At 37.8% G+C, this 288,358-nt stretch overlaps 7 protein-coding genes and 1 long non-coding RNA gene across 25 annotated transcripts in view; 3 read left to right on the top strand and 5 right to left on the bottom strand.

The window, feature by feature from the left end:
• The window catches only part of ltbp1 (latent transforming growth factor beta binding protein 1), a 79,060-nt gene extending 31,445 nt beyond the window's left edge, over window positions 1-47,615 (bottom strand). For 4 of the 5 annotated variants that reach the window (XM_042742207.1, XM_042742209.1, XM_042742208.1 and 1 more), the window contains exons 1-9: window positions 46,936-47,615; window positions 45,686-45,756; window positions 30,684-31,026; window positions 15,570-15,718; window positions 10,974-11,141; window positions 5,592-5,792; window positions 4,684-4,943; window positions 3,586-3,688; window positions 327-386 (exon numbers count right to left, since the gene is read on the bottom strand). In XM_042742207.1, the coding sequence (XP_042598141.1) occupies window positions 327-386; window positions 3,586-3,688; window positions 4,684-4,943; window positions 5,592-5,792; window positions 10,974-11,141; window positions 15,570-15,718; window positions 30,684-31,026; window positions 45,686-45,756; window positions 46,936-47,270 (1,690 nt within the window). In that variant the 5' untranslated portion in view covers window positions 47,271-47,615. Of the gene's footprint in view, window positions 1-326; window positions 387-3,585; window positions 3,689-4,683; window positions 4,944-5,591; window positions 5,793-10,973; window positions 11,142-11,244; window positions 11,757-15,569; window positions 15,719-30,683; window positions 31,027-45,685; window positions 45,757-46,935 lie in introns of those variants that run through there. The other variant, XM_042742211.1, reaches the window with a different exon arrangement.
• A 5,458-nt stretch (window positions 47,616-53,073) lies between these two features.
• Window positions 53,074-134,428, bottom strand: LOC109106946 (tetratricopeptide repeat protein 27-like). 3 transcript variants are annotated; one of them, XM_042742205.1, is made up of 21 exons: window positions 134,298-134,427; window positions 134,114-134,212; window positions 130,540-130,717; window positions 127,089-127,218; window positions 123,285-123,425; window positions 120,539-120,641; window positions 109,341-109,505; window positions 109,022-109,161; window positions 107,525-107,637; window positions 105,025-105,091; window positions 85,575-85,688; window positions 79,297-79,392; window positions 74,090-74,212; window positions 70,814-71,041; window positions 69,581-69,679; window positions 69,104-69,156; window positions 66,241-66,406; window positions 61,067-61,264; window positions 60,305-60,416; window positions 54,882-54,982; window positions 53,074-53,513 (listed from the first exon to the last, which is right to left on the bottom strand). In XM_042742205.1, exons 1-21 carry the CDS (start codon window positions 134,320-134,322, stop codon window positions 53,397-53,399), a joined length of 2,568 nt encoding a protein of 855 aa, XP_042598139.1. In that variant the 5' UTR covers window positions 134,323-134,427; the 3' UTR covers window positions 53,074-53,396. The 3 variants fall into 3 exon arrangements, with proteins under 3 accessions (XP_042598139.1, XP_042598138.1, XP_042598140.1); XM_042742204.1 differs by having other exon boundaries at window positions 53,074-53,516; window positions 134,298-134,423; XM_042742206.1 differs by having other exon boundaries at window positions 53,074-53,516; window positions 134,114-134,428.
• A 9,235-nt stretch (window positions 134,429-143,663) lies between these two features.
• Window positions 143,664-229,174, bottom strand: birc6 (baculoviral IAP repeat containing 6). Of its 7 annotated transcripts, none has more exons than XM_042742193.1 (74): window positions 228,735-229,174; window positions 225,581-225,762; window positions 221,343-221,480; window positions 218,311-218,504; window positions 216,760-216,871; window positions 214,888-214,970; window positions 214,537-214,759; window positions 214,292-214,461; window positions 214,137-214,195; window positions 212,523-214,016; window positions 211,317-211,466; window positions 210,756-210,981; window positions 209,189-209,349; window positions 208,955-209,086; window positions 208,719-208,850; window positions 208,448-208,614; window positions 208,083-208,216; window positions 207,099-207,260; window positions 206,879-207,010; window positions 206,631-206,728; window positions 206,287-206,434; window positions 206,054-206,187; window positions 205,811-205,957; window positions 205,261-205,448; window positions 204,865-205,161; window positions 204,570-204,669; window positions 203,758-203,972; window positions 203,419-203,627; window positions 202,963-203,309; window positions 202,594-202,813; window positions 202,357-202,493; window positions 202,141-202,278; window positions 201,680-201,810; window positions 201,444-201,575; window positions 201,107-201,322; window positions 200,348-200,531; window positions 200,043-200,246; window positions 199,513-199,646; window positions 198,790-198,949; window positions 198,581-198,697; window positions 198,068-198,225; window positions 197,798-197,924; window positions 197,454-197,564; window positions 197,117-197,247; window positions 196,897-197,024; window positions 196,250-196,815; window positions 195,213-195,388; window positions 194,916-195,012; window positions 194,635-194,829; window positions 194,330-194,530; window positions 193,906-194,185; window positions 193,540-193,796; window positions 193,249-193,357; window positions 192,028-192,252; window positions 190,778-191,669; window positions 189,875-190,018; window positions 188,512-188,641; window positions 187,294-187,425; window positions 187,025-187,186; window positions 186,438-186,611; window positions 182,926-183,122; window positions 182,432-182,732; window positions 180,792-181,009; window positions 178,187-178,351; window positions 177,936-178,101; window positions 157,045-157,261; window positions 155,500-155,645; window positions 153,330-153,440; window positions 152,134-152,351; window positions 151,075-151,236; window positions 150,522-150,599; window positions 149,772-149,960; window positions 144,669-144,803; window positions 143,664-144,581 (listed from the first exon to the last, which is right to left on the bottom strand). In XM_042742193.1, the coding sequence occupies exons 1-74, from the start codon at window positions 228,934-228,936 to the stop codon at window positions 144,402-144,404; spliced, it is 14,787 nt and encodes a 4,928-aa protein (XP_042598127.1). In that variant the 5' UTR covers window positions 228,937-229,174; the 3' UTR covers window positions 143,664-144,401. The 7 variants fall into 7 exon arrangements, with proteins under 7 accessions (XP_042598127.1, XP_042598131.1, XP_042598130.1 ...); XM_042742197.1 differs by having other exon boundaries at window positions 199,513-199,556; XM_042742196.1 differs by having other exon boundaries at window positions 200,076-200,246.
• Window positions 171,027-173,821, top strand: LOC109070473. The gene is made up of 3 exons (XR_002014383.2): window positions 171,027-171,302; window positions 171,868-171,959; window positions 172,509-173,821. It is a non-coding gene; the product is annotated as an uncharacterized LOC109070473 (long non-coding RNA).
• Window positions 229,175-229,579: 405 nt separating the features above from the next.
• yipf4 (Yip1 domain family, member 4) lies at window positions 229,580-232,491 on the bottom strand. Its single transcript, XM_019087046.2, has 6 exons — window positions 232,160-232,491; window positions 231,760-231,913; window positions 231,506-231,677; window positions 230,815-230,892; window positions 230,612-230,725; window positions 229,580-230,533 (listed from the first exon to the last, which is right to left on the bottom strand). Exons 1-6 carry the CDS (start codon window positions 232,215-232,217, stop codon window positions 230,396-230,398), a joined length of 714 nt encoding a protein of 237 aa, XP_018942591.2. The 5' UTR covers window positions 232,218-232,491; the 3' UTR covers window positions 229,580-230,395.
• Window positions 232,492-232,965: 474 nt separating this feature from the next.
• Window positions 232,966-245,309, top strand: LOC109070479 (exonuclease 1-like). Of its 4 annotated transcripts, none has more exons than XM_042742201.1 (14): window positions 232,966-233,110; window positions 233,534-233,703; window positions 233,828-233,947; window positions 234,030-234,153; window positions 234,363-234,500; window positions 235,863-236,075; window positions 236,361-236,548; window positions 236,731-236,833; window positions 240,221-240,443; window positions 240,546-240,780; window positions 241,024-241,564; window positions 244,050-244,133; window positions 244,289-244,475; window positions 245,034-245,309. In XM_042742201.1, the coding sequence occupies exons 2-14, from the start codon at window positions 233,543-233,545 to the stop codon at window positions 245,147-245,149; spliced, it is 2,433 nt and encodes an 810-aa protein (XP_042598135.1). In that variant the 5' UTR covers window positions 232,966-233,110; window positions 233,534-233,542; the 3' UTR covers window positions 245,150-245,309. The 4 variants fall into 4 exon arrangements, with proteins under 4 accessions (XP_042598135.1, XP_042598137.1, XP_042598134.1 ...); XM_042742203.1 differs by having other exon boundaries at window positions 233,479-233,703; window positions 240,284-240,443; XM_042742200.1 differs by having other exon boundaries at window positions 233,479-233,703.
• Window positions 245,310-251,489: 6,180 nt separating this feature from the next.
• LOC109106944 (neuroblast differentiation-associated protein AHNAK-like) lies at window positions 251,490-257,759 on the top strand. Its single transcript, XM_019120215.2, has 5 exons — window positions 251,490-251,588; window positions 253,355-253,415; window positions 253,755-253,866; window positions 253,977-254,110; window positions 254,195-257,759. The coding sequence occupies exons 2-5, from the start codon at window positions 253,410-253,412 to the stop codon at window positions 257,687-257,689; spliced, it is 3,747 nt and encodes a 1,248-aa protein (XP_018975760.2). The 5' UTR covers window positions 251,490-251,588; window positions 253,355-253,409; the 3' UTR covers window positions 257,690-257,759.
• A 505-nt stretch (window positions 257,760-258,264) lies between these two features.
• On the bottom strand, window positions 258,265-274,150 carry LOC109103787 (ectodysplasin-A receptor-associated adapter protein-like). 3 transcript variants are annotated; one of them, XM_042742190.1, is made up of 6 exons: window positions 273,864-274,150; window positions 271,340-271,398; window positions 270,750-270,801; window positions 270,435-270,505; window positions 268,109-268,160; window positions 258,265-259,864 (listed from the first exon to the last, which is right to left on the bottom strand). In XM_042742190.1, the coding sequence occupies exons 1-6, from the start codon at window positions 273,919-273,921 to the stop codon at window positions 259,488-259,490; spliced, it is 669 nt and encodes a 222-aa protein (XP_042598124.1). In that variant the 5' UTR covers window positions 273,922-274,150; the 3' UTR covers window positions 258,265-259,487. The 3 variants fall into 3 exon arrangements, with proteins under 3 accessions (XP_042598124.1, XP_042598126.1, XP_042598125.1); XM_042742192.1 differs by lacking the exon at window positions 273,864-274,150 and adding an exon at window positions 272,567-273,456; XM_042742191.1 differs by lacking the exon at window positions 273,864-274,150 and adding an exon at window positions 271,636-272,537.
• Window positions 274,151-288,358: the final 14,208 nt, after the last annotated feature.

The following is a 288,358-nucleotide window of genomic DNA, read 5'->3' as shown; positions in this document are numbered from 1 at the left end:
TAACGGTGAAAGAAAGTCTCACTCTGTGATAGATCTGGGACACTGTTTTAAAATGGCAATGTAATAATAAAAGGAACAGTTTATGGTGTATGTGCCCAGCTGTGACATGCAAAGGCCAGTGGGGGGCGAACTGAATTATAAGTATATGACAATGACACATTTACTCTTGCATCTTAGCAAAAATCATCACAATCGATGCAAAGCATCACGCAAAAATGTAGCACAACAAACATGTCCACTGCAAGAACAAGAACAAAAAAAAACAAAAAAAACATATATGCATGCATGAGCAATAAAGTAATACAAGCAGAAACAAGCCATCTTACCGATACAGCGAGTGGCATTCATCCTCTTATAGCCTTGAGGACATTCAATCAAAGGAATCGCTATGGAGAAAAAAGACAGAGAATGAGGAGGTGGAGGATAAGAAACTGCACATTTAGATACAGCTCTTAACACAGGCATTCTCTTACAGCAAATTTAAGAAAACCTTTGGTGTAGTTCGAACACAAAAATAATCTAGTCTTACCAAAATTTTAAGCTTTAAGTGCTATTTTAAGTCCACTGTAACTATTACAAAAATGTATAATGATAATCACCATATTTTATCACATTTTAATATATATATATATATATATATATTTTATGTTATATATATATATGTGTGTGTGTGTGTGTGTGTGTGTGTGTGTGTGTGTATATTAATATTAAATGACCTAAGATTGGGATGGGTAAGATTTTTTGTCTCTTATGTCTCTTATGCTCACCATGATTGCATTTATTTACAGTTATATTGTGAAATATTATTAGAATTTAAAAAACTGTTTTTATTTTTTGAATTTTGAATTTTCAGCAGCCATTCATTCAGTCTTCAGCGAAGGATCACATGATCCTTCAGAAATCATTTAATATGCTGATTTGGTGTTCAAGAAACATTTCTTATTATCAATAATGTTGAAAAATTTGTGCATCTTTGTCAGGATTCTCTGAAAAATCTAAAGTTTAAAAGAACAGTTTAGAAATCATTCAATTTAATGTGTCCTTGCTGAGTTTTAATTTCATAATTTCTTTTAATTTCTTAAATCAATTTCCACAGGAAACCAACGGGATATAGAGGGAGGCAAAACGCAATCACCCAGGATTCAGAGTGAACACTGTTCTTACATGTTCTACACAAACACATCCAAACACAGATCATGAATCACTCTATATAGTGTGTTGTTAAATGCACCATCATCTCTGAGCTCATAGATTAAAAAAAAGATAAGAAGCCAGCAGAACATTGTATATTGTTCTATAGCGGTTTGTCTCAGGGGAGGCCTTGCGACTGGGAACTCGTAACAGGAACAGGGTTTACTTCCCTCTCATTCTCATGGGTAATGACCGTAATAAATTACAGAAATAGAACATAGAGAGAGTGAGACAGAATGACTCATTTGGAAGAGAACAGAATGGCATCGGCACTTCCAGGGGTCATATTTTGAGCCTGCTTCAGAAATAAAGGGGGCTGAACTCCAGACTTGTTTACATCTTCATTACCCCAACACTTGTGTTCAGTTACTGCCATGCACTTCTATTTCCGTTCGGTGCCAGCTGATGTCCTAGTAAGTGCTCGCCTACAGCTGGTGCAAACAGAGCTCAGAGACAACGGTAATGTCACATCAACTTCACACCTCTCATGGCTATATCGAATCGCTATGCCTCTAAAATGGAGTAAACATCTACATGAAAATGAAACGAAAAAGAGTGAGATGAATAAATCACACTTTTCAAGAAAAGGAATAACATTTTAATTGGCATTTGAAAATGTAAACAATCCTTAAATATTTTAGAAACTCGTGAACGTTTGTTTTGGTGACGTCCATAAGGTTTAAATCAGTGTTATGTCTGAGAATGCACAGAATGCAGTGATGCCCATATATGGGCAGAGAATTTCAGAAACATCCATGGACATACCGCGAAGAGAAAGAGAGCGAGAGGGGTGGTACGCTAACAGTTTTCTGTAGGGACTGACTTCAGAGAAGTGACTAAGCATGGAGGAATCACGACTACATGAGTATGTGTGTGTGTGTATGTGTGTGTGTGTGTGTATGTGAGGGACAATGTGCCAGGTGAGTCAGCATGTCAGTAAGTTCAACATAGCATGTGTAACCAAATACTTTAAAGCTTTCTCTTTCCTTTGCCCACTCATTACGCACTTGCCTTTTCTCTGTGGAATGCATCCCTTCCCTCTCGTTCTTACTGTGATATTAGGACCATGTGTCTGTTGAGTCACAGCCACTTGGAGGTTTGACATCAAATGGTTTTTTAAAAGAACTCCTCATAGTTCCTTTTAGTTAGTGAGAAATCAAGGCTGGGCCTCTTGATGAATCATTGCTTCCCGCTCTTTTCAGACTGCACTACTGTGGAATACTGTGCACAATCATTCTGCAAGTGTTTCATCTCAAAAGAGGCCCAGACATACTAATGTTTAACGTGTGTCTCACTCTGATCATACAATAGTTAGTTTCAATCTTTCTGGTTTTTCAATTAACAGACTAAAAGTGAAAATTTAAGACATATGCTTGGGTTTGTGTGTGAGGGAGAGACAGATGTTCATGTGTGCTTAGGTAAAACAGATGTTTGAAAGAAAGATAGGGTATAAGGGTGAGACAGGTGTTTTTACTCATGAAAATGAGGTAGATGATTTTCTACATGTTGAAGGGACTTTTTTTTTTGTGTGTGTGAGGTAGAAATGGGTATTTTTGTTGTGAAAATCTGACAGATGTTTGGCTGTGTGAGAAAGATGTTTTCATGTGTGAGTGAGACATGTATATTTGGTCATGAAAATGAGACGGATGTTTGTCTGTGTAAAAGTGGAAAGTATACTTCTATTGTCCACATTCCACTTTGGTTCAAGGATGTCTGCGCACATCGCGATTTTTGTACACATACGTGAGTTATTTGAGCACTCAAAAAAAAAAAAAAAAAAAAAGTTCCAAAACAGGTAGTGCACACATGCAGAACATGTCCATCCTCGCTCAGGGTCAATAAAGTATATTTGAACTTGTATGCTCAATTATCCATTTACAAAGTCCCACCCCCTTTGATACTGTTGCTATGTCTGATAAGCCATCTGCTCTTATAACATGCATCATGTTCTCACGTGGCGCTTAAACTCAAACAATAAATACCATTTTGTGGCTCTTTAATGTGTCGTGACAGATCGCTGTAGCGCCTCAGTTCAAGTGGCATGTTAATTGATCATCTTTTCCTCTTTACTAGTTATAGCATCAAATAAATATGAATGCACGGAAAGACGTTAAAAACACACTATTTTTCAAGTTCACTGACATTAATCTACTCTCCTGTCTTGTTTGTCGGACAAAAATGTCAGATGTAAAGGGTCAATTGTGTGCTAGGAGCAGGAAACAAGAAAAGTGCAGCATACTCGGGTCTTGAGACAATCTATGTGTGTGAGATGAGTGTTTATGTTTGTGAAAGCTAGGTAGATGATTGTCTAACGGGTGTTTTTCTTGGTAAAAATGTGGCAGATAATTGTACAAGACCAAAGTTTTTGTTTGTGTGAGCGAGGCAGTAGCTTACATGTTTTCTTGGGGCATTTTTGGCATTTGTGGAATCCCCATGATGTGCCCACCGTCCCACAACAGGCATCTTGTTTAGACAGGCCGGGCAGAGCTTTCCCACACTACAACAACAAAACACAATCAAATCCAACAAGTTAACAAAAGATTTCAAGAATAAGAGAGAAATACAGAGATACTCATCTAGACCATTTACCACACACACATACATAATTCTGCTCACACACAGCTCTTGATCCCTGTTCTTTCTGATCAACACTCTGATATCTCTCCCCTGACTCAATCTAATCTGCTGAACCAGGCACGAAGTGAACAACAATCTGAGAGACAGCAATGATACACAACTCAAACAACCTGATAACACCCTCCTCTCTGCTGACACAAAAAGACAAAGTTGCAAATTAAGTCTGAATGGTTGCAAAAATGATCACGACACTTTACGATTAGAGTAAACAAACAAGACTGAGGGGAACTTGATGATAATAACTTGATAGACTAGTAACTATAGGAGTAGTAGAAGTAGTGGATGTTCTTTAAGCTGGAGGCAGGTACTCTTTTGAGAATCATTCTTTTGTATTATATCTGCAGTGCTCTTCTTAAGAGACAGATGTTCCCTTGAGCACCACAATGTTCTGGTGGGAGTGTAATCTCACTATTCATTTTGTCTTTCCTCTACTTCTTGATCATCTGATGATAGCCGAAAATGAGTTAGTTTAAAAGACATTAAAAGTGAGAGACTGAGAGTAATAGTGGATGATTCACAGCTCACAGCAATGGTGAGAGAGACAGAGACAGATGAATAGAAAGGTAAAGCTAGAGAAGATATTTTAAAGACTGTTGTTGTCCATACAATAAAATTAAATGAGAACCAACTGGCTTTCATTGTATGGACAAAAACACAGAGACATCTTTCAAAGTGTCCCCTTTTGAAGAAAGAATAACAAAGAGTCTTAGAGGTTTGGAATGACATGTGAGTGAGCAAATGATGACAGAAAGTTCATTTTTGGGTGAAATATCTACATGTAGTGTGAATATCGCACTTCCTCACATAAAAGCTTTATACACGAGTTTACAAACAAACACTCTTTGTTTCTCTGACCTGCATTCCAGCAGTCTCCTGGAAGCAGCGTCCCAGCTGGTTCTTGGAAGTCACCGGCTGGTATTGGGGGTATGTTTGCTGGTTGGGGTAAATGACGCCGCTGTGAGTATGTCCATGTTGGATGCTCTGGCTGCTGCTGTGGTAGGTGAAGGTGTGGCTGGACTGTGTGTTTTTGACCTGCCCGTTACTGTCCACCGGAGACACTTGATGGATCTGGACAGAGGCTTCTGGAGGATGTTTCACATGGACATTCACCAAACCTACAGAAAAGTTACACTTTAAAGGGGATTCGTATGATTTCAATACAAAGTTGAGCTCAGTCAACAGCATTGGTGGTGTAATGTTAATTACCAGAAAAACATAATTTTGACTCAGACCTTGTTTCCTTGTTTAATATTAGAAAGGAGTGAGATATGAGTTAGCAATGTGCAATTTATTGGTGATTATTCCTGGCAGACTTATATGCCATAAAATGTGATTTTATAAAAGCGCTTGCATTAATTATTCTATCAAAAACTGTACATAACTTGAGATTCCTACAGTCATTTTAGAGTTTTAGGGTTTATGGTGTTGTGTTGTATTGACAATGAAGTTGTAAAATTGGATATTATTTTACAAGGAATCAGTTAAGAAATTCTTCACAATAAACTCATGCTAACACATATTGTTTAGTTATTGTAGCTATACTGAGTATTTAAATGTTTATGGCTCAGTCCCATTGACTTCCATTATAAGTGTCTCAATGTAACCTAGACTTTTAATATTTTAAAAGGACAAATTGACAGTTAATTTTTGTTGTTATTTTGAGATGTGATTTTTACTTTTATTTTTTGTTGGTAATTTTTTGTTTTGATTATTCCTTTAATAACAGCAAAGCCATGTATTTCTGAATAACAAGTTTGTGTTACCCTGGTTGTGTCCAGTGCCGTAGGTGAGGGGTAACGTGTGCGTTGAGTGGACGTGTGTCTGTCCGTTTACGACAGTATGTTGACCCTGGTGACCGTTGGGATTGGCCATTTGGCAGAATTTTCCAGTAAAGTTTGGTGGGCACTGGCACTTGTCCCGAGCGCTGCATTTTCCTCCATTCATGCAGGGCAAATGGCAAACAACTAAAACACACACAAACATAACAAAGCGTGGTTAATCACAGCCATATTGGGTGACATTTTTCAATGTTTAGTTTAGTGACAACTTCCTGTTCAGAGACCCATCATATTTAAAAGACCGACAAACATATACACAGATGAACCAACAAAATTATCATCAAACTTTAGTTTTGTTCCGTGTTTGAGCAAGTGTTTGCTTGTGTGCTGTTGTGTGCGTGTGTGTAGGTGCTTAAATGCTTCACACAAAAGCTGTTTAGGAACTTTTGTGGTGGCGTGTAATGAGAGTTCTACGTGACACATTTCCACTGAAACATGCCATTATGGTGACGGACCATTCTGCCATGAAACATCTTCGACTTTCTCTCTGCCTCGCTCGCTTTTAGCCATTTTTCACACTGCTTAAAATCTCACTTGAGCTTTTAGATCACATTCGGCTCAGTAATAATACTAGCAAAATTATGAATGGATTTAATTATCCCACAGCTGAGGTAAATAAACGTTTTGGGGCTTGATATTTTACGGCAATATATATGTGTTGTGGTATCGGACATTATTTCAAACATTGGACTTATCAGAGTCTTCTATTATTTTTATATACATTTTCACACTCTTTTTATTTATGAAGCATTATTTCATTCATTTTCCAAATGAGGGTAACCCCAAATGTCCCCAAAGAGAGGTTTTGTCATATTTAACAGTCTTCCAGGGACAATTTCATCCCCAAGGTATAGCTAAACAATCCCACACTCACACACAAACAAATACATATATTTTCTCCAATACATTGGTGTATTTATATTAATATTTACATTCACTCTGACAAAGCATGATTTATACACAACACGCGCACACACACTTTCATTATTTCTGCTCTAGTGGGAAATCTAGGACTATTCCACAGTGCTAACAGTGAACCTCAGGCAATAACTTGACACACTCAGGTATCAACATTGAATCACGCACACATACACACACTCATACACATCCTGCCCAGCTAGAGAACTACACAGCACCACTATCTCCCGGACAGGAGGAAATAGAGCTGTATGATAGTAAACCAATTTAATGTAAGAGAAATGGCAAGACAACTAGCAGGAGCAGAATGACAATCATAAATTTTCACTCTTTCACACATTAATGACTATAACATGGTTTATTATATAAAAGAGGTGTATATATATTTATGAGATATAAACACTGCTGATGTGGTGTCAGAGCTGACTTTATCTATAGCAACATGATTACTACAGAGGTTCTCACACATACACAAACAAACACAATGACTTTCAGATGAGCTGACAGCCAGGAGCAGCTCTAATGAGAGGTCTGTCGGGACAGACTCGACTAGAGCAGAATATCTCTGGTGGAATAAACATTTTAAAAACCCAACTAGGTGCAAATGAAAGAAGTCAAAACCCCAAAGAGAAAACAAACAACGACAAAATGCAGTATAAATACATAAAATATTTCCTAAATTTATGACTTAAGTTATGTTGTACACTTTTGCCAAATAACTCTTTGTGTTTTATTGTATTATTTTTTATCCTCATTACATTTTCCAATTGTTCACAATTACTTTTTTTAGTTTATATTCTACATCAACCAACCCAAAAGCAAATATGCCAACTAACTTCACTCATATATGATTTCACATTATGATTTTAGCCAGGTGGCATAATATAGCACAGGCTTAGACAGAAGTATTTTATTCCGTGTAATGTGTTTCACATAACGCACACTGTCATTCAAAAGTTTCAGATCTGCATTTATCTGATGATAAAAATGTGTAATTATTGTGAAATATTATTACAATTTAAAACACTTGTCCATTTTCATATATTTTAAAATGAAATGTATTCCTGTGATGGCAAGGCTGAATTTTCAGCAGTCATTTCTCTAGTCTTCAGTGTCACATGACCCTTCAGAAATAGTTCTATTATGCTGATTTGATGTTCAAGAAACATTTCTTCTTATTATCAATGACGTAGACAGTTGCGTGGTGTGACAAAAAGTTCAAAAGAACAGCATTTATTTGACATTTACATTTTTATAACAATAAAAATGTCTTTATACTGTCACTTTTGATCAATTTAATGCACCCTTGCTGAATAAAAGTATTAATTCTTTAAAAATCTGATCTGATACTTTTGAATGTATATGATGTTCAGTTGTTAAGACAACACCACTCTGAACCACAAATTTAAACAAAACACACACACACATCAGTCTTAAAGACCTCATCGATCCAACATCCACACTGATTCTATACTTCTGTACAACTAATCAAAAAATCTAACAAGATTTTCTGATGGCATGTAAATATTGATGAAAATATGACTTTATCCTTCTCTTCCACTCAGACCAGAAAATCACCGAATGTTCAGGGACACACACACCCATTAAAAGCATTTCAAAACTGGGAAATGAGTTTCACATAAGTGAGAACAGAAAAGCAAGTCATCAAAGCTTTTTGTAATTGTGATGTCATTAGCCCACCTGGAATACCATTTCATCTGAAAAAAGAGCAGCCACCCACGGCCCTTAAACAGACGGAGTAACATTTTCCTGTAAACCCCGACGCCTCTGCTAGTACAGACAGGTTTAGTGGCAGCTCCATGGGGATGACTGTCAAAACACCCAACACAACTGTGTCCAATAACGCGTTTGGGTGAGATATATACACATACACAGTCACTCGGGATGAACATCCAGCTCCAACTGGAGCAGTCTGGACATCACTGATGATTTTCAGAAGTGCAGCAATACATTCCTATCTCCAGTGCAATCATAACAAAGGAGCATGCAGCTAGCTACAAATCGATCAGTTGTGATAATGCTTTAGTATTTCTATGAGATGGTCTATTGACCAATGTGGCAGTCAAAACCTAGACTTGATCAATACTGCACAGGTCTCTATGACAGTCTCTATGTGTGCATGGAGTACTGATGACCATGACTGATGAAAAATTACCATGACACTGTCATTTTGCCAATTTTGATACTTGACCCGTTTGTCAATATATGCTATACAGTATGTGCATGTAGTGTATGCATGTAGGTTCATGTAGTGTTATTTGAAGCATAAATGTTTATGCAAAGCTGTGTAAGACTCAATGTTTTTAATGCATTTAATGCAAATTTGACATTAATTTATAGAAAAATCTATATTTACAAAACGTAAAAGTCTTAATGGCAGAATTGTATTGTCAGAAAGCTCAATAAGTATAATTTTTTTGTGAATACCAGCAGTAAAGACTTTTACTTTGTTACAAAAAACAAACAAACATCTATTTCAAATAAATGCTGTTCTTTTGAACTGTCTATTTAGGCATGAAAAAGTAGGCTGAAAAAAGTATAACATTTTCAACAAAAATATCAAGTAGTACAACTGTTTTCAACATTGATAATAATAATAAGAAATGTTTCTTCAAAATCATCATATTAGAGTTATTTTGGAAGGATCTTGCGGCATCAAAAATCTTACCGTCCCTAAACTTTTGAAGGGTAATGTATGGGAAAACTATATTTAATTATTGCACATTTGCTCTGAGATCAGTCAAATACTGAATCTATTAACTGCTCTAGTTTCATTTATCATTTATTTGTTGTTTAAGGTATCGATTTAGCATCAACGCTGAGGTACGAGAGGTTGGTCCAGAGTTGCTAAGCTAAAATCTTGGTATTGATCCAACTCTAATGTGTGTGTGTCTCCATTCTCCACAGTGCTGGAGCTCGGCCTGGGATCTCTCCTCCCAGCTGCGTCTGGATCAGAGCTGACTGAACGCTCTGTGTTCCTTATAAGGCCTTACACACTCACCCACTCCAGACGCTCACCTCATTCAGACAAACAGCTTGCCGGGGAGAGAGAGAGAATGTTAGAGAATCTTAGCACCACGCACAAACTCTGCTTATACTGAGAGTATCTGTCTGAACACTTACTCCTCTGAGCTTTCCTGACCCTCTTATATGGAATACAATTTCAGCCACTCAACCTGCCGGGTGCTGATTACAAAACCCACTGGTGAAAACAAACCCCTAGATGAATGCTACCCTTGTGTCCACAAAGTAATTGGATTCAAAAGTAACCCTTATGTAACAACTATGTGTATAAATTGTGTCTGTTGCTTCATTCTTGACCCTGATGCAAGTCACAAAGTAACTACTTGAAATCCCGCAATACAGGACCTTAAAGAGCAGTGGAGCAAGAAGTGAATGTACTTTTTGATTTTACTTAGAAAGGATGTGTTTTCTAAACTTTTTTTGTCTTGTACTCCCAAAACCCCATTGACTTGAAAGTGCTCCTACTAATTCATATTATTTAGCATTAATATTCAAACTAATACAAAAATATATATAAAAAAATCACTTTATATCAACTGAGTGGGTAAAAAAGGCTCACCAAGTAGCTTCCACTGTCTATAATAAGACACCCCAGTTTGTCTTTTATAAGTTTTGACAGTTCTGGGGCAATCACACTCTCTCTGCAAGAAATTTCTAATTTACTTATACATGAAATCTAAATGGAATGTTTAACAGCAGTAATTTATATATTATATATTAGAAATCAAATATGATGCTCAAGAAGTAAAAAGCATCAACCATGAGCAAATACATCATAATTTGGGCATATATTAATGAGAAGAATCACATTCTTTCCAAATGCCCTGATTGGGAACCACCAGATTACGCAACTAAGAAGTGTGTGAAGAACCCAGAGCCAGGCAGTAAATGAACATGAACCGGCTGAGCCGGCGGGCAGAAGACGTTCTGCTGTGTCATAACCACATGCTCTTGATCCATTCTGAGCCCTCATTGTGAAATATCACTGCTGGAAACGAACCTAGAAGAACTGAGGTCCAATTATGTAGGTTTTTCAGACACAGTCTAAAGCATCTTAAACTTTTCCACAATATCTGCCAGGCAAGTGAAAACTCCCCTCCGAACTGCAACTAGAAACACATCCAAACATCAGCCATAATTATAGACCTGTCTAAGGCTGGACATGATGTAACAGGCCCGCGGCCAGCTGTTCTCCGTTCAGTATACAGCAAATGCAAGCATACACACATACATTCAACAAAGTCCAGTTGCCAACAAAGGAATTAGATGTTCTACAAGACCTAGATGAATGAAAATTCCCACTTTTCCCACAATACATTGAGAAGCGGTGGCGATGCCACTCACCGACTCTGAAGTTGGGGGCGGTGAGCGTGTCCGTAGCGTGCCCATTCTCACTGATGATAGTGGTGGTGTTGCCCTGCTGACAGCTGTTCTGACAGCGGCCATTAATGCAGGTCATCTTGCAGATAGTCGGGGTGAAGACCACCTTGATCCGGCCTGTGTGGTTCCCTACTGCAGCCCAGCAAAGGAGAGACATCAACAGAGAGAAGAGAGAAAAATCCATCAGTCTGGACGGCATGGCTTTCATAAACAACTCAGAACGACTCTCTCTCACTTTTGTAGGCAGTGTCTGGCAGAACAGCTCAGGAGTTCAGCTTTAAGAAAGTGAAACGAGAGAGGGAGAGAGAGAGAGAGAGAGGCTGGAGAAAGGAAAAAAGTATTTCTGCTGTCTTGTCTTTTCTTAGTCTCCTTTACGTGTTCCCCTGTGACTGATTCCTTTTTCGTCCATTCCCTCCTTTTCTCTGTCCTTGGTCCAATATCTCAGTCTCTGGAACATGAGGAGGTGACTGGGAAAAAAAAGAAGCAAAAGAGCGAGAGAGAAAAACAGAGAGAGAGAGAGACTAGCAAACAACTCTGGGACCAGACCCAGTTCTTCTCGCAGGATTCGGACAAAGTGACCACAACTCCAAGCCTTATACAGCGATGAAAAGAGGGAATGTCGGGTTTTCCCAACTAACTCTCATTTCTAACTAAAGCTATGACTACTAATCAAATATATTAATACTATTAACCAGGAAAAGTGTATAGTTTTTTTTTATGTTAATCCATTTTGGCTAGATGCAAAACATCATATTTAAAAAAAAATTATAATTGTCAGATTAATTGATTATAAAATTGTTGTTAGTTGTTTGCTGTCTCTCTCAAGCAGCTTCATCTCTTACCAGCATAAACAGACTTTCACACCTCCATCTGAAAAATGCAGGGAAAACTAATTTCCTAAAATAGTCTGTCCTGAATCCTTTATTTGAAATGATGTCATTTCCACCTTCAACTATGTGGAAAAGAATCTACGCACATTCTCCTCTCCTCGCCTAGTTAATTAATTCATTGTATCAGTGAGCATGTTATTTAAATTGCAGTCTGATATACTATTTTCCAGTCAGACATCTGTAGATATTCCTGGCCTGTTTTCTGCTCGATTACCTGCCTGTTTTTCTGTCTGCTTTCGGTTTCTGTTGTTTCTTTGTCTCTATTCCTGGCCCTTACACTATCATTCATCCTCCATTGATCCATTTAAAACAAATCTTGTAAAAGGATTATTTCACCAAAAAATACTTTGAATTACAAAAAAACAAACAAACAAACGAACAAAAAAAAAAAAAACGTACAATTAGACAATTGGGACATAAAAAAGGTTTATACCGTAAAAGTTTTATAAAAGTAGTCCATATGATTTGTGCAGACCATCTATACAGTTTGTGTGTCACATCATAGCTTTGTATGAAAAACAGAGTTAAATATGCACACTAATTTGCATTAGTGTGATTGTGGCTTTTCACCAAAAGTCACCAACATCTGTATTATGCTTATAAGTCTAAGCTTTATAATGCTTACTAGTACATCAGCTAGAATCTAACATGTAACCTTTCCTCAAAGACCAAACAGCCGTTATGAAGTGAGAAAGGAAAGTAAATTGAGGAAGACACATTGAGAGTGTACAGCAACAGACGACAAGAGATGAATGGCTTTACCAGAGTGCCACACGCACAAACACACACACACACACACACACACACACAGAGGGCTGCTGACAGGCCGTCTCTTGTGTTGGACAGACCTCACCGGGTGCCAGACGCCTAAGAAATTGAGAAACTAGTCAGTCTGCTATAACTACCATTAACCACAAATACACTTTTAGTTGGAAAATCTAAATTACCATAGGAAATACCACAGATTTGTTTAGTTTTTACATAAAACTAGTTATAAAACCTAACCTCAGATTTGATGCTAGGATTTCAGTCCCCTACCTGGACATGAGCTAATGTGGCTTAGAGGGATATTTCTTGCCTTTCAAGCAAGAGATGGCAAATCTTGCTCAAAGTTTTCTTCTTTTTTCTTTTTCTTTAAATAAATTAATATTAATTCAACATCTGTATTTCATCATTTATATCAGGACATGACAAACTGATTTAAATGTTAACTCAGTCTTTTTGAATGATTCATTACAAGAAATGGATCAAGAGAGTCATTTATTCAGGAATCAAATGACACTGGTTGCTCATTTTTCAATTCAATAGAAAGATTCATTTCCTAAGAGTCATTTGTTTGCGAATTAGACACATTAATAGAAAAGTGTGTTTTCTTGTCATTATTTTGCAGTAAAGACACTTTTTATCTTTTTACTTTGAATTCAGTCCACAAACTTCACCTGAAGCTATAGATTCAGAAGTAATAACAGAAAAGATTTTGAGAATTGAGATCCCTTTATGTCTATTGCTAACAAATTAGGCTAGTTAGGCTACCTTGGAAGACATACCCAAATGTATGTTTCAGTCAGATTAAGCAGGAATCGAATGTAATGAGATAAAATGGCATTCTCCTACAAGCTGTTTCTTTTTTAGAGAATCAGAAACATGTAGCGCAATCTGTGTAGTCTGATTTGTGAACAAATGACTTTTTTGAAGTATTCCTTGTCCCCAAAGTAAATCAAGGTGAATCTGAAGTGTGCATTGTTGCACCAGTAACCAAAAATGTAAAAGTTTCTGTTCAAACTGTAGATCTAACCCAATCCCCCTTCTTTCCATCAATCCATAAATCCAATCAAAAACGACAAATGTAACATGAGGTCAACAGGAATCAGTCAGATGCTTGACCTACAGACGAACGTAATGTAATATGTAAAGGTCTGTCTCCCTCTGAGTGAACCCGGTCACTTCTGTATGATCCGACATCCAGTCAGAGTGCGGTTTGGCTGAGTTTCAAAGCAGCGAGAAACGGCATGTCAGACCACTACACCGTGCAAAAACAGTTACCCAATACCCCAATACACCTACTTGCATTAGTATTACAGCAGAGCTCTGGCTGTATTTTGCAGAGTTGTGTAACGCTGCCAGTCTGCAGGGCAGGAAGTGGGATAATAGATGTCATGCTACACATTAGTTCTGCCGCCCCACTGTCCCCTCATTCGCATGCAGAACTACTGTATCTAATCCTCTCACCTGCTTCCTAAGAGTACTTCCCTCAATGACCGTTTATCGTAACGCTCTGTCATTTAATTTTCCCCCTCTCTCTCTTTCTCTCTCACTCTTTTCTCCAGTTCTTGCCTTCCCTCATGGCCAGGCTTTTATCTAAAATTACCCGGAGAAAATGAGGCTAATAACTCACTTTAGACAGTACAGCGCACAAGGCAATGCTTAAGTCTTTATGCGATTTCAACTTGAGGATCCACTTGGAAAAAAACAATGGAGCCATAACTTAAGGGCTGACCTGCAGCAATACAAAATTACAATAAATGAGACGACAGCAGACAAGCAATACAGAGAGGGGAACCAAGAAAGTAGGGTCTAAAACACACATGCCTGTGGTTGTGAACCATCTAACCACTAATTTGTACTGTGGATTCCCACACCTTTTGATCAATGAATTTCCTTACTTTTCCATGACATTCTGGTGGTTTGTGATGGATAATGATGTTTAAAATTCATTTTGTAGCTATTGTAGTCTAATTTAGTATGATTAGCTTTGGGGGGGGGGGGGTACTTTCTATAGAAGTTTCCATAACTTTTCAATATTTCATACTTTTCCATAACTCTTCTAGGCTTGGAAGTTTTAATATTCATCTTTAATATTGATGACTGTGGGAACCCTGTTTTATCATCATCTTCAACTTCATACTACAGCTGTATAACAAAATCATACTGTCATCTCACAGCGTTGCAGACATGGAGCTAAACGTTTCTAAGTGAGCCAGACATGCTGTCACTCTGCACACGGAATATTTCACGGTGTGTGTGATCTGTCATTCCGTCAAACACCCAGGGCTTCATGCAGAGTCAGTGAAACTTGTTGAAAAATAAAAACTGATACATTAACATTTTGAGATGCTGATGTCACTCTTTCTCACATTTCTTCAACAGGATGCTTTGGGATTACATCAATGTGTCAAAATTATAGAGAATGGAAGCCAAGACATACAGTATTGTGCAAGAGCTTGGAGTGGGTAAGATTTTAATTTTTTGAAGAAGCAGTAGTCTATAATACTCACCAAGGATGCATTTATATGATGAAAAATGCAGTAAAAACAGTAATAATGTGAAATTACTTCTTAACTATTTTCTATTTGAATATATAATTTAATCGTGTGATGGCAAAGCTGAATGTTCAGCAGCCACTACTGCAGTCTTTAGTGTCACATGAACAATTCTTCCATCAATTAAATATGGTGCAGGTTAAACAACGCCAAACATCATTAGTTTTTACATTTCTTGTGACTTAAATTTCAGTGTGTTTCTCACACATATCTATCACATGACATAGAATATAGTGCAAAAGTTTTTTGAACAACTTTACAGTGGTTTTTAGTAGTTTTAATTGACATGCTCATGTATGTGTATGTAAAATGAATTAGAATGTATTGAGATATTTTTTTATTGTACTTACCATTTATTGGATTGTGTCCCACTGAAAGAGGGATGGCCCGGTTCAGGGTGGGTCCGACTCCGTGCACCTGTGTGTGAGTGTGGTAGTTTTTCTGTTGAACCATGAATTTCTGGGTTTTGCTTTGGTGCATTGTCATTGGGTTTTGTACTCTGCAAGATACAAACATTAAAAACAAAAAAATGTCAACACATTTTTTTACTGTTATTTTTTGTTTTTGTCACTCTGTCTTTCTGTTACAATGATTTATGTCCATATTGAAAATTCATATATTTTTATTATTCATGTATTCATATTTAAATTTATGTGGTTTTCATTTTGATTAATTACCTGCTCAAGGCCATATGGAAAACCATAGTACCCTGAACATGCAGACATGCTTCTGGTCACATGTAACTGAAACCAATCACTCGCAACATAGAAAACACATCAGCATTCACATGATTCATATTTGTTTTGCATTATGTTGATCACACACATACAGCTGAATGCCAGCACATAGACAAAAATCAATCATAGCACATGACATTCTCTTTCTGTTATAACCATATTCATTTTTCTGCAAAATCCGTTTTCTTTCTTTTAGTATATCATAATAGAGTTTACTGGCCAAGTGAGCTCAGTTATGAATGAGTGAAATATTGCTGCCTCAGTTTGTTGCAGTGCATTCTGGGACTGCCTTCATCGCCAGTGTTAACTTGTACTATTAAAAGCAATTTTGGTAACTAAAATAAAGCTGAAATAAAATAAAATATAAATATTACATGATGAACTTCAATTTGTTACCTTGGCAGCTAACTGAAATAAAAGTTAAAGTACTAAAACTGCACTAAAATTAACACAAAAATTTAAGCTATACAGAAATATAAAAAAGAAAACTAATAAAAACGATGAAAGCACATAATATCCACTACAACTAAAATGAAAAATGAAAAAAGTTAAAATATTAATAAATATAATAGTATAAATAATACTAAAATAAGGACACAATGATGCTGTACAATTTGGCAAAAATGAGCCATCTCATAAGACAGCATCATGTGCATTTTAAGTGACAGTCTACCTTTTGGAAGGTCCGTTTAAATGCTCCTTAGATAGTCAGCTCACTAGCTTTTGGAACAGAGTAAAGAATACAATGTATAAACCAAATACAGCCAAATTCCCCACAAGAAGTCTCTAAGGGGATTATGGGTACTGATAATTATCAGCTATGTCTGTGTGAAAGTATCAAACATCTTGCTAATAAGGAGACAAAACACAGCACACAGCTGTGAGGAAACGGATGTGAAATGTAATTCGTCTTTCATACATCTATTAGGATGAAGAAAACAGGGATGTGGTTGCTCAGAATCACAGCTGGGAAGCTTTCTAAGACGATGACGCACAGGACTAAATCAGGGTCGGCAACTTAGAATAACAGCACAAACCTACTGTCTGAATAGTGTCTGTATTCTTAGGGATAGTCCACCCTAAAATGCATTCACTGTCATGTTGTTCCAAACTTGTATCTGACTATTCTTTCAAACAGTTTTGGTTCCCATGGACTTCCATTGTATGGACAAAAATATGATGTAAGTCAATGGGAATGGAAAATATGGAAACTTCTATTGGTAACCAACATTCATATAGGTTTGGAATGACATGAGGGTGACATGTTGACAGAATTTAAATTTTTAGGCCATTCTTACTAAAACTGACTTGTAATTAAAAAGTGACCAGATATCAATAATGTGACATCAATACTGACAAATACTGCTGAGTTTGACTTTATGCAAATGAGCAGTTACTCGATGTGACAACTACCAATGGGAGTGCAGGCAGTGATCGTCACCTTTCAGTACAAGCAAGGCGTTAGACATAACAACATGCTTTTTATCCACAACAATCCCACAACAAAGCGAGAATGTGAGGACAAAGTGTATAAACAGTGTCTGATTTCTGATCAAATGTAAAGCAACGGAAGGAGCAGATACACAAAAACGAGCAAACAAAATGAGAATATTTACATAAAGTGTAAACAGAGGTTGCTTTTCCCCACTAAATTCTCTCAACTTGTCTTTCACACTATTCAGCTTTGTTGCTCCGTCTGTCTTTCATCTCTCGTTTGATATTTCCAAAGAGGTCTCATTTTGAAATGTTTGTTTGTACTGCTCTTAATTGTCATGCAATGTGTTAAACAGCATAGTCTCTGACCCTTTCTCACAGTCTTTACATATAATAGTTTACTTAAGTAAATTTTATTTATATAGCACATTTAAACACAGCATAGATGACCAAAGTGCTGAACAGAGTATAAAAAAAATTAAAAAAAAAAAAATAAAAATAAAATAAGATTAAAACAACATGGAAGACAATATACAAAAAAAAAAAAAAAACGGTACTAAGATTAGGTTAAAACGCCTGGGAGAAAAGATATGTTTTCAGGCTCTTTTTAAAAATGATAATAGAAGGTGCGAGGCGAATATCCAGTGGCAACTGATTCCATAAGCGAGGGGCAGCAACTGAAAAAGCTCTGTTGCCCTTGGTTTTTAAACGTGATCGAGCTAGGGACATATAAAAGATACTGATCAGCAGATCTTAAGGATCTACTAGATGAATGTGGGATAATAAGATCTTTTAAATAAGAGGGGGCTTGATCATTAAGAGCTTTAAAAACAAACAAAAGAATTTTAAACTGAATCCTGAAAGTCTTGTGCCGTGCATATGTACCAACAGATAAAAAAACAGTCAATTAGCTCAGTGTTTACAACTCTAGGGCTGAAAAACACAGGCAAGCAGGCATTAAAAAAAAGGTTTTAGGAACTGTTTTGTATTCTAGTTATGAGAAGGTGAATGCCAACATGTTTAGAGACACAAACATTGAGAAAGGCCTAAGAATTTGTCTGAGAAAAGGATATGATAGCCTCTAAGTGTTGAGTTTGGGCCCCCCATTTAGAGCAAAAAACACAAAACCAAACTGACAAACATACTGTATGGTTCAGAGTATGGTTGTTACGTGTTTGCTGTCGAGAAACAAGGCCATGCTTGTTTACCAGCTAGACCAGCATAAACCACCCTGAACCAGCATGACAATTCAAGTTGGTCTTTTCAAAAGTAAAGCCAGTTACATCCCACAAACACAGAACATTACAGTTTACAAAGAGCAGACCATGCACATAAAAAGAAACAGTATAAAATGTCTCTTCTTGAACAGGTGAAAAGCAATGAGCTGTGTAAGTGCTTATAAACTCTCTCTCTCTCTCTCTTGCTCACACACACACACCATCACATGTCCTGGACAGTGAAAGCTGATATGTGGTGAGAACTAGCGGAATACAGTGTTTCAAGCATTTCCAAATGCATTTCTCCATTTTCCCACCATCTACATGCATGTATACACAGACAATGGGGGTTATGAGCAACAGACTTCCGTACTCTGTAAAACAGGTCTCCTCACTTCTGGTTGACAAAAAGTGTTTTGTATGTGCTTCCTTTGTATGTGCGGTTTTACTCAAGATGCCTTCAAAGGAGATACCAAAGATGATCATAACCTATTATGTGGATTGATATCTAAAAGTTTATTTTTATTATTTTCACTAACATTTAGATACTGAAATTGAATTAAACAGCAACAATTGCCCCCTGAAGATAAGCAGCGTTTAGCCTGGACAGCACCTGGATAGGAGACCTCCTGGGAAATCTAGGTTGCTGCTGGAAGAGGTGTTAGTGAGGCCAGCAGGTAGTGCTCACCCTGTGGTCTGTGTGGGACCTAATGCCCCTGTATAGTGACAGGGACACTATACTTTAAAAAGCAACATGGTCCTGACTCTCTGTGGTGACTAAAAATCCCATGGCACTTCTTGTAAAGAGTAGGGGTGCATCCCCAGTGTCCAGGCCGAATTCCATTCACTGGCCCTTGTCAGTCATGGCCTCTTAATAATCCCCATCCACTAAATTGGCTCTATCACTCTCTCCTCTCTATCTGTAGCTGGTGTGTGGTGAGAGCACTGGCGCCATTGTGCCACTGGCTGCCATCACAGTACAATTCATTCATTCACACTGGTGGTGGTTGAGGAGAGATCCCCTCATATGATTGTAAAGTGTTTTGGGAGTACAGCAATACACAAGTGCTTTATAAATGCCTCATTCATTCATTCATTCATTCATTCATTCATTCATTCATTCATTCGTTAAATAAAAACAACTAGCTAGGTTAGCTGATTACTTTTCTACCTGCCTAAGTCCATAGATATCGGCATTAATTAATACGGCTGTTAACACATTCTCCGACAAGCGAATTAGATGAGACCTGTTTTCCGGGTTTGATCAGGTGACGTTTGACATACACCCCATTCATTCTACCCTAAATGTAGAACCAGTTTCTCATATAAACACACACACATACTCGCAAGCAAGAGACCATCTTTAGAAAGTTTAAGCATGCATCTGCAGAGAGTGATGAATTGCTGCACAGGAGAGCTGGTACGAAAATTCCTTATATGGAGATGAACTGGGCATGTATTATGCTAATTTGCAACTGCAGGTACGTGCTCTACATTCAAAATAATCCAGATTTATAAACATTAGAACAAAGGAATGAATAAATTTAATGCATGAAGGTGAAGCTGGGTGTTTGGGTGATTGTTTGGCCGTTGCCTAAGCAAGCACTATTACTAATAAAGCCAAGAGCATTAAAAGCCAGAATGGGTTTATAATTCTAAAGCCAGCACTCATGAACTTCCTAATAAGCTGAATTACCAGACCTGGTGTGGAAAGAGCTGTGGGTTTCCTGCACATGTAGACAGGAAAACTGAATTTTGTGACTGTGTTTGTGAGGGAGGCCAGCTGGCTTCTAATCTCCTCCAAGAGGACTATACTACACCATGACTGTCTCTCATGTTCTTATGCCAGCGGGCACCTCGTAGCTCTTCCTCAACAGGTGCACGAGCTGGCGGCCACAGCAACGGGGAGGACGTGTCTCTTTTATTGTCTCTCTTTCTCACGCATTGCTCCCCGGCTTCTCGTCTGACAGGTGTCTGGACAGGTCTACCACACTAAACCCGAGGTGCTCCATGAATCCAGACTCTGGTTCACTGCCAGGCTGCATTTCAGCTTGAAACCAAACAACACAAGAAACCTGACCGGCCCAGCACCTGTGGATCACTGTAATAGTTCAAACATGTACACATAAACACACTACACAAACCAGACAGACCCTCTCTAAATACATACACACACACAAACACACACTCAATCCAAACCACATACGCACACCCACCCACACAAACCACACACATACACTCTTTCTAAATGCCTACATACTTACCACACACCCAGACACACACAGTCTTTAAATATATTTAAACCCACACACAAACACTGTCCATACACACGGATCCTCCCTAAAACACCAGACCTAGTTGAAATACAGGCTACACACACATGCAAATATAAATGAGGACAACATTTACAAAAAAATATCAGTCCTTAAAACACTTAGGACTGTGACGTAAAGCCCAAACAGCCACAACCGCAGACAGCGTAAGACTATCCCTGACGAAATCCCTCCCTGAAGGGCTGACTGGACGCTTTCAACGCCACACAACACACGCGTGTAAAATGTAGGCAGCACATTTGATGTATGCATGTGAAATACAGCATTCTCTTACACTTGTTATTTAATGTTCAGCAGACGGTGACATAAATCTGTGAATACACGTGTGCCGTAATGTAAATCATTGTAAGGAAACCATTGGGTTTGTGCCCAGATGTGCTCTGTGGCCCAGACCATTTTTTCAGTATGTTTAGCACAGACAACTGAGCACTGTTCAAGTTATAATTGTCTTCCTGTGGACCGCCGAAAGGGATGGAGATGGATGTATTGAAGTACTTTTCAGCATCAACTCTAGAACAAATATCTCATTGTACCATAAAGTTGTGCACTTTCATGTGGTTTTCACTAGGGTTCAAAACTACGTTTTAAAAATCATTTAGTCTAGTTTATGTCTAGTTAACTAAGCAGTCTTAAAGGGACAGCTTGGGACACCCAAAAGTTAAAGCGCTGCCTTTATTATTCATACTATTATGTTTCAAACCTGAATTTTTTTATACTGTGGCACACAAAAGAATGCATTTTGAAAGAAGTCTATTATATTCACCAAAGCTGCATTTATTTGATAAAAATACAATAATGTTGTCAAATATTATTATAATTAAAAAAATTATTTATTTTGCTGAATTTTCAGCATCCTTTATTCCAGTGTTCAGTGTCACACGATACTTCAGAAATTATTCTAATTTGATGCTTAAGAAACATTTCTAGAAAAGGGTGAAAACTGTTGTTAACCATGTTACTTTGTTGCAGGAATCTTTGATGAATAGAAAGTTCAAAAGAACATCATGAACATTATTACTGTTTGTAACATTTTTAACATTATGAATGTCTTTACTGCCACTTTTGATCAATTTAATGTGTTCTTGCTGAATAAAAGTATAAATTTCTTGACCCTAATTGACCCGAAACTTTTGAATGGAAGTATAGGTCAATTTCATGCTTTAAAGGGCACTATAAAATAAAATAAAAATCAGTGGCAAAATGTACAATATTTATGATTTATAAGTTTTATGCAATCTTTTTATGAATCAAACAGTGCACACTGAAAAATTCTGAATACCCATCAAAGAAAAAAGATAATCTATTTTCATCCAGAATGCAGCTAATTTGCCCTTTGCCTAAACAGCAAATTAAAGTGATGCAGCAGCAATATTAAAATTTTTCAAACAAAGAAAGAAAAAGGTACTCAACAAGGAACACAGTCCCTGTGAGAAATGAGTTGAATATGTTAGTATGAATCTACTTAAATAGTATCATTCATAATATGAAATGAGGTTTGCAGACGAGCAGTTAACTGGACAAACTGTGTGGTCTGCATTCAAATATCTCAATAAAAACCACAACAAAAGAACAGCAGGATCTTTTATGGCCTCCACACATCACCACAGCAGGCCAGTAAGAGAAGAAGTTTACAGAGCACAAAGCCAGATCCATTTAGGTACTGTGATCCCAGCTGATTTCTGCCCACAGTGCCTCTTCTGGTAGACAGGTTAGATCAGCAGGGACATCTGTTTACATGTGCCGTCTCTGATGAAGAGGAACCTGTCTGAGACTGGAACTGAACCCACTCGCTTCTGGATTCAAAACGCGCTCTAGAGAGCCAGTCAGCACTCAATGCTGCTCCTGTGGCCATGAAGCCACATATTTTTCTTTTTTTTTTTAAATTCACTAATGTTTATTTGCCCTATGATTATTCTGCGCAAGGGGAGCAGAAGTATAATGAGCTGTTTATATTGAATTTTACGACACTGGGCTGAGATTCAGAGTAAATCCTGGTAATATGAATTGTAATTATGGTTTTTGGAGCATAGCGGTTGAACACATGTGATGCGGCTCCGCTCACTTCTCCTAATGTGTCTCTTGCAGCCCAGCAATATAATAACTTGGAATGTGCAAAACGACATATTTTCAAAATCAACCAGCCAGTGGGTTGCCTAAATGATCTGAAAGAGCATGGTAATTAAAGGCACCACATGAAAAGAAAAAAAAATACATTCTACAATACCAGGTCGGTTAAGATGAATGTCTTCGAAAGTCTTTTATGCTCAACATGGTTGCATTTTTTCATCAAAACTTCAGTTAATCAGTATTATTGTGAAGAAATACTGTGAATAACTGTTTTCTATTTGATCTTTTTTTATTGTATTCCTGTGATAGCAAAACTGAATTTTCAGCAGTCATTACTCCAGTCTTAAGTGTCACATGATCCTTCAGAAATCATTCTAATATGCTAATTTGGTGATCAAGAAACATTTCTTCTTATTATCAATGTTGAAAACCGTTGTGATGCTTAATATGCGTGTTAGCTAACCAAATTCGTAAGAGCAATATGAGCAATTTTAAAGGCGTCATATGATGCGATTTCAAATTTTCCTTTCTCTTTGGAGTGTTACATGCTCTTGGTGAATAAAGAAGATCTGTGAAGTTATATTCTTTATAAAAGAGATATTCTTTATAAAAGTTAACACTCGTCCACATCCCGCTGAAACGGCTCGTTCTAACACACCCCCACATATCTACATCAGTATGTGGAAAGATTTGCATAACGCTGCCCAGATGTTCACGCAAAGAAAGAAGACGTTCCTTTTATTCTTGTTGTAGTATTGTTGTTGCCCCTGCCGCCATGTCGTATAGACGCTGTGTTTCATTGTGAAAGTGAAACTACTTTGTTTGGCCTTCCAAAAGAGGATGATATCCGCTTCGCCATGCCTGGAGCTGATCCGTGCTGGTCGCTGAGGAAATACATCAACTTTGCACTGTGGATCGCAGAATTGGCATTCACCGTGGACGAAGCAGAGTCCAGCCCGGGGTCGTCACATGTGGTTGCCATAATCACAAGGTACGCTCGTTTGTAGAATCTGCCTGCCACGCCATTCTCAAGCTGTCCGCCTCTGCTCACTCAAGCTGGCCATGGTTCACTCTAGACCGCGGCTCACTCTAGGCCTCCACTCACTCAAGGCAGCAGTGTGTGAAGTTGTTTCGTTAAAAAAAGCATACCTACTTTGTTTTTGCCTTCCAAAAGAAGACACGACTAGAAATCATGTTTATATCATGTTTATAATGGGTTTTATGTTTATGTCTTGTCGCTCCGGTCGAACAAGGCATCACAATATGTTAAGAGGCGTAACATTTCCGTCACACGCTTGAGGCATTCGGCCAATCACAACGAACTGGATAGCTGGTCAATCACAGCACACCTCGCTTTTGAAAGCGATGAGTCTTGAAAAAATCGATGCGTTTCATAAGGCGTGGCATACAGGAGAAACAATAATGTACAGTATGTGGAAAATAATGTGTTTTTTTAACCTTAAACTGCATAAAAACATTTCATTACACCAATTACACAAAATAATGTTCATTTTAGCAGCATCATATTACCCCTTTAACCAATTTGCTCTTTGAAGAGTATTTGAGTTGTGAGTCCACTAAACAGAATGTGATGTATATGGAGACAAGGCCATATGAAGCTTTGTTCTCAAATTTCACTTGTGGATGAACATTTAACGTGGAATTAATACTTATGGATCATCCAGCTACTGCTGCTGTAGTCCACAGCTCCATCAGAGAGAAGATGAGAGTGAGAGGGGGATGTCAGAGAGGCCGAGAGGGAGAGAGAGGGAGAGAGAGAGAGAGAGAGAGAAGTTATAAACATAAGCTCCAATTCCAGTCTCAACAAAATAGCTGGCGCGACCTCGTACGCTGGCAGACGTGCTGTAATTAAATTGAAAAAAAGATGCAGAGAGTTATTTTTTTACTCTCTCTCTCTCCCTCTCAATCAAAACCAAACAGCTACACAGGTCTGAACTCCAGTGGTGTTGCTTATTTTCACATAAACAACTTAATTTTTTACATGTCCATTTCTCTCTCTACCTCTTTCTTTTCTCTGACCCTTCTCCATTTCTTTCTGTACCACTCTGCCCATCCTCCTTCTTTAATAATATCAGTACTTCATCCATCTCAGTTTTCCATTTCCTTCTCCCACTTTTTTGACCACTTTGTCTATTCTTCTCTTTCCGCACTTATCCTCTTGTTATTCCCAGAATCTGGCGGAATCCGCTGCAGTTCCTCCCTCGTGCTCGGCGAGACACTACACAGCTCTCTCTTCTAATGAACCCAGCGACCCACATCAGGATGCTTTTGCTCTCTTCAATACCTATTGTCTGCAGATGGATATTTGTTTCCTAAACACCAGCAGACCCAATTTCATCACTGACGTATAACACTTAGACTACATGCTAATGCTTTTTGATACATTATAATGTCAATAATCTCAAAATCGCTACAGCTGCCATAAGCATATTGTGATTACTTCATTAAACAGTCCCTCCAGGATTTCGCCATTCTGTGATCACAGAATTGAACGCAAAATCAAGCATACTCCATATTTTTTGTGCCAGGCAGCTTGTTTTTGTCTCATTTCCACAAACAAATGAATCAATATGTAACAGTCTTACCGCTGTATTACAGTGAATGCCATTGTAAAGTGAGCAGAGAACAGAGAAGGACATCTGATTATATACAAGTGTTTGAAAAGGACAGAAAATTTCCGATATGAAGCACATTTGAGGGCCTGGAGAAGGTAATATTTAATATTTCCAAGTGATCGCTCCAAATCATTCATGCATGACCTTCACTTGGCTATTTTCTTTTCAACCGGTTCGCTTCCAAACCGAGACACGTGTGGTGAAAAACAATACTACAAAAATAGACAATATAATGGTTTAATAAACAATAAATAATATTTTAAAACATTAAAAGTACAGTATATAAGCTTCACTGATTAGACACTGTACTGATTCAGTGACAGTCTGCAAGGTATTGTGTCCTCCACAATTCTATTATTTAATTCAAGGTATCAGTTCAAGGTGTGTCCTCCACAATTCTATTATTTAATTCTATTAAATCAGAACTATATTTAGGTATTTATGCTGGTGATCCCATTGCCTTTTGCATGGAGGACCAGGATCACAATTTTAGTAATGTGCAAACATATTTAGGTAATTGCATTTTTGCCATATATTATCACCAGTTACATAAATACATCATGTTTATTGGAATATTTGCACACATTTCAAGAAAGCTAAATTCAGTCATTTTTACATTGCAATAAATAAATAAATAAATAATCAAAAAAAAGTCCTATGAAACCTTGATGGGACTGATTAAATGTCAGCAAATGTCAATTTAGGTATTATCTATAATAATAAAATTATAATAATAATTTTTTTTATAAATTATTATTTGATGGTTTTCGCTCAATATATTAATAAGATTCATTGTCTATGTTCCAATTACATTTTGGCTAAAATGCTAAGAATACTGAGTTCAACTAACAGCCACTATCATGATTTTAAAGAAACCATGAACCTCTCCCTTGTTTCTTATTACCCATCAGCAGGACAGTTCACACTTCTCCACAGAGTAGGGTGGCACTTAACCTGGATGTGACTGACACTTCAAAGTCCGGCCAGACATAAGCACCAAGCAGCACCAATGAACTCCAGACCTCTTGATTGACAGGAGTAACAGAGCCAGGTGTGTGTTAACAGTACTGCTCTATTATGGGTGGGTTTTTGTCGCTGGAGGCTAGCGGTTACATCATGCTGTGGTGAAGTCAGTATGTGCTCCTCGCTGGGTGATTATATAAGCTCTAAGTCCGTAAAATTGGGCCAATGTGCTATATTAATATGAAGGAATTTTCTGTACTGATGTTTCACAGGTGTTTTACCTGTATTTTGAATTACACTTTGCATTGTGCTGTGTTTTAGGATTGAAGGAAATATACGAAAAATTAACAAAGCATACTGGTAATTTTCTGCCAGGACATTATCTGTTTTTCTATGGAATTTTTTTCTTACTGTGTACAGGGCACATACAATATGTGTGTGCAATAAGTGTAAGTTAGCTATATGTTTACCTAGAAAAAAGACACGTCTGTGCTTACTGGGAAGAAGATAATAAGTGAAAGGGAAATTAAGGGGATTGTTTCATTAGTCTTTGATTTACCGTTTACTTCCGAACTAGAAATGTTTTAGAGCCTAGGTTGCTTACTTCTCCAGATTAATTTACCCCAGCATATTAACACACCAACCACCTGTACATAGCTATAGCCACAATATCAATTGGTACTAATTATTGAGGCATTTAATTTACCTTGTTATTTATAAGTAACAAATTGATGGTGATGAATAAGAGTATTTGTAATTGGAATGATTTTTTTTTCAAGATTAATTGTTCTAAATGAAGTATTGAAAAGTAATAAAACTGATCAATTAATTATTATTTTAAATAGAGTACAGCATGGTGCTCACTACTGCTTTTGCATACATCATAAGCTCTTTTCATTACTTGCTATTATTCTCTACCAAAATCTGATTTGATAATGTGTGAATACACTAAACCAGCCATGTCAGTTCCAACTTATGGTTTTATGAGTATTTAAAAGGACCAGTCACTCAGTGTTCAACTCACCTAAAGGTCACCTAAACTGCCAACAAAGGATTCATGAGTTTACTTGAGATCTGGATAAGTCAACACAGAAAAATACTCAGAGCACAAACACTACAAGACTTAATCATAACCTCCAACATTAAACACCTCAAATCACTTTAGTCAAACAATAGGTTTAGAGTAAATACAGTGTGCCACACAGCTTGAGCACAATGCTCACCATTGATCCAGGCTCGGAAAATAAAGCGTCAACAGAAACCTCTGTATAAAATCTCTTCTAAAGCGTTTCAATCCTTTCCATGAACAGCAGTGTTCCTGTGGATGGATCAGGTTTTCTTGATACAAATCCACAAACTCATTCAACTATAAATCTAGAGGTTTTTCTCACTATAATATTAACACAAGGTCTCTGCAAATGTAACTCTGTAACATCTTGACTTTGAAGCCTATGAATTCAAAATTATCATCGCAGAGAGACAACTGTTGCACACCTGTAAAATCATGCCACATGAAACCTGCCTGAAATTGATTATTTTTCCTGGGCATCAGAGTTCAGTTCACTGACACTTCAAAAAGATTTGTTACATGGCTCACACTTGATTCTAATTGGTCAAATGTTTTTACATCTATTCATTCCTTGATGCATTTCCACAATTAGCCAAAATGTTTAGGTTCCCCAAGTGTTTGAATAACCATTTCACTGACCTGTTTCTGCGGTGATGACACCCAACCACATCTTCACTACACTTAACCCACACTGATGACTCACAAATCATTCAATCTGTGCTTCAATAAACCTTTCACTCATTCAGTCGGTTTTGGAGGGAAACGTGGCCTAATAACTGTCACATTTTGACAGTTGCAAATATACCATTTGAAGAGTAAAATAACAGTGAAAAAACATGTTTTTGCATGTAAAATAAAATTTATGAATACATAACTCACTGCTTCCACGTGTTACCCTGGCAACCCTGAGACTGTAAAGAGCGGTCTAAAAGAACAAGCATAGCGACAGTAACTCAACAGTTTTCAAAACTGTGACAAGATGGAGTGGCAGAATCTTGGTATTTTGGTCAAAAATAAAAATAAATAAAAATATAAAAATAAAATTAAAAATAAAATAAAACAAAAAATAAAATCCAAGCACTTCCTGACTTTGGTTCTAGAATCCTTTGATACACATATAGATGAAATCACTATATAGGTAACATGTGTGCTTTATTGTTTCATACATATAGAGATGATTATCAACGTATGATTGATTATAGACTGATTATCAATATTCTTTTTATCAGTATCTCAGATTTGAACATCTTCATACAACATATTCTGTTCTCAAATATCAGGTTAACCATGAAATATCTGGTATAATTCTTTAAAAATGTCACCCAAAAATGTCATTTTTAGTACACCATTGCACCTTCAATGTAAAATATAAAATAAAAAATAATTATATAAAACTGAAAGAAAATAAATAAATAATGCACAGTTACCTAAGGGCTGCTTGACTGATGGTTGCAATGAAGCCTTTGTGTACTTCTTGCCAAAACATTTGTCTTCACAAGCTATTAACTTAATGTAAATTCTGATATCCTGACAGCCCTAGCTTGTAACACTCAGAGTCTTGTCTTTTTGACTTTTGTAACCCAAATATTATACTAATAATATAATTAAATATTGATTGTATATACTGATAACATTCAAAATAATCCAAATATCTAAAATGCAGGAAATTCCTCTCAAATGTTGAGCAAGTTTGTCTGCAGCTGAGAGGAAGGGGAGTTCTGGAGAGAGGCCTACCTCCTCCACACACAATAAACCCTGTGGAAACCCACAGAAGCTTTCGAGGACAGGTCTGGTAGCAATTACCAAGCAGATACATCCAAACTCTGACTTAAAATGCACGTCAGTCCCAGCACATAAACTGCTTTCATTAATATTTTAAGTAGAAATCATCAATATCCTGCCCTGCCACAGTCTTACAGCTTTTCCTGGAACCAACATGGGGGCAGTTCTGTGGTTTTCCCCCACATCTCAAGATTTTGACTCAGCGTGTGCAGTCAGTCCGATTCGCTCTGTTAGAAAAAAATAAAGAACTCTTCACATCCGATATGATTGTGAACTTTCCAGTCGTCTATATTTGTGGCAGTCAAAACAATCCCAAGCCAAACCCCGCAGGACCCTCTCAAAAAAACAGGTCAGTTAAGAGTCTGCAGGGTCACGGTAAAGGATTCTCATAAAAATCGTGTTTTAAAACTGAAAATGAAAACTAGGCTGACATCAGGAGCTCAGGAGTCACACTTTGGTGAAAGCCCAAGTGTAAGTCATGCAAAAAGATTTCAGTGAGTCAGGCTAAAGAACAGTAGGTATTTCTGTAAAACAGACCCAGGCTGAGAGAGTAGTAGGGGGGCATGAAAGGGGCAGAGACCGTTAACATCTGTGGGTCTGATGTCTGGCATTAATACCGAGCTATGGAGTTCATTTCAAAATAATAAAATTACAAGTTTGGCAGACTAAGGGCCTGAGGAATTGCAAAAGTCCAAAATACATTTAGACAATTACTCACAGGCCTTTGCTATGTGCTAAACTAGAACATATATTCTTAAAGAAAACTTTGTTTATTAGTATTCTCTACCAATATACAAACTTTTTAGGTTATATAATTGGTTCTCAAATATCAGTTTCAACAATAAAATCAGGTAAGTTTTTAAAAATAGCATCCTACAATGCCATTACACCACTGTGCTTTCAGCTGGAAGTGCATATTATTTGATTATTCAACTATAATTGGACTTTTTTGCTGTTCTAAGATTAAATAATTCATGGCGTGAATCAGGCTTCATGCTGAAAGTCAAAAATCTGGTCATAGGGATTATCCACTGTCCTTTTATTAATAAGTATAATCAATTAGGAATGTTTTAGCCTGTTTGAAATGTATTTGCTCACCTAAAAGACCAAATACTAAAAAGTACAAAGCCAAACAACCGTTATGACTGAAAATTCACTCAAATCTTGAATCATCTTGACACAGTATTACGATGCTATAAATGACTGAATCCAGACGTCATACTCACTGTGGTTGATAGGGAATGGGTCCGTTAGATGACGGCTTCATGGACAGAGTCAGATGTCCCTTGTTGTTGCCGGGCAACGGTAAAGGCACTTGACCTTGGCCTTGTGGGAAGATCTGCTGAGGAATGGGACGCTGGGGAATTACATTATGACCGTTGGGATATCCATTCGTATGACCTCCATTTGGAAGTCCACCATTGGTGTGTCCGTTTAATGGTCCAGTTGGATGAGAGGACGGGGGCAGAGTGGTCTGTTCACAGGCCTTGCCTTTAGAGCCTGGTTTACAAACACAAATGTGGGGCCGCAAACACATCCCTCCATTTTTGCATGGAGGCATACAGTTAGCTGAAACAAACAGAAGAAATGTCATAGAATTAAAAAAAGTTATATAAAACAATTAATATAATATAACTTATAACAAAATATCATATGATAACATTTTATTGTTTATATAATGCTATCAGAGTTTATAGAAGTTTAGTTTATAGAAAAGAAAAGAGTTTTCTAGGCTGGTCTGGTTATGTAAATACAAGTGTTTTAAATTAATATTCTGGGTTAACATGCTCAGTTGGCATGCTGTCGAGTAAAACATAATAATTTAATGTATTATTAAAAGCAAAGCAAAGCAAAAATAAAACAAAAGCAAAAACCAAACCAAGCAAAACAAAAAAGAGAGGAAGTATGGAATGGAAGGGTCCATGAGATCCATAGCCTTCCATTAAACATGCATTTCTGTACACACTTCCATTTTGTAAAATTTTACATGAACTGATGTAGGAGTTGAACTGAAACATTTTTATTTTCATTTTATAGTTGAGGTTTTTATTTTGTTTATTGGAAATTATTATAGTTGTAGTAATAATCAACAACATGTCAAGCTTTACATGGAATATACCTTTAAAAAGCAGATATTTACAATATTCTCAGCATAGTTAATACAGTAGAAAGTCCATAAGGTCCTAGTTTTTGTATACTTTTTATATGATATTGAACAAAACATAAATATGAAGGTCAGAACTGTTATCTGCACAGATCATGAGAGAAAGAGCAAAGAGAATGCAAGAGAGAAGCAGACTAACAGAGAGAGGGAAAATGAGTGGATAACTGGGTGTTGACTTGTGGTCTGTAATTACATCATTGTGGAGCAAGAACAAAGCTGTCATTCAACTACAAAGAGCCTAGCGGCCTCTGTGGCCGGCCTACACACTTGCTCACACACACACACACACACACACACACACACACACACACACACACACACACACAGGGCAGCAACAGCAAATTCAAATTTATAATTAGTCATATTAAGTAATTGAATGCTGTGGAGATTCCTAAATAAGAAATGGATCAGTGCCCACTGCTCAAGGCAGATGTTAGGAAGGATGATCTCACCGACAGTATCTATGAGATCACACTGAACAGCAGCTGCACAAACTATTACAGAAAGGCCTCTTATCATCTTCATATATATACAAACCGGATTTCAAAAAAGTTGGGACACTGTACAAATTGTGAATAAAAACAGAATGCAATGATGTGGAAGTTTCAAATTTCAATATTTTATTCAGAATACAACATACTGTAGATGACATATCAAATGTTTAAACTGAGAAAATGTATCATTGTAAGGGAAAAATAAGTTGATTTTAAATTTCATGGCATCAACACATCTCAAAAAAGTTGGGACAAGGCCATGTTTACCACTATGTGGCCATCCCCTCTTCTTTTCATAACAGTCTGCAAACGTCTGGGAACTGAGGAGACAAGTTGCTCAAGTTTAGGAATAGGAATGTTGTCCCATTCTTGTCTAATACAGGCTTCTAGTTGCTTAACTGACTTAGGTCGCATCTTCCTCTTTTTAATGTGGCAAATGTTTTCTATGGGTGAAAGATCTGGACTGCAGGCTGGCCATTTCAGTACCCGGATCCTTCTTCTACGCAGCCATGATGTTGTAATTGATGCAGTATGTGGTCTGGCATTGTCATGTTGGAAAATGCAAGGTCTTCCCTGAAAGAGACGTCTGGATGGGAGCATATGTTGTTCTAGAACTTGGATAAACCTTTCAGCATTGATGGTGCCTTTCCAGATGTGTAAGCTGCCCATGCCACACGCACTCATGCAACCCCATACCATCAGAGATGCAGGCTTCTGAACTGAGTGCTGATAACAACTTGGGTTGTCCTTGTACTCTTTAGTCAGGATGACATGGCGTCCCAGTTTTCCAAAAATAACTTCAAATTTTGATTCGGCTGACCACAGAACAGTTTTCTACTTTGCCACAGTCCATTTTAAATGAGCCTTGGCCCAGAGAAAACGCCTGCGCTTCTGGATCATGTTTAGATATGGCTTCTTTTTTGACCTATAGAGTTTTAGCCGGCAACGGCGAATGGCACGGTGGATTGTGTTCACCGACAATGTTTTCTGGAAGTATTCCTGAGCCCATGTTGTGATTTTCATTACAGTAGCATTCCTGTATGTGATGCAGTGCCGTCTAAGGGGCCGAAGATCACGGGCATCCAGTATGGTTTTCCGGCCTTGACCCTTACGCACAGAGATTGTTCCAGATTCTCTGAATCTTTGGATGATATTATGCACTGTAGATGATGATAACTTCAAACTCTTTGCAATTTTTCTCTGAGAAACTCCTTTCTGATATTGCTCCACTATTTTTCACCGCAGCATCGGGGGAATTGGTGATCCTCTGCCTCATCTTGACTTCTTAGAGACACTGCCACTCTGAGAGGCTTTTTTTATACCCAATCATGTTGCCAATTGACCTAATAAGTTCCAAATTGGTCCTCCAGCTGTTCCTTATATGTACATTTAACTTTTCCGGCCTCTTATTGCTACCTGTCCCAACTTTTTCGGAATGTGTAGCTCTCATGAAATCCAAAATGAGACAATATTTGGCATGACATTTCAAAAGGTCTCACTTTCAACATTTGATATGTTATCTATATTCTATTGTGAATAAAATATAATTTTAAGAGATTTGTAAATTATTCCATTCCTCTTTTTCTCACAATTTGTACAGTGGCCCAACTTTTTTGGAATCGGGTTTGTGCCTGTTACAGACCTTGTGGTCCAGACTTTAGAGTACCGTGAATTTTATGCTATATTCAAAATCACACACTTTTTACTTATATACAAATAAACATTATATAGATTTAAATCAATATTTATATAAATTTAATTTGCATTTAATTTAGCAATAAACTATATAATAAAATATAACTTTATTTTAATAATAAAAATAATGTGCTTAATTTATAAATTATTTTTCCAGATGCTTCTTGAGGGAGGTTTTATTAAAGTTAGCTTACTTTTGAAGACAAACTATACCCAAGCACATACAGACACACACACTTGCCAGAAACATAATTCTTCCATACAAGCAGGATTAAAATGAGCATTTATTGACCACAAATTATTATTATGCACATGCCTTGTGACAGAGGTGAGAGCGATTATCAAATATGACATCATATAAACCATTCCTCCTGGTTTGGAGTTTTTTCATTTGAGTTGACATGACCCACAGCAGAGGATTTCTGTTTTCTTTTCCACCCTCACTAGGTTTCCCTCCTTTTCCAATGTACCTCATTGGTCCTCTGGGGCTCAAAGTTACAAAGTGAGACGGCCCTTAGAAACGCAGTACACACACAAACACTGTTCTTGTGCATATCATGCCCTTGTACACCTCCTCTTCCACATACACACACAAAATGATCACACATGTGAGCACAAATGTATACAGAATATCATTCTTTCAACTCAAGAACTCAAACCACATTTACATACAGAAAAACTTGGAGATATAGCCTAAATACTAAGCAGCACAACTGCTCTGAACACTGATAACAGTAAGAAATGTTTATGCAAAATCTGCATATTAGAATGACTTCTAAAGGATCGCATAACACTGAAGCCATTGAGAAGCAAATATTAATCAAAGACAAAATGAGTTATCCCTATACTAGCCCCAGATAACAATCATTTCTACCACACATAAAAGTGTTTTGTCTCTCTATATAAACTCATATTTTAACTTGTGTGTACAGTGTGAATCTGTAAGTCAGTATATCACAAGTGTTAGATTGTGCTGACATCCTACCGACATTAAACATTAGTAAGATGACTAATTCTAATGACATTACCCTCATGACTAATTCTGTGGGCTACTGAACAATGTGAAGGTTAAATGCTCTGCTCAGTGCCTCTTCAAACAAACCTTCCTGCTGACTAAACTTCACAGCACCAAAAAAAGAAAGTGAGATAAAGTTAGGCCTCACAAAGACAGAGAGCAGGAAGGAAAGAAAGACTGATAAAGAGAGGGCGATGTTGCTGACTCAGATGACCGGGCTATGGGGAGCAGTGCTGGGTAATTCCAACACGTCCAACTTCTTATTAGTTTTATCCCTCAAGTCAATATTGAAATCGGTGTTAAATGTGTTGCACTGTACCCTCAACGTGCTCAGAGGTGTAAGAGCTCACACGCAGCTGAATGTGGCAGACAGAATGGTCGATAAGCCCATTTCAGTCTGCTAGTATTTCACAGTAGACACAGAGCCAATTAAAGGCGGCTGCGGTTGGGCCATTTCTCCGCTGAGCTTTATATGTGTAACACATCTAAGAGCTCATGCAAGAGGATCTGTATGCTGCAGAGCTCTCCCACAGCTCTAACGTCTTTGACGTGTTGAATCTGAAAGGTACAACTTGGATTTGCTTGGACAAGAAAGGAACATGTGGGGTAGCATGCTAAGCTACTGCCTGAGGACTGAAAGCCTGCAGTGTGAGCAGACAGGAGAGGCATTTCACAAGTTGTTGTGGAGATACTGACACAGCAAACTCCTCTCAAACAAGCCATGCTTTAATTAACCTGGAAAAATAAGCATTTATGTTAACATTAAAGGGAAAGTTGTCAGAAAATTGCCAGAAAATTGTCGGATCGCCTTCTGTGTGAACGCAAACACGTTGATTGGGGATTGATTCCGGGATCGATCCCGGGTTGAGGACCTAGTAACATTGCCGAGTTCAGTCCCGGAACAAGCTCTGTGTGAACAAAAGCCAGAACCAATGCCGTAAAGGGTGTGTCGTAGTGATGACGCACGTTATCATGCAACTCTTTTACCGGGTGTTTTGAAAGCAGATCAACGTTCGTGACTAAAAAATATGTGCAAACTGTAATGAAGCAGAGATTAGTTAGCTCCTCACTATCCGTGCTGAAGCTGAGATCGTTCGCCAGCTTAAGTGAAAGTTAATGTGCCTAGCGTTTTCGACTCGTACATTACATGTCACATCCGACTCGTACATTACATGTCACATGATGTCACGTGTCATTACGGGACCTTTACGGGTTGTGTGTGAACGCATGTACAGATTCCATTAAATCACTATCAGTGTGAATGAACCAAAATCTAACGATCCGGGAACAATTGCTGGGACACATTACCCGTGTATTATCCGGAATCTTAGTGTGAATGGGGCTTTTGTCATTTTCAAACTCTTAATGGAGGCTTAGGCTGTTTTAAGGCTGGTATTTAACCTGTGAAATAAAAAAATTAGCACTATAGGGACAAAAACATTACAAAGACATGAGCATGTGCTGACACTGGTCCACTGAGTCATTAAAAATGAATGCAAGTACACGATTATTACTGGAAAATGTGCATGAATGAACATTCTAACTAAACCTTACCCAACCCTGTCAATCTGAAAACTAAAAATGCTTAATAATTTGACCTGATCCATTTTATTACAAACTATAATACAATAAGCCTAATTTAAAAATTATTGTTTGTGCTGGTTAAACTACATTGCAGGTGGGTAATAAAGAAGACACAGGTGACTGTAATGAATTACCATGCAAAAGTGGTGCAACTAGTGAATTCAAGGGAACCAACAGAATTGAGCTCTTCTCTTTAGTTCAGGCTCATCCCAGCAGGTTCCTCAACCTAGTCACCTGTTCCTACAGATCTAGGACACTTTTTCAGCATGGACAGCCAGGAAAAACGTATCTGTCTCTCTGCCGTGCTGTGGAGCCCAGGTGAAATATTTTCATGTTGTGTTTTATCTGGCGAGGGATTTGAACGCTTGGGCTGTGTTCAGTTGAGGGACAAAATAGACTAAGCAGTCTTTCAGCAGTGAGATGTGCACACATGCCTGAGCTCAGGAAAAACACTCAAACACTTCAGATGAGCAATATGAGAAATCCAGGCTCAGATGGAAGACATGAGCATTCATTGCATTTTACATGTTGTAAAACTTTTAAAACAAACTGTAAATAAGATGTAAATTATGTAGTGGCATTAAATCGAAGCTGTCATCAATGCAAAAGCTGCTCTCTGGTCCTAAATCTTTATTAGAGTTTTTACCATACGCAAGCTCTTCGGTGCTGCACAGTCTTCCATTGTGAAGACAAATTAAATCACCCATCAACCCACGACTGTCTGAGAAAAAACAAAAATGCTCTAAATGTTTCCTGATGATTTCAATCCAATAAAAGAACTCTGGGAAAGTCTGAGAAGCTTCTGAATGCATATCACATGGTGAATGAAAGCACGAAAACTCCTCAGGGAAGAGAGGACAACAAGGCGGCAGTCATTCTGCAGAGTGAACCTAGGCTCACTACATGACCTCCGTTCAAACAACTTTTAAACATGTCTGCTGTTTTTTTCACAATCACACTCCATTCTGTTTCTCAGAAGTCTGTTAAATAAGTGAAGCCATATTTTAACACTACATCCTAACCAAAATATTCCAGTGACAAGCCATTTTTGTTAAGGCAAGATTTAGGCAGGAGTTCATAAGCTCTCTGTGAAGTAATGTGTAGTTGAATAGGAACAGAATATGGACATTTACAATTATTAGTACAATAAGCTGGCTTCAAATTTTTAAAAAGAAATAGTGTTGAAAAGCAATAAATTATTTAAATTAAATCAAAATTCCATATTGAAAAGACACAAAATCATAAAATAATTGGTCAATTAAATTAATTAATTATATATTTATTAGGGCGGTAATCATTGACACATTAACACATGCAATTAATTTTACAATCCTTAACACGTTAATATAATTTAACGCAATTAACACAAAATTACTGAAGCACAATTTCTATTCTAACCCTTTAACCCAATTTTGCTTCTCTGCTTGCGATCAGACCATTTTAAGATGCTAAACTCCGGGAAAGTTTTTAGTCCAATTATACAGTAAGCGAATGCATTCAAACAATTCATCCAAAACAGCGCAAATATAAAGGAAACCAGGCTGATTACATCAGAGATTGCAGAGAGAACAGAGACTCGCATTGCGTTTTCAATGAATTATTCATTCCAGTGTGTTTCGCTTTAAAACACGAGCTCGGTCATATTCTGTGAATGTCTCTGAAGAGCGCGAGCTCTCACACATCACACTGTGTGTGAAGTACAGGCTGAATGGGTTTGTCAACACATCCCATCGCTGAATGGCCAGATGAGATGCAAACTACGGTTTCTCGAATGGATAGCCAGTCTTGCTAGTAAAGTTTTGATGGTTGAAGACTGCAATCAAGGTAAAAGCGATTGGCGTATAGGTGTCGTACAGTAAGCACGCGTGAGTCCGTTATAATAATGTGTGTATGAGTGCTCTTGATGCACTGATCGCACATTGTATTTATACACAGGCACAGACTTTTCCATACATTCACGTTGTTTCCATACACATTTACTATAATGTTTTGATTTATCATGTGTACGTTGCTGTGTTTATTTATACGGAATGGATCTGTGTACTGTAGTAGATATATGCAGTCAGCAGGTGGTTGGTTTAGGTTTTTTTGACATCTTGGCTTCTCTAAAATGTAAAAAAGCTCTTTGTTGTTTCACTGTACACATACTATAAAATTCTGATTTTTTTTTCTTTCATATGTGCTTTTATGGGCTCCTTATATCATTTGGTTCTTTGGAGTCCTTTTCTTTGTTAATTTGATTTGTGCTTTTATGGGCACCTGATTTTATTTGTTTCTTTGGAAAATGCTTAATAGTCTTAGTCACATTTTAGTAATTTGAGTCTTTCATAGATTTAGTCTAGTTTTAGTCGAAGAAAAGTCATTGCATTTTAGTCAACTTTTAGTCACTACTTTTAGTCAATAGTTTTAGCCAAACTGTAGTTACCAGAATTTATTTTGGTGGCGATTTTATATGTAGTTTTCAAATTAAAATAATCATTAATTCTTCTCTCTTTAGACCAAATCAATTAAGCTTATGAGAAATTTGAATCAATGACTGAATTTGGAAAATCTTGAATAAATTATGAACATTTTCATTTTTGGGTGAACTTTCTCTTTAAGTGAAAAAGGAGCAGCTTATAAAAATAGTATATATATATTATATTATATAAAATATATATATATATATATATATATATATATATTTAAAGAAACACAATAAGACAAATACAATAGAGATACAAATTAAACTCATTTTTCAGATACTGTAGGTTTTACTTAACATGTATACATTTATTTAACATCTTTTGTTGGTTAACATTAATTACAGATAGGTATTTAATTTGGAATGCTGTCCTTTTAAGACGGAAGGTAGGCATGAAATACTGACACACGTTCAGTTTTCACCCACCTGTTCACGTTCACTTAATCCATAACCTACTGTATTTACGTGAGATACTCTACACGATAAACATTTGGACTGCTGTGTGTGTATTTGAGCGCTGAGAACTGATCGCGCGCTGTACATGAGAACTGAGGAAGTGGAGCGTGCGCCCACGACAGAGAGAACGCTTCTATCAGCGTGATTTCGCCTATCACTAACTTTAAGTTAATCGACAACGAATTGTGACTCCCGGGAAAAACGGGACGTCTGGTTACCTTAGCCATACCCCTTCGGGTGCTGAGGCCATTGTTTCAGATCGCTAGTTCGCGTTTTTGTAGTCTATCCATCCACTGCGGCTGCTATACTGACTAGATATTCAAACGCCCCTTATCTGATCGCAATCCAATGACAGGGACGCACATTTTGAAAGACAAAAGCCTATAGGATGCATTTTGAATGTCTGGTAGTCTTCTCAAATAACATTATAGTCCAGTCTCGTCTAGTTAACGAAAACGCGGCGCGGCATAAATTTCGTCATCAGATATTATTTTTAGCTCGTCAACGTCTCGTCTTCGTCACAGAAAAAATGTTTGTTAACGAATATTTTTCGTCCTCGTCTTCGTTAACGAAATTAACACTGTTGTTTTTGGAGTTTTTTTTTTAGGGAAGAAATGTTTGTTTATGTTTATTTTTGGTTGTAGTAAATATAGCGTTCAGCGTCAGTTCAGGCAGGCCGCGTAGTCAAGCTCCGCTATCATGTGACATTCTGTTTTCATTGATGCATGCTCTGTTCTCAATGGGGAATTTATTTGCTGCTTTCCCAGTTTTAAATGGGAGATTGTCCCCAGAAGCTGCTGCTGTTCCCTGACTAGCTTTCATGGAGCTCATGAAAAGGATGGGTAACTCAGAACAGAGCCATACTGCCAAATGTAACTTAAACAATCATGCAAATAAAAATATGAAAATTGACTAAAAGAATTGTCTATGGTATTTTTGACTCAATGGTCCTGACTGAAATATAGATTTTGATAATCACCCTTTAATCTTTTGGTTTACTTTGCTGGATATAGCAAATGATGACAAAACAAACATTTATAACAAGATAAATGGTCTATGCTTAATTTCATGAAGTGTGCGATTAATCGTGATTAATCACAGAAAAAAAGAATGTGATTCATTAGATTAAATTTTTTAATAGATTGACAGCCCTAATATTTATTAATTCAATTAAATATATCAATTATAATGGCCTATAGATTATAAATTAAAAAAAAATAAAAAATAACGTAAATAAATTAAATAAATAAATAAATACAAATATAGAAAATCCAGGGTTTTTTATGTTTATTTTCTTTTAATAAACACTGGCATGCACAAATGATAGGCAGAGTTGAAAGTTCACTGTTAAGATCAGCTTCATGTCAGAGAGCTGCTAAGAACTAATTTTTTCACATAAAGTTCACTCTCTAAAAATATACACAAGTGTAAATGTCAACATCATTTATCTGTCATTTAAAACATGAGCTCATTGATGTAATCCAATCGGTCTTCCAGGTTATTCCAACTATTACTCCTGGTTGAAGGCTTCAGTAAATATTTAGTTTAAATGTAGGGTTATGTTTCAACTAAGCTTAATGGCGCAATGCTCAAACATTCAGTAGTGCAAGTAAGTTGGTGCTGGAGCTGGTGCAACCAGCCCCTCGTCTACATTGTCATTTATTTATAGGACATGATGGGCCAAAAATTAATCAGGATTAACACTCTTCCTGTTCTGTTAGAGATAAAGAGTTGGGGTGCAATATCCTGGTGTTAAAATAGAAAGGCTAATATCCCAGCATCCCTCTGCACTGTACAATAATAGGACTCAATGTCAGTGACCAAAGCTACCTGGATGACTGACAGCTCCAGATAAATCACTTCATCTATGAACAAAAAAACAAAAGGCATTTCTATTTAGACGATTCTCTTTGTTTGCACTTTCTGAGTGAGGTAAGTGTTAAAACCTGAAAAATCGAACCCCATTACACATTTAGCAGGAAAATTTACAATCAGGTCTATCTTCCAAGACAAGAGAGGTGGTGAGTGGAGACATAGTGATCCTAAAACACAAATGGAAAGGAAGATATATAGAGACAGGGGAGGTACTGACTACAACCTGGACTTTCTCATTTTTCCCCTATATCGAAAAATGAAAAATGGTTGACCAATGATTAATCCCTTGCCACTATGTCCCAGTCACCATAAATTACAACATCTAATGCTGCTGTCAGATGAACGAAAAAGGTCATATTTCATTCTTAATTTACTTGAAAGCATGTGTACACAGTGGTGACCCCATCATAAGACACATGTTTATGGGTGGACGCCAGTGATCTGGCAGAAAAACTGGATTCTGTACGTTTATGAGAATAACCTTTCACAAAAGCACACAGAGGCTGGCAAAACATAAAAACAAATGGCTTAATGACACCATAGTGGTACTTTATAACAAAATAAAAACAATATAACCCAAGATTTCCTGAGTCAGCAGAAAAATGGTCATAGAGACATAATACAATGTATTAAAGTTGCTTCCTTTTTCCACACTCAATTTTCCTGCAAGTTCTTCAATTAAAAATGTTCTGTTACATTTCAGCTTAAATTTCAGAGCTCTCAGGCCACTCACTGTGTGGCAGACATCAAACTATAGATGCTTCCATTGAAAATAAAAGGGATGGCTGGATCAGGAATGTGCTCTGGGTTTGCTCCAGATGGCCTGCAAAGTGATTCTTCTGCCCGTGTAAACAGGGAAACAGGGCCTCTTTCTGTAAACAAGGGCTTTTCTTTTTTCTTTTTCTCCCTTTTCTCCTAATATATATAGAGAGACATTTTAATAAATTATATATTTATTACATGTTATATATTATAATATTAATTTATTAAAATCTCTCACAAATACATGATGCCTTCCATTCCAGGCAGACTTTACTGTGTATAGTGTTGATGATTTTTCAGTGACTCTGGTGATATCGTTCTGCCAGAAGGTGGAAACCGTAAAATTAGCTGTTTGAGTCAATAATTCAACCAATTTGTTCGAAATTATTTAGGAATGAAACAAGCTACCACTTTAATGAACGAATCATTGAATAACTCACTCAACCAATTTATTAAAAAAACAACGATTCATTCAAGAATGAAACAAGCCACCAGGTCACAATCATTTACTTAACTAATTTGTTCAAAATCAATGATTAAAGCAAGAACAAAGCTACTGTGTTTGCTTGGAGAACTGTCACAAATAATTTTTCTGTAGCTTTGTTCAGAAATGTTTGTTTTGCATTTTTGTTTGCTGGAAAATTAGAAATACTAAGTAGCTGGCAATATTGTTATTTGAAAGGTTTTAGACCGTATCACTGTGATTGAGCAGCACTTTCAAAACGTCAGCATGTTCGTTTGAGAAATCTGACAAATAGCCTCGCTCCCAAACTCACGCCATTGGTTTAATGAGACTAGCATATCTCAGAGGCACGCGCATGACGCATACGTCCCACGTCATCCACCAGTTTTCACAAACGACAGTAGGCAGGAGTGAGAGAAAAGTGTTTATTATGTTTGAAATATGGATATTTTTCTTGCAAAAACACATGGAATCTGTCACAAATCCGGTTTACAAACTTTCGTTCACTCACCACCAGAGGTCACCCGCTCCCTACATGGACTCTCACACTACACAGACTGTTACACTATACCCTGGACTACATTTCCCATCATCCATTGCACTGACAATCACACGCTCACCTGAACGCTTTTACACACACTATATAACACCCACCCAGATCCTGCTCAAGTAGTACTGTTCTGCGTTTGCCACTCTCCTAGTGTTAGCGGCAATACAGAACCAGTTTATTGTCATAGTTTTGTCTTTTTCATAGTTCCTAGTTTGATTTAGTCTAGTCTTGCCTTGCCTGTTTTCCCGTGTATATATCTCTGCCTTTGTTTTTTGATTGCCCTGTCATCTTGCAGTTTTGACTTTGTTTGCCCCTGCCTGGACTATAATCGTGTACCTGGATTATCTCTCTGTCTAGCCCTCTGGATGTCGTTTGCTGATTGGAGAGCCTAGTCTGCTCTTGGATTATTCTTGTGTCTTGCCTGTACCATACCTGTTTGCCATTGTTTGACTCTGCCTGTGTTTTGACCATGTTTATTAATAAAAGCTTGCACATGGATCCTCACGCCTCAGCTCTGTTACAGAATCGCTTCAGGAGGCCTTTATTCAGCCATGTGAGGAACATTTATTATGGATGCGCACACTTTATTTAACGTGTTTTGGACTGTTAATGAGAAACACCCACCCACTGCGATAACAACGCTTGGAATAGCCAGGACAATTTTTAATATAATTCAGACTGGACTTTGAAAGTCTGAAAGAAGAAAGTCATATACACCTAGGGGGGCTCGAGGGTGAGTAAAACACAGGCTAATTTTAATTTTTGGGTGAACTAACCCTTTAACATCACTGAATGATTTACATACAGTTGTCTCTGTGTATTAAGCTGTAAAAGTATCTCAGTTATCTGAAAAATTAGAAAATAAAATTTAACAAACATTCTTAGCAATACAAGTCTTTAGCTATACAAGAATCACTGCAAAAACCTAGATTCTCTATGGCTTAGGCCTAGTAGTTTGCACACCAGCCCCTGAGAAACAAACCCATATCTATCAAATACAGAACCAAGACTGGTTTTAATGTATGAGAAAGATCACTTGGATGAAATTGCCTGCATAATCACTATACACTAGTAAAATGTACACCTGATGTTCAACGCAAGGCTTCAAGACAAAACACTTTGTCAAAATGCAGCAGACATCCAAGACACAATCTTGGAGGCGCCGTAAACCCTACACACAAAAAAGTCAATTTGTCATTCCTGAAAAACAAGGGGAAGGAAGGAGGAATGTCACTGGAGACAGGGGCTGTAGACACAATATTGATTGTCTAGAATATGTGTAAAAGGTGGGTAAAAGGAATGTGTGCTGGAGGTAAGACTCAGACAGCGGGTGGAGGTGCAACTCCTGCTTTTCCTCTGTGGCCTCCACGTACTTCCACACATACAGTGGCGGGTTCTTATATAACCTACTGGCAGAAACACACAGGATGAGGAGAAACTGATCCAGCTCTTCGACTGGGTTATCATACTCTCTGTAGCCTCAAAATTCCTCACCTTTTACCCCCTCATCACTGTGTCCTTCTCTCTTTGTTTTCTAAAATTATATTTAAAGTTTTTTCCTGTGTACTTTCTGTCCATTGCATTAACTGAAACACTTCTGTCATGTCTTGCATTTCCTTTCTTTACAAACCCAATGTTGGTGCTCTGGGTTTTGTGTGCAATAACTTGCAGATTAGATTTGCTTGTAACTTGAGCATGTTGTGATATACTGAGTGTTTGATAATACATGCTATCATGAACCATACGCTGCCACCCACTCGAAATCTACACCTATGATAACAAAACACACCCTCCTTTCAACCACCCCCATCCCTCTCCTTCAGATCTCACTGAGACCGTTTTGACTCTGATCACAGGTGGGCACTGCAGCTGTCTGCCTGGTTGTTTATGAAGGACACCATAAAATGTCTCAGCATATGTCATGTTTTAACCACAGCAACTGCTCGTGGCATTAAAGGACAGTTCACTCAAAATGAAAATTCTGTTAAAAATGTATGACTTTATTTGTACTGTGGAACACAGATTATGAAAATTGTTTCACCTATTTTTGTCCATTCAATGAAAGTCCATGGGGTCCAAAACAACACTTGAACCCTCTGATCTGTTTTGTGCATTTTACAGAAGAATTAAAGTCAAAGAGACTAAATATTGACAATTCCTCTCACTTATATTTAGCACACATTTGTGTCCGGAGGGAGCTTCTAGAGACCATTTTATACCAAGGGGACTATGGAGCAAGACATGGATGAATGTCTTGCTCAAAAACGCACAGTGAGGGTTTGAAGCCAATGGGGCATAAGTGTAAATCCAAACCCTTGGTCTGTGATCATTAAATGATACTGGGCAGGATTGTTAACTCCTAGATGATCCCTAAATATGATTAAACCTGCAGCTTTTGTGTTAGCAGCCTAAACCCTTTCTAATTGGACAAACTCAATCCTCTTTTCCAAATCAATGGGTTTTAAAGACTGGTTAGCTAATTTTGTTGACATACTTAGGAGAACTGATTTCATGTGAAATCCTGTCTTAAGCAAAACTGTTACACTAAAGCAAAGAAACCATTCTGAACTAGACTTTCAGGGTTATTATACGACTTCCCTTTTTCAAGCAAGATTTTAGATTGAAGCTCAAGTGTGGTGTAGTGCAGAAGAAAGACCTGAGAGAACCCAAGCACATGCATGATTCAACAGAATCGTCATAACTCACGTTTAGTGCAGCGCTGAGATCCCGGGGTCTTGCTCCAACCAACACAGCACTGCCCCCCACAGACGTTCACTCTGTAATGACATCAAGAGTCACACTCACACACAAACTGAATGGACCTACTAACCTTACTTTAACCCTCCACCCCCCACCAGTCAATCTCCTCGCCCACCCAGAGAAGTTTCTGACGCAAGTCTGCTGTCACTGAAGTGACATGGGAGCCCGGGGGCCAAAGCTGGATGAGGCTCCAATATAATCAGTCCTCTTATTCCCACTGTGCTATTTTATACTGTACTTTAGAGCAAAGCAAGAGGAACCGATCCAAAGCACAGGAAATATGAAGAAACACAGGGCTGGGATACACTCTTCGTGATTGTAGGGAATGTGGAAAAATCTTTGTGAATGGCCTGGTGAAACTTTTTAAGGGGCATTGGGTTCATTGGTAGGGGAGCCGGTAGCCTACATTTAATCTGGCTCGCATGGTTTCTTGAAACAACAGATGTTACTTTGCTTTTTAGAACGATATGATCACTGTAGACTGGTTGCCTTATCAAATTTATCGCTCCTTAGTGACATCTGGCTGCTAACATCATTGGCAATCAAATGCAAGTTTGAAACTAATGGAACTACAACACTCACATTCTTGATTACTTCTGCTCAACAGTATTACACTGACACAATTTACGTTAGCAATTTGCATAATACAAGTAACGGATTATAATGGAAGCATCACTTAGTTTTTAAAATCATACTGAACTTTTACTTTTGGAATGGTTACATAATTTTTTCTTCTTGTGGCTGATTTTTATAATTATCATTATCAAACTGTGAACTACAGACAACTCAATAATCGGTTTGACTTACCGATATTCATTATCAGCACCATTGGTGGGTCTCTAAAGAAAATCATTCAATATCGGTATTCACTTATAAAGTTACTTTATTTCTAATTCATTTGTGTTTAGTTTGGATAATGAACTTTATGACCATTTATACTGCAAAACAACTTTGCATAAAAACATCAGTTATTTAAATAACACTACAATATCACAATATTCATAATGAATATAATAATAATGAATATTCATAATCCATATTTTACTGTTGTAGCTACCTAATGGCAAATTTAGATGGTCTAATAGGCATTGTACGGTACAAAGCCTACAGATAATTATAATTCTACTAAAAAACTCTATAGGTTACTGGTCGAAATGTAATGTTATGCACATGAATACGCTTGGCTCTGCTCTTACCCTGACGTTTTCATATGATAGCTGGATGTGTGTCGGCCAGGCTGCGCGTCCTGGCGGATCGGAATGCTCGGGTTCGGGTTCGACTGGTGACCCATTCTGCGGGTCCGGACCTGGCCGCCGAAGCTGGCTTTGAGCTCCACATTATAGGAGTGCGGCTGTCCCGACGCTCCCGAGAGCGATGAAATAGAGCTCACGTGAACCCCGTCCGTGCCGCTCGGTCCCGGCTGAAGTACGTAAAGTTTCCTGAAGCCGCTCTTATCCGCCGAGAGTGAAGCCGGATAAATCAATAACGTTAGTGAAACAATGATGTCCCACCTGAGCACAGCCATATCCATTGGAAGTGAAAGTGTTGGGAAAGTTTGAAAGAACTACTCTGTACTATATACACACACACTATGGATAGAAGGACACAAAAAGAACTATAGAAGTGCAGCTCCACTCTGTCGCGTGTGAAGCAGTTGTAAACCCTCGCGCGCTGTCATCTATTCGCCATAAAACACTTAGAGGCAAACATAACTTAAAAGAGGGTTAAAATGCTTGGAGTGAAAGAAAGTTTCAAAGCACGAAACGGAAAACGGGAATAAAGGCGGCGAGAGAGCTCGCGTGCGGGCGATTTGAGCTCGAGCAGAAGTTGGAAAACTCTTAGAAAAGTTTGAGCGCGCGTGAGTGCAAGGGCAGGAGTTTGTGCTCGCGCTCCATATAGCCAATCTCCTGCAGACATGACGTCAGGGATGGAGCTCTTAGTTATTGGAACACACATGTGGGGCTGAACCCTTAAACCAAAGGCAAAAAAAATGAATAACTGCGTTCAGACGTATGAATTTGATGATGGGGGTCGTCTGTAAAAATGTCAGATAAGTGCATCCATCATAAGTCAAGCCTGTCACGTAGAGCGCAGGCATCAGTTCCACTGCTCCACACAAAAATAAGATATTCCACTATACAGGGTTCTCAGGATATAATATTGGGCATCAACTGTGGACTGAATATTAATATTGCTTATACAAAAATAACCAGAATTTTCATTAGAATCAAACTCTGGCTATACATGCACCCCAAGCCAGTGCTGGAATTAAAGCCGAAGCTCATGTAAACAGAATACCATAATTATGCACATAATTAGAGTAACCATAATCACAGTATAGCCTATCCTTTAACCACATTTCTTCCACTCTGATCAAAGTGTGCATGTGCCGAAGAGAAGAAGCCACACTTTGGTGGGGACTCAGGAAACAGGGTTACTTACATTTAATTAAAATCTAATGAAAAGTGTTACCATTTCAGATATATTTGGCTCAGTTCTTACCCGGACACTTTCATATGGTCGTTGCTTTACAAAGGTCATACTGATGGAATCATTTTAGTGGCTTATGTAATTGCCCAGATGGTTAGGTATCCTAGAACAGGCCAACATTTCATATTTGAAGAAGGCAAAACAACAACAGCAACAAAATGGAAGTAAAAACGCATGGCACTGGTAAGTAGCATGTAAACAATTTGAATAGATTTACTGAATATGAATAATTCCTTACTCAGGTTATTGGCAGTTATCACACTATTAACATACATTGTAAATATAGCCTTTGAAATCTATTTAAATTATGGTTTTTGAGGATAACCTTCCCATATTTCCATCTAATCCGATTTACTTGTAGAATTTGGGTTTGATGGACACACAAGCATTTGATATAAGCTACAAAATAAAAATAGCTTGGAGGCTATTCTAAGCCTCGCCTAGTCTATTGGATGGATTTAGAAAAGAATTTGGGCACTTTCAAGCAGATTGGGACACCAGATTGACAAGGCTAGGAGACCCTGTTGAAGGGGGGAAATGCTTAAACCAGTTTAGGCTGACCTTAGATGGTTTTGAAGGAAATATCTTTAGCTGACCAAGCTGGTAGACTGACCAGCTTCACTTTTAAAAATAAAGTTCTGTATTGGCAGATTATTTCATGAAGAACATGTTAACATCCATGAAAACTTCCCATTGCACAAAAAGGGTAAAAAGGGTCAATATATTATTAAAATGTCTATCACACTAACCAAATTGTACTTTTAAGAACCGTTCACTGAAATGTTCTTTAGGAAACTCAAATTGAAAACCCCATTTTGGGAACCTTGTTTTTAAGAGTGTTGACTAGGCTGTGAGACCAACTTAAACCATTTTTAAGATGTTCTCAACACTATTGTAACAGACCTGCAAAGCCATCAGAACCATTAAATTATTCTGATGATTTACTTAAGTGACACCATTCAGAAACACTGAATTAAAGCGGTCCACAATGTTCTATGCAGTTATGTGATCCAAATGACTTTCTCCCTACAACATGCCTGACTGCTTACCAGCTCTAAATCTGACTTTGAGAGCCTTCTGCCCATGAACGGGGACCCTATGGCCTCCCTACATGTCAAAATCCGGATCCTATTAATACACTCAGCATCCGCACACACCCTCCTGTTTCGACACACAAATAGATGAACATGCCTCCATTCTTTCACACATGCTCACAATTCCCTAAACTTAGCCGAAAGTCACTGTCCTCCTACAGTCACTTGTTATCTGGATTACCAGAACGTCTTTACAGCATTACTGAAAGGTGACTCAGAAACTTCCTTAGATCAAGACCATTTTAGGCCTAGACTGAGCTCAGCCCACTCTAGGATATGCGTGGGTGAAACGGCCAGAGAGACAGATAGACAGACATGGAATACCATTCCTCATAAGCTTTGGAGTGTTTGGAAGGAGATTTCAGACTGATTTATTAAATGCATTAGATCATCCTTGAGGAGAACCAAATGTCTTGAAATAAATTGTTCTGTTTCTACACAACCGAACAGGTGTTTAACAGTCCATTCTTATAATGTACATGCACAAACACTTTCTTCTGTGAAGAATATTGGGAAAGTAAAGTCATGTATTCATCAATTGATGATCTCTAGTTAAATAAAAAGGCAGTTCCTGTAACATCTGCAAGGTCTAATGGCTAGAGTTGAAAAGGGGATTCAGTTAAGGAACAGAGAGGGACAGTGCTGTCATAAAGCTATTCTTGGGTCACAGCTATTTTTAGTTTAAAAATAATGACCATCATAACTAAAAGAGGAGAGCAGAAGAGAGAGAGAATGCAATATTAATGGCAAGACTTCAGCATGCTTTAAAGTAGTTTACACCACACTCTCAAATCTTAGTTTGGTCTGTGAATCCTTATAAATTGCATAAAAACCTGAATGGGGATTCACAAAAAAATTCTGCACGATTGATCAAGACTCCTCAGTGACTCTCCTTAATCAGTCACGTGATTTAAGGTATATCATTCATTTGTGTATTACAAACAGTCTCTTTCATTTTTCGGTAAACGACCCCTTTAGGGATCAAAATCCTTATTTTGTAAACTCACCTCTTGGGAATATTCAAATCGCTTGCCATTTCACCAGTATAGTAGTGACTGGAATTTAAAAGATCAATTCTGTCAAACACAATCAACTTTTACAGCTATATAAACTGTTAAAGAACATAACGCAGGGCCATTGGGTTCTCAAGTTGTTCATTTGTGCGTGAGACAGCAGGGATGCAATTAAATGATACAACAGTCACATATGCAGCCCACAGAGGGAGGACAGGAACTTCACACTTTATCAGTGGTATCACCACAACCCTGCGGGAGGAAGGAGAGCTGTGCTGGGGAATTAACAGTTTATGTAGCTAAAAATGTGCTTTGCAATTGTTGTCACAGCCAGCGGGGCAGCCCCGCGGTGGGAGGGACGCAGATATCTTCTGTCAGCAAATCTCTACTCTAATACACGGTTTTCAAACACATTTTTAGATGCTACCTGAGCCACAGCATTTGCCATTTAGACAACCTTTAGGACAGCTGAGGAGAGCTTGATATTTATTTTAGGCACATCTTGATAGCTTCCAAAAGCAGTGCTGCAGAGATGATGCATTTTTGTAGACCACAACTCGGAAACGAGTTAACATTTGAGCATTTCCGGTCCCAAAGTCAGTGAGGCTTTGGATAAATGTCTGAGGCTAAAACTGGATCAAAATATTTTCATATTTTATTCTACAACATAAAATATATTAGTAATTCCTTGTATTTTGACTTCAAAATTCATAAAAGTTGTTAATTTGCCTACAATAATACATTCCTGCAGCACTCTATTCAGAAGAACAGACCAGAACTTTTTTGGAGGTTGTAGTAACACATGCCAAACATATATGTGACATTGATATTAAATAGCTCTACTATTGTGTGTTGACATTGTGTAATCTCTGGAAGTTGTTCACTTGGTGGTTCCCACAATAGACACAGGATGTTTGCTTTGTATCAGATTCATGATTCTTAGGCCTCAGCTATAGAATGTTTGTTAGTTATATTCATGTTTCTTAGCCCTAGCTGTTCTCTGGGGCAACTTACTAGGCAATGTTCTTGCATCATTTGTACATAAATAGCCGAATATGATGAATAACCAAACACTGCCAATTTCCTTGTTTCTTGTAACGGTCAAGCAAACAGAAATGTTCTCACAATGAAAGTTAATTACTTACAGATATTCTGTAATGCTCAAATACCATGCTGAAAAATTACTGGCATGATGTAATTTCTCTGAGGACAGACACAGAGAGATGTGCGAGAAAGACGACGTCAGGGCAGGAAAAGAGTCCAGATTTGTGAGAAATCAGATGGGTAAATATAAATCCCTCTAAATTCAATAGACTCAGAAAGGCCCAACTTTGCAAACTCTCAATGACATAATGACCTTCTCTGATACATGCTTTATATACACTATTGCTCCAAAATTTGTGTTCAGTAAGATTTTCGTTTTTTTTTAAATAATTCTTTTATTTAGCAAGGACACATTCATTGACCAAAAGTGAGTAAAAACATCCCCCAGTTTCACAGACAAGGCTTAAACCAAGTCCCAGATTAAAATACAAGTCTGAGCTGTTTCAACTGAAAGAAACTTGCACTGATTGATCTTAAAATATATCAACAACTTTGTTTTGTCTCAAGATGGACACCAGTAATGTTTTTCTAAGGCACGCTTATAAAAATTACTTAATGTCCTATAATTGAACCATGGCCTAATCCTGGCTTAGTCTAAGCCCTGTCTGTGAAACCAGGCCTATAACATTAAAAACGATTTCTATTTCAAATGAATGTCTCTGTTTCCAACTTTTGTTGAGCACCAAATCAACAAGCTGAAAATTCAGCTTTGCTATCACAGGCATAAATTACATTTTAAAATATAATAAAATCGAAAACAGTTATTTTGTAATAATACACTATTTCACAATATTATGGTTTTATTGTATTTTTTAATAATTAAAAAAATGCAGCCTTGGTGAACATAAGGGACTTCTTTAAAAACAAAGTATTACAGACCTAAAACATTTTATTGGTAATTTGTACCTGTAATATTCTTATTAAATAATAAAATATGGGTTTTTACCAGTTATAAGCACCATTTTAATTTGAAAAGGCAAATTGCTGGTTAACCCCAGGTTGAAAGTTGCCCTAAATACATTAACTTAGGGCTAAGTTTAGTGTGGATAAAAAAGATTGCTAAAGTAATTTATAGCAAACATTGTCAGTGTTTACATTTTGTGTAAACAGTCTTTTAAATGAACTAAAACAAGGCCCAACAGAGGCGCATATCCAGAGGTAAACAGCAAGGAATCAAGATAACAATCTCCCAACACTCCCTTTGGCAGAGCACAAACTAGACAGTAGAGACAGGGTGAGGAGGGTCAGTGATGAGTTATGCTTAATATGACAGCTGTAGGAAAGTCTTCCAGTTAATATGATAATACACATCAGTGAGTCTGTCCTGAGTCCAAGATTTTTCATAATCTTGGTCTTGTCAGTCTCGGGAGCCTTTCAGACGCCATCTTGACTCAAACGCGACCCTTTTCTTGTCTTGACTCAGACTCAATCTACTCAAGTCTAGGCCTAGATTCAAACTAACATGAGCTCATCTCGACTACAGAACTGACACAACGCATTTGATTTTATGTGAACCTAGCTGTCAGTTGTATCACATTTTAATCTACTCTCTGTGAATCCTTTAATATTAACTAAACCATCATGCACACAAGTTTAAAAAAAAAAGAAAGAAAAAAAACAGCATACAGATTAATTATGTAAGAAAGAGGCTGTGTATTATTTATTGGAATGAGGCACTGTTGAACATAGAAAGCCTCAGGGACCTTCAAATCACATGTGATCACAGGAGCCCCTATTAGGGCAAAGACAGCTGACCCTGGATCAGGTCATGATGACAAACATCTTTAACTCAGTCATTTTATTATAAAAGTCTTTATTTTAGGTTTTTTCCTGTTGACTGAACAAGCGACAGAGGTCCTGAGGATTTCCTGATGGAAGTTTTGTTCATTTAAAACAACTTTAAAGATGCACTGTTAAAACCAATCAAAGGGAGGAAGAAAACAGTGCTATGGCTTTTCATTGGCTGCGTAGCTGGGCACTCAGGTCCTGCAGCTCTGTGATGAGCTGCTCGAGCTCTGTGACATCACCTCTGAGCTCATCATGGAGTTCACCTGTGGCAACATCAGTGTACAACTGCTGTGAAGACACAACAAAACAAAAAAGTGAGACCTACTGTATAAATGCCAGCTGACAGATAATTTACACACACACAAAAAAAAAAATTCCTCCCCAAAATTGAACTTAACATTACAATATTTACAGATAACATGAAATCAAAATTGGCACCATTTACTTCAAACGTTAGAATGTTGGTATTATTGTAAATACTGAAAATTGTTTGATTAATTGCACAGTTATTCAATAATTTGTTTTTTTAAAAATCATCAAAATGTAATTGAAATGAATGTTTCTTTCAGACTTTTCGTTTGAGCTGAAAACAAGCGGACCTGTCATATATAAACAACCTTTTATCCAATCAATTCCTGATAAACACTTCTGTTCAAATGTTTGGGAACAATAAGATTTTTATTTTTTTGAAGTTATTCTCACCATGGCTGCATTGATTAGATCGAAATACAGTAAAAATGGCAAAATTGTGAAACATTATTATAAAATAACTGTTTTCGATTTTAAAATATTTTAAAATGTAATTTATTTTGGTGATGGCAAAGCTGAATTTTCAGCAGCCTTTACTCCAGTCTTCTGTTTCAAATAATCCATTAGAAATTATTTAATATGCGGATTTGTTTCTAATACTTTATTGTTACTGTATAAATACTAAAAACCATTGTGCTGCTTAATATTTTTGTAAAAACCCTCATTTTTTTCAGGACTCAAAAGAACAGTATTTATTTGCAGCAAATCTTTTAACATTGTAAATGTTTTTACTGTCACTTGATCAATTTAATGTATCCTTTCTGAATACATGTACTGTATTAACGTCTTTCAAAAAAAATGCTCCCAAACTTTTGAACGGTATTGTATAAAAAAAAGTCCTATTTTCCATTCTAAATTTTCTCATATCCTGTTTTTTTGGATTTGTGAGTTTTAAGCACTATTTTATATTGACTTAAATATTTGGTCACAATTTATATTAAGGTCCAATTCTCGCAATTAACAAACCACTGACTATGACTTTTGCCTCAATAAACATCTAATTTGCAGCTTATTAATAGTTAGTAAGTTAGTTGTTAAGGTTAGGTATTGGGTAAGATTAGGGATGTAGAATGACCATTCATGTAGAATATGTGCTTTAAGTACTAAAAAAAAAGCCAATATTTTTTTTATTATGCCTATAAACACCTAGTTACTAGTGAGAATTGGTCCCTATATTAAAGTGTTACCATGTGTGTAATTGCATTAAATAGGCAGAAATTGCCAGAAAATGCTAACTTTTACAAAACAAATAAAAGGGCCTGTTTTTATTGGTAGCTTTAAAAAAAAACTTGAGCAAAACCTTAAATCTAAAGACTTTAAGAGCTGAGTGTGTGTGAAACTCACTTTGGCTTTGGTGACCAGGCTCTTCAAACTGAGTCGAGCTGAAGACAGCAACTGTAGAGCCTCTTGAGGATTGCGCTTAGACCTGCTACAGCTGATAGAGACTGAGAGACAGAGAGACATAGACAGGAATTACTGAGGAGTTTCATCTCCAGTAGAGTCACGCCGGTTTACATCTGTATGCTGTGAGTGTCGGCCTGTCAAAGGCCACTGGAGGTCAGGTGATGCAATATCAAGGTCTGTGGCCTAATACAAAGAGATGGTCATTATTTAATTTTGTGTGTGTAGTACTGTTAACATTAAGTGATGGATCACGACCTCTGAGCGACTCATGTTTAATCACTACAGCTATTAGTGCAACATCAAACACCATTAAAACTGACATTCCACACACACACACACACAGTCACTGTCATCTATTCTACACATTTTTTCACAATGAAACTCATAATTAGCAGAGTCTCTAGCAGAATATGAATAGCAAACAGGGCTAACAGAACTCTAAAAATAATACGTATTGTGTGCGCAGGTACTTTCATTTTCCTGAGAAAGTGCATTCCAAGCATGCATTTGTGTGCTGTTTACTAGCTATGTTTATCTTGCTCACAAATATGGAGGAAAGCAACAGATTCATGAGTATGCGTATCTACCTCCGTGTCAAAGGCCACTCTTTCGCTCTCTCCTATTCTTAGTTTTCCCTCACTTTCTCATCTCTGCACACCTATTTTTTCTGTCTTTCATTCCATTCCTCTCCTTCTCCTCTACTTTTCTTTTATTCTTCCTAAAATCCCATACTTCATAAATTTCAAAATTCATTCTAAATTCTTTAAAAATTATTTATTTCTAAATTCTTAATTTCTAAATTTTTATTTCATTATAAATTCTTTAATTCTTTAGAAATTATAATTTTCTTTCTAAAGCTTCTTAAATAAATTACCTTCTAAATCCTTAGAAAATTTTTCTTTCTAAATTTTTCCTTTTCCTGAATTATTTTTTTTCTACATTCTTGCTGCAATTCTTTCTAAATTTTTTATTTCTAAATTCTTCATTTCTAAATTCTTAATTCATTATAAATTCTAAATTATATTTTTCTAAAGCTTAACACGTAGACTTGGTCACTGTCTTGGGAGAAGTGATTAGTCAACAGAAGAGACTGACGGCAGCGCGTGAGTGTTTTGCTTAATACTTGTTTGTAGATCTGTTGTTTAAACTATTACTTGCTGCTAGGAAGGAATATTTCATTTTCTACCTATTTCTACTTTGTTGTTTGTATTTTTGATTGCACTTACTGGATATTATAATAATTGCCGTCGGCTTAGAAGGAGCCGGTGTTATTTGCATTGCTTCCTTCCTGCATTTAAGTGCGAACTGTAGTTTCGATTATAGCAATTGCCCTGCTATAAGCTATTGGCTATGCTAATTAGAAGGTGGCCACAGCTGTTTTCAATGCAATGTCTTAGACTGTGTATTTATTTGATGTCTTCTGCATCAGCCCTTGTGTTCAGCCTCCTGGTTTGAAGACCGACGAGAGTAAAGTCCTGTGACTTTACCTGCGGGACTTAAGTATTATTTTTATCTTCCCTTTACACACTCTCCTCTCTTTTCCACCTCTATCATGTATTTCCAAAACATTCCGGGTGTCTCTAGACAACGCTCGAACATCACACGCAGATGGCAACGCAATCTTGCTAACCTGCATCCTATCTCTACAACCTCTACTGCACCTCTTTCTTTCTCTGTGGGTCTCTGGAATTGTCAGTCAGCTGTCAACTTCATTTCTGCTTTTTCTTTACAATCCATACTCAGCATCTTGGGCTTGACTGAGACCTATATTTGTCCAGAAGACTCAGCAATCCCAGCTGCTCTAGCTAACAATTTCTCTTTCTCTCACACCCCCCGTCAGGTTGGCTGGGGTGGGGGCACTGGTCTGCTCATTTCTAACAACTGAAAATACTCAACCCACTCTCCCCTATGCAATTATAACTCATTTGAATCTCATGCGATTACTGTAGCAGCTCCTATGAAACTCCAGGTTGTGGCAATTTACCGCCCTCCTGGGCAAATTCTATCCTCCTTCCTGGAGGAGCTGGATGGGCTGCTGTCCTAATTCCCGGAGGATGGCAGTCCACTTTTAGTCTTTGGCGACTTCAACATTCATCTGGACAAGCCTTATGCTACAGACTTCCATTCATTCCTTGCTTCATTTGATCTCAAACGACTTACCACTAGAAGCACGCACAAATCAGGCAACCAACTTGACTTAATTTACACACACAATTGTTTTGCAGACAACATTCTGGTAAAACCCCTACATATCACTGGCCATTTCTTCATTTCATTTAACCTACATTTTGCTACCAGTGTGCCACCAACCCCTATACCGGTTATTTTTAGACGAAAACCTATGCTCCCTTTCCCTCTCCCATCTTTCCTCTGTAGTATCATCCTCTCTTCCCTGACCTACCCATTTCTCATCTCTGGGTGTGAATGCAGCAACTGACACTTTATGCTCTACTTTAACCTCGTCTAGACAACACTTGTCCTCTCTCCTCCAGGCCAGCACGGGCTGCCCCTTCTAACCCCTGGTTATCTGATGTTCCTCGTGAGCATCGGACCAAACTCAGGGCAGCAGAGAGAAAATTGCACAAATCAAAAGATCCGTCAGGCCTGGGTATGTATCAGTCTTTGCTTTCATCTTTCCCTGCTGAAGTCCATACTGCCTAATCTTCATACTTCCACAACAAGATCAACTGCACTTCAGACACACGTAATCTCTTCAAAACATTAAATTCTCTCCTCTGTGCCCCTCCACCATCTCCCACCACTTCTATAACAGCTAATGATTTCACCACATTCTGCACAGACAAATCTAGAACAATCAGTAGTCAATTCTCAGCCCCCCCACACACAGGACCTCAAACCAAACACCCACTACTAAAACTCCCATCTTCTCCTTCTGTCCCCTCACTGAGGCAGAAGTATCAAAATTCTCCTCTCCAGCCATCCTACAACATGCGCTCCAGACCCAATCCCATCACACCTTCTCCAAGCAATCTGTCCTACACTCTTACCAGCACTCACACACATCGTCAACACATCTCTCCTCACAGGCACCTTCCCCACTGCATTCAAGCAGGCTCGGGTAACCCCAAAGCTCAAAAAACCTACATTAAACACTTCACTTATAGACAGCTACAGACATGTCTCTCTCCTTCCGTTCATAGCAAAAACACATAAACGAGTTGTTTTCAACCAGGTACCATTGTTTCTTTCACAGAACAACAAACTGGATTACAAATAATCAGTTCTTATTCTGCTGGATCTATTTGCTGCTTTTGACAGTGTCAATCATCAGATCCTCCTGTCTGCCCTCATCACTGGGCATCACAGGGATTCCACTTCGCTGGTTTGAAACCTCTCTCACTGGTAGGTCTTTCAGGGTGGCCTGGGGATATGCAAAGCACATCAACTTGTCACTGGGGTTCCTCAGGGATCAGTTCTTGGACCCCTCCTCTTCTCCACATACACTACATCACTGGGTCCCATCATACAGGAACATGGCTTCTCCTACCATTGCTATGCTGATGACACACAGCTCTCTCTCTCATTTCAACCAGATGATCCAACGGTAGCTGGACGGATCTCAGGCTGCCTGGGGGACATCTCTGCATGGATGAAAGAACATCACCTACAGCTCAACCTTGCAAAGACTGAGCTTCTTGTCTTCTCTGCCACTCAAACTCTACAGCATGATTTCACCATCCAGCTAGGTTCTTCTACAAATGTAAATGTAAAGCTTATTATAAACATTTTAATTTCATTCTAAATTCTAAGAAAAGTTTTTTTTTTCCAAAATGTTTATTTTTCCTGAATTACTTTTCTTTCTACATTCTTGCTGCAATTCTTTCAAAATGATTTATTTCTAAATTCTTAATTTCTAAATTCTAATTTCATTCTAAATTCTTTAATTCTTTCTACATTATCATTTTCTTTCTAAAGCTTTTTGAATAATATTATTTTCTAAATTCTTAGAAAATTTTTCCTTTCTAACTTTTTCTTTTTCTGAATTATTTTACTTTCTACATTCTTGCTCCAATTCTTTCTAAATTCTTTCTAAATTCTTAATTCTTGCTTTCTTCCTAAATGTTTTCCTTTTCCTCATTCTTATTTTTTTTAAATATATTTTTCTAAATTTCTGCTTCTTTCTTTTCTATGCTTTCTTTTAATGCTTTTAAAATTATTTTTTTTTCTCTAAATTCTTCTTTCTAAATTCTTGCTTTCTTTGTAAATTCTCTCTCTCAATTTGTTTTTTTTTTGCTTTCCTAAAAATTTTTCCTTCTAAATTCTTGCATTTCCTTTCTAAATTATTTCTTGCTAAAATCTAGTCAATCCATCTATCCATCAGTCCTTCATTATTGCTATCTCCATCTCTCTCTTTACCAATCTCATCCTCATGTTTCTGCATGAAGCGGCAACAGCAGGAAAAGTAGTGTAATTAATAAGTGTGGAGCTAATTCACAAACAACAAACACAGCTTTAATGCATAGCAACAAATACATGAATACAAGATCTACACAAATGCACAAGGTACCATACAACCCAGTGAAAAATGATCGTACATATGCTCACACACTTACCTCGCCCTTATATCGATCGATCAATCCTCCCCAAACACATACACACACACATACAGAAAGCAGGCCAGAATAAGTGGGAAGGGATGGAGGCGTGTGAAGGGTTCTGCTACATTTGCCAGGCCGCCCCATTTATAAATCATTAAGATCAACAACAAACAGCCTGCATACTCAAGGACAAGCTGATGGAGAGAGAGTGTGTGAAACGGAATAAGAGAAGAGATGTTAAAAAGATGGAAAATGAACATTTGAGCTGGAACATGATTTGGTTAGACAAGTTTGTCCATGTTCAATGCCAGCTGAGAATAAAATGATGTGACATTTTGATTTTTAAGACACATTAAATCAGATTTTTAGAAACGGAGAAAGAATTGCTATTCAGCCCAAAACCTGTGCTCTGTCCCAACTGATGTTTAATTCAACACACACTTACTGACCAAACCCTCAACATCCCTCTTAATGAGACACACACACACACACACACACAGAGATGGACAGACAAAAGCAAACCCATCTGGTAAACACACACAGGCGCACGTGCCCACACACACAAACAGATGTCTGTCTCTGGTGGAGGTCAGAGAGGTAAAAGGCTTGTTTGTCGTTTTTGCTCCTGCTCCTTGTTCTCAATCCATCAGCCCTTTCAGACTCTCTCTACGTTTACGCACTGCCACATTAGCCATGATAGAGTGACTCTCTGAATGAGTGCAGGACCACGATTCTGTAGGTTCCTCTCAAATTGCCTTGTGAAAGAGAAAGGGAAAGCATGCCCGTGTGTGTGGGAAGTCTCACCATTAGCCATATCTCTGGCACCTTTCACCACAGATCTGAAGTTGCCCATGTCTTTCTCCCAGCCAGCTGCCTGCGTCTCACACCGATGCGCTTTACTCAAAAACTGCAGTGCCTACAAACACACACATCAAAACGCAGTTAGACTACAAGACCAAACCAGATGTAAAGTAATAAAACGACAACCAATAAAAGCTATTGTACGTCTTCCAGGTAAAATTGAGTCAAGATTATTTTGAGTTTGTAAATCGATATATATTTTCTATAGGTGCAGCAGCATGCTAGGAAGCCCACTGCGAAATTTAAATGGTGAAAGTTGAACTCTTCAAGCTAAACTGACATTCATGCGTTTTATCCAAAAAGACTTCAAGAGCATTCAAGATATACATTTTACCAGATGCATGTTCCATGGGGATTGAAAAACATACTCTATTAACCTTTATTTTATTTGCAAACATTGTTTACAATCTACAATAACTGATAAAATCAAATATATTAATGACAAAATAGATTAGGGAACACTATTTGCTTGAAAACCTTGGTGCACTGTAGAATATAACTGATGCTTTTTTGATTGGGTTAAGTCACTGACTGTAGAAATAACAGTTCAAGGCAATTCTTTTAAAAAAATAAATAAATAAGTTGGGTTTGATTTGATTGTATTGTGGGCTGCACTGTCACTTCTACACTATACTAATAAGGTAAAAAAAAAAAAAACCCAAAATAAATATTTTAAAAAATACATAAAATTACAATAAAATTCACCTTTTCGTTGTCTTCTACATTGTTGCTATTTCCATCGCCATAGAGACGAGCATACTGCTTCCATATTTGAGCGTCTGTGCTGCAGCGGGCAGAGACTCGACCAAAGAGTTCCTGCAGTTTGACTTTAAGATTGGAGGCCTGTTCGCCACGGTGATCTGTCAGATTGTCCACTACCGAACGCACCAGGATTTCCAGCACCTGATTGGAAGAAAAAAAAAAAAAGAGAAGGTAACACTTTATTTTAAGGTGTCCTTGTTACACATGCTACATGTACTTACTTTTATAATAACAAATTATGCATAATTAAATGCAAGTAACCCCTAATCCTAACCCTAGATAACCCCTAGATAACCCCTAATCCTAACCCTAACCCTAACCAAAGAGTAAGCACATGTAGTTAATTAATATTACTCAGAACTTAAATGTATAATTGCACTGTAACAGGGACACCTTAAAATAAAGTGTAACCAAAGAGAAATATACTAAATGTCAAAGAACTTGCTTTTCAGTAGTGTAAAACTGGCTGCTGTTTAATCTCAACAACCAAACATGAATATCTAATCGGAAAACTAATCTAGGGTTGACATTTACCCCATGCTGTCCCTGATCTAACCTTAGCTTAGCCTTAGAGGTCAAAACACAAATCCCTAAACTTGACCTCTGCATTCTCTGATGTTCCTTGCTTGTGCATCACTTTATTTTTAACTTTCTTACATTTACACTCTAACAACTGTGTTGATGTTGCTTTTCTCTCTTTCCACCCTCTGTTCCCTAATATTTATTCTGTCCTGACCATGTGACAGCCCAACACTACTTAGATTTCGTCTCACACAGTTTCTGAAGCATGTCTTTCTGTTTGCCTGCCTCTACTCTGACTGACAATTTTAATAAAATATGAGGCACACACACTTACCTGTGAGTGTTACAGTTGAGTTTGAACAGGCAAATTGCAACTATATGATTATTAAACAATGAAACTAAGTCAAATCACATGACCCTTCAGAAATCATTCTAATATGCTGATTTGCCGCTCAAGAAAAACAGTATTATCTTTGTTGAAAACAGATGTGATGTTGTGTTTAATATTTCTGTGATGACTATGATACATTTTTCCGGATTCTTTGAACAGAGTTCAAAAGAAAAACATTTATTTGAAATACAAATATTTTGTAACGAATGTCTTTACAGTCACTTTTGATCAATTTAAAACATCCTTGCTAAACAAAAGTACAATTTTTTTTTTAATTTAAAAAAATAAATCTTTTGAAAGGTAGTGCATTTTAATCTACAATTTCTAAATAATTTTTTATCTTTTAGTTTTATGTACTCATTTCATTATCAGGAATAACGAGGTGTGAAAAGGTTCTTGATGCCATTATTTACAAAACGGGTTAGTTCTGTAAATATGATTTGTATGCTTTACTGTGGAGTACTGTGTAAGACCATAAAAGTTATACAAATACGATGGTGTGTTATGATTGACAGCTTCACCCAAGATGACTAATGATGTCACATTCTAAACATTCCAGAACACTTCAGCAGCAGTATTTGTTTTCGCAAGATGAAAGACGGAAAACTGACCTCAATTTACTTTACACGCTCCATATATTTCCTCACATGTGTGTGTGTGTGCTTGTGTGAAGCAGTGACAATCATAGGACTTGAACAGACAGAGAGAGAAAATGAGAGACATGCAGCAATATGTGTGTGTGTGTAAATACACTCAGCCAAGACTAATGTTCCCACTTTAACTGCAAAGACTGATAGAAAGCAACTTCATCCGAGCAAACAGCCTCCACACAGACCAGTGTTTTATGTGGACCACATGTTCTCATGACAATGTGTCTGTGTGGTCACATCGTTCTCGAAAGCATGAAAATAATACAGCACACATTCCTGAAGTAAAAGTTCATCCGTCATCACCTTTCTCTTTCCTTAAAGCTATCACTTTTTCATCTTCATAACACTATCTCTCCTGATTCTTTCATTCACCTCTGGACACCTTCAGGCTGTTCAGCAGATGTGCTGAGATCTTTGTCACCCAAGTCAGTGGTGTAATATCTGTTAACTCTCCTCAGACTTTTCCTCCAGAGGCTTTGCCTCTGAAATCTCATTTTTCACCCTAGAGATCCTGATAACCACATTTCTACCTCAAACTATTTGGTCATCGGCCATCATCTCAACACATGATAAAAAGAGCTCTTTTATACTGATGAATTCACTTCTGTTTACCATAAAAAAAAAACATTTGGATTAAAAATTTAAATAAGTAAAATATCTTTCTTTTTTTCTAAATAGTGGTATATGATTATACATTCCAAAAAATTGGGTCAGTAAGTTTTTTTTTTTTTTTTTTTTAATTAATATTTTTATCTAGCAAGTATTAACGCAGCATTAAACTGATGAAAAGAGACAGTAAAGACATTTATGTTAAGACTGAAAATACTGTTCTTATGAACTTCTATTCATCAAAGAATTCATTCTAGAGAAACAGAATGATTTCTGAAGGATCATGCTGAACATTCAGCTTTGCCGTCACATGAATACATACATTTTTATAAAAAATATATAAAAACAGAAAACAGTTCTTTTGAACTGTAATGATATTTCACAGTATTAATGTTTTAACTATTTTCTCAAATAAATGTAGCCTTACAGTATTAAGCATGAGAGACCTAGGTAGCATTTTATTTATTATTTTTTGCATTTCAGGGCAGGCAAAGTTTTAGATATTTTGCAAGTTTGTTTTTATTGCTTATGTTCAGATAACAAAATGTGTTATATATTAAAAAAAAAAAAAAAAAAAAAATTAAAATAATTACAATCTTGTTTTTTATTGAATTATTCTATAACAAAGAAATCTAAAATAAAAATAATAAAAAAAAGTCAGTATGGTATCTGTGAATGTCTGCTGCTGATGTGGAACGTGTGAAATGACTAAATGGGATAACTGGATAAGACTGCCCCCTCATGATGGGGGAAGTGATACGTTACAGGGGAAATTGAATGGGTGTCTGTGTGTAATTCCTTCACAATCCCCTTACAGCGTGAAATTAAGGAGAGAGGTAAAACTCTCCTGGGAGAAACGAGGGAATGAAGAATGGTACTGAGAGAGAGAGGGAGAGAGAGATAAGAGGATATTTGATCCATCTTTTTTTAGCTCGGGATGAGGGAGGATGGTCTCTCTTTTCTCTGTGGAATGTGAATAAATGGGTGGGATCAATGACAGAGACTGGTCTTATGACTGTATACCAAGATGTTCGGCCACATGCACAGCATTTTCCCTTATTAACCACTGTTCTCATCTAATTTCCCACTCTGAAGCGTTTCTGTATGAAGAGAGATGATGATGAAGGGAGTAAAATGAACAGTAGAGAGTGAGTGATGATTTTGAGTCCAGCCAAGCGCCCAGATCCCAATTACCGTCTGAAATTCTCACAGGGGCTGGAGGCGAACGCTAGCGATGACCTTTTCAACTTTTGTGCTTTCACATCACAACTTTTAATTGATGAGCTACTAGCCGCTCACTAGACGTAAACGAATAATCCGAAAAATGTAAAACTGAGGGAGGGAAATGGGAAATGAAGTTGGAAGTGACAATGTCAGTAGAAAATAATGTTTAAGTGTACAGCCTACTAATTTAAAACATATTTAGAAGGCAATCAAAACATGGTTGTGTGTGTGAAAACAGCTGTGGGACACCATCCTGAAATGGGATTATATGTGTTCCCCTGTGACCGTAAATCTCAACACTACAAACATCTGAACATTTGTTTGCCATTTAGAGCATCAGTTTTTTATGGATGTCTGTTTTCGCATCCAAGTTAAAAAAGAAATAGTAATTGTGAAATGAGAATGAAATTGCTAGAATTGGTCACAATGACGTGAAATCAAGTCAAACTACAAAAAATAAAATGTAACATGACAAGACGGAATAAAAAGGGAAAAAATGTAAATTTTGCAACAAATAATTATCATTTATGTTCTTTTGAAATTCATTAAGGATGAAAAAATGTATTACTATTTCCACAAAAACAAATCAGCAATGGTTTTTAAAAAACTGATGAGAAATGTTTCTTGAGCACCAAATCAGCATATTAGGATGATTTCTAAAAGATCAGTATGTAATTCTTGCTAAATTACATACTGTACAATATAGACCGTTTGCAATTTAGCAAAAAATAATTTTAAAAATTGTTTATACTACACTAAAAATCTGCTTCCACAGGAAGTCTCCTTTCAACATAATTGCTAAGAATTACAGACTTCCTTGAAAAAGATTAATATGCATTTTCCTAGTGCATGCTTACACTAATTTTTCATTTTTGGCTAAAAAATAAATAGAGCACAAAACTAATTCTCCACTTGCTCATACACAGCTAGAGTATTCAGAGATTTTGCACTGTTCACAAAGTAGGAGGTGTTTAAAAATTAGAGATGCCCGAAACAGCTTCTTTTTTTTGAGGTGCAGCCATAATTTCTGTGAAAATAAAACATAATTTACTGCCACTATGATGACCCCGGAGCCACTGTTAAGTGAAGGAGGTAAACAACTACCAGGCAATTTGACTACCAAATGATAAAACAAACGACGCATTTAATAGGATGTAGCAGCTGGTGCATCAACCAGCCACAGCACAAACGTGTCTAATGGCGTATAGCTTTAAGACGTGTGTTATGACAGCACCGCTATTAGATTCACAGCTGACGGAGGAGAGGTGTGATGGGGCCATGGATGCAGAGAGACATACGGGGTGAGTGAGGAAAACAGAGCTGTTTGGATGAAAGTGAGCAGACAGAAGCCCATCTGGGGTAAGAATTACTTTGTGCATATGTATATATTCATACATATTTGGGCAGATCAGGGTGAAATCATCTCTCTTTTCTCACACAAACATTCACTCATCAAATCTCACTCACACACATACACACAGCCTCTCACATGACTGTTTCATCTGTGCATGCAGTCGGGCAGCTGTTAGTGTGGTCGGAGCAGTGATGACAGCAGCACATGACACACAAGGGACTCCAGCTGCTTTACACTGGTTACACAAGCCAGAAAAAACCTTGCAGCTTATGCTGTTAGACATTTTATCTGATGAAAACTTTTTGGAAATGTATGCAAAAAGAAAGAGTTTGGGGTTAACCTGAGAAAAACTGAGAGGCTGACTCACCTCCACGTCCTTGAATTTGTCCTTGAGGTCCATGAGCCGATGGTAGGCTCTGATAGCCTCACTGAACTCGCCCAGGTCTACACACACAGCGATGAAATTCTCCCAGATCTGCCAGCGCTCATAATTACACTTGAGCGCTTCCTGAAGGGTGCGGAATGCCTTCTCCCTACCACACACACACACAAAACAGAAAGATCAGTGTGTTTAGCAGAACTACTGTTAATAGCATTTGCTTGTGGATGTACTGTAGTATTAAACAGTGTATGGCTAAACAAAAAGTAGTTTTTTTGTTCTCTCTTCCAAAAACTGGTTTGGCAAACTTGCAGTTAGAATGTGGCAATGTATAATAGATGTTTTGCGAAACCCTAGTGAGCATTAGGTTCAAAGGCTGTTCTAAAAGGTACAGGTAGTTAACAAAACGACTGTACACTACTTCACGCTTGATTCCAGAGTCTGATGTTAGCACGTTTCTGAGCTAGTGGTGCAATGCTCCAAGCATAGAAAGAGAGCTCAATGCACACACAGACTTCAGACGAATTGTCAATTTTTAATTAGACTGAACTATTTTAAAGAAGACTGAATTATTTAACAACATGAATAAAATAGCTTTATAATTAACATATCCTACACTGATAGTACACAAATAAAAAAAGTCATCCAGGATGCGGACGACTTGGGAAGTTTATTAATGATAATAATAAAAAGTGGTACTTTTACGTGTATATATATATATATATATATATATATATATATATATATATATATATATAATATATATATATATATATATACACATACATACACACACACTTTTTTTAATAAATACATGAAAGAATGTGTGAAATGGCAAAAGGAAAGAAAGTGAAAGAATGAAAGAGCAGATAGAAAAAGTAAAAAAAATAAAATAAACAGCAAAAGGGTGAAAGAATTGAAAGAAAAAATATGTTTCGAAAACTAGCAAAAGAATGAAATAGCAAAACAGCAAAAGAAAGAGGGGGAAAAGTGAAAAAAGAGCAAAATTGCTGAAGAGTGCAAAAGAAATCATGAGAAAAGCGAATGAAGGAAAGATGGAAAAAAGGGCCAAAGGAAACAAAAAACTGAAAGAGTGAAAGAAAAAGAAAAACATCGAAAGAGTGCAGGAAAAGAATGCACTAAAGAAAGAGTGAAAGCGGCAAATAAATAAGAAATAAGTGAAAGAGCCAAAGAGAGAAAGAGTGAAAACTAAAAAAAAATAAAATCAAAAAAATTGAAAGCAAAAGAAAAAGTGTGAAAAAGAAAGTCAAATAATAAAGAGTGAAAGAAAGAGCGAAAAAATCTGAGGTGTATTGAAGTACGTTTTACAAGAAAATAATTCAGTCCTTCTACTTCAAAATTTCATGTTAATTTGATGTTACCAGCCATTTCATTGAACTTAATTGTGAAATTTACTAGCAACTTCTAAATGAAAATTGTTTCTACACCAAATTGTTTTTAAGAGTACTGGACCATTAGCTTAGCAAGATGCTAAAATCAAATTCCATTCCAAATCATTCACTTACAGTATGAGGTTAGCACCCTGCGGTATAGACTGCAGACAGCAACACAGATCACTAGGTTTTAGAACAGAGCTGATATTTTGTAAGCGCTGTCAACAAAAGGCTGTGACACAGGGGTCAACATGGGTTTCATTGTAACATCTAAAGCCTAGTTTCCTTTGAACACATGCAGGTGTGTCCACAATCTCTCCCAAACACACACATATTTCCTCTGTTCTAGATGGTCCCTGGGAGTGTTACTCAGGTTTTAATAGAAGATTCCAAAGACTCATCTCAGGGATGGGTGCGCAGGGCTAATTGGACGAAGGGCAGAAGAGAGAAATCATTCCCAGAATCCCTCAGGTACATGCCGTTACAGTGGTGTTCCAGGAAACATCTCCGGTACTCGCAGGAAATCAGCTAAAACCTCCAATCATGTCAAGCAACAAATGTCCTAACTGGCATTTAGCTTCCAAATCTGGTTAATATTGGCCGGTTGGTAGTGGTGCCGAAGTGCTGGCTCCTGGGGTAGACACAGCAAGAGCCCGGAGGAGATTTATCTTTGCAATTACAGCTGCCAAAGTCATTCCTGCAGTAATTGAAAAGCAAGGAGGCCTCTGAGGGTCCCCAGCGGATGCAGGATGAAGGAAACACAGAAAAGCAGCATAAATCAGGTCAACTGGAACCTGAATAGGGGCTTATCTACAGTTTGTACATGGTGGCGATTTCAGAGAAAGATAAGTGTGTGTGAGCAATGCTAGCTATTATTTAGAAATTCACACATGCGTCGTAGTAGTCCATTACACTTTGTCACGGGATGGGAACAAAGATCAATAGAAGCAGTACTGATCTATCTATATACACTGCCGTTAAAAAGTTTGGGGATATTTTAAAAAAAGTTTTAAAAAGTTTCTTAAGCTCACCAAATTATTAGAATTGTAATATTAGAATTGAAATATTAGAATTGTAATATTGTAATTTGTTCCTGTAATGGCAAACATCATTTTTATATGTTAATTTGGTGTTCAAGAGAAAGTGGAGAGCCTTTATTTCAGATAGAAATCTTTTATAACAAATTGTCTTTACTGTCACTTTTGATCAATTTAATGTATCCTTACGGAGTTCATTTTCTTCCAAAAAAAAAAAAAAACGTATTTACCTTAAACTTTTGAACAGCGTTGTATACATCCAAAATATTGAAGGAAAGCTTAACTGGCTGCTTATAACTGTCTTTACTGCAAATACCACTGCTGAACAAAAAAAGTAAATGCTCTCATTGGATTAAAAGACCAGCAAAACAAAGCTTCTTTGATGTAGCCTTTATTCTTAGCGCTTACACTCATACTCACTTCAGTCTCAGTTTGATGTAGGCCGTGGAGAGGTTGTTCCATGCTTCTGAATTCTGAATGAAGGAGAGTAACGATCAGAGTCAGGTCCACGGGTGAAAGCCATTTGTCAAAATAAACCATTATAAATAAATAAGAAACCAGACATGTACAGAATATTTCCTAACAGCTTGTTTACTCATTTCCTGGACGGAGTATTAAGCCTGCCGCTTGACTACATTTGAATTTTAAGTACACCATTAGGATCATAAGAGGCTCCTGTACTACATATAAAGGGGTTCTCGTCTATGCAGTTTTATAGATGTATAAAAACAAGCAAAAGTCTAAAAGAACAAAAACAGGGAGGCATTCGCAGACACAATCAATTGATTACAAAAGACATAAACCAGATATGACAGCACAAGTATGGAATAACTAAGCACAAGCCCTTTCTTTATGGTCATATGACACTGATCTCCTTACAAGGACCGTGTGACTTACATCTGGTTCCAGTCCGACGCATCTCTGAAAAGCTTTGGCGGCCCCTTCGTAGCCTTCCAGTGCAAAATACGCACAGCCCAGGGAGAACCAGACACCCAACTGAGGAGATAAAAGATGGAGAAGAGAGCGTGGGAACGATGGAGTATTACTGACGAGGGCAAAAAGAAAATTGATGAGACTTCAAGTGCTTCAGTCATCTTCTAAAAGGTGTTATTCGGCCCCTAAAAATTAATAATGTCTTTTGAACCGATGAACCTCAAGGAGTCTGTCTCTTTCATATGTTTTAAATCATCGGTTTCTTCTCCCGAGTGCTCATCTTTGCATCTCTCTGGCCCTCGTTCCGTCTTTACTTTCAGTTCTAGGCCTGAAGGCAGTATTAGCTCCGCCAGGCCCTGCGGCAGCACTGCGAGCCGGTGTTAAAGATCACGCTAGGGTCATCAATGAGTCCCTCAGGAAAATTACTCTGTCTTATTGCTGCCTGTGCTTCTGCATTATGGATGAAGGGAGGAATGAAGAATGAGTAAGGGAAGGGAAAAAAAGAGAGAGCTGTGCACTTTTTTGGTTCTGTGGTGGATGAACCTGATGCCACTCATCCACACACTGCTGTCTTGCTGTCTTTTTTTCTACCTCAGTGTTTCTCATGTTCTCTGTCAGCATATGGTACATTCATCCTTTTGATCTTCTAGATCACACTGTGTTTGTAGAGACTAAGGGGTCGTTCACATTGAATGTGTTATTCCAGTCTTGCTTTTCTATTATTTTTCTACATAAAAATGATTGATATGTTTGACTGTTGTGGATGTGTCCCGTTCCAAATACACTGTTTACAACTGCACTCGTTTCTATATAAAAGTATATTGTGTTGCACAGCAGCTCCAGCAACTTTTATTGTCCTGTTCATATAAAATAAAATTTTATTTACAGATATCAACTGATTGAAGAATTTAATCAATTATAAGTTTTTGCATAAAAAGCAGGACTGTAATTCGACAGTCCCAAATCACATTGGATGTAAAATGTTTTTAAAACAAATGATTCGTAAAAGCTATTTTTTTAACAGTTATGCCATCATTCGGCTCTCAAGTCAAAGGAAACACTGGCCAGTACTAACAAATGTTTGTACCCAGCATATACCTGAATCATTTCAGTAAAAAAGAGGTATGGGTGGGTCTACCAGCATTTACAGGACACTTGTATAAGGACTATAAAGCTATGCACAAGTGCACGTCATACCTGCATGGCATTGATTTGCAGTGAGCGTTCGAAACATTCCACGCACTGCTGGAATTCTTTATGGCGCAGGTGATGCAGAGCTTTGGACCTTTGGGCGCGTGCACTGCGGTGTTTGGAAAGGTCCCATGCTCGGTCATAATACTGCGGATCTTTTAGCACATCGCCTAACAGACAGTAAAGTGATGGCGTCTCCTTTTTCTCCAGCTCACGTCTCAAAATCTCCTCCGCCTGAGAGAGAGAGAGAGAAAAAAAGTACCGTCAGATTAAAACAAACTTTGACAGATTTAATCCTCATATTGGAAAAATAAGCACATGGCCTGAAGTATGTGGAGACCTCTTTCTAATTATTGGGTTTGTCTAGGCCCCTTAATTCCAGTTAATATGCCACTTCATATAAAAACATTCTAGGGAATTATGTGCTGAAACTTTGTTTCGTTAGGGTCTTTTTTAAATCCAGAATGACACACAAAGAAGTTTTTACTCAATATTTGCTTGAAAGAACTGGATTGTCCTTCACAAAACTAGACCTGAACCCCACTGAACACCTTTTGGATTAATTGGATCATTCAGATAATTTTGTGTCCGAATAGGAGCAACTTGATCTACTGTAAAATCTTTACAGAGGAATGAAAGCTGTTACAGAGGACCAACTCTTGATTAATGCCCATGGTTTTGAAACTGGGGTTGGTGTTTGGATGTCCACATATTTTTGGCCATACAGTGCGTAGTAAGGATTAAACTAATGATATACATGTTGTTGCATTCTTTTTATATGATTAAAAACCACATTACTAAAACAATTCCTAAAGAAAAAAAGGGTTAAAGGTCCAAAATCAATTAGACATTTTTTTTTTAAATAAATAAATAAGATTAGTAGATTTTCTTATTTCATATATTTTTTTTGCTAAATCTGCAATATTTAAGTTATGTCTACATATAGACTTGACCAGTGAGTAGTGTTTTCTAGCAATAAACATTTAATAGAAATAAAAATTTAGTAGACAAAAAAAGATCCAGAATAAAATTTCAAACAAGAAACATCAGTTTTTGATACAGAACTATTAGGAAACAATTTTGGAAGAGGGATTGAAAACTGACTTAAACCTGCATCTCCAAAATGTGAAACAAGGATCAACATATCTTCAGTATTTATGGCCACAAACCATTACAAAGATGATAACTTGACATGGTAGGACACGCCAGTACTATGCTACAGACATCAATAGCTTCTCCAAATGTATAAGCCATGAACTCTTTTTCTAAATCTAGCTGGGGAAAAATCAGCTATCATTAACACATACCCTTACAGTCTCTGTGAATGTGGCTTCACTCTGAAATACACTGGACGCTGGGCTATATTACAGTGCATCTCTCATCGCCTCCTGCCCTTCCACCCCTGCTGGTACTCATGGGGACGGATGGATAAAGGGCTTTTTGCAAACGCTCAGAACTGAAGCCGTAGTGGGAGAGAGGGGGTGGGCGGCAATAAAATTCACAGTGCTTGGCCAGCACTTCTATTTGGGTGCTTATTTATTTATTTATTTTCGTGGGTACACATAATTAGAGAAGTGGGAACAATATCTCTTTGTGCTCGACACAATAGTTAGATAAAAAAAGAAAGTTCAAATCCTGACGGCCCAGACAGAGGATGAATAAGCTATTTCCTTGTGTATTATATATTTCTGTTCTATTAGAACAGCACAGATAAGATGAGGTAACACTGGAGAGAACGAGAACCCCATGGTCTGACAGCACCTGAATGCTCAACAAAGGTCATGAAAACTTCAGAAAATATTCATATTCAACCTCAGGAGATCAAGCTAAATATTATATATACTGCTCTATCTTTTATTAATTTCATATGAGATCTGGAATTTTTGCATCCCATTATCAAAATGTGGGATGTGTCCAAAAACAGTTGACTGATTTGAGTGGCTGTTGTTTTCTAGCATCAAAATTGAACAGACAACTGTACACCAATAGCCTAGTGGGCAGTGTGCCAACATATAACGCTGTTGCATTGTGGGCATCCCAAGTTTGAAAACCCTGGCTCTATGACCTTTTCTCTCTCTCTCCCACTTTGCTTCCTGTTTACTCTACATTTTCTTGATGAAGGCAAAATGCCCCCCAAAAACTAACAAATTAGTTAACAATAACGGTTTTTGCGATTACAATTTCACATTAGATAAGAGAGAGTAAACTAACAGTGGTCAATGCAAAAGAATTGGATTTACAGTAGATACATTAATGGTATTGAAAAATAATTAAACAGTGTAAAGCAATAATAATAATAATATAAAGTAAAAATAGTGTAAAAGTATTCATGGAAAGAGCCTCCAAACAGTAAATTCCAACAGCAATCTAAAACTACTCATGCAAGCTCTTGCGAGCTCAATAAATTGAACTCAAATCAAATAAACATCAGTACACATCCCTCGTGCTCTGAAGATGTTCCCTCATTAAACGAACACAGAATCTCACGGATTAAACCACCAGCAAAACTCAAAGCAAAGCAAAGCACTTCTCCACACTCCAGTCTTGCTGATTTGTGTATGCGCCTTTTTCCTCACCTCTCTTTCTCTCTGCTTCACACATTTCACTGATTTTCTCATTTCGTTCAGTTCATATGAAGCATCACTCCCTTTCAGCCGTCTCGATATTCTGTTGTTTACTTTCTTTTCTACGCATACCTGCAGTTTATGGCTTTAGAATTTAATGTGAGTGCAGATACTATAGTAGAGTGGATGTCAGTACATTTTTATAATATTACAGCTCAGATTGGGGGTGATTGGCTGGTTTTATTGACCTCAGATGTACCCTATAATCTGATTGGTACACAAAGTGGATGGTAACTTAATAAGGCTGTGAAATGGCTCCCAGAAATCTGCACTAACAGCGAGAGAGAGAGAGAGAGAGAGAGACGTGTTGTTAGAGCATGCTGACAGGAGCTCATATAGAAAGGAAAGAAGAAGAGAGCAGGAGACATAGAGAGGACAAAGGGAAGAGATGGATGTGGCAAGAGGAAAACGCAGCAATAAATCCCTCTTGAAGATCTTTAACAGAAGTCACTTTCTCTTATACCAGCTTAATATTTAGAGACAACTATAAGTATGTCATTTGTAGGTTGATTTCCCTGAAGGGTAAATACTGTGAGACTATCAAAATAATATTTGAACATACTCACTCATCTACACAGCAACACTAGCATTAATTCGTTTGAACTGATACTTAAATAGTTTGAAGTGTTCTTTAACAAAACCCATGTGAGTAGCATACCTTGCCATGCTGTCCCAACCTCTCCAGGCAGACAACTGCATCCTCCCAGAGTTCCAGCCGTTCGTAGATTAGCAGCGCAGAACTTGTTAGGCCCAAATCAGTCAACAGACTTGCCAACTGCCTCTAAACACACACAGACACACAAACAGCGAGCCAAGATCAGTCAACATACAGCCCACCTGCCACTAAATACACACAGCATGTGGGAGGCACTCAAAAAAAAATATTTAGCAAGTGGACACAGCCAAAAATATTAAAAATAAACAAATAATAGGAATGCGTTTAGTGATTTTCATTTCACTTTGGTTTATTTTGGCACTTCAGTTAAATTACAGATATCACCAGGGCTATTTTATTTATTTAATAAGCTATTTTATTTAGGGGGCAACAGTGGCAATTTGTCATTGTTTTATCTTTGCTACTAAAAAGAACAAAGATGCACATTACAACTACACATAATATACAATAAAACACAAATAAAAAGTGCTTTATTTTCCGGTACAATAGGTGTATTTAGCAGGAGCATTCAAGAAATTGAGTGAACAAATATAAAAATAAAACACTATATAGACTGATTTCTAAAGCAACTGTATTAAAGTGTTTCAGTCAAGAGTAGTGAGTGATTTTTCTCTTTGTGTTTTTGATGTTTTATAAACATTAAAGGAATATTTCACCCAAAAATAAAAATTCTGTCATCTGTTTGTCCATTCATATCATGATCAAAGTTGTTTTAAACCTGAATGAGTTTTTTTCTTCTGCTGAACATAAATGCTTTTTTAAAGAACGTGGAAAACCAAACAGTTGCTTGTTCACAGTGACTTCCATAGTATTTTTTCCCTACTATCAAATTTAATGTGGACCAGCAACTGTTTGGTTACCCACATTCTTCAAAATATCTTCTTTTGTCTTCAGCACAAGAAAGAAATGAATACAGGTTTGGGACAATGTGACAGTGAGTAAATAATGACAGAAATTAAATATTAGGGTGAACTATCCCATTAATGACAGTGGGCTGCATGTTTAATACTGTCCCTTTAAGACCTGCATGCATCTAATATACAGGCACGTATCCGTTTTTTCAGGTCCTGTGAGAGCAACTCTACCGCTGAGTTAACACTGATGTGAATGTATGTGGCATTGTACAGCATTGAGACTGAGGGGCCGTTTACACAACAATGTTTTCAGCCAAAAACAGGAAACTTTTTATGCGTTTTGCCTGTTCGTGTACATGACAATGGCATTTTGTGGACTGAAAATGGGTTTCAAATGGCAAGTTTTTGAAAACGCCACGTTATCGTTTATGTGTAAACATCCAAAACAGGAATCTGAAAATGATGTCGTCATGTATTTTGTGGACTGAAAATGGGTTTTAGACATGCAACAAGTACGTGTCGAATTTAAAGGCAAGCATGAACAAACATACAACAACATTGGCCAAGTACATGGTACTATTGTTGCTGCTCAAGCGTTTGCTAACGCTTCTTCAGCAAAGTGTGGTGTACACTTCACCAATATTACAACCAACATCAGAGTGGATCTATACAACATATATGCTGCATCCGAAAACCTAGGCAGGTGACTTGCTGCCTTGCCACGTTCAGGCAATGACTTTGCAGGCAGCGTTTTTTTGCAAAACACGAATCTGATTTTGGAACATGCTTGTGAGTCATGTAACGTTAAATGATCTACAGCTAAATAAAGAGAGCTATGGTGATAACTAAGTGGATATTGCATTACTGCAGTATCAATTTCTCGCTAGAAATTACATCAAAAGTGGAAAATTTTGATCAAAAACAAACAAACATACACAACTGAATGGCGACCGCAACTTTCAGACGCCATCTTTATTTTTTGGCTTAACTGTCACGGAATGAACGCACAGATTGTGGGGGATATCAAAGGGCAGCGAAGGATACAACTATGCTTGCCTTCATCGGCCAGAAACATGAGACACAACTGAAGCTAACATTGAATTCGGACGTGCTTTGATGCCTTCCTACCTTGGAATGCGTCCTCCGAAGGCAGCATTTTTCAGTTTTCGGATGCAGCCATAATTGTCACTTCCCTACAGGTAGTGTTTATTAACAAGGTGACAGCGCCAACTACTGGCCTGGCATATGTAATACACAGTTTTTGGCCATTTTCGCGCATGTGTAAATGCGAATTGTTTTGAAAACGTTGTTGTGTATATGTGAAACTTTTTAAAAACGCAAGGGAAAAACTTTTGTTTTTGACTACATCTTTGTCCTGTAAACGTAGCCTGAAGGGTCAGAACTGCAACTGATAGAATATGTGCTATAGCATGATACTACAATGTTTCTTCAAAAGCAGATCGAGGAGACATTTTTATCGTCCACGATCAAAAATCGTCATATCGCACACACCTACTTCAGGAGGTCACCTACACTTCTCTACACCTTCCCAAAGATACACATTGCCTCTCTCTCTCTCTCTCTTACACACACACACACCCCATCTTCTCTCTCATTTTTTCAGTCTTTTTTCTCTCTCACCCTCTTTCTGAAAGGATGAATTTCGCGAATGGCCATCGATCACCCTGATGTCATGCTTCACAGGCAGCAGCTATATATATATATATATCTATATATATATATATATATATATATATATAGATATATATATATATATATAATACCCTCGTCTGTCTCTTAATGACCCTCGTCTGCTAGCTGGTGTCTCGTCTGTCTCTGATGAATGCTAGTGGCTTTCTGTCATTCACAGATCATTTGAGAACGGATGGATGAAGTGCCAAAAAGGATGAAGAGTCATAGGCTGTGTCCACTGCAACTCCATGTATTTCTGATAATAAACATACTGAGATGTGCACCGCCCCCACTGGAGATCATCTACTGAAGTTTATGATGGCGATGTATAAAACTGCTGTATTTGTGGAGAGTAAACACACACTGAACCGACGTCACCCTCGACCTCGGATATCAGCAAGACATCACAGACACGTAGCTGCGAGCGGTTCAGCGCCAGGAAATGCTCAATTCCTGCTCAATTTCTCCTTCACCTTTCGGTCCTATGACAACCCCCCACCACCACCAGCACCACCATCTCACCCGCTTTCAGTGGCATATCACGTCCCACAGGCATTATGGGTACCTATAAATCTAGATCTACACACCGGTGGGGCTGCCGGTGATCATGTGACCTATCAGCCAGGAGACGAAACGTGATGCTACTAACTAATACAGGGAAAGATGGAAACAGAAACGTGCGCACACACACACACACAGCACTCAGAGAGAGAGAGAGAGAGAGAGAATGCTCTGATCAATTTAAATACTTTGTCTTATCTAAATTGTACAACTCTATTTATTTATATTTACCCACGTTATTTAAACACCTTTACTTAAAAGATTACTACAGATTAAACTAACTAACTAATATATATATTTACATATATACAATGTTTTTTTGGCTATTGCTACAAATAAACCCCAGCGACTTGACTGGTTTTGTGGTCTAGGGTCACAAATACACACACACACACACACACACATATATACTGTATATATACACACACTTATATATACATTATTATATGGTATAGGGTATAAACATATACATATACACACACACACATATACATATACATATATATGTATATGTATAGAGAGATCTACACACACAAATTCTATAATTTTTATTTTTGATTTTATTTACATTTTCTTAAATTAATAAAATGACTCAATTACATTTTATTCAATTTACTGTTATTTTATTTACTTATTTTAATTGACATTGTACAATTTCTAATTTTAAAACAGCAAATGTTTCAGCAATAAAAAATTCACAATTTTTTGTCTTGCCAATAAAACACACTCAATTCGAAAAACTGACATACAAAGACAGAATAAAAGTAAAAGTGACAGAAAGAAAGGCGTTGGGAGCCCATTTGTGCAACTTTTCTGTCTTTTCATTTCCTCATTCGTTTAATCTCCAACATAACTGCCACAGTGAATGCTTTTCTGATTCATACACAAGCCAAAATGATTCAGTCTGAAAGCAAATCCAACAATTTCTGAAATCTGTTCCCAAAAAAACAAACAAAAAAACCTTTATGCCCTCCAACGCTCTGCCGTCTCTTTACCCCGACACACACACACACACACTTTTCTCTGGCTGCATGCTGCTCTCGTCTCTCTCTCTCGCTTGCAGTTTTGCAGCATTCTATTCCCCTGCCAGCAATAGAAGCGACTTCAATTCCAGCTTTATTGCTGTTCACTGTTATTACACAGAGCGCGAGCAATGTCATCCACAGGACTGATCACATCAGCCCTCCCTTCTTTTCATCTATCCATCTCTCCCTCCACCCACTCACTATCGTTTTCTATTCAGTCATTTCATTCCTTTTCTTTCAAAACCCTCCATCCATGCTGGCCTGTTACAATTTGCCGTTCTCCTCCATACATTGTTTTGTTTCTCTCTGATTTATTCACTTGTTTAACAACCTCTCTCTTCAGAAAACATTTGTTTGCTTTTCATTAGTTGCATTATTGGCCAATCAGGCAGGAATGGAGAGTTACAGGTTGCACTATTACCTGATAAACACTGTCAAAATGAACTCGTCGTCTCATATCCCTGGATGCCCTCGCCATGTAGGGGAAATTAATTTCATATTCTATCTGCCAAAGCTCTTATTGACGCGACACTAGCTGTATAACCCAGCTGTTGTGTTTACTGAAATGGGTTTCTGAGAAGTAGATAGATAAATAACGGCTGCCCACGCTCATTTGAGGTGATTAGCTCAATGCACTTGTGCGCCTGGTAATGAGAGAAAATATGCAAGCAAATCAATTTAGGCACCAACAAATGAGTCAATCATTTCCATTTCAAATCAACTCAGGTAATCTGGCTTTATAATATGTGACTTATGGTGGGGGCTCAATCAAGGGTAAAATGGGTTCTCAGACCAAAATTCTCTAACGCACTTTTAGGAAACACTCAAACGATCAACTACACACAGTTTTGTTTAATCATTCACATTCATTCATTGGCTATATATATATAGACTGATAGATAGATATAGAATACGTATATATTTGTGCATTTAAAAAAGGAGGTTTATGGAAAGCCCCATCCAGATAAACGGTACAATGCGTAAATGTTTGTTATGAAAGTGCTATTAAAAAAATGCTATAAAACGTGCTATAAAAGGGTATGTAAATCTGTAAAACCTGTAGATCCCAAAGAGGAGGTGCTGAGCAGGTGTAGAACATCTTGAGTCTCTCAGTGACGGGACAGTTCTTCTCACTAAAGTAATCCACCATGGTCTGAAAGAGAACAAAATGACATTTAGTACACTACCAGTCTCATTTTCAACCATTGCTGCTTTCACTAATGACATTTTTCTCTTCTGTGTTGAAATAACACAGATTTTCCTCAGAGTTTGCTACAAGAAAACAAGGTAGTTCTTAAAACTGAGCAGCCATGAGCGAGGATTTCAAATCATGAACTTCCAGAGGGTCCCGTAACAGCCGAGCAGCTGCCTTTAAGACAAATGTTAACAGATATCTCTCTCCAGGTATTACAGACATCCAGACATTAATATAAAGAGCATTTTTAATGTGCTTAAGGTTTAGTGTGATATGTGAGAATGTTAAAAACACCCCTAAGCAATTAAGACGCATTGTGGGGAAAACAATTTAAAAAACTATTCCAGTGACTCATTAAGCTTTGATTTACTGCTCACCACAGACCTAAATATATTTTCCAATCAGTAACAAGATGGCAAAAAGTGTTCCAGAAGGAGAAAAAAGAGAAATCAAATCACACATTCCAAGAATGATGGCAATAACTAACAGATCTGCCAGCACATGCCAAAATGGCAGCATCTTTATTCAAATTTTTTGAAAGAGATGCCTCTCTGCTCTCCACAGAGATACGCTACAGGCTTAGATTGCTGTGTAAACTCAGTTAAAACATGTGCGGGCCTGCTGTTTGAGAATCTAGTGAGAAGATCAACACTCATTCTGTTCACAAACCATATTTCAAAAAGCAATAGGATAAAACACAATAACACATTGCAGTCGTGTACATGCAAAAAAGGCCACAACTCCAAATTAGAAGCATCCTTATCTACAGAATAACTGACTGAAAATGATCATACACAGAATGCTGTCTTTGGTCATTACCCTTCACATCTTTGATTGACATCCCCAGCTGTCAATCATTATGAACATATGGACTGCAACTAGCACCAATATGAAGCGAAGACAGGAAAACTGTCTGCAACATTTGAGTTCCAGAACATTTCAGAATCAAGCAAAAGTAAAGAACTGTTACACATTCCAGAAAATGCATTTCGTAAACTGACGACAAAATGCAATAAAGATGCAATTTTCCAGCTCCAGTTGGGGGTTCACTTAGGAAGAAACTCATCTGGAAATAAAACTTCCGACTGAGTAGATACGATCAGTTTCTATGGAGGATGGCAAAGCTCGTCTGGGGGTAGCAGATAACTAATTACTTATTTAGCATTTCCAGGGCTGGAAAACGCCTCAGATAAATAAATGCTAATCTACCGATCACGAAGGGTTGAGGGAGCAGTTGAGAAATGAATTCTGATGTGGAAGGACACCGTGGCTTCACAGTAAATACGCACATCACTGAGATGTCTATTAGAAAGTGCATCACAATCTACTTTTTACAATTTATATCTAAAATTAAATTCGAATATCTTATATAAATATTTATCTCAAATTAAATAATGATTATTTATTTTATTCTACTGTTGTAAGCCAATGAGTTTTGATATATAAGAGGATATAAAAACATTAATAAAATATATAATTTACATAGAAATTTAATTATACATTTTATTACATTTCAGTCTAATATTCCAGTATACGCATTCCTTTTATTAAAGAAAGAACAAACAACTAAAAACATCTTAGAGGAGCTTTAAGACCTTTAATCAGTTGTCAGTGGGTGCTGGCATGGAAAAGTAAAGGAAAAAACAAAATAAGCAATGCACTGCACGCAAACAGTGCCCAAAAACTGAATCACACAGTAATAACTAACAGAGTTAGAGAGACTGGAACAAGCCACTGAAACTGTGGATGTAGGTATAGATATCTATATCTAATAGGTTTATAATTGATTTTAAATGACTGAAAACTCAAAAATGACTAAGCAATGACTAAAAAAAAAAGGTACACTTTAGCTCTTTCTGCTCAAGCCGTTGACAAAATGGGGCAAAGCTAACTCCCCCACAGTTAACAATTTGGCCGTTTAGTTTGAATTACACGTAAACCTTTCCATGGAGGAACTCCAAGAGCCAAATACAGTGGCGGGAGGAAATGACATCACTAAGCATACTTCATGACTCAGCATACTTGAAGAGAGGAGGAAAAGAAAAACCCCTATGGAAAGTCAAAATCCATTCACAGCAATGCAAATGCAATCTAGCATTTAAGTAGAACAACAATAACTGCTTTAGAACTTCATATTAGTAAAACTAGTCTAGTAGTACTTTTAAAAGACCCAATTAAAATCCAAATTAGAGTTATGAGGCTTTTTGGTCCATGTCTGGGTAGCTCTGAGACCATCTATATGCTAGTGTGTATAATATAATATAATATAATATGCTGGTACAAACAACATAATATAATATAATAATTATAAATTATATTTTTGGTCTATAGACAGAACATATCCCAGTACAATGGACAATTTCTGATCATAACTGACACAAAATCAATTATTTGTAGCAATAGCCAAAAATACATTGTATGAGTAAAAAGTATTGATTTTTCAATGTCCCATCCATTAACTGAAAACAGGCTAGACTAATCGATTCTTGGGATTTAAGAATCTATATAGTTTCCTAAAAATGAAAATTGATTAAAATCGAGATATCTATATTTTTTACCCAGCCCTAGTGTCTAGTAAGAGCCGCTTGTCATACATCCACTGCAGTGCGCATCTGTTGTAAATTTAAAAAATAAAATAAAATTCTTTCGGTGAATTACTTCAAACCAAAACTGTTTTGCCCCAAAAATAACTCAAAATCACATGCCCTGGAGTCTCTTTTTTTTTTTCCAAAGTTGCCATGAGAAGACTAAATCCATACCAAAGACCCAAGCTGCCAACTTCTATTTCAGGGATATTATTGATTATGCACTGAAATTAAATTTTACAATCAGAAAAATCTACATCATCCAGGGCCTGATCAGAGTCCTAAATGAAAAATAAGAAGCTGGCAGTCGATAGAGCATGGTGTAAGCCCCGCAAAGGCAAATGGTGCAGTCACAAAGAGCACCTCTAATCCAACAATGCACCAGACTCTGCCATTCTGAATATACAAAGGGAATAAAACGTTTTCTGAAGTCCTGGCCCACTCCGTGGCCTAGATACCAGCTGCTCTAAACTGAGAGAAAAATGCCAAGCACATAGGCAAATTGCCTTTCTGCCATTTCTGAATACATACTCTGTGCTCTTGATCTCTGAAGAAAGGCCAGAGGAGGCAGAGGAAATGAAGTTTGTCAAGTACCGCTGTGAAACTCAAACCGCAGCAAGACGGAGGAGATAACAGTCTGTGTGTGCGATATTCACAAAATGTCACGACTGTTCAGGATGGAAAGAGAATTATATTGAAGACAAAACAAAAATCTTTCTAAATTGATAACATCAAATGTGAAGTTGAAGAGTATTTATGAATGATTGTGTAAAAATGTTCAGTATGTTCCTGGAATTCACCCAATCAAGAACTTCTGCCATCAAAGGAGGCTTGTGTCTGCAGACAACAAATGATTCATGTCATTAAAGGGATAGTTCACCCAAAAAGGAAAATTCTGTTATTAATTACTCACTCTCATGTCGTTCCAAACCCGTAAGACCTTTGTTTATCTTCAGAACACAAACTAAGATGTTTTTGAAATCCAAGAGCTTTCTGACCCTGCATAGACAGCAACATAACTGACACATTCAAGGGCCAGAAAGGAAGTAAGAACATTGTTAAAATAGTCAGTGGTTCAACTGTCATGTCATAAGCTACGAAAATACTTTTTGAGCACAAAGAAAGCAAAAATAATGACTTTATTTAACAATTTTACAAATTCCTGTGAACCACTGATGCCACATGGACTATTACAGCGATGTCCTTGCTACTGTACCTTTCTGGGCCTTAAATGTGTTGGTTGTGTTGCTGTATATGGAGGCTCAGAAAGCTTTTGGATTTCATCAAAAATATTAATATGAGGTTGAGTAATTAATGACAGAATTTTCATTTCTGGGCGAACTACCCCTTTAAAAGGAATCCAAACTGCTAAACTTGGCATAAAATTAGCCTTTATCTATTAATGAATTTCTTAATCAAACTCTCTAGTGCCACCATCACCTCAATTTCCCCCCTGCAAATTCTGAACTCTTTAGTCTAAAAACTAAAGTTTTTTTTTTTTCTCAAATTTGTAATAAATATTGCCAGTCCACCATTTACAGTTTTAACAGAATCAAAACAAAATGACTGCAAACAGTCACTGTTGCTTAAGGCAACACACATTATTAAGAACAAAAGATATGTAAAGATAACTTTTGTAGAAGTCAATTTGTACAAATCAAGTTTTGTCGTCTTTTAGAATATATGCACCTTTGTTATATAGCTTCTTCAAGGCAGTACTGAAAAATTTTTATAATCTTATTTTTAAAATTTAAATCACTCTTAAGAAAGTGCTAAACACATTCCATATTTGGCTAAAGGGCATGCAAACTTTTGAGAAAAGATGGGTATATAAACTATATGTGTGGGTTTGTACTTCAACAAAGTGCTACCTGACTTTCCTTTCTACTTCGTTTTCCTCTCTCTCCCTCATCTTTTTAACTTTGTTAAAGTGTTTCGTCCTTCTTCACTCATCTGAGAGTGTGCTGTCACTCTCTCATCATCGCTCCGGGGCTCTGCTCAGCCGGGATCGCTCTCAGGGTGACTGAACTCACCGGTGTCAGCAGTGGGATTTCTCTAACTCTGTGATGGACAGGTGTTTGTGTGACTTGCTGTGATCTCCTGTCGGACTCAAACTTGCCCCTCAGGGTGGCCTCCTAGAGTCAGGCTCCCCCAACGATCTGTCACATTGAGTTTTGGGATGCCAGAGAGCAGCTCCACTGGGCAAACACTTAAAACTTAAAGGAAGGAAGGAGGCAATCAAAAAAAAGAGTAGAGAGCAATGTGTCACAGCAAACTCTGCTCGATAATGACCTTCCATCAGTCGTATGTTCATACAGAGAGTGTCTGATCTCACCCTTCAGCTCTATAGGCTCTTAACTGATGATCACCTTCAGCGCTTACAGCCGTGTCTATGGGAGTCACTTGAGCTCAAAAAGAAGGATGTCATCATCAGCCACAGTAAATGGACAAACTACTGCAACACTCCTTTATCTATGATTTGTTAGCAGCGGACAGTGATAACAAAAAAAAAAAAGAAACTAAGTACAATAAAAAAAAAAAATTATTTAGTGTTTCTTACTAGACTAAATTTATATTTTTACCCACTTTTTACTCCCACTATTACTACTACAAACAACAACAATAATAGTGGATTGAAAAAGTATAATAATTAATACAATTTGTTGTTTCCTACTAGAGTTGTTAATAATAATAATAATTATAATAATAATAAATAGTAAATAAAATAATGGAAAAATGTATAAGAATAATTCTATTATATTTGGGTGTTTAATGGTAAATTGAAAAATAAACAGCAAAACAATGTATTATAATAATGACATTTTTAGTAATAATAATAATAAAAATAAATAGTAATGTATAAATTGTATAATAATTATATTATATATTGGTGTTTAATGATAACAAATGTATAAATGAATAATGTATTATTATAATTTAATTTTGGTAATAATAATACTAATGTCTCTCAGATTTAGATAGACATATAGATTTTTTGCTAGACTAGATTAATTTATGACCATTTAAGAAGCCTTGCCATTCAAATATGACTGATGACTCTATAACTTAAACCATAACCTTAGCAGTAAACCACTTTCAGAGCAGAACAGCCATATAATGTTTGTGTGGTGAGACGGATTTATATTCACAATCCTACAATGAACAAATTACAGTAAATAATAATAATAAAAAAAATTAATAATGCACAAAAGAACCAGTTTCTGTCCAAAAACAAAAACAAAAAAGTGTATTGGAAGCCATTAAATTAAATTTGATCAGGACAGGAAGAGCCATGCTGTCCTGTTTTCTTCAGTGCACAGGTCGACAAATACCCCCCACCCCACCCACCACATCATGACAAATGACGGAGGAAACAGGAAGCAGCCAAAGGGAAGCTAAAGCATCCTCCTCCCTCGGGCTTATCTGTCCATTTCTCTTGCACACACACAAATGCAACAAAAACAACATGAGGAAAAAAAGCATTTATTTGAAATGGAAACTTTTCTTTAGGAATATTATAAATGTTTGTACGGTCACTTCTTAGCTGTACTTTACCTGTGTTTGCATCATGGCACGTTCAACTCTCCGTGAGCTTCCTCTCTCCAGCTTAGTCCTCAGGCACAGTGATGTCACTTCCACTGCCCAGAACTTTGGCTGAGACAGCAAACACTGAGGAAGAGAGAGAGGCAGGTGAAGATATCACTCATGGTGACGTACAGATTTTCTTTTTGACGTACAGTGAGATTATCTCACTTTCGTGAATATAAAATCTGCAAATATACCATAAACCAATAAGAGAAATTCCTGACACATTCTCAACCACAGTGACAGAAATCATACAAATACCAACAAACATTTAAAAAGGTATCTACAACACACACCACTCCCTGAATACAGTCATGCGAGCGCTCACTGGCTTGTATCACAGCAGCAGAGCGGCAGGTAAGCGAGGGTTAGAGGACTCAGATGGAAATACTTTCCGACACACGTTACTGAAAAAGCATCCTGTCTTAACTGGAGCAAGACCGACACGTCAATACTGAATTAAAGTATATGAGGTGTCTGTTTTAAACAGCACAAGGCATTCAAGAAATCAAGAAATATACATCTGTGCCTGGGAGAAGGATTTTAAGTGGTAATGGTATGTTGTATTCAAAGTTCAAATCATTTTTTTTAATCAGTTCTTTGCTAGTACGATGCTGCTGTTGGACCAAAAGGAATTAAACAGGAGCTTAACTGTAAACCCAGTTGTAACTACTTTTTGTTTGCTTGTTTGTGTAATCAGTTCTCTTGCTTTTCCTAGGAATCAAACCCATGAATTTGTCATTGCTAGCGCCATTCTCTACAGATTGAGCTATAGGAATAAAATTAAAAGTACATTTTAAACCAAAACTCATGCTAGGGATGCATGAATAATAAACTAATTTTTATATAATTATCATATTATATTATATAGTTACTGCATATCATGGCCAATACCCAATAATTAAATAAAGATACTATATATATATATATATATATATATATATATATATATATATATATATATATATATATACACACCAAATAATATCACACATACACACACACACATATATTATTTATATATATTTTATATATTAAATTAAAATATATGATAAATGTTAATTGTGTGTTTTGTGAATTGATATAACAGAGTATAAATTTGATTAATTTAGAGATTTGCTTAGGATTATATTAAATTTGTGTTTTTAAAGATCAACTCTATAATGTATAAATAGATCTTTATATAGACCCAAGACATATTGAATTCAAATATATGCTTTTGGATCATTATAAGATAAAATTATTTCCAAGTTAATTGCTTTTATCCTAAGTGACTCACAGTACACTTAATACAGGCACTGGCAGCACATGAAATGCCCAAAATATTCCTTACATGGATGAAACAAATGCTAAAACAAGAGAATTAATATAGTATAGTAAGTCAATAAGAGATCCTGAACCATCAGACAGTCAACCATTGTCAGACCTGTGAGCAGTGTGAGGATCAGCTCTGTTTTTGTAGCCAACTGGGGAGAGATGTAAGAAGAGAAAGGGAGAGGAAGGGTTGATCCTGTTCTTCTTGGAAAGCAAGAATGAGTATGAGTAATGGAGTATTTGTAGTCAATGAGCAAAAGGTTAGTTCCTGAGTATGACTGTGGTGTGTGTACATACACACACATACACATATACAGTATGCCTCATGATTTCAAGCACTATGTCTGGCCCCCTCCCCTCAAAGCATTTATTACAGGAAAGGGCAACAACACTTCGGTACCCTGACCTACAGGGGAAGAAAGGAAAAGGAAAAAGGCACCGGAGCGTTTACATGTGATTTATGAGGACTTCAAGCCTGACTCATCAACTCCTGCTCTTAAACCCGACATACACTTCAAAGCCTTGCCATCTCCCAATTTAACTTCAAAGATCAGATATGCTGTGAAACACTGCTCACCCTTATCCTCCCTGCTTTTACAGCTATTTACTATGTGTAAGACACAATTTACTACAACATCAACACATATGAAATGCTTATATTCAACTATTTAGGAAAAAGCCTGTTGAGAACACACACAGAGAATATAGATTTACAAATGTGCTCTACCAATTACAGTTGTTCAAATTCAGTTTTTAACTACTGACTATTTAAATCAAAACCAAAATCAAAAATTGTGTGATTTTAGACACAATGTTACCTGTTTTGCTAAATTTTGCCAACAAAAATATAAAAGACAAAGCAGAACTGTTAATCTCCGAGCAACACACAGCAGCATTTCATTTCTTAAAACCACGTTTTAAACGAATTGGGTGAACCAGTAAATTTTATGTTGAATAAAAGAAAATATTTCTTGCTGAAGCTACTTTTTTAATGCCTATTTGATGCTTTACACAACAATGACTTTCAATCTATCTTTTGGGAGTAATTTCTCAGCCAAATTTGATGTGTGATTAATTAATCGGCACATCATGTAATTAATTAGATTAAAAATGTTAATCACTTCACAGCCCTAATATAAATACCAAATATTTATATATAATATTATATATAATTTTTTTTTTTTTTTGTGGCATTTTTCCTTTATTGTGATAGGATAGTTTAGATCTGATAGGAAGCGAAGTGGGAGAGAGAGAGAGAGAGAGAGAGAGGGGTGGGTGGAATCGGGAAAGGTCCTCGAGCCAGTATATTTTAAATCATATTTATAGACAATGAAGCACAAACTCAATGAACTAAGAAGTTTGACATTTAAATATGCTGCTAACGTTGATGAATTTGTCTTACAGGTCCAGCTAAATGGCAGCAGATTTATTTTTAGGAGGAAAGTGGGCTCTGCTGAGGAGTTATGTTTCTGTAAGAAACACACCAGTCTCCTGTGGTCCATTTTCTCACTGTGTGTTAGCCTACTGTACGATGGGGGTCTATATTTATCTGTGTGGTAACGTCTATATTTAAATTCACCCATACTGTAACAGGCCTCACCCCAACTCTGTCTACAGACACAAGGGCTCCAGAAAGACTACAGTGCAAGAGAGTGTGTAGCAGTCTGTAGTGTTGAACTGCCTACCCAGACAGCATTTTTAGGCATCTTTGGCAAGCTCACAATGCAAAGGTTGTTCCAAACAGTAGGCAGAAAAGTTATGCTGCCTCATAAGACACTTACAGCATGTATCATCACAGATAAGGCAGCTTCAATGCACTGCGTCTAGCTCAGCATTTTTAAAAATGGCAGAAATGTAATTGTATTGATAGAAAACAGATTTTTCTAATTAAAAAGGAACAATGGTTCTCAGACAAAATAACCACAAATACAAAGTGTTTATGTTAGCCCAAGTCACTTCTCAGTGAGGATGCCATATTAGAAAATATCTTCTAGACACTAGACAGCAAAATGTTCAAGGTTTGGTACAGAGCCAGAAAGATCTCATGTTTCAGTTTTGCACTATTCTTCAATAAAATAAACCTGGCTATGTCTCTGAAGCGCTGATTAACATAAGGAATAACAGAGACACTTCGGCTGTCTCCAAATGGGCCGAACGAATCAGATGGAAGGGCAGAAATTGTTAGTGACATAAGCATTTTGGCAGTCCATCTTTTGGAAACTCAAGCTGATAATGTGCGGATTATTTTGTCTTTTTCCCCAGCAAAACTTCTTGAGTTCCCTCTAACTGTGTGCTATCTATCTTTCAGAGGAGCATAACCCAGGGTGCATATCTGAGGTTTGAACCTGATAACTCAAGATCCCAGAGGTGGCAAAGAACGAGCAGCGCCGCCCAAGGTCAGACAAAACCCAAACTCACTCAGACCATAACTAAATTAGGATTCACAAAATTGAATACAAGTACAGAAACACCTTCAAAACAAGCAGCTTTACATAATCAGAAACAGTCAGAAAGAGAGGAAAAGCCCCCAAATGTTGGTGTGTTGAAAAGTGGGCTTCCAGAGATAAGTCAGCATTCTCATTTGGTTTGAAGATGGATATCAATCTAACAAACCTGATTTTGTGTGTGATACCAGGACAAAGCCTTACAAAGTAAAGGAAGTAAAAACTGTTCTCAGCACAGCACAGTGGGTGAGACTTAGTCCTATGCTGTGAATACACACACACACATAAACAACCAGGGAGAAATGCAACATTATAAAAGTAAACATATATACTTATACATCTGTATAGTACACACATATATACTCATATTGTGTGTGTGTGTGTGTGTGTGTGTGTGTGTGTGTGTGTGTGTGTGTGTGTGTGTACTTTGGGGTTGCACAAAACAAATTCCCACCCCAAGAGGTCTCGCTGCTCACTGCAATGCCAAGTCGACAAGATGATTATCACAAAGCTGTTTCCTTCCCTGGGGAAGAACAACCACCAAGAAACAACTTCTCAAGCTGCTGACCCCTCCCACTCCTTCCAGAATGGCACCTCTGTTCCTCTCTGCACACTTCTGCCGCTCTGAAAAACCCGTGTTGCTATGGTAACAGTATCAGGGCTCGGAAATGGGAGGGAAAGCATTTTAATCACCAGACCAGCCCAAGACTGAGACAGTGTATGGTTAGTTTCTTTGCAGAAAAGAAATATATATTGGGTGGCTTAGCTTTAAAGAAGACCTATTATGTGCCTTTTTACAATATGTATTATAAGTCTCAGGTGTCCCTGGAATACCCCACAGATCAATTATTATATCATTTTGAAAATGCCTATTTTGAGTAGAAGCAGAAACACAGCGTTTGTGTGCATGTCGTTTTAAATCGTATTAGTCTAAACCTTCTGATATATGATTTTCTGAGCATACACATCCGAAGCACACGCACAGAAAGCAGCTGTCACACGGCATGTGACTAACTAAGCTTTCTTTCACGTCTTATTGTGCTTAAACTTTCAAATTCATACAAGTTTATGTTAAAAATACAGAAGTTACAAAAACAGTAGGTTACCGTCTATGAAGGTAAACAGCTGGGAAAGAAAGACTTCAGATGAAAGGCACTGATTCTTGAGGAACTCTGTGTACCTTCACTCCAGATCCGAATTCAAAGCAGACCTCACTGGGACGGTCTCTCTCCGCACCGTAAGAACATACACAAGTGATACGACGGGGGATGTCGACGTTACTTTCCATTTTTTATGACTTTATGCACCTGGACTCTGATATATGAAAATACAAATTAGTGGATGAAATCAGTCTAGTTTTTCAACTTCAGTTGAAGAAATTAATATTTATGGGGGTCTTAACCAATAACTACAAAAGCAAAAAATAATCACAATTCAAGTTTAAAACTTTCAAACCAACCAAATTAACCAATTTTTAGACTTGGATCAACAAAACTCACACCCTTAATTATAACAAAGTACAATTTAAACGAAAAAAAATGTAAAGCCAATCTTCTGGATATTAATGTATAAGACTATGAAAAGAAGGATGACTCTGTTAGCGACTCAGAGAAGCTTGAGATCACTAATAAAAGCACAGCTGGAATAATAAATGAGCTAAAGCCACAGCAGGCTGCCTTTAGAGACACCCGTCCAAAGACAAGGCACAGAACGGTAGATGAGAGCAGTAGCAGCACAGCTCTTCGGTGGTCTTTCCAAGAGAGAGAGACCATGAGAGATGGAGGGAGGGGGAAATTTAAGAGCTGCCTAAATGAGGTGTTCAGTGGTCCGAGTCTTTACCTTTATTACTTTAATTACACAAAGAAAGAGTAAAATGTCCTTATTTCTGAGAATAAAAAAAAAAAAGACTTTAGGCTCTTTCTCTATAAGCTGAAGGCATGACTGACTCTGAAACGCTATTGTGAAATTTCTTAAACATCATTCTTTGCTTTTTACCTGTTAATTACAACAAAACCAACAGCAATATAATACAAAGTTCCTTTGGGCTGCATACTTCATATTACTACTGCTGAAGTGGCGCAAGGCAAGAGCGGAGAGCAGGAGACTCAGAGTCTAAGATGTCATTGAATTGAGCAATAGAGGGAATATTAGATCATTTTGTGTGACAATTAACGTCAACAAAGAATTTCTCTTGGGGCACAAAAGCACAATGATTACACAACCTGGTAAATATTGTGTTAAAGTCCTTTTGCAATAAGTATGTTGTATTTACGTATGATTACAATCTTGACAGTTTTTCAAATTCCAAGAAAAAAAGCATAAAAGAAATAAGTAACATGTGACATAGTTGACAACATGGTTTACTTCTAACCAGAGGCAGTTATCATTTAGTTTTACAGATGTATTTCTCAGAAAAAAAAAAGGTATAGGTATAGATGTCTACCAAACAGATGATGTAAGTGATCATCTGTTGAAAAGGATATCCTACCATTTCATCTTTCACCAACTGGCACGCTACACTGCCAAGGCTTGTCTGTGAGCCTGTGTAAATAGTCCTTCACTGTCAGATCACTAATGTGTATCTGCACAATATCTTTGACGAAAGACATTGAAAAAGAGACAGTCACCATCAGCAGAGCTGCTACTGTAACACAATCTGGCTGCCACAAAGTATTTCTATGTAGATTACTTTAATCTGTGAGGTGTGTGGGTAAAAACCTCAAAGAGGGCTACAAATGCAATACTGAAGCGTTAAGGTACTCTGAATAACAAAGTGTCAGACATGATCTCATAGCGTCAAAATCTTTATCTTCAGTTCAAATGTCATTTAATTCTAAAGCAGGTGGCCCAAGTATGATGCCATGCACAGACTGAAAAATGATTATTTTTTGCATTATATCATTTAAACTTGTCGATGACAGCTAAATAAAATACAGCTGTAATGCATCACCATGACTTCATGGGGAACCGGTGCGTCACTAAACTGTTGAAAGAAAAAAAAAATCAGTTTATCATCCATGGCTACATTATTGGTTCTGATGCAATACCTCTTCAAAAGCAGGCTTACAAATAGGGGGAATGCTGGTATTCAAAAGTCCATAATTTCTGAATTTAAACTGACTTTGAATTGAGGATTAAAAAATGTAAAAATAGAATTCAGAAATCGCAACTCATATTTGAATTTAGAATATTAGAATTACTTTGATTTCTAAAATGAAAATGAAGTAAATTTTAAATAAACTCATAAACAGTAACTAAAATAAGTGTCATTAATTGACAAGTTTAAAAAGGTCTCGAAGCTCTAGGCCTTTCAGACAAATAAAAAAATGTGTTTTGGAATGTCACCAATAGAAAAAAATAAATTAAAATTATGCATATTTTAATAAAATAATAATAATAATATATATATATGAATTGAATTTCAGTTGAATATGAGTTGAATTTAGTGTTGTCACGGTACCAAAATTTCAGTATTCGGTATCAATAACAGTGAAAATCCACGGTTCTCTGTACCAATTACGGTACCAAAGCAAAACACAAAAACATGCTAATTAAAAAATTTGACTAAACTTTCATTTAATCCAAACTGTGTACATATTTAATTTTAAAGGGATTTTGAATTTTAAAGTTCACAAAAAAAAAAAAAAAAAAAAAAAAAAAACCCAGACCTGCTTTTCTGACTGATCTAACACAAATAATGTTAACCATTTGTACATTCTCTAACATGTATATTTTAGATTCACAATTCATTAAAAAGCCTCTGGTGTGTAAAAATAGTAAATATCATTGTCATCCAGGTTTTTTTTACCCTAATAAAAGTTATAAGCATTAAATAGTTAATAAAGAAACTTAATTCTAATGCTCCTTATATTAGCGTTAGCTGCACTTATGCTAACGATTAACGATTAAGCAGTCTTTCCCACAGCGGCATATGCAATTTCATTCTCTGCCAACAGGAGGTGCATGTAGAGCACGCAAGAGAGAGAGGTTTCCCCGGTAACGGCTGTAATCAAATAAGCCTGAGCCTGCGCTCACAAACACTGCTCAGGAATTACAGGCAAGATGACATCCATAATTTTCTGAAGACAGTCAGTTTTCTTCAGAAAAACAGCTATAAAAAAACACCCGCACCGGGTTTTGACTTTGACATGTGCAGAGCTCATGTTTATTCAACAAAGTCAAAGCCTTTTGGAAAATCCATTTGTGGCGGTCAGTTTTGATATTTCCCAATGTATGGTAAACACACTTGCTTGAACTCTTTAATTTGATCTGGGTGACTGTCTTTAAAGCGTTTTGTTAGTTTGGTGTGTTTCCTCCTTTTGAGGTTGCCTCATCTCAGTGCTTTTATGAAGAGAGCACATCTGCACACCTTTCAGATAACACATCAAGAACCATGTTGACTGGGTACTCGGTACCACCGGTACTAAAAAAAAAAAAAAAAAAAAAACTGGTACCGTAACAAATTCGTTTTTTTAGTACCGACTTGGTACCGAAGTACCGGGTCTTTTGACAACACTAGAAGAATTTCTCTAATTGTAATCAAGCAAATTCCAATTCTGTTCATTCCAATTCAAGTTCTTCGTTTTGTAGCCAATTCAATTCTAATCCAAACAGAAAAGGAGCCAAATCTTCAATTTGACCCTGTCCCTGAAACCACTTGAGTGCTAACCTCCAAACACATCTGATTACATCTGGTCAAGGCATCATCCACTAAAAATGCTGAAGACTTCTGACTGTTGAAACAGTCCCAAGATTCTGCATTGTTTAAAGAAGCTTCCCTAAAGTCTTCTTGCGTCTGAATGAATCTATCATGTCACAATCTCTTTAGCTCATTTGTAAAACACATGCAATCCTTTTTGACCTAAATGCAGTTTACTAAAGAGTCAAAGCATCCCTGTGTCAATGGTTGTGTAATCTACCATGAAATTCTCATTTTTCAAAATTCGTTCTGGTGAACAGTGTTGACAATAAAGCCCCATGACAAAAACTAAAGGTGGACAGCAGATGTCCTGTGAGGTTACCATCCAATATCGGTGTCTCTGAGCTGATGATGAAAACATGAATAACCAGCTTTGAAGGTGCACCAGCTTTGCTATGACTCAAGCACCTCAAGGTGTTTGGATATGGCAAGGGTCCCTAACAGTGAAAAACAGCTCTAATTCAGCAAGACAGAAATCCCAGACACGCCAGGTTATACATGTGCACAAGCCTAGTGTTGGCAATAGGGTGGTGTGATATATCTTTAGTCCAAGATGTACCCCTGAGCGAAAGAACAGAGTTGGGAAAGAGAAGGTCTTGGCTTAGGAAGGATAATTTGTTGTGAGGTCTTGAAGTTGCTGATCAGAGTTGAGTAGACATATTAGAGGAAAGAAGTCCTACCCCCTATGGAACATGCTGAATGGTGAGCAATGAAGCATGTAAAAGCCTTCAACAGTGACAGGACAACTCAGGTAAACGTGAAGGATGATGTCCTTCTCTATTTTCTTAGTAGCTGGATAAAATGTGCGCCCCATTTCTTGTTATTTTGGGAAATCTTTCAAGAAGCCCGGAAGGTCCTAAAGGAAAATTCAACAGTGAGGGTAGAAACCGAACAAAAATAATCAACAGACGATGACTTAATCTCATAATAAGGTTTGTAAAGACTTAATTCCACATGTATTTATTTAGAGATATACATGAAAAGCAAGGACTCTGGTAAAGTCATTAGGCTCTTGTGGAACTAGAAGATTTATGGCGAAACAGCCACATAAACGCCACGGCTATAAATTAACCCCAGCGGCTGACCCGTTTTCAATCAGAACGGTTCCACTTTCCAAACAGATTTGAGAGCTCAAGTTCAGCCTGAAATGGCCAGTTCTTCCTGGAAATCATTCTGAAGCCAGTAAGACGACTTGTGCCAGCTCACGTCTGGGCCGCCATGATATCATTCTGATTACAGCAGGTGCTTCAGCCACATGAAGATCCCAAATGATCAACAAAACGAGAGACAGACCTTTGGTTCAAATATTATTTTATCACCTTATAAACAGAAGCTGAAAACGGCAGGGAACATTGTTGTGTTATACAGATCCAGTACAGATCCAAATCCAGTCCATCCAAGCACAATAACGCCAAGCTCCAAGAAACGGTTCAATTCTGGTACAAAAACTATACTTTGATTATATTATTTATTTTAATTATAATATAATTTAAAAAACAATAATAAACAGAAATCAATTAAATATAAATCAAATTGTATCCCTATTGTATAAGTTATATTAAATTAGTTATGCAAAGAACAAACTGTAAGTTAAACGCAAATAATTATTAAAAATATTACAATTTAGCACTTTAATTCTTTGCTGGCAAGTGTATTATACATCTCTAGACTCCAGGGATGCTCTGCACTTTGTTAAAAAAAATCAAAAGACATTTATGATCTTCTGGATGGTTTTTTTTTTTTTACTATTTTTTATAATTTGTTGTGTGGTGTATTACAGATGACACACCCAACAAGCAAAGATCCAGGGGGCGAAAGTCATTTCTCTGGAATTCATCAAACAAATCAATGTCACATCACTGTTGAGAGTGTGCGTGTATAAAATTAAATTTCAGCTTGCTTACTTAAATGCTTAATGTCACAAGGTGAATTGTATTTGAATCTGCTCCCTTTCTTTTACATTCACAGTAGATTATCCAAAAAATGTAACAACAAATTTTTGGGGTTGAATTTGCAACAAAAAATAATAACAGTATTGTGACATACACTGATAGATTGTAGACATTGTAGACCACACCCCAAAAAGCTAAAATAAAATACGGCAGAAAATAAAACATGATTTTAAAATATGTTAGATAAAAATATATATTTTTGTAGCTCTATCAGCAGATCATGGCACTATCAATGTCATGGGTTTCGATTCCCAGGAAATGCATGATAAAATGTTTACTTTTAATGCAACACATGTCGCTTTAGATAAAACCATCTGCCAAATGTAAATGTACTTCAATGCAGGCAATAGCACTAAATTATTCAATTCTTAAAGATAAAAAGCAGACAACACATCTCTGTGATGTTTGCTGGGTACGTGACAACCATCTAACCAGCCTGCAGACTCCTGGATCCACATGTAGACTGGAAAGATGCCTGCACACACAACCAGCCAGTGGAGACCAGCAACAGCAGACTGCAGATCAGCAGAAGATGGAAAGACTGGTGGCAAATCACCTCAATGAACTGATGGTAACATCTATTATGATGTCTAAGAGAAAAACAAGGGCTGTAGGAACACAGGTGTGAAATCAAACAGAGCTTCGGGTGCAATCAATCAGTCACGGAGAATTAAGTAAATCTCTAAAGTGGAAGGAAAGGGCTTGTTTGTTCTCTCACTATATCGTCATAACTGGTCTTTTGACCTTCAGGAAGACACAAGGACAAGCCCAGATCACATGGACTGTACTTTATGGAAAATTACAAAAAAGGGCTGTGGTTACATCTAGCATGAGCATGTCACCAACATCACTTCCCTAACAACGCAGCCCTGTTTTCTCCTAAATAAACTCTCAACACACAGAGACATGACAAGGGAGGGAAATCAAATTAGATCCGAGTCAGGTGCATATTTCAACAGTAAATGAGGAAACGTCTCATTAACGTCTAATCCTCAAACACTTAAATCTGAAAGGTCAGTAGAGGAAAGGCACCCATAGATCTAGGTAATGTTTTTCATATTACTTCAGCTGATCTTGCCCTGACTGTAAGGCATCTTCTCATTCAAGCCATATTAACTACTTTTGGAGCGTTAATACAAATATACAGCCCACTGGAACTGAAAGTTGCACATTAATGTTTTAAATCTGCCTCTGCTCCACATAAAATATCAACTGTGGTTTGCATGTTTTACAAAGTACTAAGCTGACATCAACATGCTCTCTGAACACAGCGGGTGAAAACCAGATGCTCTCTCGTTTTGACAGAAAAGAATTAGGAAACTAGGAAAAAGTGGATTCCAACTTGAACCTGTCGAAGAGTGTTTTTATCAACTACTGGCACTTTTAACCAGTGTTGGGTAACTCTAAAAAAGTAATTAATTACTAGTTACTAATTACATCTTCAACAGTTTAATTAGATTACTGTACAAATTACTCTCTCCAAAAAGTATGTAGTTACTTTCTAAACCAGTATCAACCTCGACAAGTTAATGATACAAGGATAGACATGAAACAGTCCAATTCTCACATTTAACTATTAACCATGACTTTTGCCTCAATATATTCCTAATTACTGCTTATTAATACTTAGTAAAGTAGTTGTTCATTTTAAGAATTAGGCAGGATTAATGATTTAGAATAAGGTCTTGCAGAATAAGACATTAATAAGTGTGTTGTTGTTTTTTTCTAAGTAATAATAAACAGCCAATATCCCAGTAATATTCATGCTAATAACCAATTAGTTAATAGTGAGAACTGGACACTAAAGTGTTACAAATATTCTTCTTAACTCAAAGTATTTAAAGTGAAATGGGTACATAAAAAGCGTGCATTTTAAGGTTTGACTTTAAATTTAGATGTTAAATCCACTATTGTTTTGTTTTTTATTGTTGTTCTGTATTTTATAAGTATTAGGTTCAATAAATGTAAGAAGTAACTTTAATTAAATTACAGAAAAAATAAGAGTAATCCCTTACTTTACTTTTTCGAGGGAAAAGTAATTAAATTACAGTAACTAATTACACCCAACACTGCTTCTAACACTGCTTGTAATATTTAATTTGATTAATTTTACATAATTATATAATTAATATATAATTAATATTTAAATTATTAGGGTTAATAAAAGAAACTGATTTAAAAAAAATCAATAACATTTTGCAAATAATTATTAAAATAAACCATATTCACACAAACATTGAAATAATTTAAAAGACTTTATATTATTCACATTTAAAAAAAAATGGGACTGGGACAAGACTTACAGTACCAAAACTGAAGGCATGGTTTAAAAAAAAAAAAATGAGGTCATCCTATTACAAAAAAAAAAAGTTGAACCTGTTGCTTTTACTAAATATCAACCCGAGACATAAAAGTGCCCAAAAGTTTAAGAAACACCCACAAAAAATGACATCATGTACAGCAGGCGACACGACCATTCCATATCCAAGCTCAAATTAGCCACCGTTGACAGAAATACTCTCAAGATGCGCAGACCTGCCATTTCCCAACGAAGACGCCCATCTCAGTGAACAAAAGATTTATGAGTTAAACTGCAGGTGTTCACCTTAGATCTGACAGGATGGAAGAGCCAATGCGTTCACACTCGGATGCACTGGATTTAGGCACACAATGCAGCCAATAGTGCACTGCCCTTGGCCAGAGATCATTGGTGAGATCAACACAAGCATCGGCCTCATGGGTAACAGCGAGGAAACGACCCAATCCAACCAAACAAACACAAGCTCACATTACATACAGTACATAACGCCACTTCTACACTGACCTGGTGTAGGAGGGGTTGAGATCCCTAATGGGGGTTCAATGACCAATGGAAACTAAACCGCTGACACAAGCTCAAACGCCACACCCTGGAGGTGACCGCATGTGGCCCGGTGGCCAAAACAGCGGGAAAGCACTGACAGATAGAGTAAGAACAAACCGGCCAGGTGGTTTTGCCAACTGCTGGGCTCCATTTTAACGTCACAAACCAAAGAGATCAGGCCAGAACAGCCTCAAAACCCATATGATTCATCTCAGATGAGGAGCTCTTTGAAACCGAAGCGGGTTTGGCACTTACAAGGGGGATTTTAATGCGAATGATGTTACTCTTCCCATGGCCAAGACCTGCGGTTTACAGGAAGGATCAAGAAGAGAAATAAGACAGCAGTACGAAGCAAACTCCTTTATAAAAATGATAAAAATGGCTAAAAATGGGACTGAACACATAAACAAATGCTTTATTGACTTGGAGTGTGTAATAGTGCCTCAACAAGCTCATCATCTAAAGAGCTAGTTTCCCTGGACATACTGTCAACTAAACAAGGTTTTTCAAACCTGATTTGCCAATTAACAGTGTAATCCTACACTGGGCTTAAAATGCATCTGGGAACGCAGCCAAACATGGTATTGGATTGATTTCTAGAAGCACTAGAGTCAGTGTATAATGCAGCAAATGCCTATTGATGTCCAACAGATCCTGGTAATGCGAATGTGCAATGATAAAGAAGTCCTAAATGATTTACCACTTGGCGTGACAATGATAGGAACGTTTCATTCAATACAATCATTATCAGCTGCACGTGCAACAGTATTTGAGGTCAATCGATGACTCTTGATCATTAAAACCAAAGGAATTCACCACCAAAAGTCATCCACTGGGTGACAGGACATTTGTGCGATGAGTTACGGCAATGAGCTCTCTGACATATACACACATAACCGCAAACACAAAAAAGAACACATCCCCATCTTTTGAGGGTGTACGCCAATGTATTTTTTCTGACAGCACACATTTTTATCATCCTCCCACCCTTCATGAGAAATGATTAAATGAGAGGAAAGAGTGTTTGCAGTGTTAAATGCCTAGGCTATGAAAGTATTCCCTGCTGTTCCTACAGAAGTGCTAACTCAGCCACGAACACGTCCCCTTCCCTGCTTTCCCTGAAAAGACTTCATTTTGAGGATGAAGAAAATAAATAATCCTGACATATAAATGATAGTCTCCACCCCTCGTTACGCTCCATCTCACTGGTTATTCTTGGATGGCTCGAGTGCTATAAGGCAAGTTAAATAGGAAACACTGTATAGCTCATGCATTTTAAAACGAAGCTCAGTAAAACGAAACATCCAGAAACGACATTCAGGAGAGAGTTTAACAGCACAGAATATGGAAAAAGAAAGAGCCTGGCACACACCAGACTACTAATGAACAAGGTTATTATAGCTCTGAAAATCACAGTACTTTAAACTTAACCCTAATCTAATCAATATTCATGAGCTAAACCTAATCACAATCAGGTCTTTAAACCCATCTATCATTCCCATAAAAGTGACACTTACAGTTTAAATATCAGTTTTAGTCTTCATACCCTGTAACTGCACCACAAATAGTTTCATCTTCCTATGACGACACAAACAATTGGGTGAAAATGCAAATGAACTGTGATTTGCTGTTTTACACGTCAATTGGTTCTTGTCTAAATGGACAATTTGTTTTGATAGAATACAACTATGGGAGGGAAAAATCAGGCTTTGGAATATAAATTCAAACCATTAGAGACAGAAATTACAAATTATTCTCTCTTAGGCTATCGTTTTGTATTTTAGAAATCGCATACATTTACAAAGGTATAGCTTATCATTAATATTTATATAAATTCTAATATATATATATATATATATATATATATATATATATATATATATATATATATATATATATATATATATATATATTTATCATTAATATTTATATAAATTCTACCAGGCCAGATGGTGGATCAGCACCTAGAGACGGCCTCTACAGCCCTGAATGTCAGCAGAGACCAGGACAAATAGATGCAAATAGATGGCTTTGACACAGTCTGCACTCTTAAATATAAAGGTGCTTCACGATGACAGAAGAACCTTTTTGTCTAAATGGTTCCATAAAGAGCCTTTAACATCTGAAGAACCTTTCTGTTTCACAAAAGGTTATTTGTGGTGAAAGAAGGTTCTCCAGAAAAAAAAGGTAAGAAAGAGATGGTTCTTTAAAGAACCTTTGACTGAATGGTTCTTTGTGGAACCAAAAATGGTTCTTCTATGGCATCGCTGTGAAGAACATTTTGAAGCACCTTTATTTTTAAGAGTGTGTATTGTTAAAAGTGCTATATAAATAAAGGTGACTTGATTTGATATATATTTGCATATATATATATATGGTGTTTATATAAGGATTTATACAAGACATTTTTTATGGTGATTTTTTTTTTTACTGCAAGTTTTTGTCTTCATAGTTTTTCATTAACAACTCTAGCCTTTCTGATGAGGCAAGTATTACGTACAGCACAGAAATGATTCAATCTTCCCAACCATACTGAAAAACCACCCAAATAATCATCATTTCATCTCTTTCTAGTGTTTATGAGCACAAATTCATCAACTACAGTGACTACAGTGATTTCTATTGAATTGTGTCCAGAGGCAGAGGATGTCCTCATCCCAAACTGACTCATAGGCCTATTCTACCCCATTAATTTTGTTTCCAACCTGCTTAAAATATGGACTCTAGAGTTCATGCTGAAAGCAGAGCTCCATCAGGCACAGGAAAGTGCTGTTTGAACTCTTTGCTCGAAGTGTAGATTATTTTTCCAGAGGGACCTGACTCTAACAGCTTTTGCCGAATATGATGCAAACCTCTGGGTCAGACTCTGGAGACACATTTTTCCTTCTCTTTCCCTTTTTGCTGCTCATTTCCAATCCATCACACTGCTTCCCCTGTCCGTCAGAGCCTCGTACCTTAAGCAAACCTCAGACTGGCATATCTGATGACTTGTGGTGACGTCTCTGGGGTGGGTGTTGACACATTCGAGTTGGCTTTGAATTGCTTGCCAAAAGCTGTCAGACAGTCAAACCTTCCATGGATTTAAACACATATTTCACAGTACCACACCTAATTGGGCTCCTCAACAATCTGTGATCTTAAAAGGTGTTGATTAGGAGGGATTCATTTCAAGGAGAGACCACCAACATCTCAGTGCTACAGCCATGAAAACAGGTGCGGGTATTTGTCAAAGCGTCGGAACATGTCCTCTCAAGGTTAAAGTTGTCTGGGAAAGTCACTTAATACTTCAGGGAAAATTGCAATTGGCCATAACACAGAAACACTCGAAAAGAATCGACCTCATTCCAAGACGTGGGAGAGTTTTAGAGAGCAGTGCACACAGCCGAACGTATGAGAGCAGAGGACTCACTTCATTGCTCATACAAATAAAGATATCAAGCTTTGAACATCGAGGCGAGGCGGAGCAGCCGAGGTCCTCCGAGAGCCAGAGAAAGGCGACTTCTAATGAATGCAAATAGATTCGGAGTCTGTGAAGATGGGTAGGGCAGTAACCCAAGTATAAATTAGAAGAGAAGAAGAAAACTTATTAGGAGGAGGAGATGATGAATCATCACTGATGATGATGTGATAGAGATGTTTTAAATATTAATCAGCAGTTGTTACAGACTGACATCACAAGATAACGAGATGTGTGTGTGTGTGTGTGTGTGTGTGTGTGTGTGTGTGTGTGTGTGTGTGTGTGTGTGTGCTTGTTTTTGAGTAAATACAGCACGTAAAGTACCAAGAAAAAAAAATAAAATATGTAAATACAATGGTTTACAGATAACTTATGGTAATGAAATGACTACACATATTAAATATAATAATAATAATAATAATAAAAAATTGTGATTAAATACATTTAATTATAATTATAATTATGAATCATTTTCTCTTGTTTTTTAGTATTTATATAAACACTCATATTCAATTGTTTTTTTAATATTGATAGTAATATTTACATAAATGCTAAAATGCACAAAACCTAAAATACATAAAAAATTTATTAATATTAAAAATATAGCATTTACATAAAACTAGTTTTTATATAAGCATTCATATGCAGGAAATGCTATTACAAATGGAATTTAAATAGGTCAATTAAGGAAAATGCAAAAATGTTCAGTAAAATAAGAAATGGAAAAATGCATTAGTGAATAGTTGTTTCATATTTCACTTGAAAAATGTACATTTTCACATATTAACACCTCTTGACAAGGCACATCTTTTTTTTTAGCTACATAAGACAGAATGTGTTTAAAATACAAGCACTTTAACATGGCACCTCCACAATAGAGCGAGAGGCACAACTGTGATTGTAAAGTGGTTGATTTTGCTGTCAGAGACATTTGTAAACGGATATAAATCACACACAACTGTCCTCAGCAATAACAGACTATAAATAATTGAGGCTGTTGGTGGGCACAGGTTGCTGATTTAGAAACTCTTTGTATGCTAATTTGCTGCTGGTTAAAAATGATGTTCACAGCAGATGTAGACAGTGTCGCGTTGAGCACATGACTGTTCTTACAGGCGCGTCTCTGCCGCAGGGTTTCATTTGCGGTACACCGGTACACATCGATTAAGCAGAACATATGCAGTGCTTTAGTTGAGGGTGTTTGCTAATAAGAATAACCAAATCGTTGTTTCCACGCCTTAATGGTGGGACGCTCGCTACAGATTAAAAGAAGTGACCCTCAGGGTAACTTTCCAAATTGTTTGTCTGTGGCTGAAACATTGAACTAATTAAATTAACAGGAAGTGGCTTAAAGATTATCGAGGAAGACACTATGGCCTGCTGGCAGAGAAGTGTCCTCATTAGCTCGGTTTCAGTAAGTGGGTTTTGCTCTCCTCATAACTGACCAGACGTTTAGGTTTGCGATGGTTTTTCACTCTTCTGTAATGTGAGTTTTGAGTGAATGAGCTAAAAGGAAATGGGCAGTTTTCAATCTGTCTATCATTCTCACCCAAGTTGTCAAAAACCACTACATGTAAAAATATAAAGACGTGTCAAAATAACAAAATTCATACTTTCTGACATTACAAAGTCTGGAAGTCAAATCTTCAACAGCATACAGATGTCAAAAAGACTTAAACAACTGAGCTCATACGTTTACATATCCCTGCAGAATGCGTTTGGCATTTTTAATTTGCCTAGAAAAAAATATATATATGGTTTTTGCATATATTCTACAATACAATAACTTAAATTTGGGTCTTAGGTTAAATTTTGGCTCTTGGTTCTTAATATTATGTGCCATCAATAACTCTCACAGCTTTGTTATGTACGGGCCCCTCAATTTTCCAGATTGTTCAAACTTTTCAAAAGTCTGGGGACTATTTCAAATGTGCCAAGAATGTAAACCAGCAAAGCAGAGACTCACGGAAAATGATTGCTAAAGACAACAAACAGCCAATTAGTTTATTCTACCCAAGTCACAAATGTAATTATTGAATGAATGAATGATTGAATGAATGAATGAACACTGGAATTGTAAATAAAAGCAGTATTTACTATACTTCCGATGTGTTTAAGAGAACAAAATCTTAACTTTCATGAACATTTATGCATGTTTGTATCCATTATATATAGTTTTTATGCACATTATGAATCATTTAATTGCATTTTATCTCAAATTCTACATAAATTCCTTTTCAAATGGATAATATCAGTGTAAATTTATTTATAATTGTTATGTGCAATATATGTAAATATATGTCAGAGTTTCTTAAACATTTGTAACTTATGGTTTTATTATTTAAAAATCTTTTTGAATGACTTGTGTTGACGAAACTTATGAAACTAGATTCACCAGGGGTATGTAAACTTATGTGCTAGATTTGACCAGTGCAGCTTAAATGACAAGGTCATGACACCTCATTAATTCTATACGTTCCTAGCAGAGCAACAGAAGCGACAGACCATTTCATTGGTTTGTGTTTGTTAGTGTAAACAGACACATTCTAGGCGCAAAACTGTCACCAAATGAGACAGACCTGTTTACATGCACCCCATCTGTCAGACTGAAAATATAACTGCGTGTACTGATAAGAGATGTGTCAACTGCACTGTGGCAGTGAGAGAAAGACAGAAAAACATGCGTCTTACCGTCGTGAAGGCCAGGAGCTCCTCATCATTTAGCTTGTGAACTGGATTATTCTTCTGAAAGTCTATGCTGCAAAACAACAATCCATGATCAAACAAAAAAATCAGCACATAAATAAAGCCCACGTTTCTTTTAGTTCACGATTCAAGGAAACAAAAAATGATCATTAAAAAAAAAAAATCCCAGTGCATGCAAGATCTTGTGCCTCATCCATTATTCTTTTTTTTTTAAACATTTGAGAATTGAGACATATTTCATAAATAAAAACTATGAAATAATCCTTCCATTATGATTTATTTGCATAATGACACATTAGTGTAATGCATAAACGTCTCATTATTACTTTGAAGATCCTCTCAGTAATTTGTGCTTCATTTATTAAATAAAAAAAGAATGAAAACGAAGTTCAACTATGTACCAAGATAGAAAGATAGATCTTAAATATAGGCTTCCTTTTCTCCATGTTCTCAGTAATTTGTGCTTCATTTATTAAATGGGGGGGGGCTGTGAGGTTTGAAATACGACCCCCGGATCTCATGAAATTCACCCGATCTATTGCAGTTGTCACAGACAGTCAAAAGGATAAAATATGAGCTTGCACATCTCAAACCTCACTCAGCAGTTAGTTCAATTATTTAATCCTATTATTATACCCATAACTCAATATTCTAGGTAACTTCAGCTCCTTTCCTCAAGCTGTAACAGTCTGAATTTCTCATTTGAGTCAGAGTTCTTTACGTTAGCTGAGGATAATACATGTATGGTGGGCTGTTTGCATTCCAACAGAATGCTGTTAAACCGTACGTGCGGTTTTGCTCGACTGCACCAATGACGGCCCATAATTCACCTTCAACCATCACGCAGCCCAATTAAGGCCCCTGGCCTGCATAATTACACCCTGCTAATTATTCCACGCCTGCAATTTGTCTCCTAGCAGCCAGTCAGGCAGGATGATGACCTTTCTACAACAAACAGGGCGCACAGCCTAGTAACAAAGCTAATTAGAGAGCAGTGTAGGAGAACCCCGCACCTCCTCCCGGGGCTGAGATGGGGGTGGATGACCATCCACTTTTTTATTCAGGATGGAGAAGACTGCTATCAGTGTGCACTTGGGCACAAAAAACATATTCTGCAAGATGAAGGCCTGACACAGCACTTCAAAGTTACTAAGATAAAACAAGAATCTCAGCAATAACAATGATTTACACATCCCCAACATGATTAATGTCGAGCTGCGGTTTTAAAAGTCAGGAACTAAAATACTACAGCTACTAAAACTAATCTCAAGGATAAGGAGACAATTTTTTACTTGGATTTTTGTGTCTATGAATTTTTAAGCACATTTCAGCCAGAGGACCTGTTGAAGTCATACTCGTAAAACGGTTTGGCTTGGGCTTTGACAACCTGATTTTCAGAAGTATGTTCAATCTCACATGCACAAGGTAGACTCTTAAAACAGTCTATAATAAAGTGTCACAAACCAAGAGACATATACACACACATACCTGTGGCAAAAAAGGGATGTGTGTTTCATTTAACTGTTGACAGTGGCAGTATATGCAATTCCTCCGCAAGATTTAAAACTTCTATAAAAGTGAAACTTTTAACTTCACAGCAACATCCTTGCTACTCACAAATTCATATGTGGATTCAATTAAAACAAATGTAAAATACTGTTTTAATAAAAGAGGAATGCTGATTTAAATATCTAAAATGTTCAGCACACAGTTACTGTTTTGCAGTTATTTGTTTAGTTTAGTAATGTCTACTTGAGTAATTTGGGGTATGGAATTTTTGCACCATTTTGATCCGTTTTTTTAACCGTTGGCCTATGTACACATCTATCGAATGGACATTGCATCAGGTCTCACAGCTTTTGGATTGTTGCACAACATTACCATCGCATTTTAAGATGAGACTTAAAAAAGTAATATAATAAATGTAAAAAATAAAGACTTTACTCAAATACCAAAACCTAAATATTACATTATATTTCAAAATTTAACGTATTTCAAATAAATTAAATATTATAAATAAATGTATTATATAAAGCAAAACAAAACAAACAAAAAAAAAAAATAGTAGTTTTAATTTAAAAACTCCTCCCTCTTATCATCGTGTCACACACAGTCTACCATCATTTGAAAAGAAAAATGTCTTAGTATTGAGCCCTGATGATGACACATCCGAGCGAAAGTCACGATGAACAATATTGATACAAATTGCTGTCTGCTGAATTGGGCTGTAACATACTGCCAAAAATGCAGTTGCAAGCAATCACAAATAGAAACTAGAAAAGAGGCCACTTTTGTGCATCTGTGTATAGTCATTACTGCTTTTTCGATCTGTATGAAATGTTCTGAAGTCAACAAAACAGTCACAATTACTGCTCTTCATGATCGGTCAACGGTTGTCACTTCAGAGTACCTAAGTACTGGTGCTCATCCTGTTACTACAGCCTCCATTGAAACAGGACATATCCACATCGACTGAGACACTCACCATGTGGCCAGTATAAGGGTCTGTTCCTCAGCGCTGAGGTCCGGAAGTTCATGTTCAGATGGTTCTGCCAGGTTAATCTGGTTCAGGACTGTATCATCACTCAACTGATGATCCTATAAACACACACAGGCATGAAATCCAGAGCAGATCCCAAAAAGACCTTAAAAAGTGTATGTCCAAAAAAATACAGTTTAGATGAGAGAAGAAGAAAGGAGGAGTAGTTAATTATTAAAACATTTTTTTTGGGTGTGTGGAAATGTGATTTTTTTTTTTTTATGGGGAAGCATTTATAACTTTGCCCATCCTGTCGTCAAACTTTACATTATTAAAGTGTCATAAAACAAGCATTTAGCTCTTTAATCCCTTTAGAAGGATTATTTCCTGAAATATTACCTCAAATGAGAAAATGATGCTAGCTCATGTATCAAGAAATCAATCATAGTCAGATCTGATACTTATTAGCTAGGGCGGGGCATATGCAAATGAACATGTTCTTCTGATTTAGCCTAATTAAAATATAATTTGTTGGATGTTTAAATTGAATTCCCATGAAATGAAGTCTGACAGCTCTCACACACGGACACACTACCTGAAAAGCCTTCACATGCAGACAAAGGACAACCAAGACCCAGTGGAGTGCTATCAGCTCAGAGTTTGTAAGCAATACTGATCTTATCGTGTTTAATCCAAAAACTCAAGTCATCCTGGAAAAAATTATTTAATGCACTTTTTAGGGCCACAACACATAAAATGGGGCCAGCTAAGGGGAAACAGAGATAAGCTTCGGGAATTTTCCGTAAAAATTTTTGTCTGTCCCCAATTTGTCATATTTGCAGCCAAAGCAGATAACACCAGACAGAGCAATGCCACTGCACAGATCAGCCAAACACCAGATAAAACTCAACCGCCGTCCAAAAATGTGCAATAAAAGTAAAGCACTGCCTCGGGGTGAGAGGAGAGAGAGAGCGCGAGGAAGACAGGAAAGAATGGGACAGATGGAAATCTGCATAAAATGTATTTTTCACGACCTTCCCTGCAGCTCAATGTCACGTCTGCTGTCAACACAAGAATAAATGTCGCCCCCTGACGGATGGGATAAGTACTGCACCGTTCTTGCCCCCACAGGGACTGTGATGGGTATTCATGTACCCAGGGGCCAAAATGATTACTCAAGTGCCAAATGAGAGTAAAAATTGTAGTAATGTAAAAATAACCCTCTCTCATGTAAGTGATGCAAGTGATTCAAATGACATATGAAAGTAAAATAAAGAAAGGAACTATACTCATATTACACATACTCTTGGATACGACGCTCTAGTAATAATAGCGAAATAATTTTATTGCAACAGAACAAATACAATTAAACAAAATACAAAGAAACTATTAATACACTAAACTGAAAAAACTAACACTACAAATAAAATAAATAGTCTATAATTTATCTTAATTCACCTGCCTTTGTAATGACATTAAGATCATTTTAGACACTTAATGTACCTTTGGTAAGAGTTCTTTAGGGGTTGGTGTGAGGGACGGACTCTCAGAATTGGGAACAGGTGAACCGTCCTTCCGTTTTACATCTAAGATGAGCTGAGCCAGAAAGTTCTCCTGAAAACGAGTTCTCTTTCCTAAAGCACCTGAGAGAGACAAACAATTATTTAATCATTCATGCATTCCATCAATACTGCTGGGACATCCATATTTTCTTTCATTCATTCCATCTTCCAATTACTTCCGTCACACATCGCCATTTATCCCTCCTTCAATCACCTGCACAGAACAATCATTTTTCTTGACATTACATTATATTTCTTACCTATCATGTTAACATCAAGTCCTGACAGATCGCGGGCTGTTTGCAGGTGTTCTTTGGCCCTGCGATACTCGTAGTAGGTCAGGCAGTTATAACTGCACTCCAGGTGGAACTGAATGGCCAGGTTCCTGTGTGTGTTGTTGGTGAAGAGCTCCTCACATTTGTACACTACAGAAACAGAGAAATGACCAGCTCATAAGAGGCACCATCTAGATTTTTACACATTCTTCTGTATATTCAGCATATATGACATTGTCATATATTTCCAGAGGACAATGCTAAATGGTTGTATAATGCATTGCACATTTATAGATGTAAAATCATTATGATTATCATAGATACAGTATGAGGCTGCATTGCAGGGGAACAAACCTATTGCCTATATGGTTAGGATATGTCTGGATACCAACAGGGACCCCAAACAGTGCTTCAGGGGAAGTAATAATGAATGAATTATGAAAACAAGGGGAAAAAAGGAAGGGAAGGAAGGAAGGATGAAAGATAAATAGAAGAATAAGAATAAGGACAGAATGGAGAAAAGAGGAAGGAATAAAGTAGTAGAAAGGACAAGGAGGAAGAATGAAAAAAAAAAATGGTAGAAAGAATGAAGAACAAAGGAAGGAAAAATTGAGGCGGAAGGAAGGAAGAACAAATGAGGGAGATAGGTAGGATAGAAAAAAAGAAGAAACAGGATAGAGAAAGTAAGAAGGGAAGGAGGAGAAGAGTAGAAAGAATAAGGATGAAAGAAGAGAGAATGAACAAATGAAGAAGAGGAAGGAGGAAAGGAAGGACAAAGGAGGAAGAAAGGAAAGCAAAGGAAGGGAGGATGAAAGAAAAAAAGGAAGAAAAAGAATGAAAGGAGGAAGAACAAATGAGGGAGAAATGTAGGATAGAGGAAGGAAGAAAAAAGGAAGGAGGAGAAGAGTAGAAAGAATGAGTTTAGGAAGAAAGAATGAACATGAGAAGAGTAAGGAAGAAGGACAAAGGAGGAAGAAAGAAAAGTAAAGTAAGGAAGTAATAAAAAAGGAAGGAAGAAAGGAAGGAAGAGAAGGATGAAAAAATGAAAGAAAAAGAAAAGAAATGAAAGAAGAAAGTATACTGAAGAAGAAGGAAAAAGGACTGAAAGTAAGAAAAAAGGAAGGATGAAAAGAGTAGAAAGAATAAGGATGGGAGAAGAAAGAATGAACAAATAAAAAGGAGTAAGGAAGAAGGACAAAGGAGGAAGAAAGAAAAGTAAAGTAAGGAAGTAATAAAAAAGGAAGGAAGGAAGGAAGGAAGGAAGGATGAAAAAATGAAAGAAAGAAAGAAAGAAAGAAAGAAAAGTAGTACTGAAGAAGGAAAAAGGAATGAAAGGAAGAAGAAGGGAAGGATGAAAAGAGTAGAAAGAATAAGGATGGGAGAAGAAAGAATGAACAAATAAAAAGGAGGAAGGAAGAAGGACAAAGGAGGAAGAAAGAAAAGCAAGGTAGGGGAGAAATAAAAAATTAAAGGAAGGAAGGATAAAAGAAATGGAAGACAAAGAATGAAAGGAGGAAGAACAAATGGGGAGAAAGGTATGGTAGAAGAAGGAAGAAAACGAAGGAGAAAAAGAAAGAAAGGAGGAGAAGAATAGAAAGAATAAGGATGGAAAGAAGAAAGAACAAAAATGGAAGGAAGGACAAAGGAGGAAGAAATACAAAGTAAGGAAGGATTAAATAAGAAAGGAAGGAAGGAAAATGAACAAAGGCAGAAGAAATGGAAAGAAAGATGAAGAAAAAGCAGGAAGAAAGAAAGAAGGAAGGCAGGAAGGAAGGACAAAAAGGGACAAGAGGCAGTGAGAAAAACTGAAAGGTGAAGGAAGGAAACCCAGCTGAATAAATAAAGGGTCATTTCAAATGTTTTCTCTCAGTCCACAGCTGTACATTCACGTTCAGCAGTATAACAGTATGAAAATGTGAATGCTGAAGGCCCTTCATAAAGCTGAGCAGGTGCGCTCACTGTGACCTTCAGCGTGATCTGCGTGAGGATCTGAGTGTTTTAAAGTCCCCTCATTGCAGATTAAAGCTCACTTAGCAAGGGAAAGCAGCACCTTTCCTCGCATATACATATAACAGCTCCAGATCATTGATGGGCCGGTCACGCACATGCATCTGTGTGTGCAGAACAAAGAGAAGCGCTCATTTCTTACCCTTCACAAAGAGATGGGACACAAACAGTGATTACCTCATGGTAACAAAAGAAATCAGTGAGAAAAGCAGTCATAAAAATGTCACAAAGAGCCTCAAGTGTACACTGACTAAAATAGATGAAATTCTAATTTTTAATTCATCATACATGCAGCCAACTTTCAATGTCTCCAAATCTTCAAATGTCATCAAATGTTATGAAAGCATGTTATTAAAGCATAAATATCTCTGACTGGAGGCTAAGAGGGAGAAAAAAAAAATGCAACAGTATTTGAGGTATTTATTCCAGAAATGGAAACAATGACTAATAGGGTACAGACATGATAAGTGATCATATTTCTAGTCGGGGTTTATCTCTGAATACTAGAATTCTTCAATAATGTTTAATGAATACAACTGAGCACATATTTTATTTAATATTAGTAGCAGTACTAGTAGTGTTAGTATTAGAATTAATAATAATAACAGCAACAAGAACATTTACAATTCATATTATTTAAAAAAAAAAGATTATGTAATTATTAGCACTTCGGTTAAGTACAATTACAGTATTAATAATAATTAATAAGCACTTAAACAAGAACAATTAATTACATATATTTTCAATATTTTTCTTTTTAATTATTTATTGATTTATTGATTTATTTTTATTTAGTATTGTTATTATTTTATAACTGACAGCTCCGGATAACTTGGACTTTTTTTTTTCTATAATTAAGTATTTTTTTCACTTTATTTTAAGGTGTCCTTGTTACAGTGTAATTATACATTTAAGTACTGAGTAATATTAATTAACTACATGTGCTTAGTATTTGGTTAGGGTTAGGATTAGGGTTACTTGCATGTAATTATGCATAATTTATTGTTATTATAATAATAAGTACATGTAACGTGTAACAAGGACGCATTTTAAGTCATTTAACAAACACATTTAACCAATACGTAGACTCTATAACAAAGTAGCCATGGCTAAATTAATTAAAATCAACACATCATAGAGTCAAATTTTTAATTGATTGACAGCCCTACTGAATACTCCTAAGCCTTTGCTTCTCTGAATATCAAAAACACCACCAAATCAGTTTCCTACAGATGCCCTCATGGAAACGGTCACCTACAAACCTGCGTTAACTTCTTCAGTGGAGCAGTGAAATCCCAGTACGGGCTTGACATTTACTAACAACAATGATGAAAGACCTGGACCAATATCCACTCACCCATATAACTCACTGAATGTACATGCTGATTGAAAAAATAATTCACCTTTATTATTTACCAACTCATAAAATGCTCCATTGACTTCAAAGTCAGAGCTAAATACGAGAAAAAAAAAAGTCTTGAAGTGATTCTGAGAAATCCGTTCTGTGTTTCTGATCATTTTCACTTTTTGAAATCCTAAAGTACTCCGTGTCCTGTGGGTGCACGAGTAATGACTGCTAGGGTAAACATATCACACAGTGTACTTTTGTTTAGATTGAACTGTGTAGAACATCAGCTTTTCTTATTCACAGATGCACTCTGAATAATTTTGGAAGAAAATTCAGACGATGCACCAGCTTTGAGAGCTTACATTAAAAAGGTCTTCAGATATCAGCATGTGAGGTTACATTGATTCACTCATGTCTGCAACTCCGATTAAGAATTTCTAGCTGGCATATAAAACCATGTTTCAGTTCAAATGTATGTGGGCTTTCAGCCGCAACAGATCTTTCAGTAACAGATTCTGTTTGTGGGAGTCTCAATTCCTGCCATTAGGAGCTCCATAATGACATCTGGTCAGCAAAGATGGATTATGTTTCTGTGAGGCCCTCAGTGGGAGACGTACTAATACAATTAGATAGCAAATATGACGAACAAACTTGCAATTTCAAGATATAAAGTTGCATAAGAGTTACGCATTGTAAAAGAGAGAACAACATACCATGACTAGTACAACTACAAAGCTGCAATAATGCTGAAAAGGGGGTTATGAACACATATCACTTTGTTTATTTCACACGTGGCAACATCCACATGCATTCAAGCTCAAAAATTTCCCAGGGCTCTGGTCCCACTGGCCCAGTATACAAGCCAGCCATGCTGGTCACACTTGGAAAGCAATTGCAAAGCAGCTATTTCAGAGATTCCCTTCCACACAGCTCAGCCAGTTAGATTAAGGACAAAGCAAACCTGTATAGCTGTTTGGGTAATGAATTTAACAGTCCAGAGGATTGAGAGGCAGGTGTGTTGATTGTTTAGATGTAGCCATTCCTGCAGCAAATTGATGCCTGAAGGCCAAAAGATTGTGTGTGTGTGTGTGCATGTGTAGGTATGGATATATGTGTGTGTGTGTGTGTATGCATGAAAGGTAAACTGGGATGTAAAGGTGGGTTTCCTAATCAACAAAACAGTTACAGAACTACTATAACACCTTTTGTCTAGTACAACTCACAACATCAATGTGTTCCAAGACAAATAAAGCTTTGGTTAATCTTCAAAACACAAATTCAGGTATCTTTAATGAAATCGGAGCAGTTTCTGTCTCTCTGCTTGAAGTCCAGCTAACCAAGATCCAAAACGATCATGAGGTTGAATAATGAATAAATGAATCCACTTTTAATCCAAGTCTTGTGAAGAAATACAATCACTTTATATAACGAAAAGATTTAATTTAGGTATAATGTAAATAGAATTCTACACATATGGTAAACACAGAAGCTCATGTGTCAACAAACCTCATTGCCTCTCATGCTTAACACATGCACTTTTGACATTTTATGTGCTCCAAGTATGTGTGTGCACCATTGTTTAGATGTAAATAAAAGCCTAGATTAAATCTGTTCATCATATAAAGTGATCAAATCTAGACTAGACTTGATTAAACCATTTGATTCAATTGGACTGCACAAAGCCAAGCAAGGCACACGTTACAGGTCACGTTCGAGCAGTTGGAGAGGAATTCAGTTCATTTGTGAGATTGCTGTTATTTGTGAAGTGAATATTAGATAGTTTGTTCCTGCCGGTCGATACACTCTGCTTCACAGTGTTGGTAATCCATGAACAACTAGCAGTTAGTCAATGCTAATTTTACAACTCTGCAGGTATTCAAGGCATTCAGGTTTAGAGAGATGCTCTTTCAAAACATAAAAATACATTTACCCCTGACATTCGGCTGATTGGTTCCACACAAGGCAGTGTTTTTCTGTTTTTTTTTTTAAGCCCTCTTTAAGACTAGAAAATAAGACCCCTTTTTATGAATGCTAATCAATACTTTTGAACGTGAACATTCTGAATAATCGATCAAATTGTTGCAAAAAGTTTTTCCAAAGTAAAATGAGCTTTTTACCATTTACATCAACTATGTCAATGCTTCTGCTAAATAATGAAACAAAACTATTTAAAAAGACTGGATGTGTACTTCTTACTGTTTTGTTTAAAATGAAAGGCAAATTAAACTTTAATTAAAATGACAAAAATCCATAACAGCGAAAATGGCTTTAAAAATTATAAACAAACACACTGCTCTGATAAATGAAGGAATAATTCACCCAAAAATTACACTTTTGCAATCTACTCACTCTCATGTTAATTTTGTCTTCCTGCTGAACACAAAAAAGCTGAATAAGAGGTTTAAATACTAGTTTGTCTAAAAAAAAAGTACATTGAAATGGTCCATACAACTTGTCTGCTAAAGTTATACGACAGATATGTCAGGAACAGTTTGAAAGATAAAATCCTGCATTCAGCCACCAAAATACAGCGAATCTATACATGTGCAAGAACATTTTTGTATGCAAAAAGCTCATCACACTACAAGTCAAATATAGAGAGCAGACTGAACAGAAACTTAATAGGCTCCAGAATGTATTGTCTAAATGCCAGGTTTGATTTGGCAGACATGGGATTTCAATTTCCCTCAAAAATATGGGTTCCCATAACTTGAAAACCACAGACCTAAGCTATACTTAAAATTAAAGAATGAACGAAGATATGGAAACCTTAAAAAGCATTAGTCCTACTACACTACCTTGTGTACGTTATAAAGTCCAAGTCCAGATATTCCACTGCATCTTATTTTCAATTAAGACGGTATAAAATGTCTCTGAGGCCCAGCAGTCAGAGTGTCCCTGGCCATCCCCTAAATTCCCCACAACTCTCTGTGTAGGACAATGAATGCTTTTGGCAGTCAATACTGGAACTGACAACACACCTCAGCGAGGTGTTATTCCAGCTTTGAAAGCTTCACAAATATAACATCATTCTGCAAATTCAGCCTTGCATGCCATGAGAGACAGACATGATGTTGGGGTCTTCTGAAGCAGATCCACTCACCAATACAAGACAGAATTATCGCCGGTATCCTCTTGTAAACATCGCAACTTAACATCTCCGCTGATTATCTATATTGGGGTGTAGCTGATGCGTGTCTGATTAAAAGGCAGCACAGGAAACTCATTTCGAAGGCACAGGAACCCAATTAAGATGCTGCTTTGCTGCAGAGCTCATCATTTGGTCTGTGATTCCCTGGTGAATCCACATTAACATCCAAAACTCTTCAGAGGAACAGGTCTATATCCTGCCACTAAAGCAATGCAAAAAAACCTCACTTTTTTCTCCTCAGACACCATTTCAAGGGCATCACACAAAGTGTTGCCTCATGTTTGATGAGAAGACCTTTTAATTTCATCATGATGGTGAATCGTTTAATACATTTGCAATTCATAGCATTTTCAATCTTGAATGAATAAATATAAACAAAGCAGCTTATCAGCAACATAAAACATTGTCCTCTGCCCAGGCTTTTTATTATCTGAGCAACCAAATGACTTCCAATCAACTCTTTGAGATAGAGGCATGTCAATTCAGTGTCACGTGATCCTTCTAATATGCTGATTTGGTGCTCAAGAAATTTTGACAAAAGGTATGCTGGTTAATATGTTTGTGGAAATTTATAAATTTTTTTCCAAAAGAACAATGTTTATTTGCAATAGAAATCAAAAACAGCCAAACACACCAAAAAGATATTACTGATCCAAACATTTTTACCACAAGTATAAATTCATAAACACAACCATTAAATCTGACTGTGTGTGAGGGTTGAAGGAGGGCCGCCTGACACAAGGGTGTCATGTTATGTTACGTCAGAGGTGACATAATCCTGATGAGTGTGAAATCCTGTTCCTAAAAATCCAAATCCTTCTGAAACGAATAACAAATGAACAGAAGTAATGAATTAGCCCAAAGGGAAATGCACACTTAATGAAAATTTCAATGGAATACTGAAATATCCCAAAATAATTCTATCTCTGATACAACCTTGGAGTCACGGGATGGTGACTGTGGTACATCTAGAGAGGACTATAATTTTAGTGAACAACGTCGGTCTGGTTTTAGAGGTAAATCCACCTTTGTTCCCTTTAAAAACAGAAATGCTTCTTTGGATACTTATTGTAGGCTTGTAGAAAGTGATGTTGTATCTATATTAAAAAGCTAAAAGACAGTATAAACTTGCACACAATTTGACGGATGCACAATTATCTGAATTGGAATCACTTTAAAAAGATTTGTCTATAGTTATTCAAAGTGCTGACAAAGGTGGAGCAGTGGTTATTTTAGATCGACAAAACTATGAATTTGAAATTCAGAGACTTCTTTCTAATTCAGTTTTTTATAAAAAATTGAGTATGAATCCTTTGGCTCATTAAAAAAAAACATCTGTACACAATACTTTAAAACTCTTCGTTGATTCAGGTTTGTTGACAAAAAATGAATATGAGTATGTGTGTGTTGAGTATCCGATTACACCGGTACTATACACGCTGCCTAAAATTCATAAACCTTATAGGGATATCTCTTCTGGGAGACCCATAGTGGCAGCAATCAGGTCACTTACAGAAAAAATTTCGGCTTTCGTTGATTTCCATTTACAACCTTTAGTCACGTCTTTATCTTCTTATATTAGAGACACGATGGATTTTATTGAACTAATTAATAATTTGACATGACCTGATTGTCCTATCCTTTTAGTCAGCATGGATGTTGAATCGCTTTATACCAATGTTCCATTTCAGGGAGGGCTAGAGGCAATTAAATTTTTTCTTGATCAACGTCCTTGTCAGGTTCCAAGTACTGCATGTTTGAGTGATTTGGCAAAATTGGTGCTTTCACATAATTATTTTTTGTTTGGGTCAGATTACTATTTGCAGATCTCAGGGGTCAGCATGGGTTCTAAGATGGCCCCAAGTTTCGCATCTTTATTTTGTGGGTTGTTTGAACATCAGTTTGTGTTAAATCCTGGGACCAATGATTTCTTGAAACACATTGTTCTATGGAAACGATACATTGATGATGTTTTTTTAGTATGGAGTGGCACTGAATCTGAGCTACTAGAGTTTCATAGTTTGGTTAATAACAATTGTAGTGCGTTGAAATTTACGATGGAATTTCATCAAGAGAAAATGATTTTTTTGCACGTGCTTGTTCTTCGCACTGCATCAGGCGTAGAAACTACTTTGTATCGCAAACCAACTGACAGTGACACTATATTATACAGACAATATTATCATCCTGTGTCATTAAAGCGTTCGTTACCAATTTCCCAATTTAGTTATGTTCGCCGTATTTGTAGTAGTAATGAAGATTTTCATCAGCAATCACAAATTTTATCAGAGAGATTTAGAAAACGATCATATCGAGAAGAGTGGATTCAGTCTGCAGTTAGTCATTTTAAAGACGTGTCACAACAAGAGAGTCTCGTCAAAAAAACTAAAAAATTTGACCGTTGTGTTAATTGTTATATTCAATATTCACCTGTTTCGAAGGACATTGATAGCGTTTTATTGAAACATTGGCACATTGTAGAGAGTGATCCCAACCTCAAGAAATGTTTTGACAAACCACCTCGTTTAGTGTATAAGAAAACACATAATCTCCGAAATATTTTGGTTAGAGCTGATTTGAAACCTGCTCTTCATTTCCTGAACAAAATACCATATGGGAATTACAGATGTGGTAACTGTCAACAGTGCAATTTCACATATAAGACATCGACCTTTACGCATCCTCACACGGGTAAAATTTTGAATATTCGAGGTACTATTTCATGTAAGACGGCTAATGTCATTTACCTGTTGCGTTGGCCCTGTGGTTTATGTTATATAGAGAAAACTAGCAGACCTCTGAAAACTTGTATCTCTGAACATCGATGTGCAATTAGACATCGTGATCCAAAAAGTCCGGTAGCACAGCACTTTGCAGATTCGAGACACTCAGTTTCCACTCTTCAGTACATCGGCATTGAGGTAGTTAAGTATCCCCGTCGCGGAGGTGATATCAACAAATTGCTTTTACAGCGTGAGGTCTTTTGGATTTATACACGTTGTCCCCTAGAGGATTAAATGAGGACTTTGATATTCGTCCATTTCTTTAAAACACAGGATATTTATATAATAAATGTTTTGTGGTTATTAGTTGTATTTATGTACATAATCAGGTATTGATTGATGTTATTGATTAATACACTAAGAATTGTATTCTTGTATTTTGCATAGTTTTATATGTTTGGTTTCATTTATTTTTTCTTTTCTTTTCTTTTTTCTTTGTTTTTCTCCTTGGTTAATATGTCATTGTTGTGATATTATTATTATGATAATATTGTATGGTCATGTGACCTTTGATCACTTGGAGGTAGGCCTATAAAGATTGGTACATCAGTGTTGTTAATTTGTCTGATGAAGAGCCTGCATGCTCGAAACGTCACTACATATGCTATGTGATAGCTTTTTAATAATACATTTTTTTGATACTTTTGGAGCTTTGGTGTTGCCTACTTTGCATTCAAATATAGGGTCCTATAATGTACATTCACTTTTTCACAAGGTTCACAATTTACAATCATTGATAGATGGTTTGGTCTGCAGAAAGCAAAATCTGATCCACCACAGCCGACAAAAACACTCAGATTACAAGCATTGTGAAACCTCAAAGTTACCCCACCTTTGGTGTGTCACAGCGTCTCTATTTCACACACAAACAAACATGAAGTGCTGACACCATCAGCTCATACTAACGCTGTCACTGTCACCGCCACCGCAGAGAAATAAACACACACACAGCCTGAATCTCCACATCACCCCCGAGTTGACATCAGCTTCCTTAAAAATGACCCACTTAATAAGAGCTGACAGCTGTGTCATCTCTCCGCTAAAGAGCATCTCACGTCGCTGACATGTGCCTTCAGCAGCTGAAGTGACGTCAGGATCTGAGCTGTGAAGAAATCCGAAGCAGAGCAGGGATCTGAAATCCTGTTAAACACTTCTGATTCTTATTTCCCCCAAGGACTTTTTTTCCAATAAAAAGCCCACACCCCAGTCTGAAGTCAGTTTAAAAAATATATTCCAACAAATACCAGGCCCAAAAAGATTGTTTACCGGCCACAAATGAAAACAACAAAAATACTGATGATGCAGACTGCTTTGCCATGCTAAGCTATTACACCTTTGTATTTAAAGATTGTATATTTTTGTCTATAAAATATTATTTTTATTAAAACTTGTTGGCATATAGTGCAACAATAAATGTTTTTCACTTTTGTAGTAAAAGTTTCATTTTTTTAGAGGAAGTTTTTTTCTGGTTAGTTTTTTTTTCAATTTATTTATTTAAAAAAAAAAAAAAAAATCCTGAAGACTTAAATCAAACTGACCTGAGATTAATCACAACATTTGGTTTGATGCAAAAATTTATTTATGAAGAAAAATATTGAAGTGTTATATAATACTGAAATGTGATTTGTGACTGTTTTTTGGATTTTACTTGTAGGTTATTTTTATTTTTTGTTATTTTTGTAAATTTATTTTAGTTTCTTTTGGATCATAATCTTTGTAGTTGACTGGTATATCTTGGAAAAAGTTACATTATCTCTAAAAATCAACTTCTTTTGGAAGAAAAGGGAATTTTTTAGTTTTACCTCCAGGACTCTCTCGCTGCACTCTGTTTGGTAATGCACTTCAATCTCAGGTAACAAGAACTCTGTAGTAGTGTGTGTGTGTGTTTTCTTGCCTTTCTCGATGCAGCTGAGCACGAGGTTGAAGAGCTGTGGGGATCTCTCCTCTAGTATCTGCTGATGTAGACTGACATATCGCAGGGTCCACCAGGGCAGCAACTATTTACAAACACGCAAACAGAAAGACAAGAACACAAGTTACATTTACACTACAGTTCAGACGTTTGTGGTTGGTAATATTTATGTTTTTTGAAATACATCTCTTTTCAATTTAAAATAACATTTTAAAATGTTAATTTTTATTCCTTTGTTGGTATGGTTGAATTTTTGGATTTATTACTTCAGTCTTCAGTGACACATGATCCTCCTGACTTGCTGCTTAAGCAAAGGTTTTGCTGCTTAATATGTGGAAACCATAATATATATATATTTTTTTTCAGGATCCTTTAATTAATGAAAAGTTCAAAAGAATTCAAAGTAAAATCTTTTGTAACAAATGCATTTACTGTCTCTTTTGGTCAATTTAATGTGTCTTTCCAGAATAAAACAATTTTTCAACAACAACAAAAACCTTGAACGGTAGTGTACAGTACACACATTCACGTCGAGCAAGATACCCCCAATAAATGGACATTTAAGACTGTCATAGAGATGAACTGTAAACTAACCTAACACAACATACTGTTAGTTCATCTGTTCTAGAGAAGCAACATTTAAGCATTATGACTGGAGACTTTCACTCAGAGTTACACAGTCAAGGATGAAATGATCCACATTGTAACACTTATGTCTCTAAAAAGAAACAAATTTTGGTAAATTTGATTTGTTTTTTGAGTGTAAAAAAATTTTCAGAGCTGTAATTTTCAGAGAGAAGCATTTACTAACTTATTTCCACATAACACACAAACAGTCAATCTGTATGCTGGTGTATCTGCCCTGTAAATGAGCAGAGTCAGAGTTTGTGTTTGTTTGTTCTTGCACTAATGAAATAACGTTCTGGAACATGAAGCAGTGGGGGGTTCGTGACATGCTGCGCCTCTCCCTCAACTAATCGCAGCAGAAATATTTTCATCCCTGTGTTTGTAGTCGTACAAGAAGGAGAAATAATAAATATATAAATGCATTAGTAACGCCTGTCTTACCACATAAATATTCACAAAAAGAAAAAAAGATACATGCTGTATCATGGCTTCATCACAGTTATAATACTGTAAGAGAGCGCAAGCCCTGCTGGGAAAATAAACAGTTTAATATTTACAATTTAATAAACCCAAATAACTGCAAGAGACTAAGGCTATACTATACTGCAGAGAGAGAGAGAGAACTGTGAGACTCATGGTTTTGAATGCATGAAAGCTACATCTATCTTACACACAAATACTCCTATTCTGACTGACAACATGAAACAGTAAGAACTACACCTTCAGTTCTGCTAATGATGATTTTTAGTTTCTGAGAAAGTGGGAAGCACATTTAATGTATAACGAATCAATCGTTATCGACAGGCTGCTCCTGTAGAAGTGGGCTGCAGAACTCCTGTGACTTTACAATTAGCACAGTTAATGTCTATACTGTGCATGGTGATGAAATGGTATCTGGGATGTTACTTTTCTTGCTGTAATGAGCCATCAGCAGTTTTAGAACAGAAATGAATCATTAATTGCCACATGGTAGGTGACATCTGAGAATAACATTTTAAACCGCAGTCGTTTCTTCACACAAAACAACTGTAGGGCTAGTGAAGAATGTAAATTATGTAAGTTGTATGGATGATTTTGGCTGTTTTATGACTTTTTTTTTGGTCATGCATGGAGCTTGATGGCTTTATTTCTATACATTTACTGATCTAAGGTGCCCTTCAAAAAGTTTGAGGTCAGAAATAACTTTTTATTTAAATTCAGCAAGGGTGCTTTAAATTTATAAAAGGTAACAGTAAAGACATTAATAATGTTGAAATAAAATTATTTCAAATAAACGCTGTGCTTTTGAACTTAATTTATAAAAGAATCCTGAAAATATATATATATTAAGCAGCACATGTTTCTTGATAATATTGAAAATATTAAGCAGAATTAATCTTGAGCTTAATATCAGCATATTAGAATGATTTCTGAAGGATCGTGTGACACTGAAATTATAATAGAACTGTCATAATTTTTTCAGGTCCACCTGAGAAATTACACTGCACATATATTGTTTGTGTTTTCATGAGCCAGACAATGGACTTTTTTTCCCCTATGTGAATATAAGAATTTGTAAACAATAATACAAACACCACTCCTCCTGCTATTGGAGGATCATGTAACAGAAATATGGAACTTAGTAACACAAATAGTCTAATGATCCGCTGCTGTGTTATGGGTTAGGCCTTGACACACACAGAGCCAAAAGAAACCTTGGTCATAATTTAACTTATTTCTGACAGCTTCATAATTCTTCATTGCCTCTCTCAGTAATGCACACAGGAGCATGGAGTAACGACCTCAAACATATGAGAGAGAAATTGAAAAGTGACAGTTCCTTATTACCAACACACACAGTGCCATATTGAGTAACTGTTCAAGTAAACTGCAGAACACTCCTTGCCTCTAACACCAGTTTCCCACCCATATTCAGTTTCCCTTATCTTACGTCAATATTAATTCCAACCGATATATATATATATATATATATTATCTACTTGGTACGTCAAGTAATACGGTCTTGCTGTTGCAGTGCTTTGGTTTGTCGTCTTGTGTTCCAAACCAAGGTGAATTCTACTGCATTCCTGCAGTGGTGAAAAAAAGTGACTGTGTATCTCACCTGAAGGGTCTCCAGTTTGGCGCCGCAGTTGACAAATATGACTCTGGTCAGCAGCAGCAGGAGGGGGTTGGACACTAGACTGTAGACAGACTCTCCATCCAGCTGAAGACTGGACAACACAGCCGTGTTCAGGGCTGCAGGCTGTGTGTGTGTGTGTGTGTGTGTGTGTGTGTGTGTGTGTGTGTGTGTGTGTGAGAGATAAATGAGGAAAGGCAGAGAGAGAGAGCGAGAGAGAGAAAAATGAAACAAGATTAGAAAAAATTACAACTCACAGTATTAGGGACATCTAATATTCATTTATCATGATTTTACAATAATGAAAACTGCAAAAACCATGGTATTGAGTTAAACTGTAAATAAAGTACTTATTAAACCTGAAATTAAACCACAAACTTCATTCTACTTTTCTCATCTACTGTATGAAAAAAACAAATAGCCTAGTTTAAGACAAATTGCTGGTTTGTAGTTTATAATAAACACTTTTCCTAAAAATTGATGAAAAAGTATCCAATTCATGACATTTCTCAATTTATTGAAAATATAAGTTCATTAAAAAAAAAAAAATTAAAAAAATGCTAAATTAGGCAGTCTCCACTGACAGCTAATTTACTGTATTATTTTGAAAATTATTTTGCAAACTATTTAAAAATTCTGTAGTTTTTTTTTTTTTACACCAAATTTGTATATATATTAAGTTACTATATTTAAAAGACCTGTGCACATTGAAACGGATAACGCAATCACACACAATGGGCTGACGATGTCAAGTTATTTCCTCATTGTTTGTAATATCAAAACTTCAAGCTTTTGTTTTTTTCATTTTGGAATTTGTTTTTATTTAAGATTTTTTGTTGTTGTTGTTCTGTGATGTGGGTTGTGAGAAAGGGGAGAACTTGTAAAATCAAGAGTTGCATTGTTAACTCTTTGTATATAATACGTCACTATTCTTCCATAAGTAAAAATATTAATAAAATAAACTGCATTTAATCATGGCAAATTTTAGTAATAGGGTCACAAATACATATTAAATTCCTAAATGCATATTAAACTAATTCAACAGAATAAACAAAACATTTTTTCCCCCCTATTTTTGTTATTTATTGAATTCATTTTATGAGGCTTATATCCAGACCCTACTGATGGTAAGTGCCTTCAGTCCATCCATCTCTCTCCATGTGTGCTGCTCTCAGTCTAATTTAGAGGGCCTGTGCTCTCTTGGACAAGGCTGATAAATCAGCAGCTTTAGAAAGGTGTGAGACAGCAGAAAGTGTTACACACACACACACACACACACACATACAGTGCCTCTCCAGGGATCTACAAGGCCTCCGTGGGGCATTAGGGAGAAGAATCTCTTAACCTCTGCATAATTAGGAGCCCTAAGAGGTTTCATTAGCAACCCTGTAGCCCTCGACACACTCATTATCCAGAGCACTGACCTGCCCGGAGTCGCCAACTCATTCCGTTCCATCCATCACACACACATACATCCCACACACATATCATATGAACTTATAGCGTTTTTTTTTTTTTTTTTACTCATTAAATGTGCTGATATTAACAAGATACTACTTAACCTAAAGAATACACACACTTGCACAAAATAAATAAATCTAAAAAATATCAGAATGAAGGAATATAAATATCTATACAACAGATCTTTTTGGTCCTCAAATCTGATTGGCTGATAGGGGTGCGATATTCTAGTGATAACAGAACTCCAACAAGTGTTTCAGCATTTGTATCACTCCACTTGCAGTATTTCTCATAGCGAGTGTCATGGTGGATGCCCAGATCCACTATAATTTTATAAATAATACTGTTTTTGTGTCATGGAATGTAGCTTTTTAGACGATGATGTACTTGTTTAGACTTCAAATATGTGGTAGGTTAATAAAGATTAACCACTATAGAGACATCAGAGCAAGCAGCAAATTCCAGAAGATCTTGCAGAGGTGTGGTTGCTTTTGGTGAGTTTATGAGCACTGAACAGCCGCTGACATCCTGGAGCTCACATCTGGGCAAATTTTTATATAGACTTAAATATGAGATATAATTTGTTTTGGGTACATCTAATGGGCAGTATTTGGTCTCATTAATCTATTATTTGTTTCAGAGCAAATAGTTTTGGCTGAGGGGAACATTTCTTCACGTTACTATATTATGTAATATTAACACTGTATATCAGAGCACTGGTTCGTACTTTTGACTGAATTGCCAAGCAACTTTTATGATGGCTGCTATTGTTGCTGTTTATTAAAAATAGCAGCAAATATTTTAGTGATATGCTATTTACACTAAGTGCAAATAGCTATAGATTCTATTTACACTATGTTAAAGTAGTAGGATTTTCTGCTATTTATACTACTTATTGCAAATAGTGGCAATTATCTGCACCGCAGTATTGTAGTACATATACATATATATATATATATATATATATATATATATATATATATATATATATATATATATATATAAAAAACAGTATGCAATAACAACTTAGTATAAATATTCATTTAAATTCAAATTATTAAATTGGACAAATTATTAAATAAAGCCCTCCCTACACTTACCCTACCTTTTTGATTTTGATTATTTACTTCATTTTCATTGGAAATAAATCCTATTCTGATGTGATTTGAAATTTGAAAAAGGAGGAAAAAAAAAGTTCACTAAAAGGCGGAATCGAACTCGGGTCTATCATGTCAAAAAAAAAGTATGACTCGTGTTTTACCATCTGCACCACTAGAGCTGACAGCTAGTGACTGTCTTTCGTAATGTTGACTACCTGAATCACACGTTAATGGGCGGAGTTAGTGTAAATAGCTTCTGCCAACAAAACAGGCTATTTGCACTTAGCGTAAATAGACACTCCATTATTATTTAATAAATATTTTATGTAAATAATAGTAGTATTTGATAATAGTATTTTCTATTAAAAACACTGTGTGTGTGTGTGTTTGTGATGGTAATTTTAGATAGATTGTTCCACCATTAGATAGCAACAACAGGCTATTTTTATGAGGGAGTCAGCGGTAAAGACTTTTATATTGAAAGAGACTGAAACTGGGTTGTAAACAAGGAAGTTGTTTTTATTTTCAAAGACGCAGCCAACAAAAGCACAGCACCGAGAAGCTTTCCTCAGCGGACATTCAAACGAATGTTTTATTGTGAATATGGGATTGATCTGAAGAATGAATGCTGTTTCAAATGCAGGTAATCACACTCATGATCTCAACTGACTGGCTGAGGCCAGCCTAAAAAGACATTCAGGAGAAAGACGCTCAACAATTATTCAGACACCAGATATAATTTTTTATATTTTTTTTTTCTAGTGGGTGCAGGATACTATAGTTCATTTATGTAAGTGAGGATAGCAAAATTAAGTAAACTGTGCCATATTATACCCAAAAATTCTTCATACAGAGGACTACCAATGAAATCGATGAAAAAATTGGGACCAAAAATTATTCAGACACTTAGACCTGACCATGTTTTGCTTACAGGTTTTTTTTTTTTAATTGCTAATGCGAACTTTTTACACCACAGACTGAACAAAATTAAGCATTGCTTGGTAATTGGTCAACAAAGTATTGATAGTTGTGTAAATATTGTCATACAGTTGTCTGAATTTTTGGTTGTTTGTAATCCAATACATACTGTACCTTTCTATCTTTCTTTCTTTGGCCCTGTATTTATGCACGTGAACGTGCTCACACACACATGCACGTTGAATATTTCGGACAGTTACAGACAATGACACTGGTCGTGTATAATCACAGGTGCATCATGGTACTGTACCTGTGAGAATTTCTGGAGCAAGGCTTCAGGCAGAAAATCAGAGACGTGGAGCTCAACTGGCGGCCCGGTCCAATTACTCTGAGCGAAAAGGTTCAGACACCCCACTGCCAACGCCAACAGAGCAGTTTCTCTACAGCAGATAAGAGATCAGGTTCAGAAACATGCATGTTTGAGAGCTAATGTCAATATAGCCACTGGATTTGTTCATCTGAAATACACACACGTTGACTACCACCACAATATCTATCAGGTAAATGTTGTTTATTTCTGAAAACATTTCCACTTTTGTCGTTTCCGACTACACGACTCTGATGCAAAATGTACAAACCTGAAGAAACAAATCGGATTGCAACAATGTGCCGCTCGCTGAAATCAAAGACCTGAGATTGTAATTCTGCTCTATGGTGGAGTCAGTCCCCAGATGCCATTGAGAAAGGACATATTTACATACACAGACATCCACACATTCATGTTTCACTGCGATCTACAGCACTGATGTATTCTCACAGGACAGAAATGGCTGAGAGTCATGAATCTCATTGTACATTTTAGTCCCTTTAAAATAATACATGATAGATAAATGAGAATGTACAAGAACACAACAAAAAGAGAAGGTGAGGACAAAAAGAAAAGGGGAAAAAAAAACTAATGATATACATCTCTCTGCATTCAACAGCACACAAACATCAATCTACCTGCATCTAATCTCTCACCAGAAAGCATCACTCATTATTCAAGCCACTCCACCCATCTACAACTACTTTCTGCCTCACTAACAGAAGCCACAATGAGAGAGGCTGTATAGAAAGAAAAATAAAGCGAGAGGGAGCGTGATCAAGCCGAAGAGAGTTCAGAAGAGAGGCACGGCTGAGGAGCGCAGCACACCCCCCTTTCCTCAACTCGTTCTTTCTCTGGAGAAAAAGGATGTTAAAATGGGCTTATCGAAAATTAATAATTTATGTCTGAAAGGAGGGGGACAGTGTTTGAACTCTTCTGTATGGTTTTATTCATTCTCAACAATAAAACGCTCCACTCAGCTAAAGCCACCATCAACCCGCTTAAAGTCCTTACGTGGTGCTACACAGTGCACTTGCAGTGCTGTCAGCTTCCTTGATAATAATGGAAGCATTCTAGTTTTGTGTTTCTCACTCCGTGTGAATGAACATTCTGTCATCGTTTACTGCATGTCTGTCTACTGAAGAATACAAAAGATATTTTTAAAAAAATGTCAAGTTTTTTTTTTTTTTTTTGGCAAACTCAGTGGGGTCCAGTGGTCCAGTGGTGTGTGTGCATGCATGTATTTTATTTTATTTATGTATGTGTGTGTGTGTATATGTGTGGGCATAGATTAATTTTTTTAATCTAGATTAATCTCACTGTAATCTTGGATTAATCTAGATTAAAATGGCTCATTTGAATTCTGCCGAAGGCATTCAAATTATGTTCAACTTGTTAGTACTGATAGAGCTGTGCTGCACTCAAACATAGTAGTTTGACGACGACTCTTCCCCTACGCTACATTGCTTGGCCCGGCATCTTCCGCATGAGCTAAGGGATGCTTTGCGTTTAGGTGGTACTTGAGATTGGAAGAACTCCTACAGTAAACTATCTCCGCATTGCACAAGTTGCAAACAACCTTACGCCTGTTTCACACATACTCCGTCTGCAGTGCGTATGCGTTGCAATTTTATTTTATTTTTTTACGCACCCATGTTAAAGGATTCCAGCGTTCACGCGGTTGTGGTCCGTCAGTGCGTTCCAGGAGCGGTGCGTCTGCAGCAGTGCAGCGATTGTTTACGTACTGAGTCTATTTTTGCTGTGCTGCATGCGCTGAATTAAAATGACAGCGCATTGTTCGCAGTAAAAAATAACATGGATTGACACGGAAATGCAGTAATTTCACAATAAATGAATACTAATTAAAGGCTTATGTGTTATACACATGCAACACATGGGTTTTTGGCTAGGTTTAAAACAAGAAAAAGAGCTCCTTTAGATAAACGAGGCAACATGACATAGGCCTATGCACTTTTATGGAAGCAGAAAAACAAAGTTCATTAAGAACCGTGCGATTGCTTGTAATAAAGATTTAAATGCAAAAGGTGCGAGAGTCGACTGTTTCTGTCAGTGGTGCTTTAATTTTAAATATTTGCGATATTCCAACAAGAAAAGTAGGCTAATTGTTGAGTTTAAATGTTTTGCCACTTGTTTGAGCAGCTTATTATACAAACCTAGAAGTTAAATGCATGAATAATATGTTGTTTATATTTATTAAGTTTAAACTAATGTCTATGATTATGAAAGATTGTTATTGTTCTGTGATGAGTCATTCATGTTTTTACATGGTTTGAAATATAGGATAATGAACAAATGTTGTGTTTGTGGACTAAACAGCCGCAGATCAGTGTGTGAAAGCACAATGAGTCCGTGCTGCTTCTGCACCACATACGTAATGCACAGGGACTGCATACGCACTGCAGACAGAGGATGTGTTAAACAGGCAAGGTTTTTTTGGGGAAGCTTGGTAATTTCACAGTAGGCATACACATAGGTTAGAAGACTCGTTCTCGCCCCCTACAGTGCAATTCGTCTAGGTATATATCCGCGCTAAACTATCACGGTGAAAGTCATCATAGCTTGCGTAGTATAGACCCAGCTCCCAACCCAACTTTGAGAATAGATTAACGGCGATATTTTTTTTTTATCGCCTGATAAGAGTCTCACGTTAACGCCGATAATGGCCCACCACTTTTTTTTATCGATATATATATATATATATATATATATATATATATATATATATATATATATATATATATATATATATATATATATATATATATATATATATATATATATATATATATATATACACACACATATACATACATACACACACATACATCAATAATTCTTTCACAGAAACACTATAAACAGACTAAAAAAATCTCAGGGGTGGGATATGAGCTAAACTCCTGCTAAATAATTCATAGCCAATTATATTAGACAGTACAAATAAAAACCATTAATCACAATAAATAAGACATTTCACTCCGTAAAACAGAACTCATTTAAATAGCGCTATTTAACTGTAAATCTACTGCAATAAAAGACCAAACCTCCTCTAATTTAACAGGCACAATGAGTGAATCTAATTGAGGACATCTTTAGGCAGCAGTGTAATTTAAATGAATAGTATTACTGTTTTACTAATTAAATTAGTCCTCATTTGCATTTAGATTCTAATGAATTTAATTAACTCACATCAGTTTCACATTTAAAACACAGAACATGTATGTGCCTTCAGCATTTAAGAGTACAATGCATATTTCTCATTATGTGAAGATCATGGAGTTGGATAGTGCAAAACAACACAGTTAAATGTTCTGTGTGCTTTATACAAGCACAGTTAAAAACAGAAAGCCAGTCGTCATATGTTCTAAATCTTTACCTGTCGCTCCTCTGGTCTTCAGTGGCATTGCTCAGGTAAGACAGCACCTGTCTCTCCAGATAGGCCTCAATACTGTCATCTTCTTCAGGAGCACCTCCCAGCAGCCCCTGCACCGCAGAGCTTAAGAGCACAGCCTCGAAATCTCCCTCACACAGCAAGTGCAGCAATAGCCCTCCATCTGAACACACACACACACAAGGAGAGAGTAGCTAAAGACAGTCATCCAAACAAACCAATGCATTTATGGTTTGTTCCAGAAAGCCACTTTTTAGCACAAATTTCTCGAGTGCCAGTGCCTCAAACAGAGAGGAACACGATTCTCAGCTCACTGTCATATTTTAAAACTGAAACGAAAGCAGAACACTCTGTTCTCAAGCTCTTTAATAAGAACTCCACTATGAGCATTAGGTGTACAGTATGTGTGTGAAGAGGTTTAAAATATGATACTGGCTTCGAGGCTGCAGGGAAAAGCCTAAGATGAAGTTACAAAAACAATCGATCACAAAAATACAGTTGTGAGATGAGATTGGTTCTTTTTCAGGTTGAAGCTCTAACAACTTTACACAAACGTGTCACAAATGATCCTGATTTTAAATTTTGCGATCTGTTATGGTGTCACTTTTGATGACACTCTGCAGTCTTAAGTGTTTTTGTTTTAGACACATTATTCAAAAATGTTTTAACCTGAAATGTTTGGAATTTTTACAGAAAAAAAGTTAAAAACCTGCTCATTGGTTAATTATTTAGTTACCATATACTGTAAAGTGAAAACTATATGTAATTTCACTGTAAATGTATGGTCTTTACAAGTAAAAGCTATTAATTACTGTATAATTTACAGTGACTACAAGTAAAGGACACAAATCATTTGTGCTGCTAATTTTCTGCTGGGTCATAATCCATTTAGCTTACAGACATTTCCTTTAACCCTAAAACACAACACAATGCAATGCATCATTCAAAATATGGGTGAAAATCATTACAGAAATTCCTTCAAATTAATGCACTATTTTTATTAACTTTTCTTAAAGTGGACGTTCCCATAAATCCCTGCAAAAAACATGCAATTATTTATATAATTAATTTGTTACATCATTTCATAGGAACAATGATGTCCATTTACTCACAAATGAGTAAACGAACGCCCATTGTCTACCACACAAAAGAAACAGAAATTCAGTTCCAACCATCATCTCCTCAGGATCAAAGTCAAATTCAGTTTCAGCCATTTACTCCCTCACTTGCATACTAGAGGAAAAAAGGAAAACCATAAACAAAAAGGAGAGGAGCAGCAGTACGTCTCCATGAAATGTGCGAACCGTGAAATTAAATAGTTCATTGTACACAAAGCACCAGCCTGAAAAAGCATAACCAAATGACTCTCCCTTTATACCAAACTTGCAGTTACTTCACAGCATATTTGCAGAAACATTCACCAGAAAAGGCTGAGCTATAAACAGTCAAAAGCAAATACTTATTTTAGTTTCATCAACCACTACAATAAACCAATGAGTACATTATATATGGACATCTACACTGAATTAAAGGGAATCTTATTTGATAACAGATTTATGACCAGCCTCAAATTCAATTTAGATCTTAGATTACATGCATCACTTTGCAGATACAAAATGGTGACACCACTAAGAGTGAAGAAAGCTGCACTATTTCTAGAAGAACGCTTCTGCTTCCAGCCACTTCTTCAGTCGTTGATCTCTTCTGAGGAGAAACTGGCGTGAATAAATGTGACTGAATGAGGACGGACTGAAATAGCTTTACTGAAGATCAGATGGACACATCACAGACACTATCCTTTGAATTACACATTAATCACTCCTGAGGTTGATGTTCATGAGAGAGAGGGACACACATGGGACGGAGGAATGAAATATATGTATTGTAGGATGTATACAAATGAACAGTTACAATATTCAAAATGCACAGCTATTTGTCACGACACTAACAGCACATTAAACTGACATAAAGATGAGGGAGATGGATAATGTATGAAATAAGAAGCAAGCAATAAAGCAATAATGAAATCCTATAATTTAGCCTAATGGGGGCGTTCACACAAGGACGCGTTCCCTCTGCGTTCATTCACGTCTGACTTTGCTCGAAGTGTTTCAATATCAATGTTGTATTTAAGACGTGGGTATTCAAAAGTAGCAGCCTACTTTAAATACTTTTTACAAGCCAACAACAAGTTCGAGTCAGACATGATGAATGAATAACGTGCGGTTCAAGTGAGTTTGATTAATCTAATAAGAGAGTCAGATAAATTCCATAACCGCTCTGTGACGTTACCTGTTCATTTGAGTCATTGGTTCAGATTCAGAAATCACACTCTCGTTTGCGTTATGTTTGTGGTCAACTTAAAAGAATCGTTTTATAGGAGTAATTTGTTCGAGAATCGGAATACCTTGGCCGTGCTGAATTTTGATACCCTAAAAAAAGCTTATAAACATCCTCTGTTCGGGAACTGAACTAGAATGTATTTGCTTGGTTCACTAAACGAACTGGCTTTTTAGGAATCACACTACATTCGCAGCGCTGTATTCGATTCGCTAAAAATAACCGGATAAAAGAATCATTTGTTCGGAATCTACATGGATTCACTAAAAGAATCGGCTCTCAAGACTCCTATTTTGTTCAGGAATCGGATTACATTTGTCACGCTGTATGTTTTTTGATGTTTTGGGTATTCAGAACCAACTAGGAGCCATCCATTTGTAATCGAAATACACCCACATGATTTTGAAACAATAAAAGAAGCCAGTCATTAACGTACAGTCATTCGTTAGAGAATCGAGCTATAAGCTTGCTATGTTTCGCGCCGTAGAACCTGTAGCGGTGTTGTGGTGCTGAGCAAGAAACACTGTCTGACAGTATTTAATACGGTGTTCCGTGACCGTCCGCATCAGCAGGTTCGAGGACCGTTAAAAACAACAACAACAATTTAATTATGAAACCTTTAATCACGACAGTAATTCAGTTCCGGTATTATAACATCATAAATAATAACATCTTAAATGTGTTGCGCTCCTTCTAGTTGTCATTAAGGCGTCCTGTGTGAACGCCCACTATAAATAACACTCACAGGAGTGTGTAACTTACATGCAAGGTAAGGCAGGCAGGTGCAGCCCGGCTTTATTCTAAAACTGAGAGCTAAATAACAGCGAATCTTCTCTCACCTCAACATCAACAGGACACTCACGCGTCTGTCCTCGATGCGCTAAAGCTGCCCACACGGTCCCTCCATGCAGCCAATACACAAATACAGAAGTCACGTAAAACGCTGTCAAATGCCGCTCAGTTCACAGTCAGCGGAACCTCACGCCTGTCTTGACACAGTCTCGTGCGCGTCGGTGCGGCGCGGAGATTTCAACACACATGCGGCACATTTAAACCACGTGAGAGTGTGTAACTGCTGCGTCCAGCAAACCAACCAGCACGCAACACATCCACAACAATAACCGAGCAGATCCAAACACGGCTGCTGGACGAAACCATCAACATCAGCATCATCATCCTTACAGAACCACATCAGCTCAGATGTGCCGCTGTCTCTTACCTGCGGTGCTGAAGCCGCTCTGTTTCCAGTCCGGACTCAGTCCGCCCAGAACCGCCGCCTCGAGCTGCAGCATCTTCATCCTCATCATCCTCGTCAGCCCTCAGAAGAGAAATGAAACACGCGTTACGTCGCTCAAGACCTGCTCTGGCTGTTAATGTGAGGTGTGAAGGGTTCGTGTGCTCACTGTGATGTGTTAGATTTCTTCCCATGTGCTGCAAGTGTCATCAGTGAGCAGCCATGACAGCGTCGCGGTGCCTTATGGGATACTTAATAAGGCAGCGCCGCTAAGGGAACGTCGAGATTTGACCAGACGCTCAAACGGACGCAACATAAAATCAATATTGGATTTATCTATTACATGACTGAAACAACACATGGCTTTTATACAAATTCCAAGTATAATTAACCATTATATTGTATTTCTCTTTTTCTTAAAGAATAGGATATAAGTAACGAACCGTGTGCCATCTATCTATCTATCTATCTATCTATCTATCTATCTATCTATCTATCTATCTATCTATCTATCTATCTATCTAATATTCAAATTACTTCACCTCTGCCCTTTCATTATTGTTTGTTTGTTAATCTAATACTCAAATTCATCCCAAAATGTATTTTCTATACTATTATATAGCCTAATATTATAATTATACAATTAGTACAACTTACTCAAATAAAACAGAACAATTTCCTTCAGATTCCCTCATTTTTTATTACAGTCACTGCTCTCTTTTGTATTTTTAATAGAGCTAACATGGAGCTAAAAAGTAACTTTTTAGCTCAAAGAAAGTGAAAAAGAAAGTGAAAAATTTGCATATCAAGTGAAGAAATATATGCCTAGTTTCTGAGATGATTCCTTTCTTTTTTTTTTCTTTAAGAAACTTTTATTCACTGAGCCCTTTTCCTCTCATCATTCTTATTTTCGAGATAATTATATCTGCCCCTTTTTTCCAATCAAGTTTTTGATTATTTTAAGCAGGCACAGAGCTGTGAATATAAAGCCTCCTGTGCAGATGAACACTATATCTGTACAAAATGACTAAGTGTTAGCATAAGGCAACCTGAGGGGGCCGTTGACTCCTGGAACCCTCCTGTTCTGTCTCTCTCGTGCCTCTGATGCTTCTGGCGGTAGTAGAAGGTCATTCTCTTTACAAAAATCAAGCAGATGATTTGTCTTGATTACACGGAGTGGCAGAGGACCGCTGGAGTCCGGAAGGTTTGGCAGTGTGTAATGCGTGTTTGTGTGAGTGTGTGTCAGATATAAGGAGAGACCCCTAAGGACAGGTCAAAAATACATACACACACTCAAATGCAGAATAATGTGTCGTATTAGACTTGAAATGACCGTGATGGAAACCGTGACCCATTACATCAAATGTGACATTAAAGGTCAAATGCATTTGTGATCACATGTTCACTTTGTACAGGAAATGTAGTTGCTGTATGTTTGTTGTTTTGTTGATTCTAACACTGAGCACTTCAATTCTATAGCTGTTTTCAATTGTCCTTCCCCTCTCTTGAGCAGAGAGAAAAGGTAATTACAGAGGCAAGATGTTGTAACACTTATTAGCCTAGAGAAATGTTTGGCTATAGGACCAGAACCAGAATGCAATGTGAACTATGGGTTTCTTTGTGTGTGAGCTGCTTCATTTTATTAGAATGTGTCAGCTAATTATACTGTACTTTCCTAGAAATGTGTTTGATGATAGAATGGTTCTCAGATGGATTTAATCAAATAATCGTTCTCCAATGGATTTAATCAAGTGTTTGTGTTATCTCGCCATTATTAGGAACACCTGTTCAGTTTCTCATTAATGCTAATCAACCAATCACATGGCAGTTGCTTCAATGCATTTAGGGGTGTGGTCCTGGTCAAGACAATCTCCTGAACTCCAAACTGAATGTCAGAATGGGGAAAGAAAGGTGATTTAAGCAATTTTGAGCGTGGCATGGTTGTTGGTGCCAGACGGGCCGGTCTGAGTATTTCACAATCTGCTCAGTTACTGGGATTTTCACGCACAACCATTTCTAGGGTTTACAAAGAATGGTGTGGAAAGGGTAAAACATCCAGTATGCGGCAGTCCTGTGGGCGAAAATGGGAGAACGGGCCGACTGATTCAAGCTGATAGAAGAGCAACTTTGACTGAAATAACCACTCGTTACAACCGAGGTATGCATTTGTGAAGCCACAACACGCACAACCTTGAGGCGGATAGGCTACAACAGCAGAAGACCCCACCGGGTACCACTCATCTCCACTACAAATAGGAAAAGAAGGCTACAATTTGCACGAGCTCACCAAAATTGGACAGTTGAAGACTGGAAAAATGTTGCCTGGTCTGATGAGTCTCAATTTCTGTTTAGACGTTCAGATGGTAGAGTCAGAATTTGGCATAAACAGAATGAGAACATGGATCCGTCATGCCTTGTTACCACTGTGCAGGCTGGTGGTGGTGGTGTAATGGTGTGGGGGATGTTTTCTTGGCACACTTTAGGCCCCTTAGTGCCAATTGGGCATCGTTTAAATGCCACGGCTACCTGAGCATTGTTTCTGACCATGTCCATCCCTTTATGACCACCATGTACCCATCCTCTGATGGCTACTTCCAGCAGGATAATGCACCATGTCACAAAGCTCGAATCATTTCAAATTGGTTTCTTGAACATGACAATGAGTTCACTGTACTAAAATGGCCCCCACAGTCACCAGATCTCAACCCAATAGAGCATCTTTGGGATGTGGTGGAACGGGAGTTTCTTGCCCTGGATGTGCATCCCATAAATCTCCATCAACTTCAAGATGCTATCCTATCAATATGGGGCCAACATTTCTAAAGAATGCTTTCAGCACCTTGTTGAATCAATGCCACGTAGAATTAAGGCAGTTCTGAAGGCGAAAGGGGGTCAAACACAGTATTAGTATGGTGTTCCTAATAATCCTTTAGGTGAGTGTATATACATATCAGATAGGTCCTTCAAAGTATCTTGGAGAGGTGAGGTGTCCAAGTCGCAACATCTAACTACTGGGGTGCCTCAGGGCTCAGTTCTTGGACCACGTCTCTTCTCTGTCTACATGGCATCATTACGTTCTGTCATTCAGAAACATGGCTTTTCATACCATTGCTATGCTGATGACACTCAGCTCTACCTCCCATTCCATCCTGATGATCCATCGGTAGCTGCTCGTATCTCAGCTTGTCTAACAGACATTTCTTGCTGGATGAAGGACCATCACCTTCAACTCAACCTTGCCAAGACAGAACTGCTTGTGGTTCCAGCAAACCCATCGTTTCGTCACAATTTCACCATCGGTTTATGCACATCAACCATAACTCCTTAAAAAACAGCCAGAAACCTTGGAGTTATGATTGATGATCAGCTAACTTTCTCAGACCACATTGCTAAAACTGTCCAATTATTCATGTGCATTAGTTTTTTAGTTTTGCTTTCGTTTCGTTTGCCGTCTGATGTTTCTGCACAACTCCTTGTTCAAGCTCTTGTTCTGTCCAGGCTAGACTATTGCAAAGCTCTCTTGGCAGGTCTTCCAGCCAGTTCTATCAAACCTTTACAATTAATCCAGAACGCGGCACCAAGATTAATTTTTAATGAGCCGAAAAAGAATACACGTCACACCCTCTGTTTTATCAATTTGCACTGGCTACCAATAGCTGCTCGCATAAACTTCAAGGCATTGATGTTTGCCTACAAAACCACCACTGGCTCTGCACCCCTTTACCTAAATTCATTACTTCAGACTTATGTGCCCTCTAGAAGCTTGCATTCTGCAAGTGAACGTCGCATGATTGTGCCATCCCAAAGAAGCACAAAGTCACATTTACGGACTTTTAAATTAAATGTTCCCTCCTGGTGGAATGACCTGCCCAACTCAATCCAAGCAGCTTAGTCCTTAGCCATCTTCAAGAATCGGCTAAAAAACACATCTCTTACATCTTTATTTGACCCTCTAACTTTTGGACTCACTATTCTAATTCTATTAAAAAAAAAAATAAAAAATCTAACTACCTTTCTAATCTTTTTGTATTCTATCTATTTTCTTTTCATTTATTATACAATTATAAAAAAGACCTCTAACGCTAGCTTGCTCTATTCTTTTTCTATTCTTTCTGTTTTCTTTTTATTTATTATATTATTTAAAAGCCCTTGCTACGTGTACTGCGTTTAAGCTAACTGAGACTTGTTATAGCACTTATATATCATTGCTCTTTTGTTGTTTTTGATTGCTTCCATTGTCCTCATTTGTAAGTCGCTTTGGATAAAAGCGTCTGCTAAATGACTAAATGTAAAATGTAAATGTAAATATACTGTATATACATCACTCTCTAAACAAAGCATTAAATTGCTTATTTTTTTCTTTATTTAACACTGCATTACTGGCATTACTACAACACTGGCTCTGTCTTTAAATGAAAAATCTATCAGTATTGCTGCAACAAACTCTTGGGGATGGGGGAAGATGTTTAAGATGCCTACATTTTTGAATGAACTATTTTAGCAAAATGTATTTTTTTTATCCAGAAGTACTCTGACTGTGTAACATTTACAGTTATGTGCTCAAATGAACAATTTACTGTGGAATTTCTAATTATTTTCAACAAAACATGAAATGGTAAAATAATTGTAAGAGGCTATATCATTTTCAGAAACCCCTATGTGATTCATCCCAATTATATTTTATTTATATTTTACAATCTCTAATTTTTTTCTGTTGTAAAATATGCATTAAGTTTATATGGTACGTTTTATGTTATTTACTTTTATTGTGATATTGTGTATATTGATGTTGTTTTGTGTCTATGTGGTAACATTTTACATTACATGATTATGGAAAGCCATACGTGTCCTATTTTTTCTACCTGTTTTATAACAAATGGTTATAAATAACTTTTAAAAGCACAAAACTGATTTTCATTGTATAGTGTGCTAAGTGCTAAGCCAGTAAAAGTTTATTTACTTGGTCTACAGTTAAAGGCAACATGAAATGATTTGAACTACACCATGTCCACTGAGAAAACTAGGTAAAACATCAGCAGTGTCTCATATCACTCATAATAAAGGCCAGCGGTGAGGAGCTCCTTCATATTAACTTGCGGAGAGTTGTGTAGCATTTACAGCTCCTGGAGACTGTCAGTGACTAAGCCTCATATTAAACACAAGAGAAAACAGCACTGAAATGATTCAACAGCCTCATGAAAGCATAGTACGCATGGGTAACTCTCACAGGCCTATTATTTGTGGAGAACAGAGGACGTAGCTCTTTCTTTCTGCCTACATCTCCCTTTTTCCCTCCAAATTTGCATTATTTAAATCTTAAGCACTGTGTGGATTTCTACACCAGCGATCGATGGGCTCAGACCTTCGAGTAGCTGCTGGAGTCATGAAAAAGTATGCAAAAGGATGTCTTTAGTCCCTCACAGTGATTTATCTTGGTGGCCACTGGAGTCTAATTTACCGAACGGTCAACCGCACACCGGCTCTCAAATGATTGAAGCCATTTTTCAAGGTCTTGAATCTGCGACTTCGACTGTTGTGGCTTGTTTGGGGAACAAAAGGAAGCGTGTCAACGGTCTGATACAACAGAGGCAACACCTGCAGGGCACAAAGAGCTGTACTCCAACACAAACACAGCACCCTAGGGAGAAGAGGAGGGAAATAGCTTCCAATGGACAGAAAGATAAAGGCAGAGAGAAGATCTCTCGGTAGAAAAATACTGAAAGAAAACATCCGTTATTGATCCCTTATAAAAGATTATACAAAATTCCTCTCTCTCAGATATTCCATCAGATCTGAGGCTTTTATTTTACTCTTTCTCTCTCTTTTTTTTTTTTTTAAAATGGTGTTTGCTGAGGCAAGCATCACTATTACAGTTGCACATATTTATGGTTAGGGAAATGAACAAACCCCTAATCCTATGAGTTAAACTTTGTCATGCATGTTCCTGTTGGTGTTAGAAATATGAATAATACCCCAAAACAATGCAGCTTATTAAGGTGTGCTGATATTTAAGCAATCTTGCTTTTTGCCTGATGGACGATAAAACATTGAACATACTGAAGGAGGGGCCCCAAGCCATATCTAAGAATAAGAATCATGGGACTCTTTTGACTTGGGCCAGTAAGTATGCTAACTGTCTAGCAACACTCTGGCAACTGAACGAAACCCCCACAGCATCCAATCAGGGGCCAGTTGCACAATGTTACTTTGACGAACAGTTAACTAAGGGGTAATCAGTCTTACTTTTCAGATTCAAATTAGACCAATATACCATTTTACGTAACTGAATTCAAAAAGGAAAAAAAAAAAATTGGATGACAAACTTATAAGACTAGCCTAAGTAGTTTAAGCAACTGGCCACAGAACACCCCAAAAACACCATAGCAACACTTTAGAAACCATCCAGAACACTCTACAAAATAAATAACAACGCTCTAGAAATGCTAGAGCAATGCCTTAAAGCAACCACTGATAACATCCATGAAATTCAATATCAGTGCCCTAGCAATAAACCAGACCGTACTAGATATCCCACAGAAACACCCTAGCAACCCCCAGAGCAACCTAGAAAACCCATAGTAACACCTTAGGCTGCTGATACACGCGGCACCTTTTTTTGAGCAATGTTGCTTGAGCACTTTCCCATTGAGAATGGGTAACAAATGTCTGTCTGTATACTTTAGATCGGCCGTGGGCCCTGTGTCTCTCCTGGCTGCACGTTGACGGCAACATTGCTCAAAAAGTTGCTCCTCGAATCATCAGCCTTAGAAATGCCCTGACAGCCTGTCAACCAGCCAGGCGGATCCCACTAGATATTCCATAGAAGCACCCTAGCAACAGCCTAGACCACCTAAGAAAACCCATAGCAACGCACAGCAAAATCTTAACAACCACTCAGAACAACCTAGAAACCTCACAGCAACAATTGCCAACCACTTACATCACTATGAGTGTGACTTATGCATTTTCTACAAAACTACACCACAATATTACAAAAGAAATAGAATAAATGACCCGAGAAGAGACCATTTTTTAAGCACAAAAAATGACATAAAAATAAAAAGTCTTTAGTCTTTAAATTCGTAGAACCTTCAGGCTTTGAAATGTCTACTCACTGGACTTTTTTTAAACTCAGAATACTTTTTATTACCATGCTAGTCTAAAATAAAATAAATTTTTCATAGACCTCCATGATTTAGTTTTTATACAGTATCTGCCATGAATTTTCGATTCAAATTTTCTTTCTTGCGCTACACAGCTGAGGTGAGGACATATTGAACAACTCTTTCAGCCTGGTCTTTTTGGTTTCGGTTACATCAAAATGTTAACAAACCCATGTACCCAACACTCCCATAACAGTAAAAAAAAAAAGTTTCATTCCGAATGAAATCTCAGTAAAGGTCAAATATTTATTTTTTATTTACTATTAGTTGTAGGCCTACCTGTTTTCCTGAAACCTGTATCAGGTAGCTTATACATAGTCAAATTTCACTGTGCTTTAGTGACATTATTCTCTTGTCAATATATGAATGTATGTTCATTTGAACCTTTAAATTCAGCTAACACCCAAATACATGCTGTAAAGCCCTTCTCACATACAGTGCATGGCAAAGACACAAATAAACACACATACTATCAGCCCACAACAATACAAGGAACACACACACGCGCGCGCACGCTAAAGGACAAGCCCAATTAGAGAAAATGTCACAGAGCTGTTATATTACCAGTGACCTCGCACACTAACCACAGAAATAGTACACTGTGCTAGTTTAAAAGATGGATACCAGCCCTGAGAACAACAGTTCTGTTTTATCTACATTTTGACGATCAAATCTGGAATGCAGGCTGCAGGAAAACGCTGAAGCGCGGATGTGCGTTCCACGTCCTCGTGATAAATCAGAAGAGAGGGGACAGATACAGCCCCTCTGCTCACGTACGGCTCCCAGAAAAACATAATGACCTTGCAATTACAGCCAACTGTGGAGGATCCATCTAATATCTCTGAGCGTGAACACGTGTGCGAATACACGCTGATGTCAAGGCACGACTGCTCAGCTCACCGCATCACAGTCACGCTCTGGGTTTAAATACACTCGATCAATAATGGCTGGGCTGCTACGCTCGCACACCTTCGTTCCTGTGTGTTTCTCAGTGGGATTCCTACATATCTGCCACTCTGCAGGCGAGAACCGCTCAGAGATTGATCAATATCTCTTCTAAATTGCTGAGATTTAGACCAACAGGACCAGCATGCATCTCTGTTTCGTTTTGTTTTTCTTACTAAAGCTTGAGAAAGCTCCAAACTACATAGATTTTATGAAAAATTGAAGATGGTTCCTTCCAAGACCAAAATGTGATGTCAGTCTGAAAATTGATTTCGTTTTATTTCATTCTAAAACAGAACTAAATACCAATGGATCTAATTTGCAGAAGTTCTGAAATCTCTTCAACTTTATTGGCACATGACTTTTCTTAAAATAGGGCCTGAAATTTCGAAACTTTTTCCCGGTAATTCAATAAATAGCCTACATTTTAACCCTGAACAAAAACAGATATATAATAGCATATAAAGTAGGTAAAAGTGTCTGAAATCTAAACAATAGATCAAATTTAAAAATCAAATAGAAAATGAAAATTTAGACTAAATGTAACTTTACATGCCTGTAAAGTTTTGAGCCAGTTTTTTAATGTATTTTTTTTAAGTGTATCTTTTATGTTCACCAATGCTGTATTTACTTGACCAAAATACAGTAAAAAGTTATACTACTACAATTTACATTAACTTTTATATTTTATATATTTATATTTTTTTCCAGCGATGCAAAGTTGGTTTTTCAGCATCATTACTCCAGGCTTCAGTGTCACATGACCCTTCAGAAATCATTCTAATATGCTGATTTGGTGCTTTAAGAAATATATCTAATTATTTTATTATTTGTTTGTTGTTTTTTTTTTATTGATTTTTATTTATGTAATTTTTGTTTATTTAATGTTTGTTTGATAAACAAAAAAACATGAACATCACTGAATTAGAAATGCATTTACTGTCACTTTTATTTAATGCATACTTCCTGAATAAAAAGTATTAATAAAAATAAAATCTTTCTGACCCCAGTTTTTTTAATGGTAGTGTACATTTTACATTCAAGCAAAACTTTGGGGCAACTAAATATAGCACTTCTTTGGTATTTAAAATGACTTAACAGTAATTTTACTAAAATACATTAAATATCAATTAAACAGAAAGTTAAAAATCTAAAATTACACTATGTTTCAAACTGTTGGATCCATTTGAGATGATCAAGATTTCCGTATTGATGGAATGTGCCACGTGCATTGTATGCATACATCCATTGTTTCGTTTATCTCATTACTTAGCACATTTTAGCATTTTTTACTCCTGTAACTGATCTGAAAACTAATTATCACTCATTCTGTCATAGTTAAGAGAAAGTGAGAAGATAAACCCTACGTATGCACACACTCACCACAATCTGCCATCTACAAACCCACATTAATTAGTATTTCAAGGCAAAGTAAAACAGGTTGCATTTATTAAACTTGCACTTAAAAGCAGAGAGAGGGCAAAAATAAAACGTGCTATTGATCAGCCTGAACAAGAGCATCCAGTCATCAGAGCACTTCTGAACGTCCGTTTCAGGCTTTATTATTGAAGTGTACACAAATCTGTAGAAACCAAAAGCACTGTCAGAGGGTCACCAGAGGATCGGGGGAACTCAAGAGTGGGTACGGGCGCGTGTTCGTTACGTTCTTCTTTTAAATAGTTCGCTTGAAGTATGACCAGTATATTCTCACTTACAAACTGTCCTTGCACTAAGAGTCCAAAATAAAAGAAAAAATTAACAAAAAAGAGAAAATAACATTTGGTAAACATTCTCCACTAAAGGCAGTTCCCTTATATATACTGTGATTTCATCTTTCATTTTTGTTTACATAAGTTTAATAACATATCAATCAGTGGTTATTTAACAATTTGGGAAAACAAAGAAAAAAAGCACAAAAAAAAAATTATACTCTTTTACAAGTAAACAAGATTTTTCCTGTCTTCTTTGTTTTCTTCAGCGGTTCGTCGTGTGTGTCGGCGGGTTTAAGCGGGTTTTGACTGTCCTCTCTTTTTATGCTATTACATAATTAGATTCTTACATACAAATATTGACAAAAAGATGGCTTAATCACCAAAGCCATCCAGTCCTTTTTCAATATCAATGGATAGTCAAAGGCGGTGGGTGGGGCTTCGGGGGAGAGGGGATCAGAGCTGGCCGTCGCTACAGTGGGCGTCTGGGCTGTCCGCCTGCTTCTCCGCATCCTGACTGGGCAGCTCTTTCACCAGGAGCGAGGTGCTTTTCTCGGAAAACTCCTCCCCGTCCGGCTCCAGGCCTTCAGGACAGGGAAGCTTCAACAACTCTTCTCTGAGCTGAGCCGTGTGCCTCTGCAAAAACACACATTGAATCGCTTTCAGAAACACAATGAACGGCACAATTTCCGGTTGTATGACAGTGAACCCACGGTGTTGTACCTTTAGAGCAGCTGCGTGATGAGACATGGTTCGGCCGACTCTCTTATCGCTGCTGTACTGCTGAATATCACAGATCCAGCCCTCGCACTGGGCCATGATCTCCGCTCGCTTCAGATAGAAGTGCCGATGGATCACCTGCACACACACACACACACACACACACACACACACACACACACACACACACACACACACACACAGTTAGTGCACAAAACACGCACTCTCAGTGTTCTTGGAAAAGCAATTGCGTATCAGTTCCTGCAGAGCTCATAAATCAACCGCAGACCTCATATCCTCTTTTAGTAGCACTAGAAAACAATCTGCTGATCTTCGGATTGAGACTCCAGTGACCTATTTGATTCATAAAGAGCAGATGACCGATCGTACCGAACAGATCACCAGCAGTCATTGCCTGTCTGCGCATGTTAATATGAATAAACTAAGTGACCTTTTCGGTAACAAAGACCATAGGCAGGAAAGAGAAGAACTCAAGCTCACACAAACACACACTTCTAGTAGTACTCCGACTTTGTCTGAAGGCGAGAGCTGAATCACTTGTTCATTCTGTCTCTGAGATATTCTTTCTCTCCATCTCAGTGTTTTCCAAACACATCATACAGTGTACTAAACGGCAGATGTGAGTTGATAATAGCGGGCATACCACCCAGAATAGTTTCTCCAGATTCTCCTGTGTGCTTAATACAGTAAAAAAAGGTTTTAAATTGACAAAAACTGCAAAATACAACTTGACATGCTTTTTAAATGGTAGGCTAGTTTGACTATATGGCCACAGATTTGGGAAAGCTTTACTTCTGAACTAAATTAAGCTATTACATGGCTTCCATTGTATCAACTGCATTATAATAGTGGTTATTAGTACGTTTTAAAGTATTTTACAGAATACTCAATTTATGATGCCACTTTAGTGCCACTTCAAGAATAAAGTCATAATATTACAACATTGAAGCAATATTTTGTCAAATTTGCAAGCCAAAATGGCAAGAATAAAGTCATAGGATTGAGATTAAAAAGTTTTGAGGATAAAGTCGCAATATTACAAAAATCCATGTTTTCCGTGAATCTGAGAATTAATGTTTTGCACAAAAGGATGTTTGGATAAAGTAATGTTTTAATTAAAAATGTTTAATATGAGAACAAGGTCATGTTTTGAGAATGGAGTTCTACTGCTACAATAATAAATTTGTAATGTTCGCTTAACAAAGTCGTAATGTTATGGGAATAAATTCATAATGTTTTGAGAATATAGTATTGTAGTAATGTAGTATTTTTACAATAACTGATGTTCTGTTTGTATATTCCTAAAACATTAGGACAAATTTTGTAAATCATTTGAAATTAACTAAATTTGTAAAAACAACAACAACAACAAAAAATCTTCTATACAGTTACCAAAATGTCATTTTCTTAACAACAGCTGCCATTTGGGGAAAAAAAAAGAAAAGAAAAAAACAGTTTAGGCACCAACTAAATAAATGCAGAATCCTCTTGAGGCTCTAGTGGGAAAACACTCTTACAAACAGCTTCTGGAAAATCCACCTGTTGTGTCTTCACTAACACACACAATCTCTCTCAGGATTAAGATGTGCACTTTAGCCTGCTTGTAAAAGCGAGACGCGGCATGGCTCAAACTTCTGCGGGGAAAAGACCGAGCGCAGACGAGAGGGATTCAGGAATGAGTGCGTGTGATCGATGGTCTTGCCAGTGTTGCCATGGAAACCCCGGCGGCCACTACAGTACACATCACTCGCTGGCTCACAGCTCAACCTCACCGGCCTTATATCTCTCTCGTTTGCTGTCTCGCTTCATCCATCCTTCATAAATCTAGCTTTCTCTCAAACATACAAAGGTCACCAGCCACCAGACATGTGACTGTTACAGCCTCTCTCCCATTACGCCACATTCGCTTCATTTTCATTCAGTTCCCAAAGAAACATCTGTATTGATATTGGGAAGCCAGAGAGAGGTAGAGAGAAATGAAAAAGGGTTAGGAACAGAAATGCCATTTAAAAGAAAATGAACATGAGAAACAGCTACCAAGTAAGGCTGTTGTGCAGGAGCAAGTGTGTGTGTGTGTGTTTCCTCTCTCTTCTGACGTCAACAGCCCACCATTTATTACCCTGCGTGACTGGCTGTGTGTGTGTGTGTGAGAGAGAGAGAGAGTGAAGAGAGAGAGAGAGAGAGAGAGAGAGTGAGAGAGAGTGAGGAGAGAGGAGAGAATTGGAGAGAGAGAGAGAGAGAGAGAGAGAGAGAGAGAGAGAGAGAGAGAGCTACTTGTCCTGCTGTTTATTAAATCCCATGTGTGAACGTATGGATGTACTATGCTCAAAAATATAAAAATATAAATCTAATGGTGGACGAAGCAAGAGAAATGTTGATTTTAAATACTTAAAAATCAGTTGACTTATTTGAGATTATTAATGTTTTTGTGTATTTAGAAATAGGTTTGTTTATTTTAATTAATTGAATTTTTGTTGATACAAATATGTATTCGTTATTTATACTGCATATAAACGTGTACCGAACAAATACAGCACTGATTTAACTACTGCATGAGTGGAACTGCATTGGAAACTTCCAGTTATATATAGTTACTTTTGATATGAAATTTTGGCGCTCTCTGACGCGGAACGACAGATAACTGTTTAAATGGCAGCACGGAGCAAGAGTGAGCGAGATCATTTCTTCCTCTTTATTACTAGTTTTAACGCAAAATAAACATGAATGAACATCTTATGCCTCGTGTAATCGCTCAATCAGTGTTTTAACCGCGGAAACACATCAATAAAACAGCTCGTAAACAAAATGTCACATAGCATTTCATTTACGTCAGGCAAGTTATCAGCGTCCACAGCTTGTTAGAAATGAAGTGCAGAGAAGAGCATTTCACAGAATATTAGACTATCAATATATTTTACTTTACCTGGACAAATTGAGCAAAACAGACAGCATTGTGTGTTAAATAACACAATATTAACTTCTTATTTATTGAACTGTTGTATAAGATCAGTATCACAGTTGCACACTTGTGATATTGCGCTTATTGCTTGTGTGATATTGCTTATCTATATATTGTAAATATGAGACAAAAACTCAAAAAGGGGCATTTTTGTCCCATATCTTGAATTTTAGGGACATTCTAACTACGCTCTCTAGGCTCCATCACGCAGTGAGTTGTTGCCTTGCATCGTATTTGTCATCAATCAACGGAATGAAAGACCCACGTAGGTCTGGGGCGGGGCAAGTGTGTTAAATGCGTACAAAAATTTAACACGCTATTTTACACAGTAATTAATCAATTAATTAATTAATAACATGTTAAATGGGCAACCCTAATATATATAAATTACCAAAATTAATAAAAAATAGTAAAATTAATATTTTCAGTAAGCTAAAAAAAAAAATTTTTTAACATTTTTATGCTACACATTTGTGCCTGCCTGCAACATGCTAAGGGAAAACTCTAAACTATTGGAATCAACTGTAAGTGGAGTCTCTTCTGTAAGTATGTTTAATTTGTGGGTATTTTGTGTATGGATTATTTTTGTGTAGGGAGTAGGAGGTTTTAATGTTTTTGGCTGTTTAAGATTCTGCTGCAATTTTTTATGATGTTTAAAACTTCCACCTCCTATAGATGACGTCACAGGTCTCTCCTACAGCAGCTGAAAGCTAATGTCTGAGGGGATGAGAGAGAGTCTGCACACAGCGTTTTTATATGTCCTTGACTCCTTGCATGTTCATTTGGACTAGTTTCATCATATATTCAGCAAATAATACTAGAATTCTGCATAATTTTGTGGATTCCATCTGCCTCAATACATAATTCATCAGTGAGTATGAGTCCCGTACGAGCTGGTCGATGCTTGGCCCGGCTCGGTTCTGCCCAAACAACAGCCCTTTATCCCTGTGAACAATGGTCAGGTTGCCATGGCAACAGCCTGTTTAGGGTCCTCTGTGGGATACAGAGGTAATGTACCAGCCTCATAACTGCCTGAGGTGGCGTGGCAGCCGTTAGGCATTACATCAAACTCACGAACTGCCCATACTAGACCTAAGATGACATGGAGCGATGCCAGTGAGACGCCAGGTGGTCTGATCTGGTGTCTTCTAAATGAAAAGCTCCTGATATGTGACAGTCTGAGAGCCTTCAGAGATTATATGAGGTAAACACTCACAAATACACACACATGACCCAGAGTTTAATGCATGTTTTTGGTTTTTGGTTTGGAATTGCGAGGAAGTTTGGTAATTAGATGAGTGCACATATTTGGATAATTTCAGCACATTCATGATTCGTATGCCTTGTTCAATGACTCAATTTCTTCACTCATTTATATTCTGATTCAGGCCGCCCATCCTTCTCCTTCTCTCTCTCGTTTCCAAAGTGTATGGATGATTGTTATCTGCTGGTGGGGGCCATATCAAGGGCAAAAGGAAATCAAAAACAAAGAGGGGAGAAGATGAGGGGGTGGAAAGGAACATTATCTATCTGAAAGTGATGTGAAAACTAAAAAGTGCATGTAAAATAGGACAACTTAGGACAAAAATCACCACATATATAAAAAGTAATAATTTTTATAAATATATATAATTGCTTGCAAAAGTTTGGGGTCAGTAAAAATGTTTCTGAAAAAAATCTGTATAAAAGCCTAGTGTTAGTCGTTTATGCTCATCGAGGCTATATTTATTTGATTAAAAATACAGTAAAAACAGCAATATTTTGAAATAAATTTAAAGTTAAAGTTAAAGTAAGAGTTTTCTATTTAAATTTTTTTTAGAATATAGTTTATTTCTGTGAAGGCAAAGCTGAATTTTCAGCAGAAAAAAGTAGAATTTTCCTAATAAATCATTTTAATATGCTGATTCGATGCTCAAGAAATATTCCTTATAATTACCATTATTATGCTGAAAAAATTTGAGCTGCCTAGTATTTTTGTGGAAGCCATAATATTTTTTTCAGATTTTTTCTTCTTCTCCAAATAGTTTTTGGGGTCACTGAATATATGTGAACTCATGAACCTCTGAAACCTGAAAGTTTTCATGAGCCAATAAGAGTCTGTGTGTTTGTGACGGATGATATCTAACCTCTTTAAAGCAAGGTGAAGGGTTGCGGATCTGTTCTAGCATGGCCCACTTGACAGAGGCCTGCCGGATGTTTCCGTCATACTCTCTGGAGCTCTGTGTTCCACTCGGCGTGCCCCGAGAACGCTCGTAACCTGGTTCGTTGAAGTATGGCTCAGACACCAGGATCAGAGACTGGATTGACACCAGCACCTAAAACACAAATACACACACACGTTTTAGAAAGCCTAGGAGGAATGACACACAGATCAAGTGGAAGAGGTGAAGAGCACCACGGCTCTCACTGACCATAGCACTACTGTCCCTGTGGCTGATATCCATTTATTGATCGGCTGGACACTAACTGTAGCACTAATCAATGGAGACATTTCTATGAACTGCTGGCAGCAGTACATGAGCACGAGTTTGAGGAGAGAGAGGAGCAGAGCCTGATCAGATCAATATTACAGGGGAAACAGCTCCCCTGCCTATTATTCAGAGAGGTATGATGGAGAGAGGGAGGGAAAGGGGTTGAGATGTGGGAAGATAATTACTGTAAGAAAACCAGGATGAGCATGTTGTAAATGCTCAACAGTCGACGTGCAGGTGACGGTGATATGACTAATTCTCTGAAAATGATGAAATATGACTAGATATTGTACTGCTTCGGATAAACCAGAAAGAATCTGCATTTGTGCAATTGGTATCAGAGGTGAAATCCTTCCTGCCTAATGAAGGATAGAGGATTATACAAGCGGATTGGATTTGGCTCACCTGTAGAAAGCTAGAAGTCTGTGGGTTCCATTTCTCCTCAGGACGCCCGTGCCAGGTGTTCAGGATACTTAAACACACCTGGTTGTTACAGAATGGATGAGAGACAGTATGAAGAGATCAGGATATAGAGAAACAAAAAAACATAGAACAATTAAACTTAACAATAAGTCATATGAACATATAAACAAAATAACATTAAAAATTGTTATTTTTGCTAATATTTTTATTGTATTTAATTTTTTTTTTTATTATTGTATGTATGTGTATGTATGGACACACCGTATGGCAATGGCTGTTTCGAATATATATATATATATATATATATATATATATATATATATATATATATATATATATATAAATAATATATATTTTTTTAAATAATACAATAAAAATATTTGTAAAAATACCCCTTTTTTACTTGAATAATAATAATTATTATACAGTTTTTAATTTAATTTAATTTTCAGTATTTGCATAAGCCGCTAAAAAAAAAAAAAAAAACGGTATTGGTCCAAATATTTCCTGGATAACTTCAGGAAGTGACACTAACCTTGCCATCATTGTAGAGGTTTGGATTGAAGCGGACGCTGTGGCCACCGGTGGTCTCCAGATTAACCAGAGGAGGGGAGTTTGGGTAATCTTGAGGAAAGTAGACGTCAAATTCGAAACAGCCATTGGCATACGGTGTGTCTGCGGGCCCTGTTATCAACACCTGAGACAAAAACCAAGAAAGCCTCCATTCATTCAAAGGCACAAACATTAAAATAGAAAACATTGTCATCGGAATGATTGTGTATGTCTAAACCAGATCTATATAGAGGGAGTTTTACTGATACAGGCAAAGAGATGCATCCTGCTTCCCACAGAAGGAGTGAGAGAGAGGAAGATTGGAGGACTGTAATGCCATCCAGTGAATCTCTCTCCACTGCAGGCGGCAGAGCTGCACTCAGGCGTTAAGACTGTTTTGACATGACCATTCAAACGCAACACTAAACACACACAAAGCTGTGCTCACACACTCTGTATAGGTTAAATCGGGAAAGCTCAGTTTACTATTAACGTCCATTAAGATTATATGAAATGTGGAGGAAGATAAAAAGGCCTGGCACACTGTTAAGGGGCGAGTGAGTGACCAGTCTGACTGGGGCTCCGCCTTTGGTCTGGCCTGCCCGAGACATAAAGCTCAAGCCAGACACACTGACATTTACACACTCAGAGAGAAGCCCGGGTCAAAAGCACATCTCAAATGTCATTAGGAAGTGTGTGCACTCATGTGTGTGTGTTAGAGACCACAAGACAGCAAGACAAGCAAGTGACTCCTGGGATTCACTTCGGTTGTTTTGTCATGCAGCACAGATCGAAAGATTTATGTTGACCCACAGTAAACAGCAAGGCTTGAGACAGTCATGGTCTGCTTTCATATTCAGCACTGAGATATCAGATTCTTGTTGACTGATTCATTTAATGATACAGTGTTATGATAAATTTGTGTTCTTACCCCAATTTAAGATGCTTATGTGGCTTAAATTGAGCTCTGCTTTAAGAATAATCACTAAGCTCTTATAAATATAAGAGTTTTAGTTGAGGGGTCAGAGGTATCGAATCATACCTTCATGATATCGAGACGTTCTTCATCACAGCGGACAAACACGCTGGAGGATGAGGAGAGAGGGAGGGAGGTGGAGAGTGTGACGGCTTCCTGTGCTAATCGTCGAGCACGAGCGGCACTGTTGGCGTCACTGGCGTTCTTCACCTGAGACAGGTAATGGTAGTTCACCTTAAACACCAGCTTAGAGTCCTCATCCTCACACACCATCTCAAACGTGTCTGTGGAAGAGAAGACACACAGACAGTTAGCTTTTAGCAGTCACAATGAAATATAAACATCAGACTCACTTCAAAAAATACTTTTCATCATATTTCCTCCAGAAAAAGCCATACTGCGTATTCTGAAGGATCTGTTCTGTGTAGGCCAGTGAAACCTGTTTACAGTCATGTCAGTTGAGATTACCTCATTCGCCTGAGGTCGGGCTAAATCATTTTTGGCAGAACAAAACTCTTGTCATCAATCAGAGCAAAGACGGATGAGAAATGACAACCAGAAAAGCTATTCTTCCAGCAAGATAACACAATTTTCCCCATTTCAGTTCATTGTGCTCCTTCAAATTTTTGGTGCACTTAAAGAAAACAAAATCAGCTGAAAGGAAAAACAGCTATTTCTATCCACTCATTCAACTTTGTATGCGTCACAAAAGCAAAAAAAAAAACAAAAAAATTTGCATTCCCCTGGGTGTTCATGAGTTAATGAAAAGCTAATAATGAATTAAATAATATAAATGCAAATTTTGAATAAATATTACCAAAATGTTAATTTATTTTTGAATATTTTAGGTTTCCCTGTATGCCATGTGACCAACATTAAAAAAATATAAACATACAATGAATATGATGTTAAATCTCAACTTACTAAATTATTATTACTGTTTTAAAGTATAATTTAAGAGAGACAAAAGCAATCTAAATAAAAACAGAGGAAATTAGCATGTACAACTGCATTTATTCAATATCGGCCGATACAGATAAATAAATAGATCAAATATCGGTCAGTAACCAATGTATTATGCATCCCTAAAATGTTCAAAATTTTGTGAAATATATTGTTTAAAATATTCAATAAAATGTTTAAAAGCATTGAACTTGAGTGTAAAATTTCTTGTTATTAATTAAATTATATAATATTCTCTCTTATCCAGTAAAAACTTAAATGGGTCAAACACTGGCAGAGATATGTAGTTCAGGACTCACCAAACTGTAGTTTTTTCATGGCTGCTGTATATTTCTCCTCCACTGAGCGCAAGATGGACAGCGGTTTGGGTCTTGCTGCTGCCTTCTTAGAACTTTCAGCCATCTTCCTCTCTAAAAAAAAAAAAAAAAAAAAAAGCAAAAAAAAAATACCCTTTAAGAGTGTGTGCATGTGTTTCACAGTAGCCTGAGGGTGTGTTTGAGTAGGTCACATCTTCCATCCTCTCATCCCTGAAAAACCGACACATCCCTACGAGACGCAAAAGTAACCTGAATGCCTATATGTAGCTCTGCTATCAGAGCTCAAGCGGCCCATTTTCGTGACTCCCTTTGAGATGTGTTTGACTGCAAATTTGTTACTTTGATAAATGAGACGAAACGCAAATAGTCGTGTCGTTACACAAATGAGTCGCTGCATTTCTGTTCTCTCAATTCAGATTGTTATCGAGAAAGCGTCAGACTAATGACAACGACACCAGCAGAGCGTCACCGCTCCAGTCAGACATATTAGACCAGCGGATGGAGGCCGTTAGATCTACAACACAATTAAACTCCCTATATTTAGGAGCTTTATGGCATTTCCGCCCATTTTGCACTGGTTGCAGACACATGTCCCACTCTGCACACCCATGCTCCGTGTCAGCCAATCAAATTACCTTTGTGCTTAACAGGGCTGATAAAGGCTACACTTTGGATACGAGCCACATAAAACCCCACCGACATCGATAGCTCCATTTACTCTCACCTCGTCACATTAGCGCATGATATTGAACTACAGGACACCACTTTCGACCAATCAGACACCCTGACTGAGCGGTCTCTGGCACTTTTTAAGAAAAGACGGAGTACTAATTAAGCAGTTAAACAGGGTGGTAAGTGTAATGTCTCACTGCTCTTATCATATGGAGTTTCCTTATGGATAGTGACAGCTGCATCGATCAGCTTCACCACGTTTAACGCCCCTTTCTTTCACTCATCATCCCGGAGAGAATGAGAGCATGAGATACCCAAGGGAGTACTGATGTGGTTATCCAATTCCTGCTATTTCCAAACCTTACCTCCTCATGACCACAAGGGTTTCTGCCTAGGAGCAAACACTCTCTTAGCTTTGGTCTAGAGGACCTCAGAGGGACATATTTGTAAATGTTAATAAACGGATGTGACTTATCTCAAGAGCTTTGAATCCCAGGATTAGGAATTGCCATGGTCACATCCGTTTTCTGAGGGACTGATCACACAATACCCCTGACTGAAAATACACCCTGGCTATGACTAAGGGCCGTTGGTTCAAATGAAAGATCTTAAAGAATTAGCACAACATAGAATAAGTCTAGTCTGACAAACGAAAGTGCCCAGTAAAGCTGACTCTCCGATCTGGCTTCAGGGAGCCTGCCGCCTCTGGTCCATTTCTCTTTGGCTTATTCTGTCAGAGCAAACAGTCACCCCATGTCCCCCGAGGCCTTCAGATAAGCAGGGAGTGTCTTCAGCCTGTGAAATACACACCATCCCTCTCCTGACTGACCACTACACATCCAGCACTGTCCTGCTTTTGCTTCTGTTCTGTTACAAGTCTCAAGAAATACTGCCCTACAGAGACACAGAGCATGAAGAGCATTAGTGTGAAATGTGCTTCAAATGGCGCAGAAACATCCATGGGTCAGATCATTTCAATATCTATAAACATTATGAAATGACTAGCTAAATGTACAAAAGTCAAAAGTTTGGACACACTTGACTTGACTCATGATTAAAAAAAACTCACCCATCAAGGCTGCATTTATTTAATCAAAAATACCGTAGAAGCAATATTAAGAAATATTATCACAATTAAAAAAACGGTTCTATTTTTTATATTTTAAAATATTATTTATTCCTGTGGTTAAAAAGCTGAAATCATTTTAATATGCTGATTTGGTGACCAAGAAAAAAAAAGCTTATTATCAATGTTAAAAAAGGAAGCTTTTTATGAAGTTGGCTTATGAAGTTACTCTAAAACTTAATACTGAAGAATTGAGAGTTAATGCGTCCAAATAAGAAATTAGTTAAATTATTTGTTAAGCATTTTAATTAAAGTTAGTAAAAATTTAATTTTCCATTTATTCTTTAATAAACAGTACCTACAGAAAGCATTTTTTGTTTGGGAAAAGCAGACTGTTAAGGTGGATGTTCTCACCGTGGTTGGCCTGCCGTAGGTTGGTGGTGGCGGCATAAACAATCTCTGCAGTCTTCTGGATATCAGGAACTAGCAGTGTGAGGCCTTCAGGCTCAGGATCAGATGTCTCAGTCTTCATCACCCCTTTACTTTTGTCTTTCTTCGACCTAAGGTGGACACAGAAACATCAGAAATCACATTTCTGTAGACACCAACAAATTAATTATGGGTCTGCATGTGAACACATGAAATGTTTCATTTTTCAGTGAACACAACAATGACAGAGAAACAAATAAGTGTATGTCCTCAAGAACTTCTCAATCTCTGATGTCCCAACTCTAAAACAAACACACACACGCTCTCATCCTGAGAGGTGCTAGTATACACGATGCATCAAATGAGCAGCAGATTGTGACCTGTCCCAAAGTAAACCATTAAAAACCACATCCAGCTGTCTTGTGGCTAAGCACACGCCCTCACAACATGCATCTTTCATTAAGCAGGAGGAGAGAAAATGAAAGAGACAGACAACTGAAAAAGGGGGCATGTCAAAAACGTCCTTTACCTGTAGGTGACGCATGGGACAATAATTAAGATGGTTACATCATTCAAGGGTGCACGCATTCTCAGAGACACTCAGACAGAGCCAACCTTGTGACTTACAGGCCAATGCCAAAAACATCTCGCTTCTCATGAAGACTAAGTCATTATTAAACACAGACAGCTGATAACAAATCACATTCTCACTACTCATATCTACATATCCACCTGTGCTATTAAAAATCCACGGGCTTATACTGAAGGGACATAAAATGCTATATAATCTTGAAAAAGAAAATGAATCTATCAATTAATCAAAAATTAAATAATATGAATTAATTAATATTTATACAAATAAATTTGTTTCATTTTTAAAACATTAATACAAAAATGTAAATAAAAATAATATAAATCAAAAAAATTATAGAAATAAAGAATTTTAAAAATACATTTGTAAATTAAACAAATCTTTTTTTTTTTTTTAAAAAAGAACAACAAACGGAAGAAAGAAAAGAAAAAGAAAAAGAAAAAGAAAAAGATAAAGAAAAAAAGAACAAAAAAGGGAAGGAAAAAGGTATTTGTGATAGAAAATGAATTGGTTATTTTTGATTTCATGATTTATTTTTTGTGGTGGGTTCAGCCAAAATTCTGGCAAAAACAAACACTAAAAAAGCCAAAGCTAAATTATGGACTAGCGTGGGACGGCGAAAGCTCAGGACAGTTTGAAGGCCACTGGGGATTAGAGGCTTTTCGAGGGCAGCTGAGGAGCACTGACTGATCTAGCAGTCATTTATCACTGAGAGTTACTCCTCTGGTGAAACACTGGTCTGACTTGTGGCTACAGCATCAGGTTACATCTTGTGGGTATAAACCAGGTTTTTCCATGGAGGTCAGAGACAGTGAGTGTCACAGGGTGGGCATCCATCCACCAGCAGTCACTTCCGTCTGTCCTCTGTCTATTAGTGTGACCGACCAGTGGACTGAATGTGTGTGTGTGTGTGTGTGTGTCTACAAGGAAGAGCTCACCTAAGGCGGTTGGTGTAGGTGTCCACACAGGTCTTCATTTTGGCCAGTAACATGCCGACGGAGGTCTGACACTCAGTGCGTTCTTCATCCTCCTCTTCCTCTGCAGCGTCTCCTGATAGCGGCAAGAGCAAAGGAACCAGGCTGGTGCAGGTGGAGATGGCCCTCAGCAGCTCTAACAGAGCACGATACAGGGGGACGTGACGCGCCATGTCCAAAACTGCAGGAGACAGAGAGAGAGGGAGACATTACGTACAGAGACGGGACGCTTATAAAAGACAAAGTCGATTACATCTCTTAAATGACAGAAGGACACAAGGGACGATCCACACATACACACACACACTTTCAGTCTCTCAAGGTTAATAACATTTTTAATATAGATGTTTTTAGGAACATCATTGATTTCAAAGATTTAAACCATCTGAATCCCTGAACAAGACATACAAGCTGTTTTATCATATGGAAAAGTCACCTTATGACCATCTTGTGGATGGACAAACAAAAAAACGTGTGTCATGCATGTCTAAAGGGACTGTTTACTCAATAATAAAAAAGATTCTTTCAACATACACTGACCTTTAAGTCATTTGAAACTTATATGACTTGCTTTCTTTAGTAAAATAGAAAAGATGCTGCTTTAAAGAATGTTGGAAACCAAAAAGTTTTGGTTACCATTGACTTCCATTGTACGGATGTTAAAAAAAACAAACAAAAAAAAAACATTTTATTAACTATATTTTATGCTGCACAGAAGAAATAAGTCATACAGGTTTGCAACAAAATGAGGGTGAGGCAATAATGCCAATTTTTTTTTTTTTTTTTTTATGTGAACTGTCCCTTTAAAACAACATAATAGCACAGAAAAGATACCTTGACTGTATAAAGAAAAGTTGAGGGGGGGGGGGTCAACAGATTATTATTTTTTTTTTAATTCAGACATGACCAAAAAAAAAAAAAAAAAAAAAAAAAAAAAAAAAAAAACTCAATCAATCTTCTCCTGAGTACATTGGGATGCCAGAGGTTTGAGGCATGAGGGCTCTTTGTGCATGCATTTCCTGTTTGGAGAAGGCACGATAATCCTTTTGTGGCACAGCGGAGTCTTAAAGCAAAAATGACGACAGTGAGAGAATAAAGGATGAGCGGGAACGAGACAGAGCGATTACTGAGGGTCTTCAAGCAAAACGCTATAATCAGGCTCATATTATCAGTGTGCAGTGAATGTAAGGAGCAGGAATACTGTGTGCATGTTTGTGTGACTTCTGTGTGCGTGTGTGTGTTTCTAAGAAGAAAGATGAATTTCAAACGACTAAAGGAGCTCCATCAAAGGGTTTCGTTTGAGTATGCGCCCACTTCGAGGACACCATAGATCAGAGAGCGTTTAGTGTGTGTTGTATCATCTCAATGTCAGTCTATGTTCCAGATTCTCCTCATGCCCTCCTCAGTTCAGACTGTTTCTCCTTCACTCTCATCTCATTTACAGACTAACTGATTTACTGCACACCAATCCTCCTCTCTGGCCCTCTCTCTCCCTCATCAGACATTCAGCTCCATGCTGGATTGGGTGGATGATAAACAATGTTAGTGAGAGCCGAGAGGACACATACGTCAGCTCCCCTGCCCTCCGTCGCCGTACGCAGAGAACAGCGGAGATTGAGGAAGAGAGGAGGGAGGACACGGCAGGACAGGAGGATAGAGGAAGGGAAAACCGGAGAAACGACAAAAGGAGAGAAGAGACATGGAGGGGGGAGAGGAGACCAGAAGGAACCAGAAAAGAGGAGAAGGAGAAGAGATGGCAGACAACACCAGAAAGGAGGAGAGGAAGGACAAAGCAGCGGAGAAGACAAGAAAGGACAAGTGCAAAGGTGACCAGTAAGGAGAAGACGCGAACAGAATGGAGAACAAGAGGAAAGGAGGAAGCAGAAGGAGAGGAGAGGTGAAATAAGGAGACCAGAAAGGAGGAGAGGAGACAAGAGCAAAGGAGGACAGAAGATGGGGAGGAGACCTGAAATAAGGAGAAGGGAGGAGACAAGAAAGGAGAAAGCAGAGTAGAAGACCAGAAAAGATGTCTAAATAATAATAGAGACAAGAGAAATCAATAAAAAGGGACGAGATGTGAAAGCTGGAGAGGAGAGGAGTAAAGAAGCAATCAGGGGAGGAGAACAGATGGATTGGAGAAGACAAGAAAGGAGAGAGCAGAGAAGATTAGATGAGTCGAAAGAGGAAAGGAGACGAGAGGAGAACACAAGAAAAAAAAAAGAGTAGGGGAAGAAAACAAAATAGAGGAGAAGAGATAATAGGAGAAAGGAGAAGAGACTAGAAAGGAGGAAGAAGAAAGGGAAAGACAAAGGGGAGGAGAGAAGAAAACCGAAGAGGAGAGGCATTAAGATAAGAGGAGAAAACAATTTAAGAGAACAAAAAGCAGAAGAGAAGAAAAGCAGATGAGAGATTACATGACTACAGATAACACTACAGTGTCATGTCAAACTCCTCACAGCAGCTCTTAGGACGCTAAAAAAATCATCCATCCATTCCCTCTTCCCCAGGAAAAGACTCTGAGGGTCACAGGTCATCTGGACTCAAACTGAGCCTGAGCCACAGCTCCAATGCTTTAAACGATTCTTCATTTGGACCAGAAGACCTTTATGGCTGACCTCTCCCTCCCATCTAAAAGGAACAATATAGCCTCAAACACAAGCTTCGTGCTCTGTATGACAGAGAGAGCCTCATGCACACTCAAGAAACATCTTAAAAACAGCCATTTCCGATCATCTTCAAAAAACACTCTCCTCTAATTAGCTCACACACTTCACAACCTTAATGAGGGAACATGCAAAAGAATGTTGAAGACAAAAGCACAAAAAAAAAAAAAAAAAAAAAAAAAAATCTCTTTAGCCATTCCAAACGGGCATATCCTAGAATACAGGATGTTGTTCTTGATCTGTTAAAGTACTAGATAGAGATTCTCATTGCTCATGTTTTTTCTTTCTTCCATTTCTGTTATTTGATAGAGTTTGGGTTCCTTGTCACAGTTCCCCTTTTGGCTTGTTTAGTTGGGGTCTAAAAGACACTTTCAGTAATATTATTAATTTCATGGCACTGATGCTTTTGGATGAGAACAAAACTTAAACTGAATTGAGCTGAATAATGACACTTTAGTCTTCTGTAGAGCTGCTTAACAGCCAAATCTAATTCATATTTAATGAATTTTGCCATATCGTCACTGAAGTGCATCAACACTGAACTGATTCAAGCTGGATCTCACCACTACTGTTTTCAGTTGAGCTACTTACTGCTGAATTGATCTTGTTTAATAATAAATTAACTTTACACAGTTATTGAACTGAACTGAACCAACACTGAACTGGCTGGAGCTGAATTATGGCACAATATTGCATTGCTACAGCTGCTTTGCATAATTAGGGTTACGGTTAGGTTTGTATAATTAATTCTGGTACTTTCCTGTTTATCACAGAGAAGATAGCAATCAAAACAATGTTGTAAAAAAGGGCTTAAAAATGACTTGGCTTTTCTAAAAAAAAAAAAAAAAAAAAAAACACTGGTACAACTCAATTTAACTGTAAACTACCTTTCACAAATTGGTGCTAGGTAAGTATCCTATGCTCACCATGGCTGCATTTATGTGATCAAAAATACAGTAAAATTGTGAAATACTACAATTTAAAATACTTGTTTTCTATTTGATAATATTTCAAAATGTAATTATAAACCGTGATGTTAGATTGGAATTTCAGCAGCCATTACTCAAGTCTTCAGTGTCACATGATCCTTCAGAAATCATACTAATATGCTGATTTGCTGCTCAAGAAACATTTCCTTTTATCAATGTTAAAAGCTGTGCTGCTTAATATTTAGTAGTTTACTACACCCCACTTCGCAGGCCCCATTCACACATGAGAAACATGTAGAACTCAGAAGAAACCTTAGGGGTGCGCAGTGTGTGTGTGTGACAGTTCTCTGAGCATGTGGTAGAAACTCTTTGTCACCATGACAACAAAGATCTCGAGGACAGGCGGGACAAGACACCAGCAGCAGCACAGAAATGCACACTTGCTTTTTGCCTCGTGGGTCGGTTAAAATTTTATCTGGTTATTTACAACATGCAGAAATGCATAACTGTTCATGACACACAGATGAAGAGAGAGAGACAAAAAATACCCCCTTCTAATATGACTCCACTGTGTGTGTGCGCACATTTATTTATTTTTACACTAGCACACTTTTGTTGAAGTAAATCAGGCTGACAGGAGTCTGATTTTAAATGCCGCTTTGCAGAGCGGAACAGGGCCTCGAGTCTAATGACTGACACAAAAATCATGCTTCCCAAATCATTCAGGGCACAAGAGTCCTCCGCCTGTCTGGAGTGTGTGAGTGAGCGAGCGAGCGAGAATCCTTCACATGAGGGAAAGCTGGAAAGAAAGACACAACATGCAGCAAAAGCTCAGAGAAGCGCTCCATCAATAATGCAAGAGAACGAGGAATAAAACAAGACGAGCGCTGCTGCATCTCCCTTTCACACTTCTGCATCTCTCTAGCACAGACAACACTGAGACGCAGGACATGGACTGATGGCACAACCGGACCACTGACTCAACACACTGAAGAGAACATCGCCTGATCCATGTGCCAAATACACAAGAAAAATAAAAGAGAGCAGTGAGTCAAAGGAGGAGAGAGATAGAGGGTATATTCAAATGCCCATGACTCCATTAGACAATACCACACCTTATTTTAAAATGCACAAAATAGAGACGCCACAATATTAACTGATATTTATTTTCATATTTTGGCTGATAATGTGTAAAGGTTGATATTCAAAATTTTATATACCAAGTCCAAATAAATAAAAATAAAGAACAAAAACTAAAATCATTTGGTTTAAATGCTACAAGTGAATTTAGGCATCACAAATTGAAATTTGCACGAGTATAAAAAAAAAATGCATTCATTATTAGCTAAAGATCACATTTAATAGTATTACATTATTAGTGTTTTTAAAGATTACATTGAAGTCAAAGTTAGATGATGATAAAAGTCATTTAAATGCAGAAATGGGCAAAATAAATATGAATAATTAAATATCCATTACAGACCGATACTATATAAAAAAAAGTCTAATCAATGGATAACCAATATAAGGTACAGGACCAGGTATATCATATAGTAACTAACTTTAATAACCGTTTAAAAGTTTGAGGACAGTAAGGCTTTTATTTTTTTGAGGAAATTAATGCTTTTTTTAAGGAAGTTAATATTTTTTTTATGAAATTACACATTAAATTGATCAAATTTGACCTAACGCATTTATAAGGTGACAAAGGATTTCTAATTAAAATATTATTTTGGACTTTGTATTCATCAAGAGTCCTGGAAAAAAAATGTATCAAGGTTTTCAGAAAATGCAGCACAACTCTCATCAACACTGATGATACATTTCTAAGTTTCTTGAGCACAAAATATATCAAATAAATGCAGCTTTGATGAAGTAAAAAAAAAGAAAAAAAAAATGGTAGTGTATATAACTACTAAATGCATAAGCCTTTTATTTAAGGCCATTGTTCCAGTACAACACCAAAACCAAAAGCATTGACAGAATAAGTCTAGATTCAAAATGCCACTCTTTTTGGATTCAATCCAGCTAAGCCCAGAGGTTCCAATGAAGGGTGGCATCTCACAAAGTTACTTAAACACGTGGAGTCAGCCAGCAGACACTTTGGTGCCTGGGCAATCTGATTGTGGCCATTAACATCCACCCCCTCATGAGAAAGTGGCACCCTTCCAGATGTTTATGTACGAGTCACTTAAAGGAGGTGTCGGCGTGGCACAAAAGCTGTAATTTTCAGGAAAATAGTCTTGTATCTGAGGAAACCCTGTGCCAGCAGAGGCTGTTTATGCACAAGGATGTTTGACTGAGCTAATGGCGACGACCACAGGGCTGTAATTTTCTTCCTCTGCAAAGCTGCTATAAAACCTTCAGCTAACGGAAGGATAACAAAGCGCATTCTTCCCTTTCTGCATCATTTAAAGCCACTAAATCATTCAGAGCTTTTCTCTCGTCTGAAGAGGACTCAGTTTCTCAAAGGCTCTAATGACATTGTGTCTGTCTACTCATGAGGGTAGGATTTTGGACAGACCGGCTGATAAATGCCTTTAAAGGTCCCAAAAAAGTGTGTGGGGGGGAATATGACAAAAATACAGTAAAAAAATAATTTTGTTCTGAAAACCCTGATACAGGATTCTGGAATGAATAGACAGTTTCCAAGGACAGCATTTATTTGAAATGAAAATAACTTATAAACGTTTTAATGTCATTTCTGATCAATTCAATGCATTCTTGCTGAATGAAAATACTTTTTAATAAAAAAAAAAAAAAGAAAAAAGTCTATTGAACCAAAACCTTTTAACTGTGTATTTCTGATGTAGAGCCAAGGTTAGAAATTGCGCCCACATTACCAGCATAACTATCTAAACCAGTTTTAAAAACAGCATCCTACAGTCCATAAACCAAAGTCGACTGAAGGCTAACAAAGCTAAAATAATCGTGTGGTCGTCACTTTCTGTGACTGCTTCATTTTAATGACCATACCATTCCTGTCCTCCCATCTTCCTTACACTCCTCCACTTTCATTCCTTTATCCAATTTAGCTCCCGTGCACCCATCCAGGTAAAAAGGGGGGTATCTATCTCTCTCCACGCACGTAATTAATTTTGACAAGCCCTCTGACTGACATTTGGCATTTTGTGTGGGCACACACATACTGTCAAAAAGCTTTGGAGAGAGGAGAATATGAATTTACAAAGGGCACCTGTTCAAATGAGCAGAATGAGATATATTAATATATCACAGCTGAGAGGAAACAGGCTGAATCTTATTACACACCTTCGCTACAAACATCTTAATGAGAAAAAGCCACACACTCAAAACAAACAAAACTCAGCAAGAGAACAATAATTAATGAGTCTTGCAGGTTTTGACTGTCAGATATGAATTGTGTGCGTTGTTCAGAGTTTGTCCTCTATAATGATCCTGGTGGAGATTTAGAGAAGAAAAAAATGGGAATGTGCATCAGATGAGTGCACACACATCCATTAAAAGGTTTCCGAGGCATCACTCACTCTCTCTGTTTTTGCCGTTTGATCGAGGGGAGTATGAACGCATCCTGCAGGATGTTGCGGCGGGTTTGAAAAGCTTGTCAGCGCTGACCCAATTCACTGATGTCCATTTCTGAGAATCTCAGCAGAACCTTGCTCAAGGTCTGTATTACACCATCCACTGCTGTTTTAAGAGCTACATATAAACTACACTCTACTAGATTCAAGACTAGGGATGCATCTGAATAATGGCCACTGAAAATTTGGGTCCAAAGATGCCGAAAAAAAAAAAAATGGAAAAGCCAATAATCTGACACATTTATCTAACATTTTTTAAAGTTTAATCGTAAATTGTTCATAAAACCATTCTGTGTAAATTGTTGCGTTGAACTGAATGAACACAAATAATTATGTATGAATGATTTAACAAATAATTCTGAATGATCACAAAATCAAAATGCTCTTATTTCAAGAATAAGGCCTTTTATTACAATCAACTTAATACATAAATCATAGAATTTTTGAAGATTTTACGATGAGTGAAGAAGTAGTATAATTCAAATTTTTTTTGAATTGAGAAGTTTTGTTGAATTACAATAATTGAAAAAATATGCATTGCATTAACCGTACTTGCATATTAATGCATTGAATTTTTAAGTCTTGCATTATTATGGGCTGAAATTCAACATAATTGTAAATTTCAGCCCTGAATATTTCAATTAAAAACATTTCAAACAGATTTTTATAATCAAAAATTCAAAAATCCATATTCACCTTTCAGATTTCACTTCCAAAATATTCGATCTGTTTAAAAATACAACCTATAATATTCAACAAACAAGTTTCAGTCCATTTTATTTCGGTTTACAAATTCGCTTCCACAAATTCAGTGGTTCAAATTTGACAGTAAATTCAACGTTTCACATCCGGGAACAGCAGGAAAATCAGTAGATTACCGAGCATAATTTCATCTGCTGTAAATCGTCTTCACCAGGAGGAGGTGTAAGCGCATCTTGACAAGCATCAAAGCAATAGAGACGAGAGGCCTTCATAAAACGTCATTTGACGAAATGGACCGAGCGGTGAGTACAAGTTATGATTTTATTGGTCAGTATACTGTATTTATATGCGGAAAATTAAGATTAAGACCCAAATCATTGTTTACTCAAGTGTCTAAGTGATTCATCTTTACCCCGAGTACACAAGCTGTTTTTTTTTTACTGCAAAGGTGATGTGATCAATATAAATCCAGAATTCTCTTGCCTTTGGTTAATTTTTTATTTTTTTTTTTTTAGGAAAACCACTATAATACGCTGAAATAGAGAGTGTATTGTTTGATTATGCCACTAATGACAAGATACTAAATAGCACCATTTTTTATATAGCACCATTAAATACAACCCAATCGCAATTCTAAAGTAAATCTGCCGCTTGTAAATTAAAAAAGTTACATTTCTACCACTATATCAGTTAATCTCCGTCTTTTAATTAAATAGGACTTGTCTCTGCTATGTCCAGGTAAGGGCTTCGTTTCTCAAAAGCATCGTAGGTCTAAGTAGATCGTAGAACCAATGTCACAGTGTTTCCCGCAGCCTTACACTCTATTCGTGGCGGCAGGACGCACTTTAATAACGGGAGAGGTAGCGGTTTCTCCGGTTACGGCTGTAAAGCAGCGCTGAGCTCACAAACGCTGCCTTATCAAGCATCACACGCAAAATGAAATAAAAATGAAATCGAACATTTTCTAAACATAGTCGGTTTCCTTCTGAAATACAGTGATGAAAAACACCCGCTCTGCTTTTTGATTTTGAAACGTGCAGTGTTCATGTTTATTTAATTAAGTCAAAGCCTTTTGGAAAATCTATTTGTGGCGGACAGTTTTGATATTGTGACGGCCCGCCACAAATAAATCAATGTGTGGGAAACCCTGTCTACTCACGATGCTTTTCAGAAAGACAGTCCTGTATCTACATTAAATATTTGATATCTATGATCACGTAATATTTTGGCTACTTTCCATCTTCGATCCATGTCGTGTTTGTTTCACAAGGGAGACATTGAAGTGCTGAGATCAAAAAGAAAAAAAAAATCACAATTTTTATCACAATGTACGTGTTGCCATTTAATAAAAATGTTTGGAAAAAAAATGCAATACCTGTTTATACCCTGACTCATAGAAGACCCATCAGCTCTTTCTTGTGTTGAAAGTGACAAAAGGTGCCTTGATCTCAGCACTTCGACTTAATTAAATAAACATGAACACTGCACGTTTCAAAATCAAAAAGCAGAGCGGGTGTTTTTCATCACTGTATTTCAGAAGGAAACCGACTATGTTTAGAAAATGTTCGATTTCATTTTTATTTCATTTTGCGTGTAATGCTTGATAAGGCAGCGTTTGTGAGCTCAGCGCTGCTTTACAGCCGTAACCGGAGAAAACCGCTACCTCTCCCGTTATTAAAGTGCGTCCTGCCGCCACGAATAGAGTCTAAAGGGCCGTACACACCGGGACGAGTATTGGCGCGAGTTATTGGGTATAGTTTTTCGTAGAGTTTTTTGTGTTCACACCCAAGCGATTTTCGCTGACGATGAGCCGAGTGAACATGCAAATTCATTCCCTGACATTAGATGGCGCTTAATGTAAAACAGAAATACTAGAAATACTAGTTCTCTTTTATCAAGATTTTTTGTAATCGCTGTTGCGTTTGTCATATAGTTCTTTGTGTTCCGACACCAACGAGACCAGCAACTCTACATTCATCTTGCCTTGCATCTTCTTCGTCTTATTTCTTCCCGGCAGTGTAGACGCTACTTGGCGTATATCTTCCATAGACAGTAAAAGAAAGATATCTTCTTGGCCGTTACGTATGTGTGCTCAGCAAGACAGTTTTGTGTTTGAGCGCCCCCAAGTTGTGTTTGACTGTAACTTCAGAAGCTCCAGACACGTGTGCAAAAGCGCCATTCTCATTGGTCGTATAGTTTTTGACGCGGTGCGTCAAACCAAAAAAACGAACCCGAGGCGTTTTTAAAAAAATGACGCTTTTACGCGTGGCGTTTTTCGCGTCAAGCGGCAGATTTACTTTAGAATTGCGATTGGGTTGTATTTAATGGTGCTATATAAAAAATGGTGCTATTTAGTATCTTGTCATTAGTGGCATAATCAAACAATACACTATCTATTTCAGCGTATTGTAGTGGTTTTACTAAAAAAAAAAAGAAAAAAACCAAGGCCAAGAGAATTCTGGATTATATTGATCACACATCACCTTTGCAGTAAAAAAAACAGCTTGTGTACTCGGGGTAAAGATGAATCACTTAGACACTTGAGTAAACAATGATTTGGGTCTTAATCTTAATTTTCCGCATATAAATACAGTATACTGACCAATAAAATCATAACTTGTACTCACCGCTCGGTCCATTTCGTCAAATGACGTTTTATGAAGGCCTCTCGTCTCTATTGCTTTGATGTTTGTCAAGATGCGCTTACACCTCCTTCTGGTGAAGACGATTTACAGCAGATGAGATTATGCTCGGTAATCTACTGATTTTCCTGCTGTTCCCGGATGTGAAACGTTGAATTTACTGTCGAATTTGAACCACTGAATTTGTGGAAGCGAATTTTGTAAAGCGAAATAAAATGGACTGAAACTTGTTTGTTGAATATTATAGGTTGTATTTTTAAACAGATCGAATATTTTGGAAGTGAAATCTGAAAGGTGAATATGGATTCTTGAATTTTTGATTATAAAAATCTGTTTGAAATGTTTTTAATTGAAATATTCAGGGTTTAAATTTACAACCATGTTGAATTTCAGCCCATAATAATGCAAGACTTAAAAATTCAATGCATTAATATGCAAGTACGGTTAATGCAATGCATATTTTTTCAATTATTGTAATTCAACAAGCTTTTTTAATTCAAAAACATTTGGCATTATTTTACTTCCATATAATTCATAAATCTTTTTTTTTTTGAAGATTTTACTTAAAGGAAGCGTTCTGTCTTAAGCAATTTGAATCAGATACTAATAGAAGATCAATATTAGAACACAAGCAGATCTTCGAATCAGCAGAGCTTTGTAATATTATGGTCAAACACACGTACAGTAATGAGATCGCTCCATAATCGCCCACCACCGGCTGTCAGCTTGATGATTATATGATCCACAGCTCCAGAGAGAGAAAATTACAAACAAATAAATGAATATAAACAACGGCTCATTGACAAGGAACTCCACTTAGAGCAGATGAAAAAAAAAATCCTGCCTCTTTCTTCATGGCTTCTAACCTGCCGGTTTCAGTCTGATCCGTTTTAAATGTTCTGGCACGGCGCTGGGAACCCGGGACCGAGGGAATTCACCCACATGATAATTTCATTTAATTGGCCTGTGCAATAATTTCTGCACATTATGGTGACTGAAATGTGCCGATACTAATTATCAAAGAGAGAGAGAGAGCTATAGAGAGAGAACAAAAGATTCGGGGTGGGGGGGGGGTGCTTCCTGACATGAAATATGCTCTCTCATAATTATGATGAAGATGAATGTAGGAAATGGTTCACAATCATACATTTTTAGTTATGGAATCTTGTATCCAAAAATGTGTGAATAACACATACAACACCTCTGGAAGCATCAGGATGACACTGACAATTAAGTTCTACAGCAGAGATCTATCATTTATGACCCGATTTATTATCACTTAGGACCTAAGAACATGCTTTTCAAAAAAAGTCCTGTCAACGTTCTTTAAAAAAAAACAAAAAACAAAACAGTTGTTCTGCTGGCCACTTTAAAGAAAAATGTAGGCAAAGTCTTTGCCCCAAAATACGAGAGTCTAATTCTGTAGTATTGTTACCATAGAAAGCTACAGCAAAACAAAAATCAACTGCTTTAAAAACTTTAGGTTCCAAGAAACTGGTTTAAGAATCAATACAAACACATTTTTATAAAAAATGTTGAGAAAGATTAAGGCTCCTGTTTGCTTTGTAGCGCCCACTTTTCAAGATTCAGTCAATTTACAATGACAAAAATAAGGTTAGAATCTTCCATTTTTTCCACTTTGAATATCATCTTCCCTCAAAAAAATAACTATAGAAGTAAACTGGTTTCCACATGCTGTTTCAAGATTCTACAGTCAACTACATTCTCTCAGACCACTCAGTTTTGCTCCTTATGCCTAAAGGAAAAGCCTTTTATTGACCTCCTGTAATTGTGCGTCTGACCAGAGGTCAGGATTATTTCAGATAGAAAGAGTAAATAATTGATATGGCCTTTCTGAGGTCCGAGGGCTGCTAGAAGTAAACCAACTTATTTATGTAGCACATAACACTGATATATGATTTTATTTTTCTGGATGTGGCAGGGAAGAAGTGTATACAGATCCTCTATTCTGCCCCCGTCCATTCAAATGTTAATGTGGACAATGAGGTTGATAGTTTATTAACACACACGTCAGAAGTACACGAGGAGGAGGAGGAGGAGGCGAGGTTGTGTTATATTTCATTTCCACTGATGGTGAGTAAGGAAACAAGAATCATACACCTCAAGGGTCAGAGTGAGTCAGTGCACGGTGTTCACGGTAGCCTGCGTTTGAGTTTCAAGTAGACGCTGTAGACGATGATTACAAGAAAACAAGACGCCATTTTTTCACACTTCAGCTCCAAAGCTGTCATGATTAAAGGCCACTTAAAAAGATATTTATTTACTGTGATCAAAAGTTCAGGGACAAACTTAATTTTACATGTCAATGTGATCTTTTTCTAAACTGTCCTATAAAAGATGCTCTTGCATCTTCTTCACAATAATGACTTTTTTTAAAAATTTTATACTTCTTTTTGGCCTTTATTATGATAGGAGAGATCAGAACTCACAGGAAGCAAAGTGGGAAAGAGATGGGGGCAGGATCAGGAAAGGTCCTCGAGTCGGGATTTGAACTCGGGACGTCCGTAGCGCAATGGCACTGTATGTCAGCACGCTGCCCACAAGGCTATCGGGGCTGACCAATAATGTATAATTAAGACAAATAACTTCTTAATTAATTGTTTTATTTAGTCTTCTGACATGTTTCACAGTAGAAATATGTAAAAATCCTTAAAACATAACAATGCTGCATAAAATATTAAGACTTATTGTCAGATTTTACCTTGAATTTACTTAGTTTTACCGAACTAGCAATTTTTTTCAAACAAGTTGTTTATACTCTAAGAAAAGGAAAAAATGGACAGTGCAATATGACAAAATACACGTTAAAGTTACATGCTTTAAAAACAATTGTTTCTTAAGAAGTGTTGCTTAAGTTAATTTATTTTGTTTCAAGGATTTTTAGTGTGTAAAATCAAAATAGTTTGAGAATATTGCTGTACTTCCTCTTTAAAAAAAAAACTGTGTGCATTGGCCTATAGGTTAGCAGGCAAGTTCTGAAACTTTAAGAATTAGTGTTTAAGTAGCCATCACAAGTTCATATCCAGCTTGCAACATTTCCTATCCCTTTAGCCCTAATGTCTTATCATTTCATGCCTATACTATCACTACCAAAAAAAACAGAAACATGATAAAAAAAAATGTCTATGCACATAGGCTTTCATGGTCATAGTGTTCCTCCATAAGAGTATACTTTCTGAAAAGGACCAAAACTGGATAAATAATCAAAAAAAGCCTGAAAAATAGTCTGGGATCATCAACAATCAGAAGAGAGGAGACTTCATGATGGTTTTGTGTACAAACGTGATTATAAAATTCCACATATATATTAGGGCCACCATCCCACACCTCCACTCTATTAGGATCCTTCCCCTAATCTCTGAGAAGCTCTACATTGTTCATGGCAATAAAGACATTTGACGTGTGAGTCTCCTCGCCGCCCACCCTCCCGTTCTCCCTCGCTCGCTCTGTTTCCGCGGTTACCAGTCGCTCTGCTTGGTTATGCAATGCACGCTGCTTTCAGGCTCCGAGACGGGACCTATAACCACACGACTGCCATCGGCTACGGACAGAGTACGGCTGGGTGGGGTGCTCGCAGCCTCAGGTTGACAAACTGCCGAACCTCCAGAGGAGTTTGCGCGCATCTGTAGCACTTCTACACCCACGGAAAAAGAGAAGCGCAAAAGAAGAAGGGAAAGAAATCACGGAGGCGGCAAGGGAGAGAAGGTAGGGGCCGGTATTTGTTGCAAATGCTGAGAAGCCCCGCTTTCAGATGATAAAAGGGTCAGATAGACAAGAGTGACAGAGCAGAGAACGAGAGTGTGTGACAGCAAGAGGGAGGGGAGAGTAAGGAGGGGAGACCGAGCCGAAGAGTGATTTTTTTTTTGTAAGTAAAAGGAGAGAGAGAGAACAAGAAAGAGGGAGGGGGGAAGCAGATTTCTCCAAGCATCTCTTGAATGAAAGGTGTAAGGCATTCAAGCAAAGAATCAAAAAAATAAACAACGCAGAGAAGCATAAAAGAATATCTGAATGAGCGTGGAACAAAAGGAAGGGCTGGTGATAAGGAGGCTGGAATACTGACACAGAAAGAGCGAGAGAAAGCCAGAGGGAGAGGGAGAGAGAGCGAGAGCGAAGGGGAGGGACGTTGGGGACTGAGATTGTTGTCTGCGTAACGCACACGGCTCAAGGAGATGCTGTTGTAGACGTACTATTTCTCCCTCTTTCTCTCTCCACCTCTCAATTTCTCTTTTCTCCTCCTTTACGGTATCGGGAACGTCGGATGGTTGGTCAGCTGGCCCTCATGTTGCCGCCAGCCCAGATATGCCTCTCCTGTGATGAGCCCACAGCATGCTGGATCTCCCCCCAGATCTCCCACGCCGTAGGGTAAGACTCCCTGTTTTCTTGCTACACTCTCTCTGTTTTCCATCTTGCGTTCCATTTGTGTCAGTCAATCTGTGTACCTGCTTTCTTGTCCACTTTGCCGAGCTGTATGTTTGGCCCCAGGCTGCTTGTCAAGGTTGATGTTCTTGTACCTAGCTGTAGGAACCTGGATGTATATGCTTCTACGTCTGCTCCAACGAATGTGGCACCATAAACCATGACGGGATGAGAAAAGAGAAATCGTTTAGTGTGCGTAGCAGAAGCGAACAGCAAGTGAGAAGATTTAAACGTACAGTAAATCATCTAGCTGCCGAGAGTCGCCCTGTTGTAGCAGCTCCGCAGGAAATATCATTTTCTGAGGGGGAAATCCATCACAGAGGTGGGGAGGGAAACATCCTCTTTTGTGTTCATTACGCCACACTCGCAGCTGGGCCATCAGCAGAGAGGGAAATGTCACCCTCCGTGCCGCTCCACCGAGTGTTCGGTCTGGCCTCTGGATGAGCGCTTGTTTGTCAATTGTTTGTCTCATTCTGCTCTCCTGTTTCTCCACAGATAAGCACCCTGGAGACAGAGGTGGGGGGTCAGAATGGGGACGACCACCGTCAGTATAGAGGAGGTTCGGGCGCAAGAGGGTAAAGAGGAACGAGAGGAGTCCATCTTGGCCCTGCTGGGGATCATTGGCACCTTTTTGAACCTCTTCGTCATCGTGTTTGTTTACATCTACACTACTCTGTGAGAAGGATCCACGTGGGGTGAGAGCAGGTGGAGGTGAGGGGCGGAGATATGACAGAAGGGTTGACATCTCACAGAGAAGAACGTGGAAGATGACACTGGGCCGCTCAGGACGGGGGAAGTGACGTTTGCTCTTGAGCTCTGACACCTTTGCGTATATATAAATCTCGATGTGATGGACGCCTGTTTAACGCAGATCTCTGGACACACTGAGAGCGATTCTTGGATTTGTACCCTTGCAGGAGGTGGTCATGGGACAAGAGACCTTGAGTTTCCCAGGTGGTGGGAATTACATCGAGCACTGCCTTGCTTCAATTGCAAGGACACAGGTACGCAGAAAGAGCCTACTGGTCAAACACAAGAACATGACAGGATGACCGAACGACTCTTTCCGAACTTATCCACCAATAGAAAGAGTTTTGCAATAAAATGGAAAAATTGGAATTCTGAAATATTTTTCTATTGAGAACAAAAGAGAGAATGAGACACTCCGGGACCCATCTGCAGGTTCGAAAAGCTGGACCTTGTGGGAACAGGCAGTTCAGTGACATTTGGACACTTTTCCACTACAGTTCCTCCTCCTTTCTGACTGGTGGCGGCAAGATAAATAGACAAATATGAGTGTGCGTGTGTGTTTTCTGTCTGATTTGAGTGCAGTGTCAGACACGTTGTTTCGGTGCAAAGGAAAACGCTTTTGTATCGATACATGATTACATACTAGATGTACTGTGCCATAGGGAATCTAATCAATAAAATGATATTCTATGGATCGGGATGTTGTGAATGGCATGCATGTGTGAGAAAAATGCTTTAGCTGTATCAGATGGTCTTGTTTCAACAAGACCAAAGTTGACCAATCACGTATGTGCTGCCCTGCACGTCTTTGGGTGTGAGTCATGCATTTGGGTTTTTGAGTGTTAGTAGAGCTCTGCGCACCATTAAAGACAGTCAGGTAAAATAACAAACAGTTGTGAAAAGGGAAAAAATGGAGGAGGTTGGGGCAGAGATGGTTACTAAGCTTCAATATTTTCATCCATCTTTCCCAGTGGTGATGGAGGTGTTTTTACGCCCTTTGAGTACGCAGAGGTCAGTTTCCTGTCACATGTGATATAGAGTGGCAGAAATAGTTGATGCATGTTAATGTGCTCTAAACAGCCTCCGACTCACACACACCAACAAGCCTGAAAATGTGTGCATGTGATTGATTATTTATTTTTTATTTTTTTGGCAAGAAAAGGGTTGTGTTTCTGTGTGAGTATGTTTGCCCTCTATCTGAGTGTGTTCCGATACGTCACACTGAAATGTGCTCCGAAAAATCTGCCTGCGGAAATGTTAGCAGGGCTTTACGCTTAGTCTCAGGTCCCTCAATAAATTCCAAAGCCATAGGGCACTGCTGTAATAAAGTCCTACGCTGTAAATCAGCATGTACCTGCAGGGCTTATCATCAAAAACAAATCCCCACTACAACGGCTCTGTGTAAACGAGCTCTCAGACCAGAGGAAAACCTCTCTACCTGCACTCAGATCAGTGTGAACACTTTACACTACCTCTCAGATTAATTTAAACCCTCTAAACCAGTTCTTAGATCATGTTTGCATACACTTTAAAAGTTCATTTTCAGTTTTAGCCTTTTTGTCATATAAACGACTGACTGAAATTGTACCATTCTGTTTCTCATATTAATCAGACTACAACTGCCTTTTGCACAAAGAAATTGAGGTGACGGGTATTTACCTATTTAAATATTCGGTTATGCATTGGACAAGGGGATTAAGACTGTAGCAAGAACACAAAAAACCTGCTGTTGCTCAATTATAAATGAAGGATACATGTAAACATACTTAGAGAAGAGCAAACCATTTATAACAAGCCTAAAATCTGTGTAAACCCCCTCTTAAGATTAAATTAAACCCTCTACGCCTGCAAGAAGCACCCAGTATAGCCACCTTCACCAATCCTAAGAGCTTAACCAAACCTCAGAGTAATATAAATAACGCACTTCCAGCATTTTGATGGACATGGCCTCTTGACACACACGTATGAATAAGGAACTTATGATTCAGTTCAGATACAGCTTGCAGGCGTAATGCAGGGGGATGTGTGTGCTTCCTGGGGTCAACAGTCCTGTGTAAGCCGCCCACGTGAGGTTTACACGTGACACGGTGGTCAAAGACATATGAATCACAACTGCTTTATTCGCATATCTGCTCTTCACAAGCCAATATATCAACACAGAGACACACAGACTAAACACAAAACATTACCTTTGCCACCTTTCGTACAGGAGCTCTGTTCCAAACCCCAGTAAACTGCTTCTCGTCCTACTCATCCTACATCCTTACCATCATGATGCTTCATTAACTTCTACATAGGTTACAACTCGAACAAATTCTAATAAGCATAATTCATTCGCCCACCATCTTGAATTTTTTTGAGGTTGCATCTCAATGCATCAACAGCTCATTCGAATTTAGCTAAAACGAGGTGGCATAATTAAAGTGCCTACCTAAAAGTCTAAAATGTCTCCATAGGCAGACCAGTAGATAAATAAAGAGATGATGAGAACAGGGAGCCATACTGAGGGGGTGGGAGAAGAGATGAACGAGAGAACACAGTGATAATTTCTATTTATACTCAGGGAAAAGACTCTAGCACCTCAAAAACCTGCCGTACTTAATGACTGCACCACGTCAGCACTGTTTCAAACACACGCCTTACAGCATATGTCAGGGGTGCTGTGTGTAGGCGAGTGTGATATCCCTGTAATGAAAACAGCTTTCAAGGGACTATGAAGTAAACGGAAATAAACACAACATGGTGAGAAACTGCATGTCCTACAGACCTACATTAACACAAATGCTTGATATTTTGTACATAAAAATAATGCTAAATGATGATTTCTTGTTTCATTCATCAGTTAGCTAAAAACACTAACAACTAATCAATTGTTAAAAAAAAAAAAAAAAAAAAAAATAGGCATCACAACATTAGAATGTACAGGATGAATTTGGACCCATACAATGAAAGTCAATTAGTAAAATCATAAACTCAACAGAAAAAAATAAAATGTTTACCAATGTTTATTAAATTTTTAATGTTAAATATTACATTTAAGTAAGTGTTAAATGCTAGAAAAGGTCATTTTTAAGAATCTTTGACAAATAGAAACCATAGCATTTATTTAAAAGAGGAATCCTCTGCAACATTACGAATGTCACTTTCAGTCAATTTAATGCATTTTTGCTGAGTAAAATAATTAATTTCTTTCTTTTTTTTTTAAAATCACCTTTGCATAGTTGAGAGAGACATCAAATTTGGCACCATGCTGTTTTCTTAAACAGTTCCCACTGATATTTTTTGTTGTTTAGTTCCAAACCCAAGTGTAAAGGGTCCATTTCACACACTCTCTGCACCTCACAACACCTCTCCCCCCAATTTATCATAGTACTATCCAATTCTCCCCTCAGAATTTTTTATACAAATCACGATTCTTAAATTTTAACCAAAAAGCAATGAAAAAAAAAAAAAAAAAATTCTAATATTCGTCAATATTATTGCCATCAGATTACCAGAAGGTTATGTAAAAATATGCAGAAGAGCTGATGGAGTCGAGAGAAGCAGCAGGTTTGACGACCCCTCTGGGTGGAGAGAAAGGAAGAAGCATAATAATCTTTGAGAGAAGGTATTAAATGAACGTGCTGGATGGGGACCGAGAGACAATGAGAGTTTGGACAGACTGTTGTAACCTGTGTGAGCCAGAACTGTCCTCACTTCCTCAATGAAAATAAGTGCTCGTGGCTGTCCATATACACAAAGTGCTCTACACTGTAATCTTGTACTCTGTTATTTGCCCCTTGGCTGTTTCTTAATGCTTTTTGGAAGCAGTAGTCCATCTCTTCTCATCTCTTCTCCCTCCGGTTCATCAGGTGGATGGGGCGTTATTACAGCAGGGGTGATCGGAGACGCTAATTTCCTGTTTCACTGCCACAGAGACAGCTAAGGATATCAGGGCACAAAACACACACTCTTTAACATAGTGTGTGTGTTTTATTGGCTCAGTTGTTCATGAGATTGACCAACTGCTGCTCCCCCTGCTGGTTGAGAGTGTTAAGAGAGAACATTTGTGTGTGTGTGTGTATGTTTTCTTTTTTGTGTAGTTTTTTTTGTTTATTTCACACCATGCCAATGTAGGGTTGAAACCTCTAGCTGATATCTGGAGCTAATTACTACACTCATCGTTTTATCGGCGCTTATTTAATTAAGCCGGAGAGCAATAAACACACAGCGCGCACACACTGAACGCACAACGCAAACACACACCACTTTCTGGTTCTTTAAACCAACAAAGCAGTGTTTGTTCATGGCTATTAATACAAAATAAATACTGAGTTTTATTAGTTCATATTAATTGAGAATATTTAGACTTTTGAAAATTCTTCTTAAACCCTACATTCTACAATTTTTGTGAGCTCAATATCAAAATGTTTGATGTACTCCACTGGATGGAATAGAAATCTGAATAAAAAAAATAATAATCTGTGCCCATGTTGTCATAGATTATGCAATTTTCTCTGAAATCTGTCAGTTCTGACTGCTTAAAATCTGTAGACCGGATCTAAATTTTGGCAAATAGTGTTGACTCTTTGAGACTGGAAATTGAGACATAATCATGTAGTGTATTCAAGACTTTAACGTGATAAACAGACCATTACTCACTGTCATTCTTCCCTTCGGTAAGAAATCAAACACTGCTACTTCTCTCACAAACAAGCAAAGTAAAGTGACTGAGCGACATAAGTTTCAGTCTGCTTCTCAGACAAAGCTATCGCATAGCTTTAGGAGTCTTGGAATATTGTGTATAGAGTCATGCGAATACTTCAATGATATTTTGATCATGCTTTTTTGTTATTCTTCTTTACTTTCTTTATGTAGCAATATAATTCCTCCAAAACACACGACTGGAACAACACAGGAATGAGCAAATGGGTGAATTATCCCTTTAACACCTGAGAACAAAAACATAGTTGACAAAGAGAGACAGAGAGACACTCAGAAGAGACAGGGGCTCCACCTGCTGTCTCCACACACAATGAGGCACAAGGTGGAACATGTAACTATTTTTTTTCCTCAGGCACACATGCAAATGATACACTGCATAATCTCTTTAACCACCTTAAAAGTTGTGTTCATTCTCATTTTGCAAACAGTAAAGCGCAGAGCACATCCCACGAGTGGCACGTGTCCTACCTGAGTCATTGCGCAAGTATGAAGACATGGCAGGGATGAGACAGGACTGGCTGAGCAGTTCCTGCAGGACAGATGGCAGCAGTGAGCTGCTGTGACCTCTGACCTCTCCCGAAAGGGTCTCACCAGATCCCACGCAGCCTGATGGGTTGATATAGCTTGCCAAAACCTGAAAGAAACACAGAATGTACCATGACACATCCAAACAGATGCAAACTCGAAATCTCATTTGTATTATTTCGATGAACACACACCTGTAAGAGGCAGGTAACGTGCTCCTCCTCCAGACGCTGTTTGGTCAAAGCCTGCTCAACATCCCAGCCTGACGCAGTGGAGCCTGTGCCAAAGCCTGTTCCTTTGGCCCAGTACAGCTGCTGTTCCTCTGTGGTTCCACCAACATGCCCACTGGAGACCTGGGGCTGCAGCACAAACACAAACTCAACTGTAGGTTTCACACTGGAGTCGATAACAATAAATCACAATTTAGTTGTACATGAAAACTGAAAGTCTCTGCAAGGATTAAACTGGAAGTTCATGCTACTGTATCTTTAAGACTTGCTTACATGCTAATGAACTGATTGGCTAACATTTTCCCCAATCATTCTTCGCTCTTCAAGTCTCCTTGAAGAGGAGTCTCTATAAGGGTTCATTTATTTAATTAAAATGTTAATATAAAAGTTAAAATAGATATATTGTGAAATATTATTACAATTTGAAACAACAGTTTCTGTTTAAATATATATTTAAAAATTTTATTTATTTCTGTTATGGCAAAGCAGAATCACAGGAAAGGAAAATGCGTTTCCTAGACTTTCTCTTCCACACACACACTTTGTCACTCTGCTTTTTGACATTGATTGTTCCAGACGTGACGCCCTGCTGAAATTTACTGCTTGCTTTAAAGACTGACAGCATGTCACAACATTATGAGGGGAAACAATGAGGTCAGAAGCTGTGCATCAGCTGAATAATAGGCTAGTAGCACGGTAAAAAGAAGAGTGGGGCATTTCCCATAATTCCATAGTGTGTACTTTAGTTTGGACCCTGTGATATTATGGGAGGTAGCATGGAAGAAAATAGAGGAATGGTTGCAGGCTGGACTCAAACCAGCTTGAGCATCACAAGTCTTCATTTGTGACTGTTCAAAGATCTTGATAGTGAAAATACCAAAGGAGGGACAAATAGGAGAGTGAAAGAGAGAGCAGAATAAATATGCGCTGACCGCAGTGCTCTTCTTCGGCTGAGAGCGAGCGGGTTTAATATTTGCTCTGCCAATACTTCTGCCGCCCCAAGGACGCCCATTATGATTCTGACAGGCCACTGGCCACCGTTCAAATCCTCAGCCCTGAACCCTCCCCTCACCAAACTATAAATCCACACACAGACACACCGCCCCACACAGAGTATCATTATATGCTTTTTTTCCTCTTAAACACAGAATTAAAAAAATTGATTTTAATAAAACCTATCTGTGAGGGCTGAATATTGATTTTGATGAAAGTCATTTGCTTTGGTATTGGGGGTCTTATGATGATGGTCGTGTTTTTTTTTTTCATTATTTTCTCATTATGATTGTGCTGCAGTTGTCCTTTGTGAAGACACTTTCATTTCAGCTGTGTGAAACTCCCCATAATCATGTAATGACTAAAAGAGCCGTCCAACTCCTCTCTATACCTTCTGTTTTAATAGGACTACTGTACACTACACCTGAATGAGTTGTTGCGCCCACTCTCTCACACACACACACACACACCTCTCTTTAAGTCAAGGGCTCTGAATAAAGAGCCTTTCAGCAGTCTGTAAAGAGTGGCTATCACAGTCATTAATAAAATGACATGTCTCAGTCTGAGAAACATCTCCATTAAGGTCTTTATAGGAGTGTCTTTTCCTGAACTGAACACAGCCATTAGGTATAGTTTTTTTAGCGTTATATTTCTCCCTGAAGTCCACTTATAATTTTAGTTTGGATCACTGAAACAGATCAGTCAGATTGTGAATGAATTATTCAGACTGGTTCTGTGAACTGAATCAATGAAAATATTTAACTCAAAAGAACGACTCGCACACAAATCAGGCATTACCATTTCTTTCATGAAGAATAAGAGGAAGATTATATACAAGTAACTACTTTATTGTGGCCTGTAACTAACACAAGGAACATATAGAATTGACAAAATTTTTGAATTGGAATTGACATAGAACATACAGAATTGAAAGATATCTCTGATGAAATCCGAGAGCTTTCTGATCCTCCATGAACAGCAGTGCAACTACATCGTTCAAGGACCAGAAAGGTAGTAAGGACAACGTTAAAATAGTCCATGGTTCAACCTTAATTTTATGAAGCTATGAGAATACTTTGTGTGCACAAAGAAAACAAAAATTATGACTTCTTTGTGCACTAACACCATTCTTATAGCTTTATAAAATTGCGGTTGATCCACTGATTTCAAATGGACTATTTTAATGTTGTCCTTACTACCTTTCTGGGCCTTGAACGTGGTAGTTGTATTGCTGTCTATGTAGGATCAGAAAGTTCTTGGATTTCATCAAAAATATCTTAATTTGTGTTCTGAAGATGAACGAAGGTCTTATGGGTTTGGAACGACATGAGGGTGAGTAATTCATTACAGAATTTTTATTTTGGGGTTAACTAACTCTTTAATTTCCCACTCTGATTCATTTAACTCTTTGTACCATTGCACTTCACACAGTAAATCTTTAGCTGACTGTGTGACCATTGAATGCTTTGATATGTAAATGTTGTGTGGTTACATTCTAATGTTCTCATGGTTGTCACAAGAAAGTTGATTGTTGTGGACCAAATGGCACATAATTAGTGTGTGTGTTAACACTGACCTCACTGGAGTTGGCACTGCCATTGGGCACTCTGGGAGCGTGATGGCTGAGGGCAGATAGGCAGGCCAGGATGAGGTGGATTGCACCGATCTCAAGAGCCATACGCCTCAACAGCAGCCCGTCATCCGTGGTAAGGGGAGTTGAGCTGAACAAAGACCGGAGCACGTGGAAAGGCAACGTGGGCAGAACGTTAGCAGAGGGAGACTGCAGGATGTGACCGAGGAAGAAAGACAGATGGAGAGAATGTGAAGAAGTCTCTAGATGAGAAAAACCTAATTTAAACAATCAAAATACCATTTTCTCTAGCACTCTATAACAAACTTAACCAGCCTACCAATACATCAAGTAATCAGATGACCAATCAACAGTCCAGATTGACAGAAATACACAGTGGGCAGCCAATCCAGGCTCAATTAAACCAATCGATGAAGCAACCAAGCAGCAACTCAATCAATGCTTCCCATCTGCCTGTAGGGTATTTATGTATAACAGCCATTAGAGAAGTTTGATTCTCAGCTGAAGGTTCGTTTGAACTAGTAGAGGTGGTTATGATAGGGTTTATGATGGATAATAGAATAATGGATCAGTTCTGCATATATGCAGTAGCTCTATTTGAGCCGCTTCAATTGTCTAATAGAGTAATGTCTGCTGTAAATTCAGCTTCGCCATCACAGGAATAAATTAAAAATAAATTAATATATTAATTCATAATATATTCAAATAGAAAACAGTTATTGTAAATTACAATAATATTTCAATACGTTAAAAAAAGTTACTGTATTTTTTGATCAAATAAATGCAGCCTTGGTTACCATAAAGGACTTCTTATATATATATATATAAACCTTTTGACCAACTTTTTGATCAAATAAATGCAGCCTTGGTTACCATATATTGGTTATTTTTTGGGTGGGGGTTGTTTTGACCAACACCGTAAGGACCCAAGTATACTTTTTTTTTTTTTTGTTTGTTTGTTTGGGTTTTTTTTGGGTGGGGGTTGTTGTCTTAATGCATGCGTACGTGGTGGTACATTTAGCCTTTCAAAGTGTAGTTCATCAGGTGTACACAAATACAGGCGGGGTCAACTCCATATTTTTGTTCCATCAACTTTTTTAGTCTCCAATATTTTTGTTCCATCTCTTTAGCAGTGTTGCCACCTTGTGGAACAACTGATTAGTGCAAAACCAAGCCGATAGGCATTCGCGTATTAAGTAAAAAAAAAAAAATCGGATGGCACCCATAATATTCTGGTGATGAAATATGCGTCATACGCACTACACAGACCCTCACGTACGCATAAAAATGGACACTTTGTCCTTTAGTAATAGCCTGTTTAATATGAGAGAGGAGTCTGAAAGGTGTCTGAGACAATGACTTAAGCTGTTGACACAGATATGCATGGGTTGCTGATGAGAGAATTAAAAAAAAACAGTGTTTCACATCAGTCTGCTCTGTTTCATTCAACAATCTCTCTCTCAAACACACAAACAGGGCTAATGGATGCGTGAACAACACACGGTGAATATGAAATAGTTGTATATTTCCAAAAAAAAACTAGATTCACTTTATATAAACAAAATTGATTGCTAAATTGTAAACAAATTCAAAAGTGGTACTTCTTGTACTTAAGTGGTACTTACTTCCTTCTCCATCATCTGTGACGCCCAGCACCAGTCTGAGCAGACACTGTGCATGTTTCCTCTCCTTTAGCAGAACCTCAGCATATCCTGGCAGCCGCAGAAACAGGCCGAACGCTGCCAGTGAATGGGCAGGGATGGGCGACATGGTCTGAACGGAGGATTTGATGGGCGGAGGCTCAGCCGCAATGGTCTCGGGTGCCTCGTAAACAAGCTCTCCAGACTGCTCGATGGTGACCCACTCAAACTGATCGCTGTCCTTTGGCTTCTCCTGTGTAGTGGACGGCACCACTGGGGCACTGACCTGCACAGAACGATCCGGACAAACGGACTCAGAGGGCATGCAGATAAACAGAAATGCTGACTAACCCAAGTTCACGGTCACCGGGCGAGCGCATAAGGGCTTATGAAGCAGAAATAGAATGAAATTACCAAAAAAATGACCTATGCAGTAGAATTTGATTTTGTTAAGACAGTAAGCTTGCAGATATACTGACCTGCTGGATAACGTCGGGGTACAGCATGGGAAGTCTCTCTGCGATGAGCGCCAAGCCACCCATACCTGCGAAAACCTGCAAGGGGGACTGGATAGGGTTGGTCTCTAGGAGGGTGTCATCTACTGCAGCATCCAAACCTTCATCACCCGGGGTCATTGGTTCATCGTCCGGACAACCGCTTAGCATCTCACAGTGATCTACAGGAAAAGAGCACAAAGGAAACGCATCATTCAATCTGTCATCAATAAAATCCAGCTGTAAATAAAGTGGTCTCAATTGTTCACATCATAAACCATGACGTCCAACCGAGCAGTACTGCACAAGTGCTCATATCTGTTCTCATAAATCAGATTATTCCTGTAAATCAGGTTTTTTCTTTACTGAGATTGAGGATCGATGCGAGATAATGAACAGAAAGTCGCAGGAAATATGGGCTGTTAAATATTTGTGTACACTCAGAATAGAAATGAATCTGTACTTAAACGCAAACCTGCTTCACAGAGTTTACTGCTGACATAAAGTCTCAAGACAATTACATTTCTTTACAAAGATCCAAATATAGCTGACAATAAAACAAAAAGGGTTTAATGCTTATAAGCTCCTACTACCATTCTTAGTAAACATCAAATACTACATTATCCTTTGAAAGCTTTGAGTTATTTCATTTTAAGAAATAAATTATTCTTCAGCACTGAATCAGCATATTAAAATAATTTATGAGGGATCATGTGACACTGAAGACTGGAGTAATGGCTGCAGAAAATTCAACTTTGCCATCACAGGAATATATATATATATTATATATTTTTTCAATTTATTAAAATAAAAAAACGTTCCCTTAAATAATAATATATCAGAACATTACTGCTTTACTGTATTTTTGATTAAATAAATGCAGCCTTGGTTAGGATAAGAGTCTTCTTTCAAAAAATTCTAAAAACGGACTCCTATAGAGGACATTAGTCTGCTCTGTCCTGTCTCTGTGAAGGCCAACAACAGAACAAGTGTGAGACTGAGAAAGAACAAGTATTTACAGACTACTCATGGATTTAAGCTCTGGGGACAGTACAAGTCTTTTTTTCTTTTAAAATCTTATTTCAGTTAGTTGGTTCGGAATCAGACATTTTTGTCTCTTTGATGTTGAGATCAGTGCAAGGAAAACAGCAGATGAATGTAAAACTCGAAGCCAAAAACTCTTGCTGGAGAGATGAACAAAGCAGCTGTGAAATACTCTAACACCACAATTGCCAGAGGGAAGTCAGTAGGGCGTATTTGATCTTAGTTTTGTAACAGACCAGCAAGTCTCAGAAAACCTACTTTGAAAGTCTGGCGTCTGTGTCCAGGAACAAACTCATTGCCAACAGGGCGATGGCACGTCACAGTAACTAGCAGCAACGGTTCAGAACATCGCCTGTGGTTGGAGTGTCTTCCATACACTTCCTCCAAAGAGAGATGAACTGACTCCAGGCAGAGAGGAGAGAATTATCCCTGGGCCGGTGAGCATCCTTTCAGCTCCTCAATGGAGGGGTGCGAGATGAAAGTGTGTGGAAAGAAGCAGAGCTGGGTAAGCCAACAGTGATTTGACTCTGCTAAGACGGCCAATTAGCCGGAGGGTGGGGTGAGTTCCCCAGGCAGCATCACTAAACTGAAAACTTCTGATGCCAGACTCTACGGGCTGCTCAAACGCAGGCTGCTCCAAGACTCCTTACTGAGCCAAACAAACAAACGAATGCTGTGTGCTCGGGAAAAGCCAGTTGAGCGAAGTAAACATAAAGTGCCAGATCTTCACCTCCTGATGAAAATTCAACAGTTTGAGAGCTCAGAGTTCAGTCCTGTATAACACCCTGAGTCTCGACAAGGCACAACATGGCAGCTTTCCATTGTTAAATCCCTTTTGTACTCACTGAAAGCAAAATACTGTTACACTGTCTCTACATCAGATATGTTATGAACTATTTAAAAATTATTGAAATATATTTAAATATATATAATTAACAAATTATCACACACACATTATATTGTACATATGCATTTTATATATATTTTCTGGCCTGCTAATTTAAAACATATTGTTTTTTCAATTGCATGTATATGCAGCTGTAGAAATGCAGACAGCATTTAAAAAAAATAATTAATACATTTTAAAAACAAGAGTTTTAAAATGGTAAAAACTAATGTAACAATAACAGTGGAAACCTACTGGCAATTGCAAGCTCAATTATCAAGCTGTTTTTGTTCAACTAGTAAAACTTTTACATTTTAATTTGAAAAATTAGAAAAAGTAAAGATGGATTTTGGTTTGGATGTAACTGTGATTTATGTAAAAAGTGAGTGACTGATTGTTTTTTTTGTTGTAAATTTCTTTGATTGTTGTTTAGGAGAATCAGTTTGATTAACACGAGAAGTTGTCAGATTCATCCTCTGACGTTTTGTCATGCCTGATTAGGACACTGGCAGGACACTTTCCCATCACAGGTGACATCCAGAACTCTGTCTATGTTAGCAGATTCACCTGAGCTGACATCATCAGCTTTAACAGGAACTCCGTATATATGTGTGTATGAACATTCGCTCATTTCAACAGGGCAGAATCAATCAAGAATATTGGCAATCTGCTGGGGAGGCAGCTGTCATTGTCAGGACGGGGGCGGCTTTTTTATCCCTCAGAAAGCATGAACCCATCATTGACAGAGCAAAGCAAAATCATTTGACATCTGAAGGTGCAGGACACTGGGGGGGGGGGGGGGGGGGCAATCAGGATATTTTTCCCTATGCCGCTAGAAAACTGGATATGTAGGAGAGGGAAGTTAAAACTGCAGAAGAACCTTGGATGTATCACGAAACAATGGCAAGAAATCACTTTCTACTGAGTTTCTAATGAATGACTCTTTTTAGTGCATCAGAAACACACAGTGTGAGCAATGTAGTCTGATTCCAAAAAGAATGATTCCTATGAGCAGGTTCTTTTTAGTGAATCAATAATGTACAATGTGACCAGCGTAGTCCGATTCCCAAATAAATGATTCTTATGAGCAGGTTCTTTAAACTAATATTTCTTCACATACTGGTTGGAATAAGTCAGCCCTGTACAATATACAGCAATAGCAGAGTGAATTTCTTTCATTGGCAAGAAAAATTGACACTGTATCCGTAACATACCTAAATGAGTCGAAGTCGAATCAAATTCAATTAAAAACAGCATCAAATCTAACTGAATTGATTTTATCATTTTGTGACCAGTGTTATTTCTGTGTTAATAACTGACCAGTGTTCAGTGTTACTCTGAATTAGCTTGTTACATTTTCATCTTTTAATAATATTGTTCGGAATTTGTCTATATCTTTTTAGTTTTTGTAATTTTAGTACATCAGTTTACATATTTCAGTTATTTGCCAAGGATGCATTTCTAATTTCCATTGAAGTTTTATAAGCACTAATATTTCTATTTTATTTCAGCTTCATTTACATGAATGAAAACTATGCACGTGTCTATGCTTGAGATGTCTGCATACCTTTCTCGGTACGCAGTCTTTTGAAGGAATCGGTCTTGGACAGGCCGGGGTCTGAGATGACCTTTGACCCCAGTTTGACCGTCAGGTCAATGGAGCGGTATCCCTGAGGAAGTTTACGCTCATACAGCAGTGTCAGCAGCTGAGCTAAGGTCATCTCTGGTGGCAATGGCTGACCTGGGGAGAAAACAATTTCAACCAGAGTTTATTAAAACATTTTCAACTGATTAATAAATCACTTTTTTGAATCAGATGTGTGTTCCATTTCCATTTTGTGAAGCAGAAATCAAACACTTCACTTTTGAAGTACTGAAAGGCTTTTTTATGGGACGGAATGAGACAACGAGAGATCAGAGGGATAGAATGGAGCTTTGAAATCGACATTCAACAGACTCTCTGCATCTGTGAATAAATGCAGTGAGGTGAAGTCGCAGGCAGACAGGGACAGGCACTGAGGTGACCTCTACTCTCATCCTAATCTGTATGAAAGAGCAAAGGGTGGGAGATGAGCGGGGAACGCAAAGAATACAGAGTGGGCGAGAGGAACGAACAGATTGTGAGTGCGTGACAGAACAAGAGTGTGTTTGTACCCGGCAGTAGTTTGTGACAGAGGTGGAAGACAGGCACGCTGATGGTTTTGGCAGACGGATCGACTCCCGAGGAAGCTGCCAGCTTGTCACTGAGGACTCGCCCTCGTCGGGACGGGGGACGGGGAGGAGTGGACAAGGCCCTCTTCGACTGAGACTTCAGACCTGAAACAAAGCATTTAGACGAGATGCAACATGGGTAAACTAAATCAAAGGTCTATGATTAGATTTCTAACTCCAAGAGAATATGTAAAAACGGGGTTGAACAGTACCTGAGGCAACAACGACACTGTAGTTGTCTTGAAAACCATTATCAGCCTTCATCTTTTCTTTTTCCTCATGGTTTTTCTTCTCTTTATCCTCTTTCTGTTCATTGATCAGTTTTGCCGTGATGCTGGGCGTGTCTAAAAAATGCAAGATCTTTAAATGTTATTTCACAGTGTGTGTGTGTGTGTGTGTATGCATTCTTCAATCAGCCTTCAGCTCTAAAAATACATTTCCCTTTAGAGACATATGCATCGATGTACATGTCAGCTTAACTGATAATCTGAATTATTTATGGTAAAGATGTAATATCCCTGAGAAGACACACCAATTCATAGCGATAACAGCACGCTACACTTCCTGTGAGGGTCTTCCATCAGTGGTAGTGATGTGAGCATGAGAACGGCTCAGAGACAGGACATCTTACATATATATTGTGACTTTCGCCGTCTTTTGAGAAAACGAAGACTATATCTGCCATGCTCAAGGTCTCTGGAGACAAGCCATTCATCACAAACACATGCTGATGGCCGTGCCACATGGCAGATCCAGACCTACATGCTTTGTGTATCTGATCTTGAAAGTCTGAAGATGTGGCAAAACCAGGAACTAGTAGATCTGAGAGACTACTGTAGTGCGCATGTAAAACGAGACTGCTGGATATGCTATTTCTAGTATTTTGGCTAAATTGGTGGCTAGAGGGCGAAGATGCAACTATACAAAGTGTGAATGGGTCTGATTTTGTAGACAGCTTTGTAAAGTGGCACAAAAACAAAATTTTGAAACCAATTCCAGTGAAATTTGCACAATTACTTATACCAATTTAGCAGATTAAATAGTATTTCACTCACTTAAAGAAAAAAAATCAAGAGCAATAAGATTTTCTTATGTTTTTCTTGTCAACATACACTATTCAAAAGTTTGTAAGTAATTTTGTTAAATATATTTGATTTATTTGGTTTGCATTTATTTAATTAAAAATACTGTAAAACAGTAAATGGTGCTGATTTAGTGCTTAAGAAACATTTCTTATTATTATCAATGTTGAAAACCTTTTCAGCATTCTTTGATGAACAGCATTATTTGAAACAGGAATCTTTCAATATAAATGACATTACTGTAATTTTCGATTAACTTAATCCCTCTTCACTGAATAGAAGAATTCATTTCTTTAAAATAACAAATCCCAAACTCTAGAATGGTAGTGTAATACAATGTCCCCATACCTGAGACGCGGTCCAATACTTCAGACAGTGTGGTTGAGATGGGCAGATGCAGTTTGCGAAACTTGTGCCCTGCTCCGTACATGGGGTGCTGGATCACATGACTGGTGGCATTAATGCGCCCTTTATACAGCTAAAGCAGAGAAAGATTGAAAGGATTTTTAAAATGTTAGATCTTCAATTTCTCATGAAAATGCACCTATAGAATAATTTTTGCATTGATTTCTTTATTTAACTTCCAGTTCAAGCTATTAATCACTCATGTTATCATTTAAAAAAATATCGCAATTTATGTCACATCCCCATACCAAGCTCTCCATTTCCCCTTCACTGTATTTTTAAGATATTTAAAATTGCCTTTAGTGATAATGATCATGATGTCAGTTTTCTAACTCTACAGCTATAGTGAAAAAACAAACAAGAAATTTGAAAGCAATGGCATTTGGCAAAAAACAAAACTCAATATGCATCTCTGAAGATTCCACTATCTACATGGTTGATCCAGACAACTTAATTTCCCTTGAAGGTTGACTTAAAGATACATCGAAAAGGGAAAAATGACGTTCCTGGCTCCTGCCTTTGAGAGGACGCCCCGGATCGTACACCGCTCGGGCCTGATCTAATGTGTACACATTAACTTTTAAGAGCTCCTCTGTCGGGACTCTCTGTGAAAGCCAGATGATTAATCTGACCTGAAATGCACACAGTCCCGCCGTAATTTACTGGAGGAACGACCTGCTGAATGACTCTCTGGCTAAAAAAAGGCGTCTTACGTCTTTACGATTTGGCTTCGTTCCGGTTTGGCAGTCGGAGGAGAGGCATAACTCTACATGTCATATAAGGGGTGAGCTGGTTATGTCCTCCAACATTTAGATTATATTAAAAGGTGAAATGTGTAATTGCTGCACCACTAGCAACACAGGACAGAACTGCAAAATGATTTTCTCAAACAACTCATTATTTTCTGCTAAACTAGCCATTTTCCCAAACTAAACAATTTAGTACAGGTACTCCTAATATGCACCAGTGTGTGGACTCCTGCATGATTGACAAGGATTTGAGGATAAATCTGCCCCCTAGTGGTGTCCTAGCACAATCTGCCTTGAAAAGAACTGCAGCTCAGAGGCAGTGGAGGTTTAAATCCCTCTGAGATGATGTAAAGGTCAGGGTAATTTTCCTTGTAAGTGAAGAGGCTTTTCTGAGCTTTACAGCAACAGTAATAAATCATTTAACAGACTAACCAAGCAAAACAACTTCTATATAAAATGAAATATCAGCTTAGAACAGCAATGTTTCAGCTTTAGATAGATTTTCAAAGCATATGCTGTAAGATTCTGTGTGTATGTGTGTGTGTGTGATCACCTACCGGACAGGGAGACTGAAGGAAGACAGTAACTTTTTCGTCTTCGAGCATGAGTTGTAGGAAGAGCCGACGTATAAATCCAGAAATGTTCCCTGAGACTGGAACGTTCCCTCGCTGAGGAGCTGACTGGAACAGCTCACACAGAACCTTTACAAACAAAGAAAAATACATATCACTTGCATCAGTTATATTTCACCATATCACCCAGCCCTAAAACTTGCTCTATAGTTATGCAATAAGGCATTATAGACATAAAGACAAACAGACTTTCTGTAAAGCTGCTCTGGAAATGACACAAAAAGCATTATACAAATAAATTAACCTGACTATTATTCAGTACATATAATGTGAATGTATATTTCTTGATGCTAATCTTGGAATAATCTTTTCTGGTTTTAAAATAAATTATATGTGTGTGTGTGTTTGTGTGTGTATACATATATAATATAATTATATATAATATATTTTAAATACTATAGCTATGCGCATATATATATATAAAAGCTATAGTATTTAAAATATTATATTATATATAATTAATTATATATATTTTTATATTTAAAATACATTTATACTTAAAAATATTAATTATAATTACTTCTAATTTATACATTTTTTATTTTAAAATTACATTGAAATTCTTTTGTTTTAGTTGAAGTGACATTCATACACACACACACAGACGTGAATTTATTAATAAATATATATACATATATATATATATATATAAAACATTAATAAAATCTAATATTAATGTCATTAAAACATCAAGACCCAAAGAACATGGATACTAACCACTAACAAGGCTGTAGTCTACATGTAATAATATATATATATTTTTTTAGATTTACTTCTCACGTCTATGAAAAACATCAAATGAGACTCAAAAAAGCACCCCAAACACACCTGTGCCATGAGCCTCTGGTTGTTTGGATGGCAGGAGATGCACTGCAGGAAGAAAGCCACTGCGGCATTCTCAATGGCTGTCCTCTGCTGGGTGGTGAGTCCACTGCTGCGGCTCGTTGACGCCAGTGAGTAAAACGCCCCTGAGGTGTGAGGTGCAGCGCTGGCGCGTGAGGTGCTGGGTGATGCACTGTGCCCAGAAATGCTGCTGCTCCTGCCACTGTTTGCACTGGCATTAGCAGCCCCACTGGCACTAGAGTGGCACAGGAGAAACAACAGTGCCGTCCAGAGTGGGTTCACTTCTGGCCCACCCAACCAGTCCTTCATGGTGTGACTGTTTCCTACTTCTGTTAGAAACCGCAATACGGGTGCTGCCAGCTCAGGGGACAGTGGCGGCCTGTTTGCTGAGGATGACGAGGGTTGGTTGTGTGAGTATGATCGTCTCTCTGCCTGTGCAGAGAATCCAGCAGGCAAGGGAAGCTCTGCACTGACCAACAGGTTGCAGCAAAGGTCGGCTAAGCTGCGAACAAGCAAGGAAGGCAGGCCAGAGTCCAACAGCTGCTGGATGGCACCGGGAGACTGGGACGCAGCTGCCAGGGTCACCAACTGGCTTTCTGAGAGCGAGGTGGGCACACTTACTGGTGTCCGAGCATGTTTGGAGTCATCTGTGAGGGAGGCGGCACTGTTTAAATCATGCTGCTTCTTGCCATCGTCCGTCATGGCCATACGGCGCTGTGCATTTGTCTGGGCAGCAGGGGGAGCCACAATACCCATCCAGGACATGAGCAGTGAAAAGTAACTAGGGTGGATATGGCACATGGAACAAAGCAAGCTGTCCACAGCTTTCTTTAAAACCATGTTAGAGGACAAAGACATCGACCAGTTGTACAACAACCTTTAAGAGACAGAGAAAAAGACAAGAAGCTCTTGAACTCATAGTTCAGATTGCCTAAAAACAGCCTCATGATTTACTAATGCACCAAATTGTTATTGGGAAAGGCTGCTATTTGCTCCACGTACACAGAGAAGGTTGTTTTACTTTGTTCTGCTCGGTACGCATTAAGTATTCATACCTGAAGAGAGAATGAAATATAGAAATGTGCGGGAAAGAAAAAACTGACTATGTACTTTCAGCCTTTCCCAGTGCAGAGCACCAAAACGCACCTCAGGCATAAACACGCATTCATCCAAAACTCTTGCTTGAACATTTTGTATTGAAAGACTGTAAAAAGATAGCGTGCTTGCAGACTCACTCGAAAAGCTCTCTGTTGAGCAGACCGGGCAAGTCGTAGTCCACAGGCAGCTCATAACTGTGCCATAAGACAGAGGCCACGCAGTGCAGATGTGATGGGGACGGCATGAGCAACCCATATTCCCGTGATGGCGGAACGCTTGGACCCACATAGCTCGACGGAGAACTCTGCTTCAGTGCAGCCACCCGGGACGAGTCGTACACCCACTGTAGCAGAGCCTGGATCCTAATACACAATCACAAACATAACCCAATACATCACAAACCACTATAAGATGTGTATGTATATTATAGAGTAGCATTTGGAAGACTTCAAAAATTACATATTCATACACACACACACACACACACACACTCCATATAACCGTATGCTCTTCTGTATCATCCACGCCACAAGGATGCGCTGTTTGTATTTAGCTTTTATTTAAAAGAAAACAGTGCATCCTTGTGGCGCGGATGATACAGAAGAGCATACGCAGCATACGTTGATATGAAGAGACACAGAGGAGAATGTTGACAAAGGAATTGTTGAATAAAGTCATTATTTTTGTTTTCTTCGCTTACAAAAAGTGTTCCCGTCGCTTCATATAACCCAGATTGCATGTCTGATGGCAGATGGACTATTCTGACATCGACTATCACACCTTTTATGGACCTTGACACTGTTATTTACTTGGCAGTCTATGGGACAGTCACAGGCCGCCTGGTTTTCATCCAAAATGTCTTAAACTGTGTTCCGAAGACGAACAAAGCTTTTACGGGTTTGGAACGACATATGGGTTAATTTAAAAATGACAAAATTTTCATTTTGGAGTGGAGTATCCTTTTAAAAGATACTATGAGATACTAAGTTGTCATGACAAAATGTCAATTACAACAAAACTGTCTACTTTGTATGTCATAACTGTGACATTTTACCTCATAACTTATAATTTTTTTTTCTTATAATGACTTTGCTTCAAAATTATGACTTTGCATCTCAATTTTGATTTACATCATACGTATGATTTATCAAAACATGACTTTTTCTTAGATCTGATAGGGTCTCCCATACTATAAAAGTAAAAAAAAAAAAAAAAAATCAAAGTAAATTCTCAGCTTTATGACCCACAGGTATAGAGAATCAGCACCCTGCAAAGAGTCTCCGATCAAACTATGAACACTTCAAACAAGCTCCACGAGGAAGCTGTGTGATTTTTCCATTATGATGTAAAGAACAGACCTGTCTTTGGTACCGGGGTCCTGAGTGGTGCCTAGCTGATAGAGAATATCTATAGTTGAGTCTGATGACAGCCCATTTAACCTCCCAAAGAGCAGCGGACTGTTTAGATCTACAACAACAACAAAAAAAACAAGCACCAATCAGATAAAAAGAGAGCCCAACAAAATCATGATGTCAGATCATTAAAGGGATGAACAAGCTCAAACTCTCCAAACTGACACATAACACAAATCAGTGTGTGATATTGCTTGACAGTCAGGCATTAATGAGAAACAATCTTTATAGTCTTACTGGCCAAATCAGTGCCAGAAGCAGCACAGTTACGCAGCAAGATGTCAATAAGTTTGAGGCCTATGCGTGTGGACTGAAGGCCGATTTTCACCAGCACCGCCTCAATGTTGGGCGAGTGCATCCCACAGTATGGGGACATGAGGAGGGCAGCGCACGTCTGCAAGAGGTTTGCTGTGGGAGCAGCAGCACTGGCCATCATGGCCTCCAGATCAGAAACATGAGTCAGGCAATGATGCAGCAACCGCAACCAGCCAATGCTGAGAAAGAAAGGAAGAAAGGAAAATTAGATATTATAACATACAGAGGCTTGAAACAGGAAATAAAACTACTACGATTATTTTAGATGTCACAAATGATTTCCAATACCTGGTTTTAGAGACCTGGTCCTCAGAGGGCAGGAAAGGATTGTTTACAGTGGCAGAGGAAGTGTTTCCAAAAGCAGTCAGGCCCAATAGCTTAATCTGTGAAAGGCCCAGTGTGCTGGCGTCCCGTGGCCGGTGCAACCTCAAACACAAGGCAGACGCCACTTCTGCCTTTACCAGCTGGAATTTGATGTACGTGAGACCACTAGTGATGACTGGAGTTGACAGGGGAAGCATGTTTACACCATCTGCACTGATCTCCACAGACACTGAGGATGGACATGCTGGAAAAGAAAGAGAAAAATAATACTTAAAAAAAAGATTTTAGGATAGTCCTTACTAGTATAAAAAGTTTCATATATGGGCCAAATATAATATATTGCTGTGTCAAATGGGGACCAATAATATTGCACTGTGTGCACACTCACTAGCAAGGGATGCCAGGTGAGGCTGTATGTGAATCTCCTTGAGCAGAACGGCAGCAGGCAGGTGGATTGTGAGATCACACCAGGCCTCTTCAGGAAGGAATATGTAGGACCAAGCAGCAGAACGGGCCCGTCGGTGTGGGGGTGTGGCCTGCAGCAGCACTTCCGCTGGCTGTGCTGTGGGACTGCTAGAGGTGATGGTGCCTGCAAGGGAACAGCATAAACTATGACTATAAATACATTTTAATACTTAAACAGATGTTTATATGAAAAGACAGGGCTCATGACTCAAAGCATGCTTGCTGTACCAAGAGGTGCGAAGTTGTGCAATCCTTCTGCGTTGTCTGGTTCTGAGGTAAGCACTCGTGCTTTCAAGCTGCCATCTGCTGCTTTACCAGGCCCATAGTCCAGAAACTTCATGATAGTGGACACCATGCTGCGCGCAGTGTTCACAATGGCTCGTGTGCTGGTGACCATGTTGTTGCAGATGAGCTGCACGCCACCTAAATGCACACACACATACAGTCAGAAAATACAGACCAGCTTAAACAGAGTTTTATCTCTTTAGAAAGTGTTAGTGTTGGCATACCCATGTCATGGAAGGCTTTCAAAGCCTCGCTGGTGTCAAGCACTCTCAAAATAAACCACAGTAAAGGCTCAGAGAGCTGACATGTTGATAGAGATCCCTGTAAAAAACAAAAAAACAAAAAAAAACACACACTTAACACTGACAGGGTGCAATGACAATCTTTATATACTGTATGTCTATCCTCTAGAATGTGAAAATTATTTGATGTGTTCATTTTTTTTTTCCCCAGTCCATAACATGCTAGAATTGACCACTGACCGTTTTGTGGTCTCTCAGTTTCTCTGTGACAAGTCTTACCTGTCGGCCCATATACCCACAGGCCATGTAGGTGAGAATGGGCTGCAGCATGACCTGGACGGATGTGGCTCTTTTACTCAAAGTAGTCAAGATGGTGAAGAGGCCATCACCCACGGAGATGGCATCCAACCCACCATGAAAGTTCTCATGTTTGGTTAGGTGGAGCCCACTAGCACCTAGAAAGAGAGAGAAAAAAAAAAAAATCATAAAAATTTGTTGGCACTCGATAGCATTGTGGGCAGCGCGGTGTCCCAAGTTCGAATCCTTCGACCTTTCCCAATCCTGCCCCCCTCTCTCTCCCACTTCACTTCCCATCAGCTCTACACTTTCCTATCATAATATAGGCAAAAACCCCAAAAATAAATATAAAAATATATATACATAAAAAAACAGTAATATTGTGATATATTATTAAAATCCTTTAGATCAGATTAAAAACCTTAGATCAGATTAAATGAGTCTTTGCTGAACAAAATAATTCATTAAAAAAAAAACGTTTAAAAAAATTAGTGCTGGGTAATGATTACTCACATCCAAGTGTTTTTGTGTACTATATATATATATATATATATATATATATATATATATGTATATAAATATATATGTGTGTTTGTATATGTATATATATATATATATGTGTGTGTGTGTGTGTGTGTGTGTGTGTGTGTATGTATATATGTATATATATATATATATATATATATATATTATATATATATATATATATATATATATATATATATATATATATATATAAATACACATATATGCATGTATATATTTAAGAAAAATGTTCTGTTTATATATTAAATATACTTATATATAATATAAATGTATACATGTAAATATAATAAAAATATATACTGTATGTGTGTCACTTTATATATACATAACAAATATACACAGCACACACACACATATATATATATTATATAAACAAAAACTTTTATTTTGGATGCGATTAATCATTGCCCAGCACTAAATATAATATAATATAACATTTTACTTATATTTTAATTTAAAATAAATTTCCGTACCAATTATCATGGCCATGGCGCTGCTGTTGCATTGCCCCAGTGCCGACAAGATCTGACTCATAATCTGCTGATTGGCCAAAACCAGGTCTGCCACACCCGCAGCTGGTCCCTGGTGCTGCGCTGTGCCTGCCGCCCCACACTCTTTGCTTCCACACACTTTTTCTTCATCCGACACACTGTCAGTGGCTCCACCAGCTGGAGGCAGCCTCCCACTGAACTCCCGATCACCTGACAGCGGCAGCATCACCAAAGTATTGACAAGCTTCAGGAGGTCAAACATCAGCTGGTCTCGTGTGGTCTCACCACACACAGCCTTAGCATCGCCAGGGCGGATGATATTGGCAAACAGGCCCCCGAAACAGGCACGAGCCCCCACAGAACTGTCAGAACCGCTGCGTGAGACCACCTTTTCTGAACAAGTGATGTAGTGGTGAACCAGAAAAGTGACTGATTCAATGACAGCCAAGATTGTGGTCACAGAAACCACCTCAAAGTTCTGCTCAAGGGTGAACTCCAAAAGCTTCACCTGTGCATCTAATGGACCTTGACCAGACTGGAATGGACCCCTAGAAGCAGATGAAAAAACAAATAAAATGATTTAAAACAAGCACCAGTTTAATTACATAAACGTTGAGTTAATCATCTACCTCTCCGTAGACAGGATGTGCAACAGTTTAAGCAGAAATTCGCTGAACATCTGTGGACATGTGGAGGACAGGTGCACCTGAATCCTGGTTAAAAATTCCTGCAAGGCTTGTGTTGCAGTGGGGCCGACCTGGAAAAGAGATGGAGAGGAGTACGTCAGGCATTTTCCAAATATATCATCATGAAACCAGGCATGAGTGTACTCTTCATTAAGCTCAATACCTGTGAGCTGTGCTGGCTGGTGCCGTGAGGGTTTCCTCCAGACAGGAAGCGCACAAGCACGTGCACAAGTGTGGGGTCAGACACCATCTGCTGGGCTGTGCTCTCCTGCACACCCATCCCACTGCTGGAGGCTACAGATGCAACATACACATTATCAGTGGAGTTCATCCGAAAGTGTGTCACCAGACTGTTTGCTTTTATAATAAGGTTGTGGAGGATCTGCTGAGCTGGCGGGATTCCCGAAGAGAAAACCGACATGTATAGAAATGCAGGTCTCCCCATGGGAACACCCACACATCTCAGGAACAAAGCCAGGCTTGGGAATTTAGATACTCACCACTAGCAGGCATATTGGTCATGAGGGTGAGACTGTGCAGGACAAGACACCATGTTCTCAGAGAAGTGTTGGGGTACCAGGCCAGCACTGACAGGAAACTGCTGATGGAGGCTGAGAGAGACAAGGATTATAGTTAATTATAGGCATAGATCATTTGGGTGTAAGTAAACGTAGCTAGTGAGACTAACATTTTTTAAAGTTGTATCCTTATTTGTAGTAACACATAAAACCAACTGTTCAATTTAAGATCCTGTCAAAACTTTGCCATCAAAAGACCAAGCTCCTCAAAAAATATGCTAATAATATCCACAGATCAAAGTGTTCTATCATTTAGTGAATGTCACCTTGGTTAAGGGGGATTGTGGGCACTCTGCTGGCATTAAAGAGGAAGATGTCTGAGCCGCTCTCCTCTGAACCTCCAGAGCAGGAACTCAAACTCAGAGTCAACCACAGCTGCAGCAAAGACTCCAACTAGACAGACAAAGAGTTAAAGATGGTGTGATTGTGTAACTTCTAATAACCTTTTGTAAAAAGTAAATAAATAAAAAAGCCGGAAGTTAGATTTTAGGGCAAACTCAGTGAATGCAAGTGACAAAATCAGACTTTGCCCGTACCTGAACATGATGCACTTGCAATAAAGAGAAAAGTTTGTTGAAGCAGGTGCTCAGCATGGGAATGGAGGAGGCTTGTACCATCAGACTGCTGCTGGGGGGAGAGTTGTGGAACCCCCCACGCAAAAGAGAGTCATCTGTCCCATTTGCAGACTGGGCCACTGACACAGAAGAGGAACAAATGAGAAAGGACGATACTAGTCAAATCATTTCAGGAAAAAAAAAAAAACACCCCCCCAAAAAACACACAGGGTTCCCACACCTTTACACCAGTAATATTATTTGTAATTACCAGAAAAGAAAATTTGATAAACTGTAAACCTCATAATGATCAATTTCTGCAAAAAGAAATGTTTTAGAACTGAGTCTGACATTGAAAAATGTATGCTCATTATACACTATTCAATATTTTATTAATAAATTGACAACTTTTACAATGCTGGAAATAACACATAAATAATAAACAATAAATACAATTACTGAAGGAACCCTGTACACATGCTTTTGTGTGTGTACCAGATGGAGATGTGGACGTTAGCGCCTGTAATATTGCATCTGCCTCCAGTGTTGCCATCATCTTCAGCATGAGTTCTGCCTGCTGCTCTAATCCCACCTCCAGTCGAGCATCCAGTGCTGGGATAAAAATTCAAGGACTTTAGCACTCAGATTTGATTTTACTTTTATTCTAGATACTTTTTATTTTATTGATTTATTTTACTTCTCACCCTGAGACACAGACACTGAGAGGTTCTGAGATCCAGGCTTCTCTGTGGTGGCAGCCGCAGGGGGTTTGGACACGGGTATGCCCACACCCCCGGTGTAGGGGTTATAACTGTAAGAGCCGTAGTCAGCACCCCAGTAATCGTACCAGGTACTGCTGATCGGCTGTAAGGGAGAACATAAAAAAAGAACAAAAAAACAAAACAACAAAAACAATCTCAGATACTCGTCTCTGAGAAAAACTGAAAAATACTTTACTGGAAAAGGGGTTAAAACATTGGCTTTGTGTAAACCATACAATCAAACTTTAACTACTAATATTTGATTACATAACATGCGGTACAGGGGTGAAACAGTTCACTTCCCACGGTTCTTAATACATGTTTAAGTAAATGTTGTGTGGGAATTATAATGTGCTTGCTTTCAATAGTAATTATGGTTATTCTCTGTCCCTAAATCACTGTACTTTAAGACATTTCACAATGTAAATGTCTGCAAACAGTGCGCTGTATTTTCCAGCAATTATGGTAATAAGGTTTATTTGAAAAGAAAATGAGTAATTGGATGGATATGAGAAAGTCAAGAGGTTAACATATGGGTTAACAGCCCATACTCTAGCAATGTGCTGAAATAAAACAGTTACCACAGAACCATGAGAAATTTTAACCATTACACCCCAAACAAGACACAAAAAAAAGGGGGAAAGATAAAGAGGATGAGGTACATACCTTAAAAACCTTGGCGGCGAGTGGATCTTTTTCCAAATCAATATCTAAAGGATCAATATCAACATCCATCAAGTCTTGTAGCAAGTCAAAGTCAATGTCTTTATCTTTTTCCAAAGATGACAGTGGAGGAGCACCTTTGGGCAACGAAAAGACGTTTAATATTGCAAGAGCAGCGTACCAAGAGAAGCAACTACACAGACAGCCTTCTTTAGGACGTCCGGCCGTCAAACTCCTCTCAGAAAGACAGGGTGCCAGAACAGTGGATCGCTGACCCATTTTCAATGAGTTGTGACAAATTTAAACCAATGATAAAATCAGCAGCAGCTACAGGTTTTGCATGTATTTAGAGTCAAAATCATCTGCACTGTTTTAACCTCCTGTCCACTGCATTATACCTCTATTACAAACACAAACCAAATATACATGCAGCTCATCTAAGAGAGGAAAACAAACAAATAAACACCAGAAACAAAAGAAAGGTGAAGGTCCATGTGAGGTGATGTGCTATTCGGGCGGGGTTACCAACGCACTTTGGAACACAGAGGATGATGTCCCGGGTGTACCTGCGATGATATCAGGTCCTAGAGGCTCATCGATGGTCGGCACCAGTGGGATGGGGGTCGGCTGGGGGAGCGAGTCATCGGAATCCACCACTACAGAGGAAGAGGCAGCACCGGCCTCATCAGCCCCCGCCCCCTCCATCCCATCCAAACACACTGGAGACAACAGCTCTCCTGCAAACACATGAAAACATCTGAATAAAAGACATAGACATATAAAACATGAATGACAGTCCGTGGGCTGCTGAGAACATCTTTTCAAACCTAAAACACACCTGCAAGGATGTCCTGCAGCATGCAGGTGAGCGAATACTGGGCCCAGGCTCCACCCCATGAGATGTCCCCGCGGTTAAAGTCCGTTCCCACCAGTAACAGCAGTAACCTCTCCAGCTGCTGTTCTGAAACCACCTCACACAGGTGGATTGTGGGTCGTGTTGCATTTGCTATTCTGGCCAATACCTGAGCAGGTGAATGAGATTTAGAACATTTAAGATAAATCCAAAAGTTTGAAGTCAGGAAGATTTTTTAAAGAACTTAATACTTGTATTCAGCAAAGGTGCATTAAATTGATCAAAAATGACAGGGAAAATTTTTCGAATGTTTCTATTTTAAAAAAATGTTTTGTTTTTTTACTTTCCATTCATCATAGAATCCTAAAAAGCAGCACAACGTTTTTTATCATTGATAATAATAAGAAATGTTTCTTGAGCACAAAATCAGCATATTAGAACGATTCCTAAAGCATCTTGTGACAATGAAAACTGGAGTAATGGCTGTTGCCACAGAAAGAAATTAATTTAATGCATTTAAAAAGAAAACAGCTCATTTAAATTGTAATATTTCACAATATTGCTTTTTTACTGTATTTTTGATCAAATAAATGCATTCTTCGTAAGCACAGGAGACAACTCTGAAAAGAAACAATTTAAAAATGTAATAGACCCCAAAACTTCTGAATGGTACTGTATCAAAATTCAATAGATTTCAAAACAAGCACTTTTTTCCCCCTCTGTAAGTGAAAAGGTATGTTGCACCTTGCAGACGAACAGCAGCAGGTCTGCGTGACAGGTAAAGTCCATGGAGAGGAGGAAGAGAGCGAGCTTCTGGACGACGCAGATGCAGCGCTCATGAGACAGCGTGAAGGGCAGGAGCTCCACCTCAGGGGTCTCTTTTGCCACAGATGCCTCTGAGTCCAAGGTGGAGCGTGGCCATTCGGCTGTCCGCCTCAAACGGATCAGATCTTTAAAGTGCTGGGGAAAACAAGAACCACAGGGTTAATCTTACAATCTGTTCAAAGGCTGCTTTTTCACCGAATGTTGTTCCACACCCAGCCCTAAGGGACAAGGAGTTAACAAAAGTTTGGACTCTTACCTTGGACGTGGCTTGTTTGAGTTTGGCCTGTTCCACCAGCAGCTTGTAGGAGGAGCCTTTGTTGCTCTGAATTTTCTCTTTCTCGATTTGCTCTACCAAAGCCTTCTGTTTGGCTTTCAATAAATTCAACTGCTGCAGTGAAAGGAGAACTGATCAAGACCCACACTATACGTAATAAGGAAAAGATTTCAAGTGCAGATATATAAGCACAGGATGTTTGTGCGAGACACATGTACCTGTTTATGGTGGACTAGCTGTTTGCGGATCTTGCGTGAATATAGACGATCTAAACTGCTGTTGTTGCCTTTGGCGGATCTGCTTGGGTTCTGAGACTGCAGACTGTTGTTTATGAAACTCCACTGGTTCCCTGGTATGATTGGAAAGAGGAGGCACATCACCGTTGAAAAATTTGGGGTCAGTTTTTTTTTTTTTTTTTGAAAGAAACTGATATTTTTATTTAGCAGGGACACATTAAATTCATCAAAAGTGACAGTAAAGCCATTTATACAAAAGTTGTTAATATTTTAGAATATTAATATTATCATTTTCATCTAATAAATAGAGTCTTGGTGAGCATAACAGACTTTAGAAACACTGAAGAAATACATATAATATATTTATATATAATATATATATATAAAAGAAACACTCATACAAAACATTTAAAAAAAAATTAATACAAGCTTAATAATTTCACCTGTAAAAGATCTTTCTCTGTCTTTAGCCCCTAGAGGTTTCTTAGCTGCAGAGGCTTCATCTTCCACACTGGCCACATAGTCGAGCAGTCGAGAGACCAGCATGACCACCCAGCTGATCATGGGGATATCCAACACGCCTATAAACGCATACAAATCTGTACCATAACCATAAACGCACATAGACACACATTACAAAAAAATTCTCAAACACGCACCTTCTGTCCTGCGGGGCTGTGCTGCACTACTCTGTTGCAGAGGGGATAACTGTGTGTCCAGAAGGTTCAACAAACCCTCCAGAACCCCACTGTTACTCAAAGATCTTTGGCCAATACAGGACAGCAACATAAACACCCTGAGGAAATGAAAAGACGGACATAAGGAGGTCTGAGTATCCCTAGGAATAGTTCTGATAATGTCATACAACTTCTGCAAGAGTGTGTTGTTTGTGTTACCTGTCCTGAGGAAAGATGAGCAACTGCTCAGAGTTGTAGAGCTCCTGAAGGACGTTGGACAGGAACTGGCCCCACCACCTCTCGCCTCCACACAGCTGCACCAGCAGCAGACCAGCATGCAGACGGATCTTAGGAGTTCCACTGATGCACAGCTGCTTAAAGAGCTCCTCACACGCCTGGGCATGAAACGTGTTCTGCAACACTGAGGGCACAGAGTGACCTGAGCGAGAGAGAGAGAGAGAGAGAGAGAGAGAGAGGGGGAAAACATTCATTCTGACATTTAAACTAAAGAAACGCAAAAAGGGCAATTCAAATGTAACGTATTTTTTTAAAAAGTGAGGTGGTGTTGGGAACGGCTGCCTCCCTCACCATTACAGCAGTGCAGCAGGCTGAGCAGTGTGTCCAGTAGGTATCTGATGATAGTTCGGAGCTGCTCTGTAGAAGAGTTCTGGACCAGCTCTCTGGGGTCGTAGCTCTCAGGCAGGTGTTTCCGGGTGGCTCCCAGAGACACGCGCAGCCTCTGGACTGCGTGGTGAGCCAGGTTGAGCTGCAGCTGGAGCTGAATGCAGTCTTGGTAGGCAGAGAAAACACGGGAATCCTCTTCAACTGCTTTATCGGGCTTGCGCAGGAAATACTGTGCATTATTAGCGCTGTTAAGAGGTGGCAGGTCGATGTTCTGAAGTAGCGTCTCAAGTCGATGACAGGCAAGATTATACCTATAAGAGTAAAAAATAAAAACCTTGCTGACACCAAAATTTTGAATGGTAGCAGTGGCAGCTCATTTAAAATACTGAATGCCAATGGCAGCTTTTCAGCCTCACTGACCTGCACTGAATATCCTCCTGCAGGGCCACCATCATTGACAAATGTTGATCCAGATCTGGCTGACTGGCAGCTTCGCTCTCTCCCCTCAGAGGGTCATGCATCAGCTTCAGTTCACTTTCCCATGGCAGGATATAGGTGTGGCCGTAATAGAAACCCAATGGGATTTTAGCACGGGCATTAGTGCTGCCGTATCGACCAATCACAGTGATCTGGGGGAGGGGTACAGAGTGAGTGACAGTGATGTCTCTATATAAAAATTATATTCTCTGTGCTAAAGCTTATAGAAAGCAGACTGCTATGAGCTCTGTGCAGATTTGACTATGCTAAATGTGTATAAACCTTCATGAATCTGCAGACGGGAGGAGGCAACAAGTCGTGTAGAATCAGTGAGTGTGTGCTGATATCTGTGGCGACCACGAGCCGCCTTCCATCCACCTCCTCCCCAAGAGTCCAAATGTCGATGGAAAGGGAGGCCAAGTCAGCACAAGTGGGGATCAGTGCATCTGTCAGCAACACCGGCCGGCCGAAATCTAGAGTCACAAACCGCCTTGCACCTACAAAGTGACATTCAGTCTTTATGTTAAAGATCACACAATTAAATGATGTTGGCAAACTTAAACATAAAGCAAATGCACCTCACAGATCGAGGATCCGTAATGAGGAAGAAACAGAGTATGTTCTACAGCAGTGATAATCAACCAGGAAGCCACAGCAAACTTCTATGTGGGCCCCAAGATGACTCAAAAAGACAAAACTTGCTCAGAAAAAACACAAAATCAAGGTATTTCTTATTGTAATTGACCAACTTTCTTGAAAAACCTGGGTATATGAGAAGGCCAAGTGTGATTTTTAAAAGTGTGATTTCTAAACTTGGAAAAGTTGGGTAAATAAAATTGTAATATGTAATTTTTTTTTTTTTTAAGATTTTAATTTTGGTTATATATCATTATGATAGGACAGTATGTAGACATTAAGCAAAGGGGGGGCAGGTTCAGGAAAGGTCCATGAGCCGGGACACAAACTCAGGACGTCCGAGGCGCAACAGAGATATTTGCCGACACGCTGCCCATTTTTGTTTGCTGGGGCTCTCAGTGGGCCCTGGCCCCCTGGTTGAGAACCACTGTTCTAGTGTGAGGGCTAATGTGAAGTACCTGAATGCATCCGTTCGATTATTATGGACTGATGTGGTGGAGGCTGTAGAAAGTGAGAGGCTTGTGAGATTGCCAATGCCAGGCCACTTCCTATGGGGTTCTGTAATGAAAACACATGCTCACACATTAGCTGAACGCAACCCACAAGTTTAACTAAAGAAGGTAAATAAACAACACACAGCCCCTTACAGGAAAATAACATATCTTTTATGCTACCTTACCTATTAGCCTCTGCTATTATGCAAAAATTTGCCACAAAATCCATTTTGGAGTATATTTGGTTTTCAGAACTTACTGGTCTGGCTTTCTGTGTGTTTTTATTCTGTGCAGAAAGGTTCACAGGTGGAGGATCAATGACAGATCCCGGGAAGAGCTGAGCCAGTTCCACACTAATAGCCGCAGACACTGCCTCATTTGGTGGGGTGAGAGGAGGCGTCATGAACAGCGGTGTAGTTTTAGGAGTGGGCGGGATGACGTCAGAGGGGTGAATGAAGAAGCCTGGGGCGGAGGACGGGTTGGATGGCACCGAGTTGACAACGCCTGATCCTGCAGTGGCTGCGGTGGTCTGGTGAAGTTTGGCCTCCAGCTTCGCTTCTATTTCATAAGATAACCAGTTACATAAAGTCAAAGTACTGAATTAATCAAGACATCAAGATTATTAAAATTAATAAAGAATGCATTTATGTATGACCTGCTGCTGGAGTTTGAGAAGCTGTTGCTGCTTCTCCTGAAGAACTTGAAGCTGCTGTTCGGCAGACACCATTGCATGAGACAGGGACTGAAGGGCCACCTGTGCAGCTGAGCTAAGGGCCGTGGACGCCTCACCGACGCTCCCAGCAGACAGCCCTGTCACTGTGGGCGTCACACCAAAGGTGCTCACTGTAGTAGAACGTAAACGGAAACAAGCACAGATTTTAGCACTAAAGGTGCGGTCACCTTTACTGGTGCTCAGTGAAATTCTGTGTGCAAAATATAGTAATTTAATTAGAAATCAGATTGGGTTTTTGCAGATTTGGCAAAAGGTTAAAGTTGGTCAGGCAAATTGTCAGAAGTTACTTGCTTGGCTTGAAAGTGACATCAATGTGAGCTGTGCCTCATGCTAAACTTTGGACAATGGAATTGTATTGCCTGCAAAACTTCATGTAGTGTGACCACACCTTAAATATGAGGTCCACGATGACACAGTTGGTGGTAAAAGAAACAAGATGCGAAAGAGAGGAAAAGGAAAGTAGATTATGTACCGGTGAACATACTTGCATCATCCCTCTCCACCCTGGTGCCATCACTGGTGGAGATGCAAGTAAAGTGCAGGGGTTCGACCTCCAGCAGGCCAGTCAGGGCAGTAAAACTGCCCTCTGCCGCCCCACCACTGTTCACCTTTCCATTACCTGACATTAGACACAACAACCATTACATGTTTGTCTTTCCTATTTTGATATTTATTGATGAATGTAAGTGCATGGGCAAAGAATGCACTGACACACCTGAGAGAATATCGGACAAGTCGATCTCATCCGACTGGACCCCAATGCTGCTGCTAAAGGCATTCTTACAGGAAGACCCGCTCACCTCCAGGTCAAACAGTACAGGGTCAAATGGAGACCCATACAGACCATATCTGAATAGAGAGGACCATGACAAAACAGTTTTATTTCCTTAAAACGATCACTTCTACATGTTCAGAAAAAGCTTTTTTGGTCAAGTATATAAAGCTGACCTGGTCTGCAACAGCGCCTCCAGTGGAGTCAAGCGGTCCTGCAGCTGCCGAGAGACAGCAGTGAGCAGAGAGGCGCAAGCGGTACTGCAGCTGGCCAGGTCCTCATCTTTCACATAATTTAACAGGACAAAGTACCAGAAGACAGATCCTGAAAGACAGCAACATTAATATTTTAACATTTTAACCTAAATAAGTCCATATTTATTTCTGCACAATTAAAAGACATTTGAACAGTAGTATAGTTTAATAAATAGATTACATTTTTGGAATGAAAGTCTTTTCACTATAATAAAATTAAAGGGCGCTATACATTTTCAACATTTACAATAAATAAAAAAAATTACCTCCTGTGGCAGCAGCAGGCAAATAAGGCATATTATCCAGAAGAGCTTTAAATAGAGCCTGGCCAAAACCTTGTTGACCAGGGTCTCCTTTACCGGTACTGAAATGTCAGACACACATTTATCCATTAGACTTAATGAACAAGACATCACTGTATCTGCACGTGTTAACTGGACAGTCTGGTTCATTAGTTCTGCAATGAGACTACAAGACTGAAGATCAGAAAAATACAGTGAGGTTGCAAACTCACCTAATACAAAGTGCAAGAAAACGTGAGCATTTATGAGCTATACTGCGTCCAGCCTCAAAGAAACATGCCCTGATGATTTCCGTCAGCCGTCTCCTAGTTTTAGTCAAAAGCCCCTCCTTCCCCTCTCTCAAACTAAAGGGCAAAGTATTATAAAATTCATTAAAAGAGGCAAGAGATAAAACTGAGAGACTAAAAATACTAGCTCACTGTGACACCTCACCTGCAGGGTCCGTTGGAGTAAACCCCTGCCAGCCAGCAGAGAATGTCCAAAATAAGACTCTGACAGTGTTCTGAGCTCTGCCCGTCTTCTCCATGCTTGCACAAACCTCTTAGCAGCTTTTCATGGAGCTCAGGAAACTGAAGCATTGCACAGCGTTGCACTCTGGGAAATAAAAGCAGACAGACAGCACACTCAGACAATGGGCTGGATATCGTATTCTTTAAAATGCCTCACTAAAACAAAGTAATTCTTTTCTTAATGTGCAAACTAATACATGCAATGCATACACTACCATTAAAACGTTTGAGTGTATGACTGTTAACATACTATATTGTGTGTGTGTACTGTGTATATTTTTATGTATATATAAATACAGACACATTATTTTATATATAATTATATGTATATATTTATACTTGTATATAATTTATATTACATATAAATATTTTATATAGAAATCTTACATATTTTTCCTTAATATAAACATGTACGTGTGTATTGATATACATAATAAACACACAGTACACACATATAGTATGTAAGCAAACGTTTAATTTGATATTGCAGCCCTTGATCAAATCTGACAATAGAGATTTGTTACAATAATTCTATTTCTAAGAAATTCTGTTCTTTTGAATTATTCATCAAATAATTCAGAAAAAAAAATTATCAAAGTCACCACAAAAATATTAAGCATCACAACTGTGGTGCCCAAAAACATGGGCTTCAAAACAGCATATTAGAATGATTTCTGAAGGATCACGTGACATTGAAAAATTCTGCTTAGCCTTCATAGCAATAAATTATATAATTAATATTCTAAAATAGAAAACAGATATTTTTAATATATCAGAATTTTACAGTTTTACTGTATTTTTGATTAAACAAATGCAGCTTTGGGGAGCATAAGAGACAGAACATTCAAAATCTTACCAACTCCAAACTTATGAATGGTAGTGTATAGTGCATACATTTATTTCTTACCGTTCTTTGGGTACAGACGTTTTCTTAAATCTCCTAATTGTGACAGACACTTCCTGGAGCAAGTCACAGCCCCGCAGGTTATCAGGCTTTTTAGGGGCAGACTGAGGATCTGCTTTAGACGTAGAGGCCTTTTCCTGAAAAGAAGCGAGATTTTAAAAAAATTAGAGCTGCGGTGCTGGTCATCATTTGACTTTTACCTCTATGCAAAGAGCACAAATCAACAGTTCTTTCTTTTATGAAGCAATGCAGCTATACAGCCACTAGAGGGGTCTGTATAGCAGTTACACGACTGAATATCACCCCCAAACCAGCATTCAAAGCTATGACGTCAGTTTTGAAATGACTACACACACACTGTACTGTACCTTGGTGGCCTGAGCTCTCTGCAGCAGAGATGAGAGCGAGTGAGCTTTACTATTGTGAGGTTTGGCTGAGGGCATCCGCACCACCGGCCTCAAGCTCTCATCCAGACCCTTATCATTCGCTGCCTTAATGTGCACCAAGAACGAACGATACTTTCCTCCTGCCATGCCTAGAAAGAGGAATGAAAGGAAAATTTGTGTTGCATATTTACACCAGTGCAGAATGGGAGGAAGTGGTTGCTATAAATGGCTTGTGATGACTGTTCGGGCGAACCTTTGAGGAGTTTGGGACTTGTAAGACTCAGCATCCCTGCGTGTCCAGACAGATCCAGTCCGCTGGACAACCACACCGGCCCACACAAGATATCATCTTTGTGCTCCTGCAGGAATGGACAGAGCCTGGAGCCTGAGACAGACAGAGATGTATTATTAAAGAATGCTGACAGACGTTAGCATAACAGGTGAATGTTTTTAGGTGGTCAAGATGGCTTAATCATCTGGACTCTTCACCTGGTGACTCCTCGATGTCCATGAACTGGATGTCCTCTGAGAAATCATGCAGATGTGGTTGTCCGTTCTTCTCTCCATTTGAGTGCAAGACATGAGACAATGGGAAAACAATCTGCCTGTCCACTGCTGTCTCTGCAGCACAAAGTTTTACACAACAAAAGAATTACGGAATAAAATCAGATCAAACTAGCCCCCGGAATCTACAGTATGTTTTTCTAGTTAAGAGTGACTCACCATTCACTTTGCCCAGGCCTGGTGATTTGTTCTTCAGCAGTGTGACCTGGATTTGTGGGATGTTAGTAATACTGCTGTTTAGCACAAACTTGAAGTCCACATGTCCAACCATGCAGGCTTTAGGTAAGACAAGCTCAAACACATGTTCATCCCAGCTGGAGCTAAGAGAGAGAGATATTACACATTACATGCAAAAAAGGGGGGGAAATGTCTACAGAAACATATTTTTTATTTTAAATGAAATATGTATATTAGATGCATGTGTGTGTGGGATATTGGTAGAGTAACACATGGTTGTAAAAAAACATCTGAGCCAAACAGATTTGAGGACCAGAAAGAACTGTTGTATTAATAAATATGCGCGCATCTGATTTCAACTACACATGCTTTCATATATACATAATCACGTGTTTTAAGGTCAAAAAAGTACTTTGAGGGCAGGTGCATGTTGTATGAGGAAGAGTGTACAGGGGTTAAAGCAAAAAAAAAAAAAATCCTGAGCCTGAACTTTTTTCCGGAGCTTGGGGGTTGCGGGGGCGGACACATACACAGGGTTATTTGGCAAAAAAAAAAAAAAATATTTCCCTTGAAACTAATTAGTAACGTATCTGCCATTGCCATTAGCCCATGACAGGCTCAGACTACAGTTTATGGTCTGATATTTGAAACAGCAATACCAAGAAAGGCTACTCACTACAATGTGGTGCGAACACATGTACTATGTAGGATGCTTTTGATATCAAGTTTTGCTGGTTAACTTTGTCCTTGACAGGGTACAATCAGAGCATGAATTCTGAGTATGGGTCACCATATTTGGCTGTATGTCACGTCACTTTCACTTTTTTTTTTTCACTTTTAAATACACAAATACGCCTATATTATAACAAATACCTGCAGAGGGAGCCAACGGCCTGGTGATGTTTCATGTGATTCAACGACATTCAAATACATTTAATTTTAATATTTGGCCACATGCAAGTCAGAAACTTTTTTTTTGGCATCGCGATGTACAATAAATTTCATATTTAAGAAATATGTTGATGTATTCTCCTGTATTGGCATAGGTTTAAATGATTTACATTACAAATCAAGTGATTTTTCCCAGATGAACGTTAATTAAGCAACCCAAACTCACCGCATATGCAGAGGGAGAATAAATTTGTTCTGGCAATCATATCGTTCTTTTGGAGATAACGTGATTACTCTGAGCTGTTTACAAAGCTCTGCTGTCTTTTTAATAGCTTTTCTATGTAAATATGATGCTAGATGGAAATCTTTGACCATTGTGCTTTGCAGCTTTTTCAATGTGTCGCACTCGAGACCCAGGCTTCTGTTCCATTCATCAGCTAATGCAGGTCTTGTGTTTATAAGAGCAATAACTTCTGATTGGCTAGTAATGTTAGTTTGGTTGAGAATGAAAGCTGTGTTCCTCTCATACATTGGTAGGCGAACTCATGAACTCAAATGTGAGTGTTTTTAAATGTAGGATGACTTTTTTTTCCCGCAGCCAAACACCGCATGCCGGAGAACTTTTAGCCCTGAGTGTAGGTTGTTTGTGAATGCACACCTGTCGCTCTGTAGCTTCCACGTGCGTGTGTGTTGCGCGGCGTCGCCGTGGTGCTGCTGGTGAAGGTGTTGTGGATGCCGCCTTTGTTGCTGTTCCTGCTGCACCTCCACCCAGCAAGGGGGCACTGTTGCGGAGAAGCGTGGCGTCAGCGTCTCAAAACGTGTTAGTTCCACCAGAGAAGAAAGTGTCTCTACGGTCAATGGCTGGTCCACCAGGAGGTCAACTCCTGCCAAAAGACACACAGCTTACTATACTGAACATTTCCACGGGTATGAGGCAAACCATAATTTCACTGCTAGTGTGATTTACACAGAGAGAGAAATACAACATCAGATGACACAATGAACAAAGAACAACACAGAGGAAAATTTTCCTGAAAGCACACTGTGCATCAGCTGTTTTAAACAGACAAATTTTAACTCAACAGAACAAATTGATTTCTTAAGGGTGATTTCTGATGTGGGGTAGCTGAAGGGGCAAATTAAATCAACTATCTGAACTTCCTGCACTATGTTGGACAGACAAACACACAAGTTTAATATGCTTCCATATGTCACTCACCTGTGATCCCTGGGCTTGAAGGATTTGATGTGGGTTTCGCTCCATCCAGTAGTTGCTCTGCCCTATTAGACAGGGGGCCGTCGACAAAAATGTCGGCGTCATCGATATCATCATACACACCTCCAATTTGAAGGAAATGAAGTTCTCCACCCATATAAGAAAAAAAAAAAACTTATTATGTGACCAAGTGCTAAAGCTTTTTATAGTACACCATGAATGACATAACTGCATGAGCATGTTTACTGCAAACAAAAATATCTATTTAAACTATAAAGTATTAAACTTTCTACATTTTTTGGAGAAAATAGGGTTTTCTTGTGCAAAAATTCTTAAGACGATATTCTGGTCACAAGCCAAGTCAATAGAGTATCTATGATATTCTGAATATTCTATATATTAATTAGTTACCTCCTTTAATGCGAGTTGGAGATTTTTTTGTCTGTTTTATCACCTATCAGGTGAACACTAAACAGTCAGATACCTTTAAAAAAAAGTACTGGCACACCTCTTCAAGAAACCACACAATTTATTTATTCATATGCAGATTAAGGAAGGTACGCACATTATACATACGGTTAGAGGATTCAGGCTTGTTTAACTTGCTAACTGCAAATATATCTTATAGTAACAGTTATTTTAGTCTTAATTAAAATACTCATTAATACAGCGACGGACAGCAAGTAAACCAAAAGTGAAAGGCAGGGATAGATCCACCTATTCTCCCTTATTCTAATACATGCACAGATGTGATGACGCAAATCAGCATATTAGAATGATTTCTGAATGATCATGTGACACTGAAGACTGCTTGGTAATGGCTACTGAAAATCCAGCTTTGTCATCATAGAAATAAATTACATTTATGCATACTCAAAAACACACAATAGCAAAGCAGGCATTAACAGACCACAGCAAGGGATTCATAAACTGTACTAAATTGTTTAATTCAGCCAATCAAAAGAGCAATACATATTATAAAACCAGTACGGTGGACAAACAATTCACTTTCAGTTTGAGTGTTTCAGCCCTGTTCGAGAGTCGGCTGAGCTCACTACGGTTATTGAGAACCTTATTGGTTACCATGGCAATGAGGTATGTGTGGGCAGCAAGCTAAACTGAAAGAAACAGTGAACCTCCACACCTCATATGCCCTTGTTAGTGAACAAGAAATGAAGAAGCCTGTTTTAAAGCATCTGGGTTGCTTACCTTTTGTGCAGGCGCATAGCCGGTCGGTGCCTGAGCAGTAGGTAACAGAGACGAAGGGGTCCACCTCCTCTGTCCCATCTTTCTTGGTTGGCTCCACCTTGGCCATCACCTCAAGAGTGGACAAGTCTAGAATCATGATGTAACCTGCCTGCGTAGTCACCACCAGGTGTCCAAGTCCAGCCACCTCTCCTCTCTTTTCCTTCCCAATGGCAGTTCCCAAGCTTGGGCACGCTGTCACTGCGGACGCAACCGTTCCTGTGCCATTTTTGAGGCCTGAAGGTGTAGACTCCTCTGAAGTTTCCTCTCCGTCATCTTCTCTGCCATCCAGCACATCTGGCGGCAAGAGGAGGAGAGATGTGATGGCATCCCGTGGGTCACGAATCTGCTGGATCTTCACCGGTTCCTCCTCCAGGGTTACGATGCGGGTGGAGTAATTCAACTTGTAGAGCGCAAGGTATCCGCCGCCACCACTGCCCCCTAGAGGTCTGGAAGTATGGGGCTGTTGCTGGTCATGAGGGGGCAGAATGAGAGGGGTCTGTGGAGGAGAGGTGCCCGAGTGGGCGTCATGGCCATTTGCCAGTGTCTGTCCTTTGCGATGGCCACAGAGAGCCGAGTGCAAACGGTTGAGGGTGTTTAACACCTCCACCTGATTGATAGCGCTAAGGGACTCTACGGAGCACGGCTGAAGACCGACTAACAAGTGTAATCCATCACTGCAGGGCGTGATGGAATCAACATACAGGTTCTCTTCCTCCAATGCTTTTGGCACCCGCAAGCACTGCACCAGAGAACCTGGCCGGGGAGCCAGAGAGCTCCACTTTTCCCCATCCAAAGGTCCGAGCCCAGACGCCGCATCCGCAAACTGCTGGATGTACGTGATGGGAGGGTCCTGCAGCAACAGCTGCTCGTGAGAGTCAAACTCCATCTCGATAATCTGAGGGACAGTAAAGCCCTCCTCGTGAAGCCCTTTGCTCATCAGGTTGTTCATCTGGGTGAACACCTTCCCTGAAGACTTCTCATCTGCTTCCTTGATGCTGTACAGGAGTAGTACAGGCATAGTCCTTTGCACAGGGGCGAGTGGTGGTAGGTTCGGGGAGCCCAGGTCTGTGGGGGGATTACAGGACTCGATCTCCATGGGACCCTGGTCCGGTGCAAGCCCCTCAGGGGCAGCAGTCCTTACTGGGCTATCCATGGAGCGCCGAGACGGAGGGGGACCTAGTGGAGAACTAGCTGCTGACCGGTAGCTTAGCAGTCCTCCGGCCAGCAGGCAGGGGAAGGGAATGTTGTGGTGCTCGGCTGGCCTCTCCTTAGCCTTGTCGGCTTTTGGGGGGCCCAGTGAGAGTGGAGGGTTGGCCCCCAGCTCCTCCAGGTCTTTAACGGTGTCCTCCAGCACACTGGCCACCACCTCCCACTGCAACTTCTCAGGCTGCTGTAGGACACTGAGAGCTGTGACTCCCAAACTCACCTCCATTGTCTCTTTCTGACCCAGTGGGCCTACACAAATGGAAAGCAGGAAAACAATAAAGAGGGTGTTTGTTGACAACATTGAGTGCAGATACAGTATGTTGAAAAGACATTGTTAATACATGAAAACCAATGTCCAAGTGCTTTTACCTGTGACCGACTCTGATCTGGAATGCTCTTCACTGTCCGAGTCCTCTATCTGGTCATCACTAGGTACAAAAACACAGGACATGTTCGATAGACACAACAACAGAGTAAGACATCTTCAGTAAAAAAATTTTGGTATGTATATGTAGGTTTAAAACCTGTCTCCCTCTAGTTTGGGTAAGTCAGAGCAGCAGGTGGCCTCTTCTAGCCAGGAGAGTGTGGGCCTTCGTGATTCTGTGCCTGTGAGACTCTGCTGCTCGCTGCCGGACAGGATCAGCTGCCTCAGGATGGCTGGGTCATATGGGTTCACCTCAAACTTTAAATGCACCTGCACAGGTGAGAAAAACATGGAGGTTTAGGTGTACTGCGCCATTCTCATCCACTTTAGAAATAAACAACAAACCTTCATAAGCTTTGAAACATCCCAGATGCAAATCTTCCCCCTTTTGGTTGCTGTAGCAAGGAAATGAGGGCAGCTACCGAACCCATAGCACACGATTTTATCCGAACCCTCTGCACTGGGAAACTGAGCTGGGCTGGTGGCCAAAGTGACGGATAACGGAACGTTTTGTGTGTGCTCCCCTTTCACAAACGGACAGTTGGGCGAATGACGCTCATGCTCAGACCTAAAAAGGTATAAAAGGTATTATTAGGATGGTCACAGGGAGGAGTTTCCTCAGCTCTTGGCCTTTGTTATGGTTCATGTTTGAGTCAGCGTGACATTGCGGTTGTGTTTTAGTGGGGTGCTTCTCACCAGGGCTCATCTGTAGGTTCCCAGCACACTAAACACACACTGCAGGTGAAGCACATGGCCCGGTCATCACCTGTGGATGCAGGCTAGAAGGAAGAAGACAGTTGTCAGCGTCATCTATAGTGTAAAGAGACATTCAAAGACCTACTACAACGGGACAAACACAACACATTATAGCCCCGAAATGAGTTTTTAGGAAACATGCTATGACATATTGAATATAAGCTAAGAAAACTGCAAATCTGATCTGCTCTTTAGCATGTAGGGCCCTAAGATTTCCGCAACATGGAAAACGCGGACGGAATCCAGTCATAAAAATGTAATTTACTGTATAAAGCGGAATGTAACAAAATTTGCAAAATTTGGATGGATACATCAAAAGTAGGGCAGTACAATTATGATCATTTGCAGTCAGTCGCAAACATGAGGTGAGGTGCGAGCAGGCGCAAATGCGGGAAAGGCACGTCACATGTGCTATTATAGCCTACTGCGTTCACTGTAAAATGCATTTTTTAATATATATATATATATATATATATATATATATATATATATATATATATATATATATATATATATATATATATATATATATATATATACACACACACACGTTCATCTTTCTGTTTTTATTTATGTATATGTTAATGTTAATATAGAACAAAGGTTTTTTTTTTTTTTTTTTTTATGAGCAACTGGAATGTAGGTTGCCATTGGTGCCCTACGCAAACCGCGTACTCAGCATTTAGGGAGCGGCGATACATTATTTTTAAAGGAATATTTACCAGAAAAGTTCTTTACCAGAATTTATTTGGCAGAAAAATGAAAATACACAACACAGTACTTCCAGGGAAAAAATTATAAAATAAGAAAAAAAAAATTATATATAAAATCTATTAATTAGAGATGCTTCTGATTATTAACATTTAGTGAAACCATTAAAATGGAATACAGAAAATTAATGGAAAACAGAATTTGGTAAAAATTAACCTGATTTTGATAAAAAAAAAAAATCATAGTTTGTTTATTATTGTAAGTGTCATGATTTCAATTAATTAGACTTATTAAATTAAATACAATTTAATTTGACCATTAAAACAGAGTCTAGAAAAATTAAAATGGAAAAAAACGGAATTTGGCGAAATATAAAACAGATTTCATAGGGCCCTAAGCATCTGGTATAACAGTTTAAAAAGATGAAAGTCCACCTAGACTGTCAGGGCTAACCCTTAAAGAAACTTCAGTTCATAATTAATCACGTTTTGCCATTTCGCTCTTTATTTCTTAAACTAACAGAATGTCCCTTTGCTGTGGCATCACCCTTTCATCCACAACACAGAGGCACTATTCTCCCTTCACTTCATTCCGTTGGCATGACAACAGGGAACATGGGTGAGAGAAGTAGTGTGGTTTCTTTGGTTACTAGCACAGCTCAACCCTTCTTGGCATGCATGGTGACTCGAATAAAGACAACACATCATGTACCAGCACATCATCGGAAATTCCCTGATTTTATAATAAAACCGAAAGCGAAACGTTCATAAAATGATCTTTGAACTCATAATAGACACCTCAAACATTAACTGACGGTACTGTCCTGGATTTATCTCTGTTGTTTATATAACCTGAACAATTAGAAAATACAATTCATTCATTCTTGTTGACCCAGTTTTAGTTCTGTGCTCAAAATGATTTCACTTTCAATAGTGATACAGACTTTCACAATCAGTCAGTGACCATCAAGAGGACTCATTCAAACAGTGAAAAAAGAAACACATACCACACGAAAAGCAAAACGAAGAGGACCTGAGCAGGGCAAAATTTAAAGGTGACAGTCAATTTGAAAAAAACCATTGCCATGGCAATGACACAAACCTGGTGATAAAAGCCTGCCTGGGCCATGGGATCAGGCTGAGCCCACCTGTAGCCAGAATGAGGCCAGGATGTGAACGTCTCTCTCCTGTTAGCTTCACTGTACATCAAAGACCTGTAAATATCACACATACGCTCTTAGGTCAAAAAAGAAATCTTTGGCAGTGAAGAGGCACAAACAGCACTTCAAATCATTCTACATCCTCAAATCCTCTAATTTCTGTAGAAAATTTGAATGGTGCATGCCCACGCCGTTACCATATAAGGTGTTCTGGGTGGTTTCCAGTGTGTTTTAGTGTGGTTACTTAAAGGGGTCATGAACTGAGAAATCAAAATTCCCTTGATTTTTTGACATATAAGAGGTCATTGTACTATAAAACATCCTGTAAGTTTCAGAGCAAGTTAGTCTAAAACCAGCTTATATTGAAGCCAATCTGCAAAAACGACTGTTGCGGAATGTGCACTTTAAGGCGTAATAGTGTGGCTAAACACTGCCTCCACAGAAGAAGATCAACGCCTGCTTCCACATACCTGCCTGTTTAGCCCCACCCACTGACTCGCATATGTAGTGTAAAACAGGACAACAAATAGCTTATTACTTCTAAAATAGGTTTTATTATGTAAAAATCTTACCATTATAAGGGGACCCCAAAGAACAGTACAAAAAAAAGCAGTTCATGACACCTTCAAGGTGTTCTGGGTGTTTTTAAAATAGTTTTTCCTTATTGGAATAAGCCGAAACACCCTATCCTCCAAATATCAAAGATGTACTGGTAGGGATGGGCAAAAAAAATCGAATGCGATTTTCATGCGCATCTTGTCAGTAAAGCTGCTCCTGTGATTAGTAGTTAATCTCCAGCACGTGCATTCAGATCAGAGTATGTGAGAGGAGTGGAGCGACAACAACTTCCCCTCCGCGCTCAGAGCATTTAATAATCACTCCACTCCGGGAGCGGCATTTACAACACAGAGCCATAGTTCACTGACAAGCTACACAAAATCGCGTTCAAAATCGCTGGCGACTCATTGCCGATTTTGAACGCGATTTTGTGTAGCTTGTAAAGCAACATTATAATGATTATTAAATGCTCAGAGCGCGGAGGGGAAGTTGTCGCCGCTCCACTCCACTCACATACTCTGATCTGAATGCACGTGCAGGAGACTACCTACTTATTACAGGAGCGGCTTTACTGACAAGATGCGCACGAAAATCGCATTCGATTTTTTGCCCAGCCCTATGTACTGGTTTATAGATAAGTCAATTGAATTTTGTCACCTACTGTCCCCAAATGGAAAATGGAAATGGAAAAGTAAAAGCACAATTGACCCTTCGACAAGAGTTTGATTCACAGGCGATCTGACCAATCATAATGCCGAATTCGCCATTTGTCCATCAAACAAACTAGACAGGAGTGTTAGTAGATTAGCATCAGTAAAGTTAAAGTTGAAATTCTCAAGCAGCACTATTTGCAGAAACATTTACAATTCTGAATGCTTTTATGCTATCACAAATAATCAGACAAACACTGAAGTGACCCTATCCTTTGCAGTTACCTGTCTACAGCGCGCCCGGGTCCGACACCCAGCTCTGGCCTGCCACTCGGTAAGAGGTAGGAGAGTCTGTCCATGACCGAAGAGGCAACCGACAGTGCTGCGACATTCTGATTCAACTTTTTCAACTCGTTCACGATGGCACTCGTTACCACCTTCAGCACGTGATGAGGGAGATGGAAGGTCACAGTCGCCCACTGGAAAGTGAGAAAGATGGAGGGTGACATTACATTTCAAAAGCATTTACAGCAGGAAGGCATGCAAGATGGTGTAAATAATAGGCCTACGTCTTTTAAGGAGCTTGGAACAGCTGCAAAGACTTGAGGATTTTCCGAGTTCAGCTGCCTAATTTCAGGCCAAAGTGTTTCAATATTTCTAAACTGAAATGTCTGAACACGTCTGAACAAGCTTGTTCACAACAATCCTGGCTTATTTGAACTTTCACTCTCATTTAAACCTAGAAAAAGCTCCAATGTTCAAACATGAAATAACCTGATACACAATCTGTGTGCTTTCCAAGAGCCAGGAAAGTTCCAGAACCCAGTGCGGTGGCCTGACAGGGGTCAATGGAGAGCTGAGTGAGAAATCCATCACCGTAGCTGACGCTCATTGTTACAGCAGTGCGATCTGGATGTCTGCCAGATTACGGAAAAAAGGGTGCTTGGATGACTACACAAGGGAACGCTGCACTTACTTTCATTTTTTTTTTACCACATGAGGCTGATACCGAGGTCCACTGCGAAACTGCATGAAGAGGACTGCAGTAATATGCTGATGGCTTGAAGGACGCAGGGGAGAAACATGCCATCATTATTAACTGCAGAGGCCCATTTATTTAAAGAAAGTGCTGATCTAGGATCAGTTTCCTTCCTCCTATCTAGATGAATATGACTCATGCGTAGATGAGTAAAACAGTTCCTAGATCAGCCTTTATAGGGGGTCCTTATAAACACACTATTTAAATACAGGAGCGGCAGACTCCCAATGCAATTACCTACGCTCTTGTTTTCTCACTACAAAGATGCAAATTTATGCTTTCTGTACATGTGCTTGCATCTGATGCAGCAATGAGAGCTCAAAAATGTAAGATTTAATTAGATTTTTTTAACAACTGAATAATACTTTGTATTATTTTTTATTTATTTTACTTATTTATTTTTATATATTAATTTATACTTTTAGTGGGGTTTTTTGTTGTATTTTGGTTATTGTACATTATTTAATTTTATTATATAAACACTTCATTTATTCATATTGTGTTTTGTTGTTAATTTTTCATTTTGCAATTATATTTATATTTGTTGTACACTGTTTATTGGTTTTTTTTTTTTATTACTGGCACAATATTTCTTTATTTATTTATTTTTATGCTTTACTTAAATGTATGTAAAACAATTATGCCAATAATTATACCAAGACTGAAAATTACTTGCATTGAAACAAAATTGTATTTGAAAAAGAACAAAAATGGAAAAAAGCGATCTGTTTAGTAACTTTCTGCTGCATAGAGTACTACTGACACAATCTAAATCACAGTCACACCTAATCATGTGTTACTCTGAGTGTAAGCTGAGTGTTTCTCTCTGCATTCTTACAGTAACAGTCATGACAGTGTGTATAAAGACAGAGGGAGACTTAAGATGGACCTCAGCGCCCTCTGACAGACTTCACCGGCACAGGTGCATTAGTGGGAGTCTTTGATCATCCTCCTGTTACTGCAGGGCTACTGATACACGTCAGAGCTCTGCAGCACTGCTGTTCAATACAGCCTGTGTGTGTCTGCACAGATAAGTCACTGTGAGGATGTGTCTCATGAATAATCTATATGCTGTAATGCTACATGACTCAACTATTCTTGCTTATTAACAGACACACACACAGTCAGATTGCATTACATCAGCAAACATGTCACTACACACACTGTGCCGTGAAGGTTTAATCCGACATTATGGGACCCACAAATTCAAGTAAGGAAAAGTAGCTTGCCAGACGCTCTGCAGCACTGAAACATGAAGCCAAATCCCAGCACTGCACAATAATGAATGGATGGCCAATACTACCAGTGTGTGTTTGTGAGAGACAGAGAACCAGTCCTGTGATTAAAGAACACTTTAAGAACGCATTCCACAATCAAGCCAAAGTCACATCAGATCCAGCTATGAATTTCATTATATAAATTTTATCAAACATTAAAAAAATTCTTGATAGGACAAAATATGTTTTCTATGGAAGCCTGTTTCTGCTTCAGAGTAAATAAATTAAGAAATGAAGTCATAATTGCGCGAATTTTGAGCAACAATTGTAAGATATGAAGTTGTATGCGTTAAATATCTTTAAAAAACTACAACTGTGAAATATAAAAGAAAAAGATGTTGTTGTAAAATATGATGTCCTAAATGTATACAATTGCTAAATTTAATGCCCTAAAGATATAAAATCAACTCAGAGAAATAAAATTGCAGTTGTAGCTATAAAGATGTAACTGAGATATAAAGGTACATTGTAAGATATAGTTTTAATTGTGAGCTATAAAGTCACATTTGTGAGCTATAAAGTCTAATTATTAAACTGAGATATTAAGTCAGTTATTAGAAAGGTGAAATTTTGAGTTATGATTATGAGAAATAAAGTCACAGTTGTCAGATATAAAGCCAATTATGAGAAATATAGTCTCAACTGTTGCTATGAAGATGTACTTGTGAGATTGTGAGCTATATTACCATAATTATTACAATTGTGAACCACAACGTTGCAATACTGAGATATAAATTTACAATTACAAGAAATAAAGAGGCCATTATGACATAGTCATAAATTACTTCAATCACCATTTCAGCTATAAACAGGCTTGACTCACAAAAAGATCAAAATAGTCATTTAGCCCTTAGTAGGCTAGGTTGATTATTCATTAGGCTATTTATATTTCTACACTTTGGTTTTTTTTTTTATACAACTCTGTGGTTACAGAAACATTATAATGATTAGAACAGTGAGATGACTTATGAATGATGCATCTTCCTTCCTGTTAGACAAACCTTTGCCACTTTGTGATTGGCCGCCGTCTCATCTGAGGTATTCTCCAGGCCTTCTTTGAGCTGGGTGAGAAAGTGATCGTAACCCTCCGTGTTGGAAACATCCACCTTCTCCATACACGCATACAACATCTGCTGGGCCTGCAGGGGAACACGAGGTACATTGTATTTCACTTTTACCACCTATTCAAACCTCAAACCTCAAAGTTGCAGGATACAAGCAATAAGTCATTCATCTATAAACAGAGCACATGAAAATCTATCACAGTTAAAGCAACTGCACTGTGATGGCCTCATTGAGTCTGTATCTTCTCATGTGGATATCAAATGATAGTGTTGAAGTGTTACACCATTAGACTGCTTCAGATTATTAAAGGATACTGATCTCAAAGGACCAATAGCACAGGAGTGATTATACTTTCTACCGCAGAAAACATTAGATATTACAGAACCAAGACAGTAAAGATGTTACACAAGACTATTATTTCAAAAATGTTGTTCCTCTAAAATTCTTATTCATCAAAGAATCCTACAAAATGCATCAAGGTTTCAACAAAAATATTAATTATTAAAATTGTTTGACTGTAATAAGAACTATTACTTGAGCATCAAATCAGCATATTAAAAATATTTCTGAAGGATCATGTGACACTGAAGACCGGAACAGTTAACTGAAATACTAATTTTACTGGTTTACTGTATTTTTAACAAATAAATGCAGCTCTAGACATCATAAGAGATTTCAAAAACATTTAAAAATTCTTACTGAAATACTAATTTTACTGGTTTACTGTATTTTTAAACAAATCAATCAAAGAGATTTCAAAACATTTAAAAATAGCTTAACCACATCTGGTTCCGTATTTTAAAAACAAATAAATGCAGCTCTAGACATCATAAGAGATTTCAAAAACATTTAAAAATTCTTATGCAATATCATAAAAGGTTTTGGTCTTTTTTTGTTTTTTTATTGTTTTGTGGTTTCATTTTATGGAAAAGCGTCCACAGGGTCAGCTCTGAATATCGTGAACCTGAGCACATCATGATGCCTCTATTTTGATGCTTCACTCCACAGAGTTCAATGCACTGGGGAACACTGTCACAAATCATTAAAGGGCCTTAATACGCTGTGTCTCTTTTAATGAGCACTCAGATGGAAGCTAAAGCCTTATATTACTCACTACCTATGAATAAGAATCAATGCACATCACAGGGATGTTCAGCTGATGTTTCAAACAATGCTGCATCTGTTGGCTCCACCTAGAGATTTCCAACTATTTATGCTATTTCTGTGTGCCAAAATGCTTGAGTTGTAACAATTCATAAAAATGGCATGATTGCAATGTAATTTTAGATGAGTACAGATGTGTAACACCGCCTCAGAGCTTAAAAAGATCAAATATAAAGGTAGGCCTCAATAAAACACTCATAAGAGACATTCGGTCTCACCCTTTTTACCACGTTGAATCAGTACCATAAAAACAAGCTAATCACGACCAACATTACGCTATTAAAAATCCTATATAAACAGATTTACTTCCAGCACTGCGATGATGACTCATGTTTACACTTCAGTTCTCACATTTCACTGTACATGTTTATGAATGGCCTTTCTGAACAACAAGTTGAGTCACATGACTCATTCAGTCTGAGACTAGGGAACTCCTAAGTTAACTCATGTGACCTAGCAGAACAGATCGGGCTCCCCTGAGGAACAGCTCATGGCCTGCAGACGTTTGTTTTGACCTCAGTGGCCTCTATTGTGTATTGGAAAATATAATCTCAAGACAAATGCATAGGTAAATCAAAATTGGATTTCGGCATTAGACATTAGAAGAATGATACACGTCACTAGGGCTGTGCAATTAATAGCATTCGACTGTCATGCGCATCTCGTCAGTAAAGACGATCCCATGATTAGTAGTAAATCACTGTCACCTGCTTTCAGATTGAGTGGCTTTCACTACACAGAGCCGTAGTTCACTGACAATTAGGCAATATCGCGTTCATAATCACAGATGAATCGCATTCGATTTTGAACGCGATATCGCCTAGCTTGCACATCAAGGCTACATTTAGTAAAAAAAAAATATATATAAAATCGGTATGATTTCGGTACAGCAGGGGAATCACTTTTTTTTTTAAATGGTTTACTGAACAAGTTTCTCTTTCTTTAAATACATTCAGTTATAGTTTAAATTTTCTTAGTGATAAAAATCTACCTCAGCTTATGCTTAAAACTACAGGGAGCCCTTTTACATTACAAGGTTACAATTAGGCCTAACTTAACCCAAACATAAATTTAATTACTATTTATTTTTAAATAGGTGATCAACACTCAACTTTAAAAAAAAAATTAAAAAAAAAAAAAAATTGTATGCAAACATGTAAATTGCACATAATGCAGTTTTTAAATTAACTTATAAATAATAAAATTTCTAAGCTATTTGTTTAAATATATTCAGTTACACAATGGCTCATAGCATGTTTCATAACAGGTTCATTTAAACATACTGTACATTAAATAATTAAGACTAACAGGTTCAGTAAAATATAATGAGTATATGGTGTAATATTTCGCATAATGCTCCTCTCTAGACTTAATTTCTCTTATGAAGTAATGAGCTGTGGACACTAATGACTTGCTGAGGTACATTAAATGCTACGTGACATTTTATTTCCACGCTGTATTGTTGATGTCCTTCCGCGGTTGAAACACTGATTGAGCAATTACATGAGGCATGAGATGTTCAGTCATGTTTATTCACGTTAAAACTAGTAATACAGAGGAAGGAATGATCACGTTCATTCGCACACCGCTCTGCACAAATCTGCGGGGCGTCACGGCTCAGACACGGGAACCGGAGCTAATCGCGGCTGCTCTGGTCAGTGCTTGTGTTGGGATTAAACCAGCACATTTCTGAACCTTCCCAGAAGCGGCTCTCCAAGGCGTTTATACAGCGATCTGTCATGTCACATCAAAGACTGTCAAAATGGCATTTATTATTTGAATTTCCTGAAAAAATATATATATTTTCTTACATGCGTACTGAACCGAAAGACCCGTACCGAAATGGTTCGGTACGAATACGTGTACCGTTACACCCCTAAAAATATGTATACATATTCTCAAAACAGACACAAAACAACATGATATCTGAGTGTCAGACTGTCTCAGGTAGGGATGCACGATAAATATCGCACAATATTTAATGTGCATCTCGTCGTCAGTAAAGCTGGTTCTGTAATCAGCGGTAAATCTCTACACGTGCGTGCTTTCAAGTGGAGCAGCATTTACTACACAGAGCCGTTGCTCACTGACAAGCTGTGCAAAATATGATCATGGTTTTGCGCAGCTTGTCAGTGAACGGCTCTGTGTAGTAAATGCTGCTCCACGTTAAAGTAATATCGTGTGATATTTATCGAGCATCCCTAATCTCAGGTTATATGTTCATCAGTCTACAAAATCCACTGGTTTTCACACATAAAGAGAACCGTATGTGACCAGGAAGTGGTGAGACCCGGGAGGTTTGTTTTCAGAGTATCCTAGGACACAATGGACCAGTCTGTCTGCATAGCACTCTTTGTCAGACTGGTTATGCGATCTCTATATCAACAAGCGCACTCAAACAACTAGCATTTTGCCGAGTTGTAACCTACACCATACACTAAGGAAGTGCATGACAATAATTCCTGTAGTGCAGTGTTGGATGAGCCACAGAAACTTGTTATATGCTATACTACACCATATTGACCTCAGCACCATACTGATGGATGATCTGTGCTTACACATGTTCTTCAAAAACATTCATGAAAAATTATAAGATCTTATGACTTAAACATTATTTGCTGTCAAGCAGCAGGATCTGTCAGATGAAAGCATTAATCAGCTGTCAGACAAACCGGGCAAATAATACTTGCCATCTGGCATGACAGACTTGCAAATAATACTTTTAACAAATATTTCAGCAATCATTCATATTCTAAATATGCATACCTTTAATTTCTCTGAACAAGATCAGTGATTTAACATATTTTTGCTTATTAAACACAACTGCAGACTCTAAAGAAAATGGTTATGTGGTCTATGCAGTTAAAAATGCCGGAAGCATCACTGTTTAGGTTTGCACTGAGGTTTGCACCCCACAACCACATCAGCTATTTACTGTTAGTGATCAAGTAAAGAATATGCTGTACACTTTCTATCAGTATATACAAAATGTGCATGCTGGGATTCTTACCTCGGTAACGGGCAGCTCCAGCTGCACCATGTCTTCTGGCTTGGACACAGGGGCCTGGAGAGCCGTGTCCAAAAGAAGGATCCCATTCAAGTCCTTCCTACAGCCGACGGCGTAATCGTCCACAAACAGCACTTTATCCACGGCTGGGAAGTACTGACACCTCACCCGGCCCCCAGGTTTAGCTGTCACAAAACACACATAGAAGGAGAAAGGGTGATCATTAGTGCTCAATGCCAATATTTAAATGCTTTGCTACATTAGACCTACAAACATGTCTGTCAAATAATTAAACACAAGTAAAACATTCTGTTATGTCAAAAACTATATTTGTCAAATGCAGCTTAAATTTTTTTATGATAAATGCATCATATTTTATTAAATAGTACTTAATAATAAATGAAAACTTAAGAAGAATATAAAGCAATAAGACACCTGAGGCCATGCATAACTATTTATTAAAAAGTAATTGCAGTTTATCAAAAATACAGTAATATAGTGAAATATTATTAAAATATAAAATAACTATTTTCTATTTTAATACATTTTAAAATGAAATTTATTCCAATGATGTCTTCAGTGTCACATGATCGTTCAGAAATCTTTCTAATATGCTGATTTGCTTCTCAAGAAGAACATCTTTATGTGAAATGAAAATCTTTTGTAACTTGATAAATGTCTTCAGTGTAAATTGCAGTATGAAAAAAAAAACATGCTGAACTCAAACTTTCAGGTGGAGAGTGCAACTGAAATAGTTTTAAGTGAGTGCAAATAAAAAGACACTAAACTTGTTCTGAACTACACCCTCGTTTTAACAAATCAGAACTGAAAAACAAACATCCAGAACATTCACCAACACCAAACAAAGAAAAGTGAGAAATGCCATTGGCATCAGAATGTCATTCCAAAATATTCTGTTCTTTTTTAACCAAGAAGAAAAACTAAGCACCATTTAGCATGTATGAATAATAGAAAGCTGTATGTAAAATGACTGAAATCTGGCAAGCAGAATCAAAGTATGAAAGCAGATTTGTTCAGTAACAATACAATATGCTATAATGTTACAACCTATTTTATACCTAAATTTGATCTATTTTAATGCATTTTAAATCACACTTCTTAACACGAGAAAGAAAGAGCAACAGCCACCCTCCAAATCTGCTCCTAAGTAGTTGTGTTACACACTCAGGAGGGAAAAAAGAGAAAACCTCTCCAATCAATATTATCCAAACAAGCATGAGTTGACTGTTCTGCACTAGCTGCTAAATAACCTAACTGCAATTTTAAACAGACTAGTTAGCTGAGAGTGATATCTGCAACTCAACAATATCAAACTATCACAAGTTTCTATACGTAACCCAAACACAAGCTTACTATCTTCACAAAGGTACACACTTCTTGCTTCACACAGGGGATTTTCAACAAAGAATCATATGTGCTGCAGTGTCACTGGTGTGAGACCGATCATTCCTTGCATTTCATATGCATCCATAGATAAACAGGTGTGCTTTAACTCAAAAATGGCGAGGGTTACAGAACAGCACATCTCGGCTACTGTAATTCCAACCACTGCTTTGCTGAGGACAGGAATGAAATTAAACTCCTTAAACTGGCCTTTCAGATTAGTCCTGGACTAAATGTAACATTCACAACCTTTAGTTTGAATCCTTTAAATCTGGCGCTGGAGTTTGCCTGGAAAGTGGCTTAAAGCTACATTCACAAATGTTCACACACGTTCATTAACAAGATTTTCAAAGATATTTGTCACTGCATAGACACTCGTTTACATCCTTTAGTGTCCAGCATTTAGGCTTGCAGTGTCATCTTATGACAGTTAATGAGTTAGACGTTTCATAAAAATAATAACACAAACTCGGAGACTAAAGAAATGTCTGAATGAGTGGCCGTTTAACCCATTTGCTTAGTGAATATTACTGCTTCAGGCAACAATACACAACTCCAGTGTAATTTTTTATACCTTTCATTAAATTATTCCAGCCTTTAACAGACAGAATAAAAGATAAAACACTCAAACACAGACTGACAAGGTCAACAATGTACATAGTAACAACACCGCCGCTGACACTAATTCTTCCGTTCAAAATGACATGTTAAAAAAGCAAACCGACACAGAAAGCACCCAAACCAAACACACTATCATAAAATTAATACACATTAATATAATATTCATACTTTACGCAACCATAAAGACAGCTGTCACCTGTCAGGGTTGGCATAAACATGAGCAGCGTTACTGATCCGTAGCAGACAGGCTAGGCTAACGCTAGGCTAACGTTAGCCTGATTAGCTAAACCTCTGTCAGCTAATTTAGAGCCAAAAATCAAGAAGTGTTTATTGTAAAAGCCAAAAACTGTTAAGATGCGCTCTATATCACTGACATGTATTGAGATATTGGTTGAATGTCACTGACACCAAGTACGAGAAAGACACACACTAATACGAGCTGATATTTGCTAATGTTTAGATTAGCTTTAGTACCGCTTTACCCTGATATCGCATCAGATTTTAGGTCGAATCTTGGTTTAGCTTTATTTGACTTGTAAAGACAAGGAGTGGTGTGAAATGTATGTAAGCAGTACTGATGTGTACATAAATGGCGTGCGTGTTCGTGAATAACGTGGCAATGTTTACAGTGATCCGGCAGCACAACAGATCCAGGAGGCCCTGAACAGTGAGGATCATCCGGAGGCCCAAAGACTAAGAGATCACTGTCACACAACAACTCTATCAAGAGTGAGCGATTATTCTCACAAACACCTATCAGAAGTGATGGACGATCCAGAATAGTAAGGTGTCGATCTTAAAGCACTGCTCTCTCAGGAGGCCCTGGAGTGAAGGATCACTCGAACACAGTCCTCCATACAAGAAAATATCGCATAGGGACAGAATATTTTGACACTGTCCTCCAGAAGGAGTCCAAACAGAGAAGAGTCATTCCCACAACACTGCACCATCAGAAGATCAAACACTATCTATCAGGATCATGTTGACACTCTCCTTCTCCATCACAAGATATAGGAGGAAAGGATCTCCCATACGTCTCCTCTATGAGGAGGTCCAGCCCAGGATTCTGTAACGTTACTATGATCCCGGCCGGGTTTTAAATCCCTCTGAAATCGTCCGAACCGAAACTCACCGTGCAGAGCCGAGGCCTGTAAAATAGCCCCAGAGGTGCCATCGATGACTTTGATGCTGCCCCGGCTGGTGACGGCCAGGATGGCGTTGAGGGCCGGGTGGTAGGACAGACTCCGCAGGCCCTCCTCATCGCAGCGCAGACAGCCGTCCCTCAGCACGACCCAGTCCGGCGAGCCTGGCGAGGCCGCCGCCGCCGCCGCCATCTTCCTGCTATCTTCCCTTTCTGCCTTCCCTTCTCCTTCAGTAGCTCCTCCGTGGACGCGACTCGACGAGAAAACGTTAAAGCTGAATCTCGAAGTACCGCTGCGCTTCCACTGCGGGCTCTGAACCTCCTCCCGATACCGCAGGAGCAGCGATTCACCATCAGCGGAGCGGAAACCAGCGGCTCCTTCTACTCACACACTCTGCGTGGAAACGGAACTGGCGTAGTCACCGTGTGATCGCCCGCCGCACCTCAGGGGGCGCTATGGATGGATGGATGGATGGATGGATGGATGGATAGATAGATACAGACAGATAGATCACAGCTTTTAAGGTTCTTGTAGTTAAACTAATAATTTTTATTCACATCTTTATTTATCTTTGATAAAATTCTGTTAGTAACTACAATCACCATGATGCTTGTCAAGAATTTTGTCAGCAAATCTTCAACCACTATTTTTTTTATAGTATAGTGTTTTGATGTGTCTTGTTTTTAACAGCAGATACAACACTCGCGTCCTCAAAACATTATACTTAATCACTTTTTGATTGTTTACTCTTACAACCAGTTACAAAACATTTGAATGAATATGAAATTAACAAATAAATCATGCAAATTAATGAAATTCACAACAAAACGTGTAATTACAGTGTGAATAGATTTTAATTTGATTCATGAATATAACAATTTCCAGACTCAATTGTTTTAGCTCAACTAATATGGTAACATATGTCTGCAGTGTACACATCACCAGGTAGAAAGTTGTTTTCAATTGCATGTTCTACAAATAAAAACTTCCTCTCCTTTTTGGCTACATTTACATAAATAAAATACACCACAGCCATATAAAACAACCAATTCAAGGCACCCATACAAAGCAGACCTTTTTAATCTAAGATGTACTGCCTGTATACTCTCTTTTTCCATGTAGAACTCATAAATTAAAAATGAAAACTGGTAAGATCAAAAATTCTGTGAATGTATTGGATCAGTCTACTACAACAACAACAAAATCCGTCTACCACCTGCTGGTTAACTCAAAAAAGATTTCACCATAATGTGTAGTGACACATAATTTCTGTTACATGACTATCATGCTTTCCAAAATCTTTTACAATATAAAGTTCTCTTTTTTTTCCTTTAGGGGTTTGTAAATATCATGTAGAACCAGGGCTCCAGATTTCGGTGGCAGAGGGTTCTCTGCAAACAGGGCTTCCACAGTAAAAGATGCAGCTTTTTATTGTGTACAAAATAAATGGAAGCTGTTAAATACACCAATGTCTGTACAACTCATTCTCCAAAGCATATATGATTATAAACAGGGTAAAAGAAAATAAAAAAAAAAAAAGAAAGAAAGAAAATGCAAACTCCTTGGTCTTCATGGAACATCCCTGCTGTGTAAATCTCCACAATGCTCTGTCAATGTCCAAGCAACGAGCCAATCAAAGCCTGTGGTCAATTCAGACTCCAGTATACAGAGACAGGAAATAGATGTACAAAAGAAAGATGGGATATATGAGAAGGGGTTTCTTCGTTTTGAATTCATCACCGACGAGTAAAGAGGCAGCACTGTACGCAGCCCAGAATACTCCAAAAAGCTACAAAAGGGGGGAAAAAAAATCATATTTACATATTATATAATCAATATCATATATATATATTTAAATCATATTTACCTTTATGAGTGTAGAGACAACTTCAAAACCCCCAATGACCAGGAGAAGTGGAGCTATTACAATGAGTGGGAGCAAAGAATAGCCAATAACCCCAAGCACTTGCCCATAAGACACCTATAAATAAAATAAAAAAGCAATGAGTGGGCATCCTTTTCATTTCATAAAAATCATATGCTATCTGATGCTTTACAGAATATAAATACCTCTCCACCAAGCACTCTTGCAAGAAGGAAAATAGTTAGTGATCCAAATATCCAGATCGTAATAATCCAGGAAACAACCTGATTGGTCAAAAAAAAAAAAAAAAAGACATATAACATATTAAAAAATATTCAAAATTTAATGCATTTCTGCTTCTGTTTTGACTAACTAAGTCATGCAAGTGACAAAGAAACTGAAATGAAAAAATTACAAAATAATGAATCTCTCCGATCTTCATGCCTTCCTGAAAGTCACTGTAGTATGGTGCTATTAATATAATATTACTACTATTCTACTATAATATTATTATATTTATTTTCTCAATTATTATAAAAATTAATACTTAATGTTTAATAATGTCTAGGGTACTCAGTCTATAAAAAAACTTGCATTACATTACATATTAAAATATTTGATGAGAAGTAATAAAAAATTTAATCTCCCCTTTATTATGGCAGAATGAATATTTAAAAATATTCTAAACATTAAAAATATTTGATGAATAGACTTTGTGGTTTTAGAAGCACAAATATCCTTCATTTTATTTCCATGTTATTGAAGATAACGTTTGTCATTAGCTTACAGTCCATGGCAATCTATTTTGCATTTTGGTGGTAGGTCTATGTGCACATGCATCTTCACTATACATATAAAATACTGTTCATGGTCAAGATACAAAGACTTAAGTCTCACCCTAAACTGTCCGTAGATGGAGATCATGGAGAAGAGCAGGACAACAGCCAGCGGGCCCCAGAAATCAGGATTGTCCCTCACCACCTGTCTATTAAAACCCAGCGAGGGCATGGGCATCAACACACACCTGATCTTATAGTAGATGTCCTTTAAATCAATGTCCAACTCCTCCCTGCACAAACACAGACAACCAATAAACACAACCAAAAGTAAATGTGACATCAAGCATCAGAAATCGAGTCCCAAAAACTCACAGGAGCGGTTTTGTGTCCTCTGAATCCTCTTCCTCCACCTCCAGCAACCATCCATAGCCTCTCTGTCTCAGGAAGGTGGTGGCGTAAGTGTCCCTGGTGGAATCAGGGCCCATATTTAGTGTGATATCCGGTGCATCGATGGTGCCGCTGAGCTCTGGTGGATAAGAGGTTGTTTTAGATAAATACAGCTCACTATTGCATCCCTATAGAGTCTAAAAACAACACCCATGTCATGATACATTAAGAGGCTTGATCATTCACATACTTGGATATATTCTCATATTAATGTATGCATGCATGCATCATACACACAAACACAACTAACTGCATTCTGTCATAAAACAGATTGATATTACAGAGAAGAGACGTTTGGATGCTTTGGGGCCTTTAACTACTGTACCTTCAGCGTCCGTCGAGGAGACGAAGGTAAAATCTCCGTTGGTGGGAGAGAACTGCATGGCTGACAGCAATAACAGCTCGGGCTTCACTCACAATCACACACACCGCCGCCGATCGCGCACCTTCACACCATTGCCACGTTCAACGATTCCTACCGATCAGCTCTCGGACGGGACTGCTGGCTCAAAACAGTCATGGAGGAAGCAGGAAGTGCAGAAAAAACACAGACGAGACACGTCAAATCCTGGAGCAAAACGGAACGGGGAGGCACGCGCTCCACCCAGCGCCAGAATCGAGCAGCGACAACACACGTTCATGCACCGAGACGGCACCACCTCGTGACCGTTCTGAAAAAAAAGGGTTACATGTATGACATAACATAACATTAACTATATATATAACCCAGTCCACCTTCCGATATATAGCTTCCCAAGGCACATTTATCTGTCTGTATTTTTTCATTTATTTTTTTTGCATTGTCGTTGTAATGCTACGTTTGTATTAAATATAATGCTTATGTAATATATATTGTGCTTTAATTTTAGTCAGTTATTGGCATGTTATTTACACTGTCCTAGAACTGAACCTGTGAGACTGAACTGTAATAAAAAATACATAGTAACAATCTCTTCAGTCATTTATAGTTAGTGTACATATGCTCACTCATTTACATGTTATATGTAACGAAGTCAGGATATAAAAGAAAAAATTAAAAACACATCAAATCTATCGGCTTTATGACTGCTTCCGTCTCTTTATCAACAAATAAATATATAAGCCATTTCCGAGGTTGTGGAATTCCTTGTCCCGCCTATTCCACGTTTCTGCGCTGTGATTGGCTGTCTTTGTCAGGCTGACCAATAGGGTTATTCTGCAGTGATGTCACGTTTTTGCCGCTAAAGTTGAACCCCTGTACCATAGTCAGACACTGAAGCAGAAGTAAGAGCTCTCGGTAAGTGTTTTTTGATAAATACGAAAACAAAACTTAGTTTAATTTACACATGATTAAGGTATTAGCTTTAGCGGTCTGATTCTATCTATCTCAGTTGTTCAGTTCTCAAGTTTCGCGAGAGTTGTCAGTGTGCTTGGTTTTGGAGGGATTTGGCGGTTGAAGTCTGTAGAGTGGATTTATGACATAAACATTAACGTAAATGTATTAAGAATTAACGTTAGTGTATATAGGTTTTTGTCTTTTTACATACGTCCTCGCGGTTGGACGGTTAGGGAATGTTTTCCGTTGACATTTGAGGATGTGTTTATGTTCTCCAGTGCATCGTGTATTGTTATTGACCATCAGGGACTTTTGTTTTTATCTGATAGAGTAACACAGGCTAGAATCTGATAAACCATCACCTTCAGACATCTGTCCTTCCAGACAAACAACATGGGAATTCAAGGCCTGTTGCAGTTTATCAAAGATGCCTCAGAGCCTATCAATGTGAAGAAATACCGAGGTCAGACAGTGGCGGTGGACACATACTGCTGGCTACATAAGGGGGCATTTTCATGTGCAGAGAAACTTGCAAAAGGAGAACCTACAGATCAGTGAGTCGTTTCATTTATTTGCATGCAATATCCTTAGTATTTCAGCAGTTCAATCATTTCCAACATAATTTTCCAGATTAAAATGTGCATTTCTCATGCTCACATTCATTGTGTGTCCAATCAGGTATGTGTCATACTGTATGAAGTTTGTGGATATGCTGCTTTCTTTTGGTGTTAAGCCAATCTTAGTGTTTGACGGACGTAACTTGCCATCCAAACAGGAAGTGGAGAAGTCCCGGCGCGAGTAAGAACAGAATATTTACTGGAGAAAAAGTTCATTCGTTTAATAAAAAATTAAGTATATTTAATGTATATTTCATCAACAGGCGTCGACAGGCAAATCTGCAGAAAGGCAAACAGCTGTTGCGGGAGGGTAAGATATCAGAAGCCAGGGAATGTTTTACCCGCAGTGTTAATATCACCCCATCTATGGCACATGATGTCATTAAGGTGAGACCATTGTATCTGATATCTGTAAATAATATTTGTTTTGGAATCAGTGAAATAACATTTATTGAAATGAATATACTAGAATGCGTATAGTAGACAGTGGATGTTATAGTTAATTATAATGCAATATTTGGAAAGGGATTAATCAAGATTTACCTTTTTTGTTCTGTTTTGCATCTTTTCATTTATGCCTGTTTTGTGGTTTTCAGACTGCCAGGGTGCGTGGAGTGGACTGTGTTGTTGCTCCGTATGAAGCAGATGCCCAGTTAGCTTTCCTAAACAAATCTGGTATCGCTCAGGCAGTGATCACAGAGGACTCGGATCTGCTGGCATTTGGGTGTAAAAAGGTACCAGTGCAATGTGCAATAGAAAAAAACACTTGCCTAGAAACCAGGGCCTGTATTCACAAAACATCTTAAGGCTAAAAGTAGCTCATGAGTCGACGATTTAGGAGAAAATCTTAAAAATAATGGGCATGTGAGTCCTAAATTTAGGACTCATAAATTTTTGCTCTGAGACTGTTTCACAACGTGTTTTTAAGAATTTTAAAATAGCTAATAATTGTTTGTAAATTTAGGAGTAGTGAAGAGGACTCCTAAGTCACTAAGACCAAGCCACAAACTATCCTAAAATGGCTTTTGCCGGCAATCCGCCTCAGAATATAAACATTTTAGAAACATTTGACGATAATGAGCTTTTAAAAAGGTATCACCTTTGTTTTTAGAAGTTATCCCAACTCCAAAATTTTCTTTGATTATATCCTTGTTTTCATTAACCAGCTGGGCAATAAATAACAGCTGTGCTTGTGTTCAGTTTGGTTTTCTTTTATGTTTTGCATGTCTTACTATCAGCCATGATTATTCTACTCTGTTAATTAAAAGGCTGTTTATATGCATATTCACTAATTATGAGAAGCACACGTGTAAGAGGCTGACAATTAGCTGAACATACACTTGTTTAATTAGTGACGCATATCCTGCATTTGAAAATCTTTATTTGAATGTGGCAATTAGCAGTTTTATTTTTAAACCTTTATTTAAATATAGCAACATAATATTGCACTCTATTTCTATGAAGAAATCTCTGACAGAGACTATCAGCCAATCACTGTGTGCATAGTTAGTAAGCATGCTGACATCATCCATAGCAACGAGGGCAACCCCGCCCTTACTCTTAGCTTAAGACTTCTCTCTGTTCCTTAGTAAAAATTTGTCTCAGCAGCATTTTGAATAGGTTTTAAGAGAAAACTCTTAGCTAAAAACTTTTACTGCTATTTAGCAGAACTCTTAGTGTTAAGATAAAATGTTTTGTGAATATGGGCCCAGGTATTGACCACAGTCTGGTGTCATGCATGTCTGCACTGCAAAAATGTTCTTATTTTCTGTATTTGTCTTGTTTTTCAGTGAAAGTAATAATATTAAACATATATGATCATGTGACACTGAAAATAGAAGGCTGTTATTTAAAATTGGAAAAAATATTACTGTTTTTACTTTGATCAAATAAAAATGACCATGGTGAGCAGAAGGTACTTCTTTCAAAAGCATTTAAAAAAAAAATCACCAACCCCAAACCTTTTTTATGCTGGTAGTTTTTGTAAGCATCTAAAAATATAAACTAAGACTTCTGGGTGGTGCTGACAGACATGTTGGAGGACAGTGGGGATATGAACTTGATTTAGAGTTTCATTTGTTATGCATTGTTTGAAGGTGATTTTAAAGATGGATAAACAAGGTAATGGACTGGAGATTGATCAGTGTCACCTGGGCCGTTGCAAGTCTCTCGGGAACATCTTCACAGAGGAGAAGTTCCGTTACATGTGCATTCTCTCTGGCTGCGACTATCTGCCATCTCTGTATGGCATTGGTCTGGGAAAGGCATGCAAGCTACTCAGGATGGCAAATAACCCAGATATTCTGAAGGTGAGATAATAAAAAGAGTTGGTTAGAATTATTTAATATGCTAAACTGCAACTGATTATATTGCTGATCATATCACATCCCTCTCGCTCTGGTAAGATTCCCATGGGACACACTGCCTTCTGTGTTCTGTGTACTGCATATAATTTTTGTCCTTCTGTGCTTTTGAAACATATTTTAGTGGAGAACCTAAGCAAACTTTTTATTGTGAAAACAAATGTAACCAGAGAGTATAACTAGAGCATAATTCAGCATAACTTAACTAAGTAATTAGTCTCTGTCATACAGGTGATAAAGAAGATGGGTCAGTACCTGAAGATGGACATCACTGTGCCAGATGAGTACATTGAGGGTTTCACAAAAGCCAACAACACATTTCTGTATCAGCTGGTCTTTGACCCCTTGAAGAGGAAGGTGGTTCCTTTAAACCCTTACCCGGATCACATTGACCCCGCTTCCCTCAGCTATGCTGGAACGTATCTTTTACACATTGTATACTGATTAAATAGGAACTGCTGATCTTACATTTTCACTTAATTAAAACTTAATTAAAATTAATCAATAAATTGTCTTGGTGTGGCAGATGCAGAAGTAAAATGTGTGTTTGTGTTGCAAAGCTCTGTCTGATTGAAAATTTAACTTAACTGATTAAATGCAGTAATGTAGGAGATGAGAAAGGGCTGGAAATGGCTCTTGGGAATATGGACATTAACACGATGCAAAGGATAGATGACTTCAGCCCTGACCTACCTTACACTCAGGTAACCTAGTCATCTTTACTGTATATTTGCTTGAACTTATGGATACATTTCATAGAAGACACCATAATTTATTTGCTATTATAGAACTTATTTTATATAATATTTTGAATTACCTTTTATTTTAATATTTTAAAATTTAAATTTTAGTAATTTGCTTGTCATTTATCAGTATATTTATATATACATATACATATATATATATACAGGTCCTTCTCAAAAAATTAGCATATTGTGATAAAAGTTCATTATTTTCCATAATGTAATGATAAAAAATTAAACTTTCATATATTTTAGATTCATTGCACACCAACTGAAATATTTCAGGTCTTTTATTGTTTTAATACTGATGATTTTGGCATACAGCTCATGAAAACCCAAAATTCCTATCTCAAAAAATTAGCATATTTCATCCGACCAATAAAAGAAAAGTGTTTTTTAATACAAAAAAAGTCAACCTTCAAATAATTATGTTCAGTTATGCACTCAATACTTGGTCGGGAATCCTTTTGCAGAAATGACTGCTTCAATGCGGCGTGGCATGGAGGCAATCAGCCTGTGGCACTGCTGAGGTGTTATGGAGGCCCAGGATGCTTCGATAGCGGCCTTAAGCTCATCCAGAGTGTTGGGTCTTGCGTCTCTCAACTTTCACTTCACAATATCCCACAGATTCTCTATGGGGTTCGGGTCAGGAGAGTTGGCAGGCCAATTGAGCACAGTAATACCACGGTCAGTAAACCATTTACCAGTGTTTTTGGCACTGTGGGCAGGTGCCAGGTCGTGCTGAAAAACGAAATCTTCATCTCCATAAAGCTTTTCAGCAGATGGAAGCATGAAGTGCTCCAAAATCTCCTGATAGCTAGCTGCATTGACCCTGCCCTTGATAAAACACAGTGGACCAACGCCAGCAGCTGACATGGCACCCCAGACCATCACTGACTGTGGGTACTTGACACTGGACTTCAGGCATTTTGGCATTTCCTTCTCCCCAGTCTTCCTCCAGACTCTGGCACCTTGATTTCCGAATGACATGCAAAATTTGCTTTTTCATCCGAAAAAAGTACTTTGGACCACTGAGCAACAGTCCAGTGCTGCTTCTCTGTAGCCCAGGTCAGGCGCTTCTGCCGCTGATTTCCGAATGACATGCAAAATTCTGTGCACGGTGGCTCTGGATGTTTCTACTCCAGACTCAGTCCACTGCTTCCGCAGGTCCCCCAAGGTCTGGAATCGGTCCTTCTCCACAATCTTCCTCAGGGTCCGGTCACCTCTTCTCGTTGTGCAGCGTTTTTTGCCACACTTTTTTCTTCCCGCAGACTTCCAACTGAGGTGCCTTGATACAGCACTCTGGGAACAGCCTATTCGTTCAGAAATTTCTTTCTGTGTCTTACCCTCTCGCTTGAGGGTGTCAATGATGGCCTTCTGGACAAGCAGTCAGGAGTTAATTAGTTGATTCAGATGATTAGGTTAATAGCTCGTTTAGAGAACCTTTTCATGATATGCAAGTTTATTTTTTTGAGATGAGGACCTGTATTTTTGATATTTATATATAGGATATATATATATATATATATATATATATATATATATATATATATATATATATATATATATATATATATAGACACACACACACACAGGTGCATCTAAAAAAACTAGAATATCGTGAAAGTTCTTTTTTTTTTGTAACTTATTTCAAAAAGTGAAACTTGCATGTATTCTAGATTCATTACATGTAAAGTAAAACATTTTTTTTTTTTTTTTTTTTTTGTTTTTTCTTTTTTCATTTTGATGATAAGAGCTTATTGCTCATGAAAGTCAAAAATAAAAAAGTCAAAAATCCAGTATCTGAAAATATTAGAATATTTACATTTGAGTTTCATTAAATGACCATCCCTACAGTATAAATTCCGGGTATCTCTTGTTCTTTGAAACCACAATAATGGGGAAGACTGCTGATTTGGAAATGTTCCAGAAGACAATCATTGATATCCTTCACAGATAGGTTAAGTCACAGAAGGTCATTACTGAAAGCGGTGGCTGTTCACAGAGTGCTGTATCAAAGCATATTAAATTCAAAGTTGACTGGAAGGAAGAAATTGGGTAGGAAAAAGTAGCCAAGCAACAGGGTTGACTGCAAGCTTGCGAATACTGTCAAGCAAAACCGATTTAAACACTTGGGATAGCTTCACAAGGAGTGGACTGAAGGTGGAGTCAGTGCATCAAAAGTCACCACGCTCAGACGTCTACCAAGCCACTTCTGAAACAGAAACAACGTCAAAAGCATCTTACCTGGGCTAAGGAGAAAAAGAACTAGACTGTTGCTCAGTGATCCAAAGTCCTCTTTTCGGATAAAAGTGAATTTTGCATTTCATTTGGAAATCAAGGTCTGGAGGCAGACTGGAGAGGCACAGAATCCAAGCTGCTTGAAGTCCAGTGTGACGTTTCTGAAGTCAGTGATGATTTGGGGTGCTGTGATGTCTGCTGGTGTTGGTCTATTTGTTTTATCAAGTCCAAAGTCAATGCATGCGTCTACCAGGAGATTTTGGAGCACTTTATGCTTCCATCTGCTGACAAGCTTTATGGAGATGCTGATTTTCTTTTCCAGCAGGAATTAGCACCTGCCCACAGTGCCAATACCACGTCCAAGTGGTTTGCTGACCATGATATTACTGTGCTTGATTGGCCAGCCAACATGCCTGACCTGAACCCCAAATGGAATCTGTGGGATATTTTCAAGAGAAAGATGAGAAACAGTCGATCTAACAATCCAGACAAGCTGAAGGCTCAACAGTGCCTCAGCAGTGCCACAGGCTGATCGCTTCCATGCACACCTCACCGATGCTGGAATTTGTGCTAAAGGAGCCCCAACTAAGTATTGAGTGCATCAAAGAACATATTTTAAAGAACTTGAACTTTTCTGTTTTGCAAATCCTGTTTTTGATTGATCTTAGGAAATATTCTAATATTTTGAGATACTGGATTTTTGACCTTCATGAGCTGTAATCTGTAATCATCAAAATGAAAACTAAAATTTTACTTTAGTGCAGTGAATCTAGAATATATGAAAGTTTCACTTTTTGAAATAAGTTACAAGAAAAAGAACTTCACGATATTCAAATTTTCTGAGATGCACCTGTATATGTGTGTGTATATATAAAGCTTTATTTATTTTAATCAGTTTTAGTTTTAGCAGTTTTAGTACTTCAGAATTTTATTTCAGTTAGTAGCCAAGGCAGCATTTCTTATTTTCATAAAAAAAATTTAGTAGACATTTATATTTTATTTCAGATTTATTTGAATTCCAGGAAATTAATTGTAATACTTTTAATTGTAGTTCACAAAAATAACACTGTAGCAAAGTACCTAAGGTGTCCCTCTCCTCTCTTCCAGCCCTCTAAAGCTGCTCGCAGTAGTTCTTGGAATGACAGATGTGACAAAAATGTCCCATTGCAGATAAGTATTTGGAGCAAAAACTATGAACCAGGTAGCACCCAGCCAAAGAGACCTACAACCCCCAAAAGACCCCCTCCTACCCAGGGCAAAGAGAAGATCATTAGCATGCAGAATCTAAAAATGCCCCAAAGAGAGTCACAGGTGAAAAGACCCTGTGAAGGTAAGCAGGCCTTGGTGCAATAAATATAAATCTCAAGGAGGGGACGGATTATTTTGACACCTGATTGGGCATGTTTATATGTAATGTTTTGTCTTTTTTTAGACACCAGCCTCTCTGTGGATGACCTGTTAGGGCAGTATTCAGCTGGTGTAAAGAGACGCTGTCTTGAAACTCCGCCCACCACTGAGCTGCTGACCAATGACAACATTGTTTCTAAGGAGAAGAAGGGGTGTGGAAGCACAGTTGGACTGTGCCACCCTCGAAATCGCTTTGCAACACTGTTGCAGTGGAGGAACCAATCAGAAGAGGGCACTGGAGAGCAGGTCACACGCAGCAGGTATGAGCACGTTGGGAAACTTACTAAAGGAATGTGTACTGTTCCTATCACAAGTTACTGTTAGACCTTAATTTTCTCATTACACACACAATCAAGGGTTAAATTGGACCTGACTGTTACGTGGCACAACGGCATTAAATATACAGTGCTATATTATCTGAGAGGCCTGGTGGTTGTTCCTCCACCTCCAAAATCCCAGTTAAACTCTGCTGGCAATAATGGTTTGATTGAAATCTCCACCAGGTTCTTCTGCCATGGTGAATCCAATATGGCAGAGGCACAGGGAGATGCACTAAAACAAGATTCACCTCAGCCTGCAAAGTCTCTAGAGACTTCTGTCTCACAGTCTGAAGGAAGCACACCAGCATTCTGTCAGGACCCTGAGCCAGAGAGAGAGCAGACCAAAGAGGAGTCATCCAGCCCATCTGCATCTCCATCTCACTCCTCCAGGCCTGCTAGTTTGGGTCTCGGGGTCTTTAGTTGGTCAAGAAGCACCAGAGAACTCAATAAATCTGCTTCACAACAACCCACCATCACCACAGACAGACACCGCTCTTCCACAAATTCAGGATTATCCACCCTGCAGCAGTTCCACAGAAAGAAGGGCAGCTTCTCATGGGAAGGATCAGGGCTTTCCCTCTCGTCCTCTCCTGTAGAGGGCACTGAGGATGCAGAGAAATCTCCCGGGTCTCCCCCATCTCAAGACAGTGCATATTTCTCTCAGTCTAGCAGCATCTCTGCTGGTGTGGAGGACTCCCTAGTCACAGAGGACAACTCTGATAAGGTGAGAAAATTTACTTTGATCCATTCATATTTGATACTGTCAACCATAAAAGAATATTTCACCCAAAAATGAAAATGCTGTCATCATTTACTCACCCTCATTGTCTCTCCATTACCCCCCCCCCCCCCCCCATACAATTTTTTGTGTGTGTAAATAAAACCAACCACTGCTGTGAAAGATTTAAGTTTCACTTTCCGTGATACATGACTGACAAGGATTTAAATCTTTAACAAGGTTCAATTTGACACAGGCATAGTGAAAGACTACTTTTTTTTTTTTTTTTTTTTTTTTAGATCAGGTAGGGTACAAAATTTCAAATCATTTCAGCCTGTTCTAATTTGATTTTTGGATGCTGTGAACATAGGCGCCAAATGGCTGAGCACCCACGGAAAAAAAAGATATTATCTTCACTGTCATATTGGCAAAACGGATCTGGCAAACTATCTAATGCATATTTGTGTTTGGAGAAAATAAAAAAAGGATTATTTTTGTTCAACACTGTGCTTAAGCAGTTTTCACAGCAGCTCATATTTATGCAATCACATGGAGTTTTATTTGGCAGTAATATGTGCTTTAAAGTTGAAAAAATTAGCAGCATATTTGTTCATTTCCTCCATGAAAATCTCTATGCAATTAGTGTAAACATGCACACAGACTTCATCGAATACTTCTTGCATCATGATTTCATCTTACTCTATGTGTGGATTATTTGGTTTTATTTAGTACAAATCTTCAGTTTCATCAGCTCTGATAAGAAATAAACAACATGATATGCGGCCAACCAATGTTAACTATCTATTCTGCCGTGCAAAGGCAAAAGACTGTAACTTTGATTATCATCGAAAATGAGTTATTGATATTTATGGGATATTCAAGACATCCTTTATCATGTGTATAAGTATCTTGAGTCAATTTTGTTGTTTTTCTGAGAAAATAATGGGTCGTCTCAACCGTAACTTCGAAGTTATACGTTGTTCTGCCTTTGTTTTACTGGCCATTAAAGTCTGCCGCATTTTAATTACGGTGTAGACAAACGAATTAGATAGATCGCGATCTACCAAACAGCTCCATATAACAAAGTAATGTAAAGACTAGATACCTTGGCATCAATGCGTAATAGTGAATAACCTTTTAAAGATTTTTATTTTTTTTGTAATGCAGATTATTCACCAGGCTGTCACTTAGTTAGACGCGTGTGGACTTGAATGCCGTAGCTAGCATGATCAATCATAAAATTTACTAACGGTTCGCAATTAAATCCATATCCTACGTTTTGTTGTAACCCGATGGTGATGAACGTCATCATAGATGTTTAATCCATAAGCATTCTGAGCATTATACACATTTGTTGGCGTTCACATCAATTCACAACTTGTTCTTTTAGGTTAGGCTATTTCATACAAATCAATATAAAAGCAATTATGCTATGTCTAGCATTCTTTTACGTTACTGAGCATAGCAAATACATTGATATCCACGGTATCCACTCATGTTTAACTTTTAGTCTGCTTGTTACAATAAAAAAAAAACTTAATACAGTCAATATTACTATATGCAATATCCTATATGAGACAGCCAATTCGTCACTAGATTTTATACAGGTGTTACTATAATGATTTTGTAAATGATGATCAGCTACCAAATATTGATAATGTGAAAGTTACTGCTTTTTGCCTTGGTGTGACTTCTCACGATTTGCAGACAATGCAAAGGCAGAGTACATTAACTTCAAAATAGGGGTAAAAATCAAGTTTGAGCTCACAATTTTTTTAATGTAGATAATTTTCTTTATTAAAACATCTAATTGTTAAATTTCCAGTGTCCTGCCTATGATTAATTTGGCTGGACAAGTATAAAACATTAAAGTCGTTTATCTCTGTTTCACACTCTAGCGAGTTAAGGTCTTTTGTCTTTGTAGGGCAGTATTAATCAAAACACAAAACATTATTTACCCCGTTTGTATCTATGAGGTGTCGTTTTCCTGTGTGTTAATGTGACTGTCGAATGTCTGACTACTTGACTCTTGGTAATATATTTTATCCCCCGCCCCCAGCACACAATTTCACTATCAGTCAAATATCGGCAAGATTCAACAATTCTGTTTCAACCATCTGACTAAATCGTTAGTCGGGGACAACCCTAGTTCTAATATTAGGGATGCATGACATATGTATATTGGACTGGATTTTTAATTATGCATGCTCATTTGCCCTGTTTTTATAGATTTTATGTTTAAGATTACAAGTGTTACTTACAGTGTATCTTAAAAAAAAAACTCAACATAATTCAATAACAGTTCAATGTGGTGTTTAGCACATCTCATAATAAATATTCATTTTTATACTGTATATTATAATGACTGCATTTACGTAGCATTTAATAGTTTCCTTTTTAGTGTTTTATTTGTAATTTAAGCAAAATAGAATTTTATTACTGACCATTTATTAGTTATTTCTGTTTTGTTTCTTTTTTATTCTTTCCAAAGGAAAAGGAGAGAGATTCAGATTTCTCCAACAGCCCAAGCAGTTCTCCCACAGACAAGCTGAAACCTGCTCTGAACAGAACAAAGGCACGTCCGTCTAATCGTGACCCAAAACCACAGTCTGCATTCTGCATTTCCATTTCCTTACACCGTAGAGTGTGGGAGTGGGGGGGAATTAAACATTGATATGATTTTTCCCCACACCTCCACCCTCAGTCTGACTTCCTACACCTGTTCTCTAGGTTTCAGGGTTGTCTCGGAAACAGCCTTGTGGGCAGGGTAAAGGTGGTAAAATCGAGACCTCCGCTCCTGCTAGGCCAAGCGGTTTGAGGAAGAAAGCGAGTGGGAAAAAGAGTACTGTCAACAATGAGAACAGTCCAGGCCTGCAGGCCACCATCAGCGGCCTCTGGGGGGCCTTCAGCTTCAAGAAGTAAGTCAGCCTGTGTGTAACTATGTGATTATGTAAATAAATGAATCAACATGGCAGATGGCAAGCCCTCACACTGTCCAATTCATCTTCTACTGTTTGTTTAAGTCTGTCATTACCACCTGTGGCCAGCAGGGGCAGTAGTGGGATAAACTGTTAACACCAAGAGACTAAACTAATGGGAGTGGTGCTGTTACCTAGTTGATATGTGAACAACAGAGGTGTAACTAATTGCTTGGGTAAAGTGAGAGTCATTGTAGTAGTTTAGAGAAGGGTGGTGCCTGCTCACTATGAAAGGAAATACATTCCCATTATGAAGTCAGGCCTGAGTTGAATAATAAGGGCCTGAGTCAGTGCAGGATTGAAGGGGGAGGGGCTAATCAACATGAAACTAGTTCATGAAACTAGAGAAGTATCTGATGACTGCTTCTTTCTCCTACTTTTTGGCGTTTGAAAAGTTGTCCATAAGTGTTCTATTTTAAAGCCATATGATAGGACCGACCAAAATGGCCACATGCTTTGATGTGAATGTATTGAAATGTCTGTGCGTGTGTTTGTTTAGGACAATCCAAAGCTGAGCACTTGCCAGAAAGGAGAGCCCATGTCTCCGGTCAGGGACAATGTGATGACTGAACTGACTGAAGTAGAGCAAGAGATTCTCATCATCGCAGAATGAAATGTCATCTTTTCAATCAAATCATTGTTTCTTTTAACAGCAACAGCCAGTCTTTCAAACATACCGTGTATGTTCATGTTTTGTATGATATATAAACATTTTAGTATAATGAATTGTTTTTATTATTATTTCAAGTCAATAAATACATGGTTCTCTCTTAGTAATGTTTGTTTTCTGATATGTGTCCTGCTATAATTTAGTTCATTTTGATACTAAGAATTTGACATTTTTATGAGGTGCGATCATTAAACCTGTGTAACCTATAGATAATTCTGACTTCTAAGGCTAAATATATGCAGTAGGAGATGTGGACCATAAAATGCTGAGTAAACTTATATCAACAATCATAAGTAGGCTTTTATGAAGCAATGACAAAAGCTTATTCAATAAATCATAGTGAATCCAGATTATTTAAAGTCATGAAATCAAAATGGAGGTTTTTTTTAATAGTGTAATTACAAATGATTTATCACTGCACACATCATAAACCAATTGTGACCTCTTCACTACGACTTCTCTCTGATGACGTGTAAAGCAGTTGAGGGCTTGGCAAAAAGCTTGTTCAATTTTCAGATGAGTTTCATTCAACCATTGTTTGCAACGCCCGCTTTCTACAATCCAATAGGTTTTCGATAGTGAAAAGTCCCACCCTACATGCTTTCTTGTTTGATAAGCCATTTCATTCAGACACACGTCACATCACTAGTGAAAAATCACGACGTTTCTGTTTCGTGGTGACTTGCTCTATTTTTTTTTTAAATGCATGTTATTGATGCATTAAAAAAAAGCATGTTTATTTTACTTTTTTAAATATTTTTAGATTGTTTTAACCTTGTAATTTTTAAATAAAATGTCAAAACTCGATTATGTCACAATAAAGAAGAAAATTGATTACAGTTACATCGCTAAAATGATTTGCGATATGGATTCCAATTTAAATGTAATTTACAGATGTGAATGTCGTGTCCCTTGTTATGTAGCTACTCAACATAATTTACAGCCTTTTTTAAAGGAAATGTTTAAGTTTACCCTGCAGCCGTGCCTATATTTGCAGTGTGCAATGCACTACAGTTTTGGAATTAGTTTATCTGAATTCCACCTAAATGAACAAGTCAAAGTGTATTGTGCTATGTGTGGGTTGAACAGTATTAGGCTGGCTAAAGGAATGTAGTATGTGAGTGAACAAATGCCTGAGGTACAATGCCTCATGCCTCACTCCTCCTTTAAGACATAAGAAGACACCTCTCAAAGATGTTTTACCTTATCAGGTCAGTTTCACAAAAATGTGCTCACTGAGAAACAAGCACTCTTGTATTAGAGACTTATTAGCATGATCTTAGTGCTGTTTTCCTTGAATACAAATAGTTCTCTGGCTCTTCAATTCTTTGGGTGTTTCTAAGTCATCTAACTCACTCACACTGTAAGTTTATGAACGCATGTAAGATGCCCCCGAGCAGGACAACTGCTTTAAGAAATGCTGGGACATGTTAAACACAACATATCCAAAGGGGTCTGCAACTGTTTGTGTGTTCTTAAGGAAGCAGTGCCCAAAATGCAGTAGTTATTTATGATTCATAAAGTGACTTTTTTTTTTATCATCACAAGAGCAATCCCACTGGAGCAAACTGGGTTTAAGTGCCCTTACTGAAGGGCACAATGGTAATGATACTAAAGGCTCCTTGTTGGCCTTGTACGACCAACTGTCCTTTTAGTGAGCAGCACTAAACTTGTATATCAGAAATGGGGGCACTAAACTTGTATATCTAGAAAATTACATTTTGCATTGTTTTCATGTTCTGTAAAAAGTGAATTGTGTTTTAGAGGAAACCAGTTATATTGGAATGTACAGAGAAAGACTCATTGCATAAAACATATCCACTGTCACTTGCTCGATAAGAATCTTGTTTCTTCAACTTTAAGCACTTTTATGGCCCAGGGACATTTATTAAATTAACCATTTATTTTTGTTACACGAGGACACATTAAAACTGTATTGGAAACTGAGTAAACAGTGAAATAAATTTGAAATTCAATATTTATTTTGTGTGAAAATGATTTCTATAAAGATTTGTGATATTACGATGTTTTCACTACAAATTGTGCAAAAATGTAAATTTTATAGTCGTGGCCGCATCACCACCTCGGGTGTGCATTATGTTTCGAATAATTCAACGGCCCGTCGTCAATTATTCCTTACTTAACTTTTTCACAAATCCCATATTTGAAGAAAGTTCAATAATGCTACCTCTTCATCATTCACACATCCTTGTGCTCTATCTGTAAAAACAATGGACTTTTTTACTGTCCCCTTTGGCCTGAGCTGTGCAGTTGCACTGAGTTACAAATACCTGAATGAGAAGGTGGAGTGGTGGCATTCTTCTGAAGTGTGCTCATGACGCTCAATCCCTGCCGCACCTAGTTTAAAAGGATACTTTACAGTGCCATGTCAAGTATATATTTGGGATATACATTGATTATAGAGCCTCAATTTATGTACTATCCACACATAAGAAAACTCTATAAAACAATAATTAGGTTTCAGTCTGGAACACAGAGGCATCTTATCTTAACACAATCAAGAACATATCCATTCTCGTCTAGCTTACGTCAGAGGACTCTGAATTTGACCCTGACCCCTGTGCTGTCACTGAGTGGAGATGTGCATCTTTGGCAGAACAAAGACCTTATGCTGTCACTACATATAGGCTTTGTATTATTTTTTGCAGTGAGTCATGAATTGGTTTACACAGTGTGAGACTGACTACTATGAAGAACTATAATTACTAGGGCCTTTAATATAAACTCCTTAAACACTTACCTCACCTTCATGAACATTCTTCAGGCTTCCCTCCTCCTCCCCACATGCACCACCTCTATTTTTATTCACTTCTACTACTACTCTAAAATTAAATAAAGTATAATCTTCTGTAAGTAGTCAATTTCAGGGTTTGCAAGTCAAACACATTTACCTTTATCCCACTTGAGGATAAGAAGATATGAAAATGTGAAATCTGAATTTCTGGGAGACATATTATTTTCTATTTGTTGACAAAATAATCATGTTTTGCAGATCACCCATGTAAATGCAGCAGCCGTTTTGTTTTTCTGGTCTTTGTATACTAAAGGACCTATACTTAAAATGAGTGAAATTATGTAAAAATCCCATATAATTAGAAACTATAAAACTCACCAGAGCCGGTGGCGTTGTTAAACCCAGAAGGTGAAACATGGAAAGAGGACCTTCAGCAAGAAGGCTGACTTGGATATTGCCTGTTTTTATAAATGTTTTTTATAAATATCTGACTCAGATGACAAAAAGTTGTACATTTCTTTAAAATGTACTTGATTTTAAGACATAGCATCCATTTTTATTTAAAAGTATGCATTTATATTGTTGTTTATCTAAAGTTTGAAATCTTTTTTATGCCCCCAGTTTCACAGACAAGGCTTAAGCTTGTCCCAGACTAAAATGCTTGTTTGAACTGTCTCAACTAAAAATATCTTGCTCTGACATATCTTAAAATATGTCAGTGCCATTGTTCTGTCTCAAGATGTATACCTGTAGCATTTTTATAAAAGCTGCTTAAATATCTTAATTTAACTAAGACCAAGTCCTGGCTTAAGCTAAGCCCCGTCTATGAAAGCGGGCCATGATGTATTAAGTTGTGGTCTAAGAGTCAGAACATACTGTAATTTGGGTAAACAGTTTGTTACTTAGAAATTAGCTTGTGCGCCATGAACTATTCGTGGCATTTTTTTTGTGTCTTAATTGTTAGTATTTCGAAAACAATTTGAGTATGTCAAAACCAGATCAGTGGTATCTGAAGCATTCAGTACTGAGACGATGGTGGCGTGTGCAATGACAAAAATGTGTTTTACACAATTCAAACTAGCAGTTGCTCAACCACATTTCATAGCACATATACCACAGTGACAGCAGTAAACAAAAGACCTAAAACAATCAAACTCTCAACTTGGACCAACCTGAGTAAAAGTGCTCTTTTTGTACTCCTTTAGACACCTGTTTCTGTGTCTGCATGAAGACTGAAGCAACTTTCATTCCTTGTTTTAAGTTCTTCCTTAATTAATGATGAGGCCTTAACATGTTTATGGCTAGAGGAGATCTTTTGTTTCCTGGTTGCTGGTTGACTATATTTCATTACAGAGATACAATGAAAGAGACAAGTTCATACCTGGAGCCCAGACGCTAAGACTTAGATGTAACATGAATAAATAAAAGTCAAAGACTCAACTCCAAAGTCCTCCCTTAAGGCAAAAGCACTGTTCTTGTCACAACATGTGCACAAGCTCAATACCACAGTCAGCCTTCATGCATTAGCCTATGCTAAGCACACAAGGTGCTTTCCTCTCTCAAACACTTTCTTTTGAGGTTCGGTAATATATCAGTGGATTTCATGACAGTGCAGTCAATAGGAGCTTTGCTGAGTACACTGAAAATGGCTCAAATGAGGGTCATAAATGGGTGATTCTTCAGTTAGATGCACTTTTGACTTGCCTACTTGAAATCTTGAAAAATTAAACTTCTTCAAACTACATTTTACTCTGTGGATTTTTAATTGTGTGATAGTTTAGTTTTTGGAGAAAACGTTGGCTAAGCCATAGCTATCGTTCACTCAACATAGTGAAATTAAAAAGAAATCATTCACTTCTGAATTAAACCAGTTGGATAATGACACTAACAAATCTACTCTCAGATCATGATGTTAAAAAAAAAAAAGTTCAAAGGGAGATGTTTTCAGAGATGTTCTTGCATGTCCCTTTTCATTTCTAACTCTAAAAACCTTTTAAAAACTCTTAAATGCTTGGTGTGATGCTATGATAGCAGTGTGTTCAAAAATACAAAGTTGTACACATAAATATATAAGTTTTACACAGAAGCGTGAAGTAGAATTACCAAACATCAACTTTTTTTTTTTAATATATAAATGTATTAGTCCAAAAGTCCAAAATGAATTTTCCACAAAATACTCTAGTAATTAAAGAATCAAATAATGTTTAAATGAATACTGCAACCAAATATACAATTACCTTGTAGTGAGCACATTCAAAATGTAAAATCTCATTCTATGAATAAACTTTTACCTTTGTGCTGAACTGTAAACATTAACAATTGCAGCAGAGTTTAGTGTCCATGGAGTTAAATCACATTCTCTCTGCAAACAAATACCAACAAACCCTGTATTGTGAAGATGAGTGGTTACTCATTTGCATTGACATAGCCTCTTCTTGTAAATGTAACAATTCATAGAAGCTATTTTCTGCCATAAATAGTGGTTAAAGGCTCCATTTCTGCTGCCAAAAGCTTAACGTTCCAAGGTGGCTGATAGCAGTACTCTTTACTAAGAAATGTGACTGTACTACAGTTCCTAGAAAATAAAACAAAAACTCTCACAAAAATGTCTTTATTGTATACCAGTATGGCAAATCATTTCAGAACAACGAATTAACACCTTACATTCACACCTTAATGACTTCATGACTTTCTTAAACTTTCAGTATTGTTCAACCAGACAGCAGTTTCCTGTTGGACGTTTGGTGGCTCATTTGATTGAATATTCTTCAGAAGTGCTGAGAAATGTGAACAAGCATTTCTGAAATACACTTGTGGGTGTTGAATTAACATTACAGGGATCATTTACCCAAAATTTTGTCATCATTTTCTCACCCTCACGCCTCCCAAGAACACCTCAGACCCCCCCCCCACCTCCCTTAAAAAATATTGGTTCCAGCACTCCCCGATGCTCTCTGAAACCCCCCGTTGAGAAACATTACTGTAGCGCTATGCATTCATATGCATTTCAGAAAGAACTTAAGGGTGTGTGGCACAAGACTGTTAAGGCCAAACCCTTGCAAACAAAACAAACAAAACACACTTTAGTTTTTCTCATAGGCTGTTTCTAAGCTGTTGTTTCTAAGAAAAAAACCATGGCCCCTACAAATATTAAATATTTGGCCACATCCTTGACTAAAAATGAGCTAAATTAGCTCAGCATAGCATTAATATGACCGTTTTATAGTGTGAAAATCAACAAATGCAAGTTTGCAAGTCCATTCTGGATTATTTGGGGCTGATTTGGATCAAATCACTGTTACTTTGGCAATTCTGAACTGAAGCTCTCTGTGACGTAGAAAACATAATTGAAATATATAACACAAACATTTAACTGCATCATGCCACAAATTGTCATGTAAATTTATAGTCACTTATAAACTTACTCTCTGTGTCTGTAGTTTCGGTGTGTGTTGCTGTGTGCGTGTGTGTGTGGTTGCCATGCTGGTGCTGCAGAACCTGTTTGGTGGCTCCACATGCATTTATCTGACAGAAACCCCATGACAGAGAGGATGATAGTCATATTCACCTGGAGTTTAGAGGTGTCAACATCAACAGCTACAGATACACTCACATTAACCACATTGGGTAAGTGACTCACTCTGACTAGTGCTTAAATAAGTCATACAGAATCAGAAAGAACATCATAGTGTAATTTATCATCCTGCCTCATCTAATGGGAACTGATAAATTCACATGACAGGTTTGTCATGTCAAATCATACTTAAGATTGAAACAGCTCCTTTAATATCTCGTTTAATATTTGTGTTTGATGTGCACTTTGATTGTTGTTATAAATGTGAGTCTACTGAGGTTTTAGTGATTAATACTAGTTGTAATTTGAAAACGTTCACAAAAATGTGAACAGGAGAAACATTTTGATGAGCTGAAATTTTCATGCATCATGTGCACAGTATAAAAATCAGGAATAACTTATGATATGACTTTTGAAAGCAGTACTTTTTTTTGTTAGTATCAGATGATTTTAGAAGCAAGTCTTTGGGAAACTGTTGTGGTGGTAGGTAAAACTGAAACATTAGATGATTCCCACTGCTTATTAAACTCTATGAGCAGAGTAATTATATTGTTCTGATCTTGACTGTGAAAACTTAACTTTATTGTCAAGACCATCTAAGCCTTCTTATCACAGTCTGAATAATGTCCTTTAGAGAGACAAAACAGAAAAAAATGGAAGACAGCTGAAAAAGCCAAGAGAGATACAGAGTGATCTTGTGTTTATCTCCTAATCTTTCTTTCATCTGAACAAACTGGTTCGCCTCATTCTCCACAGTCCATCCATTCCTAAAACATTCCTGACACAAACCACACATACGCAATCTGTTACAGAGACAGAATACCAAGTTGAAAAGCATTTTATTTTGAGTTAAATTAGGTTGTTTAATAATCTAAAATCTGAAAAATTGGGCATGTAGAGGCTGTACTTTGCACATATGCACGGTTTGTGCAATTCTTTCTTTAAAAAATTAAAAATAAAATCTCTGCTTGCCTGTGAAATGTTAGCTCAAACCTCAGTGAGAGAATGAAGATGTCATAATGCCATAAAGCCACTGCCCATGTGATTGGTTACCAGTCTGCAGACCTTAAAACGGAGCATCATAAAGCATCATTTGTTTATATTTTGTTCTTATTAAAATGTGGTTTGCAGTATGGAATAGTATCTTCCTTTCTTATTTACTTCACTTTTTAACAAACACCTTCTCACTATGAGATCTAGTGGATGTAATTATCTGCTTTACAGATGATTACATCCTTCTTTGAAAAAGTGGAGGTGGTTCCTGACTTCTCCCTGCCACTTCCTTTTTCCATTTCTTTTTACACGCAATATTTGTTATTTTTACTTATTATTTAAACAACTGATCTTGATTTTAAAAAAACAATGCTATCAATCGATTCATTTTTAAAAACATGTAACTGGTGCTTAGATTAGCTTTATTACCAAGCAATGTACAAGACTACTAAAATGATGAAATATAGATGTAACAAGTGTCTCAAGAAGTGTGGGAAGAAGTTGAACAGGAAACAAGGAAGTAACCACACACGCATGCACTTATATGCTTATTTTATGGAGTAAAGATGACATGACGATTGCTTGCAACATGAGCAGGTCTAAATACAGGTCTGGCAATACATTCAAATTACAATTAGTCATTGTACTTCCATTGTATGTTCCTAAAAATACTAAAATTAAATGTTTTGTTGAATGGCTTTAGGTAAGTCATCTTCCTTGGAAATTTTAAATGTAGCCTACTTTTTAAAAATGAAGATCCACATAACATAGCCCTAAATGTAATGATAACGATTACTTCAAGTCTTGTTGCTTTTTGTTTTGGCAGATCTCCTGAAAACTGGTATTCATGACATGTCAGTTGTGTTTAAAGAAGTGAAGACATGATGGTTGGTACCCTCTCACCAAAATAACAATTTAAAGATTCTTGTCATTTTTTAACAGAATTGCACACAGAAAATATTCCTAACACCTGACAGGCATAGTCAGATTTGTTTAGCCAATCAGAAGTCAGGGCATGTCTGACTCAATGGTAAAGTCTGCTGGAAGTTTCAGCATGGCTAACAGTAGTTTACAGCACCTTGCATTTCACACATTCATTATACCTCTGATTACATCCTTGCCATGGCATAACATATAATTTTTACTTTTGCAAATAATATTATGTATTTATGAGATTATAAACAAAACCCTAATGTATGGTAGTAAGTCACCTTGTTTATGTGCAGAATGGAGAAACAAAGATTCACGCCCTCTCAGAGACTTTAACTTTGGAGGACACAGAAAAAGGAGGGGTTGACGTCTCAGGAATCACAAATCCAGCAATCAGCCTGGAGGAAGGTAAAGAACTTAAATGTATCCTATATGCTGCCTCAATCATACAACAAGCAAACGTAATGATAGTAATGGATTCTGTAACATACCTTTTCTCCTCTTTTTGTCTCTTGCAGGAGATCAGCTTGTTGCTGCAACCATTCATCTGGACCACCTCAGTAAAGATGAAGTGCTAAAATTGATCAGAATACTCGAGCCCTATGACAAAAACCTTGAACTCAAGACGGCAAAAGATTTGAAAGCAGGACTGGTAAGTAACCTTGAGAATTAAAGAAAAATCAAAAATACAGAATAATTTGGTCTCATCATGTCTTCATCTCATCTTCCTCTTTAGTCTCTTGGTGATCTTCGACTGAACAGTAAGGCAGGACGTCAAGCACCAGGTGTTAAGGTTAATGGGCTAAATGGACAGATAAATGCCCCAAGCCTTAAGGGTGGCATCTCAACCCCAACAGTAAATACAGAAATGCCACAGATTGAGCTAAAGGATGCCACACCTAACTTCAGCCACCCAGGGTTAAAAAAGCCAACTTTTGGCTTGTCTACACCAAATCTCAAAGGAGCAGGTCTGGATGGTACATTTGAAGCACCTGATGTCAGTGTCTCTACCCCTACACTTAACACCCCAGATGTTTCTGTTAATGTGGACAAACCTGAACTGAAGACCAAAACGCCCAAGTTCAAAATGCCCACCTTCAGTCTACATGATAAAAAACCAAAGGTTGATGGTGATGTGAATCTAACTGCCCCAGATCTAAATGCTGACCTGAAAACCCCTAATCTGAATCTGTCAGCCCCAAAGATTAATGGAGAAATTGGGACCCCTGACGTAGACATGACCTTGCCAAAAGCTGAGCTCAGTGGTCCAAACCTGGACATTGAAACATCAAAAGCTAATATCGAAGCTCCCTCTGGCAAGATAAAATTTCCTAAATTAAAGAAAGCAAAAACTACAAAAGTAAAAGTACCAGAGGCGAGTGTTGATGCAAATCTTTCTGCTCCAAAAGTAAATGCAGATGTCAGTGCACCAAATGTTGACATTGATCTGCCAAGAGCCAACCTTGAAGCTCCAGATGTAGATATTAAAACTCCTGATGTTGATATAAATGCTCCCTCTGGGAAAATAAAGTGGCCAAAAATGAAGAAACCCACATTTGGGCAGAAGGTTAAAGCACCAGAGGTTGGCTTAGATGCCAATGTCTCAACACCTGATTTAAGTCTCTCAGCACCAAAGATAGATGGAGATATCAGCATCCCAAAAGGAAATGTCAATTTACCAAGCGCTGATGTTGATGTAAAGGCACCTGATGTAGACATTAATGCTCCGACTGCAAAGCACAAGTTCTCAACTCTTAAAATGCCAAAGCTAAACTTACATAAATCAAAGCGGAAAACTCCAGATCTAAATGCAGAGATACATGCACCAGACTTGGGCATGTCGGCTCCTGGGGTAGATATTAATCTGCCAAAAGCTGAACTGGAGGGACCGAATCTAGATGTCAAGACACCAGACCTCAACCTCTCTGCTGCAGATCTAGACATTAAAACTCCAGCTGCTGATGTGACGGCACCAGATATTGGTATAGAAGCTCCATCTGCAAAGTTAAAGAAACCCCATGTTAAATTGCCTAAAATAAATCTATCTGGGCCAAAAATGAAAGGTCCAGATGTCGATTTCAATGCAAAGGCAGATCTCCATGGACCGGACCTAGACCTGAAAGCTCCAGATCTCAGTCTTTCAGCACCCAAAGTTGATGGCAAACTTAGTGCTCCAAATGTGGATCTGAACTTGCCCAATGCTAATGTCAAAAGTCCAAATGTAGACCTTGAAGCCCCAGACATTGACATTGATGCCCCCTCTAGCAAAGCCAAGGTACCTCACTTTAAGCTGCCTAAATTTGGTCTTTCTGGACCTCGGGTTAAAACACCAAAACTAGATGCACCTAATGTGGATGTGAACATGCCCACAGCAGAACTCAAAGCACCTAATGTAGATGTTAAAGCACCTGATCTTAGTGTTTCAACACCTAAAGTTAAAGGTGAAATTTCTGCTCCTTCTTTAGACCTTGGTTTACCAAAAGCCAACTTAAATGCTCCAAGTGCAAACATCGGGGGAAATCTAAATTCACCAAATCTCAATCTCTCCACCCCAGAAGTAGACCTAGACTTGCCAAAAGGACCTGATGCTACCCTTAAAGTCCCAGATGTTGACATTAATGCCCCATCTGGAAAATATAAGATGCCACATTTCAATTTGCCAAAACTGAATTTAACTGGGCCTGAGCTGGATGCTAATGCAGATCTAGATCTCTCAGTTCCCAAACTCGAAGGAGAATTAAATTCACCTAGTGTTGACTTAAATCTTCCAAAAGCTGAGGTCAGTGTGCCTGGTGTAAATGCAACTTTACCAAAAGCTGAGGTCAGTGTTCCCAATGTAGATTTTAAGTCCCCAGACTTAGAGGCTCCGTCTGGAAAGCTAAAACTGATTACATTTAAGAAACCAAAAGCTGACCTTTCTGGTCCAAAAGTGAAGACACCTGAGATTGACTTAAATACAGAAGCTCCTGATCTCAGCCTCTCAGCTCCAACAGTTGATGCAGATGTCAAAGTGTCAGATGCTGATATAAACCTTCCCAAAGCAGATGTTGACATCAAAGCTCCCAAAGGAAAGCTGAAATTCCCAACACTCAAAAAGTTTAACATGTCTGGTCCAAAAGTCAAATCTCCTGATGTTGACATTGCTGCTGACATAAATGGACCAGACCTTAACCTATCTGCACCGGAGGTTGGTACTCCTGATCTTGATGTGAGTCTTCCAAAAGCTGGGGTTGATGTCGATGTACCCACAGCAGATGTTGACATCAATGCTCCCAAAGGAAAGCTGAAATTCCCAACACTCAAAAAGTTTAACATGTCTGGTCCAAAAGTCAAATCTCCTGATGTTGACATTGCTGCTGACATAAATGGACCAGACCTTAACCTATCTGCACCTGAGGTTGGTACTCCTGATCTTGATGTGAATCTTCCAAAAGCTGGGGTTGATGTCGATGTACCCACAGCAGATGTTGACATCAATGCTCCAAAAGGAAAGCTGAAATTCCCAACACTCAAAAAGTTTAACATGTCCAGTCCAAAAGTAAAATCTCCTGATGTTGACATTGCTGCTGATGTAAGTGGACCAGATCTGAATCTATCTGCACCTGGGGTTGGTACTCCTGATGTTGACATGAGTCTACCAAATGCTGGGGTTGATGTAGATGTTCCAGGCATCAACGCTGAAGTTGAGGGCTCCAAGCATAAGGTAAAATGGCCCTTCAAATGGAGAAAATCCACTGAATTAAAGGATGCGGATATTAACATTAAAGCACCAGAAGTAGATGGTACCACTGCAGAAATTAAACTCCCCAAAAATATACCATTGTTCAAGTCTCACCGCCTACCTGACAGCAACATTGACAGTGTCTTACAAGAACTCACTGGAGCGGTTGACCTCAGTACTGACTCTACAAAATCAACTAATGACGCGGTTGTCTCGGTCTCCTCAGTCAAGACAAATCTTAAAGCTTCTTCTCCGTCTGTTGGGGTCAATGGACAGACAGCTAGTGTAGATATCCGAGAAAGGTTGAGATTGTCTAATACACGTACTACAAGCCCAGATTTTGGCATATCTTCAGAACCAGGCACCCCTACAAAAGTGAATAGAGGAACATTTAAAGTCACAAAGCCTGACGCTGATAAGGACTACCCAGTAATTGATACAACTAGCAATGAAGATGATGCCAAGATTGCCCTCAGCTTGAACAACATGCTTGGTTTAAACTTTAAATAAAACCAAGAGCCTTGTTAGTGTAATTCCACACCCACTGCATAGTGCAAATGTAAAATATGTATAAAAAAAATTGTTAGTGTAATTCCACACCCACTGCTATAAATATATAAAAATATAATAATATATCACTGCATAGTGCAAATGTAAAATATGTATAAAAAAAAACAAAAAACAAAAAATTGGTAGAGTATTGACAGAAGAATTTTTGAATTTGACAGAGATGTACATATTTTTATATTCAGTTACATACATATTTGTATAAAGTTCTCTTTAAATGTGCAATGATTGTATCTTCTTAAAACATTGACAAGAACATGAAGGAAAATATGCTGAATCTCTAATTCTGTCTTATTTGTCACTGTTTTTATGTAATAATATCTAATATATAGTCTTTTGTTTATACTTATTTCCATTCCAGTTATATACATCTATATATTTGTCAGTATTGCATATTGGAAAAAAATAAAAATAAAATAAAATAAGTCTTTTTACATCTATTAAATATCATGTGTCTTTCTGTGTTTCATGAAGACAAGTCTCTCATATCTCAATCTCACAAGAATCTCACAAATCTCTCAAAAGACTTCAATAAAGTTTATGATATGATCATTGCATGGAAAATTCATTTTAACACTTCAGGCCAGTTTTGATGATGTCAGACCATTATTCACCACTGCGACACCAGTAGTTCATAATGTATTGCAGATGAAAAATACTTTGTATTTACACTATAATGGTAGTTATAACAAATATTCAGATACTGTGCATACAAAACTTTTATTTTTAAACAGAACCCCTGATGCACATAAACAGGCTTTAATTTTTAGACACAGGAAATAAAAAGCTAGGTAGAGTACATGGCACAAAACCAAACACTTTTTAAAGTCTTGTTTAGCAGAGGTAATGTTGTCACATTCTACTATCTGCATTGTAATTTACATTTGACCATACATTTCGAAACACCCTGCATTTTTTAAACTAATATTTTCAATAAAGTCCAGTCAACATCCAGATCCACAGTTCTCTGCAGTTATACTGCTATGTTACCACTCCTTTCTCAGAGACATGCTAAGTCTTTCTTAAAGTCTCAAAATAATAATAAAAAATAAGTGCCATTCATACCAAACATGATACTAAATTCAAGTGCTCAGTGAGCAGTGCAATGGGAATTTTGATATATATCACAATGTTTTACAAGCTCAAATTAATGTAAAACAATGAAGGAGATTCAGTATTTATACACTGAAAGGAGATGCAGTTTTTGTGTGATTAATTCTAGAACGACCCTGTTACTAGAATGGAGGCAAGAATAAAGATGAAAAGTTGTCTTAAAACTCATTTATATATCGAAAACAATGACTCATTATAGTATATGTTACTAATTAAAGGACACTTCATAAGACCACCAACTCTGGCACACTGCAAGCAGATGACTGTTTGTATTAAAATAAATTAAATGCTGTATGACCGGAATCACAGAGAATTTCCAGACAGAATCTAAATGAGTAATCACACCTGAGCGGTCTTTCCATTTTCTAGTGCTGGGGTGCTACTGCATATATTTGTTGATTTTACCACATAGCTAATGCAGCTAACCAGACAGTGACATATGGAGTGATAAAACCAACCAAAGGTTACCAAAAAATAAACTACGTCCAGTGTACAACCTCGTAAACACCGTCTTTGTACCACCCGTTCAGTAATGTGTGTTCTGACCTGCTGTCCATCCCTGCAGTCATGAATTTCAGTTTCTACCAACATGGTTCTCCTTTGAGGTCCAGTTATTGTGAAGTACCAGCTAATGGGCCTGCTGCCAGCGTGAGGGCCAGTCGTTCTCCATCCATCTCTGGAGCAATCGAAGCACATCGATGCGCTGGTAAAGCTGGCAGAGTGCGGTGAGCTCCGTGACAGGTTTCTGGTTGTAGCGCAGGAGGAACTCTTGAGTGGGACTGTGGTAGGTGGGACCGTGTGTGCGCTGCTCTAGAAGCGTGAGCTCATCGTAGCTCATTCCCCAGCGGCTTGCAAAGTTCTTCCAGTTTTTGACAGTGCAGTGAGTCGCATCGAGCTTCAGTCTTAGAGTATACAGAAGGTCTTCGTCGTTCATCAGGTCACTGATTTTGGGTGGAGGAGCAGAACATAAACACTCCTTACAAGCCTTATGTTCTTTACCGAAGTCTACAGAGTGGGGAAAGAAAAGCATACATTGCATAAAGTCGGGATATCTCCAAAATTCATGCTAACAGTAACAATAGCACTCCAAAACCCAATTTACACATGCTTCTTAACCCTCTGAGGGCTGTTCGTCTATAAAGTGTTTTATTTTAAACCACTTCTTTTTAACCCTTTCTGTCACCTGATGGAAAATAAACACTTTTAAAATGAAAATTATATGAAATTACAAATATAACCAGTAGATGCAACAGAGGATCACTCATTAGCTCAGCTGACAATTCTGCTCCCTAGTTCTTATCAGGTCTTGCATTTAGATTTATTAACAATTTTTTGTACTTATACTGTACTGAAGTATGAAGCATAGCAAGCGCAGGAAGACACGAAGTCTAGTGTTGTTAAATTAACCCAGACTCCAACAATCCAGAAGGGTTAATTATTTAACTATTTTTGCACAGGTTAACTACAGATTAAATAAGTTAATTGTTAACACAATAATAATTAAATAATAATGCATTAATACCTTCAAATATTTTTTAGATTTACTTTTTATTCTTTTTTTCTTTTAACTGTAGAAGCTGCTAAACCCTGACTTGTTGCTGTTGTAGGTTTGTTGCTCAGCATTTACACTGCATCACTTGATGCACAGGTCTATTTTTTAATTGGCTTGTAAGATGTTGTGTTCCATCCGTTTCTACAGTGATCACTGTCAGTCATATCCAACCCTCACACAACTCACACTGTTCTCATGCTCTCACACTAATGTCAATTTTCTCACTCTGTGCTACTGATGTGATGTCTTTCTGTGTAAGTTCTTGTTTTTTATATTTAGAATATAGTTAAGCAACATCAGACCAGGAAGAAGCAAACTTTACCTATTCATAAAGTCATCAGTAACTTGCTTTGTTCCCTAATGAATCAGTCCTTTTTAACAAATTAAATGATTCATGGACTTTTCATGAAAGTAATTTGCCGCCACCAACTGGTGGTTTTAGTTTCTAATATGTGACCCTTGAGCACAAAACCAGTCATAAGTAGCATGGGTATATTTGCAGCAATAGCCAACAATACATTGCATGGGTCAAAATTATCTATTTTTCTGTTACGCCAAAAACCTTCGGGTTTTTCGTAAAGGCCATGCTCCATGAAAATATTTTGTAAATTTTCTACCTTAAATATATCCAACCCTGATTTTTGATTAGTAATATGCATTGCTAAGAACTTCATTTGGACAATTTTAAAAGCGATTTTCTCAGTATTTAGATTTTTTTCACCCTCAGATTTGAGATTTTCAAATAGTTGTATCTCGGCCAAATATTGTGCGATCCTAACTAACCATACATCAATGGAAAACTTATTTATTCAGATTTAAGATGATGTATTAATCTCAATAAAAAAAGACCCTTATGACTGGTTTTGTGGTCAAAGGTTACATATAAGAATTTGACATAAAAGATTAGAATATGTTAACCAAAAATGTATGGACCAGGCATGTGCAGAGGGGGGTGCAGGTGGTGCTTGAGCTTCTGCCCCCTTTCTCCTTGATGCCCAAAGTGCCCTTTTGTTACTGCAATTTTTATTTATATTTTTTGTAATTAAACACCCTGCTGTGAAGGCCTGCCCAATCTAACTATTAGTAAAATGAAATAAATAAAAATAAAATAAAATAATCTACATGATGTCCTTTCACCATATGATCTCATTCAGGATGATCCCTCACGTTCAGACACCTTTGCCTTTAGTAATTTAACTCACTACCAGGATGCCTTCAATAACGTCCACGGCTGCCGGTAAGTGGAGTTCTTAGCGGAGTGGTGTGCTTGTATATCTATATTATTAAATTATTATTATTATTATACAAGAAGGACATGAAGAGAGCATGCACAGCTGTTGTTTATTTTGGTGTGTGTAGCCTCAGGAAGTAACATTAGCTGCAGCGAGGGGCTATAATATTTTTGTTCAGTTTTTTTATAAGTTTATTTTGGTGTGTGTAGCCTCAGGAAGTAACATTAGCTGCAGCGAGGGGCTATAATATTTTTGTTCAGTATTTTCCTAATGACAATTGATATGTCAATCAGTACTGCATTATTCATATAGTTTATTTATTACCTGGAGATGACTTGAAAAACACACATAAACCATGTTTTTTGTCTTTGTTTTTTTTATTTTATTAATTTTCTGCTTTTTATTCAGCTCAGCTACAGAGATAGCCAGATGCTATTGTCCATATTAGGGATTCCGCAACGTCATAAATTTTTACTTCTCTGATTCCATTTTGGACTTTCTGCACAAGAGTGCCCTCTGGCTTCGAGTATGGATGAAACACTGCAGTGTTAAAGGGGTCATATGATGCAATTTCAAATTTTCCTTTCTCTTTGGAGTGTTACAAGTTCTTGGTGCATAAAGAAGATCTGTAAAGTTGCAAAGACTAAAGTCTCAAATCCAAAGAGATATTCTTTATAAAAGTTAAGAGTCAACCACACAACGGCTTATTCTAACACGCCCCCACATGTCTACGTCACAATGTGGGAAGATTTGCATAACACCGCCCAAATGTTCACGCAAAGAAATGAGGCGTAACTTTGATTCTCGCTGTAGTATTGTGGCTACCGCTGCCGGCGTTTTGGAGATGCTGTATGTTTTATTGTGAAAGTGAAACTACTTTGTTTGGCCTTCCAAAAGAGGATGATATATGCTTCGTCATGCCTAGAACTAATCCATGCTGGTCGCTGAGGAAATACATCAACTTCGCACTGTGAATCGCCAGATTGGCTTTCACCGTGGATGAAGCGGAGTCTAGCCAGGGGTTGTCACATGTGGTTGACCACCAGCCGATCCTTCGTCGAATCCACTGGCTGCGCCGTTCTCAAGCCCACCGGACGCCACTCAGTCTGCCCACTGGCCATTCCTTACTCTAGGCCGCCGGCTGCCGATCACTCTAGCCTGCCGTGTGTGATGCTGTGTTTCATTGTAAAAGTGAAACTACTTTGTTTGGCCTTCCAAAAGAGGACACAACTAGAAAGCAGTGGTTAAGTTGTATTTACAACACTGTTCCAGAACAGTGCAATGCAAATATTCAGATGTGTGTAGCACATTTTGTGGAGGATGAGGAGAACAGTTTCCTGTGAGAGTAGCCTACAGTGCCGGTGTCTGTTTCTGTAAAGTGGGGCAGTTCCAACTTTGCAAGGACAGTCTTGCGCTTCTGACTCAAGGCCTGTAAGTACGTTTTTTATATTTAAAGAATTTGCCAATGATGATTCAATTGCGAGTTTTGAGCAGTGCAGAGTAGCGCTTGTTGTGTGTCGTTTCTCCAGACATGGTTTTATGTTTACACAGCTCGATATGCAACACATAAAAAGACAGTATAAGTCATTATAATCAGTAATTATGTCCATACTGGATGCAACAAATGCCTCATTTATAATGGGTTTCATTGTTTTTGTCCTTTCACGCCGGGCATCACACAGTATTTTAAGACACAGGGCATCACAGTATGTTAAGGGGTGTAACATTTCCATCACACGCTTGAGGTATTCAGCCAATCACAATGCACTGGATAGCTGGCCAATCAGAGCTAACCTCACTTTTCAGAACAATGAGCTTTGTAAAAATCAACGAATTTCAGAAAGGTGGGGCATAGAGGAGCAACAATAATGTACTGTACATTATGTGGAAAATAATGTGTTTTTTTAACCTTAAAGTGCATAAACACATTGCATTACACCAAATACACAACATAATGTTCTTTTTAGCAACGTCAAATGACCCCTTTAACATTAGGTCAAATAAAACATCAAGTCATGCACAAACTATTGATATCGTCTCTTTGAATTTAAATCTAGATTTAAATCTTTTTACGCGAACACACCCGCCCGAATAAAGTGTGGGGGATGAATTTACATTTGATCAAAATTAAATATTTATTAAATATTAAAAATGCAGCTAATGTAGTTCTACACACAGCAATATAAACAAAAGGTGCCTGTTCTCTTTAGTTCTGGCTGTTTGATTGGGAAAAGTTTAAAGGGTGTTGAGGGGTCTTGTCTTTTTCATGTTATCTGACTAAAAACTATTCATACTCTGAATTAATATTAATACATTATTTATTTTAAAAACATCAAGTGCCTTAAAAAAATAATCACAACACTGGTAAAACAGACTTATACTGATTTTCTCACCCGCTGAATTATACTTACCAATACTGTTTTTATCATCATTATCATTTAAAAAATGAATAAATTCACAACAGTATTAGAATAAAATTTAATTTTAAATAAGACGGAAATATTTTTCTACAACAGCAATAGTAGTTTACAACAGCAAAACCACCATACCATGTAAAGTCAATAATAATAATAATAATAATAATAATAATAATAATAATAATAATAATAATAATATCAATAATATAAATCAGTTTCTAATTCCGGAGTAATTAAGAGGTGCAAATAAAAAATTCTTTAACTTTTAAACTTAAAATGGTCTTTTCTGTTCTGTTTCTTTTTCAAAATGGCGTCACGGCATTTGCTGCTGTATTAATACAGAAGCATCTGTTTCGACATGTATCAGCAAGGAGCACAGCCCTATTAAAAGTCATGTTCCATGTGCACTTTTTATACTTTGAGCACCTGCCCTTCAAATGTTTTCTGCACGGCCACTATCTTTTGTGGATCTATAAGTAAAAATATATTTACAATGAAGAAACAGATCCCTCAACACTTCTTACTCCAAGCTGAACTCAAAAGTTGGCAACACTGCTAAGCAATAACTCATGGAACAATTTAGCAGATTCACTCACACAAGTATTTACACTGATGTATCTATTTTATGTATATATATATTTTTTTTTTTATGTATATTATATTTATATATGAGGTCACAAAATCAAATATATATATATATATATATATATATATATATATATATATATATATATATATATATATATATATATATATATATATATATATATATATTATTTTATTTCTGCTGTTTAATTCTAAAACTGAAACTGGATGTTTATATATATATTATCTGCTAAATTGTTCCATGAGTCAATTCTAAAACTGAAACTATATATATATATATATAGTTTCAGTTTTAGAATTAAACAGCAGAAATATATGTATATAGCTGGTATTGAGGGGGTAAATCTATATTTCTTTTTCTCACATTCAGTTTTAGAATTAAACAGCAGAAATCTATCTATCTATCTATCTATCTATCTATCTATCTATAGAGAGATAGAGAGAGAGAGAGAGAGAGAGAGAGAGAGAGAGAGAGGAAAATATTTCTGCTGTTTAATTCTAAAACTGAAACTGGATGTTATATATATATAAACATCCAGTTTCAGTTTTAGAATTAAACAGCAGAAATATATATATATATATATATATATATATATATATATATATATATATATAAAATCAACACCTGGCAGGCAGAGAGTTTAGAATTTATTTCCACGACTGCTGGCATTTGGACGCACCATAATAAACGTTTTCTCGGAATGACAGCAGATTGGATTGATCCCTCTTCTTTTGTACGTGGACATGCAGCATTGGCTTGTAAAAGAGTTAGAGGGAGACACATGTATGATGTAATTGCCTATGAAATCGAGCAAGTGCATTCAGCTTATGGACTTAATTCTAAAGTGACAGCAACTGTGACAGACAACGGGTCCAATTTTATCAAAGCTTTTAAAATGTTCGAACAATCAGATTCTGATGAGGAGTTAGAGGAAGGTGAAGAGGTGACATTTACTGATGTAAGGCAGGCTCTCTCCACAGATTCTGATAGACAGTTTTCTCTCCCTCCACACTTAAGGTGTGTGTCACACACACTGAACCTAATTTTTCACGATGTTGAGAAATGGCTTAAAGCATATGAGTCCAAAGTCTTCTACAGAAATGCTCTTAAAGCAAATTGATGTAGATTTTTTTTGGGTTATGATTTTTTAGAGTGTTCTTTTCTATTGAAAATAATGGTTCCTACTTCAAGACGATGGAATTCATTTCACGATGCGTCCAGGATCACTGACATTCCAGTTGCTGAGTTAAATACTGTTTGCACTCAGTTTGGAATAAAATGCTTCACGGATCGGGAGTATCTGTTCCTAAAGGAATATTGTATTGTGTTGAAGCCACTGACTGTAGCACTAGACATATTGCAAGGAGAAGATAACTGCTATCTTGGAACACTTCTTCCAACTCTGGAGATTCTAATGTCCAGGACACTGGCACTGCAGGATGAGCTTAGGATGACAGCATCTCTCCCTGATGTCATTGTTCAGGTAATCTAATGTTTATACAGCTTGCTCAATTTTTGGTTTACTGATGGCTTAAATAAATGTTACATTATCTGTCATACTCTTGTATAATGTGAAGAGTCTGATGTATTTTTTTTCTTCCTCATAGGCAATCAAGGTACGCTTTGCCTCTATGATGGACAATAAAGAAGCTCTCCTGGCTGCAGTCATTTTGCCCAAATTTAAATTATGCTGGATCAGAGAAGAAGAGAAAAAAGACACTGTTAGGGCAATGCTTACGACAGAGTGCTTTGGGTTGTCTCTTGAAGACCAACAGCATAATGCTCAACATCACAACAAGCCTGCTAACTCCAGTGATTACTTTTTTTCATTTGAAGAGGAAGATTGTGCCTATTCTGCTGAAACAGAAGTCATGGATTATTTGAAATCTGCAGGGTCTGAGCTGGGTGTTCTTGGACTGTTTCCCAGGATTAAGGTCATTTCACTCAGGTACAACACAGCCACCCCATCAAGTGCACCAGTGGAAAGGCTTTTCAGCCTGGGCAATCTTGTGCTCACCCCCAGAAGAAATAGACTGTCAGACAAACGTTTTGAGAGACTTACATTAATGAGATACAACCACCATACAACAGCGCAGTCAGCTGAACTCTAGAAATTAGTCAATTTGTTGAAAAACATGACAGCATACAGTATGTATAAAATATGGTGCTCTTTTGAAAAATGTAATGTTTACAGACTGGATTTTGCAGAGTAATTTGATTTTTTTTTTTGCTATTCAAATATGTTGCAAAGAAATTCTGTACAAATGAGTTTTTGTTGAAAAACATATGACAGCATAAAATATGTATAAAATATGCTGCTCTTAATTTTGAAAAAATGTAATGTTTACAGTTTGGTATTTTGCAGAGTAATTTAATTTGTTGTATTCCAATATGTTGCAAATTAATTCTTTAGAAATGAGTTTAATTGGTTGAAGAACATGACATCATACAGTATCTATAAAATATGGTGCTCTTAGTTTTGAAAAATGTAATGTGTACAACTTGGTATTTTGCAAAGTAATTTTTTTTTATTTTTTTTGAGGAATTCTACTGTTACTACTGTTCAACTGTTCAATGCTACTGTCTATACAGTCAAGGTTTATAGGTATTTTACAAAGTAATTAGTTAAATTACTTATTGAGTAATTAAATTACTTTTCAGACAGAGTAATTAGTAAAGTATTTTAAATACAACATTGATGGTGTAATAAGTAATTAGTAATGAATTACTTTTTTAAAGTAACTTACCCAACAGTGTGTTTGTGTGTGTGTGTGTGTGTGTGTGTGTATATCTACTGTTCGATTCTAAAACTGAATGTGATAAAAAAAAAAATTTATCACAATTTTTTTTACCCCCCCCCCAATATTACCTGCCGCCTCCCAATACTGTGTTTGGAAAGAAAATGACATGTATACGGAACCCCAAAAGGGAATAATTACGAGACAGGAGGAAAAAATATATATTAATAGCCTACTTTTGCAGTTATATCATTGGGTAATTAAACTGTATATAAAATTGTGGTCATCAGGAACCCTCTACTATGGCTAGCATTGAAACTGCTTTTGAATGCGTGATCACATTTTAGTTTCACTTACACTTTCGAGGTATGTGATCGCACGCACTCTATTTATACTATGGAGTGGCAGTACTTAACTTACTACTTTTAAAAGATTATATGTTTGTCAGTAGTGCTCAGGATCTGCAAATCATTCGCCATCGTCCTCAGTCATGTCTCCTTACTCTGTTTATTTGGTAAGTGAAATATGTACTGTAATGTAACAGGCAACCATTAGCAATGGTTATTTGTTTTCCCTGCATTTCTGAATATGGATTCATGTTTTGGGCACACCCCCTAACCCCCCACCCTCCCGATGTCATTCTCCATTGCGATGCTTCAGTTGTGTACAGTGGGAACTGTAGTATTCTTATATTTGCACATACCTGATGAAACTGAAGATGATGGAATAAATTCACTACTGTCATTTTCCACAGGCTGGGTGATTAAAAAAAAAGAGATGGTATTATTGTATTACTGGAGTTAAAGATTTAACACAGAAGGCTTAAAGGTGCTGTATGTAGGATTGACACAGAGTGGTGGAACTAGGTATTGCAGTCCAAATTCAAAATATTGAAGAGGGTTTTTTTCACCCGGCCCCTCCTCCTCAGACTTGACACACACGCAGGTTGCCAGATTGACAACACAAACAGGAACGAGCACACTTGACGATGAATGAAATGAAACATGCTGTGTTTTCCGCCAACTGGCAACCCGGGGTGCTGAAATACAATTAGGTAAACTGGCAGTGGATGGGTTTCACAAACCAAAACAACGACAGACATTCCTGCCCGGAACGCACATTTTCAAAGGAGAATTATTGACTGAAGCATTGTTTTTCAGATAAACAAGTATGTTTACATAGCATGTTTCTTAAATATCTGCGAACATATTATGGTATTTTTATGCTTTAGTAGAGTCAAAATCTTACATACAGCACCTTTAAGTATTACACATTGCACAAATACAGATGCCCATTTCCCACAAGTTGGTATGACTCTTTAGGGTCTTCATGAAATGTCTGCAAAATACTTTGGTTAAGATTCCTAAATGGTTAATGTTAGATTCCTAACATGTCAAACATGCACAGGGAAATTTGGCATTAATATGAAAACCACATATTTCTTATACAGCCCACATGATGCAACTCCTTAAAGGGATAGTTCACCCAAAAATTAAACTTATGTCATTAATGACTCACCCTCATGTCGTTCCAAACCCGTGAGACCTCCGTTCATCTTCGGAACACAGTATAAGAAATTTTAGATTTAGTCCGAGAGCTTTCTGTTCCTCCATTGAAAATGTATGTACGGTATACTGTCCACGTCCAGAAAGGTAATAAAAACATCTTCAAAGTAGTCCATGTGACATCAGAGGGTCCGTTAGAATTTTTTGAAGCATTGAAGATACATTTTGGTCCAAAAATATAAAAAACTACTACTTTATTCAGCATTGACTTCTCTCCCGGGTCTGAGTGCGTTCACAGCACTGCAGTTTAGTGATATCCGGTTTACGAACGAGATCACTCGATGTAACCGGATCTTCTTGAACCAGTTCACCAAATCGAACTGAATCGTTTGAAAGGGTTCGCGTCAACAATAAGCATTAATCCACAAATGACTTAAGCTGTTATAACTTTTTTAACATGGCTGACACTCCCTCTGAGTTCAAATAAACCAATATCCCAGAGTAATTCATTTACTACAAAACAGTACACTGACTGAACTGCTGTGAAGAGAGAACTGAAGATGAACACCGAGCCGAGCCAGATAACGAACGAAACATTGACTTGTGTAACTGGTGAACCGTTTTCGGCAACCGGTTTATTGAATCAAACTGTCCGAAAGAACCGGTTCGCGGAAAAGAACAGAACTTCCCATCACTACCGGTGATCCGAAAACCAATGCAACCGGTTCTTGACTCGAGAACGAGTCAATCTTTCGTTCGTTATCTGGCTCGGCTCGGTGTTCATCTTCACTTCTCTCTTCACAGCGGTTCAGTCAGTGTACTGTTTGAGTAAATGAATTACTCCGGGATATTGGTTTATTTGAAGTCAGAGGGAGTGTCAGCCATGTTAAAAAAGCTAACAGCTTAAGTCATTTGTGGATTAATGCTTATTGTAGATGCAAACCTTTTTCAAACGATTCAGTTCGATTTGGTGAACTGGTTCAAGAAGATCCGGTTACATCGAGTGATTCGTTCGCGAACCGGATATCACTAAACTGCAGTGTTGTGAACGCGCTCATAACAGACCCGGGAGAGAAGACAATGCTGAATAAAGTCGTAGTTTTTGATATTTTTGGACCTAAATGTATTTTCGATGCTTCAAAAAATTCTAACGGACCCTCTGATGTCACATGGACTACTTTGAAGATGTTTTTATTACCTTTCTGGACGTGGACAGTATACCGTACATACATTTTCAATGGAGGAACAGAAAGCTCTCGGACTAAATCTAAAATATCTTATACTGTGTTCCGAAGATGAACGGAGGTCTTACGGGTTTGGAACGACATGAGGGTGAGTCATTAATGACATAATTTTCATTTTTGTGTGAACTATCCCTTTAAGAATCAGTATACCACACAGTGAGTGGTCTGAATCTATAAATAAGGATGTTGTTGGAAATGTGTACGTGACTCCGGCAAATAATGATAGAAAGTGATCAGACCCAACTCCTTTCCAGTGGAAGATGGTAATTGAAAGACTCACTTGTCGTATCCTGTCCACCGCTGATGACAAATATCCAGGGGGACCAGAGCTGAGCTGTAGGGTTACAGGATCTGTAGAGAATCAGAGATTCTATGAATAAACCTGTTGATCTTTTATTAACACTTTATGTCTTCATGTCCTATGGAGCACGATTATATGGAAAGTGTGGAGGCTGACCGAAAGGTCACCACTCTCATTGCCTGAGATCAGCGGAACTGTTTAAATATGCAGACAGGAAATAATCATTCATTGTATGACTTTACACATTTATCACTACCAATACAAGCAGCAACAATGTAAATAAACAATAAATACCTCTGATAGCTTGTGGATCAGTGTCCTGAATGGGGTAATGTGACCTCAGAGACTGAAACACACACACAAACATCAGTAAAGACCACCAGAGGTCAAACATCACATCACACACATCGGAATCAAGACCTCAAGGAAAACAATACACCTTTGTTCCTCTTTCTACATGTTGGGACACATTGTAGTGAAGGGAGGAAAATTAAACTTTCAGATGTGTGGAAAAATGAGCAGAGAACATGCTAGAACAAACCCCTGAGACTTAGAGGGGAGGGCGTCCCCCAACATCGTAAGAGTGTGAGTTTCAAAACCTGCTCCTCCCATTCAATGCTACTTTCATTTCATGTATGAAAATCATGTCTAACCTACATAATCTGTTGTGTTTGATCACAATATGAAAGACGACAATGTTTACAACTCATGTACTGTGTCATAACAAACCAAAACTAAACATCAAGCTATGATTCAATTGATGTGTCAGTGGGTATTACCCAACGCAATCCATCCATAACAATGCAACATCTCTTTTGAGTAAAGTACATCCTTAACTTATAATTGAATCAACTAAATGTTTAGGAAAAATAAAAAGATCATACCATATCTGTAATGAAGCTGCTGGGGTCAGTGTCCTCCACCGGTTCAGAAGCCACTCTCCCTGCAAAAAACAAAACAAAAGGTGAAACACTACATCATGTCAACCGTTAAAGTGAATCAAACAGAATTACCTATTTTTGATTCGTGAATTCTCAATGAAAATATATACAGTACATATAAATATAGGGATATTAGCACAAAGTGAAAAGGAAGAGGATGAGAAGTGGGATGATTCTTTTAAAAAAAGAAAAGGTTAAATCCATCGGTTAAACTTCTAAGCTTCAAAGTGAAAATTCACCTGTTATTGTTTTGTCAGTCGCAAAAAGTCTCCTCTGCTAATGAAGGCACTTTAAGGGTGTCAGATTCAAAAGTCGTACAGTTCACATACACTCCTCTGAAGTTGTATACAATTACGGAACCAACAAGCAGCATAAAGAAATAGAGAGGACTGTCAGTGAAAATGACTAAGTAACTGAGAGGAAGGAAGTATGAGATATGCGTGTGTGTGTGTGTGTCTGTGTGTGAGTAGCACAGCGTGAGTAATTCAGTGGCATCAATGGCATGCGGCAGATTCAAATATAGATATCTTTACTGTTCAATAATTCTGTGATCGCGCCAATTTCCGATACCAAAAAAAAAACATAGCTAGAATTCTACAGCGAGTTGTTTAGCAACAAACAACTAATCATAAACTGAATGGTGCTTGCCTTAATAAATATAGATTAGCTTTGTACAGCCATGGAAATGTTTAATTACCATGTAAATGGTAATTCATTTTTTTGTCTAAAGGAAAAAAACAAAATGGTAATCTTTTTTATACTGTTTTAAAACCAAAGTCATCATTAAATAAAATCTAAATTATCTAAATACATTGATCTTAATGTGAACGATTCATACATTCATGTGTTTTATTTTATTCTTTTGAATAATCTGCTTCAATCAGATGTAAGTCAAAATGCATAGGAAAAGTTATGTCACTACTTCTGTTACACTTTAACACAATCAGAGCTGATTAATTCTGTGAAGACATTTCCACAAAGTGACATGCGGTCATTTAAACAGGTTGTGTGCTAGTTGTGCTACTGCATTCAATAATTTTTTTTTCAGCAAGGAACAAAGATACATAGCGAGGAACATGGGGACAACTTGGAAAAGTCCATGTGTTCCCAAAATTAGTCTTTTACTCTTCTGTTGCATTGCAGAGGCAAAGCGTAAAATACATGACTTACATGTTTCTGAGATTTGCTAAAGAGACACAACTTCAGACATCAAAACGAAAAAACTGCTGTCTGTTGCTCGAGGTTTGGTGAGGGGAAAGACTGATCATGCTTGTTATCACCACAGTCTCACCCAAACCAGACAGCCCGGAAATGTTTGTGTTGACCGCCACTGCTACTTCACATGAAAGGCACATTTCAGAGGAATTAAGATGTAATTTTTGTTGGCTAAAACAGTCCTCGAAAAAGAAAGTAAAATATAGGGTATTTTCTAGGAAATACCATCAACTGAAACAGGATGTTGCCCTTTCACTGCAATCATGCTGACTGCTGAAAGTACAGGCAGGGAAAAAACAAGCAACAAACTCTGATGTAAGCAGCAAACCGGAAAGGGTGCCTAGCACCTTGAGCTGATGTTATCTATGGAAAGTTATTTTCACTTATGTTATCCCACTGCAAAAATACCCAATACTAATAAAAAGAAAAACTTTCTCAATCCAGCGCGTTTCATTTTTTACAGGAGTACAGCTACAAACTTAAGCTCATGGACCGATCCATCTACGTGTGCCACATTTAAACCTGGTCAATACTGCAGACGAATCCAAACCTGTGCGGCCTGAATCCATTCATGACTGTTTCTGCTCAGCCAGGGAATGCAGAGAGCATGTAGCCGCTTGCTCAGGATGCACTTGAAGAGATAAAATGTAAACCACATCATAATATAATCCTGCAGGGCAAAACCCTCTGCACAGATCTTCTTCTGCATGGCCACCCATACATTAACAGAAGCAACACACAAATTCTGCAGTATAAACCCCGTCACCTCTACAGAAGAACAAGTAAAGTCTTTTGTAATAAAGGCAGAGCAAAACCAAAAAGTTTTTATCCTTTTACACAACAGACTGCAATCTCAGCATGAGAAAGATTTGATGCAACTCAAACACAAATACACATACACACACATATATATATATACATATTTTTGTATATATATATATGTATATACATATACATGTGTGTGTGTGTATATATATATATATATATATATATATATATATATATATATATATATATATATATACACACACACACACACACACACACACACCATGACATAAACCATGATGTTCCATATTGTAGCCTACCTTACCCTATAAATGTTCACCTCTTGACGTTTCCAACTTCATTATTTAAAACACTGAAAACCAAATACTCCGAACCAAAACAAAACAACCGTCCATCATTTTGCCGCTCGTGTCCTGTATAAAGCGCGTGTATTCTCCAGGTACAAACAAGCGGATTTACTTACCAAACGGCTCGGTGAACGCCTTCAAACTCGTCATGTTCACTACAATTGTTTCAAACATAGGAGATGATCGCTGATGACCTTTACACGATGGCTGGAATTAAATGTTGTGTGCGGCGCCGGTGAGCTGTCCCGGTAGATAGAGCCTACACAAAAAACTTCAAACTACCTGCTCTAACCTTTCCTGCACGGAATATCAGACATCTGCTTGTGTGACGTGAGCTGTCTATTAGAGAACAGAAGGTCTGTTTGTCTCTCTCCCACACAAGGAAATTGCGTAGATGCGCGAGCATTTACGCCACAAATAACGCTACATTTTCTCACCTCTGCCTCTACACGTTTAATGTCCCATAATGTATAAACAATGTGCTTGGTTTCTATAAAAGTAACAAATGTATACATAATACTTTACTAATTAAATGATAAGGTTTGATTAAAGATAGCCTATCTTAGTATGGTAAGGTTAAGATAATGTGAATAAACCTCGACTTATGAATCAATGCATCAAGTAAAAATAAAATATTAGCAGTGTGCCTTGACTACACTTGAGTTCTCAAACATATAAACTTGAAAACAAAAAAATGTTTAACTGGGCTACTACAGGCCTATTTTAATTTATAAGAAGCGGTAATGTGTACACTTTGTTTAATTAGCCTACTTTATTTTACAGGAAATTAAAACATATAGGCCACTCCCGGTTTCACAGACAAGGTTTAAAACCAAAGCCAGACTAAAATCTAAGTCTGTGCTGTTTCAACTTAAAGAAACTTGCTCGGTGCCTTTATTTTGTCTCAAAATGCACACCAGTAATGTTTTTTTTTAAGGTACGTTTATAAAAATGACTTAAATGTCCTAATTGGACTATGGCCTAATCCTGGTTTAGTCTAAGCCCTGTCTGTGAAACTAGGCCACAGTGGGCTATTTGTTCTAGATGTACTCTATTTGTTGCATACTAAGGTGAGCAAACCTACATGTTTACAATCAAAAATGCATGTTCTGTCATCTATGAACGTCATTCGCAACCTACATTTAACTTGCTGGGCGTACAACTAAAAATAACCTTAGGACTCAACATGTAGCTATAAGAAAGTGGTTGGAAAAAAACCTCCCTCTAAAATAATTGTTTTAGTGTGTCTGTATTTCACAATGTCACCACTTTGGGTCGCTATAAGAACATGGTCTAAAAAAATACATAATTTGCCTAATAATAATTTCTGCAAAGAATAACAGAAGGAATTGTTTTGCAGAGATCTGGCTTGCTTAGGGCATTATCTGTAAAGATAACATTTTAACAGTGAACCCAGAAAAGAATTCAGTTCGATTAGCTTTGACTAATCAATAAAATTAAATCTAATTAAAAGTATAGGCTTTTAGAAAAGAGCGCATGCTTGGGTGCACACAGTAGTGTTCCACATGCAGAACAGTGACAAAGCAAAATCATGTTTTTCTTGTAGAATAGTGACAGAGTACAAAGGGAATAGTGTGAGAGCAAAATAGTGTTCCACATGCAGAGTAGTGACAAGAGAAGACGTGTATAGTGACAGAGCACAGTGGTGTTCTACATGTGGAATAGTGACAGAGCAGAATAGTGTTAGAGAATAATTAGTGCAGAATAGTGATCAACCTACAGAATATTGATCTACTGTATATTGTGAACAGTGACAGAGCGCAATAGTGTAAAATGGTGATAGAGCTTCATAGTGCTCTACTGCATATTAGTGACAGGTCAGTATAGTGTTCTGTTTGTAGAATAGACTGTTATCACGTTGCATCATTATCACATCTGGATGTGCCAAAGTGACTGTTGCTGAGCATGGAGAATAGTGGAAAAAGCAGGGTAGTGTTCTACATCCAGAATAGTGACAAAGCACAGTGGTGTTCTACGTGTGGAATAGTGACACAGATGAATAGTGCTACATAGAATAGGGACAGAATAGTGTTCTGCCTACAGAATATGGTGAACAGTGACAGAGCACAATAGTGTAGAATAGTGACACAGCAGCACAGTTTTCTACATATAGATTAGTGAAAGATCAGTATAGTGTTCTACAGTATATGCAGAATAGTGACAGAGCACAGTGGTGTTCTACATATGGAATAGTGACAAAGCAGAATGAGAGCAGAATAGTGCTCTGTATGCAGAATAGTGACAGTAGTGTTATACCTAGTAGTGACTAAGCAGAATAGTGTTCTACATGTAGAACAGTAAAAGAGCAGAGCAGTGTTCCACATGAATTGAATTGGAGTATAACAGTGTTCTACATGTATGTGTAGAAAATGGTCGGAGCACACTAGTGTTCTATACGCAGGATAGTGACAAAGCAAGACCAGATTTTGTGCTTAAAGAGGATCTCGGCATTAATGAGTAAACAGTTCTTCCCTGTTCCTTTCCAAGCTCATTTTGCTTATTCCATCTATATATGTTAATGTTGGCTTCACTTCACTGAGGTGCAGTATTAAATGTATCCATGCAGAAAGAGAACATTAATACACTTCTTGGAAAGCAGCAACCAGAATAATTAGCTAATAATTAGCTGCTTGCAATGCACTAAAGTGCTCCATTGTTTAAAATGGCAGGCCAAGGTCTGATATGCAGCCTTGCAATGGCCAGTTTTCATTCCTGATATGGTCCGTTAAACAACAGAGGGTTTGAGAAAATGGGCATCCTAAATGAAAAGCGAGTGGCTACTGTTGTGGTAATGAAATTTAGCACTTCATCTTTAGGGCTAATTACTGAAATATGAACATGTCTTATTCATGTGTTTTCTTAATCTTTTTTATTCATTGAATAATGACAGAGGCAGAGTTACTCTAGAGTATCTATATTAGCACAAGGCATCCTTACAGTGAATTACACATCAAATTGTATTGTAAATAAATAAATAATAAAAAATAGTGGACAACAAAAATGTTGTTTGTCTAGTTCTAAAATTACAAAAGGAGGATTGGATGGAAAAAGTTTATTTAAAATCAAAGTTTGTGGTCTTACCTCTTTAATATTGTAAAACGATGTAATGGATGGTAATAAGAAAATTATATTATGTGAGACTGAATTGCTTAATCAGTTTTAATTCAGCTTTGGCAACTAACAAAAGGCACTAGATTTTTAAGTGTGATGTATGTGTTTAATCAGTACTATTGTGTAAGAGTGTTTCCACTTGCCTCATGTTTTTGAATCAAGTGGGAGTTTAATAAATAAAACACACACACACACACACAAAAAAAAATTCAAATATAATAAGCATTTACCATAATGAAGCTGTAGGTAAAAAAAAATGTTTTGTCTCATGGTTACCAAAACTTTCTCCCAACAAAAAATCAGTTATTAAACTCAAATACATACCCTCAGTAGACATCTTACACTTGTAAAAGTGTTCAAAGTGATGTTTTATTTATTTATTTTTTGCAGTCATGTCATATACTCACCTAGGCAGAGAATTGAACCAGGATTGGGAATGGTGTCTCAAATAAATTGTGCGTAAATTGCTTGACGCCACTGCGTGGGATGCAAGGAAACAATTATTGGACAATTAGACATTTACAAAAGAATTTTATTTAGAGATAGTGTTGGAGTGTCATAAGAAGCTGCTGCATTTTCATACAGCTTCAGACACACTCAGAGCTGAAATATCCCCTGGAATGAAATAAAACCTGTTGTTATTAGTATAAGTCGATAAGGACACTACGTTTCTATTACTTCCATTTGCAATTAAAATTCCTTTGAGGTGCCCCCACAGACTGCATAAAAGCGTCTCAATAACAAGCTGAATAATTGCCCAGAAAGAGGACAACCTCATCGAATACCTCTTAAAATATAATGAATACTCCTCTCTTAAATCACAACTGCTTGAGAATATAACAACACAGTGTAACATAAAAACATTGCTGCTTTGTTTCAAGGCCAGAATGTTTTAAGTTGTTCAGGATGAGCCTTTTGTATGACTGTTTGTGTCATCTTTGATGCTAACATTTATTTGGTTAAGCACAAGTCACCGTGGCAGGCCCTCTAACATTGTGTGATACATTCACACACACTCTAAAGGGCTCAGGGACCACTGCTCTGCCATTTATGTGACATTTAAAACTCTTTATGCGGCCGAAGATGGTCCTATCTGAATGATATCTATTTAGAAATGCACACATTCACGCACAACACAATACTGAATGGCTTGTGTTATTACTGAACATCATCTCTGCTGATTCATTCAAATGCCATATAATAGTTAAGAAGCTATTTAAAGATGCAAGATAATAGTAAATGAGAGAGAGAGAGAGAAAAAAGAATGACTATAATAAAACAATGTGTCTGCACACCAGCAGATGCTCTCTCATAAAGAGCATTTTGATCTGAAAACAGCTGATTATGTCTGATTCTCACATAAATGCTTCACATCAGATCATTTTAAAGTTTAATGAAAAGCATTTAGGCAGACTTTGTGGATGTGTGGGTGTTTATGAATATTTAGAATATTCTGCATCTCATGTAGCAGCATTTGGCCTAAATGACTAAAAAACTAAAAAATTCTGTAGGTTTTTGAAACATATAAGGCATAAGAACCGAAACGCAGCTGACACTGGTGTGTTCTGGATGATGGATGAATCTATGTGAATATTATGAAGTTGTACAGTCTTTAATCTGTCCTCCTGTCACATGCTACACTGCAGTGCATTTCACACCAGCTAAAGCTGGTGCAAACCCAGTGAACAGCCTCAGGGGCTTCCCTGGTTTTCACATGAGCCAGACGCACTATGCGTTTCAAATAAGGGTGCTTCTCAAACGCAAGGCTGCATCCTAGCAAGGCTGAAAAACGTTGTTATCAATTGTATTTGTTTTGTGTCTTAAAGATTTTAAAAATCTTTATTTTCTGACTTTAGCATTACATGACTGATTTACAACAAAAAAACAGTGTCTTCATCGCTGAAAACATAATGAAATTGTATGAGTTTAGTGCTGACTCATTTCCTGCCAATCAATTTTTGTGAATTCTAAAGTGTGCAAAGGATTGTGGGTGACTGGAAGATGCAAAGGATGCCTCCTTCAACATATGCTGAACAAAGGATGCAAAACGAAGGATGCCTTCCAAGAAGGTCTATCCCTCAAATTTAGACGTCCTTCAAAAACATTTGATGAAGCTTTACTAGAATGCAGTATTCTGACTGAGAAGCAACCACGCTGTGTTCAAATATACCTATTCACAGGCAAAAAACAGTATGTGAAAATCTGAAAACCGGTAGGCTATGTGAAAAGAATAGTAGCCTGTGTCAGAATTCACAGTATTAAAATAAACAGTAGATGAAAAGTACCTGGGTTAAATACTACTTCTGCTGAGATTCTGAAGTGCACATTTGATGGACACTTTACTATCCCACGAGACCACTAGAGAGGATTTGGTAATGGTAGTTAAACTACAGAACTGACTAGGTGAAGTATGTACAGTAGTAGGCTACATCCCAATTTCATTCATGCAATCTATAAGCATACTATTATCATGATTAATGTACTTTTTTACTATTACGAAGTAAGTTTCAAATAAAGTACCTAGACAGCATGCGATTTCAGAGCTCTTGTATTACGCAGCTCATCCAAGTAGTTCAATCACGACGGCGCTAAAACCATAGATATACGTAGATGCCTCATTAGCGACTGTTTCTCTGGGCCGCTATACATAAGCCGCCTGCTTTTGTTATGGTCATTCACCATAGCTGCATGCGAAAGCCTAGGCAGCTGACTTGGGTTAAGGCTAGAAGGGATACGTATGGCGCTACTGGGCATGTGCACATCAATACATCATAATTTTTGTCACACTGGGTTGGGGTAGGTGTAGATGTAGATGTAAATAAAACACAATCTAATAGGTAGAAAATTAAATTTCATTGTTAGTTTCTGGTCGGAGCTGTATCCCTTCTAGCCACAACCTCTGACTCGCTGCCTCGCTGCCTTATGATGCAATGACTTTGCAGGCAGCATTTTTGCACGAAGGCACCTCATGAAACTGATTTCGGACAGGCTTCTGAGGCAGGGTAATGGTTTAATGATCTACAACAAAATAGAAGTTTTAATGATAACTAAATGAATATTTAATTATTATAAAACTGATTTCTCGCTAGAAATAACATCGAAAGTGCAAAACGTTAGTCAGAAACATACATTTACATACAAACTGACCACCAAACGTAACTTTCAGACGCCATCATTATTTTTTTTTATCTCAGCTGTCACGGAATGGAATGCACAGGATTGTGGGATATCAAAGGCAGTGAAGAATACATCTATGCTGTCTTCAAAATTCGATCAGAAGAAGGTACCCCCGGAGACAGGAAGTGAAGCAGAATTTGTATTCGGATGTGCCTTGATGCCTTCCTGCTTTGGAATGCTGCCTTCGAAGGCAGCATTTTAGAGCTTTCGGACGCAGCTCTTAGTAATTACTGAATATTCAAATGATGCCACAATCCTGCACAGAATGGCTGTGAGAACCTACAGTATGGTGAATGACATCAAGTTGACCATTCAAGATGGGGGCCGCATCTACGTGCCTGGAGCGGTCGAATGGGGCATCTATACATGGCTAAAACTGTGCTCTTTTTCATACAAATGTAGCTGCCACCGTCTTGTGTCTAAGTCATGGATTGTAGCAACATTGAATTTCTTTGCTGTTTTGTACATGGTAATGGACTGTTTTCTTAAGATAATACATGTAAAATTATAAAGTCTATGTGTGGGTATTGGTCAACCTGTCAACATTAAGAATACAATGCTGACAATACCCCTTATCATTTATTTGCTGTCGTTATACATCAGACTTGGATTATAGCTTTTTGTAGAATAGCTCACTCGATCGTTTACTCACCTTCATGTAGTTCTAAACTGTAGGTCCTTCTGTGGAACATAAAATTAGATTTTTTGATAATTCACTCTCCCTCACAAACAATAAAAATATGAGTAAAATGTTAGAAAAAACAAATAAAAAATAAATGATGTTAGAACAACATTAGCGTTAGTAAATGCTCTTTTAAATAATTACAATCATTTGTTCTTCACATTTACAGTAAGCTATATTAAAAATCGGAAGTTACAATGAATGGGAATATTCAAAGCATTCTCACTCCCAGGTGTCAAATGCCTGCGCTAACCTCTTTAAGGGATAGTCCACCCAAAAACTCATGATTTACACACCCTCATGCCTCATATGATTTCTTTCTTCAGATGAACAGAAAATTTTACAGAAAAAAAAAATCTGTCTTGACTATGAACCATAGGACAACTGTCTTGCATGACGTAAACATTTTGTGAGGCATGATGCAATTTTGTTGTGAGACTTGTGGAAGAAGTGATGGGTCCTGTCCCACACTTGTGGTTTCTGTACTTGACCACTTGTTTACGTAAATGTCCTGTTTCCTGTATTTTAAGTGTTCATATGGGCGTTACAACCGCAAGTCTAGATAGAACATTTGATTAACCAGTGGAACCAGTGGTTTTTCCAAAGCTTTATTTGCACATTTTGAACATATAATATTTTACCCTTTAAAATAAACTTATACATTTCTGTCCAGTAGTCCCTGTGAATGACAATTTAATTGTGGTGCTTCTAAGTAATAAAAAAGGTTGCATTACTGTGGGGCCCATAGGGGTTGCAACTGGGCTGATATCTGGGGCCCACCTGGGCTACCCAACTGGGTTCCTGCTAATTTTGTCCTCAGTTTTCCATGGTGGCCCCACATGGGTTAGCCCAGATGGGCTGTTGATGGGCTCCATATAAGACCCATATGTGTTAACCAGGTAGCTCCCATTTGGTGCCTACATGGGTCACCACAAATTAACAGTTAAAAAAAAAAAAAGTGACGTGACATACAGCCAAGTATGGTGACCCATACTCAGAATTTGTGCTCTGTATTTAACTCATCCACAGTGTACACACACAGCAGTGAACACACACACACCGTGAACACACACCCGGAGCAGTGGGCAGCCATTTATGCTGCGGCACCTGGGGAGCAGTTGGGGGTTCGGTGCCTTGATCAAGGGCACATCAGCTGTGGTATTTCTGGCCCGAGACTCAAACCCACAACCTTAGGGTTAGGAGTCAAACTCTCTAACCACTAGGCCATGACTTCTGCTTACTTATCACTAAAATAAGCAGTACACCTAGTCCATATTCTCAATAATAGTATGGACAATTATTTGCATTCAGTCAAACTGATTTGATTCCACTGATTTATGAAGAACAAACTCAACTCTACCGAATTACCTCTGTTTGCACATGAATGTTATAAATAATCCAACAGCAAGTGCACATACCTTATACAACCTCAAGGAGTTTGAGCCCCCGAACCTCTCGCTTTCCAACATTGAACTCTCTTGATAAGGGGTGGTCCAAAAGGAAGGCCATCATTCTTCTTGTTGCTTCAACCACAGTACTCCCTCCAATTTCTGCCACCACAGCAACCTAACGGAAAACAAGATTATCATTATTGTGGAGACAACACAAAAAAATTACCCTGAATAATCGCAATTACATTTCTCCCCAAATTGTGCAGCCATAGGTTAATTGATGGTGCACTGCTATTTTATACTGGAAGTTATAATCTACCCTGTGTATTGAGTCCATACATATAAGTCTATTACTCACAATTCCTATGGAATACTCCCATAATTCCTATGTAGTTACCTCTGTAACAGATGTTTTATACTTGTACTACAAAACATTCTACCTCTGTAGCATCCGATTACTTTCTGTAAGAAAAAATGCTTATTACTTATAAAAAAATTTAATTCTAATTTAAGCAAAAACATATTATTGTACTTTATGTATTGTTAAAAGTACAACAGCCTTATTGTTTACTCTTCAAATCAAGATCTGTCCCAGCAGGCTACCTTATTTACACTAGATTGGATTACATTAGCTTCTTTGTTATTATAAGCCATTTGACCTCATCTTTGTAACTTCCTGTATCGTGAGTACACAGCCCAGTGTCAAACTTTGCAAGGTTTTTTGGTGTCTTTAACTTTTAGAGGGCGTAGGGAACACCAAGACATAGGCTACAGCATTATCGTTTAGACATTGGCGCCAGAAATTAGAGGAAAAATATGGGGCGAGCTGTGTATGATGTTTAAATTCTAACGTGACAAAAAGCCAAACTATGTTTCGTTTAACATTATGGTTTGTAATCAGTGTGTTTACATGCTCTACATTTTCAGTTTTAAAATTTTAATTCTTACCTTGGATCATACACTGATGGCTGGAGCTCAGTAAGTCACCTGTAGGTGAGAAAAAAACAAACTGAAACAATCTGTGCCGACAGTTTTGCAATCCGTCCCCTCAGTTTATAAACCGTACTCACAAATTCTTAAATTGTTCCCTCGGTTTAACAAATCGTGCCGACGGATTAATAAACCATACAGATGAATTTCCAATCCGTGTGCGCTCAGATTTTGTAAACCATTGTTCTGCTAATGTTACCCTGTCAGATTTTGCTACCTCCCATTAAAACAGTGGGTAGTACAATTCGACAACAAAAATTATGGTTTATTAATGTCTACACCTACTACAACCCTAAACCTACCCTTACAGTAATGCAAATACAGTAAATATGTGTTACAGTTACAGGAAGCCAACAATAAATATTTTTTTCTACCTATTAAATTGTGTTTTATTAAAGTCTACACCTACCTTAACCATAAACCTACACTTACAGTAATGCAGATACATTAAATATTGTTGCTGCACAGCACCTACTCGCTGGCCTCCGTTATACTCGAGTGTTGGAATTTTTAGATTTTGATTAAATTACATAATCCAAGTGTCAAAACAACAACAAAAATAATTTTAACGACACATATGTGCACTAAATATCCATGTAATCACCCTGTATGGGTTTAATTTGGTTGCACTTGTATATTTGATAAAACAAATATGTGTAGCCCATTAAGGGATAGTCCACCCAAAAACAAAAATTCTCTCATGATTTACTCACCCTCATAACTCAAATGATTTCTTTCTTCAGATGAACACAAAATTTTACAAAATGTCATGACCATAGGCCAACTGTCATGTATGCTGTAAACATTTTATGAGGCATGATCCAAGTTTGTTGTGAAACTTGTGGAAGAAGTGATGGGTCCTGTCCCACACTTGTGGTTTCTGCACTTGACCACTTGTTTACGTAAATGTCCTGTTTCCTGTATTTTAAGTGTTCATATGGGCGTTACAACCGCAAGTCTTAGAACATTTGATTAACCAGTGGAACACACTAATAACATGTTTTAAAAATGCAATTAAAGCTTTTAAATATCTTTATTTGCACATTTTGTACATATAAAACTTTACATTTTAAAATAAACATATACATTTCTGTCCAGTAGTCCCTGTGAATGACAATTTAAATGTGGTGTTTCTAAGTAATAAAAAACCATTGGAAACATTTTACAAAATACACATAGGCCTACTAATTTCCATACCAATAAAGTGTGCAACCAGGGCCGGATCCAGGCATGGGCAGGGGTGGGCTAAGCCCACCCAAATGACTGTCTTGCCCCGCCCAATCAGAATTAGATAAAGATTAGGCTACGTTATATTTTTATTTTTTTGTGCATAGATTAAAACTAATCTGAAGCCGATTGTATTTTGAAAAGTTTAAGCTATAGCTTGAGACTGCCCAAACAATCATAAAATAACTTCAGAAAATTGCAGCATATTTATTTTATTAGCTTAATGTAAGGCGGGCTGAATTCTATGGAGACAGATTAGTCTCAAATATAATTCACGCAAAAAACACGTTTCACACATGCGTAAACAATTTCACATGCTGAAACATTCACGTACACACAAAAAAAATTCATGTGCGTGAAAAAAAATATATATTCACAAAAAAGCAATTCACAGCGCAAAATAAAATTATATATTCATAAAATACATTTCACAAAAGCAAAACACAATTCGTAGATATACAACTGTGCACAAAAACCTTTGAATGTTTAAAATGTACGAGTGTCTGAATGTACAAATCGTCATTTACTACGAATCCACTCGGATTTTGTGTGTGTGTGTTTTTGAGACTTTCTTGGCAAGTTCCCACGTGGGGTCGTACTCTTTAGCCAATCACACGAGCTTACCATTCACCCAATATCATAAGCCACCGAGAGTGCATTCAGAAGCTCGCAGGCAATCGGGAACCTCAAGAGAGAAGCCCATAGAAGCCCTGGCGTTACATTTTAAAATACTAATAAAATTAATCAAAACTTACTCCTGCTCACTCACGCCAAAGTGCTCCCCGCTCATGCTCGCCGTCTCTGCAAGATTAACGGCAGTTTGCACGCACAGCATACTAGAAGATTTTACATCTGTGAGACAGTTGCTGACGTCAAGCTGCGCTTCAGAAACGGAAGTTCTAAAAATTTTGGACTTCACTGTCTAATTGAGTTGAATTGGGTCGCTAATTTCTTTTACTGTCTACTATTACTGATGATAAAGCATTAATCGTTCAGTAATCCATATTGCGCAAAAGGTGCACAGATCGTGCTCCTTGAAGCACTCTCAGTGGCTTATGATATGATTGGTTGAATGGTTCTCGCATCGATTTAAAGAGTACGACAGACCCACGTTGAAGAAAGCTCTGCCAGGAAACGAGTGGATTCAGTAAATGACATGATTCAGACACTGTACATTTTAAACATTCAAAGTTTTTTGTGCACAGTGTATATCTACATTGTGTTTTGCATTTGTGAAAATTTTATGAATATATAATTTTATTTTTGCATGTGAATGTCTTGCATTCTTTGTGCGGCCATGTTGATGGCGTCGTGAATGTAAACATAGTCGAACTAGAAGAATTGAGTTGGGAGCACTATTTTAAAATGTTGTAAAATTTACAGGGATAGTACGCTAAGTAGGGATGCCAGGGACCGGTATTGGACAAAATCGGCACTATTAACGGTTTTGGATCAATATGAAAATCCCAACAAAGAGTGGAGCACCGACGACGAGTTGCTGCCGCATTTTTGCATTACAGATATCTTCGGCTACCTTGTTTGTTTTGTGAGCGCCTACACTTCAAAACAGTTCGAAGCTACAATCATTGGAGTCTCATGTGCAGTTCACAAATGGACCATGACGCAGATCATAAAGCCGGCAAACAGTATACAGTCCGGACAAAGGTAAACTGCACTCCGCCTAGTTGCTATTTACTAACCGTTAGTGCAACAACCATAATGTACTTTTAACTAAACTTATGTGTTTCAAAAGTGTAGTTAGTAGCTGTCAACCCTCCCCTTTTTTTCCGGGGTTCTCATGTATTGAGCTCCTTTTCCCGCTGTCTTCCCGTTGTAGTATTTTCCTGTAAAATATCCCGTTAGCCCTTCCATCGGACCTGTCAGTCTCTTACTTGAAAGCAACCTTAGCGTGATATTGGCCTTTTTAAGATAACAGCGTGGTTGTTGTGAGAGCACGATTTCACACCAATGAAGCAAAGTCACGTTAGACATAGCTTCACAATCTCGCTTAGTTAATGCAGCAGTTTTGTAGAAACGAAGTTTTGCTGTCAGCAAGGGACAAACAGAAAGATAATGTAGAATTTTTCGGGTTTTTTGGATGAGTAGCCAGGAAATTTCCCCTTATTTTTCTCTTTATAGCTATATAAATTATATTCACCTCACTTGGTCTCCGTGGTCGCGCCTCCAAGCAGGAAAGCAGTACAATAATCCATTTTTTCAACCAGGGCGATTATGTGTTGCGCTATTACACCCACAATACAGCCAACGGTTTACCATGGTTGAAATAGATTTTTAATTAATCAGGAATAGACACACACGGCTGAGAGGGGATATGTCAGCCCACACTTGCGCAGTAGTCCGAGTAGCAGTAAAGGAGGCCATCAGCATGGCGGCCACGCCAAGTGTGTGAATATATTTTTTTTTCACGCACGTGAATTTTTTTTGTGTGTACGTGAATTAGTTTCATGCATGTGAAATTGTCTACGCATGTGTGAATCGTGTTTTTTGCGTGAATTATATTTGAGACTAATCTGTCTCCATAGAATTCACACGGAGCTTCAGTCTGTTGCAGAAAAGCAGAGGCTGACAAAGAGAGGGAATGGAATGTTTTATTTGTGTCTCTGGGAGTTTGCAAGTTATGAGGAGTTTAATACACGAATATGTATCATAGCCTTCCACTGAAATTACCTGAGCAGTATTAATGATCTAAAAAAAAAAAAAAAACATCACTCAATAACGTGCGTTCACTGAATGGACGGGGCACGAGCATATATATATGATGCATAGAAAGCTTACCCCTTTTGACTTGCTGTCAATGTTGAATGTAAGAATTACTTACTATAGCAGTGATGCATTATCCAGTGATGCAAACTATTCAGCTTTATTTTTTGGTCAAATTCTGCCGTTTTGAATTGAAAGTTGGACTGTCATTTACATGATTCATGTAATTCATAATTATTGTGAATAGCATTGACAATAGCATTTTTCTTGCGCTTTCAAGATATTATAAATACAACTAAAATTGAATGGATGCATATTTTAAAATGGCTAAAAATGTTATTTGCAGTTCAGATTGATTACTTTACAAAAAAATCATATTATTTATTTAGTTCCTTTACCATTACCATAGTGGTCTGGTCTTAATATTTTCCTCAAAACAATAATGTTATGTTCTAGATATGATTATGGCCTTGTTTGTTATAAGTAAAAAGTTTAGTGTTGGTTTAGTGTAAATGATACATAAGAAGAAGAACTTGTTTGTTTTATTTTATTTTGTTTTTGTATAATGAATAAGTTGTGAAAGTGCATGATATTCTAGGCTGCCCATGAAATATTTTTTTTCTCTCCAGCGTAAATATAACAGCCTATAGTTAATGTAGTTAATATAGCAATATCTACAGTATAAATATCTAGACACCCCCCTGCCCCCCGAACCGCAACAGGAATAGTGCACACCCAGGATATCGGCCAGCCCACCCTTCTATAGCTGTCAAGAGCCGGCCCTGTGTGCAACATTTTACATTTAAGTAAACTGTGTGATATCTAACTTTACTACAAGTTTTGACATCTTTCTGTTTCAGGGCATGTGAATTCCTAAACGTGAATTATGGATTTTGGATTATTTAGCATAAAACATTGCTCTGAAGGGGCATTAGAGAGTGTGGATTTAATTGTGTTTTGAATGTGTATTATAGAGTGGTGTTTTGGTATGTTATTATACCTGGTGTGTAGTGTGTGTACTGGTATTGGCAAGTAGTGTTTTGTGTTGTTTTGATATTGTTTTATGGATACTTTTTGGATTAATCTGGAGAAAGAAGTTCATTAACATCTGGGATGGCTTTCTGAGTGAACTACCCCTTGACGCCTCGTGGTACCATCACAGAGAGGTTTATGTTTACCCCAATTGTAAGTCGCTTTGGATAAAAGCGTCTGCAAAATGACTAAATGTAATGTAAATGTTAAAGAAACCACCATCTATGTGCCTAGTTCAGTACAATATAAGCTGATATTT

Source organism: Cyprinus carpio, chromosome B17 (genome assembly GCF_018340385.1).
Source record: "Cyprinus carpio isolate SPL01 chromosome B17, ASM1834038v1, whole genome shotgun sequence".
NCBI lineage: Eukaryota > Metazoa > Chordata > Actinopteri > Cypriniformes > Cyprinidae > Cyprinus > Cyprinus carpio.
This window is presented reverse-complemented; position numbering and strand designations above follow the sequence as displayed.

Bases quoted from the DNA above. Each gene is read 5' to 3' on its own strand.
- LOC109070479 (XM_042742201.1), top strand. From the start codon at position 233,543: ATGGGAATTCAAGGCCTGTTGCAGTTTATCAAAGATGCCTCAGAGCCT. The intron at 240,444-240,545 runs GTAAGCAGGCCT...GTCTTTTTTTAG, and splicing joins GGTGAAAAGACCCTGTGAAG to ACACCAGCCTCTCTGTGGAT. The intron at 240,781-241,023 runs GTATGAGCACGT...AATCTCCACCAG, and splicing joins GAGCAGGTCACACGCAGCAG to GTTCTTCTGCCATGGTGAAT.
- LOC109106944 (XM_019120215.2), top strand. The intron at 253,867-253,976 runs GTAAAGAACTTA...TGTCTCTTGCAG, and splicing joins AGCAATCAGCCTGGAGGAAG to GAGATCAGCTTGTTGCTGCA. The intron at 254,111-254,194 runs GTAAGTAACCTT...CTTCCTCTTTAG, and splicing joins AAGATTTGAAAGCAGGACTG to TCTCTTGGTGATCTTCGACT.
- birc6 (XM_042742193.1), bottom strand. From the start codon at position 228,936: ATGGCGGCGGCGGCGGCGGCCTCGCCAGGCTCGCCGGACTGGGTCGTG. The intron at 209,087-209,188 runs GTGAGTCACTCT...TTTGTGCTGCAG, and splicing joins AGGCCTGGGCAAAGTGAATG to AGACAGCAGTGGACAGGCAG. The intron at 195,389-196,249 runs GTACGGAAATTT...CTCTCTTTCTAG, and splicing joins CGCCATGGCCATGATAATTG to GTGCTAGTGGGCTCCACCTA.
- yipf4 (XM_019087046.2), bottom strand. From the start codon at position 232,217: ATGCAGTTCTCTCCCACCAACGGAGATTTTACCTTCGTCTCCTCGACG. The intron at 230,893-231,505 runs GTGAGACTTAAG...TTGACCAATCAG, and splicing joins CCATCTACGGACAGTTTAGG to GTTGTTTCCTGGATTATTAC. The intron at 230,726-230,814 runs GTATTTATATTC...TTTTATTTATAG, and splicing joins CAAGAGTGCTTGGTGGAGAG to GTGTCTTATGGGCAAGTGCT.
- LOC109103787 (XM_042742190.1), bottom strand. From the start codon at position 273,921: ATGTTTGAAACAATTGTAGTGAACATGACGAGTTTGAAGGCGTTCACC. The intron at 271,399-273,863 runs GTAAGTAAATCC...TGTTTTTTGCAG, and splicing joins GGCGTTCACCGAGCCGTTTG to GGAGAGTGGCTTCTGAACCG. The intron at 268,161-270,434 runs GTGAGTCTTTCA...TTAATCACCCAG, and splicing joins CGGTGGACAGGATACGACAA to CCTGTGGAAAATGACAGTAG.
- LOC109106946 (XM_042742204.1), bottom strand. From the start codon at position 134,322: ATGGGAAGAAATCTAACACATCACA. The intron at 69,157-69,580 runs GTAAGTCACACG...TCCTTCATTCAG, and splicing joins GCGTCGGACTGGAACCAGAT to AATTCAGAAGCATGGAACAA. The intron at 60,417-61,066 runs GTGAATTTTATT...GTGTGTTTGTAG, and splicing joins ATGTAGAAGACAACGAAAAG to GCACTGCAGTTTTTGAGTAA.